At 50.9% G+C, this 254,014-nt stretch overlaps 9 protein-coding genes, 1 long non-coding RNA gene and 1 pseudogene across 31 annotated transcripts; 5 read left to right on the forward strand and 6 right to left on the reverse strand.

Annotated features, from left to right (window-relative positions):
* Window positions 1-6,534: 6,534 nt before the first annotated feature.
* LOC122730539 (dispanin subfamily A member 2b-like) lies at window positions 6,535-7,451 on the reverse strand. The gene is made up of 2 exons (XM_043969695.1): window positions 7,015-7,451; window positions 6,535-6,892 (listed from the first exon to the last, which is right to left on the reverse strand). Exons 1-2 carry the CDS (start codon window positions 7,249-7,251, stop codon window positions 6,686-6,688), a joined length of 444 nt encoding a protein of 147 aa, XP_043825630.1. The 5' UTR covers window positions 7,252-7,451; the 3' UTR covers window positions 6,535-6,685.
* Window positions 7,250-33,173, forward strand: LOC122730920 (annotated as a pseudogene).
* A 4,141-nt stretch (window positions 33,174-37,314) lies between these two features.
* On the forward strand, window positions 37,315-50,942 carry B4GALNT4 (beta-1,4-N-acetyl-galactosaminyltransferase 4). The gene is given in 39 exon segments (XM_043972823.1): window positions 37,315-37,775; window positions 37,777-37,837; window positions 37,840-37,893; window positions 42,347-42,465; window positions 42,562-42,654; window positions 42,760-42,789; window positions 42,792-42,857; window positions 43,310-43,400; window positions 43,537-43,637; window positions 44,556-44,623; window positions 44,904-44,982; window positions 45,100-45,109; window positions 45,112-45,165; window positions 45,283-45,420; window positions 45,517-45,540; window positions 45,543-45,596; window positions 45,599-45,624; window positions 45,714-45,814; window positions 45,964-46,052; window positions 46,132-46,395; window positions 46,398-46,598; window positions 46,601-46,677; window positions 46,679-46,784; window positions 46,787-46,857; window positions 46,859-47,091; window positions 48,318-48,349; window positions 48,352-48,455; window positions 48,457-48,597; window positions 48,599-48,671; window positions 48,807-48,838; window positions 48,840-48,961; window positions 49,086-49,158; window positions 49,268-49,405; window positions 49,407-49,422; window positions 49,576-49,601; window positions 49,603-49,705; window positions 50,184-50,212; window positions 50,215-50,274; window positions 50,276-50,942. Coding segments are annotated over 39 exon segments (3,339 nt in total). The 5' UTR covers window positions 37,315-37,622; the 3' UTR covers window positions 50,303-50,942.
* A 14,512-nt stretch (window positions 50,943-65,454) lies between these two features.
* Window positions 65,455-80,073, forward strand: PKP3 (plakophilin 3). 4 transcript variants are annotated; one of them, XM_043969709.1, is made up of 14 exons: window positions 65,455-65,643; window positions 67,740-67,962; window positions 74,830-74,915; window positions 75,088-75,728; window positions 76,022-76,145; window positions 76,260-76,464; window positions 76,706-76,880; window positions 77,112-77,229; window positions 77,791-77,961; window positions 78,373-78,558; window positions 78,721-78,874; window positions 79,045-79,237; window positions 79,320-79,407; window positions 79,567-80,073. In XM_043969709.1, the coding sequence occupies exons 1-14, from the start codon at window positions 65,587-65,589 to the stop codon at window positions 79,600-79,602; spliced, it is 2,457 nt and encodes an 818-aa protein (XP_043825644.1). In that variant the 5' UTR covers window positions 65,455-65,586; the 3' UTR covers window positions 79,603-80,073. The 4 variants fall into 4 exon arrangements, with proteins under 4 accessions (XP_043825644.1, XP_043825643.1, XP_043825647.1 ...); XM_043969708.1 differs by having other exon boundaries at window positions 76,022-76,464; XM_043969711.1 differs by lacking the exons at window positions 65,455-65,643; window positions 67,740-67,962 and adding an exon at window positions 73,153-73,367 and having other exon boundaries at window positions 76,022-76,464.
* On the reverse strand, window positions 69,538-72,586 carry LOC122730553. Its single transcript, XR_006353518.1, has 3 exons — window positions 71,934-72,586; window positions 71,114-71,347; window positions 69,538-69,658 (listed from the first exon to the last, which is right to left on the reverse strand). It is a non-coding gene; the product is annotated as an uncharacterized LOC122730553 (long non-coding RNA).
* A 662-nt stretch (window positions 80,074-80,735) lies between the features above and the next one.
* Window positions 80,736-88,331, reverse strand: SIGIRR (single Ig and TIR domain containing). 2 transcript variants are annotated; one of them, XM_043969775.1, is made up of 10 exons: window positions 88,238-88,331; window positions 86,052-86,250; window positions 84,533-84,728; window positions 83,485-83,615; window positions 83,247-83,387; window positions 82,732-82,875; window positions 82,443-82,545; window positions 82,191-82,341; window positions 81,625-81,823; window positions 80,736-81,236 (listed from the first exon to the last, which is right to left on the reverse strand). In XM_043969775.1, exons 2-10 carry the CDS (start codon window positions 86,056-86,058, stop codon window positions 81,052-81,054), a joined length of 1,257 nt encoding a protein of 418 aa, XP_043825710.1. In that variant the 5' UTR covers window positions 86,059-86,250; window positions 88,238-88,331; the 3' UTR covers window positions 80,736-81,051. The 2 variants fall into 2 exon arrangements, with proteins under 2 accessions (XP_043825710.1, XP_043825709.1); XM_043969774.1 differs by lacking the exon at window positions 88,238-88,331 and adding an exon at window positions 86,475-86,692.
* Window positions 88,332-92,870: 4,539 nt separating this feature from the next.
* ANO9 (anoctamin 9) lies at window positions 92,871-108,303 on the reverse strand. Its single transcript, XM_043973081.1, has 24 exons — window positions 108,268-108,303; window positions 101,197-101,268; window positions 100,448-100,564; window positions 100,109-100,251; window positions 99,747-99,793; window positions 99,301-99,359; window positions 99,100-99,173; window positions 98,509-98,643; window positions 98,327-98,423; window positions 98,124-98,184; window positions 97,942-98,024; window positions 97,746-97,850; window positions 97,467-97,631; window positions 97,116-97,152; window positions 96,683-96,794; window positions 96,409-96,466; window positions 95,965-96,062; window positions 95,605-95,747; window positions 95,271-95,423; window positions 94,864-95,011; window positions 94,255-94,356; window positions 93,591-93,684; window positions 93,391-93,503; window positions 92,871-93,132 (listed from the first exon to the last, which is right to left on the reverse strand). The coding sequence occupies exons 1-24, from the start codon at window positions 108,271-108,273 to the stop codon at window positions 93,105-93,107; spliced, it is 2,250 nt and encodes a 749-aa protein (XP_043829016.1). The 5' UTR covers window positions 108,274-108,303; the 3' UTR covers window positions 92,871-93,104.
* Window positions 108,304-121,045: 12,742 nt separating this feature from the next.
* Window positions 121,046-147,858, forward strand: PTDSS2 (phosphatidylserine synthase 2). Of its 8 annotated transcripts, none has more exons than XM_043970673.1 (13): window positions 121,046-121,197; window positions 125,888-126,055; window positions 129,035-129,136; window positions 131,639-131,721; window positions 134,583-134,650; window positions 139,917-140,051; window positions 140,372-140,422; window positions 140,887-141,000; window positions 142,270-142,388; window positions 145,456-145,570; window positions 145,671-145,816; window positions 146,754-146,939; window positions 147,040-147,856. In XM_043970673.1, exons 2-13 carry the CDS (start codon window positions 126,039-126,041, stop codon window positions 147,173-147,175), a joined length of 1,272 nt encoding a protein of 423 aa, XP_043826608.1. In that variant the 5' UTR covers window positions 121,046-121,197; window positions 125,888-126,038; the 3' UTR covers window positions 147,176-147,856. The 8 variants fall into 8 exon arrangements, with proteins under 8 accessions (XP_043826608.1, XP_043826610.1, XP_043826606.1 ...); XM_043970675.1 differs by lacking the exon at window positions 121,046-121,197 and adding an exon at window positions 121,327-121,445; XM_043970674.1 differs by lacking the exon at window positions 121,046-121,197 and adding an exon at window positions 122,250-122,559.
* Window positions 147,859-149,463: 1,605 nt separating this feature from the next.
* On the reverse strand, window positions 149,464-170,362 carry RNH1 (ribonuclease/angiogenin inhibitor 1). Of its 8 annotated transcripts, none has more exons than XM_043970193.1 (11): window positions 169,462-169,775; window positions 165,628-165,829; window positions 163,925-164,030; window positions 163,527-163,697; window positions 163,181-163,351; window positions 152,774-152,944; window positions 151,597-151,767; window positions 150,730-150,900; window positions 150,458-150,628; window positions 149,919-150,089; window positions 149,464-149,809 (listed from the first exon to the last, which is right to left on the reverse strand). In XM_043970193.1, the coding sequence occupies exons 1-11, from the start codon at window positions 169,654-169,656 to the stop codon at window positions 149,722-149,724; spliced, it is 1,788 nt and encodes a 595-aa protein (XP_043826128.1). In that variant the 5' UTR covers window positions 169,657-169,775; the 3' UTR covers window positions 149,464-149,721. The 8 variants fall into 8 exon arrangements, with proteins under 8 accessions (XP_043826128.1, XP_043826129.1, XP_043826135.1 ...); XM_043970194.1 differs by lacking the exon at window positions 169,462-169,775 and adding an exon at window positions 168,129-168,224; XM_043970200.1 differs by lacking the exons at window positions 165,628-165,829; window positions 169,462-169,775 and adding an exon at window positions 170,208-170,362.
* A 1,615-nt stretch (window positions 170,363-171,977) lies between these two features.
* Window positions 171,978-211,555, forward strand: LOC122730850 (USP6 N-terminal-like protein). Of its 4 annotated transcripts, none has more exons than XM_043970350.1 (15): window positions 171,978-172,099; window positions 196,673-196,983; window positions 198,728-198,846; window positions 199,232-199,317; window positions 199,703-199,742; window positions 200,244-200,324; window positions 204,556-204,663; window positions 208,126-208,235; window positions 208,546-208,594; window positions 209,081-209,201; window positions 209,608-209,702; window positions 209,807-209,872; window positions 209,965-210,064; window positions 210,171-210,323; window positions 210,837-211,555. In XM_043970350.1, exons 3-15 carry the CDS (start codon window positions 198,781-198,783, stop codon window positions 211,553-211,555), a joined length of 1,794 nt encoding a protein of 597 aa, XP_043826285.1. In that variant the 5' UTR covers window positions 171,978-172,099; window positions 196,673-196,983; window positions 198,728-198,780. The 4 variants fall into 4 exon arrangements, with proteins under 4 accessions (XP_043826285.1, XP_043826286.1, XP_043826284.1 ...); XM_043970351.1 differs by lacking the exon at window positions 171,978-172,099 and adding an exon at window positions 172,195-172,396 and having other exon boundaries at window positions 196,673-196,860; XM_043970349.1 differs by lacking the exon at window positions 171,978-172,099 and adding an exon at window positions 172,196-172,396.
* A 397-nt stretch (window positions 211,556-211,952) lies between these two features.
* HRAS (HRas proto-oncogene, GTPase) lies at window positions 211,953-214,724 on the reverse strand. The gene is made up of 6 exons (XM_043970354.1): window positions 214,586-214,724; window positions 213,882-214,014; window positions 213,240-213,418; window positions 212,976-213,135; window positions 212,346-212,478; window positions 211,953-212,258 (listed from the first exon to the last, which is right to left on the reverse strand). Exons 2-5 carry the CDS (start codon window positions 213,990-213,992, stop codon window positions 212,359-212,361), a joined length of 570 nt encoding a protein of 189 aa, XP_043826289.1. The 5' UTR covers window positions 213,993-214,014; window positions 214,586-214,724; the 3' UTR covers window positions 211,953-212,258; window positions 212,346-212,358.
* Between the last annotated feature and the right edge of the window lie 39,290 nt (window positions 214,725-254,014).

A 254,014-nucleotide genomic window follows, 5' to 3' on the forward strand; every position in this document is an offset into this window, starting at 1 on the left:
AGTAAGTGTTAAGTGTCTGAGGCTGGATTTGAACTCAGGTACTCCTGACTCCAGGGCCGGTGCAATACCTTCTTAAGGGCTAGCCAGGTGTGATTACAATCCATTTAACTTGAAGTAGGCTAATCAGCAGTCAATCACTCTCACTTGTTTCAATCAGTCTAGATTAATCTCCAGGTGGGTCTTTGAGTATCTGCTAAATCCCATTATTTCATCACATAGCAATAAGAGAAGAAAAAGAAATTGAGGGAAAAGCACAAAGAGAACCCAATCACTTATTGTAGATGGCATATTTAAAGAATCAACTAAAAATTAAATGAAATAATAACATTAACAAAGTTGTCAGCTAAAAGATAAATCTGCAGAAGTCATCAGCATTCCTACAGTTAACTAACAAAACCAAATAAGGAGCATGCTACAGAAAAATTCAATTTAAAATAACTACATAAGGGGGCAGCTAGGTGGCAGTGGATAAAGCACCAGCCCTGGATTCTGGAGGACCTGAGTTCAAATCCGTCCTCAGATACTTGACACTTACTAGCTGTGTGACCCTGGGCAAGTTACTTAACCCTCATTGCCCAGCAAAAAACAAACAAAAACAAAACCAACTACATAAGCTAGAGGCTGCTATGGGGCACTAGGCATGGAAGCAGAGACACCTGAGTTCAGCCTCAGCCTCACACTTATTAGCTGTGTAATCCTGAGCAAGTGTCTTCACTTTGGTCTGCTTAAATTTCTTCATCTGTAAACCCTAACCCTAATAAAGCTGTAGGGGGGATGGGATGAGATAATATTCATAAAGCACTCTGCAAACCTTAATGAGCTATATAAATGCTCCCTAATTATTATCCATTATAATTACATCTATATATTTGTATATATAATAAATATCACTATATTTATAATTTATATTATAGTTATTATACATTTAATTAATATAAATCATTATTAAACTATATTATAACTAACTACAAAAACACTCATTTCAAAACTCACACACCTAAATAAAGAAAATTCATTGTTCATGAGTAGGTTGAGCCAGTGTAATATAAATGCAAACACAATCTAAATTGATTATTCAGTGCTACACCAAATTCCCCAAATAATATCTTATAGGTCTGAAAAAACAATAGCAACGTTCATTCGAAGACAGAATCTCAAGAGTGATAATGAGAAAAGTGGGAAGGAAGAGGCCTGTGAGTATCAGATAAAGCAGGTACTGGCTGTACTTGGTCCTGGTGAACAAACTGAGACATTGTTCAGGGAAACAGATGAGGTTCACAAAAGAGAGAAGCAAATGAATAAACACTGGAGCCTCATGTTCAATAAACCCAAAGACTCTTATGGGAAGAACCTCTAAAGAGGTGCATGACCCAGATAAAAAAGTGAATGGGACACAAATTGGAGGGTCAAGGCAGAACTTACCTTTGGGATCTTTGGACAGGTGAAGAATTCCCAGTAGAGCCTGTGAAATCCTACACAGGAGGGGAGGGTAAGGACCTCCCTTCCTCACACACACATTGCTGGCCTTTCCGGTTGTGAAATCCAAGTCCATTCACACTTCCCGCTGATGTTACATGTATTTGTGGGAGAATGTACCTCAGGTTTGGGGGGGAGATTTAAAAAATGTATTTGTTTTTTATTTCAAGCAATCAGGATAAATTAAGAAAGACCAGACATTGAGGGAGGATGTCTTTGGCCATTTCAATTATAACAATTATATTATTTCAATTATAACAGCAGTTATATTCCATCTGCTGGATTTAGCTCCTGGGACACTTCAACCAGTTCTTGAAGGTTCAGTCTCCTCATGGCCATTGGATTGATTCCTAGAGTAAGAAGTCTTGAAACACTCCCAAGTAGAACCTTCAAAGGATGAAGTCCAAGCTGTCAATTTTCATATAGAAGAATGTACCAAGTCACTAACAATTAGAGAAATGCAAATTAATGCAACTCTGAGGTTGCCCCACAATCTATCAGATTGGCAAAGATGACAAAGAGGAGAATGACTTATGGTGGAGAGGTGGAGAGAGGGCCAGTATACTAATGCTCTGCTGGTAGAAATGTGAATTAATACAGCCATTCTGGAGAACACATTGGAGCTAGACCCAGAGGTTTACTAAATTGTGTGTATCCATTGTCCAAACAATCAAAGAAAGAGGAAGAGGACCCATATGTATGAAAATATGTCAATAGCCAAAAATTGGAAACTGAAAGGTCACCTACCTAAATATCCATACAAACAGTGGCATGTGATTGTAATGGAATATGACTGGGCCATAGGAAATGATGAAACAGCCAGATTCAGAGGAATCTGGAAAGATCTTTTTAAACGGATGCAGAGGGGAGCCAGCAGAACGGGGAAAATAATGTATACAATGACAGCGACATTATAGAGAAAACCACCTTGGAAAGACATGAGACCTTGGATCGCTGCAGTGATAAGCCATGAATTCTAGTTCTTTTTTTTCTTTTTCTTTTTTTGAGGGTTAAGTGACTTGCCCAGGGTCACACAGCTAGTAAGTGTCAAATGGCTGAGACCAGATTTGAACTCAGGTCCTCCTGAGTCCAGGGCTAGTGCTTTATCCACTGTGCCACCTCACTGCCCCCAGGGCCTTTTCTGTACTGTCACTTCCACTGATAAAATGGCAGAGGTATCTGATGCTGAAGCATTGGACAATTTGTGGCAAGAACTTTGGCCACAAATTAACTTGCCATGGTCCTGCCTCACCTCTCACCACAGTCACTATCCACATCCCTCCTACACCTCCATCTTGGATCTCCCATTCACTATGGCAGTGCCCTCCCTCATCTTTTATATCAATTTCTCTGCTCTCCTTTCTGCCTCCCCCATTGTATCCAATAAACTACTTCATCCAAGGGTGTGCTTGTACCCTGAGCCTTCCGCCTCCTCCTGGGTGAAGCATGTGCCCTGAGGAAGGGTGGCTACAGGCCAGGCCAGGTGTTTTCCACATCCTTCTGTCAGCCCCTTCTCCCAACTGGGATGTGGAGAATCTCCAGTGCAAAGAAGAGCAACCCTCCCTTCTCTGGATGCCCCACTCCTTCGAGGGTGGAGGAGTGGCACCCATTCTCACACCTGGTCACATCCTTTACGTCCCAGTGACTCTGAACTCTTGTAGGTCATTATCCAAGCCCTGTTCCACATCCCCTACCACCAGATTTCTTATTCCCACCCCCCTCAGCCCTCCCACCCCAAAGTTCCTCCACCGAACCCTCCCACTGTGCCCTATGGAATGCCCATTCCATAGGCAATAAACTTCCCTTGATCTTGAATCTTTTCCATCAACTAGCTCTGCCCTGGCTGAAGCCTGGTTCCCTTCCCAAAGGTGCAGCCTCCCTGGCTGCCCTTTCCAGTCCTGGCCCCACCTTCACTAGCTCTCTTCATTCAGCTCCCTAGTTGAGGCCCCTCCTTGCTCTCCACGGTCACTTCCAGCTCCTCCCCCTTCCCCTATCACTCAGCAAACTCTCTTTCTTTGAGGCTCATGTTGTTCATATCTACCAGCCAATCACAATCCTAGTAGCTGTTGTCTCCAGACACCCCCCCCCAGGTCCCTCCCCTTCCTTCCTCAGTGAGTTCAGCACTGGGCTCACAGTCTTTCCTCTCCAGCTCCTGCCCGCCCTGTTACTCGGGGATTTTAGCACACTTATTGATTCTCCCTCAAATACCCTAACCACTCCATTCCTGACCCTGATCACTTCCCATGAGCTACTCCTCTACATCACCTCAGCTACACACAAAGACAGTCAAACCCTCCAACTTGCCACCACCCACAAATTCACAGCCGCCGTGCTCAAGGATTCTCCACTGGCTTCCACCTCTCCTCTGGCCTTCCCTTACATAACCCTGCTGTGACCGCCAGTTCCTTGACCCCTCAGTTCTCTCCCAGGCCATCCCCTATGCACTAGCCTCTCCTCTTCCACTCATCTTGACTCCTTGGTGAACCAATTCAACTCTACACTGTCCCCCTCTCTTGAATCCCCAACCCCCTTATCATGTCCCTGATTATATCCAGCCAAGCCTTAACTTTGGATTACTCTCATCATTCATCACCTTCTCTCCTACACATGATGGAGAAAATCGTGCAATCATTCTGTCTGGGCCCACTGCATTCTGTTACAAAGACTCAACTGGGCCCTCACTGCTGCCAGACAATCCTTCTCTGCCTCCCTACTCAATCCATTCCTACTCTCCACAGCAGCTCTTCCAAACCTTCTCCTCCTTCCTGGAAACCCCCAAGGCCCCCCACCCCCCTCTCAGATCCCTGCCTCATATTTGTGGAAAAAGCTGAAGCCGTTTGCTGTGAGCTCCCTCTTCTCCCCTCTGTCATCTCTTATCACTCAGGTGCTCTCTGCCCCCTTTTCTCCTTCAATTCTGTCCCTCTTGATGAAGTGGTCTCACTCTTTACTTACCAAGGCTAGTGACTAATCCCATGCCATTTCATCTTTTCCAACACATTGCCCCCTTTGCAATCATCCCTCTCTCACTTCTTTTCTTTTCTTTGGGCAGGGCATTGAGGGTTAAGTGACTTGCCCAGGGTCACACAGCTAATAAGTGTCAAGTGTCTGAATCCGGATTTGAACTCAGGTCCTCCTGACTCCAGGGCTGGTGCTTTATCCACTGCACCACCTAGCTGCCCCTTCTCTCGCTTATTTTCAATCTGTCCCTTTCTGCCGGCTCAATCTTCATCTTTTACAAATATGTCCTTGGCTCTTTACCCTGAAAAAAAGATTATTTGACCCTTCCATACCCACTAACTATCTTCAAATATCTCTTCTGTCCCTAATGGCTAAACCAGTAGAAAACGCCATATCTTGTTTATTTCACCTTTTCGCTACCTCTCATTTTTCCAATGCCTCCTTCCCTCCACTGACAATCTCCCCAGCCCCTAGACACCTCATGTCTGGACTATTGCAATAGCGACTGCGGGGTCTGCCTGCCTCAAATTTCTCCCTGTTCTCGTCAATTCTGGCTTTAGCCACTAAAATGCAGCTCCAACCATGTCACCTCCTCCTCAATGAGCAACAGTGGCCCCCTAGCACCTCCAGGTGCTACAAAACAAATACAAAATGCTCTGTTGAGCATCACCTGCCCCCTCCTACCTTTCCAGTCTCCTCACACCTTACTCTTTGGATCCAGTGACCCTGACCTCCTGCTGTTCCATGACCAGGACCCTCCATCTCTCTACTATGGGCATTCTCTCTGGCTGTCCTTCATCTCTGCAATGCTCTCTCTCCTTTTCTCTGACTACTGACCTCTCTGACTTCACGTCCCAACTATAATTCCAACTTCTAAAGGAAGTCCTCTCCTCCCCAACTCCCCCTAACCCTGGCACCCTCCCTCTTCTCCTTATCTCCTATTTGTCCTGTGTGTGGCTGGGTTTGCATATATTGGTTTGCATGTTTGTCTCACCTGTTGAATTGTGAGCTCTTTGAGGGAAGAAATTTTTTGCCTTTCTATATTCCCAGTGCTTAGCATGGTACCGGGCACAGAGAAGGGCATTTAAAGCATGTTGCTTGATTGACTTTTTCAATTGCTCTCCTTTTTCTGCTCCCTCTCAAGGCTACCCTGGAACTGGGAATTCCTGCAGGTACAGTGGCCCAGCTGCTTCTTCCTCAAGGTTTAGCATAAGATCATGTGACCTTCACAACAATGGGGGGGGGCCTTTATTAGTATTCCCTAAATGTGGAAACTGAAGCTCAAAAAAGGGAAGTGGCTTCCCCAGAGCCATACGTCAAATGTGAATTAGTGAGTTCCCCTTTACTGGAGGTGTCCAAGCCACAACTAGCCCTGCATAACTGAGGCCTGTTCCTAGGGTGCTGAGGGGAGACTGCTATACTTCCTTTCCCACATATCAGTGCAGGATACAATTCCACAGTAGGAATCAAAGACCGGACCTTCCCTGGTGAACCCTACCAGGGCCGACTGCCCCACAAGATACCTGGGAGGGGGGGTGCGGTGGTGCCTGAGTCAGTGCTGTTGGCTGGCCTTGCCTAGCCTCCCCCATGGGAGTCCTGGGGACAAGGGTGGGAATTCCCTATCCCCATCTGGCACTAACTAGCTGACCCCCCCTCAGGTTGCTCATAGGGAAATGGGACAAGATGCCTCGGAGCTCCTGGGGACTGGTCCCACAGGGGCAGAGCTCTGGATCCAATTCCAGTGTTGCTCTTTCCAGAGGAGCGCACTGCAAGCTGAGCCTTTAGAAAAGCAGCTTCCTGACCCCACAGGGCTGGAATCCTATGGTTTCTGCAGTCCCTGGGAGCCCTGAGATGGTCAGATTCTAGAATGGGAGCCAAGGGAGACAGACAGGGAATCAGTCGTTGGATCATCAAGGCAGGAGTGGTATTCATGAGCCCAGAGTCCCACGGTGGGAATCCCTCTCATCCATCTTGCCAGCAACTAAAGGGATGAGCACCAGGCTGAGGCAAAAGAAAGTGCCCCTCCTGGACTCTTCTCCCCTCCAGTTCCAGGGGAGCCAGCAAAAGGGTAAGCAACAACAACAACAAATAAGAACCATGTAAAAACAAAGCCGTTTATTGGCTACAGGGAGGTGGGGGAGGGAATCTGAGGGAGACCACTCCCAGCATGAAGAGAAGCCACAAGATGGGGGGAGGCGGGAAGAGACAGAGCTAAACCCTGGGGTTAGAGACAGGGCAGAACTGGGGTGAGTTAGTTGCCTGGATAGAGATTGGGTATGTAAATGCTGTTCTGGCTCAGAGCCTCCTGCCTAATTATGATGATGCCCGTGACCATCAGGCCGATGAGCACAGCGACCAACAGAAGAGAGAAAACCAGGGCGAAAATGTTGAGACACTTGGCGGTGGAGCCGTAGCTCCGGGCCCCATTCAGATCACCCACCACCTTCCGATCCCTGGCCTGGAGAGGAGAGAAGAAAGTTCATAGTTAATGAGAGGGGGAAGAGCCAGCTCACCGCACACACGCGCGCGCACACACACACACACACACACACACACACATGCGCCAGAGCCCTTACCCACCTTTACTGAAAAGATCAGCGCCATAAGACCCAGACAGCAAAAGTTCATGTACAAGGTGTTGAACACGGACCAGACAAAGAAATCCTGGGGGGGAGGGCCATAGGAGTGGACATTGATTATAGTGGAGGCCGCATCCTGCCCAGGCGTCCGAGGTTCTGAATCCTCAGAGAGTAGCTCATAGTTGGGGGGGAAAGTGTGGTTGATTTGCCCCATCGGGACTCTCGGGTTGAAGTCCATGGCTCTGGAAGTCTGTAGTTCTGAAAGCCTGCAACTCGGTGAGTCCGGGGTGCCGGGAGCCCGGGGCGCGAGGAGCCCGGGGAGCCCGGGGCGCGAGGAGTCTGGAGCGAGTGGAGTCCGGGGCGCGGGGAGTACTGTGGAGAGCCGCAGATGCTGGGCACGAAGCTGCGGGAGTTGTCGAAGTGGAGAAAACAGAATTCGGTGGGAGGAGTCCCACCTCTCCTCCCCTCTAGGACCTTTGCTGAATCTGGGCCAATTTTCGATTTCCTGAGCTTGCGAAGCTTGTAGCAAAATAGAAACCTGCGAAGCTGGACCCTGAAGAGGCCACGGCCACTTCCGCGGTCACACACCGAAAAGATCAGACCTCTGACCTTGTATCATCCCCAGGGCTTTCACTCCCTTCTTTCGGAACACTGAAGTGCTGAAGCTGCTCATCTTTTGTCAGTCCATCGCCTTAGGGCCCTTAATGATTTCACCGGGATCTCTAGTCCCTCCACTCCTCCTCCCTTTCCCGGCACTGGCTACACTCTCCTCCCCTTGTCTCCTGGTCCAAGATAACTCCTTGATGACTCCCACTAACTGGGTGTCCCCCAAGCCTCCCTCCTGCACCCTCCTCTCTTTCGCTTTTATACTACCTCGCTTGATGAGTTCCCCAGTTCCCAATTGAATCCTATGAATTCAGTTACCATCCAGGACTAACCTCTCTCTTGACCTCCAGCCCCCCTCCCCCCAACTTCTTCTTGCACATGTGGAACTGAACTTTCCGTAGACATTTCAAACTCAACACATCCAAAAGAGAACTCAGCATGTTTCCCCTCAAACTTTGCCCTCTCCCATTATTGTGACGTCCCAGTCCCCCAAACTCACAACCTATGGGCCATCCTCAAACTCTAACACAACTACACATATCCAATCTGTTGCCGAGTCTTTCCATTTCTACCTTCACCACACCCTTCCTCTAAGTCCCTTTCTCTCCATTCCCCTGGTGCAGACGGGAGGTGGGGGTCTGCCTGCCTACAGGGCACCCTCCATTCAGCCTCCAAAGTGATTTTCCTAAAGCTCAGGTCTGACCAGGTCACCCCCTGTTCAGTGAGCACCAGTGGCTCCCCATCACCCGCAGGATGGAGCACTCAACTTCTGGCCCTGGCCCTGGCCCTAAGTGTCCAGTCTTCCTGCATATCCCTTTCCTCTATGCTCTCTATGGCCTCACACAGCACACCCCATCTCCCATCTCTGGAGCTTTGAAGCTCTTCATACTCAGCTGTTGCTACTTTCTGCTGGAGGCCTTTCCAAGTGTCCCCTTAGCCCCTTCTGCTAGTATATATATATAGTAGTAGGCTTCCGCCAGTCACCAACGACCATGGATCAGTGCCTTGAAGAGCCACAGGCCACAGTGTGGCTGTGCAGTCCAATATGGGAGCCACAGCTCCTGAGTGACTTATAACCGGTAACTGCCAAATCCCATGTTGTATCTACCCCATGAGGAGTAGCTGGAGTGTCCTCTCCAGGGTGCTGGCCTGGGCGGATCAAAATGGAAAACAAGCTGTTGCCCATGCAGCAGGTTTTCCCTCTCCTCGACATTGGTGGATCCAAAGGAGAGTCAGAGCCAATACCATTTGGCACCAGTGCCGCTGCAGGAGTTGCCAGAGGGATGTGATGCCCAACATCCAACTGCCTAAGGGACTCTGACTCCTGATTTTTCCTCGGGGTTAACTCCCAAAGCTTTTCCCATATATGGGTATAGCCGTAAGGCAGCTGAGGTTTAAAATCAGGGTTCCTTCCCCCTAGTCAAGTTGCCTGCCAAGGCTAACAAGCCCCACCTGCCCGAAGTGACTGGTTTTAAGGCGCCAGTGACTCGCCTTCACCCCTTCTCCTGTTAGTGGAAACAGTTCTGCCACAAGAAAAACAGGAGTTGGTCTTTGGTTGTCACAGGCTATTTGAGATACACTCCATTGGAGCATTTTATAGAGAGTGGGAGCTTATCCCCACTCCCACCCCAGCATTTTCCATGTTCATTTCTCCCATTAGAAGATGATATGCTTCAAGTCAGGTACTATCTTTGCCTTTCTTTATCTCCCCAGGGATTAGCCCAGTGCCTGGTACATGATGACAGTTTCACAAAGCTTGTTGACTAACTGATTGGCCTGTTTTACTAGAAGCTATGGGCCAAGAATTGTTTGGATTGTACAGTTGAGGTGAGATGGAAAATACCTAGTTAGCAATCCCACAAACTGCTTCATGTTCCAATGGTTTTAAGTAGCTGTCTCCTGGCCAGGAGAGCGCTGCTATTCACTGTGGGTGTGTTTTGTTCTTGGGAGACTCTTTTGTGTGTAGGAGAAAATAAATATCTTTCCCATACCCTTTTCCACACTGTATTCTGCGGAGAATCTTCCTACTTCCCCATTCTTTTTTTTTTTTTTTAGTGAGGCAATTGGGGTTAAGTGACTTGCCCAGGGTCACATAGCTAGTAAGTGTTAAGTGTCTGAGGCTGGATTTGAACTCAGGTACTCCTGACTCCAGGGCTGGTGCTCTATCCACTGTGCCACCTAGCTGCCCCCTACTTCCCCATTCTTGGGGGGAAACCTTAGATATGAACCACAACTGGGAGGATGAACAGGAAGAAACCCTGACTGGAATCGGGGAGGCCAGAGCCACTGAATGGAGGACCCTGCTCTCTACTTTGGAGAGTATATGTGTTGGTGGTGTTGGTGGGGGGAGGGGGGATTCCATGACACATTCTACGCCTTCTCTCTCACCTGGATTGTAGCCCTTGAGTAGATGGCCTTGCTGTGGTCATCCCTCCTGAATCATCCATCAGAATCTGAAAGCTAGGGCACACCAGAGTGAGTTCTGGGCCTGAAGTTAAGAAGATCTGAGTTCAGATCCCACCATTTTGACTAGCTGAGTGACCCTAGACAAGTCCCTTCACCTCCCTTAACTGTAAAATGGAGGTAATAACATCACCTACCTCCAAGGATGGTTATGAGGAAAAGTCTTGTTGTTGTTGCTTAGTTATTTCAATCACATCCAAGTCTTCAGAGCTCCAGATGGACTAGTATCTGTAAAGAGCCCAACACAGCATTTGGCGCACAGTAGGTGCTATATTAGTGGGAGCCATTATTATTATTTCCTGTTCTTAGGTGAAGGAATATGGGAAGCAGCCTTCTATGAGGGAAGACTCCAGGGGTGCAGTCCAACAAAGAACCAGACCCAACAGCTGAGATGCTGTTTTCTGGAGCAGCTTCCTTCCCTGTTACTCTTTGGAGTTTGTCAATGAACTGGAGAAGAGGGTAAATGCTTTGGAGCAACCACTTAGCAGTTGAGCCAGGGAGGACCCTTCTCCCAGCTTACTGCTATATGTTCTCAGGAAACAGCCCTTTCTAAAAAGTTAATGGAGGAAAAAAAATAAAAAGTTAATGGTGGGGCAGCTAGGTGGCACTGCAGTGGATAGAGTACCGGCCCAGTATTCAGGAGAACCTGAGTTCAAATCCAGCCTCAGACACTTGACACTTACTAGCTGTGTGACCCTGGGCAAGTCACTTAACCCCAACTGCCTCATCAAAAAGAAAAAAAATATTACTGGAGATGAATTGGTTAAAATGATATTTGGGTGGCCATCAATGGGTCACTAAGTGGTATAAAGGAGAGACTAACAGTGACCAACAACATGGCAGCATGTGAAGTAGCTTGAGCTGGTAACCTTAAAAGAATCGCCCCAAGTCCTCAGGATCAGCCCTAGAACTCTGAGGGGGAATAGGTTGCCTTGCTTGAGGGAGAAATGGGAAGATACCCAGACTTGACTTGGGCTACAGATAACAAAAAAAGATAAATAACCAACCTTTCCCGTTAGCTCCTCCCTCTCCCACTGGGAACCAAGAGTTTCATGATGGTGTGAGCTCAGAGCGAAATTCCCTCCACCAGACAAGGGGGTGGCCACAGGGGCCATATTTGACAAGGCTATTGCTATCTGGCTTCTGAACCCCAGCAGGACAGCTGCAAATGGACATTGGGAGCCAGGCTAGAGGAGCAGGGTGCTTAGGGGTTAGTGTACTGGTAGTCCCTTCTCTGCCTTCTTGGACAAGATTGATTCTCTTGGTGTCTCTTTTGGAGGGTTCTTAATTCCAAGTTCAAATAGTCAGTCAAGAAACATTGACTATGTACCAGACACTATGCTAAGCCCCAAAGTCAATTCTTCTGTATAGCCTTTGGGTAATATCTTTTCTGTTGGTGCAGGAGCACCTTGGTCTCTTCAGCAACACGTACTGACTGATTGGCCTTCACCTAAAGAGGAATCTCCTTGTAGTAACCCAATAGATGGCACTCCTTTGCCCCACCATCATGCCCAACCTTTGCCAAGTCTTACCAACATCTGCCACCACACCATCTCTCATCTAGGTCACCTCTTTCTCATCACTGTGGTCCAGGCCCTCATCACCCCCCACACCTTCCCCATCCTCTGACTACTGCAATAGCTGCTTCTGGGGCTTCAAATCTCTCCTCACCCTCCACTTGCCTAAAAAAGTGATTTTTCCTAAGGCACAGATCTAAGCATGTCATTCTCTTGCCCAAGAATCTTCCATAGTCCCCATCTTGGGCCAGATGCAGACTGGCTACAAATGCCCATTTTGGAAGTGGAGAGATGGAATTATTATGGGGAACTGGACAATGAAGACAAGTCCTTACAGCATGTGCGGATGTTCCCTGCCTGATTCCAATCCAACATGTTTCTTGGAAACTTGGAGTTTTTGGGTTCCAGCCATGATGACACATGGTTAATACAATGGAATGATGAAAAGACTTCCAGTTGGTTTTGTACAAAAAATTAATTACTAATAACTAGATCTAATTTGGAAAAAATATAACTATAATTGGACTTATGACAAATTATAACTATATGAAAAATTATAGGTTTAGAAAAATTATAATTGGGCCGTAAATCCCATCTGGGTCGCCATTAAAATGTAGAATATTTTAAATGACTAGCCCAATTTGGGGGCTAATCTGACTGGAGGACTAATCTGGGGACTTTTGACTGTTTGGCTATCTGACTTCGTTAATTTAATGTGGGCAGTTTATAAAGTTCCACCACACTGCTCCCAAATTGATAAACTAAAGATTAAGAAGCCTCTTAACCAAATAGTCAAAGCAGAGTTTATTTATGAGATACTATTTAAATTAAGAATACAGGGAAATAAAATGTACAACCTGATTCCACTTTGTGTCTTTGGAACTTCTTGAATACAATAAGGGCCTTAGCCGCCTCCAGCCTCAGGACACATTACACTTTCCCTTGTTTGTAATAAGGCCTGTAACCTTTTTAATACAATAAGGGCCTTAGCAGCGCCTCCCCTCAGGGTATGTACTTTCCCTGCTCAGCTACTTTCTTCTAACTCCTCTTAATCTTCACTTTCTCCAATTTATACCCTGTGCTGACCGCTTCTGTACTCTCCGCTGCCTCCTGTTAAGTCTGTCTTCTGCTGCCTTTGCTCCTAGTCCTGCATTGCTGTTCCTCTCGTCCCCGTCTCTCCTTTCTAATCTCATCAGCCGCCCTCCTTGACCTCTTCTCAGCCTCTCTCTTCCGTCCTTCTCCCCTTAACCAGCCCTTGCTGTCTCACTCCCAGGTTTATATATACCTTTTCTTCTCTCCACTCAAATCTCGGGGCTTCCTGCGCCCCCACAGACCAAGCTAATCTGCCAGTCAGGGCTGAGGCTGGGGGTGGGGGGTGCGTTTGAGCCTCCACGTGCCTCAGCACAGGCTATCCGGGATCTTTTGGATAGCTCCACTCAGGTCGGAGGGAGCCGGGGGCTTTCTCTTTTGGAAGAGTTCCCCCACCAAGAGAAAGGGTTCTCAGGGCCAAAAGGGGGGAGGTACACCATGGCCACCCAGATCAGTTTGAGCACCATCTCTCCTAAGACTTTTCAAGCACAAGGGAAGAGTGTCTCCTCAATTGGGAGATGTTTTTAGTCACTTCTGCTCTTGCTATATGACCTTTGTAAAGATGCTTTTCTGAAAGCTAATTGTCATCTGGTAAAATGATAGAGGGGAGGAAGGACAGCAAAAGATGGAGGTTCATTGCTGTCTAATATTATGACAGTATTAGAAGTCGAAGCCCCCTCAGGGTTACACCTAAAACCATGAAGGGAGATGTAGTCTCCCCTCAGGAAACCTAATTTGTATGAGTGGCCTAGTGAGGGGTGCTACAGAATCAATGGGGCCAAAAATAATCAATAATAATACAACTAATTCAAAATAATTTTTATTAAATACAAACAAATAATCAGCAATGTCTACAGATAAGCCTTCTAGGTTCCTGCTGGGGGTGGGGAGTGTATGTGGCGAGGAATTCATGGGTCAATAATAATAGCTTATATGGGGGCAGCTAGGTGGCACGGTATATAAAGCCCCAGCCCTGGATTCAGGAGGACCTGAGTTCAAATACTGCCTCAGATACTTGAAACTTACTAGCTATGTGACTCTGGGCAAGTCACTTAACCCTTATTGCCCCACAAAACAAAAACGAAAATAATAGCTTATATGCTCATAGATGTCAAATAGGAAGATACCAGTTTAGATAGAATTCTCCAAAGAGACAGAGAGGGCGACAGAGATAGAGATGGAGACAGAGTAAGAGAGACTGAGAGATAAAGAGACAGAAACAAAGAGAGACTGAAAGAAGGAGAAACAGAGGGAAAGAGAAACAAAAAGAGAGACAGTGAGTCAGACAGAGACAGAGAGAGACAGGGAGGGGGAGAAAGAGAGAAGAGACAAAGAGAGGGACATAGAGAGAAGAAAGAAAAATAGAGAGAAACAGACAGATGGAGAAGGAGAGAAACAGAGGGGAAGAGAGGGAGAGAGACAGGGAGAGAGAGAGACAGACAGGGAGGAAAGAGGGAGAGAGAGAGAGAAACAGAGGAGAAAGAGGGAGAGATGGAGAGGAGATAGAAGAGAGACAGAGGATAAAATACACAATTTTATTACAAAAGGCCAAAAAGCTTTTGCACAAACTAAATAAGTACAATTAGAATTAAAAGGGAAACAATTGGGGGAAAAAATCTTTGTGAGAAAAGTCTCTAATAAAGGCCTACTATCCAAGACAGAAAAGAAATGGGGAAGAATGTGTATAAACAGAAACAATTCCCTGTAGACAAGTGGTCAAAGGATATTAACAGGCAGTTTTCTAATGAAGAAATTTAAGCTGTTAATAGGAAAAAATGTTCCCAAACATTAATGAGATAAATGCAAATCAAAATATCTCTCAAGTGATAAAAGACTGCTTGAATTCAAAGTGAAAGAGGAAAAGGACCAATCTATACAAGAAAATTTCTAGCAGCACTTTTTATTGAACCAAAGAACTGGAAACAAAATGAGTGCCCATCAATTTAGGAATGGCTGCGCCAACTGTGGCATACCACTGTGCTGAAAGAAATAAAGAAATATGATAAATGCAGAGGAACATGGGAAAGGGAGAGAGAGGAGAGAGAGAGAGAGAGAGAGAGAGAGAGAGAGAGAGAGAGAGGGAGGGAGAAACAGAGAGGGGGAGATGAAAAGGAGAGGGACAGACAGAGTGGGGACAGAGGGATGAAGAAAGAGACATGGGGGAGGATGAGGAGGACAAGGAGGAGGGAGGGAGGGGAGAGAGAGAGAGAGAGAGAGAGAGAGAGAGAGAGAGAGAGAGAGAGAGAGAGAGAGAGAGAGAGAGAGAAGGAGGAGGAGGAGGGGAAGAGGAGGAGAGGAAAGAAAGAGAGAAAGAAAGAGAAAGGAGGGAGGGAGGAAGAGAGAAAGAGAGAGTTGGGAGGGAGGGAATGCTGAACACTGTGCCATTATAATGTCTTTTTTGTGTGTGTGTGAGGCAATTGGGGTCAAGTGACTTGCCCAGGGTCACACAGCTAGTAAGTGTCAAGTGTCTGAGGCTGGATTTGAACTCAGGTCCTCTTGAATCCAGGGCTGGTGCTTTATCCACTGGGCCACCTAGCTGCCCCAAATGTCTTTTTTTTTTTTGTGCCATTATAATGAACAAACTTGGCCCCACAGAAGTCCTGAGGGGGCAGAGCCCAAGGATAGCAAGAAAGAGCCAGGATCCTGGAATGGAATTCCACAAACATGCAGAATACACATCAGACCAAATACTGATGAAGAAATCCAAGAACTCCCAGTGAAGTCATTTTTTCCCGGCCCGGGTCTCCGTAGGGAGACAACTGGAGGTCTGTGAGTGGTGCGGCTGGAGGGCGCATTCCAGTGCCCATGGAAGCTGTGCCCTCGAACAAGTAGAGATACCGGGACTGCAGAGGGGCGTCCCGAGCCCAAGCGGGGCCCACGGGCACCTTTCTCACTCCCTCCCTCCTCAGGTTCTTGCCACAGAGGCAGGAAGACCTGAGGGGGAAAGAGGTGCAGAGAGGGAGCGGTCAGGGGCCCTGGGCCCTCTTCCAAGTGAGTAACAAGTTCATAAGCAGCTGCATCTGGGTGTGGCTCAGACCCCAGGAGCAGGGCAGGGGCTCAGATCCAGTCTCCAGTCCAGGCTCGTTTCTGCAGAGGAAAAACCAGGGCAGGAATAACAGCCCCAAGAGGAGCCTGCATTGCTTTCAGTCAGAGCCCACAGGGCTTCCCAGTGGGGTGAGCACAGCAGGATCTATTGCTTCCGACCAAGGACAAGGGGCAGTGCTGTTCCTCAGACCCAAACCAATGTCAGGAACTGGCTAAGTCCAGATCCTGAGTGCCAAGGTCAGACTTTACCCCAAATCAGACCGCTTGGGGAACACTGAGGGATCGGAGGCTTCCAGGCTTAGCTGTCCCTGAGATCCAGAACCACCAGGCAGTTAACAAGCATCTGTGAAGCATTTTCAGTGTACCAGGCACTGCTTAAGTACTAGGAATACAAAGGAAAACAAAAGATCGTCCCTGTCTTCAAGGAGCTTACAGTCTTCTGAGGGAGACAATGAGAAAACAAATATGTACAAACAAGCTATAGACAGGATAAATAGGAAATGATTAACCGCTAGGTGACTAAGTAATCCACAGGTGTCAAACCTCTTGGTGACTTGGGAGGGGTAATGAGTTCAGTTTTGGACATCTTGAGTTAAAAATGTCTATGAGACATCCAACCACAATTGGAGATGTGGGACTGAAGGTCAATAGAGATGTTAGGGCAAAATAGTCAATTTTAGGGTTTTCAGCCTAGATGCTAATTAAATCAGTGGAAGCTGATGAGTTCAAGTGTAGTAGTGTAGAAAGAGAAGAGGAAAGACTAAATGAGAGTACTAGAGGAGAAATGGAAAGATAGATGAGTTATAGAAGAAAGATTTAGCAAGAGAACTAACAACGGAGAATAAGAAGTACAAAACCTTACTCGAGAAAAACATTTTCCTGAAAATTATAAACAAATAAGCTTTTTTTTTTTTTAGTGAGGCAGTTGGGGTTAAGTGACTTGCCCAGGGTCACACAGCTAGTAAGTGTTAAGTGTCTGAGGCCAGATTTGAACTCAGGTACTTCTGAATTCCTTTTCTTTTTTTTTTTTTTTGGTGAGGCAATTGGGGTTAAGTGACTTGCCCAGGGTCACACAGCTAGTAAGTGTTAAGTGTCTGAGTCCGGATTTGAACTCATGTCCTCCTGACTCCAGGGCTGGTACTCTATCCACTGCATCTCCTAGCTGCCCCAAATTGATGTGGTGTTTTTTGTTTGGTTGGTTGGTTTTGTTTTGTTTTGTGGGGCAATGAGGGTTAAATGACTTGCCCAGGGTCACACAGCTAGTAAGTGTCAAGTGTCTGTGGCCAGATTTGAACTCAGGTCCTCCTGAATCCAAGGCTGGTGCTTTATCCACTGTGCCACCTAGCTGCCCTCAGGTACTTCTGAATCCAGGGCCATTGCTCTATCCACTGAGCCACCTAGCTGCCCGAACAAATAAGCTTCTTAATGACTCTCTGAGACAATGAGTCAACAAACGTTTAATTAAGCACTATTATGTGCTTACTGTGCCAAGCCCTGGGGATACAAAGAAAGACAGTAAGACTGTCCCTGCCCTAAAGGAGTTTACAATCTAATGGGGAAGACAACACATAAAATGACACTCAACAGTCATGGGAGAAGAGAGTACTTGTTGAAGTCCTGAAGCTACAAGGTTTCCCCTGTTCACTCTCCACCTCCTCCAGTCAGATGGAAGAAGGGGCCCTAGGGTCAGGGGATTCTGAGAAGGTGCAAAAAGATGAGTCTATGGAGACAATTGTATGATCCAGGAGCACAACCAGGTGGGAATGACAATAAGAAATATGAAAGCAATGTCCAGAAACTGAGAAAACTAGGTGTCTCATTGCAAAAACAATTGACCTAAAAACAGATCAAGAAGAAATCATTTGAAAGTCATGGTATACCAGCCCTGGATTCAGGAGGATCTGAGTTCAAATCCAGCCTCAGACACTTGACACTTAATTACTGTGTGACCCTGGACAAGTCGATTAACCCTCATTGCCCCATTCCCCCCCCCAAAAAAAAGTCATGGTACAGAGGCTAAACCTCATATTTTAAGAAACCACAAAATAAAATTACCCAGATCTCTTAGAAATACATGGCAAAGTAGAACTAGAAGGTCATAGAAATACAGTCACCTCCTGAAAAAACAAAAAAACAAATGAAACTTCCCAAGAACATCACAGCCTCTAGGTCAAAGGGAAAAAACAACACTACAGGGGGCAGCTAGGTGTCATAGTGGATAAAGCACTGGCCCTGAATTCGGGAGGACCTGAGTTCAAATACAGCCTCAGACACTTGACACTTACTAGCTGTGTGACCCTGGGCAAGTCACTTAACCCTCATTGCCCAGCAAAAACAAAAAACAAACAAACAACAACAACAAAACCACTGCAGGCAGCCAGAAAGAAAGAATTCAAGTCCTAAGGAGCCACAGTCAGACTCACACAGGACTCATCAACAACTACTTTAAGAAAAGAAGAACCTGGAGAATGATCTCCTAGAAAGCAAAGAATATGGGCTTACTGTCAAGAATAACTTACCTAGAAATACAATAAAATCCTACATGGGGGAAAATTAAGCACATTTAAGTATTACTGATGGAAAGACTAGAACTGAATAGAAACTTTGAAATACAAACATGGGAGTCAAGAGAAGCACAAAATATGAATTAATCAAGCATAAGGAACTGAATGTGTATAAACTGTTTATATTTTTTTAATCCATGGTTTATTGAGGCAGCTAGATGGCACAGTGGATGGAACACCAGGTCTGGAGTCAGGAAGACTTGATTTCAAATCCAGCTTTAAATATTTACTAGCTGTGTGACCCTGGGCAAGTCACTTCACCACTGTTTGCCTCAATTTCCTCAACTGTAAAATGGGGATAAATAACAGTATCTACCTCCTAGGGTTGTTTTGAAGGTAGGATGAGTTAATATTGTAAATCACTCAGCATAGTTCTTGGCATGCAACAGGCACTATATAAATGCTTGTTTCCTTCTCTTCCATCCCCCCACCTCCAATACAAATGGAAGTTCAGCCCAAATAGGAAAAGGCTCCTTCCCCCAACACAAAGGCAAAAATGACATGCAAACCCCACCACAGAAACACACAAAAACTGAAAGAACCAGAGTAGCCAAAGGGCAAAAAGAGAAAAGTCTGTCCCCTGAAACTCAACCCCCATTGCCCCAAGATGGGGTCCAATCAACCTGAAAATAGCCCTCAATGCCATTCCCTCTACCCCCTTTCCTTCTGGTATTTGGGAGACGAAAGGATAGGATTAATTGAATGTTCGGAAGAAGAGGAAACCTCAACTAGGTTATAGGATTTCAGAGTTGGAAGAGACCTTTAAAGATCATCTAAGTTTATTCCCCTCAGATTTCCAGGAGACACAGACCTGGGGATTGGGGGTGGGGTCAGGGAGGATTTGGCTGGCTCACCCAATGCAGGAACAAACAGTCCCTCTCCTCTGAGACCTTGTCCCCCTTTGTATTTCTCCCCCACCCCTACTGTGGGCAAGCCTGAACACATGCAAGTCCCCGTGTGGATGTCCTTCCTGACAAAGAATGAGTGGGGAGGGGGGACCCCAAGATGGAAGGAGCTGAGGCCCCCAGTAGCAGAGTGAATGATGTTGTAACATCTGAAAATGTCTTTTGCTCCCAGAGGAGGCTGGTAGCTGGTGAACAGTCAAGGAGACTTTTAAATAAACACCCTAAAGGTGACTTGGTCACAGAACCAAATGGCACTGACTGTGTTTGTTTTGATCCTTTCAGCTCCCCGCTGCCTCCTTCCCTCTGACCAGCAGGGCTGATGCAGAGCTCAGTCCCTAGGGAGAGGTGTGTGGCCAGTTCTGGGCACTGTGGAGGAGAGAGAGAGAGAGAGAGAGAGAGAGAGAGAGAGAGAGAGAGAGAGAGAGAGAGAGAGAGAGAGAGAGAGAGCGCACTTTGCTTATCTTCAGGTTAAAGCCAACAGCTCTCACCACATAACCAAAGCCAGTTGCTGACTTGAGCATTTTCATCATTTCCTTTTGCTGCTTTTCTCACAATTGCCCTTCAAACATTGCCCTAATCCTGGTTTCACAAGTCTCTTCCTTTTTACTTGTAACTCTACAAAATCATGTCAACCCATTTTCCAGAATGGTCTGAGCAAACATTTAGGAAATGTCTTCTCATGTCTTCTTATGTAAGAAATGTCATCTTATCCCATCCCCTACATTGAGGGAAACAGAATGATACAAGTACACATACAAGTGCAACTCAATTGGGAGAAGGAAGCCCCCACCATACACACACATATGCTCATGCTATGGGTCAGAATCCATTCAATAGGCCATCTTTGGAAGCTCCATGAATGTCAAGTTGTGTGGAAGCTGGCACCAGCGGGCTGAATTGTGGCTGGGCTGGGAGGGCATTTATTTGTTTATTTATTTGTTTGTTCATTCATTCATTTACTTATATTTTGGGGGCAGGGCAATGAGGGGTAAGTGACTTGCCCAGGGTCACACAGTAGTAAGTGTCAAGTGTCTGAGGCCTGATTTGAATTCAGGTCCTCCTGAATCCAGAGTCCTGACTGGGAAAGGTTCCGGGCAGAGCGTGCTCTCCATGGGTGAGATTCCAAAGACTCTGGAAGCTGTGAACTGGGATTCCCCAGCTAGAAATCCAGATGTTGGTGCTTCCCTGATTTGGTTTTGTATGTCTTTTATTACTGTAGTTGTGATTGGAATTGTGATTGTGTCTTTGTTTCTCTATTTCTATGCCTCTGAAACTTATTGTCCTTGTCTAACTCGCTATCCCATAATGTAAATCTAGATGTGTGAGTGTGCTTAGTATACCTCGCAAGTCTCGAAACCTTTACAGTACAGTTGGTTAGATAAGGAAAGGACTCGTACTTCAGGTTGCACACCTGTATCTTGCTATAGTAACTTAGATGTGCTTCAGTCTCAGTTTATTAGATAACAGAATAAGTATTGTGCTCATATCTTCCTGGCCACCTGTCATGATTATAGAGATTGGCCATACGAGAAGAGAGACATGGCTACAGTCAGGGGGAAATGCTCCTCTAGCTTGGTGTCAATCCCAGAAGAGAATCATCTAGACAACGACAATGTCACAGCCAGAAGAGAAATGTTCTGTTCAAGAGGAAATGTCCTTGGGGGCAGCTGGGTGGTGCAGTGGATAGAGCACCAGCCCTGCATTCAGGAGGACCTGAGTTGCAATCTGACTTTAGACACTTGACACATACTAGCTGTGTGATCCTGGGCAAGTCACTTAACCCTCATTACCCCAAGGGGGGAAAAAAAAAGCTGTAACTTCAATATGTAGCATTCCAGGTAGAACTTCATGCTTCTCATAACCACAAAGCATCCCATATACTGCTACTAAAATATAAACTTAGAAAAAGAGTGTTGGTAATACAAGAGGGGAAATCCCAGCAGCCTCTGAACTGGAAGTCACAGAGTAGGGTCAAAGAGCCTGAGATCATGACCCTACTTCTCAGTTCCTCAAATGAAAGACTTGCTAAAACCAGCATGGCTGAGTGTCAGTGCCACAGGGAACTTTTAAAATTCCCATGGTGGTTATACTCCAAACCTCCAGAAGATGAAAGATTTTGTTACCAAGTTAAGATGTAGTTTTAATATAGCTAAATACATTTACTTTCTTAAAACAAACTGATCTGCAAACTTTCCCACTCTAGCACCAGCAGAACTGAAGCAAACTTGGAACTGTGTCCAAACAGCAAGTCTCAAACATCTTATCAGATCAAATAATGAAGGAATATTCAAAATATCATTAGTAAAATCCTAATGAAATAAAATACACGTAACAAAACAGTGGCTTTTAGACAGCTCTTTAACAGCTGAGTTCAGTACCGTATCCAGATTACAATCCTTTGGTGTTATCAGGTATGAGCATGCACTTCATTTTATATTCACAGTAAGGGTGTTTGGAGTGCTCAGGAGGACTAGTGCCTCTGGTGGGAGGGAGGGCTTGCTTAGTTCTTTTCAGGGCTGCTTGTGGAACTTTGGTGTCTACCCACCATCCAACTCTCACCTATGGCTCCCAGAAGCTGTAGCGAGCAGCAAACACCAGCAAATTGTCCCTGAAGACAGGCTGAACCAGGGTAAGGGTAACGGAAGGGCCTCAAGCCTGTTTGAGTTAGGAGGGTATCTACCCCTAACATGGAAAGATGTCCCCCCAGCCAAATGGGCAGATGAGAACAATTTGTCCCAACAGTCATGAAGGCAGCTCAAGCTGGCACTTGGATCTCTGGCAGACATAAAAAATGCCAAGGTCATCCCCTACATCCCAGCCATTGACAGTCATCTTGGCTTTTGTCCTGCCATTGGATTTTGATGACTCCAGAGGAGAAAGTGAGGCTGGTGACGATGTGCAGCTCTGCCTCCTGTGAGATTTAAAATTGGATACTAGAGCATTAACCTCCCCTTTTAATTGTTTCCCTTATTTATCTCCCAGACTAGTAAATGGAAGAAGCTTCTGTATCTCTAGTTAGAGTTTTTATTGTTTGGAAATTACAAGGTGATGTTGATTAGAGGGATAGGAAAGTAGAAATACAAACAAATAGTCTTAAATCTAAGCTTAGTCTATATTCCGTAAAAAACTCACCAAAAACCCAAGGCCACCTTTGAGGGGGAGAGCCCCGTCAAGCACGTGCTGCTATGGTGCCTTAGGGCAGTGTGGCTTAATAGGCGGGGATAGGAAGGAAGTCTCTTTTCTTGTAATACCTCATCCCAATGGTACTTTAAACTGAACATGGCACTAGATCTTGGAGTCTTAAGCTATTTTCTCAAGTGTCAGTCTGTTGCAAGAGTCCAACACTTGGCACCATTTCTGAAACTTGACTTCAAACTGTTAGCAGGGCTGGTAAGATCATACTTTCAGATTTTTGCAGGTAACATTTTAAGAGATCCTTACTAAATCAACTGCACAGAAAATCAGCATCACTTTCTTCTCTATTTTTAAATGGTTTTCAAACATATTTACGTGAGTCTTTTAAAAATTGAGTCTATGACAATTAAATCCATAACCCAAAAGAATCCAAATTAAAAGGGAAGTTACTTTTTCCTAACAATATTTCTAATTGAATTAACATTAGGCATTGTCTCTATACATATTATACATTGATAAACTGAAGTAACTTGTTTTAAGATACACAGCTAACAGATTTTCTGTTGCAGGCCCCCTTTGGCAACCCAGGCTAGGACACAACTGGGGGTGGGGGTGGGGCACTGAGTCTGGAGTCAATTTCTCCTGATTTTCTGTTGCAGGCCCCCTTTGGCAACCCAGGCTAGGACACAACTGGGGGTGGGGGTGGGGCACTGAGTCTGGAGTCAATTTCTCCTGATCAGTTGGGGAGCCCACAGCACTCAATCTTTTGGCACCCTCTTGTGGCCATTGTGGGAAGAGCCTAGAGAGCCCCTACCATGGAAGTGATGCACCACGATGTCAGATGGCCCCAGACACCTAAGAGAACTCTGGGAGCCATGCTGCTGCTGTCACCGACAGGCCCCAAACCCAGGCTTACCTTGGGCATACAAAGAAACATTCTGTCTAATAGTGACTGATAGATTGTGCAACATGAAGTCAGTAATTCAGGCAACAAGATTTTATTAAGTGCCAACTGTGGACCAAGCACTGTTTTAAGCACTGGCGATATAAAGAAAGCCAGGCACTGCCCTGCAGGGGCTATGGACAGGACAAATAGGAAATGATTAACAGAGGGACAGAGGGAGCATTAAGAGGGGCTGGGAGAGGCTTGCTATAGAAAATGAAATTTTTTTAAAAATAAGATTTTAGTTGGACCTGAAGGTAGGGAGGTGAGTAGTCCAAGCAGAGAAGAGAGAGCATTCTAGGCATGAGGGATGGTCAGGGAGAATGCCCAGAGCCAAAAATGGAGGGCCTTGTTTGGGGAACAGCCAGGCCAGTGTTACTGGATGGAAGACAGTAAGGTGGCAGAGAGCAGGTTATGAAGGACTTCAGATGCTAAATGGAGCATCTTGTATTTGATCCAGGAGTTCAAGACATGGTAACCTTGGAGCCAGAACCACTATAGGCAGTTTGAAGTCCAAAGGTCCTCTTGAGCTTGAGTTCCAAGCCCCAGCTTTTGGGGGCTTCCATGCTGGGCTGGCTAGCTGGTTATACCATCCCACCTATGCTCTAGAGGAACCCAACTAAGCTAGGAACTGAATTCTCCCTGCCCTCCCAGGAGAATAAGTCAGGGCAAAGTTGGGGTTCAGCTGGAAATCAGGCTTCCCATGTAGTGGAGGAGTAAGTTTGTATATTTGTGATTATGCCTTCTGAAGTAAATATTTCCATGTAAAAGCTAACAGTTGACTCCCAAACACCTTATGAATACTGGAGAGCCCTGGGGAAGGGGTTGTAAAGAATTAATTGTTATTTGAGGTTTTTATGACCCCATCTTTTGGCTAGAATTTTAAAAAACCCAGGCAGGCATGCACACTGGCCTAGGGCTCAGGTGCAGCGCAAACAGCATGGTGCTCCATCCACTGGTTGTAGCCATTGCCATGTGCTGGCACCTCATGTCATCACCACTCACAGACGCCTACATGGACCTGGCAAAATTATAAGGACTGGAAGCCCAGTGAAGGCAGCCATGTGACTGTCAGTCATGGCTGCCAGTCAATTGGCTTGGGGCTGTGTGTGGTCAGCCAGGGGTCTGCTGGGAAGAAGGGAGGAGATTCGCCATTCTAGCTTGAAGCTGGAAGGCGACAGGACATAGCTGTGTGTTCTCAGTTGATTCCTGGGCGGTGGTATTATTCAGATTGTATCATTTCCCTTCCCCAATTTTATTTCCTTTCCCTTAATTCTACTGATCTTACTTGCGTTTTTAAGATCGTTCTTGTTAATAAATCCTGTTCTGTTTTTGAGGGAGGCTATCAGTATCCTTCCTTGCCCCAATATTGTGACAAGCCTCATAGCTAACACTCCCCAATTAAAAATTGGTCCCTACAGGGTAAAATGTAATCTACCTGGCCTTCAGGATGTAGCGGGGAAAGGTGGCTAGTTTTAATGTCACTACAGGGAAAATGCAGGCCTTAGCAACACATTGGATATGAGAAAGGAGAGAGGGTGAATAACAGCCTTAATAGTCATGGGGAAATGGGAAGAGGGCAAGGTCAAGATAAATTGAGGCTCATCTTTGTGTTTGACATGAACATAACAAGGGGCTTAAGCATGTGCCGAGCAGATCAGCTCACTCTGCTGAGACACTGCTTTTTGGAAGATTTCTTTGTCTCCTAGACCTCTTCATCAGCTATTCAAGTAAATCTGATTGCCCTCTGGAAGGTGCATTGCTCCAGGCTTCCTTCCCATGGCCAAACACCATACCGTCATTGGACACCCAGGCCAGGAGGAGATGGGACATGACTCCCTGATTCACCAAAGATTGTGCCTTCCCAAGCCCAACCTAGATTATGCCACTCTGGTCCACCCTCCACTCAGCTGTCAAAGTGATCTTCTGGGGCAGCTAGGTGGTGCAGTGGATAAAGCACTGGCCCTGGATTCAGGAGGACCTGAGTTCAAATCCAGCCTCAGATACTTAGCACTTACTAGCTGTGTGACCCTGGGCAAGTCACTTAACCCTCATTGCCCTGCAAAAAAAAAGTGATCTTCCTCATACTCAGGAAGCTCCAGGGACTCCCTCTGGCCTCCAGGAGCAAATACAAAATGCTGTCTGACCTCCCAAGCCTTTCCTCCCTTACTAGCCTTTGCACACCTGGCTCCCTGCCAGGTCCTCCTCAGGCTAGTGGCCCTGGCCTCCTGGCTACTCCTCCAACAAGAAGGTCCGTCTCTGGCCATCCCCCAGGCTGGGAACACGCCTCTTATCTCTACTCAATGGCTTCCTGGCCCCAAGTGCCACCTTCTCCAGAGAGCCTTTCCCAAGCTCTTTTCATTCTGCTCCTTCCCTCTTCATTTTTGCCTGTTCATCCTGTCTCTATTTTGTTTGCACAAAGTGGTTTGCACGGAGTCTCCCCCTTTAGACAGAGAGCTCCTCGAAGGCAGTGGCTTTCCGTTGCCTTTTTTTGTATCCCTGGGACTTAGCACAGTGCCTGACACATAGTAGGGATTTCATCAATTCTAGGTTGCCTGACTGACTCCCTCCCTCTCAAAGAGCCAGCTCACACCCCAGGAGGAAGTCACATGACCTTTCTGAGAGGGTCTCTGAATTGAGTCTCAGCCAGGACCTCCTGCTACCTGGCAGATCCCATACTCCTCCCTCCTTGCCTTCTATCACCTTTCCCATAGCTGTTGTCCAAACCTTCTCTTTTTTTCTGCAGGTCCTCTGCAACACACACACAGATACACACATACGCGCACAGACACACACATGCACAGACACACACATGCACAGACACACAGACACACACAGAGACACAAAGACACACGCACACAGACACTCCCACACACAGACACACCCACACACACACACCCCTTTTCTTCAGGGGAGAGCTCCCCTCTCCTCCGTGTTCTTCTTCCTTCTCTCAGCCTCCCCCCACCCCACCCCCAGCACTGAAGGAAGGTTAGGAGAGAAAGGAATAGTTTACTTCTCAGATCTTTGGAAAGGAGAACAGTTTATGACCAAACAAGAGATAGAGAATATTATGAAATGCAAAATGTATGATTTTGATTACATTAAATTAAAGTTTTTGTACAAACAGAAGCAATGCATCCAAAATTAGAAGGGAGGCAGAAAGCTGGGAAACAATTTTTATAGCCAGTACTTCTGATAAAGGCCTCATTTCTAAAATATATAGGGAACTAAATCAAATTTATAAGAATCCAAGTCATTCTCCAATTGAGAAATGGTCAAAGGATATGAACAGGCAGTTTTCTGATGAAGAAATCAAAGCTATCTATCGCCATATGAAAAATGCTCTAAATCACTATTGATTAGAGAAATGCAAATTAAAACAACTCTGAGGTACCACCTGACACCTATCAGATTGGCTAATATGACAAAAAAGGAAAATAATAAATGTTGGAGAAGCTGTGGATAAATTGGAACACTAATGCATTGTTGGTGGAGCTGTGAACTGATCCAACCATTCTGGAGAGCAATCTGGAATTATGCCCAAAGGGCTATAAAGCTGTGCATACCCTCTGACCCAGCAATACTACTATTGGGTCTTTTTCCCAAAGAGATCATAAAAAAGGGAAAAGAACCCACATGTACAAAAATATTTATAGTTGTTCTTTTTGTGGTGGCAAGGAATTGGAAATTGAGGGAATGGATTCCCCACTAAAATAATTCAGAACTTTTGTTTATTTTTTTTCGAGGGGCAATGAGGGTTAAGTGACTTGCCCAGGGTCACACAGCTAGTAAGTGTCAAATGTCTGAGGCCGGATTTGAACTCAGGTCCTCCTGAATCCAGGGCCAGTGCTTTATCTACCGCACCACCTAGCTGCCCTTCCCCACTAAAATAAATACATAAATAAAATGGAAAGAAGAACAATAAATCTGAATGACTAGGCTTGGTCCCAAAGAAAACTCTTGAGAAGTAATTAAATAAAAGTTGAACTATACCTTGCACACAAACCCTTCTCTTCCTTCCACTGGCTTCCCCAACATCCCAACAGATCCCTTCACCTCTTCCCCCAGATGTGGGGGCCACACCAGACCCCAAAGGATTCCACCAGCATTCTCTGAACCTCATACAATGGCTATAAAAAACAGTGAAGGAAATTACTTAAAATAATGTTTGGGGAATAAAAGTCAATGCCTCCCAGGAAGATCTGAAAAGGAAATAGAGAAAACTAGCCTTAAAATACAATCTAGATAAGTATCTAAATGAAGGAGAAAAAGTTCAAATAGATTCCTTGAGCTTATGAAAGTGCTTTCTGAAGCAAAGAGAAGAGACTTTTGGGACAAAGGCGGAGAATAAGCTATCAGAGGGTGGTTCTGGTGGTGGCTTTGTTTCTCCCATGGATAACTTTGTTTTTAGATGAAGTAGAACACCACAAAAGAAATGTAAAGGTAAAAATGTTATCCAGCAGTTGTTGGTGAGCTTAGAAGGTGTACATAGTAACAGTGCAACTAGAAAACTGACTTTGCAAAAGAATGTAATTTGTGATTTGAAGGATGAGGGAGTAGAGTGCTGTCCCAGGTACTGGGATGCAAATAAGAATTTGTCAGAGAGGACCTGCAATGTTTCAGCAAATGCAGCCAGTTAGCGTGGAAAGCCAAGGGCATGGGGAATGAATCCACCCTAAAGACAGATGTAAAAGTGGTAACAAGGAAAATCCTGGGAAAGAAAAATATTCTGGAGGTTCCTATTGACAAGGGCATGAAAGATGATGAGAAGATTACATTCCATGGTGAAGGTGACCAGGAGTCAGGAGATATTGTCATTGTTTTCTAGCAGAAGGACAAAACTATATTTAGAGGACAAGGTGGAGACCTCTTCATGGCTATGGCTACCCAGTTGGTTGAAGCGTTGTATGGCTTTCAGAAACCAATATCAACTCGTGACAATAGAACTATAGTCATTACTTCTCATCCTGGCCAGATTATCAAAAATGGAGATATCAAATGTGGCTAAGTGAAGGTAGACCAGTTTATTACCAGCCTTAGGAAAAAGGGATTCTCATCATTGAATTTAAGGTAAGCTTCCCAAAGAATGACTTTCATCAGATAAACTATTTTTGTTGCTAAAGTTACTGCCTAAATGAAAGGCAGTAGAAGACTGAAGAAATGGATCAGGTGGAAGTGGTGGACTTCGACTCATCTCAAGAAAGAAGCCACCATTACAATGGACAAGCCTGGGAGGAGGATGAGCCCCCAAACCAGACATGAGGCTCAGTCTCTGACCTCTTAATGTGGCCAGTGAATACTCTTCATTGTAATGCTGGCTTTTCTGTGTGATGGTGAAGGAGTGAAGGACAACAACCAACTCAACACACTCTGTACTAGCTATTGTTTTGTTGTAATATTCAACTACAGTTGTGTTCTGAAAGTTAATGAATAAAATCAGTCATATAAAATGCTTACTTTGCAGTTTATGATGTTCAATGTGCAAGACAGCTCAACATCATTCATTATTTCCTTGTGGTAAAGAACCCCTCGAGCATTGTTTTCATCACTTGTTCTCTTCTATTTTAATGTGTATATGCAGTGGCTTAGACTGAGGTTTAATTCTTGATTGACTAAATGTACACAAGCATCTATAATTTTGAAGCTCTGGAATGAAAAATTTGTACTAAATCCAGCAATATCACTTCTACGTCTGTATCCCAAAGACATCCCAAAAAGAGAAAAAGACCTATTTGTACAAATAAAGATTTCTAGCAGCTCTTTTGACGAGGACTAAGAATTGGAAATCAGAGGAATGCCCATCAGTTGGGGAATAGCTAAACAAGCTGTGGTATATAATGGTGATGGAATATTATTGTGCTATAAGAAACAAGTGGGATGATTTCAGAAAGGCCTGGAAAGACTTGTATGAACTGATGTATAGTGAAGTGAGCAGAACCAGGAGAATGTTATGTAGAGACAGCAATATTGTTTGATGAAGAACTGTGAATGACTTCACTATTCTCAGCAATACAATTTATCCAAAACAATCCCAAAGGACTAATGATAAAGTATACTATCCACCTCCAAAGAAAGAAATGATATTGAAGGAACAGAATGCAGCATGCTGTTTTTCACTTTTTTCTTTTATTCAAGTTTTCTTGTACAAAATTACTAATATGGCAATGGTTTACATAATTGCACGTTTTACATAATTGCACAATATTTTATTGCTTACCAGGGAGGGGATAGGGGAGGAAGGGAAGGAGGGATAAAAATTGGAACCCAAAACTATAAATAAAGATGTTTATTACTTAAAAAAAAACAAATAGGTCTTCTTCTCTTTTGGGGATATCTTTGGGATATAAACCCAGCAGTAGTATTGCTGGATTAAAGGGTATGCACCAGGAGCCAAGATGGCGGAGAGAAGCTAGGAACTTTCCTGAGCTTTCCCATATCTCCTTCAAAAACAACATTTAACCAAGCCTTTAAACAGATTCTGGAACTACAGAACCTACAAAAAGAGAGACAAAATCCTGCTACATGAAATAATTTAGAAGACTACAGAAAAGGTCTGTCTCACCTGGGGTAAAAGGGGAGGGCGACTCAGCGTCCCAGCTGGCAGCTCACTTCAACAAAGCTCGGCTCAGTGGGCAGCTCAACACTGTTGCAACTCGACACAGCTGAGAGTGGGGCAGCTGAGAGCAGTAAGAAGCTTGCAACCCTGAACCCTGTGCCCCAGGAGCAGACTTCAACTTGATAAGTTTAAAAATAGCCTACAACATGAGCAAGAAACAAAAAAGGACCCTTACCATTGACAACTTCTATGGTGAAAGGGAAGACCAAAATTCAAATACAGATGAGTTAGTCAAAACACCCACAGGTGAAGACTCAAGAGGGAAGATGATCTTGTCTCAAGACCAAAAAGCCCTCTTTGAATACCTCAAAAAGGCTTTTAAAAACCAAATAAGAGGGGCAGCTAGGTGGTACAGTGGATAGAGCACCAGCCCTGGATTCAGGAGGACCTGAGTTCAAATCCAGCCTCAGACCCTTGACATTTACTAGCTGTGTGACCCCGGGCAAGTCACTTAACCCCAATTGCCTCACTAAAAAAAAATAATAGAGGTAGAAGAAAAAAATGGAAAAAGGAATAAGAGAAATGAAAGTTACACTGCAAAAAGAAGCACAAAAAATGACTGAGGAAAACAATTCCTTAAAAAATACAATTGGCCAAATGAGAGAAAAAATTAGCTGAACAATAAAAGAAGTACAAAAGCTTATTGTGGAAAATAAGGCCTTAAAAATTAAAATTGAGCAGATGGAAGAAGATAACTCCATGAGACAACAAGAATCTGATGAGCAGAATCAAAAGACTGAAAAAATAGAAGAAAATGTGAAATACCTCATTGGAAAAACAACTGACCTGGAAAATAGGTCCAGGAGAGATCATCTGAGAATTATTGGACTACCTGAAAGCCATGATCAAGAAAAGAGTCTAGACACCATATTCCAGGAAATTATTATGGAGAACTGCCCTGAAATTGTAGAGTCAGAGGATAAAATCATCATTGAAAGAATCTACCAAACATCTCCTGAAAGAGACCCCAAAAGGAACACTTCAAGGAATATAGTAGCCAAACTCCAGAATTATCAGGTGAAGGAGAAAATACTCCAAGCAGCCAGAAAGAAACCATTTAAATACCATGGAGCCACAGTCAGGATTGCTCAGGACTCGGCAGCTTCAATATTAAAGGATCTCAGGGCTTGGAATATGATATACAGGAAGGCAAAGGAACTTGGATTACAACCCAGGATCAACTACCCAGCAAAACTGAGCCTTCTCTTTCAGAGGAAAAGAGGACATTCAATGAACTAAGGGACTTCCAAGGCTTCCTGAGAAAAAGACCAGAAATGAACAGAAAATTTGATCTCCAAATACAAGACTCTAGAGAAATATAAAGAGGTAAACAAGGGGGAGAAAAGGGTTGTGCAATGATGTTAAACTGTTTGAGTCCTTATGAGGGAGGATAATACTTTTAACTCTTGAGATCTGTATCTCTGTAAAGGTATTGTTATTAAATCAACTTTGATGTGATGATATAAAGAAACTTAAGGGACAGAATAAAAGAAGACTAGGGGAGGAGAGGAAGGGAGAGGTGGAATGGGGTTAATTATATCATAGGAAGAAGCAGAAAAAGAACCCATTACAACAGAGGGAAAGAAGGGAGGGGTGAGCATTGTTGCAACCTTACTCTCATCAGATTTGGTTCAGGAAGGGAATAAAATACACTCCCATTTGTATAAAGAAACTTAGATTACTCTGTAAGGAAACAAAAGGGGAAGGAGAAAGGGGTGATATTGATAGAAGGGAGGGCACAAGTGGGGGAAAAGGGACAAGAAAAAGAAGGGCAGCTGATAAAAGGGAGGGCAGATTGAGGGAGGCAGTGGTCAGAAGCAAAACACTGGTCAAGTTGAGTAGGGGGAAAGAAGGGGAAAAAAGAGTACAAAGGGGAAAAGAAGATGGAGGGAAATAAACAGTTAATAATTTTAACTGTGAATGTGAATGGGATGAACTCTCCCATGAAATGTAAGCGAATTGCAGAGTGGATTAAAAACCAGAATCCTACAATATGCTGTTTACAAGAAACATATCTGAAGCAGAGAGATACACACAGAGTAAAGGTAAAAGGCTGAAGCAGAATATGTTATGCATCAGCTATAGTCAAAAAAGGAGGGGTAGCAATCCTTATCTCAGACAAAGCAAAGGCAAAAATAGATCTCATAAAAGAGATAAGGAAGGAAACTGCATCTTGCTAAAAGGTACTATAGATAATGAAGTAATATCAATATTAAACATGTATGAACCAAGTGGTATAGCATCCAAATTCTTAGAAGAGAAGTTAAATGAGTTACAAGAGGAAATAGACAGTAATACTATACTAGTGGGGATCGAATCTTCCCCTCTCAGAATTAGATAAATCTAGCCACAAAATAAATAAGAAATGAAGTGAAAGAGGGTGAATAGAATACTAAAAAGTTAGACATGATAGATGTCTGGAGAAAATTGAATAGGGATAGAAAGGGAATATACCTTTTCTCAGCAGTACATGGCACATTTTCAAAAATTGACCAAGTATTAGGGCTCAAAAACATCATAGTGGAATGTAGAAAAGGCAGAAATAGTAAATGCATCCTTCTCAGGATCATCATTCAATAAAAATTACATGTAATAAAGAGCATGGAAAGGTAGACTGAAAATCAATTGGAAACTAAAAAATTTCATTCTAAAGAATGAATGGGCCCAAACAACAAATCTAGAAACAATCAATAACTTTATCCAAGAGAATGACAGTAATGAGAACATACCAAAATCTATGGGATACAGCCAAAGCAGTACTTAGGGTGAAAATTTATAGCTCTAACTGCTTACAATAATAAAATACAGAAAGGGGAGATCAATGAATTGGGCATGAAACTTAAAAAGCTAGAAAAAGAACAAATTAGAAATCCCCAGTTAGATACTAAACTAGAAGTCCTGAAAATTAAAGGAGAAATTAATAAATTTGAAAGCAAGAAAACTTAGAATTAATCAATAAAACTAAGAGCTAGTTTATGAAAAAAACAATAAAATATTGGTTAATTTGATTAAAAAAAGAAAGAAGAAAACCAAATTACCAGTATCAAAAATGAAAAGGGTGATCTTACCACCAATGAAGTGGAAATTAAAGCAATAATTAGGAACTATTTTGCCCAACTATATGCCAATAAATTTAATAATCTAAATTAAATGGATAAATATTTACAAAAAATACAAACTGCCCAGGTTAACTGAAGAGGAAATAAAATCCTTAAATAAGCCCATATTAGGGAAAAAATTGAACAAGCCATTAATGAACTCCCTAAGAAACAATCCCCAGGGCCAGATGGGTTTACAGGTGAATTCTACCAAACATTTAAAGAACAATTAATTCCAATATTATACAAATTATTTGGAAAAATAGGTGAAAAAGGAGTTCTACCAAATTCATTTTATGATACAAATATGGTGGTGATACCAAAACCAGGCAGAGAAAAAACAGAGAAAGAAAATTATAGACCAATTTCCCTAATGAATATTGATGCAAAAATCTTAAATAAGATATTAGCAAGGAGATACAGCAAGTGATCACCAGGATAATACACTATGACCAGGTGGGATTGATACCAGGAATGAAGGGCTGGTTCAACATTAGGAAAACTATTAACATAATCACCACATCCATAAGAAAACTAACCAAAATCATATGATTATCTCAATAGGATGGAGAGAAAGCTTTTGACAAAATACAGCACCCATTCCTAATAAAAACAGCCTAAATAGGTGGAGTTTTCCTTAAAATATAAGCAGTATCTACCTAAAACCATCAGCAAGCATATATGTAATGGAGATAATTTAGAGGCCTTCCCAATAAGACCAGGGGTGAAACAAGGATGTCAATTATCACCTCTATTATTTAATATGTACTAGAAATGTTAGCTTTAGCGATCAGAGAAGAAAAAGGAATTAAAGGAATTAGAATAGGAAAGGAAGAAACAAAACTATCACTCTTGGCAGATGATATGATGGTATACTTAAAGAATCCTAGAGAATCAACTCAAAAATTACTTGAAACAATTAACAACTTTAGCAAAGTCTGTCTCTATGCTGACGATGCTTGGATCACTTTCCTCCCTAAATCTCTCGATGACGCTGTCTCACATCTCCAAAGGCCTTTCAGACATCTTGATTTGGATGTCCAGCAGACATCTCCTGTTTGTTGGTTTGGTTTTTATTTTTTTTGCAGGACAATGGAGGTTAAGTGACTTGCCCAGGGTCACACAGCTAGTAAGTATCAAGTGTCTGAGGCCGGATTTGAACTCAGGTCCCTCCTGAATCCAGGGCCGTGCTTTATCCACTGTGTCACCTAGCTGCCCCTATCCAGCAGACATCTTAAATTCAACAGTTCAAAACAGAATTCACTACTTTCCCCTTAAACCCTCCTTCCCCTCTTCCCAATATCCCTATTTTATTAAGGGCACCTCCACATCACCCAGGCTTGCATCTTAACCCCTCACTTTCATCCCCATTCCTCCAAATACAATCTGTTGACAAGGTCTGTCAGTTTCACCTCTGTAGTGTTCCTTGAAGAAACAAAGGGGGGGACTGTAATGATTGGAATGATGCCACCTGCTGGAGAGTACTGGTAGGTAAGCTCTGCCATGAGAAGGCATCTGAGGCAAGCCATGCGACTTTCCTTGGCATCAGGAAGTGATTGTTGCTCGTGGGTACTGTCAATCAAGGCTACCAGCCAAGTTAGCTTGGAGATGTGTGTGCAAGTGGATGGGATGTTCCTAGCTTCACAGGAGGCTTGTGGGATGAAGGGAGGTGTGGCTCACTCTCTTTGGTGAGGACTTTTGTGGAGAGTGGAGCTAAAATGTGCTCTCCCTTTGATAGATAGATAAATCTAGGCCTCTTTCTCTCTTCACCAAATTCTTATTCTCCTCAATAAATGCTTAAAAGTCTAACTCTTGCTAAAGCTTCTAATTTAATGGCAACCACTCATTAGATATTTTAGACAGACTAGCTAGAATTTTTAGCCCCTTACAGTTAGATCTCTCCAGTACACCCTCTTCTTTCCTCTGACACCACCACAACCCGGTGCTTATCACCTTACCCCTGGCTGACTGCAATTGTTGCTTGTAGGTCAGCCTGCCTGCCTCAGTCTCTCCCAACTCAGACCATCTTGTGCTTGGTTGTCAAAGTGATCTATCTAAAGTGTAGGGCTGACCAAGTCACCTCCTACTCAACAAACTCCAGTGGGGCCCATTCACCTCCAGGATCACATCTAAAATCCTCTGGCATCTGAAACCCTTCAGCACGTGGCCCCTCCCCCACAACACACCTGGTCTCTTGACCCTGGCACACTCGATGCAGACTCCAGGCGTCTCCAGGGGCTGGGCTCCAAGCTGAGTGATCCCCTCCTCATCTCCCCCCCCTCACCTCTCCCCTCTCACCTCCCCCTCTTCTCCCCCCCTCACCTCTCCCTCCTCATCTTCCCCTCCTCGTCTCCCCCTAGCAGTTTCCTGGGCTTCCTTCAAGTCCCAGATAAAATTCTACATCAACAGGAAGGTTTTTGCTGTCCCTCTTTGTGCTGGCACCATTCCTCTGTTGGTTATCTCCATTGACTTATCTGTAGCTTGTTTGTACACAGCTGTTTGAGCCTTGTCCCCACCATTAGACTGTGACCTCCTCCAGAGCAGGGATCACACTTTTGCCTTTCTTTGTATCCCCAAAGCTTAGCACAGTGCCTAGCATATTGTGGGTGCTGTCCTAGACGTCAGCCTCTCTCGTGTCTTCCCTGTCTCTCTTTGTATCTACTTCTTCTCCATGTCTGTCTCTCTCTTACCTTGAACACACACACACACACACACACACACACACACACACAAGAATGCATCCTCATTGAGGGCAGAGACTGCTTCATTTTTCTTTGTATTCTTCATGCCGGTGCCGAGTATAGGGCCGGGACATAGTAGGTCCTTAATAAGCACTTGTTGAATCCGACTGAATTCACCTGTGACACTCTCCATGTCCCAATGGCAGAGCATCTTCATCTCCACCTGGTGACACCCTTCTTTCTCTTCCTTCAGGGTTCAGACTTGTGTACCCTCACATGGGAGGGGGGGCGGTTTCCCTGGCCTTCCTTGTCTTCTCTCCCCAAAGTACTGCCTGTTTGCTGACACGTACTTGTCGGATCTCGGGTAGGGCCTCTTTCTGTTTCCTCTTGGGTGACCAGGACACAGGCTAAGGACATGGGTTAGACTTGCTATTTCCTTATTATAGGTGGGAATTCCGGGCCTATAACATAGCAAGGATTGAGACATGTTGGTTGGATTGCCTCGAGTTGTTCTCTTCCTTATTTCCTGGGCAATGAAGGTCCTAGGTCAGGGGACTAGAGGAGCTTTTCCCATGAATTCAGGCTCAGCCCACTGCCTCCGCTTCTAGGGATTCGGGCCGCACATGTACACTTACATGTACGCACAGACCCCCACATCCACGCATAAACCCGTACAAGCGCTGGAGTCCAGGGCTCCTGAGAATGGTCTTGTCCCTGCAGATGTCGATACACACACACGACACCAGGGGTCACGATCACCAAATCCCAGGCATGCTGAGCGGAAGCGATCTAGTCCCGGGCAGAGGCTTCCTGGCCTGGCCGAGCTTAGATAGACCTGCCATTAGCTCTCAGCATCCTCCCTCCATCCGCCATCCTCCATCCTCCTCCCTCCTCCCTGGTCCATCCTCAGCATCCCTCCCGCCTCCTGCCCGCAGCCACCGCCCCTCAGGCCCGCCGGGGAGGGACCATACTGGACGAGGGGGGAAACTTAGATCCCGCCCCGTGTCCTGGCCGGCGGCTTCCCAGGTCCGGCCACCCACAGATGGAGTGCAGGCCCCACGGCCTCAGGTAGCATCTCCCTCACCGCCAGGCCCGGGGCCTGGGAGCCCAAGATCCGAGCCACGGGAGGCCGCGCTGTCAGACCTCCCCCTTTAGCCGTTCTGTCGATGGTACCATCCGCCAGGTGGATGTTTGCGCGTTGGCGTGGAGATGAACGCTAGGTGCAGCCTAACCCCCGCGGGCCTCCGCCTCCGCTGGTCGTCCATTGGCTGATCTGGAGAAGGCGGTCGGTGATTGGCCGGGGCTGGCAGCCGGCCCGCGGCCCGTTTCACGGTGGGTAGCATCGCAGCGCAGCGGCCGCTGCTGCTGCCGCTGCTCCCGCTGCTGCTGCCGACTTCTGCTGCCGCCGCTGCTATCGATCCAGCTCCGGCCGCGGCTTCCCGCAGCGAGAAAAGCAGCTGGGGGCCCCGGGGAGAAGGGCACAGAGCCGGGCCCGCCTGGGAATCCCCATCCCGGGCGGTTGCAAAGGACAAAGGCCGGCAGGGAGGAGGGGGAGGGGAGGGGGAGAGGGAGGAGGGGGACATAGGGGGAGGGAAGAAGGAGGAGAAGGAAAAGAGAGAAGGAGCGGGAGAAGAGAGAAAGGAGGAAGAGGAGGGTGGGGAGGGGGGGAGGAGAAGGAGGAGGAAGAAGAGGAGGAGGAGGAGGAGGAGGAGGGGGCCATGCGCTGGACCCGAGTCCCGTCCCCTGCCCGCTGCACGCAGCCCGAGCCCCGGCTCCGGGCGGTGGGAGCTGAAGTGGGTCCGGGCTGGCTGTCCCTGGACCTGAGTGAGGGAAGAAAGGAGGGAGGGAGGTACAGAGGGAGTGCCGGCCCTGCCCAGTCCATCCCTGCCTGGCTCGGCCCATCGGACTCTGCTGGCCCATCCGGGCCCTGCCCAGGGCCTGGGGAGCATGAGGCTGGGAGTTGCCTGGGTGCCGAGGGCCGCTAAGGACAGCCGGAGCGGAGGGCAGGAGGGCAGGCAGGCCCAGGGAGTCCTAGGCGGGCCAATTTGGACCCCAACCCTGACCATGCTGCGGTTCCCAGTGAAGAAACTTCGCAAGCAGTTTCCGCCTGCTGCTGCTGCTGGTACTGCTCACCTGCGCCGCGTGGCTCACCTACCTGCACCTGAGCTCGTACGCCAGGGCCGAGCCCTTCGGCTTCGCCTCAGCGGAGGCTCTTGGCCCAGGTAGGTCCCCGTAGCTTCCTCAGTTTCCCCCACAACACATTACTAGCCTTGGATCCACCTGATAATTTTGCGGGGGTGGGCCTGGGGAGGGAAAGGGTTAAGGATGTGTTGCCCTTAGTCGGGAGTCTTTTGGGGACTCTTGCTGCTCCTTAGGTGGGAGGATCTCAGACTCCATTAGGACAAGGCAAGGGACCAGCAAAAGTCACTCAGAAGCAGGCCAATGTTAGGGACAAGGAAGAGAACTAACTGAAGCCCCACTTGGCAGAGAGGTCTGGCCACCATGTCCAACCAGTCAGACAAGGGTCCTCCGGCTTGGCCTTTTCTATCCTGGGAGGCCATATGGCTTGTCCTCCGACAACGCGCAGATGTAGCTTCTGTTCCGGGGTTTCCTGACTCCCTGGTTCCCAAGGCCCTCCATTCTCCATCCAGCAAAGGCACATTTCTGTCCGTTGCCTCTCCCTTGCTCTAAGATCATCCATGGTTCCCTGCTAACCCACCTCCCCAGCGGTGGACACTGACCAGCCCATGCTCATGGCTGGCCCATTCAGGCTTTGCTCTCAGTTCCCCGTTCCACTTGTCCAGCACTGGGGCTTTCAGGGGCTTGTCCATCAGGTGCTGGGGAAGAAGGGCCTGGCCTTCTCTCCAGAAGGCCCAGCAGCACCTCCTTCTGGGGCCCTGTGCCCCTGGGTCTGACAGAACACCAAATCCCTGGGGCACGGGAGGGCTTTCTCTTCTCTCCTGATGGGAGGCAGGACTCCTCCTCCAAGAGAGGGATTGCATCCACATCCTTTAGCCTGTCCTCTGGTGTCAGGTGAACAGCCTATTAATGGAGAGGTCACTCTTCCTGTCCCAATACTGACTGTGTCCCAGCACACCCCTGAAGGTCAGCACCCTGTCAATGGCTTCTTCTCTTCCAAGGTCTTGGGGTATTGGGAAAGTGAAGGCTTCCACATGGGGGGGGCAACACAACACAGTGTGAAGTTGCAGCTCAGGGACTCCCAGAATGAGGAGGGAGCTCCCCCCTCCCCATAGTCCAGTTGGAGTCCTCATGACCATTCCTCCTTAGGTACTTCTCCATCTCCTCCCCCACTCAGATTTCATTCCAAGGGCTAGAGCTACATGCATTTGCATGCACATGTATACATACATGCTTGCATATACATACATATGCAATGCACATATATACACGGAATACACACATGGTGTGTGCAAATGTACACACGCATTACGCATGCACGCACGCACACATGCTCATCCTTGAAAAGTTCCCCTACTAACACCTGTGGTTATAATAATAAAAGTTTCTGGGGCAGCTAGGTGGCACAGTGGGATAGAGCAACTTGGCCCTGGAGTCAGGAGTACCTGAGTTCATACTCCGGCCTCAGACATTTGACACTTACTAGCTGGTGACCCTGGGCAAGTCACTTAACCCTAATGCCTCACCAAAAAAAAAAAAAAAAAGAAAAGAAAAAAGAAAGTTTCTGCCCAAGTTCTTCCGGGCTAGCCTGGCAGACGCAAAGAACTAAATACACTGAAGTTTGTAGGGAGAGTCTCCCAGAGTTGGTGCTCACTGAGCTGAGCCATGTACTGAGGGGAGAGGCACAGTGAGGATTCCATGTGTTCAGGCATGGGAGATGTCACATAGGTGGAGGGCAGGGAGATGAAATTGCCCAGTTGAGCAACAAAGGTGGACAGAGCGTGAAGCCCTCTGAAGCCCAAGGTGCAGAGGTTTTTGCCTTATGTTAGGGGCAGAGGGGAGCCCCCTGGAGGTTTGGGGGCAGGAGAGCGCCCTCCTTTAGGAAGATAACTTGGGTGGCTGAGTGCAGGGCAGACTAAAGCGGGGAGAGTAGAAGTGAAGAGACCCAACAGGCTAATAGGGCCGGAGCAAGAAAGGCAGCATGGGAATTGAGAGAAGGGGACAGCCTCTGATGAGGGAGCTCTGAAGAGTCTCGGGGTGAGGGGAGCTCCCCAAAGGGAAGGCAATCATTCTCCTGTTTCTGAGGACTCACCCCTAGAAGGGGAGCCCCTCAGCCCCATCCCCTTCTCTAGCAGGTAGCCTGGCGTCGTAGTGTGAGGGAACCCACAGGATAACAAGGGGGTAGGGGAAGTATAGAACAAGGGGAGCAAGTTTCTCAGAAGAGCTGGGAAGTCAAAACCTCAGCGGCTGCTCATCAACTCCCCGGAAACCACCCTGTGGAACTGCTGAATCAGAGGGCCCATGAGCTCCCTCCATATGACACTGAGCTCACCCTCCCATCGGCACTCTGCCTTGCCTTTCCTGCCCTCCGCACGGAATGCCACGGAGGAGATGAGACGCATTGGCCACTTGCCCTGGGCCTGCATTTGGGGGCTGTGAAGGCATGGAGGAAGGAGGGCCAAGTGGCCTGGGGTCTCAAATGCCAGGATTAGGAGTGTACATTTTGTCCTGTAGGTAGTGGGAGCCAGTGAGGTCAGAAGTATACCTTAGCTGTGTGGAGGATGGATTGGAGGGGAAAGTCTGGAAGCCGGAGACCAATTCAGAGGCTATTGCGGTAGTCCAGGTGAGAGCAGATAAGGCCCAGCCCCCACAAGGGGCTACGGAGAAGTGTGCCTGAACCCTTAGGTGAGGGTGGACAAGGCTTTTCCCTGCTCTGCAACAGGAGGGCTGCCGGGCTGGGATGCCACCGCTGAGGTGGCCAGCCTGGACTGCTGGAGTTCAGGGAAGTTGGGAGGAGGGCCCCAGTTTGAGATGAAGATGCGAGTGGAGGGGGCCGGGCCCAGGTGACAGATGTCTCCTAGACAGGGTAAACAGTGACTCCACTCTGCTAGGACTGGGCTCACCTGCCCCCGCCCCCAGATTCACGTCCTGAGCCCAGGGCGGACCTGGTAGGCTCCCTCTTTGCCCAGAATCTCTCCAGCCAACCAAGACCTTGGGTTTCTGGAAATTTGGGACTGACAGATGCTCTCTGGGAACCAGGAGGAGCCATGGAGGGAATTTCAGTCCAGACCTGTAAAGGAGACTCTTTGGGGTGCTGCCCCCAGTCCTATTCCTCTCCCAGTCACCTCCTAGTGGTGCCAGATGAGGCCACACCTGGCACCTCAGTACCATGGCATGGTGGGTTTAGTCTGAAGGGACTCGCTCTCCCTGTACTACATGACATGGAGGAGGGTAGATGCAGGGGGCAGCCCCATTACCTGCTGAGAGGGGGCTGCTTTGTGGGAGGACATGGGGGCAGCACTCAAGGCGGGGGTTCTTAAGGCTGTCTGGGGACTTCAAGACCATCTACCCCAAGAGATTAGGTGATTCACCCAGGGTCACCAGGCAGTGAGCAGGCCCAGCCCACCACTCCTCCTCCCAGCTTCTCTCTTGTCCTCAGTCATCCTTGGTCTTGCTTATTAGGCTCAATGCCTTGGCACCCTCGTGTCTGTGCCCACTGATGGGTCGGCCTTTGTAGGCCTCCTTCCCACCCTTCTCCTCCTTTAAATGTCCTCTTGGTTCCTTCAGAATTTCATTCCTGACCTTCCTCTCTTTCCTGGGCTGTCTTCCCTTGGTCAGACTTGGCAAAGAGTCCCACTGCTTCCTTCTTTCTCCAACCCCTTGGAAACCTGCTCCCCCCAAATCCGAGGTTGTGTGTGTCAGATTTTTGTCTGGCCCCTCACCTGCATCCCAGGCTCTTTGGTGGAACCATCACAACCTCTCCTGCCAAGCATCCCATCATTCCCACCCCACAGTGAGAGACAGGCTGCTCTGCCTTGGGCAGAGAAGGTGAGGGCTCCAGCAGGGGTCTGCTACCCCATCGATGGGTGCCAGGTCTGCCATCTGTCTCCCAAGCCCCTTTGCAATTTCCCCCTCCTATCTGATTGGTCTCTCACAGAAGCAGATGAGAAATACCCGTTGTGTTTTCAGCCTCTCCACTCTCCACTCTGCTTCTGACACCCTGCAAGTTCTTGGGTTTTCCACCTTCAATGCGTCCTTGCCCCTTGTGTGCCCAGCTGGAGACACACTCCCATGCTGAGCCTCCAGACCTTCCTGATCTCCCAGGACCATGAGGCCAAATCAAAGGCACCTCCTCTGTTGGCCTGAGGAGTCTGCTGCCTGTGGGGTTTGGGGCCTGGCTGGCTGAGGCCGAGGCTCCTTCCTCCCCAGAGGCTGTTGGAGGGGCTCTGCGCCACTCTGTCTCTGCACTAGCCATCTCCACAAGCTGACCTCGTGGATGCATGCAGGACGTTATCTCCTGCCCTGCCCTTTCAGGGTCAATCCCCCTCGAGTACATTTGCAGCAACCCCCCAGTGCCCTGTCAGGCCACGTGTCTGTGTGCCTTCCCACCTCCCTACTCCTGGCAGGGATGTTCCATGCTATGGACCAGGGACCCAGGGAGAAGATGGGCTGGGACCCAGGAGGCAGTTCAACATGGTGGGGCCACTGGCGAGGGGGAGGCCCCTGCAACATTTGCCCATGTGCTGCCATTGCAGATGGAGAGAAGCTGAGTGAGGTCACAGATGCTGGGAAGGGGGTGGGGGGACCCCAGGTTGTGTCCCCCCCCAAGAGAGTGGATGACTCCAGTGAGAGTCATGAGGAAGACCAGCTGGTAAGTGGTCCTGAGAAACAAGCAGGAGGCATGGGTCAAGTGGGGGGGGGGGCAGGCTTCATCCTGCCCCACCCCCTTTCACACTCTCTCCTGCAGGATGAGGGACAGGAGCTGAGTGCCTTCCCTGGCCAGGCAGTAAGGTCGTCCCCGCTGAACCTCACCCAGCAGGTCCCCCCATGGCAGGAGGAGGTGAGTGGCTGGGGGTGGGGAGGGGGTGGAGGAGGGCTGATGCTCACACACCAGCTCCCACTCGTACTAGAGTGTGACAGGTCGATGGGCCTCTTGCACACACAGTACAGGGGGAAGGTTAACCTGCACGTTTTTTGAGGGACTGGTGTGGGGGTGCTGTGGGGAGCCTGAGGAGGAATCTTCATTTCCCACTGTTTCCCCATGTGAGTGTGTACATGAGGAGGGGGGCAGTGGACTGGTAGTTTAGTCTAAGGAAGGGGATTGACAGGGACTGGGGGACATTGAAGGGAAGAACTAGGGGCCAAAAGCTGAAGGAAATTAGGGGGCTGGGGACCAGAGGTTGAAGGGGCATGGAGGGAAAGGGGGGTTGGAGGTAGAGACTGGAAGCCAAGAAGCTATTGGGCGAGGGTGTGGGACACTGGAGGGAGGCTGGAGATGTGGAACAGAGGCTCAGAGTACATTGGGGAAGGTTGGGAGGGTCTATGGGGGCAGACTGGAGGCCAAGGGGGCATTAGGAGCTGTGATTAAGGGAGATGAGGGGTCTGTGAGGGACATAAGGATGAGGAGTTTGGGAAGAGCTGCATAGCAGGAGGGAATCCTGGGATCAGGAAGTAACTGACTTCCCCACCCCATCCTTCCCCATGACCCTGCCTAGACCCGCACTACTGTGAAGAAATTGGCTGTGTCCCCCAAGTGGAAGAATTATGGACTCCGGATTTTTGGCTACATCCACCCCAGCAGAGATGGTATGGGGGAAGGGCTTTGAGGGAGGTATGGAGAGAGGATACACAGTGGGAGATGGGCCACATGGGGATCGGCTCAGAATGCTCTGCCAGCCCTGGCTCTGCTCTTAAGAGTCTATGCCCCCTGCCTGGTCCTCAGGTGATGTCCAGTTCTCTGTGGCTTCAGACGATAACTCTGAGTTCTGGCTGAGCTCAGATGAAAGCCCAGCAGGTGCCCAACTCGTGGCCTACGTAGGCAAGGTAAGCCCTAGGAATTCCTACCAGGGCTGGGGTTGGGGGACAGGTCTCCAGTGATGTGCCCCAAGGCTCTGTTCTTGGCCCACTTCTGTCTAGCATTTTTTTCCTTGGCTTGGCTAAAAGCATAGATCACTGGATTATCACAAAGTGGGGAGGAAGGGATCAGGAAACCTGGAGGGAGAGTTCATCCCTGAGTAGAAGTTGGGCCCAGTTGAATAAGCTGGAATGGACTGAGGAGAAACACTCCCACCCGCTCACAGACCAAGCCCAGGAGCACCAGCTCCCCCAGATCCTCCCAAGCCAGAAAGACTCGGCCAGCGAGCCCTGTGTCCGGTCAAACATCTGGGATTCGTGGGCCCAGCAGAGGGCAAAGACCCTCCCTTGGGACCTCTGGGGGACTCACACTAAGGAAGAGAAGTGAAAAATCAGCTCCATGTGCAGGACATGAAGAGTGTGAGGAACAAGCCACCCTCATCTGAGGGGAAGGAGCCCATTTGCCCTAGAGAACCAAGGGCCCCCTGGGTTTGGGCTACCTGGGGGGTCTGGAGAGAACAGCCTCAGGGACAGAAGCAGCTGCCTGTTAGGGAGAAGGGATGACAACTGGGTCTGGGGTGCAGACCCAAGAGACACATGGGGAAGCGAGAGGGCCCGGCTGGATCAGCTTATTAGGGACTGAATGTTCCCAGGGATAGCAAGCACCTTGGAGCTAGGTCTTAAAACACTTGCCAGATGACTTCCTACCAAAGACACTACAAATCAGGGAGTAATATCTGACCCCACCACCTGTTCCCTGCCTGAGGCCCTGCCCCAGGCACCAGAGCTGTGTCTATCTGTGGCTCTATCCTCCCCCAGGCTGCTCACTGGCCCCCACCAAGATAAGGGGGACCAAGTAACCCACTTCTCTTGTATCCCCCACCCTAGACTGGCTCTGAGTGGACGGCGCCTGGCGAATTCACCAAGTTTAGCTCCCAAGTATCCAAGCCAAAGAGGTGAGTGACTTAAATGACTTCCCCTACCACCACCAACCACTGATACACAGACCTTTGTAGGCACAGACAGACACACAGACCTCTGTGGGCACAGACACAACTTTCAGCACAATGAAGTGCAAAGAGCCCTCTCCCTTGCATCTGAGGGCCTACATCTTCAAACACCAGTTATTCTGATTACTCCATGAGTAACTTGATAGAATCCCTTCCAGCCTCCAAGGCCGGAGGCTCCCCCTTGGGGAGGCAAGACCCTCAGCCTCCTCTGCCCCCTCCTTCCCAGGCTCTCTTCTTCTCGACGCTATTACTTCGAGCTGCTGCACAAACAAGATGACCGAGGGTCTGACCATGTGGAAGTGGGAGTGAGTACTGAGCCCCTGGACCTAGGCCAGAGCGGGGAGGCCCGCTGACCTCCTGGTGCCTGGCTACCCTGCCTCTGACATGTCACACCCCCTCCCCTGCTCCCTGTTCCTCCTCAGTGGCGAGTTTTTCTCCCGGCCTGAAGTTCGAGGTCATCGGCTCCTCCCACATCTCCCTCTACACAGGTGTGAGGGGGCAGACCCCAAGGGATTGGGGGTGGAGGGCAGGCCCATGGGCATACCCTGTCCTGGAGAGAGGCCAGGAGGAGATGCAATGACTTCAGGACTCCTCCCTCTTCCTAGATGAGTCATTACTAAAGATGGACCATGTGGCCCACATCCCCCAGTCCCGGGCCAGCCATGTGGCCAATCCAGGGCCACAGCCCAAGGAGCTCGGAGCTGACATGCTGAGGCCTGATGCTCGGGACACCTTCTTCCTCAGTGAGGAGGGGCCCGGGATTGGGGCTGGAGGGGTTGGAGGGGCCGGAGGGCAGTGGCTGGGGCGAGCTCACCAACACCTCTTGGTCCTCCCACCAGCCCCGAGGCTGGAGCCATCCCGTCTGGAAATGTGCTGGTCCCCTGTGCCTATGCTCCTACCTATGTGGTCAAGGACTTCCCATCGCCCGCTACCAGGGCCTACAGTTTGTAAGTGACCCCTCCCCCCACCCTCCACCCTCCACCCTCATTCCAGGAAGAGAGGTCCTGCCTCTAACCTATGTGACCCTCATCTCCAGGTCTACCTCTCCTTCGTTTACCCCAACGACTTCACTCGACTCACACATATGGAAACTAGTAACAAGTGTTTCTACCGAGAGTCACCATTGTACCTGGAGAGGTGGTGTCAACAGGGGCCAAGCACAGGGGGGCTGCCGGGCAGGGGCTGAGCTAGCCTTGGGGGGCGGGTGCCCAGGGCCTGCCAGGCTTCCAGGGGGCAGCCAGGGGAGAAGGGGAGAGTTTCTTAGTGTGGCCCCTCTGCCTCTCCAGGTTTGGGTTTTACAAATACATGAAGATGGACGATGAAGAGGAAGAGGATGTTGCTGGGCGCGGGGCCTTCCTGTTCCTTGATCCGGACAGTGAGTGTGGCCAGCCAGAGTCCTACCAGACTCTTCCTGTTCCTGGGCAGTTCCTTGACTAGCCATCCCTTTCCCCCAGGTTTCCTGGAGGAGGAAGAGGAGGAGGAAGAGGAAGCAGATAGCCCAGAGCCCACAGGAGCCCGTCCCTCCCCAAGCAGGACCCCCCCTCCTTCCTGGGGTACTCAGGACCATCGAGGGACCATCCCAAGCAGTCCCAGCTCCCATCCAAGGAGAGGGGCCCGGCTAACACGTGCCCTGAGCTGGGCCCACACGGCCCCAGCCACACCCCAGAATCATGGTGGAGCCCTCTCTCCCCCACTCTTTCTGGGCCGGGCACCACCCCCAGGTCTGCACTGAAGAAGCCAGAGAGAGTATACGTGACAAGGGTCCGCCCTGGGCAGCGCCGGGCCCTCAGACGAGGCCCCCCACGGCCCCGGCCCTGGCTAGCCCGGGGCCCTTGGCAGCCCCCGCTGCCCGGCATCTTTCTCTACCCCCGGCCCCTTCAGAGGGCGCATCTTCGGGCCCTTCGCCGGCCTCCGGGCCATCGGGCCCAACAGTCAGCAGCACCCCAGGCCGGGCTTCCAGGCCCCAGAATTCTCTCAGGAGGACCTCCAGAGTTAGCTTCCCCCCAGGAGGTCCTGGGCCTGACCACTGGCCTCACAGGCCTGACCTCAAATGCCTCGGAGGGTGGTGAGGCTGTAACCTCTTTCCTTCACATGTCCGAGGTGGCACAAGCAGGCCACCAGGGGGAAAGGCCGGGATGGAGGAGGTTGAGGGTGGCCCAGAGGAGACCGCCACCTCCCAGGAACAGCGAGGAGGAGGAGGAGGAGGAGGCCGGTGCCCCACCCAGGGGCTCCTGGCCTGAGGATGCCATCAACTGGCAGCGAACCTTCAGTGTCGGCGCCATGGACTTTGAGCTGCTCCGCTCAGACTGGAACGACCTTCGATGCAACGTGTCTGGGAACTTGCAACTTCCAGAGTCTGAGGCTGTGGATGTAGTCGCCCAGTACATGGAGAGGCTGAACAGCTTACACGAAGGGTACCTTGGGAGAAATCGCTGCTTAGTCTTTCAGGAGGAGAGGCTCGAACACTCCAGCTGGGGCCCCTCCTGACCACCCTCAATCCTTCAATCCCCACCCCCTCCAGTCATGGCTGCCCATCCCGAGCGGGAGGGGGGGCGCGCAGAACCAGCTCCCTGGAGATGTGGGCACCTAGAATGTTAAGTGGGAACAGGGGGGCTGGGCCAGGGCCCAGGGCCACGGCAGCCTCCTGATGGAAGCTGGATCCTCCCTCAAGTGCTAGACCCCTAACAGCAGGGGTCCAAGGACCAGCTGAGGTGCTGGCTGAAAGCCCTCAGGGAGCTCCCAGGGCTATGACCAAATGAATAGTCATGGGCAGAGGGGGAGGGAGAAGGGCTGGGACCCAGGAGAGGTGACAAGAAACAGGAAGCAGGAGTGGGGGATGAGGAAGAGAGATGGGGGGTGGCCAGTTCGAAGTCACAGAGATGAAGAGGAGCACCCCCTCCTCAAGATCAGTCATGCTGTCACCATTGATTGAGTGCCTACTCTATGCAGGCCCTGAGCCAGAAGAAGTAGGAGCCCAGGGCAGCTGAAAGGCAGAGGAGGGAGGGGGAGAGAGGAACGATGGAAAGAAGGAGTGGCCTGGCTGGGAAGGGCCAGAGAGCTTTGTTGGGTCCTGGAGGTAAGAGGGAGGCGCTGGAGTCTACTGGGGAGAGGTGTCTACGCTCGAGAAAATTCAGGCGCGGCAATTAGGCTGGATCAGAGTGAGGAGTTGGGGTTAGGGGAGAGACGGGAGGCAAGGAGGCCAATTAGAGCCAGGGACCTCAGCCCTGGGGACGCAGCGAAGGGCCCAGAGGCTGAGGCTGCCGAGTTGGGTGCCCTAGAGGAAGGTGTGGGGAGCTGCCGACTGAGCTCTGTACAGAGAGCAGGGTGAGGAGCCCGGAGGTTAGAGGGGGTTAGAGGGAGCCAGCGAAGGCTTGGCAACAGCAGAGTCCGACCTCGAGTCCTTCTACATAGAGGAAGCCTCTCCCAGTCCTCCTCCTCCACCCAGTGCCATGCCGCAGATTACCTCCCACGTGGCCTGGTTCCACCTAGCCGTAGGCACGTCGTAGCCCACTCCGAGACAGGCAGAAAGGGACCCGAGGCTCCAGCGAAGGGGCGGGAGTCGCGAGTCGGGCAGGAGAGGGGCGCGGGAGCCGCCACTGGGCCACGGGGCCACGGTGACCGCGGTCTCTCTCTCACGCAGGCGCTTCTCGCTGCTGCGCATCGTGAACGTGGAGAGCGCCGGGACTCGGCCAGGGGCAGCCGCTACCTGCTGGAGCTGGAAGTGCAGGAACGCGGGGGTCCTGGACGGCTGCGGCTGTCCGAGTACGTCTTCCTGCGGCCTGCCCCGGGCCCGGGCCGGGACCGACGGGGAAGACGAGGCCGAGCTCGGCGGCGACGATGAGGGTGAGGGCGACGGCGACGACAGGACGGCCCCAGAGGCCGCCCAGGCCCGGCCCCCGTCGGAAGCCCCGAGCCGCGCCCCCCGAACCCCTGCTCTGCCGGCCGGTGCGGCTGGCCTGGCGCCAAGACGTCATGGTTCACTTCGTGGTACCAGGTACGGGGAGCTGGGGAGCGGGAGAGCGGGGCCCGGAAAGGGCCGGGGCCGAGATGGGCCGGGGCCGGTATCGGCGGGACCGGATCGGCCGGGGCCCGGGCCGCGCTGACCCACGGCCGCCCCGTCTGTCCCCAGTGAAGAACCAGGCGCGGTGGGTGACCCGCTTCCCTCTGGGACATGGCTTCGCTGCACGCGCTCACGGGCGACACGCGCTTCAGCGTGGTCCTGGTGGACTTTGACAGCGACGATATGGACGTAGAGCGGGCGCTGCGGGCGGCGCGCCTGCCCCGGTAACGAGCCTCCGCGGCACCTCCACACGCCCCATCCCCTCCCCGTCCTTGCCTGTGCCCTTCCCCCAGTCTCCTGACTCCCGCGCCGACGCCCTCAAACAGCCGTACCCCCACCTCCCCCCAGGTACCAGTACTTGAAGCGCTCGGGGAACTTCGAGCGGGGCTCGGGGCTCCAGGCGGGCGTGGACGCCATCGAGGTGACCCACGGCGCGGGGGAGGGTCGGGGAGGGCCGCGGGCCGGCCGGGCTTGGCGGGTAGAGGGCGTGAGGCCCGGGCGGCTGCGGGTCAGCCTCTGTTCTGTCCCAGGATGGCAGCAGCATCGTGTTCCTGTGTGACCTGCACATCCACTTTCCCCTCAACATACTGGACGGGATCCGCAAGCACTGCGTGGAGGGAAAGCTCGCCTTTGCCCCTGTGGTCATGCGGCTCAGCTGCGGGAGCTCCCCCTGGCGACCCCCATGGTAGTGCCCCCATCGGCGGGCAGGGAGACCCAGGAGGGACCCCCAAACCTGCAGCCTACCCCTCCCTACCCGGACAGAACCCCGGGGTGAGGGGCGGGGGACGGGGGGGGGGCAGATCCTGGAGTCCCTTCTCTGGCCTCCCCCTGCCCTCAGGCTACTGGGAGGTGAACGGTTTCGGTCCTCTTCGGGATCTACAAGTCAGACTTTGACCGAGTGGGGGGCATGAACACCGAGGAATTCCGGGACCGCTGGGGCGGCGAGGACTGGGAGCTGCTGGACAGGTGTCTGATTCCTCCTCTTCCCCCCCACTTCCCCATTTGTGTCCCGGCCCAGGGCCTAAATGCCGGGGAGACAGAAAGGCGAAGGCCAGTCCCCTGCCCTGGAGAAGATGACCGTGTACAGACAATAAACCAGATAAATTGGGGGAGGGGGTATCTCAGATGCAAGAATTCAAGGGGCTCGGGGTAGGGTTTCCTGTAGAAGATGAGCCTTGGGGGCAGCTTAGGTGGCTCAGAGGTCCTGGAGTCAGAAGGACCTGAGTTCAAATTCGGCCTCAGACACTCCTATGTGACCCCTTGGCAAGTCACTTAAACCCATTGCCTCCCGAAGGGGGGTGGCGGGCGGGGTTTGTATGGAACTTGCCGGAAGCAATGAACTGCAGATGAGGGAGAGAATCCCAGCCGTGGAGGACAGGAGGAAGGGCACAGCCCCCCTTCCCTCACTGCTTCTTTGCCCTTGCCCTCTTCTCCCCCTCCTCCCAGGGGTCCTTCAGGCCGGCCTGGATGGTAGACGCGACTTCGGCTCAGAAACTTCTACCATCACTACCACTCCAAGCGGGGCATGTGGGATGCACAGGAGCAAGAGGAGTCCCCGAGACTGACTCTCCTCCTATGCTTTGGAGTCTGTCCTTGAGGGTCCACCCACCCTCTCCAGCCTGGGCCATGGGGATGCAGCGAGCAGGGGCTTGGCTCCACCTTCAGGGAACCTCCTCTCAGAGGGGAGGGGACTCTGGGAGAGCTGAAGAGGGACAAGCCCTGTCCCCTCTACCCCTACTGCCCTAAGGAGTCACCTCTTTTGAACCAAGAGGTCCAGGAACTTCTGAAAGAAGTGCCCCACCCCCACCCCCATTGGAGAAGCAGATACAGCCTTAGCCCTCGAGGGAAAGAGGCCAGCATCCTGGCTTTGGGGGGGTCAGCCACATGACTGCAGAGTCTGAGAGAGGAGAGGGCCCCAGGGAGCCCCCTTCCTGGTGGCCTGGGCAGGCTCTGCAGAGAGACTGAAATCAAGGCAGAAGGTGGAAGGGAGAAAGAGACAGCCCCCCCCCTTCCCTCTAGCACCCAGCCTATTACTATGGTGGGGCCAGGGCCCCCAGAGCACTTGGGGAGCAGGTAGCCATTCCCAAGAACCTGATCCTGGGGCAAGTGACCAGGGCCCACACTGTGCAAGATGATTTCTGTGATATTGTGTCCTAGAGATGAAGCTTTTCATGATTCCTAACCGTTCTGTCTGAGTTTTTTATTCTGAATAAAATTAAATGTTTCATTTTTTTTCCTGACTTGTCCACTCTGCCTGGATCATTTGTGGAAGGTCTAACTGAGGCCGGCAAATGCAGAGCCAGATGCCCCAGCCTGTGTTGGGGTGCCCTGAACAAGAGGGACGCCAGTTCTCACATTCTGGTCTTGGTCCTGACCTCCAGAAACTTTCTCCCTGCTCCAAGAGACACCCTTCCTTCCCTCTCCCCGATTCTGGTTCCCCTGAGATGATGGATGCAGGCTTTCAGAACAGCCTGGACCAGCCTGAAGGGAAACAGAGGCCCTGGTGAGCAGGGCTGGTAGGCATCAGTTTAGGGGTGCCAAGCCTCCCTTTCTATTCCTGGCTGTGCCCTATTCAAGAGACCCTGGTCCAAGATGGCTCCACTGGCTCTGCTGCCCAAGATTCCTCCTGTGGGCTTCAGGACAACCTGCATTGATCCACTTGGAAGAGTCACTGACTCCTGCCCCAGTCTGTCTGTCTCTGTCCAGGTCAGTTGCCAGAGGCTTTCACTACCCAGTTGTCCAGTTTGGTTCTATTCCTCTGCCTGGTTCTGAGTTGGTATCTGGGCTCAGCTTCTTCATAGCAAGACTCAACTTTGTGTGGAGTCTCTCTTTCAAAATAACGCCTTCCATTCACCAGAAATAACAGGCATTGACAGAGCTTCTGATATTCGTTGTCTCTGGCCACCCATAATGTGCATTGGTGAACTGGGTTGCTGGGGGATGACTACCCCCTAGTTCATGGTATTCTATGGATACACACTTCTAAAACCCATAACTCATGAAACCCCACCAATATGTTTACTTTTCACTAGTCAGCCAGAAGATGCAATTAGCTCAAAGAAAAGGCATTTCATGAAATGATGTATTAATAATAATGCCAGGGGCAGCTAGGTGGTGCAGTGGATAAAGCACCGGCCCTGGATTCAGGAGTACCTGAGTTCAAATCCGGCCTCAGACACTTGACACTTAACTAGCTGTGTGACCCTGGGCAAATCACTTACTGGTCATTGCCCTGCCCCCAAATAATAACAACAACAACAACAATAATGCCAATGAAAATTGTAAAGGGGACAATAATAGATTTGTAAAGTGTCCTAACAGAACCCCAATACAAAACACACAGCAGAGACATCAAACACAGCCCTCAGCCACGTTCTCCAGAACCAGATTAATTGGGGGGAGGGGAGAATTAAGTGCAATTTGGAAAATTTTACAATATAAAAATTTAATAAAATATAAATAACATTACGTTTTAACACTAGGTTTAAAACTAGGTTTTAAAACTAGGTTAATACGAAGTCTGTAGGGATCCTTCTGTACGAAGTTTCTATCTGAGCTTGACATTACTGAAGTACAGGACCCCTCACCCTGACAGTGGTAGGAACATGAACACTTCCTGGCCAGAAAGGAAGAAGAGGTTTGATCAAATGAGATAATATTTGTAAAGCACTTAGTGCCATTCCTGGCACATGGTAGGTGCTATAGAAATGCTGGATATTATCATTATCATGGCTGATAGGGATTCTTTTTTCCCCAGACCTTAATTTCTTCCCCAATTACATGTAGTTTTTTCAACATTCACTTTTGTAAGATTTTGAGTTCCAGATGGTTTCCCTCCCCCCTCCCCAAGCCAGCAATCATGTTAAACAAATTTCCACATTAGTCATGTTGTAAGAGAAGAACAAGAACAAAAGGAAAAAACACACAAAAAAGAAGCAACAGCAACAACAAAAATGGAAATCATCTGCTGTCTGCTTCCATCTGCATTCAGACTCCATAGTTCTTTCTCTGGATGTGGAGAGCAGTTTCCATCTTGAGTCTTGGAATTGTCTTGGATCATTGTATTGCTGAGAAGAGCTAAGTCTATCACAGTAGATCATCACACGATGTTGTTGACATTGTGTACAATGTTTTCTTGGTTCTCATTTCACTCAGTATCAGTTCATGTAAGTCTTTCCACATTTTTTGATAAGTATTCTTAAAACATGTAGTTAAAAGGCCAAAAATCTACAGAAATTCTTTGGGAACAAGGAGACCACTTTACCGAATAATCGTCATGATCCATACTATTGAGTTTGCCAAATGTAATGGAAAGTGGCTTACATCCTGAGGGAGCCTATGAAGCAGCCTCAGTCCAAGAGTGGAGTCCAAGGGTCCTCTATGAGTGACACATACAAGAACTCAGCCAACAAAAGTGTGCAGCCAATGGCTATCATGCTAAACACTCGGTGATCAATGAAAATCACTCAGGAAAAAAAGAAAAGAAAAAGATCATTCAGGAAATGGTAGAGACCTACCAGCCCATCATGGCAGGCTGTCCAAAATGCCAGCCTGTGACTGATTCTGTGATTTATTCATGGCGGGGGGGGGGGGGTGGGGGGTGGGGCCTGCCAGTGAGGCTTATTCTTCTCCCCGACAGGTCTGTGCTTTCTCTACAACTTACATCCTGGGAAGTTACCTACCACACCCAAAGGCAAGTTGGCCAGGAACACACAGCCAATTTGTGTCAGTAGAAGGAGCACTTAAACCCAGGTCTTTCTAGTCTTCAGACCAGCTCTTTCTTCATCGAGTCTGGCTGCTTAGCAAGGTGGGAGTCTATTGCTGGAATCATACATCTGTTATCCATCTTCCTTTACCCTATCCCTCTTCAAAAGAGATTTGCTTCTGCTCCAAAAGGAAATCAAACCCCAGTTAATGGATAACTTATGCTAGGTTCTCTTACCCACAGAAATCAGGACCCATAATGGGACCTAATGGGTCAGGTTAAATAACAATAAAGGAAATGACAAGGATATAGAAATTCTAATGAAAAATGGAGATATTTTTAAACTAACCATGGGAATCAGAAAGAGACATGCGCAGAAAAGGCCAAATTTGTCTCCAGATTCACCTTATGATGTGTAAACCCCCCACAACACACCTCCACTGAAAAAGGCACCCATCTCAGGGGTTGGCTTAGGACCCCAGGAACTCCAAATTAGGATAATGAGAAGGACAGGCCCTCCCCTGTACCTCCCCCAGGTGGAGATTATTATAATGAGACTGATAATCAATTTATCCATACTATAAATATGACTATCTTTTATTTCTCTATTTGAGAGATACCTTTCCACTATTCTGGTTCTCTCCCTGTGGTCACTGAAAATATATTTTTAACTAGTTTACTGGGGTCTAATTTAAATGGGGGGGCCTAATCTGGAGACTTTTGACTGGCTGGCTATCTTACTGCTATTAATTTAATATGGGCCATTTTAAAATTTTCTCCACACTGCTCCACTCCCAAATTAATAAGCAAACAATTAAGAAGCCTCTTAATTAAATAATCAAAGCAGAATTTATTTATAAAAATCCATGTAAATGATAAGGGTTAATAAATGCAAATTATACAACCTGCCTGCTTTTAATATAATAAGGGCTTTTGCCACCTCTCACCTCCAGCTTTCTCCAACTTTCACTTTTTCTCCTTCACTCCAGCTTCCCCACTTCTCAGCTGCTTTCTTCTAATTCTAAGCTCCTTTCACTTTATTGACCCCCCCCAAAGCCCCTTAATGTCCTCACCTCTGTTGTCAACCCCCTGGTGTCTCTAGCCTAACCCTAATTTCTCTGTATCGTAGCCCTTTCTCGCTTTCTCCAACCTCCTGTATTGTCTGCCCCTTCTGTTCTCTTAATCTTCCAGCCTCTCCCAACCTCCGTATGTCTGCCTCCCCCTCAGCGTCTCTAGTGTCCCTTTTTATTCTCTCTCTCTCTCAGGTGAAATCTGGGGCTGGCTGCCCCCAGGGCCAGGCCAAGCCGGTGCTCCCCTGGCCGAGCTGGGTGGGGTGGGTGAAGCAAATCCCACCATCTCTGAGGGTTCTTGTGAGCCTCTCCGCTGTGCGCATGGGCAGCCTTGTGGCCTGGGGTTTTTCGTCTGCACGGCTTAGCCCGCCTCAGAGGCCCCCCCCACCATCCCCACAGCTGAAGTGGAGAGGGAGGGGAAGCTCCGTTTGTGGAGCCTGAGGCTAATTTCAACGCCCACATCACCCACAGTATTGCAATAAAATTTGGGAAACTGAGTCACTGAGTCTTGTAATTCTTTTGGGATGACTCACGATCAGTTTGACCCTAAATTTCATCCCACATCAGTATGATTTAAGGAGGATTAGGTTCTTTACTTGCCTGGCCTGTTCCCTGGTCCGTAGATGACCCCAGACCAACTTGCTAATCAACCAGCTTTGTGTGTTGTGGTTGTCAGCTCCGAGGAGTCTTTGCCCCTCCCCCACCCAGGCCACTGCTGCTCAAGCCTACCTCCTGGTTCCCAGCAGGGGTGAAAAACCCAAGTTTTGCATCAGCACCAACATAGACCCCTGTAGTCTCCCCCCTGCCCAGGGTTCAGCCCTCTCACCAGACTGTGAGCTTAGTTCCAGACAACACTGGTGCTTCAGCTGATTCAGAGGCTCTGGGGGTCTCCTTCTCTGGTGAGGCCTTCCTGGGACTGGATCTGTGTCAGGGTGACTGTGGGGTTGGGCTCCACTCCTATCTCAGCACAGCAGCTCCCTCCTTCTGATCCTCCAAGCCGTTCTTGGTTAGAAGATGATTTCACCACACTCTTCTGTGGGTTTTGCTGCTCCGGGCATTGTCCTATGGCATTATTTGGATTTTTTTTGGAGCAATTGTGTCATCAGTTCAAGAGTTCACTGCCTTTCTTCCGCCATCTTGGCTCCACCCCAAAAGTCTGGAATCATACATCTGAATCTTGCTGTCTTTTGTGGACTCCCTGAGGACAGTCCTGAAACTATAAATATAGACCCCAAAACATCTTGGAGAATTCAATCAATAAACTACACCTTGACCAGGTCTTTCTCAGAGACTGGAGCATTCCCCAAAATTGCCTGGACACAGCAATGATCTATGGAACCTAAGAGCAATGTTTTCACATATGTTGCCATAGCCAGTATTCATAGTGCCTAAACTCCATGGGAGGAAGTCCAGAGTTCCCAGGAGGTCACCTCTCCATGGGGACAGTTCAGGCCATCCTCCTGGCAGTCCTGTGTGCACTGGAGTCATTGCAAGAAAGTTTGCAGAGAGTATGTAATGGATGATCTTCCACCCCAGTTCTTATATTAAATGACAAAAAAGTCATTATTGAGCCCCTGTGGGACCCAATTCAGTATAAAAGTATCATAACAGGACAACAACTTGTCCTGGGGCCATTTCTATCTGAACCCCATAAATTGAAGTAGAATGAGATACCGATGATAGCAATAATGATCATCAACCTTTATTTGGTTTTGCCAAGAATAATTTTTGCTAAGAATTGATTGAATGTTTGCTATTGGGCCAGGCATCATGCAAACACTGGGGAGCCCTGCTCTCAAGGAATTGCCAACCTTTATTTTAGTCATTGCCAACTCTTGGTGACCCCACTTGGGATTTTCTTGACAAAGATACTGGAGGGGTTTGCCTCTTCCTTCTCCAGATCATTTTACAGATGAGGAAATTGAGGTAAACTGGGTGAAGTGACAGCTAGTGAATGTCTGAGGCCAGATTTGAATCCAGGTTTTCCTGACTCCAGGCCTTGCACTCTATCCACTGTACTACCTAGCTGCCCTACTATTAACATTATCTATTTATGTTGTTAAATATTTCCCAATTAGGAACACTAATGCATTGTTGGTGGAGTTGTGAACTTATCCAACCATTCTGGAAAGCAGTTTGGAACCATGCCCAAAAGGATATAAAACTGCATACAAAAAAAAAACCCAAAACGCTGCATACCCTTTGACCCAGCAATACCACTACTAGCTCTATCCGAAAGAGATCATGAAAAGGACCCACATGTACCAAATACATTAGAGGGGGCAGCTGGGTGGTGCAGTGGATAGAGCACCAGCCGGAGTCAGGAGGACCTGAGTTCAAATCCAAATTCAAACATTTGACACTTACTAGCTGTGTGACCCTGGGCAAGTCACTTAACCCTCATTGCCCCACCCCCCAAAATACTTACAGCGGCTCTTTTTATGGTGGCAAAGAACTGGAAATTGAGGGGATGCCCATCCACTGGGGAACGACTGAACAAGTTGTGGTATATGAATGTAATGGAATGCTATTGTGCTGTAAGAAATGATGAGCAGGTAGATTTCAGAAAACCTGGAGAGACTTAAAGGGACTGATGCTGAGTGAAGTGAACAGAGCCAGGAGAACATTGTACACAGTGACAGCAACATTGTGTGATGATCGACTATGATAGACTTAGCTCTTCTCAGCAGTGCAATGATCCAAGACAATTCCAAAAGACTCATGATGGAAAATGCTCTCCAAATCCAGAGAAAGACCTATGGAGTCTGAATGCAGATGGAAGCAGACATTTTCATTTTTTGGGTTTGTCTTTTTGTTTTGGTTTGGTTTTGCTTCTTCTTTCTTTGGGGTTTTCCCTTTTGTGCTTGCTGTCTTGGGGAGGGGGGAGGGAAGGGAGGGAGGGAGAAAAATTTGAAACCCTAAATCTTACCAAAATGAATTTTGAAAACTATCTTCACATGTAACTGGGGGGAAAATAACTTTTTAAATTTTTTTTTTGGATGAGGTAATTGGGGTTAAGTGACTTGCCTAGGGTCACACAGCTAGTGTTAAATGTCTGAGGCCAGATTTTAACTCAGGTCCTCCTGGCTCCCAGTCCGGTGCTCTATCCACTGCGCCACTTAGCTGCCCCAACTTTTTTTAATTTAAAAAATCTTTCCCAATTACATTTAAATTGGGTTCCTGTGAATGTGGCCATGTGTTCAACACCTCAGTTCTAGCCTGTCAAGATCTTTTTGGTTGACACCTTGGTCAGCCAAGGTGTTGAGTGAAATTCAATAAAGGCAGGTGACTAAATGAAATTGAGCCTGAAGAGCACTTGGACAACATTAAAAATGACATAAATGTGAGCTCTTAAGATTATGACACTCTTAAGCACTCCCAACCCCGGTCCCACACCTCACACATGAGTTATCCACCAGGTGGCGCTCCATTCGAGTCACCAAATCCTAGTGGAGTCAGTCTTTAGCGCTAAGCTTTTTTTTTTTAAGTAATAAACATTTTTATCTATAATTTTGAGTTCCAATTTTTATCCCCCCCCTACCCTCCCTCCCCTTGTCCCTCCCTGAGGCAGTAAGCAATCATATATAGGTTATACAGTATGATTATGTAAAACATTACCATATTAGTTATTAGTCATTTTGTATAAGAAAACTTGAATAAAAGAAAAAATGAAAGAAAGTGAAAAATAGCATGCTTCAGCCTGTGTTCAATCAATATCAGTGCTTTTTTTGGAGGTGGATGGTATGCTGCATCATTAGCCCTTTGGGATTATCTTGGATCATTGTATTGTTGAGAATAATTAAGTCTTTCACAGTTCTTCATCAAACAATATTGCTGTCTCTGTGCATAATGTTCTCTTGGTTCTGCTCTCTTCACTATATATCAGTTCATAGAAGTCTTTCAAGGCCTTTCTGAAATTATCCTGCTTGTTCTGCACAATAATATTCCATCACCATCATATACCACAGTTTATTTAGTCATTCCCCAGTTGATGGGCAATCCTTTGATGTCCAATTCTTAGCCACCACAAAATAAATATTTTGTGCTGTAAATATTTTTGTACAAACAGGTCTTTTTCTCTTTTTGGGATGTCTTTGGGAATAAACCTAGCAGTGGTATTCCTGGGTCAAAAGGTATGCACATTTCCAAATTGCTCTCCAGAATGGTTGGATCTTTTCACAACTCCACCAACAGTGGATTAGCATCCCACCTTGCCCATATCCCCTACAACATCCAATATTTTCCATTTTTGTAACATTTGTCACTCTGATAGGTGTGAGGTGATAACTTAGAGTTGTTTTAATTTGCATTTCTCTGATCAATAGTGATCTAGAGCATTTTTTCATGTGACAATAGATAGCTTTGATTTCTTTGTCTGTAAACTTCCTGTTCATATCTTTTGTCTATTTATCAATTGGGGAATGGCTTGTATTTTTTTAATAAAAGTGTTTTATTATTTTCCAGTTACATATAAAGATAGTTTTCAACATTTGTTTTATAGGATTTTTAATTCCAAATTTTTCTCCCACCCTCCCTTTCCTCCCTCCTCCCCAAGATGGAAAGCAATCTGATACAGGTTATATATGTGCAATCACATTAAACATATTTCTGGGGGCAGCTAGGTGGGGCAGTAGATAAAGCACCAGCCTTGGATTCAGGAGGATCTGAGTTCAAATCTGGACACAGACACTTAACACTTACTAGCTGTGTGACCCTGAGCAAGTCACTTAACCCCAATTGCCTCACCAAAACAAAACAAAACATATTTCTGCATTAGTCACCTTGGGAAAGAAGAATCAGAGCACAAGGGAAGACCTCAAAAAAGAAGGGGAAAAAACAGCCCAAAAGTAGAAACAGTATGATTCAATCTGTATTCATAATCCACAGTTCTTTTTTCTGGATGTTGAGATGTTGCACTACTGAGAAGAGCCAAGTCTCTCTCCATTGTTCATGACACAATGTTGCTGTTACTGTGTACAATATTCTCCTGGTTCTGCTCCTCTCGGTCAGCATCAGTTCATGTAAGTCCTTCCGGGTTTCTCTGAACTCCTCCTGCTCATCATTTCTTACAGCACAATAGTATTCCATTACATTCATATACCGCAACTTGTTTAGCTATTCCCCAATTGATGTGCATTCCCTCGATCTCCAATTCTTTGCCACCACAAAGAGAGCTTCTAGAAATATTTTCGTACACATGGGTCCTTTTCCCTCTTTTATGATCTCTTTGGGATATAGACCTAGCAGTGGTACCACTGGGTCAAAGGGTATGAACAATGACTTGTATTTTTATAAGCACTAAGGTTCTTTTGTTTTGTTTTGTTTTGTTTTGCGGGGCAATGGGGGTTAAGTGACTTTCCCAGGGTCACACAGCTAGTGTCAAGTGTCTGAGACTGGATTTGAACTCAGGTACACCTGAATCCAGGGCTGGTGCTTTATCCACTGTGCCACCTAGCTGCCCCCCAGCACTAAGCTTTTTAAACTGTGGGACACGACCGCATCTGGGGGTAGGAAATTTGGCAAAAATAAAAGGTTATGTATACCTATTTTACATACCTATATATTCGGGGTCACGAAGTTTAAGAAGCCATGTTCTAGCACATTTGTTAACTAGCCTTCCTTAAAGGCTGCAGTAACCATACTGGCCACCAAAGGGCACTCGAGCAGAAGATTGCCTGTCTCTTCAAGTCCAGAATCAACCCAGGAATGGAACAGGAATGAGGCAGGAGGCATCACTGCAGAGTCTGGGCGTCGCTCCTGAGCCCCCGCACAGTCCGTCTCTCTGGGCTCTCCTCTCTCAGGCTCAGTGGCTACCATCCATGGCTCCAGAGACAGCCCATCATCAGCACATCGCTGATGGAAGCTGGTGAAAGTATCAGAAAACGGGCCAGGTCCTGCTAGATGGAGCCCTCGGGATTCAGCATCTACTCAGTGGCCTCCTGCTCGCCCTCCCAGATTTTCAGAGCCTGGAGGTTGGGTTTTCCCTCAAGAAGGGAAGAAAGAAATGCCCACTTCCAACTTCCATCTCAGGATTACAGATTTAAGAAAGGCAAATCAAGGGAGGAAGAGGAAGGAGAGAATTCCGTTTCCCATCCAGCTCACCAGTCCAGTGGGAATCACCCTAACTGTCAGTCTCAGGGCTTCTGATCCTCCCTTTTGAAGTCTGGACCCCATATCTGTTCCAAGAGCTGAGTCACTTCCTAAACTACTTTTGGTTCCTGGGAATCTGCCTCATGGGAGCCTGGATCATGGCCCCTTGAAGTCAGATTCCTAAGTGCAGCTGAAGAAGAGGTAGCAGCCCCTTGCAGACTTTCCACACCTCTGTCCACTGCGTGTAAGTGTGCTCTCAGAGATTCCCAGTGAGGTGGCATGAACAAACTCTTCTCATCTGTTCCTAAATCCTCATCAACCCAGGGCCAAGAGGGAAAGAATCATTCAAAAAGAGAAGAGGGCAGAGTGTGGGCACATTCCATTGTGGTGGCCGTCCCTCCCAGCTTTGTGAAATCAGCAGATATGACAGGCATGTCATCTACGCCTTTATCCAAGCCATAGATAAAAATGTGGAGCAGATAGAGCTGTGCACAGATCCTAGGAACACTCTGCAGGAGCCCCCCTGCCGCACTGATACTAAGCTCTTAATTATCTTTGGGTTCTGAGTCTGCCTATCTGCCAGCATCACGACCACATTTCTGTTTTTGTCCAGGAACCACTCATATTTCTTAGGCCTGTAAACCCTGGGGGTTAGGCAGTGTGATCATAATTAGGTCTGGGAACCAAGATCTGTGCTTTCCATCACAGCACAGCACAACACACCCACAAGATCTGATCAGCTCAGGTATCTAGTCAAAATGCCAGTCAATCAAATGCTCTATTCATTGAAAAGATTTTTTTTTTTCTGAAGTTAAGCACTACAGATGCCAGAACCCTCTATGAAAAGTAGGACTCTTCATGACCTGCTTTTAAATGTGTAATAAATTCTTCACATTACTTTCAAAACTGTCCTCTTTGTCTGTACTTCTTTCTGAATTTCCTTCTCTCTGGTACATTAAGAAATGTTTGTGTGGTCCTCTTTTTTTCCTAAACAAATAAATGGAGCACTCCTTAAGCACAAACTCTGGGCAAAGTGCGGGGGTCATACACAGCATCTCTGCCCCTGAGCCCCTTCTTCTGATTGGACAGCTCCTCCTAGGAGTTTCACTGGAACAGCTACTAATGTCAGCCTCAGGGTGAGGGTCTCTTCCAGCACCTTGGTCTAGGGTGGCGTAGCCTCAAAACCTGGCTCAGTTCCTGCACAGCAACAGTCCGGGCTCACAACCCAGTGAAGCATTTCTCAGCCATTTTTGGGCTGGGGCCCTAATCATCACTCCTAAAGGGGGCTCTTGGTTCCTCTGGGGATTGAGTTTGTGTTGACTGCAAAACCTGACCTAGAATTAGACTCAGATTCCTCTGGCTCAGTCTCCCAACCTTTCAAAGCTACTCCCTCCCCCTAAAACAGAGTCACCACTGCCACCAAAGATCAAACACTCAGTTCTGGGTTTTAGAGTCACGAGGGTCTTCCTGAGAACCCCTAAGGATGACTGAGGCAAAAGAGGAGGTAGTTGATGCTGACAGGCCTTTTGAATACCTCCAAAACAAATCAGATGGCCTTCATCTCACCAAGGAAGCCAGATGCACAATGTCTATGCATGCTTCAGTGTGGACTTGACTTTTGTTTCTGCATCTCTAAAATAGGGTTACTAGCACCTACCTCCCAGGCTGTTTCTATTATTATTATTATTATTATTATTATTATTATTATTATTATTATTATTATTATTATTTTGCAGGGCAATGGGGGTTAAGTGACTTGCCCAGGATCACACAGCTAATGTCAAGTGTTTAAGGTCAGATTTGAACTCAGGTCCTCCGGAATCCAGGACCAGTGTTTTATCCACTGCGCCCCCTAGCTGCCCCCACCCAGGCTGTTTCTAAGGATAAAATGAGAGGATATTTGTAAATCCTTTAGCACAGTGCCCATCACAGCAGACACTCTCGGCACGTCTTCATCACCATCACCTTTGGTTCAGCCATGGCCAGGTTGTCTAGGAAGTGACATCAAGTGCCCTCCCCCTCTGACGGAGATCCTGGTTCTTTATTTTTCTCCCCCACCCCCTTCAGCTTTAGGAAGTTTGTTTTACTTGTGACTCTTCCTTCCAACGTTGTCTTCCTTTAATCATCCCCACCATCCCCACTTATTTCCTGTTGAGTTTGGTGCATTTCTACAGAAAATTCATGTGTGTGTGTGTGTGTGTGGTGGATGTGTGTGGGGGGTGGAGTACACGACTCTCCGTTGAGGGTCCTTTTCTGCCATCTAGTGCTGATCCGCTCCCTGCTTCCTCTACATTTCTATTCTCTTCTATTCACACATCACATGGACTTTCACTCTCCTCTGACTCCTCTCTGTTCTCACTCTCCCTTCTCTCCTCTTTTCAGATCCTCAGAATAGAAGTAACACTAGGTTCTCCCCCTCTTATTTAACTCCAACAATGGCCTTTAGTACTCTCAATATCTACTGCAATACCATTAAAGTGGCGATGGTAGCACCACATCATTATACAGTTCCTTCCAACGACGCAATTAAAGTTACCTTTCTAGGTTTCTCTGGATGTGATTGCATTTCATAGTTCCTGCCCACAGCTCCTGTCTTTTCACTGTATATGCCTGAAAAATTGAATTCCATTAATGATCCATTTTTTTTACATTTAAGATTAAACTTACTTTTTCAGGATGAGTTATTCTTTGTTTCTAGCCCCATTTTTCTTCTGCTTTTTGGAATATTATATTCCAGCATTTCCTTGCATTTATGGCAAAAGCTGCCAGTTCTTTAGTGATCCTGACTCTAGTTCCTTGTCACTTGAAGAACTTCTTTCTGGATGTTTGCAGGGTTTTTCTTTTCTTTGACACAAGGACTTTTGGGTTTGATGGATTCTTTCTATCTATAATTTGCCTTTTTTTTTTTAACAGATCAGAACTAATAGAGCAAACAGGCAATTTTCACATATGAATCAATTTGTTTATGAATCACCTCTCCTAGACCTGTTTTCCAGGTTAGTTGTTTTTTTTAATAACAGATATCTTACATTTTCTTCTATTTGTAAATTTTTTTTTATTTTGATATAGTTGAGTTTTTTTCTGCTTCCAGGAGTCTTTGATTTCTGTTGGATCTATTCTAGTTTTCATTTCTTTCATTTCAGTCCATTTCTTTGTTCAGATTTTCTATTTTCTGTCCTAAGCTAGTTTTTTCTTCCAATTCTTTCTTCCAACACTGGTTTAATTTTGTATTTCATTTAATTTCTCCTCACTATTCATGTAGGCCTTGTGAAGAATCCACTTTTTCTCTTTGAGTCTCTGCTTACAGTTCTTACGAAGTCCCTCTCTCCTTCTTTGGAGGGAATCTTTAGATCTAAAATACTTAAAATATATTGGTCAGGGTTTCCTTCACTTCTCCTCTCTCTGGCTTTAGTTCCTGAGTGGGACTTTTGTGCAGGGTCAGGCTCCATCCCCTGCTCGGCTTTTGGTTGGGGTGGTCAGCCCTAGCTGGTCCCCAGGTCCCTGGGTTGGTCTTCCACCTCCTGGATCTTCAGGGCCCTCTCTGGCATCTCAGCAGAGGGCTTGAGGTCACTCCATCTGAGTGCTATCCCACCACCCTGGTTTCTGCCTCTTCCTGATTCTGAGGTCCCTACTCTGGGGCTTTCTTTGGGGAGTCTTCTGCTCTTGTTGCCCTTAGATACAAAACCTCATGGGTGACATGTTCCTGGACCATCTCTCATGATACTGGGAGGATAATCAGAGGATGGTGGCTCAGTGTTAGAGTGCTGGGCCTGGAACTAGGAAGACCTGCATGATAGCTCTGTGACCATGGGTGAGTCACAACTTCTGTTTGCCTCAGTTTCCTCAACTATAAAATGGAAAGAATACAACTCCCAGGATGGTTGTGAGGATCAAATGAGAGCACTTAGTACAATGCCTGGCACACAGTAGGCACTTAACAAATGTTTGTTCTCTTCCCTGCCTGACATTGGTGCAGGCCCAGCACACAGTAGGAACTTTACAGGCGTTTATTCCCTTCCTTACTCCATGTTGACACTGGCAGCCCCATCAGGCTTCTGGAGCAGGGCTGGGGTGGAGGAAGTCACTCACTGCAGGTTCTTGTGGGATTTCTTGAGCCTTTGCTGTGGTCTGGTGAGAACTGCCAGTTCTACAGGGTTAAGGACCCTGGGCAGTCCACCCAGGCAGCTGACTCTGTCAACCTTCTGCCTCCACAAGAGACCATCAGATTCTTTGCTGAAATCCTGGCAGAGTGACTCCCCGGCATTTTGCTGCTGTTCTACCAGTCTGGCGGGCTCATCCCAAAGGGAGATGTGGTTCATCCGGTAGGACCTGTTTTCGCCAAAGACTCACCTCTGCCCTCTGCGAGTGTCACGAACCAGTCCTTTCCCAGCATCCTCTAGAACCGCCTTGGAGCTTGGGCCTTTTCTGTCCTTTTGAAGATCCCAAGGTTAGCCCTGCAGCAGTCCTGCCCAGGCTGTCCATAACCCAGGGAGACCCCCAGCAGGCGCTTGACCCCACCCCTCCCCAGCTCCTTCCACCTGGAGCTGTCGTGTCAGCCCGCAGGGCCCTGAGCTCCAGAGGCTGAGTGTGTGTGAGGTCCCCTGAGTGGGGTTCCGGGAGAGGTCCCCAATGCCCTCCCTCCCCGCACTCAGCCCTAGGCTCCAGTTTTCCTGGATTCTCTGGGTGGGAGGAGACCCAACCCAAAGCCATGCAGGATCCACCCAATCGAGGTTGGCAAGGTGTGGATGGTGCCAGGAGGGCAGGCTGTGGTTCTCCCAGAGAACTGCAGCTCCGCACAAACTTGTCTCCAGGACTTTTTTCCACCAGAAACACAAAGTCTCTGATGGAAGCACTGGTTGGATCAGCAAGGAAGGGGAAGGCAAAGGGCGTTCCCAGAGCTGCTGGATCCCCCCACAGTCCAAGCAACAGGAGAGACCTGGATCTCCAGCTGGGGCTGGCTCAGGAGAGGAGCTGAGGGACCTGGATGCTCTCCCGCCCAAGGATGGACAAAGAGATGAGCAGATTTCGCAAGATGGACAATGTAGGTCTCTGCCTCCGCTGACCTGCCGCCAACCTCCTCCCAGCCCCCATCTTTCCCCCATTCCATGCTAGGCTAAAGTGGGGCATATAAGGGCTGGGGCTGGGGCCAGAGAGGGTCAGTAGGGGCCCTGAGTCATTGGCAGAGAGCCTGGGCATAGGACCACAGATTGGAGAGGGGAATGACTGACAGGGGATGGGAGCCAAGTCCACCCAGGGATGCCTGAGCTGGGCATAGGAGAGTCACAGGTGCTGGGGAGGGTGGGAAGAATGGAAGGACCATCCGGGCTTGCAGCAGAAGCCCCTGGGCCCAGAAAGTCAGGGAGGCTGCCGCGAAGGGTCAGCTCTGACCTTGGGCTGGCCCTTTCCCTAGTCTCTGAGTCTGGGGTAGTTGTTCACTCGGGCTCCTTCCTCACTTGAATCTCATGCCAACCCTAAGAGGTAGATCCAGCAGGTAGTGTCAACAGCATTTTATAGATGAGGAAACTGAGGCTGAGAGATGAAGGTAGTGCCTGCGCCCAACAGCTGTGGCATTCTTTGATTGACTGAGCCTCAGAATGCAAACCCCTCTGTAACTCTGGGGTCTCTGGCAGTAGCCAGGAAGGCCCAGCCCTCTCCCCAAATGGGAAGGGGCAGCTCCGGTGTATTTCTGGTGCCTGAAATGCCAGGTTCCAGCAGCCTGGGCTCCGCCCGCCCCACCCCTGCTAGTGTGGACTTGTGCTCTGCTGCTCCCGGTGAGTCACCACCTGCTCCTCCCACCCTATGCCCACGTCACATGCAGGAGCAAAAGCAGCAGCAGCAGCAGCGCTGGCACCAACCAATGTGGAGGTGGGGCATGGGTCTAGGTGGAGAGGCCTCCTCTCTGAGCCTCAGATCAGAATTCCAGAGCCCCCCCAAGCTTGCCCAGGCCTGTCACTGCACACACACACACACCATGAGCCAGGAGACTGGGCCCCTGGAGGGAACATGCTCCTCACCTCCCCAACCCCCAGACCTGGGTTGCCTAAGATGGATGGCCCAAACCACGGCCATTTTCAATAGAGGCCGGGCTTCCAAGGAGAGCCTTGGAGAAGGGCATCCCCAAATTGGTAGAACAGATGGAGACTGTAGGAGAGAAAAGGATGGGAATAAGGGATACAATGAACCCCAAGAACCAGTGTTATTGCAGCCTCAATCCCCCCTCCCCCACCCTCAGCCCATTCTCCACTCTGGGAGCCTTTGGACCCTCAGCCCCACATCCCGGTCTGATCTCCCATGGGACCCACCATTTTACAAGGTGCCCAAACGGGGGAAGGAGGCGACTGACCCCCACCTCCTCTCTTCTGACCTACACTTGGGCCTGGGCCAATCTCCTGCCCAGCAGAGGGAGGCACCCTGGAGAGATGCCAGGCTAGGTTGGGCCCACAGCGGAGCCCTTAGGAAAGCATTGGGTGAATAGGAAGGCCCAGTCAGCACCCTTCCCACCATCCCCAAGAGCAACAACTATAATCACTGGGCACCTCCCATCCTGCCCAGTCCAGTCCCAGCAGCGTCCCAGCCCAGATCCTGACCTGGGACCTCCCTGGGCCTCAGTCCCTCCCTTCCTTTCCCCACAGCCTTCAAGATAGGCTACCCCACTGGCCTCCAACAGCTCCTTATGGCTCCGCCTTCAGGTGCGGAGGGCCTGTCTTCCCCCCCCACCCACCCAAAGGTCTGGGAGTACCAGGGTGGCAGCTGAGGGTTAGGGCCCCTGGGACCTGGGGGCTGGGCAGGGCCTATTCCTTCCCCAGGAATTCCACCTTAAGGAGGCTGGTGGCTCCTCCCTCCCTAGCCTACCCCCAGGTATCCCCGCCCCCAGGTGAGCTCAGGCCTGGGCGTGTCTGCTGTCTCCCAGTCTCCCAGGGTGAGGCTGGCTGGCCGGCTGGCAGGGACTGCTAGGAACTGAACTGACCGAGCCACTGGCCCAGGACCGGGTAGAGGACCATGCAGGACAGAGTGGTCCGGCCAGAGCCCTGCTAAACCCCCGGACCTAGCTCCCAGGCCGGGCCCCAGTTGGAGGCCCAGGCAGGTCCTGCTTCTGCCACGATGCAGGACAGTAATTTCCTGCTTTCTGCCCTGCAGCCCGAGGCTGGGGTCTGCTCCCTAGCCCTGCCCTCTGACTTGCAGTTGGACCAGAGGAACAAGGAGGCCATAGAGGCAGAGAGGGAGCGGCTGAAGGTGGCCCGGGTGCAGGAGCAGGTCCGGGCCAGGATGCTCCAGCTGGGTCAGCCTTCGAGGATCAATGGCTCTCCGGCCGGTCCCCTGACGGATTCAGCAACCAGCACAGGCCTAGACAGCTCCAGAGGTACCCACTACCCAGGAGGGGGGAGAGGTACCTGCTGCCCAGGAGGAAGAGGAGGGGGCATCAGGGACCCAAGTTGGGCCTGCTGGGCTGAGGCAGGGCGGCCGCAGGGAGGGGAGTGAGAGCCACCAGCTGCAGAGGCGGGCGGGTAGCTATTCTCAGGTGAAGGCGTTCGGGCTGTGCCCAGACTCCAGGCTTGTTCCCTGACTCACTGGCAGGCCTTGGATTGACTCAGCTTGGGGATCCCTAGCCCCACCCTCGGGGGTCCCTGAGTCAGTTCTTCCTAAAAACCTCTCCCTAAGACACACAGGAGGTGACAGCCCCGGTGTCTGGTTGGGGAGAAAGGGGAGATTGTCTGGCCCAAGTCTTTGAGAGGAAAGGAAGCCAGAAGGGGCTTTGCTCCAAACGTGGGGGTCCTTTGGGAGCAGTGCCCCAGAGGAATCCCAGAGGAAGCCCCTAGTCTAGGGACAATTGTGGATAGGGTGACACCACTCAAGGGGGCTAAACCAAGCCAAGTCTTTAAGCCCACTCAGAGACCTGTCAGGAGCAGAGACACCCCTCCCTGCCCTGAGAAAGAGGGGGCTGGGGGGGCCACCCCAGCAGAGATCTCCTTCCCTCATGCACTCCACAGAACCTTACTGGGGAAGGGAGGGAGCCAGGGGCTGTGCTGCTATTAGGAAAACCGACAGACAGGGCTGGTGGAGGGCAGCAGGACCCTGGAGAACCAGGCCTTGAGGAGAGGGCTGTAAGCCTCCAGGGTCCTCCTCCTCCTCCTCCTCCTTCAGCCATCACAGTTTGGAGGGGGGGGGGGCAGGAAGGAGGCAGCCAAATATGGGCACTAATTACAGTTTACAAAATGCATCAGAGATGGCCACCCATGGCCAGCCCTGACAATTAGGAGGATGATTATAATTTGGGGGGAGGGGGTGTGCAGGGAGCCCAAAGATGGGGGTGTGTCCCACCCTGGCGGAGCCTCCCTGGCGTCAAGGGGTTAATCTCCCCACCCATGAAGCCTCATTAAATTGGGCTGGCAAGGGGGCCTGGGGGATGGGAAGGCCTGTGTGGGTGAGGAAGGGGGTGTGTTTACCCCTGGAGGTGGTTGATCTCTCTCTGACCAGGCATTGTGGGGGGGGCGGGGGCAAAGGCATCAGAGGAGCTGGCTATAGGCGATCCACCAATGAGGAAGCTCCCCCAGCATCGTTGGCCCCCTTGGGAACTCCAAAAATTCCTCCTCTTTGCCAGTGAGGATGGGAACCAGCCAGCCTAGCTCTCATCACAGTCCCCTTGAGTGCCAGCCCTGTGGCCCCCCCAGATGGAATAGCTGGGGAAGCAATCCCTGGTGGCATCAGCACCTTCCTCCCGCCAAGATCAGCCACTCAGAAGGCATGGAAAGGGCCCACACCCCCCTCCTTACTCCAGCCCCTTTGTATTAGTGGGTGTCAGGGCCCAGGCCAGAGCCTACCACTGCCCTTCCCTGATAGGTGCCTCTATCTCCCTAGCTCGGCTGCCAGCTCATGGTCACCTCACCTGCTCCTGATGCGCCCATCCTTCTTAGCACAGTGCTGGGAACACAGTGAGCTCTATTGAAATGCATCTTCTTTCCCTTCTCTCTTTCCATCCCAGTAGACTCACCAAACACTTGTGAAGTGTGTGCCTTGTGCCAGGCATCCCAGGACAAAAACAGAACAGCCTCTGCCCCCTGGAGTGTGGAGAGGAGAGTGAGGAGGAGACACAGGGCAGGGAGGAAAAGGGGGCAAATGATCTCCCAAAACCCTGAGAGCCCCCCAGTGGGGTTGGGGAGGGAGCAGGGAAGGGTCAGAGCCCAGACACAGTTATTTGTAGAATTAAAGTCTGTATAAATGCTAGCTACCATCAGCCTTGCTCTAGCCAATTCTCCATTGGGCTAGGTGCAGCAGCTGAGGCCAGGGGGGACTGGCTTCCAGCTCTAAGGGCAGGAGACTGCCTTGCATCCACTCCTGAGTGTTCCACCTTCCACTCATTCTGGCCACCTTCTCACCATCTCTCCATCTACCCCCAGAATCCTGGAATCAGGAAGGGACCTCAGGAGCATGGTGCCCAGCCCAGCCCACTGCACACCTGACCATTGGGCATACAGCACTTGCCCCAAGTCCTCCAAAGGAACCACCCAGTGCATTCAGGGACACCGTGCATGGTTATGTCCCGAGACGGAGCCGAAATCTGCCCCATGGCTCCCCCCTCCAAGCATCCCCAGGACAAGGACTCAGGGCATCTTCCCATGCTGGTTGCCTTCCTCTGGGAATGCTACCTAAAATGTGGCCTCCAAGGCAGAACACAGTCCTCTGGGAAAGGTTTGGCTGGAGCAGGGAATGGAGGCACTACTGCCTCCTCACACCCCTCTACATGGGGCTCAAGATCCCAGGAAGGATTCATGGTGAATCTGGGAGCCACTAAGCCCCCCAGATCTTTTCCAGAGAAGCTGCTGCTTAACCATGCTCTGCCACCTTAGACTTGGGCAGCTTATTTTGTGGAGCCAAGGGCAAGACTTTTAATTTTTCCCTCTTGAATCTATTGCATCAAATTTAGAACTAGCCCACAGGAACTTCTTGGATCCTGACTTCATTGCCCATTCATTCATGACATTAGCCATCCCTCCCAGCTTTGTGTGACTTGCAGATTGGATGAGCCAGCCCTCTATGCCTTTCTCCAAGTTGTAGCTAAAAAGGTTAATCAGCCCAGGGCCCAGAAGAGATCCCTGGGGCCCTCCACTGGAGACTTTGTGCCACACTGACACACACTGAGTCCAGCCAGCATATCTCTTCAGAATGCACTGAATTGTATTGTCTTTTTATCTACCCTTCCAGAGGAATAGTAAGAGACACTTTGTCAAAAACTTGAGACTTAAATCTCGGTAAACTCTACCAACAGCATTCCCCTTGTCTACTGTCCAAAACGGAAACAAGCCTAGTCTGGCGTAACCTGTGCTCGCTGAAGCCAGGTTGGTTCTTTGTTGATTCTTTTCCTGCTTCCCTTTCTAGATGTTGACCAACTCTCTCTTTGATGACCTTTTTTGGGGATCTTTCCAGGAATCCAAGCCCATTTAACTTATGGTTAGTTTGCAGACTGTTCTCTTTCCTTTTTTGGACAGATGAACCAACATTTGTCCCTCTCTAACCTTGTGCTCCCCCTTCCATTTTCCATGATCTTTCAAATATCACTGACAGTGGCTCTGCACTCATATCAGCCAGTTCTTTCAGGAGCTAAGGATGTCCCGCATCTTGGTCAGGGAACTTGGATCCATCAAAGGCAGGGGAGGACTCTCTATCTTCTTACTTATCTTGGGGAGCAGCTCCCTGTCAGGCGTTTTTGTTCAGTTATTCCTAGTGCAAAGGTCTTTTATTCACCTTGTCTGAGGAAACAGAAACAAACCTGTCTTGAGCCTCTCTGATGTTAACTGTCACTGCCTCATCCACCCTGAGCAAAGGTCCCATCCCTTCTTTGATTCTCCTTCCTCTTTCAATAGAGCTCAAAGAAAAACAAAGCCTTTGGTTGTCCTGGGTCTCTATCAGTGGCTACAGCTCATTCCTTATGCCGTTTGTACCAGATCATGCCACACCTTTATAGTTGTCTCTTGTGACCCACTCTTGCTGCCATCTTCTGTACAAAATCTAGTTGGCTGGTGAGCTCCCCATATAGCAGCCTCTTCAGACCACTGCCAGTTTTCTTTCTCATTGGAATGATTCCCCTTTGTACCATCAGAATTTCATTCTTGGTCACTTCCCCTCCCTCCAATGCCAGTCTTAGCAGTGCTTAGCCCACAGCATTTGATAAATGATTGCTGACCTCTAGAGCTCGTTTGTACCTATTTGTTTGCTTGTTGTCTCTTCCATTAGCCTGGGACTGCCTGCACTTAGCACAATGCCTAGCCTCAAGGAGGTGCTTAAGAAGCACTAACTGACTGACTGATCCCTGATGTGATTTTCCCCTTAAGTCACCTTTTAGTCCCGGGGATCTAATCTGTTCACCCTCTGGAACCTTTGAGATCTGCCCTCTCGTCAGATTGTAGCTGTCACTCTGTTCCCAGCATTTTAGCTGCAGCAGCTAGTTCCTCAATTCAGTCTCCAAGAGAATGCCATCTCTTGGTTTCAGCCACTTTGGGAAAGATGGAAGACAAGGCTCTGGGTAAATGTGGCACCTGCAGCATTGAAGGAGGTTCGAGTTTTAAGAGGCAGATTGGTGAGAAGGGTTAGAGTGTCCGCCTCAGAGAAATGACAGAAATGAATGTGAGGGGGATGTCTGCTAGCTCTGGAATCAGACTGAGGATCTGGGTGTGAATCCCACCTCTGATGCTTGCTATGGGCACTTCACCTCCCTCCTCCTCAGCTTCCTCGTGTGTAAAATGTCAGCCTTGGACTGCAGCCAGGGCCTCTGAGCTTCCTTTCAACCCTAGGTCTGGGATCCTATCAATGCCCTGAAACCTCATCTAGCTGGGAAATGGTATGGTAAGGGACCAATGGGAGACAATTCAGGAGGAGTCAGATGGGGCCAGGGGACTTTGAACAGCAGGCTGAGAAGTCTGTATTCTTCCTGGAGCAGGGCTTCTGAAACTTTTCCCACTCCTTTGCACCCAAGAAATTCCGACATGACCCCAGATAGGCAGGTATACAGAACCTTTTGCTGTGGCCCCCATGTTCAGATGCACACATGAAGAAGCTTTTTCCTAGAGGATTGGTGTAATGGGGTCAGGCACTGAAGAATGTCAAGCATGCTTGGACCTGCACCCTAGAAAGGTTGTTGTGGCAGCTTGTGCATTGGGGAGGGGAGGGACAAGAGGATGGAATAGAAGCAACGAGACTTGACAACTAATGGGATGTGAAAGGTGAGGGAAAGGGAAGAAGGAGGATGACCCAAAGGAGGGGTATGGGCGTGTCCAGCGAGGAGAATCAGTGGGCTTAGGGAGAGAAAATGAATTCTACATGGGCATGTTGGGTTAGAGATTATTGAGAAGCTCCTGGGACGGTGGGTTCAGTTGGAAGGGCCATCTAGTCTCACCCCATCATTTTCCAGATGAGGAGAATGGTTCCCAGCAAGGTGATGTGATTAGTTACTTGGCTAGGAAATGTCAGAGACAGGATTTGAACCCGAGTCTCTGACTCCAGAGTCAGGGCTCTTCCCATCGAACTGTCTAGATGGAGAAGTCCGGCCAGGCAGAGTTCAGGAAGAACAATGGGTCTTGACATGTCGATTTGTGAGTCATGTGCTAACTGAACACAAGGGAGCAAATAAGTTCATTGAGGGAGTGAGGAAAGATAAGAGAAGGCTCAGGATGGAGCCTTGGGATACACCTGTGGTACCAGGAGCAGGAGACAGATGATGAGGAGACTGGGGCCGAATCAGGAAGAGCAGAGTCAGAGACCAAAGAAGAGCAGGTGTCCTGGAGGGAGCTACAGAGAGATTCAGGATGGGGCTGAGAGGAGGTCCTAGACTGAGCAGTCTTTCAGAGTCTTCAAGGAACCAAAGAGCAAGCGGATGCTGGGGCAGGGAGGAGAGATCTGGGCTGAAGGCTGGGGGCAGGAGGATGGGAGGGGCCTGGGAAGCTCTTGGCAGATGGGGAGGGATGGAAGGGTGAGCTCCCTGAGAAGAAAGGAGGGGATGGGGGGTGATAAGGGTGAGCTGCAGTGTGGACTGGGGGAGATGGGACGGGTCAGGGACTGGCTCTATCATCTCATTCAGATCATAGATGTGGTCCTCTGCTGGGAAGAAGGGACAGGAATGTGATTGTGTCCAGGAGGAGGTGGAAGAGAGAAGGCAGATGCCAGAGAGAGAATGGCTGGTGTCTGAATACAGATTGAAGCAGACTTTTTCTACTTTATTTTTCTTGAGGTTCTTTTATCTGTCTTCTTTCACAGCATGACTAATATGGAAATATGTTTTGCATGACTGCACATGTATAAACTACATCCAATTGTTTGCTGAGGGCGGGGGGAAGGAGGAAGGGAGAAAATTTGGAACTCAAAGTTTTAAAAGTGAATGTCAAAAATGTTTTTACATGTAATTGGGGGAAAGTAAATACTAAAGGAGAGAAGGCAGTCCATGGGATTTGGCCAGCCTTAAATGGCTGAAGCTCACCAGGGCCAGGCACTGAGGAGTAGATCTCATACAGCTGAGTTGGCCGAGTTGAAGTCAAGACTGTGAAGGGAGCCAAAGGAGGGAGGCCCAGGGGAGGGGTGGCAGCAATGGCAGGGGCATGCCTGGAGAGTGATGTCTGTTGACTAGTACAGGGTGAGGTTAGGGGGCCTGACCTCCATGCATGGTGAGGAGGCAAATCTAAGATGGGAGAGGAGCCGGGGAGGAGAAAAGCAATACATAATGTCAAAGGCAGGAGCAGGGTCGAGAAGGTGGAGGTTTGAGAAAAGGTCCTTGGGGTCTCCCAGCTCAGAAGCAGAGAACTGCAGTCGGCAGGGACTAAAGAGGTCTCCAGGCCACAATTCTGTGGCCACCCAACCTTGGTTGGAAGCGCGTTTCTTCCACTGGGAAGCCTCTTCCCCACTGGCAGCCCGTCACCCTGCTGGTCCTGCCCAGCTCTCTTCCACCAGGTGGTTCCGAAGTACAAGCCCCTCTGCTGTGCCCCCTGAGATTCCCGTCCTCCAGTCTGCTTACATATGACACAGCTCCTGGCCTTTCTCCGCTCCAGTCAGGCTCCTCACCCGCTTCCCAGTTTATCAGTGTCCTTCTTGGACCACGGTGCCCAGAACTGACCCTGGGCCTTTCTTCTCTGTCCCCCGCTGTGTCCTTCAGAGGAAAGGACCTCAGGGCCCTTGGTGTGTGTGGGGGGGGGATCAGTCTGGTGACCCACCTGTCTGCCCACTGAGCCCCTGTCCCCTTCCCCAGGTGTCTCCAGGGCTCAGTACCACACAATGCAGTCTGGTGCTGGCTTCAGCTCCCGTTCCCAGGGCATGAGCATGGACAAGGTCTCGGTGAGCCCTCCCCCATCCTCCCTCCTCAAGACCTGGGGATGTCGTACTGTTCCCAACTCCTTGCACTCTGGGCCAGGCAGGGTTAGGGAGGAGGCCTGGGGTGGAGATGGGGGGCTATCATCATGTCCCCTCACCCCTGCCATCCTCACCGCCTCCTTCCCCTGTCCCATAGACTTTCCGGCCCATCTCTAAGCCAGCATACGGAACGATGGGCTGGTCCTCACGATCTGCCGTGGACCTAAGCTGCGGCCGGAGATTGAGCTCTGTGCACAATGGAGGGAGCACCTACGGGTCCGTGGGCTATGTGGGGGCCCAGCCTGCAGTGCCGGCAGTTTCCCGGCCTGTCTCCTACCACGAGCGTGGGGGCCCTGGCCCCAGGGCTGACTATGACACACTGAGCCTGAGATCTCTGCGCCTGGTGGGGGGCCCCCCGGGAAGCCTGGATGACCGGTACAGTGTGGTATCTGAGCAGCTGGAGCCTCCAGGAGGAGCGGCCTACAGGGCCTTCAGTTACGAGCGACAGGCAAGCTCGGCCTCTGGCCGCACGGGGGGACTGGACTGGTCTGAAGCCCCAGACGGAGCCCCCGGCCGGACCATCCGAGCCCCTGCTATGCGGACCCTGCAACGCTTCCAGAGCAGCCATCGCAGCCGGGGGACAACCTCATCGGGAACTAGTGGAGGCCTGGAGCACGTGGCCCGCGCCCCCTCGGTCCGCAGCCTCAGCCTTAGTCTGGCTGACTCTGGACACCTGCCTGATGTGAGGGGCCTGGACAGCTATGGGGGTCACCGCACTCTACAACGGCTCAGCAGTGGGTGAGCCCCAAGGAGCAGGACATGGGGGAGGGAGGGTCTGGGGGACAGGGGGCAAGGGTGGGGGGAGTCACAGGGCTGGGGGGCAGGGGTGGGGGGAGTGACGGGGCTGGAGAGCAGAGGGCAGGGGTGGGGGGAGTGACGGGGCTGGGGAGCAGGGGGCAGGGGTGGGGGGAGTCATGGGGCTGGGGAGCAGGGGGCAGGGGTGGGGGGAGTGACGGGGCTGGGGGCCGGCATCAGGGGTGGGGGGCCAGCCCCTGAAGCTGACCCTTCCCTTGCCTCTTCCTACCCTACAGCTTTGATGACATCGACCTCCCCTCTGCTGTCAAGTACCTCATGGCCTCAGACCCCAACCTGCAGGTCCTGGGAGCAGCTTACATTCAGCACAAGTGTTACAGCGATGCAGCTGCCAAGAAGCAGGTGAGGCTGTGTGTGTGTCCCTGCCTGCCTGCCCTGCCCCAGTCCCCTGACCGTCGGGGCCTGTGCCTCAGCCAGGGGCTCCCCATAACCCGGGACCCTGGTCTGTGTCCCCAGGCCCGCAGCCTCCAGGCAGTGCCGAAGCTGGTGAAACTCTTCAACCACGCCAACCAGGAGGTCCAGAGACACGCCACAGGGGCCACGCGGAACCTCATCTATGACAATGCGGACAACAAGCTGGCCCTGGTAGAGGAGAACGGCATCTTCGAGCTGCTGAGGACACTGCGGGAACAGGACGATGAGCTGCGCAAGAACGTCACTGGTCAGGCTGAGGCCCTCCATCCCGCCCCCACCGGGGCCGGGCCAGATGTGGGGACTCAGGGCCATGGGAGAGGGGCAGGGGAGGCCCAGATGGGGCCACATGTGTCTGAATGGACTCAGGGTGGGGGTGGGGTGCGGGGGCAGGCTGGAGTCTTCTGAGGTGAGGGTGTTGGATTCACTCAGAGTAGCAGGTCCCCAGGGGGTGGGGAGCCTGTTGCTGACCCCTGACCTCTGACCCTCAGGAATTCTGTGGAACCTGTCATCCAGTGACCACCTGAAGGACCGCCTGGCCCGAGACACCCTGGAGCAGCTGACAGACCTGGTGCTGAGCCCACTCTCGGGCGCCGGGGGGCCTCCCCTTATCCAGCAGAACGCCTCAGAGGCCGAAATCTTTTATAACGCCACCGGCTTCCTCAGGTGCCCAGACCTCGTAGAACCTCTGGTTCCTCACTGACCTCCCTGAGCCGGCCCCTGGCTCCTTGTCTCTAGTCCTTGGTGGGGCCCATCTTGAGGGGGTCCATGGGGCCATCAGGGGACAGAACTCATCTATTCACCCCATGCCCAAGCCCTCCTGGAAGCATCCCAGGCCTCACTCTCCTCCCTCCAGAGGGGCCTGGGGCCTCTGATTCTCAGATTTCTCTGTCCCAGGAACCTGAGCTCAGCCTCACAGGCCACACGCCAGAGGATGCGAGAGTGCCACGGCCTGGTGGACGCCCTCGTCACCTACATCCACCATGCCCTGGACGTGGGCAAGTGTGAGGACAAGGTCAGTGGGCCCTGAGCCAGGGAGGACATCCCCATCCCTGCCCCCAGCCAAGCTGTCCTCCTATGAGGGTCCAACTCCTGGTCTGGTCCTCCTCCCCCAGCTCCATCCCCCCTCCCCCGGCTCCCTCCCTCCCTCCTCCATCCATCCCTCCCCCTTCATCCCTCCCCCCTCCCTCCCTGGGCTCCATCCTCCCCCACTCCATCCCTCACGCCCTACTCCATCCCTCCCTCCCCCCTCCATTCCCCCCACTCCATCCCTCCCCCTTCATCCCCTCCCCTTCATCCCTCCCCCCTCCCTGGGCTCCATCCTCCCCCACTCCATCCCCCTCCCCCGGTTCCCTCCCTCCCTCCCCCCTCCATCCACCCCACTCCATCCCTCCCCCCTCCCTCCCTCCCTGGGCTCCATCCTCCCCCACTCCATCCCTCCCCCCCTACTCCATCCCTCCTCCCTCCATCCCCCCACTCCATCCCTCCCTCTCTGCTCCATTCCTCCCTCCCTCTCCCCTCCCCTCCCTGCCTCCCCAGCAGTGGCTGTGACCATGACCTGTCCCAACATCCCCAGAGCGTGGAGAATGCTGTGTGTGTGCTCCGGAACCTCTCCTACCGCCTGTATGATGAGATGCCGCCATCAGCGCTTCAGAGGCTGGAGGGCCGAGGCCGTGGGGAAGCTGGGGCCGGGCGGCCTGGGGAGGTTGTTGGCTGCTTCACCCCCCAAAGCAGGAAGCTGCGGGAGGTAGGCTCGCCTGTGTGGGGAGCTCTCTGAGGAGCTCAGAGGCTGGGGAGACAGGGGTGCACTAAAGTGGGTGGGATGCTGTCCTCAGAGCAACCCCACCCACTTTACAGAAAGGTAAACTGAGGCTCAGAGAGCCACCAGGCTGCCCAGTTTGGTAGAGGCAGTCCTGGATAATCTCGGAGCTAGGAAGCCAGGGAGGCAGCAGGTCTATCTGTGAAAGGGAAGAAAGAGTAGCTCGGCTTAGTGGGCATTGCCAAGAGCAGAGGGTGACTGGCCCTTGGGGAGACGTGGTGGCCATGGGCAGATAGCCTCAGAGCCAGGAATGAGGACAGAGTGCTGGAGGTCACTGCAGAGAAGGGGGCTGGCCCCCTTACCTAGGTCCTAGGACTCACAGCCCCCTCGCCTCCCCAGCTGCCCCTGGCCACAGACGCTTTGACCTTTGCTGAGGTCTCCAAAGACCCCAAGGGGCTCGAGTGGCTGTGGAGTCCCCAGATCGTGGGTCTTTACAACCGACTCCTTCAGCGGTGCGAGCTGAACAGGCACACTACAGAAGCTGCAGCCGGCGCCCTGCAAAACATCACTGCTGGGGACCGAAGGGTGAGGGCGAGGGGAGAAGACGCTGGGGAGCCGGGGGTGGCCCCTGGGGGTATGCCCAGGGGCTGCAGAACATCCTATCCTGGGGAGGAACTGATGTGGGAGAGGGGTGGGGCAGAGCAGCCTCAGGAGCCCCCAGACCCTCAACCCTTCCTTGCCCCTCAGTGGGCAGGCGTGCTGAGCCGCCTAGCCCTGGAGCAGGAACGCATCTTGAACCCCTTGCTGGACCGAGTACGGACAGCTGACCATCACCAGCTGCGCTCACTGACTGGCCTCATCCGGAACCTGTCTCGGAATGCCAGGAACAAGGACGAGATGTGTGAGTCTCCCTCAGGTTCCCTTGCACCCAACCAGCCCTGGCCTTATTGTCACTCATGCTGGCTGCTGGGGTCATTGGGGGAGTGGGGAGGAATGCTCGGGGAGGGGGGGGGGAGGGGGGGAGCTGCATGACGCCCTCTGACCTCTGCCCTCTGCCCTTGAGGGAGGCAGCCACCAAAGTGGTCAGTCATCTGATCGAGAAGCTGCCAGGGAGCGTTGGGGAAAAGCCTCCTCCAGCAGACGTGCTGGTCAACATCATCGCGGTGCTCAACAACCTGGTGGTGGCCAGCCCCATTGCCGCCCGGGACCTCCTCTACTTTGACGGCCTCCGGAAGCTCATCTTCATCAAGAAGAAGCGGGATGGGTCAGTGCCAGCCCCGAGCGCTGGGAAGCGGGTCCTCCCGCATGGGCCAGATCCAGCTGACCCCTCCTCTCTTCCCCAACAGGCCCGACAGCGAGAAGTCCTCCCGGGCAGCCTCCAGCCTCTTGGCCAACATGTGGCAGTACAGCAAACTGCACCGAGACTTCCGGGCGGTGAGTGAGTGCTCTGCTCAAGACGGGGGGTGGGCCTAGAATACCCCAATGAGATGAGGCCCCTCCTCACGCTGGAAAGACAGCAGGGAACCTGGGAGGACAGGAAGAGACCCATCCGGGCTTTCCGATGCAATTAATTCCTCCCTCTCCATCTTGCAGAAAGGCTATCGCAAGGAGGATTTCCTGGGTCCCTAAACAACCCGAAGACGAAGAGGCATCTGGGGAGGCATTAATGAGGGGACCCCTCCCCCATGGCTGTGTGGGTCGACCTTGGCTCGGCTCTGCCCTTGCCTCTCGGCCCTCAGCCCTGCCCAGGTGTGGCCTCGACCCCCTGCGGCTGTTTTGGATGCTCATGTGATGGGCAGGCATAGCAGGCACTAAGAATGGGTCCAGGACCGGGGGAACTTTGGGGGCTTCAGGGTGAGCCTGGCTATCAAGATGGGCTAAAAGCCCCTGGCTTCTAGGTGTTGGGATGCTTGGGAATCCTTTGGTGTTTTAGGGGGCCTCCAATCTCTGGAGGCCACAGCTGCTGTGGCCCCAGGGTCCCGAAGGGACTTACCCAATTTGTGGTAAAGGGAGTGGCTGGACCCAGGTGACCTGTCCAGTCACAGCCACAGATTAGGGCTTGGGGGCCGAGGCTGGCCTGGGAGGGGCTGGGACAATAAAGGAGGCATTGGTCTGCGGGCTGTTTGTTTTCATTTTCTTTGAGGGACCCACTGGAAGAAGCAGCTTTTGCTGGGATAAGCTGGCCTGGGGGAGGCCTCTGGTGAATGCCCAGGATGCAGCTACTGGTGTAGATAGAAGTCTGACTGTGGCTGAAGGCTGGGGGCCCATTCTCTGGAAAGAAGCGGTGTCTGGGGGGCAGCTGGGGGGCCCAGTGGATAAAGCACAGGTCCTGGATTCAGGAGGACCTGAATTCAAATCCAGCCTCAGACACTTGACACTCACTTAACCCTCATTGCCCCACCAAAAAAAAAAAAAAAAAGAGAGAAAAAGAGGCAGTGTCAGCTCCAAGACAGTAGAAGATGACATGCACACACACCACATACCACACACAACACACACATAACACACACACCACAACACACACATCACAATACAATGCAACACACATACATACAACACAAACACACACCACACATATCACCCCCACACCATATATACACAACATACAAACATGTCACACATACACACACAACACACATATCAACACACACCCACATCACACAAAACACATACATAACATCTATCCACACCACACACACACCAAGTGGTGGAAACGTCTCAGACCTCCACACACCTGAGGAAGAGCCAAGCTCAACTCCAAATATGGGAATTGTCACTTTATTGGGAGAAAACAGGACTAGGGTGAGACTTGGGCTTCGAGGGCCCCAGATTTGAATGGCCTGCGTGGCCTGAAATTATTAGGAGGTTGAGCAAAGACGGCAGTCACAGGCTCCTAGATTTCAAGCAGAACACCCACTCCAGGTCACCCAGTCCCATCTCTCACTTTACAGCAGAAGACCCACAGAAGGGCACTGGCTTATGATTTAAAGGGAGGAGGCCCTCTCCTCTCCGCTGCCCCACTGTACCCCCCAGTCCAAGACTCCCCAGAAGAAGGGCAGGTGGGAGGTCTTTGGCGGCCTACATGTCATCTTCAGTGACCAGGCAGTAAAAGTCAGTGCGGGCCCCATAGTTGCGAGATCCCAGGTCAGAGACATCTATGTCGTTCCGCTGGGTTTCTCCAGCTGAAGCCTTGAGGCTTGGCAGCTCAGGGACTGGGCTTATTCGAGGAGGGGGGAGGTCTTTAAAGACAGGTCCCCTGACACCTGTGGAGAGAGTCATGGTCAAGGCGGCCGGCTCCCTCCTGACCCCAGGCCCCAGGGGCCAGGCTGGGCCAGACCCCCCTTCCCAATGGGCCACTTAGCCTTCTTTCTGCCTTTGAGGTCCTGCCTCATTTCTCCCTGGCCTTCACCTTCAAGGCCCCATCAAGGGAGGGGTGGAAGGGAGATAGGCTAGTGCTCAGGACCCAAGAAAGGGGACAAGGGAGTCATCCCGCTGCCCAGGACACCACGTGCTGCTCCCAGAGCCCTGCCAGCTAAGATTCTGGAGCTGCAGAGCCATCCTGAAATTCAACCCAATGGGCCAGAGCCACAACTCCCCCAAACCTGCCTGACCTCCCCAGGCCTGTGAGATCTTCCACTGTCGGGCTCTTACCCAAGTCTCCTTCAGGGTCAGGGTCAGGGTCAGGGTCTGGGTCTGGCCCAGGCCGGCCCTCCAGGAAGCCCCTATGGAGGGTCAACATGGGATCCTTGTCTTCCTGCAGCTGGGTCTGGGGGTCACTCATCAGGGCCCGGTAGTGCACCTTCCGTGGCAGGGCTAGACGCAGTTCCTTCCAAAACTCGGAGGAGGGCGTCTACAAGGCAACCCAGAGGAGTCACTCAGAGCCCCTGGGGGAGCTCTGGGGTGGGGGGGCACCCTCTAGGCCGGGATAAACATGAGGTTTCTGGGCATCAACTATGGAAACCAGTCTCACGGCACGACAACGCCCCCCACCCCAGCATGCAGGTCACACACCCACCACACAGTCTGTGCTCGCAGCCAGTGAGAGGCGGAGCCCTCTCACTACCCAGCATGTCACCCTCAGCGGGCCATGAAGCCACCTTCCCTTCCTGCCATGGCTCTCTTCATCCCCAAAGCACCCTTGTGACCACAGAGCCCTTGCCCCCCAAAGATCAGGCCCCTCATCCCCAAAGGCCCACGGCGCCCCCTTTCCCTCCTACCACAGAGCCTGCCCTCCACAGCAGCAGTGTCACGATATGTCGGTGCTGCCGAAGCAGGCGAAGAGCTGGGTGGGAATGATCGCGGGTCTGCCCCTCAAATACGACGAAGATCGGCTTCCGGGACAGCTCGAGGAGCCTGCACAGGCCTTCCCTGCGCCAGCCAGAGTTGGGAGCCCGGGCTCAGAACCCATTGGGCCACGTAACCAGCAACCTCCCCCACCCACCCCAACCCCAGCTTTCCCACTGTGGCACCTGAAATTGTGTCTGCACCAGGCCTGGCCCAGGAAAGCATCTGAGAGAACCACAATAAGCCTCCGGCACCGGCTGAGGTTCATGATCAGATCTGCGGAGGGTTCTACAGAGAGGAGAGGGAAGGAGAGGCCTCAGGGAGAGCCAGGGGGAGGGAGCCGTGGGGGAAGGAGCGGGGAGAGGGGGGGAAGGGGGGATCCCCAGGGAGGATTCTGGGTGGCTTTGGGTGGAGCAGGCCATGAGGGCGGGCTCAAGGTGTGCCCAGAGCATCCCTTTTAGCCTCTGCCTGTACCCGAGTTGGGGAGGACATCTCTGTCATCCAGGAGGAGTTTGTAGCCATGCCGATTTTCCAGCTGTGGTTTCAGGATGAAGTTTACAAACTTCCTGTCTTCTGGAGAGCTGGTGTAAGAGACGTAGGCATCGTAGAGCTTCCCGTCTGAGAAGAGGAAGGAGGGAGGGAGGGGGAAAGGAAGGAAGGAAGAAAACGAGCACTTATTAAACACCTACTACATGTGAGGCACTGTGCTAAGTGCTTTACAGATCTCATTTGATCCTTGCAACATCTCTGGGAGGCAAGTTCCCACCACAGATGAGGGAACTGAGGCAGATGAAGGTGAAGTGACTTGCCCAGGGTCACACAGCTAGTAAGAGTCTGAGGCTAAATTTGAACTTGGGTCTTCCTGACTCCATGCCAGCAGAACATATTGCCTGAGCCTGGCCCTGGCTGGCCCATGAGCCCTGGTATCAATTTTCTTAAGGGGGAGCAGGCCTCTGCCACTCTCTCCTCCAGGCTTCTGAGCCACTTACCGTTCATCTCCACGTCCCCATACTTGTCTCTATACCAGAGCAGCGCACGTAAACGACACTTCACATAGAGGAGAGCTGCCACCAGCAGCATCAGCAGGACCAGCAAGGAGGCGAGAACAGCCAGGACGTGGCCAGCAGGGTCTGGGAAGGGGGAGAAGGGGCCATCCTGGAGCTGGGCACCTTCGAGGCAGTGGAGGGGGCCCGTGGACCCCTGCCCAGCTCCCCCCTGAGGCCATACCTGTTCTCTGCAGTGTGAACGAGGCGCTGAAATTCTGGAGTGCGCAGGTGAAGGTCCCGTAATCCTGGACGCTTGTCAGGTTGGTCTCCAGGACGCTGGATACAAGCCCTTCAGATGTATTAGCCCTGCCCCTAAGGAGACCCAAGGGAGACCCCAGCCACACTCACTGCCCCTGCAGTGTGAAGGCTGAGCCTACAGCTCTGAGGCCCTGGTGTGGAGGCTGCAGGTAGGACACCCACTTTGCCTTGGCCTAATATGGCGGCTGGGGAGTCAGGGTGGGAGTGGGGGGTAGGAGACGGATTTAGGTGCAGAAGCAGATAATTCTAGAGCACACAGGCCCCAGGGTGGTCTCAGGATACAGTCCCTTGGAGGAGGATCTGTTTGACATTGTGACACAGGAGAAAGGGAGGGGTGTGTGTGTGTGTCTCTTCTCTCTCTCTCTCTCTCTCTCTCTCTCTCTCTCTCTCTCTCTCTCTCTCTCTCTCTCTCTCTCTCTCTCTCTCTCTCTCTCTCTCTCCCAGGTCATCACTCTCCCTAACCCTCCCTCATGTCTCTCCCTTTCAGCATGCATACAACCCCACCCCACCTTGACCCCTTCCCCATCTGTGGCCCAGGTGGCCACCAGCCTATTGAGTCTTCCATTCCAACAAGTGACTCCCCCAATACTTCTTGGCCAAGAAGCTGCTCTGCTCATGTCCTCCTACATCTGCCCTCAGCCAGTGCCCAGTACAGTCACTCTCCTACCCAATTTTTAGAGCAAAGGGGTTGTGGCTTGTGTCTGGAGGGTCTCCCTCTGCAATCTTGGGATTCAGGGTAGTTATGGGGGCCCCAGGGCCTGGGTAAAGAGGGTCCATCCATGTCTGGAGGGGTCACTCCTCCCTAGCCCCAATCTTCCCTCCTTTTACCAGGCAGGCAGTTTCCTCATGTTACTAGTCATGGCCTGCTTGCCCCTTAGGTCCGGGAGGGTGGGCAGGCTGCACTTGGAGGGGCCTGTTTCTCTTGCCCCAGTCTTGGTCTCTGGGCACTTCAGACTCAGATGCATCCTTACCAGAAGACTTCCTGAACGGTGTAGAGACTGTGGTTCCCAAGCAGCTGACTGTCCTTCAGCCACTGGACAGCTAGGGGGCAGTGGGGCTTGAAGGCCACCGAGAACGTGCAGTTCAGAGTGACCTTGCTACCCAGGGCTGGCACCAGAACCTGATCCTTCAAGGGGGTGAGGATGGTGGGGGCCACATCACAGAGATCTGCAGGGAAAGCCAATCATTCGCACCGCAGGCCGTACATGGCCAGGCCCTGAGAAACATGGCTGGGATCTGGCCGACCGGCTGTGCAGGCCAGCCTCTCCCTCTCCTTCCAGCCTGTTGGCCCAGGGGGCAGCCATTCCACAAGAGATTTGTTCTGGACCAGCTGAGCCCCTAAGGCTCAGGAGAACTTCCTAGATGGTCCAGCCCTCCGGGGGGTCACAGGCAGAGCCTGGGCTGGGGACTCTGGTGTGTCTACGCCACAGCAAGGATAGGCCTGAGCCCCATGCACAGTGTAAAGGGGGAGGCTGATAAGAGAACACTGACCTGTGGCTGTGCTGCTCCCTGCTCCCCCTGCCAGGAGGCCAGAAGCCCCTGGAGCTCCCCACTCTTCTGCCTCTGCTGGTGCTGGGTACCCTGGCAATGCCAGGTTCTCCTGAACCACGGGGAGTCGCCTATGTGACCCACTTGGGATAGAACCACAAGATTTCTTGGATCTCAGACCTGGGCAGGAACTGAGACATCATTCGGTCCAACCCCCACATTTTACAGAGGAGGAAAGAGGACAGAGGCAGGAAGGGGCAACTCTTGAGATCAAGAGTGTGTATTGTGATGGGGCAGTTCGGTGGCACGGTGGATAGAGCACCGGCCCTGGAGTCGGGAGGACCCGAGTTCAAATCCAGCCTCAGACACTTAACACTTACTAGCTGTGTGACCCTGGGCAAGTCACTTAACCCCAATCGCCCCGCAAAAACAAAAACAAAAACAAAAACAAAAAAAGAGTGTGTATTGTGCAGTAGCCACCATTCTCTGAGAGGGTGTGAGGGACAAAGGGAATTAGTCCTGTGGCAGGGGCAGGGATGGATGCAGAAAGCTCAAGACCTCCAGCCTGGGAGGCAGGACACCTGGACCCTGGCCCTGCCTTTGCTTCTGGCTTGCTTTGTGGCCTTGGTGAAGTTACTTCTTGCCAGGCCTCAAGCTTCCCTCCCTCTCAAATGAGGACAAGATTCCCTTGCCTGACAAGCTTTGGAAGCTGGGGGGGGGGGCGGGGGGAGGCAGGGAACCTGCTTCACATCACCCAACCAGGAGCCTCCCTCCACCCCCTCCAGCTCAGAGTACTAGATGATCCTGTGATTAACATTTAGAGCTACAGCAAGGCCAGGGTATCCTCTGGGCACCAGAGGAAGAGACTGGGGCCCAGGTGAGAGTGGAAGATGATATGGGAGGCTTTGGGTTGGGCATCAACCCTGGTCCAGGCTGCAGGGAAGAGAGCTGGGAGCAGTTCCCTAGTTTTTCCCAGCAAGCCCTTCCAGGACTCTCCCCTACCTGCCATGACCAGGCCTCTCTGGGAACCGCTCAGATGAAGTCCGGTCAGCTCTGCTCCCAACCAGGACCAGCCCAGAGAAAGCCCCTGGGCTGCTTCAGCCTGAAGGCCGACAGCAAAGCCCTGGCTTTGCTCTTTCCTGTCCCGTCTGGTCTGGTTCCTGCAGTCACCTTGTTCCAGGCCAGTCAGGAGCTCCAGGCACTACACAGAATGAAGACGTTTAGAGAAATAGGTAGGCACGGGACCAGTTAAAGGGTAACAGTTAAAGGACCTCTTCCTCCCCCTTCCTCCGTCCCACAGGCTGACCTCTGCACCCACAGGCTGACCTCTGCACCGGAGCTCTCCTCTATCGCCTTCCCTCCCGCCAGACAAAAAAGCCGCACTCTCCACCCTAGGCGCAGGCCCAGTCTGGAGGAGCTGGTCACCTGTTTTCAGCCGTTTTCTTCCAGACTCAGGTCCAGCCATTTGCTTGGGTTTAAAAACAAGCCCTTTCAAGGAGGCCAGTTCCTACTGCCTGCCACTGTCCTCACAGGTGAGAGCCCCTGCCAGCCTGCCTGTCACCCACCCGGAAGTGGTTATGGGCTTGTTCTGGTTCAGAAAAGCTCGAGAACATACGATCACAAAAGAACTCGAGCACTTAGGGGTTGGGTGGTGTTTTTTTTTCATCTGAATTTCTCCCTTGTAGCTTCCTGGCTCAGTGGTCACATCCTTTCCTCAACCTAAACCCCACCCAGACATTATTAACCCCATAGCTGTCACCTGGCAGCAATAATCAGCACCCGGCTGGAAGAAAACTTCCAATATTTTAGCAAGTCCCCAAACACTGTAGCAAGTCTCCCCAAAAAAACATTGTGGTGAGTCTCTAAAACATTGTGGCAAGCCCCCACAGAAACATTCTAGCAAACACCCAAACATTGTAGCAAGCACTCAGAAACATTAAAAGCCCCCCAATAGTATAGCAAGTCCCCTAAGAAACATTGTAGCATACCCCCAATACCAAAACAAGACCCTAAACATTGTGGCAAGACCCCAAACAAATAGTATATCAAGCTTCCCAATGTTGTATTTGCCTCGTTTTCCTGAAACTTGGAATTGGGAGGGGGAGCCCCCCTGTGGCTGTTCATGTCCTGAGAGTAACTCCTAAAGCTCCCCCCAAACACTTTGAAATAATTTGGGCCTACAAAAAAGGGTGTTGGGTTGTCAGGAACAGACTGTGTTTGGCTTCATTAAATACCAAGTCCCCAAGGATGGGAAACACCCAGCACTACAGATCGCGAAGGCGCCACAGGAAACAGAGCCCTAGTACTGGGTGCCAGGTGCCAGTGGCTGGGGGTAGGCCAGGTCCGCCACCCAGACCACAGCCCAGGCACAACAGGGAGGTAATTCAGGTCCTCCCTATTCCTCTTGAAGACTAGGGACTGAGGCAAAGATGCAGCCCTCCACTCTTCCCTTCACCCAGACCAGGCCTGAGAAACTGAGTCCTTGTGCTGACTACACACCCCAGGCTGGGCCCAGAAGCTGAGGGCTCAGATGTAAAGGACAGGGGGACTGAATGGTGACCAAGGGCTTCCCAGTTGGGCCCCAGCCCAGACGCAGCAAGGTCCGGCACCCACAGAAGCTTGCCTCCCTTCTCTCATTCCCTTCCCCATAGTGTTTCCTCCCGGAAAGCGAAAGCTTTCTCCTTCAACACCATCCCTTGGACTTCCAGAGGAAGGGAAGGCTCAAGTTTGGGGCGGCGGGTGGAAGAACTATGACCCAAGGAATCGAATGTGAGAGAGAGGAAAGGATTCCTCACAGCCCCAACAAGGCCTTCCAGGGTGGAGCAACAGAATCCTTTGATGGCCCCAGGCCAGGCAAGGTGGCCCTGGGAGCTTCCTGTCTAGGCCCGGGTCCAGTCCTTTTCCCTCTCCTCCTCAGCCCTCAATGACCCTCCCCCTATTTGTTTCCCTTCCTGTGGGGCTGGTGCCAGGGAGGAGCAGGGCCTTCCAGGCTGGAGGGGGAGGGGCTGGGCCTCTGCTCTGGCAGGAAGCTGCTCAGGCAGGCCCCAGCTCAGTGACTACCCCTTGGTCTGGGAAGTCCCCTCCCCGGGGCCCAGTGGCTTGTACCAGCCCTGCCTGTGCCCTAGAGCTCTGCTGCCATACTCTAGTCCCACCCTTCCCCCAGAGCCACCCGGGAAAGGGGTCCAGACCTGAGTCCTGCAGCCTGCCTCATTGTTCCCCCAGCTCCCGGAGGCTTGGCCAGCCAAGAGGGCGGGCTGGCTGCCTCACCTGGACAGGTGCGTGTGGCAGCTCGGGCAGGTGCAGCCCCGCCCTCTCTACCTCCCATCCTCCCTCTGGCCCGGGGAGGGGGAGGGGCAGAACTGGGACTGATGAGGCCCCAGGCAGACTAACTCTAGAGGGACCTGGGCAAGTCTGGTGGAGGAGGGAGGAGGGAGGGAGACCTGAGGACTTGGCTTCAGGGCTCCTAGGGCCCTTGGGGAGCAGGACCTGCCCGGGGCCCAGGCTCTAAATCTCCAAGATCCCTCTGCTGGCCCCTCGTTGACACTGGGCAGGAGGGTTGGGGGGGTGGGGCAGCAGGAAATGACAAGGTTCCTAAGTATTCCCTTTCTGCCCTTTGCACTTGCCCCTCCCTGACTCCCCCTACCTGGTGCTGCAGTCCCATGATCTTCCCCTTAGCACCCCAACTTCTCTGACACCACTATTAACATCTCAGTCATCCAGAATGGACTCAGTCCTCTCCCTCAGCCCCATCTGCACCCCCATCCAATCATCTGTCAAGTCTTCTCAAATCTGCCTCAGAATTAGGGTGTCTGACCCCCATAGCCTTAGCTTTCTCTCCACCCTCATACAGGCCCTCATAAAAGACAGGTCCACACAGCCACAAAGATGAGAGTGGAGGTCGGACTCTGTCACTTCCCTTCTCAAGCTCCAGCAGCTCCCTCTGACCCCCCTGACCAAATACACCCCTCACAGTTTGGCCTTGAGAGGCCTGCTCCCAACCTCCCTGCCCAGTCCTAGCACACAGACACTGAGCCCCACCAAACCAGCCTAACAGTTCCTTCTAGAGAACAGGAATTTCCCACCACCATGTCTTTGTACTGCTCGAGCAGGCCTGGTGTGAGCAGTCTGGGGCCATGTCCACAAGAGGCAGTAGAATGTGGTCCCTTCTTAGGTCTTCCTCTTAACATTCCGGACAGTTTCATCAAGGCCCAGTTCCCCCTCAGTCACCTCGAATCATTTTGTCTTCCTTTCCTATAGATCTGTGTTTGTACACATTGCTTCCCCAGGTCAGACTAAGGCCAGCCAGGAGCTTGTGTCCCCCATATCTGGACTCTTGTAGTTCTGCAATCTTCCACTGGCAGCCTCCGTCTCTTATGAGATCTCTAAGCCAGAGAGCACCAGGGGCCATGGAGGCCAGCCGGGAATCCCCTCTCCACATTTCTCAGTCTCCCCTGGAGCCCGCACTGCCTGAGGCAGCCTCTCCCAGCCAGGGACAGCCCTCATCTGGCTCTGTCTGCCCACGGCTCCAGGCTCTGCCCACTAGGGCTGGGCCCAGTGAGGCTCATCTCTCGTCCACAGGACAGACTTTTCAGCCCAGTCCTCTCTTCCCAGGCTAAATACCTCTAATTCCTTCAGCTGACTCTTCTGCTACAAACCAAAGGCCCCTTGGTGGCACCACATGCACAGAACACTGGACCTGGAGTCACAAAGATCTGGGTTCAAAATTGATTTCATTTTCATTGATTTCAAAAATGGATTTCATCCACTGGGTGACCCTGGGCAGGTCACTTCTCTGTTTCAATTTCCCTTTCTGTAAAATGGGAACAGTGACCATAGCACCTGCCTCCTAGCTTAGCTGTGAGGATCAGATAAGATGCTGTTTATAACTTGCTCGGTAAAGACACATCAGCATTAGCCATTGTTATTACCTTAGACTGGCTTGGGATCTGAAGCCTTTCCCACATTAGGAGTGGCTGCCAGCCTCTCCAGGCATCCACCCTGCTCGGGACTCCTTTCCAGATTCCCTGTGTAATCCTCAGTTAAAGTGTCACTTGCATAGGGCTCTCCTCATTGGTAGAGATTGAGGGGCCAAGGGCGGAGCCTGCTCTGGCTTTTGGCTCCAGGCGCTCTTCTGGTCTCAAGGTCTCCATTTTTTTTATTTTAAATAACATTTTTATTTAAAGTTTTCGGTTCCAATTTTTATCCCTCCTTCCCTCCCTTCCCTACCCCATCCCTGAGGCAGTAAGTAGACATAGGTTATATATGTGCAATTATGTGAAACATGACCATATTAGTATATTAGTCATTTTTGTTCCAGAAAACTTGGATAAAAGGGGGGAAAAAATGAAGGGAAGTGAAAAATAGCATGCTTCAGTCTATATTCCATTAATATCAGTTCTTTCTTTCTTTTTTTCTTCCTTCCTTCCTTTCTTCCTTCCTTCCTTTCTTTCTTTCTTTCTTTCTTTCTTTCTTTCTTTCTTTCTTTCTTTCTTTCTTTCTTTCTGGTGGGGCAATGAGGGTTAAGTGACTTGCCCAGGGTCACACAGCTAGTAAGTGTCAAGTGTCTGAGGTCAGATTTGAGCTCAGGTCTTCCTGAATCCAGGGCTGGTGCTCTATCCACTGTGCCACCTAGCTGCCCCAATATCAGTTCTTTCTTTGGAGGTAGAAAGTATGCTTCATCATTAGTCCTCTGGGATTGTCTTGGATCATTATATTTTGAGAATAGTTAAGTCAATGTAGAAATATGTTTAATGTGATGGGTACATATACAACCTATATCAGACTGCTTTCTATCTTGGGGAGGAGGGAGGGAAGGGAAGGTGGGAGAAAAAAAATTGTAACTAAAAATCCTGTGAAAACAAATGTTGAAAACTATCCTTATATGTAATTGGAAAATAATAAAATATATATAATTTTTAGTGAGGCAATTGGGGTTAAGTGACTTGCCCAGGGTCACACAGCTAGTAAGTGTTAAGTGTCTGAGGCCGGATTTGAACTCAGGTACTCCTGACTCCAGGGCCGATGCTCTATCCACTGCGCCACCTAGCCGCCCTGATAAAATACTTTTAAAAAGAGAAAGAGAATAATTAAGTCTTTTACAATTCTTCATCAAACAATATTGCTGTCTCTGTGCACAATGTTCTCCTGGTTCTGCTCACTTCACTAAACATCAGCTCATATAAGTCTCTCCAGTCCTTTCTGAAATCATCCTGCTTGTCATTTCTTAGAGCACAATAATATTCCATCACCATCATATGCCATAGCTTGTCTAGCCATTCCCCAGTTGATGGGCACTTCTTTGATTTCCAATTCTTAGCTACCCCAAAAAGAGGTGCTAGAAATATTTTTGTACAAACAGGTCTTTTTCTCTTTTTGGGGATGTCTTTGGTGTATTGCTGGATCAAAGGGCATGCACAGTTCGATAGCCCTTTGAGAAGGTCTCCATTTATAAAGGACTTCCAGGCTGGCCACCTCTTCATTTTTCACCTGGCTGCACTCCCTTTTCAGTTTCCTTTTGAGTGTTGTTCCCTCCCCCCCACCCCCACCCCCACCCCCGGCCACACACATACTAGATTGTAAGGTCCTGGAGGACAGGGACTGTCTTTTTCATATTCGTGCCCCTAGTGTTTCACAAGGCTCCAGAAGGTAATCTTTCCAAGGCCCTGACCCCACCGTTCTCCCACTCAAGAAGCCTTAGTGGCTCCCTATCACATCCAGAAGAAACAACAACCTCCTTGGCTCCCAAGGTCATTTGTCACCTGCCTCAGCTGACCCTTCCAGCTCCATTCCCACAAGCACTTTTTCACTCACCTGCTCTTTCCCAAAATGGGTGTTTCTGAACCCTAAACCTGTCCCCACCCAGGGCACAGGCTTCCAGGTTCCATTCCAGGGATACTTGCTTTAAGGGTCCCCTCTCTTTTCTGAGAGTCCCCATCATCCCAACTTGCAGTAAGGAGGTGTTTCTATGTGCCTCTCTCCGCTAGAATATGGGCTTCCTCAGGGCAGGGATTCTATCCATTCTGTCCCTTCCCCCAGGCTCAGCACCACCCAATAGGTGTTCAATAGAAGTTTGTTAAGTGAGGACTGAAAGTGACTGCCCATGAACTGTGCTAAGGTAGTAGCAGGGGAAAGGTCATTGCAGAAAGGCTCCTAGCCCTCAATTAGCCTTTGATAGGAGAGTGGATGGGGACATTCTTGTAACAGTCAAGAGCTGTGAGCCTACTTTCCCCTGAACTCTGTGGACTTGTGGGAGAGGTTGACCCCAGATGGGGGAGGAGAGCAATGTTTTGTACCAACTGATCTTACCTTATCACTTTAGTACATACCTTTCTTTTTTTTTTCTTTTCTTTCTTTGAATTTTTTTTTGGGGGGGGGGCAGTGCAATGAGGGTTAAGTGACTTGCCCAGGGTCACACAGCTAGTAAGTATCAAGTGTCTGAGGTCAGATTTGAAGTCAGGTCCTTCTGAATCCAGGGCCTACCTAGCTACCCCCAGTAAATACCTTTCTAAAGGCTAATTAAGTCTAGCTGCCTAATTGATATTGACTGATAATCAATGAGGGAACAGGGTTCCTGAGAACCCAGAGGGGAGAAGTTGGCAACCCCCTGCTCTCCTTCTGGGTCCCACATATCACACTTGGAACCACACTTTATAAAAATCATTTTATTGGTCACCAAGGGAATGTATAGGAGGCTTTAGGCAGCCCTGCCTTGGTGGGACACTATTCAGTCCTTGTGGGGAAGCCAAGCTGCCTGGAGAAAGGGTGTTTGGGTCTGAAGGAGTGTGGGACTGGGTAGAAATCCCATTCAGGCGTGCCCAATCAAATCCAAGGTCCAGCTGTCCAGGGACCAGGGTGAGGAGCTGAGGGCTTGTTCACAAAGGAAGGCTGGACAGATATACTGATGGATCACCTCTCCAATTCTGCTGCCCCATCTCCCAGTGCCCCAAGGACAGAGAGATCCCAGAAGCCCTGGAAGCTCAGAGGTCTACAGCATCTAGGCTAGACAGAGGCTCATTCAGGCAGCCTCAGGTTCTTCTAATCCTTTATCCAGTCTCCCTACACATCAGTAACCCTAGAGCTGAGGCTGTGGAGAAGAGAAAGAGAGGGAGGAGAGGGAGGAGGCAAATCAGATGGGGGACTCCCAAACTACTCTGCTTAGGTCCAGCATCTCCTTCAAATGAGGGAAGGAAGCCCCAGAGCTTCTGAATTGGGCACCCTTCTGCTCCCAGAGGTAGGACAAGGGCATCCCTGGGGAAGGGCCAGAGGCGGGATTGGAAGCACCCCTCCCCCTTCCACTCCCAAGGGAGGGACCAGAGTTAGGGTTGGGTGCACCTGCTCATACCACAGTTTCTGACGCAGATTCTCAAATTTTTCCTCTAGGACTTTGTTTTTCACAGACTGGGGAACGTCTGGGACAAACCAGGCAGCGATCAGCTTACCACACAATGCCACATGCTGAGGGGCGGGAGGGGCGTGTCAGGGGAGACTGAGGCCCAGCAGTGCCTCACCCTCCTAGCCTGCCCATGGGTAGCTGGATCTTACCTCAAAGAGAATGACAAAGACCAGCCTACAGGCCAGGAGGAACCAGAACTCAGGTGAATAGTTGTAATCCACCGTGTTCCTGTAATCCCGGTACCTAGGAGTGAGAGGAGTGGCATTAAGGGACCCTGGGGGCAGAAAGGGAGGAGAGTCTAGCCAGCTCTCCTTTCCAACCAAGACTGGGCCCCATCATCCTCACCTCTTTGGCTCATCCACACCTCCTAGGCCTATCCTCACCTCCTCACATTGTTCACACCTCTTCACCTCATCCTTACTTCCTCACCCCATCCATACCTCCTTACATCTCCACAAGGATGCTCACTGTTGGCACCTACTGATTCTCCGCCCTTCCACGCCCTCCTTCCTCTAGTGAGCTTTTGGAGGAGAGCACTGAGTAGCTGGGTCCCTGACCTTGGTGATGATTCTATATGAAATTGTCCCTTTCACAACTGACATCTCTCTGGTGCCTAAGGCTCCAGAGATCTCTGCATGGGGTATAGACCACAATGAGGATGCACAAAGGCTTTACTCATAGCCACCCAACTCATGCATGGGCTGGCCTCTTGTGACTACAAGCCCGGCTCTCCCTCCCCCTTCCCTCCTGCCCCATCAGTCCCTGGGCCTACAGAAAGGAGCAAAGCTTAAAGCCGAAGGGCAGCCTGAGTACCTGCATTCAGTCACACTCTCTATTTCTTGGCTTGGAACTTGGTCCTTGTAGTCCTTGGTATGGAAAACGGAAAGGCTATGATTGACATAGCCAGTCAGACAGCTGCAAGACAGGAGGAGATGTGATTGTGCCCTGGTCTGGCCTAGGGGCACGGGGAGGGCAAATCAGGCTCTTGGACCCCCCCACACACATATACAAACTAAATCCGGGGCCCCGTCCCCTCTGCCAGGCCAGATATGGTGACATCGAGTGCCATGCTAATGAGGCATGAAGGAAGCCCTGCTAAGCAACAGAGTACCCACCAAAGGCCTAGGGCTGGGCTAGACCCAAGAACATCTGGGTTCTGTGGGGACCTGGAGCCCTGCCCTCCCAAAGTCCTGTCTCTCATCCTCTCTTGAGAAGGGCTATTAGTAAGCAAGGACCCAGAAGTCACAGGGCCAAGAGATGATCTTCATTTCCTCCTCTGAGCCCTATGAGCCCACAAGTCTATGGCCTGTGCTCCTCCTCCTCCCCTCACCACATAGGGCCCCCAGGTCAGGAAGCAGGACCAAGGCCATGGGAGAGGTTTGGGGAGCAGAGAGGGCCTCGCTCTGCCCAGTTTCTGCTCACTCAGCTGTGCTGTTGCTTCCCCAGCTGCATGGCCCATAGTGGTACTTGTACACAAGCCGGGGAATGAATTCAGACGTGAACGCGATGACCATCCCATTGGCAATGACTGCCAGCACACCGATGGCCTCAAGCACCTGCAGCCAGGTCCCTGGAGGGTTGGGGAGGGGCAGGTTAGGGGTCAAGGGCTCCTCAGAGGAGCTGGGGGCACTCAGGGACAGGAGGTGCCAGCTAGACTGGAAGCTGAGGTTGGGGCCCAGCTGCCCAAGGTCACCCCCCACCTGAGGACAGAGTGTGAGCCTGCTCCGCCAGCATCTCCCCATCTGGACTCTCCCTGTCTCCCCCCACCCAAGGCGGTGCCCAATCGAGCTGGGAGGCAGCCACTAGTCCTAGCCAGCTGGGGCCCTCACCGATGTCCTTTGCCTTCCGAGGCACCAGGCGTCGCTGCAGGCGCACCATCTTGATGGCATCCAGACGGATCTCGATGAGGTTGCTGAAGAGGGCCAAGAGAGGAGCCAAGGGAAAGGCAGCCACAAAGATGGTGGTGAAGCCGTACTGAATCACTAGAGACCACGAGGGACACGGGAATGCTGGTGACCTCAGACTAATCACTGCCCTGCCACCCACCCGGTCACAACAGAGATAAGGCTGCCCCCTCCCCAAGGGCCACCTGGGGGCAGCGAGCTGGCGGGCCCAGCACAGAGGTGAGGCCACCCCCTCCCCCTTCCCCATACCCTGACGCACTCATCTCCATGAACTCATCAAACAGGCTGAAAACATTCACTTCATTCAGGGAATAGTTTTTTAGCCATTCTTCCAGGCTCGGATCATGCAGCCTCCTTCCCTTGGATGACTCTCTTAGCTTCCGAATGCGGTAAGTCAGCCACCTGAAGCAGGGGCAGATATTGGGGGAGACGTTCAGGAGATGGGTTGGGTAGGGCTAGATACCAGGGGCCCAGGGGAGGGGGCAGCCAGCAGAACTGGGCATTGGGGTCAGAGATGAAGGGTCAACCCAGAAGGGTTGAGGATGAAGGGTCCGAGGAGGGGGCAGCCTGGCAGGGCAGGAGGAACACTTGGTCCTGGGCCCCAGAAGCACTTGCTCACGGGCTCAGGTACTCCACACAGTTGCTGAGGGTCTGTTTCAGGCCCATGATGATAGCCATTTGCACAAACAAGTCCATCATGCAGCCACTGGGGTGGCACTAGAAAAGGCAGAAGGAGCAGAGCTCAGCCTCTGCCTCCCGTCAGCCTCGCTCTCATTGATGCTGCAGCTGGTCCTGCTGCCCTCTCTAGCCTTCTCTGCTCCAGCTCCCTGACACCTGCCCGGGTCCATGAGATGCTCCCCGTTCTCCCCTCCCCCACCTGCCTGTGTCCAGGTCTGACCTCGACAGGAGCCTCACCCAGGGAGCCCTTCTTTGCTCAGAGCCCGAGGGCAGGCTCCAGGGTTTCCTCTGTCCCCTAGGGGAGGCTCCCTGGCACCACATGGACATAGTGCTAGGCACTTGGGAGTGAGGGATAGAAAGGAGGCCCCTGGAACCCCAAACTGACCTCTTCCAGCCTCCATTGACCACCAATTCGGACCTGGTTTCCTGGGTGTCCATTTATCCTGATGAAAAGAGAAGGGAATAAAGGTAGAGAGGAAGCCCCCAAGCCTCTGGAAAGCTATGGGGGTGGTGTAGGGTGGCAGAAATGGAGGACAGCAGTGGAGACCAGCAGAGGAAGGCCAGAAGGGGCAGGAGAGAGAAAGAAGTGCCCTCCCCACCGTGCCAGACCACCCACCTGTGACGGTGGGCTCCCCTGACCCTTCTGTCCTTGACCTCACCTGCCCAGGAAGAAGGCGGTATAGACAAGGGAGGAGAAATGGGCAAAGAACTGGAACGTGAAGAATTTGACAGTGAAATTGCTCTCTCGCTCTGAGAACGTCCGAGGTTTCTCTGGGAGAAGAGGTAGGAGCCCCAATGGGAGGAAGAAGAGGTTGCCTGGGCCTCTCTCAGAGAGACCACACCAAAGCACACCCTCTGAGGAGCAGCCCAGCCCCAGGCCAGTGGGCTCGGACCCTGCTGCCCAGCCCAGGGATTCTTGTGGCCAAAGTCAGGGCTCAGAGCCCCATAAGCTCAGGGCCTCAAGTCACAGCTGGGCCCCCAGAACCCTGAGATCAGGGAGCCCCCAGATTGTATTGGCACTAGCCACATCCCTTCCCCCAGCTCCTGGAGGCTGCTTCCAACCCCCCTCACCCAGCCCCCCCTAGTACTTACCAAAGTCACAAAGTTTCAAAGCCACTCTCCTGTTCACCTGGGGGAGGGACAGGGTTCGGGCTCACCCTGGGCCACAGGGAGCCAGGTCCCCCAACTGTGCCCCCAGTCCCAAGACCAAGCAGAGCATACAGGAGGAAGGCCCCTCTTGCTGAATCCCTGGCATGGATGGGTGCAGGGGACAGGGGGAATATTTCTCCTCAGCCCTCTGTGTCTGAGATGGTCCGGGCATCCCTGGGTGGGGCCGGTCATCCCTCAGTGCTCTGTGTCTGAGATGGTCCGGGCATCCCTGGGCAGGGCCGGTCATCCCTGCCCTTCCTCCTCCCTTTCATGCATCCTCGGGGGCCCAGCTACCTTGGTCATGACCACAATGGTTATGTAATGCACCAGGGCTCCAGTAACTACCACCGCCGTGGTCAGCTGCTGCTCCAGGAAGGGCAAGGCCGAGTGACTGAACAGGAAGGTAGCCATGACCCGATAGACAACCAGGACGTGGGCCATGCCAATCAACAAGCAGATCTGGGGGCACAAGTGGCAGGATGAGTCCCCGGGGCCAGGCGGCTGGGCTGCGTGTGCCCATGCACCAAGGGGCCGGCTCAGTCCCTTCCACCATCCCCGCCCGCCCACACCCACCATGACCAGGGAGAAGATGAGGATGGCACTGCTGTGCAGGTAGGAGTGTTGGTGTTTCTGCAGTTGGTAGGTGGGGTTGTTGATCAGCTCCAAGGCCAGCTCCTCCTGGGAACAGAGGACACCCCACCAGCTGCAGAGCACAGTCCCTGCAGGGATGCTGCGGGCACAGGACAGACAGCTCCCTGCCAGTGCGCACCTGGTCCTCGTCCCACCCGTAGAGGTTCCAGTGAGAGGCGGTACGCGCGTGTTCCCGCTTCCAGAACTCCAGAAACACCGTGGCTATCCATGGGAGAAGAGCATGAGCAGGAGCAAAGTATGAAAGCCTATATCCCTTCCCCCCCATCCTCAATCTCCCACTAAAAGAGAAGCAGCGCTCACCCCAGAGCGCCATGAAGATGGCGAAGAACACCGTGCCCTCGTTGTCAAAGAGGTGTGTGAGCTGCAGAAAAGATGAGCCACTGGGGGCATGGCACAGGTGCCCACTGCCCGAGGCTGCTGGCCCCTGGGCAGAGCCCTGTCCTGCTCCTAGTCTGTTTCATTATCTATACAATGGGCACATTGGTGCCTGAAGCAGCTGGTACCTTGGCAAAGGTGCAGGTCTCTGACAGTCTCCAGTATTTGCGCTGATGGTCTTGGAGCGGGCACATGATGGTCTCGCTGGCCTCACAGATCTCTTTGCTGGTGACAATGAGGGGGCCTTGCTGAGCCCCTGGCCCTTCCCATCTGGTTGCCCCCCCCCCAGACTCAGCGCCCCTTGTCCCACCTGATCTGGCTGGCGTCAAAGAGGGAGAAGCCACTGAGGAAGACGACAAGCCCAGCGCCAGCAGCGGGCACCAGCATTACAGTATACCAGCCCAGCCAAGCAAAGTACAAGGCCACCTTCTCCCCAAAGTAGTTTCTGTGGAGAGCAGAGCAGTGGCAGGTCTTAGGCCCAGACTCCAGAGGGAACAGTATGCAGGCATGCTCTGCAGATCTTCCCTTGTGGGGTGTGGGTGTCATGGGCTGGACACGGGTGACTTCTGGGGGTCATAGTCCCTGATCTTGCTAATGGACATACTGAAGAGGATACCCTGGGCTCCCTCAACCATGGGCCCCAAACAGATCCCTAGTGACCCCCAAACTACACCCCAACTAACCAGGGCCCCCCAAGCTAAGTCCCCTATTGATTGTGGGGTCCCTAAACCGAGCCCCTAATGAACCCCAACATGAGCCACCCAACTGACCAGAAACCCCCAAATAGAGCCCTAGTGCCCCCCAAACTGAGCCCTAACTGACCAAGGCCCCTCAAGCTAGGCTCCAAATGGACCGTGGGGTCCCCAAACTGAGCCCTCACCCCCCACAACAGCCACAGTACCTAATCTTGTCAATGGGTTGTCTGTAGAAGATGTCTCTCCAGCGGGCCCAGTTACTCTGCAGAAATTCTTCCCTCTGGGCACAGGAGTGGGTGAGCAGACCCCAGGTCCCACGCCCTCAGTCCCTCAGCTCCCGACCCTGAGCCCAGGGCCTCCCCTGCCCCTCTCTCCTCCCGCTCTGACCGCCATGGCCTCTTTCCTACCTCATGGAGGGGAAATTTGGTCTCGAACACATGGTCCTTCAGCAGATCATCAAACTTCTCTAGGAGACACAAGTCAGGGTCCCAGGGTCCTGCCACCTCTCCTACCCATAAGCCATGCCCCTGAGCCATCTTCCTCCCCCCTCCAGGCTCCCGGAGAATGCAGGGACCCCAGATGTGCTCTTCACCCTAAGGAGGCATCACAGCCCTGTACAGACCTGAGGTTTGAGCCCCACAGAAACTGAGCTAGTCACCCCCCCCCCAGAGTGGACACAGCTCCTCTGACCCTGAGACTGCCCACTTCTCAGTCCATTCACATACACCCTGCCAGTGGGACCAGGGCCTCTTGTCACTGTGGCTCTGTTCTCCCAGACTTCCTCAGAACCAGACAGCAGCCAGGTCTGAGAGGGAGGGCTCAAGGGACAGGGAGCAGGGACACATGTCCTTACCACCATTGACCTCCTTCTTCCTCAGGATGAAGTTGACTATGCGAATTCTGAAAGAGATGAACTCTCAGCTTCAGGAATTCTCCCATGGCCAGGATGGGGGGAGGGAGTCTGATATTTCCCCCATTTCAGAGAGAAGCAAGGAAGGCACTCAATCATAGGGAAAGGGCCAAGGGGAGGGGTTCGAAGTCTGCTCAGTCTGGGAGCTCTGGGGGGCAGGGCCCTGGTCTGTTCCCCTCCTCTCCCCACTAGACCCCAGCCCAGGGGCTCCCCAGGAGGTCCTCCCGTGCCCCACCCCCCAGCACTGCCTGGCTGTGGGTGAGGACCAAGGCAATCAGGCAAGCCTGGAGCTTCTGCTGGCTCACCGAGCAGTGGTGGTAAGCACAGGCCCAGAGGACAGGGCAGGGGGGGCGGAGTAGCTGACATCCTTTAGCAAGTCTGTGTACTGGGTGAAGATGCTGCTGTGAGCTCTGATGCCAAAGAACAGCCTTTTTCTGTCTTCTATTTCCTGGGGGGGGGCACCCAGCCATTGGCACACAGGGCAGCAGCCTTGGAGCAGCCAGGGGCCCCTGCCCTCCCCCTCTGCTGGGAGAACTGCCTCTTCCCCCAGGCCATTGGCACACAGGGCAGCAGCCATGGACCAGCTGGGGGTCCCTGCCTCTTCCCCCAGGCCTGGGCACCCACCACACCCCCCCCAGCCCCACCTTGATGGAAAAACCTTCCTTTTTGAGTTCGGCCAGGAATCTCTGTCGACGCTGGTCCCGGTTTGGGTTTGTCTTCTGAAGATCAGACACGAGGATAAAGTCCCAGTTCTCTGTGGCCTGGAGGAGGAAGGAGGAAAAGGAACAAGCATCTATTAAGCATCCACTACATACCAGGCACCCTGCTGGGCACTTTAAAAAAGTCATCTCAAAAAAAAAAGGGACAGCTAGGTGGCGCAGTGGATAGAGCACTAGCCCTGGAGTCAGGAGGACCTGAGTTCAAATCCGGCCTCAGACACTTAACACTTACTAGCTGTGTGACCCTGGGAAGGTCACCTAATCCCAATTGCCTCACCAAAAAAAAAAAAAAGTCATCTCCTTGCATCTGCATGACAGCTCTGGGAGGCAGGTGCCATTCTTATCTCCATTTTACAGTTGAGGAAACTGAAGCAGGCAGCCATCAAGGGACTTGCCTGGGGTGTCTGGGGCTGGATTTGAACTAGGGTTCTCCCAACTTCAGGCCCAGTGCTTCATCCACTGAGCTCCTGACCTCAGAGAATCACAGAACTCCATCCCACCTGCCCAGAGCGATGCAGTCATCGTGCATTTGAGGCAGAATTTGAACTTGAGTCTTTCTGACTCCATGTCCAGTGCCCTCCCCATTTCCCTGTGCCACCCCTCAGGTTCACTCCATGGCCTCCTCTGGACTTTGTGGAGCCTACCAGGGCCTGGGCCCGCTTCTCAGCACTCACCTGTAAGTGTCCAACCTCCATCAGTGGGAAACTGTCTATCTCCAGAACAATTTGAATTTCATCCTCGGTAGCCTTGGGAGAGAGACACAGAGAGAGGGGAGCTGACTGAGCCAGACACACTGTACACCATGAGATGGTCATCAGCAAGCATTGCTTAGGCCCTGAGAGTGTGCTAGGCAATAGAGTTACAGAAGCAAAAAGTTACTTCCCCTCTCCGTGGACCAGGGATTGTGTGTATGGAGGCTGTGTGCATGCGTGTACATGCATATATGTATATGCGAATGTATGCGTGTGTATGTGTATGTATAGAATAAGTATTAAGTGCCTACTCTGTGCCAGACTCTGTGCCAAGTGCTTGGGACACAGAGAAAGGCAAGACAGGCCTGCCTCCAAGCTGCTCACAGCATCGGGCAAAGCTTCTCAAACTGTGGGTATGGGGGTACGTGACTGAATGTGGGGGTCACAAAAATTTAGCACCAGTGAAAGGGTATGGGGACCTGTTTTATAGACCTTCATACATGGGCTTGCATAAACATTTCTTGGGCAAAAAGGGGTCTCGAGCGGAAAGAGTTGAAGAAGCCCTGGCCTAGTTGGGGTGGGGAGAGACAACAACAAATGGCTACAGACACGATGTGTTGGAGATAACCAGAAGAGGGAAGGCCCTGGCATGAGGGGAATGGCAAAAGGCTTCTTGCAGAAGGTGGCCTTTGAGCCGGAACTTGAAGGAAGACAGAAGCAGAGAGGAGGAGGCTAGAACACTCCAGTGACTCGGGGCAGAGGCACTAGTGCCTGGGAGAGTTGGCAGAGGCCTTTTGAAGGACGTGAACTAGAGGTGGCCAAGCCTGGGGCTCAGGCACAGTCCCAAGAGAAGGCTCAGTGTGGACCCCACAGTTGGGGTGGCTCAAACAGACTGTGGGGGTTGGGGGAGCGTTGGAGCTGGGGGAGCGTTGGAGCTGCAAGACCCGGGCTTGAGCCGGCTTCAGACACTCGCTGTCTCTGTGACTTTAAGGCCAGAAATGAGAGGGGGGGGTGCTGCCTTACTAGAGGAACTTGGGTCCCTCATCTGAGAGGTCCTCAGACCAAGGTCATCCTGCATCCAGTTTCCTTTTTCTCTCCTAAAAGGAGCCTGAGGCCTCCTGAGCAGGAGTGAGGAAACCTCACCCATACCTTGAGCACATACATGTGGAGGCAGATGGGAGAAGGGAGAGGCTGGAGGCAGGAGACCAATCATGAGGGAGAGGGAGGGCTAACTTTGGGGAGAGTGTCTGGGGAGAAAGATGAGCTCAGTCTTGGGTCAAGTTTGAGAGAGAGTAAGAAGGAGAAACCCATGGAAACAAAGGTGGGAAGATAGGGCAGAAGCCAGGGCCCTCCTTAGGGTCTGGAGTCCAGCCTCCCCTCCCCAACCAGGGGACAAACCAGGGTCCCAGGGGTGAGAAGAAGGGAACCGTGAAGAAGATCCCAGAGCTGGTACCCACACCAGCCCTTGTAGCTCTCAAACCCTTAGAGGTACAGAGAGATTGCGGGAAAAGTGAGGCTACTGTGACCTTGGGTGCAGTGTAACATGTGGAAGTTGAGGCAGATGGCCTTTGGGGGCCTATCCCCACCCTCAGCCTCCCACTGGCCTCAACAGCTGGAGGCCTTGCACTTCCTTCCTCCCTGGGTCACCTGGCCAGCAGATGCCAGACTTTCTCGGAACTCGGAAAGCAGGTTAAGCTGCTGCTCCAATCTCCAGCAGCTTTGCCTCCACACCCAGGCAGCCAGCCAGCCCCTCCCCAGCCCTTGTTCTACAGGCACACAGGCACACCCCAGGTGCCCAAGGTCTGTGATGCCCCCCCACCCCCCCACCCCCCCACCCCCCACCAGGGCTGGTCCCCATTCTGTTTCTTGGTCTCCCAGTGATCAATCCTAGGCAAAGGCTGGGACCCAGACCTCCCAGAGCCTGCCCTTCCCCACCCACGGGCCTAGGCATGATCCTCTGTCCTCCCTCCATCATGCTCCTGTTCAGAAGGCCCGGGGTCCTCCCACAGCCACCTGGCTAGATGCTGGACTTCTCATGCTGGCATGCAAAGCTTGTCATGGTCTGGCCCAGCCTTCAGTCCCTCCTACATCCTCCGCATTCCCTCCTACTCGCATGCTTCAGAACGAAGGTGGAAAGAAAGAACCAAGCCTGCCACCATGCCAACTGGGTCCACCACAAGTTGGTGTTACATAATCTCTGGGTGTCCTCGCACATCTCCCTCATCAGCTCCCTCTCCGACCCCCTGCCTTGTCCTTCCTCAAACCTCCCATGGCTTCCCCTGCCCCAACCATTCACCAGGTGCTCCTCCTCCCCTCCCTTCACTCAGGTGCCTTCAGTTCCTCTCTCTTCCTTCCTCCATCTCCCATGGCCTGACTCCTGACCAAGGCTGATAATCCCATTCTACCCATCTCCTCCAGCAGATCCACCTCTCTCACCAATCCAGTCACTCACTGTCTGCTTCCCTATGACCTACTCTCCCTCGATCTTGCAGTCCCCACTAGCTTCAAAGTCATATCTCCCCTCCATTTTGTGGGTAAATTTCTTGAGAAGACCATCTACACTGGGGATCTCCACTTCCTCTCCTCCCACTCTCTTCTGATCCCTTTATAATCTGGCTTCTGACCTCATTGTCCCATGGAAGCAAAGGGAGAGGTGGCCTCTTGGCAGCCTTTTCTCCACCATCACTCCCCTAGACCTCTCTGAAACCTTGGATGTTGTTGGTCACTCTCCTCTCTAGGTCTAGGGGATGCCACACCCTCCTGGTTCCCTCTGGCCCCTGAGACTGCTCTTCCTGTCTTCTCTGCCTCTTCTTCCCTTCACTCAGTGACCTCAGTTCTCATGGATTTAATTGCCATAATCTGATGGTTCTCATCCCATCTATCCTGCCCCAACTTCTCTGTTGACTACCAGGCTGGAGTTTCCAGCTGCCCATTGGACATCTCACATTCTTTCTTTTCCCCCCAGGCAATCAGAGTTAAGTGACTTGCCCAGGATCACACAGCTAGTGTCTGAGGGTAGATTTGAACTCAGGTTCTTACCAATTTTAGGGTTGGTTGCTCTATGCCCTGCACCACCTAGCTGCCCTGACATCTTAAACTCAACACGTCCCAAACTGAACTCAATCTTTTCCCACCCAAACTCTTGGCTCTGCCAAATTTCCCTATTCTTGTCAAAGCCACTACGATCCTCTAAACCACCTGGGCCTAAAACTTTGGCACCATCATTCATAATAATAACAACAGCACTTATATAGCACCTACTATGTGCCAGGCCCCACGATAAGCATTTAACAAATACTATCTCATTGGACCCTCCCAACCACCGTGGGAGAAAGAACTATTGTCCTCATTCTATAACTAAGGAAAGTGAGGCAGATAGAGACTGAATGATCTGCCCAGGGTCAGTAAGTGTCTGAGGTCTCCCAGACTCAATCCACTCTATCACCTAGCTGCCCGGACTGTGTCCCCGCACCCACACCACACACCAGATCTGTCCCATATCTGCTCATGCCCACACTCAAAAACTCCTTTTCTCATCACCTTCCACCTGAACTAGGTCATAGCCTTGGCCTCCCTGCCTCCAATCCCGACCACATCTGACCATGCCACCCCCTACTCCATCCCCTCCATTGGCTCGCTATAACCTCCAGGATCAAATGCAAGATCTCTTTGGGTGTCCAAAGTCCTCCTTGCCCTGCCTTCCTGGGTGTCTTGCACCTCATTCACTCCAGTGCCCCCTGGCCTCCTGGCAGCTCTCCTGCCTAGAACACTCTCCCTCCTCATCTTCACCTCCTGCCTTTCTCTGCTTCCTTTAACTAAAATCCCACCTTCTCCGGGAAGACTTCCCTCTGTGGATTAGATCCTGTCTATTGCCACGTTGTCTCCCTCCTTCTCCCCTCCCCCGAGATTGGAAACTCTTGGAGGACAGGCACTGTCTTTTCCTCTCTGGGTCTCCTGGCTACTTAACCCAGTGCCTTGCACACGGTTGGCATTTAATGCCTGCTTGTTGACAGACAAGCCCAGATCAAATGCCACCTCCCTTAATTTCCCGTCATAAACCCTCTCTCTCCAGCTAGGAATGAGGTCTCACTCCCCTCACCCCCCCACCCCTTGCCCAAAGGCCCTAGAACACAGCATGGCTCAGCCATGGAGTCCAGCGGCCATCTCATCCCATCTTCCCTTTTCCAAGGGCAAGGGTTGCAGGCCCCCAGAGGAAGGGGCCTTGCTCACGGCCCATGAGCACTCAGGAGCAGCTTCTCGGGAAGGTTGTGGCCTGGGGCGTGAGACAAGGCAAGCAGGAGGGCTGCATTCTCTCCAACACTTTCAGTCATGTAGAGATCTGGGGGCAAATGGGCGGCCCCAGCCACACTTGAAGGTGGGGAGAGACCTCAGCTGAGATGTTGCTTCCCAATCCCCTTCAGGGTCAGGTAAGAGGTCCTGGGTGGGGGGCGAGGAAATGAGGCCATCACTCCCACCTCACAAGTATCTAGACCTAAACTCCCCTTACCAGAGAAAGAGGCGTCCCTATCACTTTCTCCAGAACTTCAGGCCCTGAAGCCTCTCCCCAGGTACCAGAGGGCAGCATGGGGTAGTCCCAGGGGGCTGAAGTCCCAGGGCAGGGGGCAGGAGGCATCAGGCCGGCTAGGGCAGGCCCTGAGGTGGGAGCCCAGGCGTCGGTGCAGGGCTGAACACAGGGCACCCACATCGCATTTCTGCCGAGGGCTGGGCCAGTCTATGAAGGCCTTGTGTGGGTGCCTGGGTTTCACTCGTTCTCGCCCTCATCCTAGATGGTTTCTGGACCTCTGGGTTTGCAGGAGGAGGAAGAGCAGGTGGAAGACTCCAGGGAGCTTCACGTCAGAGTGCCTCACTTCCAAGCTGCACCCCTGTTCCACCATCCCTGCCATCCCGGATGCTGCCATAGCCAACTGATTCCCAGGGCTAAAGCTTTGCAAAGCCACGTGGCTTTCCAGCCTGTCCCTTCTGAGGCTGAAGTGAAGGCCATGGTCCTGTCATCGACCCCCAAACCACCTCCCTCAAACTCCAAGATAGTTGGAGGTGTGCAAAGGGGAAGTAGTCTGTTCCCCCCGGCCCTCTCTGTTAGTCACCCTCTGCTCTTGTCCAATCAGAGCCAAGTTCTGCTGTAGGAAACTACTGGTCCTACTCTTCCATGATGCCTCCCCTGAATGCCCCAGCCTTGATGTTCCATGACTCAGACCCTTGAACATTTCCATTTTTCCAGGTTCCAAACTTTGGTATCAAGCTCAACACCCTGTCAACTGCCAAGTCTTGTGGCTTCTCCCTCCACCATGCCTGCAGGCTCCAGAGGAGTTCCTTGCCTTCTGAGGGTCCTTCCACCTCCGGGAGGGTCCCATTCCAGGACCACATACTCTTGCAGCAGCCCAGTCCCCAGACCTGCTCATTCCCATCTCACCCCAACCTCCATTCTTCAAAACTCTCCAAGTGCTCCCCTCTGACTGGAAGCTCCCTGAAGGCAGGCCCTAGCACACAGGAGGGATGGTCACTGTTTCTAGAACAAAACTTATTGTTGCCTTCCTGGGCAGCACATTTAGGAAGCTGAAGAGCTCTACCCAGTAGCCCTACAGGCCAACCTACATGGCCAGCTACGAGCTGGCCATGCACTGACTGACATACTTCCCCTTCTTGTAGCTTCCTATACTTTTATAACCTAGAAGCCCATGACATCCCAGGCCCATGGGCCTGGGATAACTCAGAAGTTTTCTCCTTGAGAAGCAAAGGACTAATGAGCGGAGCTTGGGGACAGAGATAACTCTAGGAGTCAGGACCACCACGCCTTATTCAAGCCTTTCCCACCCCTCCCCCAATAAGGGACTTTCCACTCTCAGGTGATCACCCCACCTACGCTCTAAAAATAGTCTGGTTAGGGGAGGAAAAAGTTCTAAACTCCCGGCCAGGCCCCCTTATACTGAATCAAACTGTTCTTTTATCTTTTTTTTTTTTTTTTGCAGGGCAATGAAGGTTAAATGACTTGCCCAGGGCCACACAGCTAGTGTCAAGTGTCTGAGGCCAGATTTGAACTCAGGTCCTCCTGAATCCAGGGCCGGTGCTTTATCCACTGTGCTACCTAGCTGCCCCTGTTCTTTTATCTTTAATGAGGGTGTGTGAGAGTGCACTTCTTTACAGAAGAATACCTAAGGACCCCCACCACCTATTTCTAGAAGTATGTTTCTAGAAGGGGCCTTGCCACAAGCATTATAGTGATGATGCTACCAGGCCAACCACAAAGGTAGCACCTACTAGCTCAGCTTTTTTTTTGGTTTTGTTTTGGACAGAGCAATGAGGATTCAGTGACTTGCCCAGGGTCACACCACTAGGAAGTGTCAAGCCTCTGAGGCCAGGACCCAGGTCCTCCTGACTTCAGGGCCGGTGCTTTATCCCCCGCTGCAGTACCCCCTGGCAGCCCCAAACTAGCTCATTTCTATGACCCTTATTGTCTCCTCTGATCGCTACAACAACCCTGGGAGAAGGCACTATTATTATCATCTCCATTTACAGGATAAGGAAACTGAGCCAAACAGAAGTGCGGTGACTTGTCCAGGGTCACACAGCTAGGTAAGCATTCTAGACTGGATTTGAATTCAGGTCTTCCTGACTCCAGGCCCAGTGTTCTATCCACTGCAGGTTTAGAGATGAGAAAAGTGAGGCCCAGAGAGGGCTAGTCATTTGCCCAACTAACAGGAAGTTAGTGGCAGAACCAAGACCAGAAGCCAGATTTCTAGACTCCCAGTGTCCCCTCAGGCAGATTCTGTTGGTGTTCTGGTCTGTTGGGACACCACAGGGAGACTTAGCATCAGCAGCATGAGCAGAGGCAGGAGGATAACAGGGGAGACCTTAGCCTCATGGCAGTCCCCTGGCATTCAGGTTCCTGGGGACAAGCTCAGGACCGCACCCCCCCCACCCCGCTTTGGTCCCAGGCCTCCCCCTCCCCCAGCCAAGCCCAGACCCATACCTGAATTGGTTTGGGGAAGAGGGCTGAGCTGCTGGGATGGGAGGCAGGCAGGGGGCGGGGCTCACCTGCATGATGGAGAACTGACTCAGGCTCAGGCTTGGGCTCAGGTCAGGCTCCGGTTCCCTTCCGGATCCAGCAGACTTCAGGGGTTCAGCCTCAGGTGCACAACAGGGGGCTTTGCCTGGCTGCTGGGCCCCCAGGGCCAACCTGCCGACTCACCTGCCCCAGATCCCTTCCCAAGTGTACTCTGCCTCCTTAGCTAGGACTTCCGTGTGAGACTCTCACCCCTCCCTCCTAGGAATACCTGGAGCTCCAGGCAGAAGGGGAGGGGCAGAGAGCAAGGGGAGAGGCCAGCTCCCCCATGCCCCCTACACACTGGGCTGGGCTGTTTAGGGCCGGGGCGGCCGACCACACCCTGGAGAAAGCCTCCCTCCTGGGTCGGGAATGTCCTGGGAAGGTCTCTGGCTGGGGGTTGGGGAAGATGTGGCTGCCTTAGGACTGCCCAAGGAGACCCTGTGGTAAGGCAGAGAGGTCAAGAATGACCCAACCACTCATGCTGGGAAAAGCTCTCTACAGCCAGAAAAAGAATTGTGGAATCTGAATGCAGATTGAACTGTACTGTTTCTACTTTCTTTTCTTTTTTGAGGTTTTCCCCTTTTGTTCTGATTCTTCTTTCACAACACGACTAGTGCAGAAATCTGTTTGATGTGATTGTACATATATAACCTATATCATTGTTTTCTGTCTTGGGGAGGAGGGAGGGAGGGAATCTTAGAAAAACAAATGTTATGGGGCAGCTAGGTGGCCCAGTGGATAGAGCATTGGCCCTGGATTCAGGAGGACCTGAGTTCAAATCTGGCCTCAGACACTTAATTACTAGCTGTGTGACCCTGGGCAAGTCACAATCCCAATTGCCTCACCAAAAAAAAACAAACAAAAAACAAAAACCCAACAAATCCTGAAAACTATCTCTACATGTAACTGGAAAATAATAAAATACTTTTATGATTGGCCCAACCTAGGCATCCACTCTCCCAGATTCTTCCTACCCCTCTGGGAAAGGGGCCAAGACCTGTTTCACAAGTGGGAAAAAGAGGCACCCAATGCTCACTCAGTGCCTGCTCTAAATTAGCATCCAGACTCCCCAGAGCCAGCCTGGGAGAGAGGGATTTGTCAGAGATGTTGCTAACTCCGGAAGGAAAGCTGATGGATCTTTTTTATTTGGGGGTGGGGAGCGGGTGAGGGGAGCTGATCCCAGGACACAAGACCAAGAAGGGGCAGAAAGAGGAATCAACCCCATTTCCACCCCAAGTCTCAGGGCTGGGGAAGGCTAGAAGGACCTCCTAGGGCCCACTGAGAAGAGTACCAGGAGACCCCCCCACCAATGAGCTGGGTAGCCCTGGACTTCATCGAACCTCTGGAGAGCTGGGCCTGGAATCTGGGAGACCTGAGTTCAAATCCTATCTCAGACACTAGCTGTGTGACCCTAGACAAACTGTGGTGGTTGTTAATCATTTCAGTCATGATCTTCGTAACCCCATTTGGGGTTTTCTTGGCAGTTATGCTGGCCTGGTTGGCCATTTCCTTCTCTAGTTCATGTACAGATGAAGAAACTGAGGCAAACAGGGTGAAATGACTTGCCCAGGGTCATGCAGCTAGGAAGTATCTGAGGCTAGATTTGAACCAGGGAAGAGGAGTCTTCTGACTCCAGGCCTAGCTGTTTTATCTACTGGGGCACCCCCTAGCTGCCCTCTAGACAAATCACTGTACCTCATTTTCCTCAGCCCCTTCCTCACAGGATCTTTATGGATCAAAGGGGATGATAACGGCTAAGCTATTATTATAATGCCTGCCATGTAGTAAATGCCGCATCAACATTGTCAGCTCTTCCTATTGTTATCTCTCTGGGCCTCGGTTTCCCCGTCTACAAAAGGGCCCCGTGGTCCCTCCCAGCTCAGATGCTCTGCGGCCGAGGCAGTTCCCAAGAAGGGATCTAGCCCTTATTTAGACCTCAGCTTTTCCTAAGCTTCTCCAGTGGCCCTGAAGGTCCCTTGGGCTCACCACATGACCTGTGGTTGGTTTGGGGGGGTATCCGACCCTAATCTAGCCCCAATTGCTTCCAGGCTGCAGGTCCTCATGGGACTTGGCAGGGACAAACCTCCGCCGCTGCCTAAGCCCGTGGTGAGCAGCAAGGCCACACCGGGATGCATTTTTTTTTTTAATTTTAGACTTTTATTTTCCAAATTACATGTAAAAGCAAATTTTGACATGAGTTCCACTCACAACCTGGATAAGGTAGAATTGTTTGCCATGACTGCTCGTGTATAATTTATGTTGAATTGTTTGGGATGCATTTTTAAAGGGCCTACTATGCTCCAGGCACTGGGGGCATGTGAGCTGTGCTCCCAAGGCCCAGGGGCACTTCAGAGCAGAGTGGGGGATGAGAACCTTCCACACTTGGGGCCAGCAGACCAGTTTGGCCCGAACATAGAGTCTGGGTAAGATGATGAAGGGAGGCCTTCCAACGCCGGCCTCAGGAGGTTCCCTCCAGGTGATAAGGAGGCCCAGGGCATGGGCTGTGAGCAGACCTCTGGTTCAGGGAAGAGATAAGGCAAAACAAGAAATAAAGCCGGGGGCTTTTTTGAGCTCCATGATCCACCCTTGGCCAGGCAGGTCCCCGCCTATTGCTTCTTGTGGCTCATGTCTGCATGTCAGAGATGGAAAGCCAACAAGATTTCTCTGAGGATAACCGGCCCCCTTCAGGGGGCCAGGATCTGTGGCTGAGGCAACCAGCAGGCACCACACACAAGCTCCAAAGAACTCGGTCAAAGCTGGGGGCTGGGGGCAGAAGCTCCCAGCGGAGCCCCGAAGACCATTCTGCTCCCCCCCCCCAGGAGAGAGTCCACCCCCCAGGCATATGCGCGCACACACACACGTGCACACACACACCAGCTCACTGGGGCCACCCTAAGAACCAATTGGTTCTGAGCAGCCTGGTTCTGTCGTCACCAGGCTAGAAGGGAAGAGGATGCTCGTGGAGCTTTGTCTGCACCCGGGAAACACCTGTGGGAAGCACGAACGTGCCAGAGTTGCCCAGGGCCCCCAGCACCCTGGGCACACCCCCTCACATTGTCGAGAGGCAAACGGCCCCGCTCCGGGGAGCAGGAAGAGGCCCCATCCAAGCAGTCGCTCCTGCGCTCTTCCATCTTCCGGGGATGCTGAAGCCCAATTAGATCTCTCGAGTGCTTGGCCGATCTGGGTGCTCTGGGTCGTTCTGGATGGAAAGTGGTGGTGCTGAGGGGAACACAAGTTCCGTCTTGGTTCCTTTAGTGCTCCTCACACCACAGGCTATTACCCAAAGAGACAGCAAGCAAACAATTAAAGTTAATAATTAGCGAGGAGGCCAGGGAGCTGGAGACTTACAGAGACGAGATCTCAGACTGCTGCCAGGCAATAATTGTCCAGATTAGCGCTCACCCTAGGAAGGCTGCTGGCGCCTCAGGGCTACTATGAGAGGTTCCGTCCCGTACCCCCTCTCCGGAGTCTGGGCAGCGTCATCGGCTCGGAGCTCTCTTAGCCACTCAGGAGTCACATCTCCCAACCTAAGCAGCATCACAGGACTGCGACCCACCTGGGCTTGGTGTTAGAGGCAAACCCCAGAACCTCACTCCATGGGAGCACACTGCCCACGGGGCTGCTCCCAGCAGGCTCTTGCTTGGTTCTTGAGACAGTGCCTGGCACATTGTCTGCCCTTAATCAATGCCAGCTGACTTGATGGGCCGGCGGCTCCTCTGCCTGTGTGCTCAGCTGTGCCATCACTGCTCTATGGACATAGCTCTGGGCTCCCAGTAGTGAGTTGGCTCATGAAGGGCAGCATGGCACGCAGTGGGTATTCAATAAATGCTTGTGGAATAAATGAACACATCCATCTCCTTCTCCACATGACCAGAGGCCACTGGTGGTGCAGTGGATGGAGTCAGAAGGACCTGGGTACAAAAGCTGGCTGTGTGACCCTGGGTAAGTCACTTCACCTCTGTCTGCCTCATTTTTCCCAGCTGTGAAATGGGGAGAATAATAGCACTCACCTCATGGGGTTGTTATGAGGACTGAAGGAGATGCTATTTGTAAAACCCTTAACCCAGTGCCTGGCACACACACACACACACACACACACACACACACAGCCTTCCTTCCCATTCCCCATATTCTTGGAGAAGATTCTTGGAATCTTCCTCCTTCCCCCTCCCCCCCACCTCTTCATCTTCCTTGCCTCCCACCCCTGTCAGGTGCTGTGTTGACCTTGCTCTCCTGTTATGTCCCCTTCCCTCCACTCACCCTAGCTCAGGCTTGCCGCCACCCTCACTGGAAGCACCAGAGTGCGTCTCCTCTTCAGTCAGGCCTTCACACCGCGGTGCAAGCGATGTTCCTAGAGCAGGCCTGCGGCTCTGCTCATAAACTCTCGCTCGCAGCACCGCCTGCTGCCTCCTGGGAACAGAGAAATGCCCACACCTGGTGCTTAAGACCTTGCAGCACAATTGAAGTCGACATTTATGAGGAGCTCTCAATTTTCAAAGTGCTCTGCGGCCACCTGAGGCTCACTTTACAGATGAGACGGCTGAGGCTGGAGAGGAGCAGATGGTCCTGGGTCCTGGAGTCAGCCTCAGCTGTCCGGCCTCTGACCCACCACTTCCACCACTCCCCCCATCACTGTGTCTTAGGTGTGGCTTGTTGCCTCCTGGCCTGGACGACCATCCCTGCTCCACCCAGGGCCACCACCTCCATGAAGCCTACCATGATTTCCTCCCAGGTTCACCTTTGTCTTCTCAGCGCCAGCCCAGCATTGAGGCAGGCACCTTATACAGGCTGAGTTAAGTGGTCAGAGATCTACCTGCCTTTGAGGCTACGGTGTGAGACATCCCCAACACCCCGTCCCCACCACAGGAAGCTCTCAGGTCCTGCCAAGATTGTGCCAGTCCTATACTGGGGGCACTTGGGGCCTCAAAGAGTGGAGGAACTAGGGGTGCTGGGGTGGGGCAGCCCACACCAGACTCTGGGGGCCCAGATCCCTGCAGCTGTTGCTCACCTGCTCAGGTGCAGGAGAAGGAAGGAAGGAAGGAGAGAGGCATCATGGTCTGGAGTCCTTCGCGGAGGGACCCGGCTTCCTGGCAGTCTGGGCCTTTCCAAAATCTCAGCTTGATCCAGTTAATTTCTCCGTGTGTCTCCATGTGCTTGTCTGCAAGAGGAGGGCTTTGGCCTGGCCTCAGACTTCTTTGATCTTTTGGGGTCACAGGCCCCTTGGGCGGCTAGTGTGGAACAAGGAATCCAGTTCTCTTAAAGTGTAGTTTTCTAGGAGGCTGCTAGGTGGCACAGTGGATAAAGGCCCTGGAGTCAGGAGGACCTGAGTTCAAATCCAACCTCAGACACTTGACACTTACTAGCTGTGTGACCCTGGGCAAGTCACTTAACCATCATTGCCCACCCCCACTCCCCAAATGTAGTTATCTGAATGTTTTCTTTAAACACATGTTACCAGCTCCCAGGTAAAGAGCGCTGGGGCCCAAGGGTCTCTAAGTTCATTTCCAATGTAAGGCCCCTGACCTGAGGACATTTACCCTCCTCCATTTATGGTCTTGGGTTAGGGTTAGTTCAGGCAATGGGGGCAGCCTCTGTGCCCACCTTCCTCAACTTGGCAGGGTTGGGTCCTCGGAGGGTGATGGTGACTCCCAAGCTGTAGGGATGCCCAACCCTTAGCATGTGCTTGGCACATGGTGGGCACGTGCTTACTGACTGCCCACCCACTTCTAAAGCCACAGCTCAGGAGTCCCCACCGATGGGCTTCCTGCTAACAGTGGGCCGGCAGACACATCCCTTTTGCAAAGGCATTTATGAAGATGACAGAGGACAATTTGTGCCTACGAGGTGCTCTTCTTGTCCCCCCAGGGTGTGCTCTCCCACAAATGCCCACTGGGAAAGAGTGGGCCCCAACGGGAGACAGGGAGGCAGCACAGGTGACCCCTCTCCACAGATCCTCCCACTGCTCCCTCGGCTTGTGAGGTTGAGCCTTCTCAAGTCCAGAGGTCACATTCTTGGGAGTTTCTCACTCGAAGCAATCATCTCTTAGAATTTATGGGGGTCGAGAAAGGTCATCCCGCTCCTTCATCCCGGGCCTGGCTTCCTGACTGTCCAACTGCTGGATGGTAGTTAGACCCTCTCTTCAGTTTAGGCTGCAAACTGACCGACTGTCTTCTACCCTGATTTGTCATCGTTCCCTTGCACTCACACTCTGGAAAGGGAAAACACCTTGTCTTGTCGGTGATTACATTTGTGACCCTATCAACTGAGGGGGTGTAAAAAGGGGGAGGTGTCCAGGAAGTAGGGGGGAAAGCTAACATTTTAGATTTTAGAAGGAAGTGGCTCTTCATATCAAAATGGGGAGAGGGGTGAAGAACAATCCCGTCCTCTCTGAGGAGTATTCACAGATGTCAGCCTCTGAACCAAAATGGGTGCCACTCCGTCCTAGTGAAGGGAATGTGTCTTTCTGGGCCGAGCCCCAAGTCCCCTGGTTCTTCACGTCATGAGGAATAAACAGACGGGGTTGGGTCTTGGCCTTGAGACAGAGTCTCTGGCGTGTGGCCTGGCTCTGCTCCGGGGACCCGAGTCAGGAGATAAAAAAATGGGGAGCTTGGGATTGGGAGGGAGCTTGCCAGTCTGTCCAGCTCTGTACCCCCAGGGCAAGGGGTGGCTGGGGGGAGGAAGACTTCCCTATCCTGGCCTGGAAGTTCCCTTCTGGAGGGGTCCAGCCTGGGATGAGTCCAAAGAATTCAAATTCAACAGGCGCCTCCCAGGCCTTCACTAGATCCTCCCACCACCCTGGGAGGTGGGCGCTGTTAGTCTTCCCATTTTACAGATGAGGAAACCGAGATAAAGAGTAATGTGCCCAGGGTCACACAGCTAGGGAGTGTCTGAGGCTGGATTTGAACTCAGGTCTTCCTGACCCCAGGCCCTGCACTCTAGGCATGGTGGCATCGCATAGGGGGCATTGGCCTCTTAGGACACTCTCCATTCTCCGCTGGGAAAATCCAATGACTCATTCAACAGATCCCCAGCCCAGTCTCCAGCCCCACACATTGGAAGCTTCAAATCCATTAGCCCCCATTCTCTGAGGCAGGGAAGCCTTTGGGAGAAAGTAGAGGGCTATGCTTGGTGTCTAAGTGGACTCACTCCCAAACCACAGTGTGAAAGCTCCCCTGTGGGGAGGACGATCTGCCACCACAAAGCAAGCCCTCCCCTCCCAGAGGAATTCTTGTCTGTCTGGAGAATGCTAAAGCAGGAGGCCTCCAGAGTCAGGAGCAGCCCCTGCTTATTCAGCGGTGCGTGCACCCCAACTCTTGCCAGGGGCTGTCAGTTTGTCTTCTCTGAGGGGACTGGCCCCCCTCCCTGTGCAGGCCTGGACCTTTGCCATGTTTTCCTCCTACAGTCCACCCCCCCTCCACCCCCAAAGTGATCTTCCTGAAGTGTGGTGCTCTTTGACATTGGCCTGTCCCATCTCCAGACTCCTGCACTTTCCTGGCTGCGCCCCATGCCTGGAGTGCTCTCCCTGCTTTTCTCAGCCTCCAGCAGCTTTGCCTCCTCCAGGAAGCCTTTCCCGATCCCCGTTAATTCGAGGGCCTTCCCTCTGAACCCACCTCCAGTTTTTGCAGGTGTTCTCCCTTCAGACGGGGAGCTCCGAGGATGGGGGCAGAGCCCAACTTTTGCCTTTCTTTGTCTCCCTAGCACTTAGCCCAGTGCCTGACACACAGGTGCTTATAAAGGACATAATTTCAGACACTGGCTGGGACCAGCAGGGAGGGTGAGGCTCTGAGAGGATGGGGCTCCAGAGGCTCCCTTTACGGGCTGAGAAGAGGGCCCAGGGTCACACGGTGGGTGGGGGGATAAGGTGGGATTCAGGGCCCCATCCAGCCTTCTCTCTATTGCACCCCCCCCAATGGATTGGGATTCCCATTGGAAGAGGCAGAGTAAGGATGGTGGACAGCCTGGCACAGCCCAGCCGCAAGCCTGGCTCTGATTGGCTTGCCCAGACCCGGGCCCACCTCTTTAGCCTCCCCTACCAAGACCTTGAGTTCTGATTGGTGAGCCCACATCCCAGCCCATTTTCAGCCCTAGGCCTGAGAAGGCAGTCAGCTTTCTTCTAACGCTTTGAGGTGGCCCCTCCCCAATGCTTTCACCCCGCTCTTCTCCCTCAGACGAATTTCTAGGGCCAGCGCCCATCCCTTTGCAGTCTTCTAGCCAGGGTCAGCTTGGCTGCTTGGGTCTCGATCCCACTGATAAGTAGTTAACCTCTATTGGCTTTCACAACGTGGAGGTTTCACTTTCACTTTGCTGACAAGGCCCAATAAGAGCCTCAGCCCAAAACATTTTCCCCAAACCAGGGCCCCCTCCCTGTCCCCTCAACGCCTCAGCGCCTGGGAAGATCGGGCTACCCAGAATCCCTTCCACGCTTCTTCTTTCTTTGGGGCCCAGGCCTGGGAGCGGTCCAAGGGGCTAAGAGGGGAGGCACCGTCTGGTCACTTGGGGGCTGAAGTCCAAGTTCCGTTCTGGAAGCGCTGGACCTGTGCACAGAGAACCTGCTTTTCCACATGCCCACCAGTACTTTCTCCCTTGTCATCTCAGTTAGTCTGATAGGTGGGAGGTGGAACCTCAGACGGGCTTTAATCTGCATTTCTCCAACTTTCAGGGGTTCGGGGCATTTTTTCATACAATTGTTGACAGCTTAGATGTCGTCCTTTGAGGACTGCCTCACCCTGTCCTCGCTATCTTTCAGGGAAATGGACTCGCCATTCTCTGCAAAGATGTTCCCAGTTACCAGCTTCCTTTCAAGCTCCGTTAGGTTGGTTTGTGGAAAAGCTTTTCCGTTTTCTATAATCACAATTGTGCATTTCATCTCATGAGCGATCCTCTAGCACTACTTGTTTAGCTATGATCAAGGTCATTCCCTCCCCTAGATCTGAAAGGCAATTCCTCCCCTGCTCCTCCAGTTTGTTTCCCATGTGGCTGGCTCGCTTCTCTGCCTGGATGCTTCCTTCAACCAGTTTTTACCGAGCTCTCCCCATAGGTCAAGCACTGGGAGCATCAGGACAGTCCCTGCTTTCAGGGAGGAGCTTCCAGTCCAACAGAGTTAATGGGCATCAGCCCCGGTAAGACTAGGAGTCATCAAGGTCTCCTTCCACCCAGGCCCATGACCCCAGGCACACTCTCCCACAAGCACCCTGAGCAGCCTTGGGAAGAACAGAGTGAACATGGAAGACAGTGGGGATTAGGAGCATCAGGAGGCCCCACAGAGGCCCAAGGCAATTCTCTCTTCTCTTTTCCTCCCTGAGGTGGGAACCAGAAGTCAAGAACTGAGCTCTTCATCTCTTGGCCGGAAGAGATTTTCTTTTCTCCTTGGGGGAGGGGGGGCGGGGTTATGGCATCCAGCAGGGAAGCTGTGCTCTGGAGGAGACACTCCCCTCTATCATCCGGAGAGAGTTAAGGCACACTTTAGGAATCAATGGATCAGCACTCATCCAACACCTCCTATGTGGCAGGGCATTCAGAAAGAGGCTGCCTCTCCAGGCTGACTCGGCCAGCTTCTAGGAATGGCTCCTTTAGCCGCAGAAAAAGGAGCCGGCTGTGAACCTCGGAGTCGGATGGTTGGTTCTTTGTCCTTCGATTCCTGGAGGACCGATGGCATGATGGGTGATGTCGGGACTCGGGAGGGAATTGGCTTGAAGTGAGACAGAGGTGCACAAAGTCATGCCCAGAGACATCCGAGTGCAGTGGCAGAACAACAGTCAGCGTGACTGGCCACAGCCCAGCATTCGGTGAATGGCCTTGGCGTCCCTGGTGACTGACCAAGCCCTCAGTGCTCCATTGTGCCTGCTTCAGCTGCCTTCCTGGCCACTGGAACAGCTGATTCACATGCCCCCCCCTCCCCACTGCTTTGGGGTCCACTGAGAGGTTTTAGTGGGGTGTGGCTGCTTTGCATGCCAGAGCTTCTTGAAGCCACAGTCAGTGAAGGGATCTTCATGAGAAAAGACCCGCAGGGGCGTGGGACCAGAATCCTTGGCCATACTTCTCTCTGTTTCCCTCTTTTCTTTTTTTCAACGAACAATATATTCTCTCAAGTCCAACCCCCAGATTTGAGAACAAAAGAAAATTCTCATAATATTGGTCGTTCAAACAAATGAATTCCCATCTTGGCCATGCGCCAAAGCTGAAGGCCTCCCTCAGCCCCTCCCTGACGAGAGGATCAGTTTTCCTGCCTGGCTGAGCTCTAGGGTCAATGTAGGCATCTGCTCCTTCAAGGGTACCCAGAATTCTCTGAAGCCCTTCCCTGGGTCGCCTCTTACAGCACATTCAGAGTCACAGAGACCCCTTGAGGGCTCAGCCAGTGCCCCCCACTCTGGCTCAGCGGGACGCCTTCCTCTTCCTCCCAGTTCTTTGAAGTCAAGGCCTAGGAGTGTTTGGGGGGCAAAAGGGATTCACAGTTTACTCACTTTTGGGGGCTAGCCCAAGTTGTTTGCCAGCCTGAACAATGTGTCTCCTTTCTTGCAGACCCTGCAATTTGGGGCATTTTCCATTTTTGTCAGCTTGGCCAGGATCATGGGCATGAGGTGAAACCTTACAGTGCCTTAGAGCTGTACTTCTCTAAGTAGGAATTAATGGTTGGACTACTTGGGGGCACTACAATAAATAGAGCCTCAGACACTAGCTGGGTGACTCTGGGCAAATCACTCAATCACTCTCTGCCTCAGTTTCTTCATCTGTAAAGAGAACCAGAGAAGGAAAAGGCAAGCTGCTCCAGTGTCTTTTTTTTTTTTTTTTTTGGTCATTGGTGTCTCTGGTGGTTGACCAAATAAAAATGGGCCGATTTTGACTCATTTTCTTCATTCCTCAGTCTAGCGTTTGGATTCGGGATCTTGATGGCTAGCTGAGCTGCTCTCCCAACTTCGAGGAAACATTGGGAGCCATCTCAGCACAGTAAGATTTGTTGCACATCAGCAGCACTTCTAGCTCTTTGATGCTGTACACCAAAAGCTTCCTGAATCCACTAGGTATCATGTGTTTTCTCTACTTATAGCTTCCATAACCAATATTGGGTATCGGGATCTGGCCCGGAATCATCTTCCCACTCTGTTGTCAATGCCTCTTGGTTTACCCCGGTTTCTCTTGATCTTGACATGTTGATCTGACTGGTGTCAGATGAACTTCTCGGTCTTCTTCTTGACGATTTTGGGCTTCACAAGTGGGGTCTGAGGGCAGGCATGGTGCCAGTGAACAGAGAGCTGCCCCTCCTCAGAACTGCTCCAGTATCTTTGCCAAGAAAACCCCAAATGGGGTCATGGAGAGCCGGACACACAACTGTGAAGGCCCCAACAACAGCAACAATAAATGATCTGAAGTATTTTTTATAAGGCTACAGGGAACTGGGTTTTTTCCTTAGAAGAGCGCCCATTGGTGACCCTTAGATGATTTGTTCATTGGAGAACGACTCGTTTTTATAAATCAGAATCAGTTTGATCAATGTCAATTAACAGCTGAGACCTCTCTTGGAGACACTTGGGTGGCTGTTGCTCTGCCCCTTTGGTCAATGCCTTGGCCAAGAACCAGTTGTCTACTGTCTGGGTGTCGATGGGAATACCACGGTTGGAGGCTCCAGACCCAGACCTAACTGCCATCCTCTGGGACCCACCCTGGGAGGGTCAAGGCAGCTAGGGAGGGCAGTCCCAGAGAGAGCTGCGATGGAAACTTTGCTTTCAAGTCTTCTCTCCCCCAAATCAGAGAGACACATGAGGCTCTCCCAACCAAACCCAACAGGGCGAGCTTCCAACACCCCAGTGTTCCAGCAATGAGACCGTGAGGGGCTCCCGTCCTCCCACAGCGATGCCCTCTGCCTCTCCTGCCCTGCCCCGGAGCCTCCTTGCCCTGGAACATCCAACCATACCCAGGGACTTGTGTCTGAGCAACAGCCTCCCCCGACAAGGCCGGACCACTTGTGGCATGCGGGAGTTGTCCCGGCCCCTCTCAACCCACACCAGGCACTCAGTGATCCCTCCCTCCCTTCTGTTTCAAGAACCACCCGAGGCAGGTGCCACTCGAGGGACTGACACACATGGGATACTCCCTAAGGCGTATGAACTGAAAGCCAAGGCTCCCTTTAATAATTAAAGTCCCCAACAGCTTCGTTCGGGTCCCCTCCGCGGCCCCCAGGTATTCGCTCTCTCCCGCAGGGCCCCCCATCCCCCAGCTCAGGGACAGAGTTCCCACTTCCCAAAGGCGCCCCCGGCCCCTGCCTGGGCCCCGCCTCCAGGAAGCTGGGGGGAGGGGACGAGTAGAGTTTTGCCCTGATGGGGCTCCTTCCCCCAGCTTCGCACCCCGGCTGGAGTGGGAGCTGGGAGGGGTGTCAAGGTGGAGCTGGGGTTACAATCAGAGGCGGAGGATTCACGGTTAAGGGAGGAGGGGTCACGGTTAGGGGAGGAAGGGTCACGGTTATGGAATTCGAGTCTGGGGCCAAGGGAGGTGGGGTCACGACCAAAGGGGGCGGAGTGATCATTAAAGGAGGCGGGGTGACAGTAATAGGAGGCGGGGTGACAACTGGTAGGCGATGGGAACTCAGATCGAGAGGGGGCGGAGTCACGGTGAAGGGGGGCAGGGTCACTTCCAAGGGGGGCGGAGTCAAGGTGAAAGGGGGCAGACCAATTGTTTGGGGGCCCAAATCCGCATTTGGAGAGGGAGGAGGAGGCACGGTCAGAGGGGGCGGGGTCACAGTGAAGGGCGGTGGGGTCACGGTGAAGGGCGGCGGGGTCACGGTGAAGGACGACGAGGTCAAGGAGGACGGGGTCACGGTCGGGGACGACGAGGTTAAGGAGGTGGGGGTGGCGGTAAAGAACGACGAGGCCGGGGTCACGGTGAAGGACGGCGGGATCGAGGTCGGGGACTGCAGTCTGGGGCCGAGGGTGAGACCCAAAAGGGCGCGGCTGGGGATGGCCACCTGCTTCTGAAAGCGCTGGGGCGGGGAGCGGGCACGCAGCGGGACTGACGGGGCTGGGGGCGGGGTCACGATCAGGGTCTTAGGGGCGGAGGACGCTTGGGTGGCGGGCGTCCAGACCTTCCGGCTCGCGTCCAGCTGTGTGTTGGACGAAGCGGTCGAGCCAGTGGCCTTCGAGGATCCCGACTGCACCAGCTGCTGCCGGGACTGCGGGTGGTGAGCACGGATGATCATGCTGCCAGCTGGAGCGGGAGCCGGGCGGGATGTCAATTACCCTGATAACCAATCCGAGCCGGGACTACGAATCCCAGGAGCCGCGCGAATAGGCGTGCGTAACGCGCTGCGTTTGAGGGGCGGAGCGGGACTACGCTTCCCAGCATACTGCGCGTAGGGGCGGGACGAGGGAGTCACCCTGGCAACCAGCCCGCGTCCCTCCGGCCTGCTGCTTGGGACTAGGCGCCACAGCGCGGCTTGCGGCCCAGGCGCGGCGTCCAGAGACATGCGCCGGCCCACCCTGCGTGCGGGGCGGGCCGGGGGCGGGGTGTGCGTGCGGGGCGGGCCGGGGGCGGGGCGCAGCGGGAGGGCCAAGCCGGAGTCTTAGGCGAGCGGTGTGGAGTTAACGCCATGCGCAGGGTCGAGCGCAGGAGTCCCCCGGGCCCGGGGCCGCAGGGCAAGGCCTCGCTGGAAGGGCCGCCGGTGGAGCCCGGGCCCGGGGTTGGGGCTGGGGCTGGGGCTGGGGCAGGGGCTGGGCCCGGAACAGGGGGCCGCCGCAGCACTGAGTCCGAGGTCTACGACGATGGCACCAACACCTTCTTCTGGTGAGCGTCCGGCGAGCGCGCGGGTGTGCGCGTGCGCGTGCGCGGGGGAAGAGCGCGCGTGCGCAGGGGAGCGCGCCCCCTCCCCCCCCCCCCGCCGGTCCTTGCCCCTCTCCCCCCCACTCCCGACCACCCGCCGTGAAGGCGCGGGGCGCTCCCCCGCCCTCTCCAGTCTGACCCCCGAGCGGCCGTGCTGTGGAGTTTGTAGCCCCTCCCCCTTTTGACCCTCTGACTTTTCTTTGACCCTGGTGGTGCCATGGACCCCTGGCCTCTTAGAACCTCGAGGAGACCCCACGTGGTGTGGTCTCGGATCCGAGGGTCAGGGGAAGGCTTCTTGTAGAAAGGGGTCCGCAGGCATCGATCAGGCGCCTGGTATACATCAGGTTCTGTGCTGAGCTTTGGGGATACAAAGAAAAGGAATGGATGTGCAAAGTATCAGTGGGAGTAACCACCCCCAGGGGAGGCACTGGCGTCTAGAGGGATCAGCAATTCGGGTTCTTCTCCACGGCTTGAAGGTAGCCAGGGAAGGGAGGTGGTGGTAGGGAGGGCATTCCAGGCAAGGGGAAGAGCCAGGGCCAAGGCTCAGAGTCTGGAGATGGAAGGTCTTGTTGGTGGGACAGCCAGGAGGCCAGGGTCACTGGATCAAAGAATATATATCAGGGAAAGGGAGGAGGAACAGGTTATGAAGGACCACAAATGCCAAACAGAGCATTTGGTATTAGATCCTGAAATGATAATGGGGTGATGATTGGACCTGCCCTTTAGGAAGATCAATTTGATACCTAAATGGAGGTTGGACTGGAGTGCAGGGAACTTGAGACAGGCCCACACCAGGGAGGGTGTCCCAGGAGTGAAATGGACCAGAAATGGTGCTGAGATGAAATGGACAAGAGGTGTTGGGGAGATGAAATAGACCAGGGTTGGTAAAGAGGTGAAATGGACCAGAGATGGTGCAGAGGTGAAATAGACCAGGGATGGTAGAGGTGAAATGGACCAGGTATGGGGGGGGGGGGGGAAGGGTGTTTGTTGGTGAAATAGACCAGGGATTGTGTAGAGCTGAAATGGACCAGGGATGGTACAGAGGTGAAATCCACAGGCCTTGGTGCTATACTAGATTTGGGGGTGAGAGTGAGGGGGATCAAGCCTAGTTTGGGAGCCTGGGGAACTGGGAGGACTGAGGTTGACCTGGATGGTAATCGAGATGGTGGGGAGGGTTTGGCTCTCATCTCTGGGCTGCTGCCCAAATGCATCACCAGGACACATGGTCACATTGCCCTGTTGGTCTGGGGGGGGAAGGGGGTCACCTAGCTCAAGGCCACCAGATAGCTATTGGGACTGCAAGCATGCTCTTAAGTCTACAGGGGAGGAAGTGAAGGTTTGGAGAGGCCTATGATAATGATGGCAATGCTAAACAAGAGCCAACCCTCCTCAAGCCCTGTAGTGTTCTCAAAGTGCTTTCCACAGCTCTGGGAAGTCAGGGGTGTTCAGATCCCTATTTTACAGAAAGGGAAACTGAGGCACCAAGTGGTGAGGATCACAGTGCTTGTAAGCATCTGAAGCCGGAGTCTGCCGTACTACCTGGCTGCCTTTCCTCACTCTTTTCTTTCTGACTCTATGCCCTTTGCTGCCCCCAGAGTTGTGTCAAGGCATAGATGACCCCACACCTGCCCTCCAGTTGTATGGGTGGTGGGTGGGAGCAGAGCTGAGCTCTTGCTTTTTTTGTTGTGTGCTCTGCTCCCCCCTCCCCACAGTGGCCAGATGAGTCCCCTGAGGGGCCCTGTGAAATCTGACCCGTTTGTGCCCTTCTGAGGGCCTGCGCCAGCCCGTGTCCAAGGGAGAGAGCAGGTGGTCAAGCTCCTTTCTACTCCTCCTTTTCACCCAGTCCTGGCTCCCATGGTGGTGGGGGAACCTCTCTCCTTTCCACAAGCTGTGGGGTCCTCCCTGGCTTTCCTCATCCCCTCCCCCTCCCTTACAGGCCCCTGGCCGCCTCCCCATGCTCCAATGTGCTTGGACCCGTCGGGCAGAGAGCCTGTCTTCACTCTCCTGTCTGGCTCCTTGGGCCCTCAATGGGTCTCCCACACACACACACAGCCCCCTGGCCTTGACCTGGTCCCTCCCCTTCCTTTCTCTCCAGCATCCCCAAGGACCCCAAAGGCGGCCCTGGGTGCTCTTTCCTATTTTCTCTTCTAAATGTCTGTCTCTGCCTCCTCTTGGGTCCATCTGCCTGTCCCCCGAGCTGTGCCCGGGCTCTTGGTGTTCCAGCCTCTCCAGGCTCACGTGTCCAGCCCTGCCTTTGGCTGTCACCACCCTCATGTTCCCAAGGAAGGACCCTGTCTTCTCTGAGTCCCGTATCCCATCTGTGGCCATGCTTCCCCCCCAGTCCTTCACTTCCCTCTCTCCAGTCCCCCCACAGCAGTTTGCCTGAAGGGCAGATGTGACCAGGTCATGTCCTGGCTCTGGCGGCTTCAGAGGTTGAGTTCCCCTGGTGGGATCCCAGGAGGCAGCCAGGGGCTCCCCACCTTGGTGCTGGGCTGAGCAGGCTGCCTCAGTCTCCCCTAAGAGCAGGGACTGTGGCCGGGGCTGGGGGGGGGAGAGAGAGATGACCCTTATTTGTTCCTACAGGAAGTGCCCCATAATTAATGCTTTTTGAATGGAAGATGAGCTAGTTGGAATTGTGGACCAGCCACAGGGAGAGACTTGTCAGGCCCCCTGAAAAGCATTGGCCGGACAGGGATGTTCACCTCGCCTCCAACAGGCCACACAGCAGCTGCTGCCACCACCGTGGCTGTACCTCTTCACTTGTACTCATTCCCTCCAGTACCCTGTTAGGAGAGATCGAGGAACCCTGCAGACTTCAGCTGTAGGACAGTGTCCCCACTGTCGCACACGCTCCCTGGAGGCCTTCCTGGGAGCCCTCATCACCCCATTGGCCACCCACCCCCCCGGCTGGCTCTGGCTGCCGTTGGCCTCGGCCCCCGGGGACAGTTTGAGACCCCCGCTTCCCGGGCACCTCTCCTCCCGCACTTCTTGGGGAGGGCTTTTGTGGACAGCTGGAGAAAGAGAGCAAACCGACAAAGGAAGGGGAGGAAGCCTCACTCTCCTTTTCAGAGGGCTTCTTTGTTGTTGGCCAAGTCACCTCTGGGCCTGATGCAGGGGCATCTGTCCTCCCCACAGAGGGGTCTGGAGGAGGGGGAGGAGGCTTCATCTAGGGGGTGGGGCTGGGGGGGGTCATGGTGCTCTTGGTGGGAAGGAGTCCCAGAGTTAGAGGAAGGTGATTTGGGCAGTTGTGAGAAGGATGGAAGGTAGGGAGCCTGAGGCAAAAAAGGCCAGGGAGGAGTGGAGAGACCTGGGAAGAGCCTGGGCCACCTGCAGGAGGGGCCCAGTGGCCTTGGCCAGCAGTCGGAGATGGCAGGTAAAAAGGGCATTTGTGAGTGGGCTTGGAAGTGGTCGATGAACCTTCACCCCGTGGGGCACCAGCCAGGGAGACCCAGCCTGCGTCCTGGCCAGTTTTGTGTCTTTTCCTTCCTCAGGCTCACTCCTCTCTGCTCCTTGGGGTCCCTGCAGGGTTGGAGCCCTGGCCTTGGGGATTGCTCAGAGGGGGTGGGGTGGGTGAGAAACTACCTTCCATTCTCCCTCCCTGTCTTCCATGGAACTTGAGCAGGCAAGCTCAGAGCTATCTGGGTGTCTATCTGCCCGTGGACGTTGACGCTTCTGATGCCCAGCTCCTGGCAGCCTGGGGAAGTGGGTGTGAACCAAGGCTTCTGGTGAGGGGGGATGTGAGGGACAAAGGGCTAGGAGGTCAGAGGGGAGGCTCAACTTTTCTTCTCTCTTTTCACTGCCAAGGAGAGCAAATGATCTCGAACCACTGAACAAAGTGATGAACGGGTCCCCAGGAGCCAGTCAAAGAGCAGCATCCTGGGCTCATGAAGATGACGGTAGCCAGGAGGGGGACACGGGGTTGAAGCATCAGGGACTGACCTCAGTGAAGGAATGAATGAGAAAGTATCCCAGGTAGAACAGAGTTCACCATCTTATTCAGGGAACTAACAGCTATCAGAGGGCTTCCCACACAGCTTGTGGGAAGATGTGCTGGCCTTCAGGGCTCAGCACTGAGGTGGGGGTGGACCAGGGTAGGGAAGTGGGGGCAGCTCATCCGAGCAGTGCGAGTGGCCAATCGCGGCTGTTGCCAGTTGGGTGTTTGCGCCAGAGGATGCATCCCATGGGTTTGGGGTGGCTGGTGGAGAGAGATAGGGCAGTTGTGCTGTGAAGAATTGGGGCCCAGAGAGGAGTCACGAATGGTTTGGGGCCAGTTCGGAGATGCTCCCCAGGGTCTGTGCTCGTCCCACTCTCAGATGTCACCGAGCCTGGAGGGAGAGAGCCTGCATGGCCAGAATCTCCCCCAGACCCTCTTGACCCCTGGAGCTCAGATGTCAGGCCAGAAAAGCTCACGGGGCCCTTGTGGGAGAGGAAAGAGCCCGGCTGACCTTTAGAGCCCTGCTTCTGGCTGGGATCTGGGGGCTGCCTTCAGATTCTTGCCCTGGAGCCTTGTGGCCTTGGGCACAGTCAAATTCCTATCTCAGAGCGGTCTTTTTGTCCAGAATTTCCCAACAGATTCTTTCAGCACAGAAAGTTTGAGTTTTGTCTGGTGTGACTGAATGTGAAGCTCAGCATTTTGGGAGAATTTTCCCTTCTCCTCCCCCTCCCTCCTTCCCCTCCTCTCCCTCCCTTGCCCAAGCTGGGTCTCACAGCCTGACCTGCCCACTCTCCTTGAGCTACCTACTGCCTACCCCCACCTGCCATCTTCTTCAGCCCGCAGCAAGAATCTTCCTGCCCTTCTGATACCCTATAACCAGAACATAACTCTGTTCTCTTGGGCTCCAGATGCGCCTTCCTCTTTTGTCCTAGGGATTGGTCCCTGTGGGCATCGTTGCATTGGCACGGGGGTGGCATCTTCAGGTTTAGACCCCGCCTTTTTCTCCTCTGAGGGCTGTGGAAGCAGGAGTTTGGAGCAGTTCAGTCTGGGCTTTGCCTTTGGCCCCACCCCCAGACCTGACTAGGCCTAGTGGGAGGCCAGGACCTTCTGGGTAGCAGTGAGAATCCCCAGGGTGGTCTGGGAATACAAGACTAACCCTTAACTGTTTGGCAGAGGCCAATGGCAGGGCCAAGAGGCAGGTGGGGCCTGCAGCCCCTGAGGGTGGAGGGGTGGAGGGGGCTGGTTTGACCGGAGAGAAGGCCTCCTGAACAAGAGATGCCGGATTCCAGAGTCGGGCCTGTTTCCCTGAGGTGCCCTCCCTTGCTCCTTCTGAAAAGATGAAGGGTTTTTATCCTCAGCTCCCCCAAATAAGCATTTCCATATTGCTAGCAAAACACCAAGAGAAGCTTGCCAGGAGCCGGCTACCTAGGCCTCCTAAGGATGCAGCCCATTCTGTGGCCTCTTTCAGAGCTGTCCGTCAGTCCTTCCCAACCTCCCTCCATTCTCTTGGGTGCCTGTGGCTCCCATTTTCCCACAGGCCCTTTCCCACCCTCTCCCTTCAGGCCCCCCCATGCAGTCACTCGCTGGGCCTCCTGTTATGTAGCCCTTGGCAGCCTGAGTTGTGTTCCTTGGGGAGGCGGCCGCTCAGGCTGGGGGCCGTGGGCTAGAGTTGGCTTTGCCTGCTGATCCCCTTTCCAGGGCTCTGCTGGTGTGGGCATGTGGGCCCCGGGCAGTCTCCTTCCTTCCCTCAGGGTCCGAGCCGTTTTGTGGGCAGACCATCTGGGATAGGCAGCCTTATGGCTGCAGCCTCCTCTTGGGACCTCTGGTCGGGAAGTTCTCAGCTGTGTGTCCCAGCACATGTCACTGCCTCGCTGAATGTGCAAGCTCAAGGAGGAGCTGGGGGCATGGGTTAGACTTGGTACCAGAGGTCTGCCAACTGCCGGGGTCCAAGGGGAGACTTTGAAGCATCTGTGAACTGGGGCTTTTAGAAAAGCAGGTGTCATGATTGTGGTGTTTCGGCTGAATTGGCCTCCTTTGTAAGTGCCTGCATCTCACTTTCTACATTTCCAAACTCTGAGCTTTCACAGAATGCCAGGGAGACACAGATGAGGCCCGGAAGCCCCACCTTCCTGAGAGGGTGAAGTTAGGGTGAAAATCCACCCATCACTTTCCCTCTCACTACCCCTTGGGCGCTATTCAAGAAAAATGAATCCCCACCGTGGCTACAGGTGCACCCAGAAATGTGGGCAGCAGCCTTCTCTATCCTGGCCAGCTCGTCAACCAGCATTTAGTAATTGCTTATTGTATACACAGCAGGTGGTGTGCCAGGCCCTGCGCTGAGGCCTCTCGTGGACCTTACCTTCCCAGGGGGGAGACCTCACCTAAAAGGAAGCTCAGAATCTAGGGGAGGAGGGAGGAAGGTTGCTAGCCTTGCCCTGCCCCCGAATAGGCCCCTTCCTCACCTCAGATCTGGTTTGTGGCCCCAGTTGTGGGCGAGGCTGCCCACCTCGGCACTCTACCTCACCCAGCCCAGTTCACTTTTCCCACAGCGATCTTCCCACAACTCTCAGTAAGCCCTGAGCTCTCTGTCCCCTCCAGGGTCATCACCAACCCTGCCTCTCCCTTCTTGCACCTCTCTCTCTGGGTGTACGTGGCACGCACCTCAGGCACTGGGTAAAGTGCTGACTGTTCCTGCTCTGGCCGCACCCCCACCTTCCTTGGCTCTCTTCAGGTCCCAGCTGAAATCTCAGGAGCTTCCTTCCCTCTGGACCACTCCCAGTGTAGCTTCTGTGTTTACTGCCTGCCCTTATTGTGAGACTGAAAGCTCTCTGAGGGCAGGGCTGGCTTCTGCCTCCCACAGTGCCTAGCACACAGTCAGCCGAGTCAGGAGGGAAGGGTGAGGAGGAAGGAAGAGGTGGGCACTGCCTGAGTCCGCGGGAGGCCCTTCAGGGCACGTGACACAGGATGGGGCCAAAGCAGCTGCCCCCCTGTGTAATCTCTTGTCCTGTGTCTTCCAGGAGAGCCCACACCTTAACTGTCTTGTTCATCCTCACCTGTGCCCTTGGCTATGTGACCCTGCTCGAAGAGACTCCTCAGGACACTGCCTACAACACGAAAAGGTAACCCTGGGCCTCAGGCCTGCCTCCAGGTCCCTTTTCCCCCCTGGACCTTAGCCAACAGTGACCTGACCTGCTGGGGCACCAGAAATGCTGGTTCACTGAACATGTTTTAGGAGAGTTCTGCCTTTGTTCTAGCCTAATTCTTCCTGCCCGCCCTGGCCTGGGGCTCCAGCACACCCAGGGCCTGCATGACAGGCCAGTGGAGATAAAATGCTCAGCATGCTTCCAAAGGACCTTGGGCTGGTGGGGGGGCGGGGCAGGACTGGCAGGTGGCTGCCTCTCGGAAGGGTCTAGAAATGGAATGGTCTCTAGTTTTTTTCTCTGTTTTTGCTTTCCCTGGTTTAGGTGTCAAAACCATATTTGGGTCATAGAAGGAGTTTGGTAGGGCTCTTTACCTATTTTTTCATATCATTTATATAGTATTGGAATTAGTTGTTCTTTAAATGTTTGGTAGAATTTGCTTGTAAATCTGGTTCTGTTTCTTTTTTTAGGGAGTTCATATTTGACTTGTTAAATTTCTTTTTCTAAGTTACGATTCTATTTCCTCTTCTGTTAATCTGGGCAATTTCTACTTTTGTAAATCATTCATTCGTTTCATTTAAAATTGTCAGTATTATTGGCAGATAGTTGGGCAAAATAACTTTTAATAATTGCTTCAATTTCCTCTTCATTAGTTGTGCATTCACCCTTTTCACATTTGATTCTGCTCATTTGGTTTTCTTCTTTCTTTTAAAAATCAATTGAGGGCAGCTAGGTGGCACAGTGGATAAAGCACCGGCCCTGGATTCAGGAGCACCTGAGTTCAAATCCGGCCTTAGATACTTGACATTTACTAGCTGTGTGACCCTGGGCAAGTCACTTAACCCCAATTGCCTCACCCCCCCAAAAAAAAACCCAAAAAACAATTGAGCCAATGATTTATTTCTTTTTCTTTCATAAAATCAGCTTCTACTTTTACTTATTGGTTTAATGGGTTTTTTACTTTTTTAATCTCATCTTTCATTTTTCAGGGTTTCTATTTTGATGTTTAATTGGGAAGGTTTTAATTTGATGTTTTTCTAGCTTTTTTAGTTACATGCCCAATTTGTTGATTTGTTCTTTTTTTTTTTACTGGCACATTTAGAGATAAGAAATTTCCTCCTAAGTAGCTTTGGCTATAACCCACAAACTCTGGAATGTGTTTCATTGCTCATGATCTTTAATGACATTATTGATTGTTTCTATGATTTGTTCTTTGACTCACTCATTCTTTAGGATTAGATTATTTAGTTTCCAATTAATTTTTCATCTGTTTCAAAGACCCTTTTTTTGAATATAATTTGTTATTGCATCATGATCAGGAAAAGATCCATTTAATATTTCTGCTTTTCTGGATTTCTTTGTAAGGTTTTTACGTCCTGATACTTGGTCACACATGAGAAATAGATATACTCCTTTTTTTCCTGTTCATTATTCTCCAAAGATCAGTCATATCTTACTTTTCTAAAATTTCATTCATCTCCTTAACTTCTTTATTTTATGGTTAGACTTATCTAGGTCTGAGAGGGGTAAGTTGAGGTCTCCCAATAGTATAGTTTTATTGTCTATTTCCTCCCATAACTCATTTCACTTTTCCTTTAAGAAGTTGTCTGCTCTGCTTTTGGTGCATCAGTGCTGAGCCTTTGGACCAGCTTTAGCACTCACTGTAGCTTCTGGTGGGTTGGAGGAACTGGGGGCTTTTCATTTCATTAATGCTTCCAGTCAGATATTGTTCCCAGTGAGGCTCAAGGGTCCTTCTTAGAGATTTAAGAGCCCCCGCAGTTGACAGCCTTATTAGCTTGTGTTGAGCATGAAGGCCACGTCCACCCCCAGTGGTGTTCTTGCCAGGGTCCTCCATGGACAAGCAAACTCTGGTGCTTGTCATCTCATTGAGGGGCCAGAGTTTCTAATTATAAGTGTGCCTCACCTAAAGACAGCCTCCTGGGCTCTTTTTGGGAGGGTCCTGGTCTCATGGTAGCCCTTTGCCAGAGAGTGAATTAGCAGTCTCTTGGGGTCAGGTGTGTCCAAGCTAAAACCAACTGGCCCCCTGCTGGTTGGAAGTCTGACCTAATACACCAAGGCTGAGTGTGGCTGTTGTGTAGCCTCTGCTCCTCCACCAAGCATAGGAGGGGACGGCAAGGGGAAGGGACAGAATGAGCGCCTAGATAGAGCCTACTGTGTGCTAGGCCCTGTGCCAAACGCTTTTACAAACGTTACCTCATTTGATCCCCGCAATAACCCTGGGATGTTGGTGTTATTATTGCCCCCATTTCACAGATGAGGAAAACTGAGGCAAACAGAGGTTCAGCAACTTGCCCAGGCTGGATTTAAACTTAGGTCCTTCTAACTCTAGGCCCAGTGCCCTGTTTACCGTGGTGCCCCCTGGCTGCCTCAGAAGTCCATGTGAGACCTTAGCTCTTGAGCAGAAGACCATGGGGGGCTGGCGGCACAGACACTGAGGGGCTCTTTGCTCTTTGTCCACAGAGGGGTCGTGGCCAGCATCTTGGTCTTTTTATGCTTTGGAGTCACCCAGGCCAAAGACGGACCCTTCTCCAGACCGCACCCAGGTAACCGGCCCTTCACTGTTATCGGTGGTGTTCTTCATGGGGGGCATGAGGTCTGTCCATCTGAGGCCGTGGTGTGTCAGGCCACAGCCGTGGACCTGCTTCTCTCTGCAAAGTCCTCCCCATGTCTCCCTCAGTAAGGCTTTCGAGGGTTGGTCCAGGTGGCCTGGGCAGATGAGCACCCTGTCTTTTGGACATCTTATGGCCTTTTATTTTCTGTCAGTCCTCCTCCTTGACTTCTGTGGCCTTGGACAGTGGCGATCACTTTCCTCCTGGATCCACTCTTCCCTTTAGGCTTTCAGACCCCCCCCCCCCCACCTCTCTGCTTGATCCTTCTCCAGATCACCATAGGTGTCCCTCAGAGTCTGCTCAGGGCCCTCTGCTCTGTTCCCTCTAAACTGCTTCACTTGGTGACCTCATCAGCTCCCATGGATTTAACTTCTCTGTCTATGCTGATGATGTTCCGATCTCCCTTTCCTGACCCAACCTCTCTGCTGACCTCCACCTGCCCTTCAGACGTCTCAAACGAAACATCCAGCAGACCCCTTAAAACTAAATATGTCCGAAATGGGACTCTATGAGCTTACCTCCTCCAGCCCCTATCCGGTCCCCTTCTCTGTAACTGTACAGGGCACTGACCTTCTCCCCAGTCCCTCAGGCTCCCAACTAGGGAGCCATCCTGGACTCCTCACTCTCTCCCTACCATGTCCAGTATGGTGCCAGAGCCTATCAGTTTCCCCTCTGCTGCATCTCTGGTCAATTTCCCCTCTGCTGCATCTCTGGTCAGTTTCCCCTCTGCTGCATCTCTGGTCAGTTTCCCCTCTGCCACATCTTTCACCAGTTTCACCTCTCCAGTGTCTCTCTAATACAGCCCCTTCTCTCCTCTGATACTGCCCCCCACCCTGGGGCCGACCCTCATCACCTCATGCCTAAACTGTTGCAATAGCTGCTGGAGGGTCTGCCTGCCTCGAGTCTCTTCTCACCCTATTCCATCCTCCCTTCAGCCACCAAAGTGATCTTTCTAAAGCACAGGTTTGATTATGTCACCCCCTACTCAGTGGTTCCCTATCACCTCCAGGATCACATACCAAATGCTCTGCTTGTCATTCAAAGCTGCCACCTCCTCCTTCCTTTTCCATCTTCTTACACCCCACCCCCGAGCATATCGTCTTTGATCCAGTGCCCTCGGCTCCAGCTGTTCACCTACACCCTCCATCTCTCAGGCTGTTCCCCCATGCCTGGAATGCTCTCCCTCCTCCTCTGTCCCCTGACTTCCCTGGCTCTCTTAAGTCCCAGCTCAACTCTCAGCTCCTCCAGGAAGCCTTCTGTTGAGCCCCCTCTCTCCAGTACCTTCCCTCTGTACATCGTTTTCAGTTTTATTGCAATATCTGATAAAGAATGTCATAGGATTGATATGGGGACGGTGGTGAGATGTGGGCTGGTGGATGTGGCACAGCTCAGAGAAATTGGCTGTGAAAGAGGTCTCTAATGGTATCGGTGCCTGGCTCTGTGTGGGGACTCTTTTGGTGGAAGGCTGATCACAACTGAGGGGGCACCAAGCTGATAGGAGCCACACGGTGAGTGACAAGTCAGGGGACACAAAGACTGGGCAGGCTAGAACATTGGGCTGGCCATGAGAAAATGAGCTGGTTTAAAGTAAGGGAGGCAGGCTTAGAAAACTGTTGGATAAAAATTGGGGCTCAGTCAGTCTCTGTGCCAGGCATTGTGCCAGGCAGGCTTCTGTCCTCTCAAGGCAGAGGCTTTCCTGGCCTGTGTCCTCGCTGAGTGGTCTGTCAGTCCTGAGAAAGGATGTTGATTGGCTAGGGAGGGTCCCGAGGAGGCCCCCTCAGTGGGAGATCTGTGGGAGACAGGGATTCTGTTGTCAAGTATTCCAAGGCAGAGAACAATTTGAACTGTTTGGGTCCCCCAAGGCAGAGCTGGGATCAGAAAGGAGGCCAAGGAAATAAACCCAGTTAGAGCTCCCCTCTCCTGCAAAGCAAGGCTCAGTTCCTCAAAAGGCTTCAGTCAGGGGCAGCTAGGTGGCGCAGTGGATAGAGCGCTGGCCCTGGAGTCAGGAGTACCTGAGTTTGGATCCGGCCTCGGACACTTGACACTTACTAGCTGTGTGACCTTGGACAAGTCACTTAACCCCAAATGCCTCACTTTAAAAAAAAAGGGGGAAAAAAGGCTTCAGTCAGGGCTGGGGAGCAGAGTGGATCTCAGAGGGGAGACTGGCCTGAGCATGAAGGGGACAATGCCAGGCATCAGTTTTCCTGAAGCTGTGCAAGAGCAGGCTTAGGAACTGGACCCTGAGGTCATCCAGAGAGGCGATGGCCCTTTATCTGGAGGCTCCTGGGGCCACTGGAATGCGGAGCCTTCTGGCCTCCAGCATCAGTCTAGAACTTACTGGCACTTTCCCCACGGGCCTGCCTCTGGCACCAGCCTGAAAAGAGCTGATTCCCCTCCTCCGCGTCCCTGGAGCCATCCCTGGAGGAGGCACCTTGGTCTGTTCTTGAGTGCCTGGTGATGCCGCACTTTCAGCAGCTCTTCCCTGGTGTGGCCTCGGGGCTTCCAGGGCGTGGTGGGCTGCCCCCAAGGGATGCTTCTGCTGTGGACTTGGAGGGCTTTGTCTGCCCAGCAGTCCCTCTGCCCACCTGCTCTTGCTCAAGGGCTCCCTGGTCTTGGGGGGCACAGAGCAGGGCCCGTGGTTGCCCAAGCTGAAAGAAAAGGCCCAGTGGCTGCTTGGAAGGACTTGGAACCCAAAGGCTGAGTTGGCTGGAGGCGGCCTCTGGGTGGGAAGCTGGGCACCCGCTTGTGGTGGCCGGGACAGGGGCCAATACCTGCTGCTCTCTCTGTCCTTGTAGCTTACTGGAGGTTCTGGCTGTGTGTCAGCGTGGTCTACGAGCTATTCCTCATCTTCATCCTCTTCCAGGTAAGCGGCACAGACTCCCGGGGGGCGGGGGGGCGGGGCTGGAAAGGACAGAAGGCGGCCTTTCCCAGGCCAGCTGACTCTCTGAGGGAGCATGCGTCTGGTAGCTTGGCAACTGCTTCAGAGTGCGGGGGAGAGAAGGACCTGGAAGCAGACACTTGGTCTCTCCTGGCAAAGAAAATGGGGCACCTGCCACAGGCGCTTCAGGTCTCAGTGGAAAAAGATCTCCTTTGGAGATGTAGCTTAGCAAGGTGACCTGGGTGCCCCCCCCAGGAGTGAGGGGGTGTCCCTGTAGGGGCTTTCCCCAGAGAGGCTGGGGAGGGAGTCTGAGCTGGCAGTGCTGAGGCCCCCAGGTGGCCACCACCAGGGCTGCCCCTCCTCTCCGGGTTAAATCTTTGCTTCTTGAATGGAGCCAAAGAAGTTGTGGCCAGTGTGTACTTGGAGAACATGTGTGTTCCTGAGGATATGTTTGCCTCTCGAGAGCAGCTAGTGAAGCTCCCTCCGGTGCCAACCCTTCTGGACGGCTTCACTCCTCCCCTCCCCCTCCTCACAGAGTCCCCTGGGACAGGGAGCCTCAGTTCTCCTGTGGGCCCCGGGGCCACTTCTTCCTTTGTGGGGTGCAGGGCCACAGACGCACGGAGAACCCCAGAGTGTTCAGAGGCGAAATCCAAGCCAGCCAAGCCCGATTGTAGATAGGCCTGATGAGAGCTGTGCTGGCACTGGGGGTGAGATGCAGGTAGGAGCTGGTGCTGGCAGCTGAGAGAGACACACAGAGATAAAGAGAAAGGAAAGAGGAGAGAGAGACAGAGAAAGAGAGAAGAGAAACAGAGAGAAAGAGAAGAGAGAGAAGAGAGACATAGGAAGAAAGGAGAGAGAGGAGAGACAGAGAGAAAGAGAAGAGATGGAGAGAGGGAGACAGAGAGGGAGGTCTCTGGGAGATCCGAGACGACAAGTGGGTGGTCAGCACCGGTCCTGAAGGAGTGCAAAGGCAGGGCTTCCCAGAGTCATCCTGGAGGAGCAGGTCAGGAGCGAGAGAGGCCAGCCCCTTGTCAAGGACACAGGGAGCATAGAGAGGACAGGCATGGGTGGGGAGGGATTTTTAGGGAAAGGGGAGCCCTGGTGTGTCAGAGGACAGCAGCCAGTAGACAGGGCAAGGTGGAAGGTTTGTGGGAACACCCTCGTGGCCTTGCGGGGTACTCCCTGCAGTCAGCAACGCTCTGTTCTGGCTGTGTGTCAGCCCGGTCTCATTCAGACTTCCTCAGACAGAGGCTTTGCAATTGTCGAGGTCAGACCTCTGTTTTCTGTCCGGCCATCCGGGGTGTCTGGTTCTTAATGAAGTGAGTCACTGACTCACCTTTGCCAACAGCGCCACACTAGAGGTCCCTGGCCTGTAGTTGGCTTTTCTCGTCGGTGAAAGCCGCCCCTCCCACCTTTTCCCTGGCCTCCAGCCTCCCTCCTGTCGTCCCTGCTGTCCGCGCTGTCCAGATGTCATTCGTCTGGGCCTCGTGGACCCTTCCCCACCATCTCACTCGTGTCGGCTTCATCGTGCTCCTTCTCCCCGTCTCCCACAGACCAACCCCCTGGAGCTTTATCTTACCCACCACACGGTGTCCACGCCACCCCCAGGCCATCCCCACACTGTGGACTCGGCCTCCTGCCCATCTGCCTCCTCTTCTTTGTCTTCCTGCTTTTACCATGTTAACTTCCAAGAGCAGGGACCGTCCTGCCTGGGTCATGTGCCCATGCTTCTCCTCATCTCTCTCGGCCTGCCTCTTCTTGTCTTTCTCATCTGGGCAGAGGACACGAGCCCAGCCCCCAGCCCACCCGCCGCCCCTTTTTCCCCCCATCATGCCTCCTCAGGGAGCTTCTCTCGGACCCAGGTGGCAGCGATTCCCCATCCTCTCTGCCCAGCGAAGGGGGGCATGTCAGGGGGAGGGCACCCTCGCACTTTCAGGCTCTGCCCCCTTCCTCAGCTCCCTGGCCTTGCACATCTACCCTCTGCCAGTCCTGCCAAGCAACCTCTGTGTATGTGGTGCCTGCACTGGCCGGACTGGGCACAGGAATGCCAGACCCCAGGGAGCCAGAGCTTCCTTTTGAAGGTGCTCGCCACAGTCTACTTGGGGGACAGCGGCCTGGGCCAAGCCAGGAGGAGGAGGATGGGGCAGTTGCCCCCCAGAAGATGTGAAGGGGGAGCACATTCCTAGAGACTCTGAGGAGTAAGCCCTTGAGAAGGGGTGGCAGGGGGACCCTAGACCTTAGAAAAGTCTCAGCCTACCTGGCCTCTGCTTCATCTTTAACCGGAGGCCTGCTAAGGGCCCACCAGTGCCACACCTCAGGCTCAGAGATAGGTCTGAGCAGCACATCACAGTGACTGGGAGCTCGGGGGCCTGGAATTCCAGGGGGGTCAGAGAACAAACCCAGATGGATGCAAGATGTGGAGATGGTCATTTCTACGTGTCCACTTTGGGCATGTCCATGACAGCATGGTCAGATGGGAGATGGTCAAGAAGAAGACTAGGATTGAGCGTGGAGATGTACCTACCCTTTGACCTAGAGATGCATTGTCAGGGAGGCCAGTGATAAAAAAGCCGTAGAGCCCAGAGTATCCGCAACTGCATTTTGTGGAGCCCAACGGAGAGATGCCATCGGTCATCTGGGGACGGCTCCATGGAACGCGGTGTGTGTGTGTGCCTGTCTCTGGGATGGATCCACGTGGGCCGAGAAACGCTGAAGGACCGAGGCAGAAGTGAGAAAGGGGGCCCTCAACGAGACCCTCACCTCGTCGCCATCCACCACAGCCAAAGCACCACGACCAGACCGCCAGGGCTGACCGTGGCGGCTCCAGAGAGCCCAAGGCCACGTGCAGCATCCGACTTTGGCAGCTGCTGGGTCAGTTTCTTGGGCCGTGTTGGTTTCCTCTTGATTCTACGGGATGGCTCAGGGTGGGACGTATAGGCATTGTAGAAACCAAACCTATCAATAAAATTGGATTTTCTTTTTTCCAAAGAGAGGTCATGGGACTTTTCTCTTGGTCTCTTCCAGTCTGTGGCGTGCCTGGCAGCGAAGGCAGCGGCGTGGCGACGGCCGGTCCCACAGATCGCCCGGAGACGCCAGCTCTGACGGGCTGGGCCCTGACTCTCAGAAGAGCAGAAGACGGCCTTTGGGGCCTCCCCTGGGGGCCCCCACGGGCCTGCAGAGCAGCTAGCCCTGAGCTGTGGGACACACAGATGGCCTTGTCTCTGAGACAGGAAGCCAGCTTTCTTGGGCTTGGGAAGGGACTGAGGTGAGGAGGGAGAGGCCCAAATAAGCTCCTTAGAGGCCTACTGTGCGCCAGGCCCTTACCCTTCTTATCTCATCTTGTCCTCATTGTACACATTGGGGAGAAGGTAGCAAGAGGTTAGGGGCCTTGCCCAGGGTCAGACAGCTAGTAAGTTTCCAAGGCTGAATTTGAACTTGGGGTCTTGCTGACTCCAGGCCTAGAGAGACTGAGGACAGGAGTCTGTGGAAAAGACCAGAGGGAATGAGGAAAGGGACTGCTTGTTCTGAGCGCCATGGAAGGGGAGACTCGCCTAGGGTCCCAGGGGGTGACCCTAGGGATCTGTGCTGGGCCACCTAGGCAGCTTAGATCACAGGCATTTGGGAGAGAGAGAAGCAGCTAGTCTGAGGGTGGAGCCGGCCCATCTATCCGTCGCCCACCAGGACCCAGGAGGGGGGACTGTCCTGGGTCCCTCAGAGGCCAGGCTCTGGCCATGAGCATCGAGTGGGTGGGGCAGGTGGGAAGGACAGCATTTAGTAAGCGCTTACTGTGTGCAGAAGAGAAGGTTCAGGTGGGGCCCAGGTGGAGGCGGCAACCACAGAGAATGAGGGGGAACAGCGGCAGAGAAAAGCCCAGGAGTCTGTGAGCAGCGCTGTCCCCCAGTGGGGGGTGCGAGCAGGGGCAAGTCCAGCTGGCATCTGCCCATACTGCTGGCTGACCTCACCGGGCACCCCCCCTCCCAGCTTCCAGTCCAGCACGTCCGGCCATCTCAGACTCGGGGCCTTGATCTGTTCTCGCCTCTCGCCTCTTCCCCTGGTTTGACCTCCAGGTACACAGTGAGGCACACGCATACACACATGTGCACACGTGGTATTGTGTCCACTCAAGGCCGTCCCTGGGCATGTGCCCATGTTGCCATGAGGAGCCTCACCAGGCCCAGAGCCGCCCTCCCTTCTGGGCCATGTGAGGTACTGTATAGCCACGGCCCTGGCGGGTCCCAAGCTCGAGGTGGCCCCTGGAAGCAGACGCCGAGGACAAGGATCCCTGGAAGATGAAGATCCCTAGACGGAGATGTCTCTCCTTCCTTGGCCAGCCCCAGGGCCTGTGCTCCCTCCTCCTGACCTTTCCCACCTCCCCCTGCCCTGCTTCCTGGGGCCTCCAGGATCAGACATGCGACATCTTCGTGGCCTCATCTCCCCGTCCTGGCTTGCGCTGGAGTCTTCGCCCAGCGTCCACTCTGAGAATGTTGTCTCCCTCCCAGACGGCCATGCTGTGTTCTGCCCAGGGCCTGGTACGCAGCGAGTGCTTCAGCGGTGCTCGTCAGCTGACTGTGGGCCTCACGACCCAGGCTTCACAGGATCTTCTGCACTCGGTGCTATAGGACGTCTCCCTCCATTGCCAGACCTCGCAAGGCTCGGGACCAAGATTTCTCCCCTCCTTGCAGTCGTCTCCCCTCCAGCCCCCAGCCCCGGGGTGCTGGTAAGCCTGGAGGGTAGCCTTGCTGGGGCAAGAGCTGCACCAGCCCCCTCAATGCAAAAACCAAGTGGGAATAGCCATGAGGAAGGGGCGCCCCTTGAGCCCCTGGTACTAGGGCTCAGGCCCTGGGCAGAGCTGTTGAGGAGCCAGTGGCTCAGTCATCCTGGAGCCCTTCATGAGAAGGGGCTGGCCCCGGGGGTCTCAGCCTTGCCCCTCTGGACTTTGAACAGCTGTGGAGGGCGTGGCCTCAACCTCAGCTCGGGCTTCAGGGGCCCACAGGACCGGGCACCTGGTCCCATCCCCAAGCCTCAGCTCTCTGCTGAGAGGCCTCCCGGCCCCCTTCCTCCTTGCCTGGGAATCGGCACTTGCTTTTCTGTCCTCGCCCCATCAGGGGTCATCTCTGAGCTCCAGTGGGCACCAGCCAGTCTGGGGAGGGCACCTACCTCTGTGCGGCAGCCAGGCCCTCTCGGCTGTGCCGTGGGTGGGTGTCCTGAGGCCTGGCGGGGCCTGCAGGGCTGGTCTCTGTCGGTCTTTCAGACAGTGCACGACGGAAGGCAGTTTCTGAAGTACATCGATCCAAAGCTGGGCGTCCCCTTGCCAGAGCGGGACTATGGAGGAAACTGCCTCATTTATGATCCAGACAACGAGACGGACCCATTTCACAACATCTGGGTGAGTGAGGCCCGAGGGCGGGAGGCCGATCTTCGCTCTTCCCCATTGGGATCTTCTGGGATCCTTCTCATTTTATAGTTAGGGAAACAGGCAGGCAGTAGGTGACCAAGGCTAGATTTGAACTCGGGTCTTAGAGTGTTTTGTAGGTAGTAAGTTAGTTGTCACTAGAGGCTTTAGACAGAGGCTGGACAGCCATTTGTTGGGGATGTCACACAGGGGAGTCTGGGTTAGGTGAAGGTTGGACTGGAGGCTTGAGTCCCCGGGGCCTGACAGGGACCCCACCTCAGACAGACCCCAGATGCTCTCCTGTTTTTCTGCAGGACAAACTGGACGGATTCGTTCCCGCTCATTTCCTTGGCTGGTACTTGAAGGTATGGCCTGTGGCGTGGCAGTCCCTGGGAGACCTCAGCCTCTTTGTGGAGAAGGCGGGGGGAAGGCCGGGGCAGAGAGGTGGGAGAAGGGCCAATGTGGAGACCTCAAGACTCCCAGGGTGGGCAAGATTCCACACAGAGGACTATCATGGGTGCCCTGGCTCCAGGCAGTTTATGGGCTTGCTCTCTCCCCGCACACCCCCCCCCCCCGCCCCATCCCCGCTCCCAGCCAAAATATCTGGTGACCTCTCCTGCCTCCCAGGGGGCCACATTAGACTGGGAGCTCCTCATGGGCAGGGGCTGCCTGGAGCCTGGCACCCAGTCTGTGCTTCCTCTCTGACCGAAGGCCAGGCGGAGGGGGCCGTGGTGCCAGGTGTCCTCGAGCCCACCCCCCCTCCTTTGGCCTCTCTGGGGGACCCGGGAAGGGTGGGTGCCAGACTGCCCTCTCCATCTCATGCCCCCAGACCCTGATGATTCGGGACTGGTGGATGTGCATGATCATCAGCGTGATGTTCGAATTCTTGGAATACAGCCTGGAGCATCAGCTGCCCAATTTCAGCGAGTGCTGGTGGGATCACGTAGGTATTTCTGTTCCCCAAGGGCCTGGCCAGGCCCTGGTGGGCTGCTTTCCCCTTGACGTGTGACACTGAGCAGCTGTGGATGTATGGACTCTGCTGCCCCACCGCAGGGAGGCAGCCAGGTACAGAACCTGGCAGGGCAGAAGCCCTCGGCAGCTCAGGGCAATGGGTATGGGGAGAGTCACAGAGTCCCGAGTTCAAATCCAGCCTCTAACATTTGGCTGTTGGGTGGGGAAGTGAAGCCCCAGGGAGGTGATTTCCTAGGTCTGGTCCCCATTCACCCCAGAGCCTGGACTGGGCACCATCTTCTACCACATCTCCTGGCTACTCAGTCGCCTATGGGTTGGAAGGCTTGGGTCACATCAAGATTCCTGCAGAACAAGAGCTGAAGCTCCTTGCACCCACACCCAGACAGAGAAGAGACCTGGGAAAGACAGGGACGGGTGGCAAGTGAAGCCCCCATATGACTCTGTATGTGTGTGTGGCTTTGTGTATAACAGTCTGTGTGTTACACACACAGTATAAATAGTATGAGACTGACTGTGTGTGATGGTATGTATGTAATTGGATGTGTGCAGTGTAATCATGTGTGTGTGTGTGTGTGTGCGCGTGCGCGCACGCACGTGCGCTTATATGATCCCATGAATCCAGAAACTAAAGTTGTTTTCATCTAGTGCGGAAATGGGGCAGAGGAGGCCTTCCTGAAAGCTGTTTTTACTAAGATAGTTTCATTGGGTTTTTCTTTTCTTTGGGGTGTGGGGGGATGCCTCCCCTCCCCCATCCCATCTCTTCTCCTTTCTCTGTCTCTGTCTCTCTCTCCCCCACACTGAATGTGATCAGAGGCCCTTTCTCCATATCCCGATCAAACCCTATCAGTTTTATTGTTGGTGGGTTATTTTCCAACCATCAGCATGTTGCAGGTATAGAGCACACTTGACCATGACAGATACCACCTGCCCTTTCTTAGGTTGTCCTGACATAGTCTGGCCCCAGTGTAGTAAGTTTTCGATCTACAGTTGTCTTTTTCTGCCTTATCTCTGTGATGACAGTAAGAATAGTAGCTCAGGTTCATGTAGCACCTTACAAATGTCATTTCCTTTGATCCCTTCTTCTAGAGAAGGAAACTGAAGCAGGCGGTGTCTGGTATAGGAGGACCCTTCCAGGGTGGTTGTGCACTTCTTGGGCCAGAATCATCCGTGCCCCTCTTCTTGTGTTTGATGGCATGTCCCATGGAGGTGGATGTGGGTGTGACACTCTTCTCCTTTCCAGTGGATAATGGACGTGCTCTTATGTAATGGGCTGGGCATCTACTGTGGCATGAAGACCCTGGGCTGGCTTTCTCTGAAGACGTACAAGTGGCAGGGACTTTGGAACATCCCCACCTACAAGTATGTGTGTGTGGTGGGGGGGGGGGTTGGGCACGGTGAATTACTTGTGCATTTGGAGGTGGGGTGCCACGGTTCTGCCTTTCTGCAGAAAACTCTGTCTGGGGCTGCTGTCATCTCCCGCACCGTCCAGAGGGAGGCAGATAAAGCATCTATAAGCACTTGTGTGCCAGTTACATTGGGCTAAGTGCCAGGGATACAGAAAGAGGCAGAAGGCAGTCCCTGCCCTCAAGGAGCAGCTTACGGTCTTGTAAGGAGGAGACCACAAGCCAACAAACACGGATGAAGCGAGCTCTAGACAGGATAAACAGGAAAGAATGAATTCCAGGGAAAGCCCCAGCATGAAGAGTGGCAGTGGAAGGCGCACTGTAGGAGGGGGCTAGAGCAGAGCGGTGGGGAGAGCCTTCCAGGGTTCATTGGTGGGTCAACCAGAAGGCCAGAAGTTAGGGCTGAGAGAATTGATTTGATGACTTGCCCAGGATCACACAGCTGGTTGGGGTCTGGCTCGGCTCCAGCTTCAGTGGTAACAACACTGGCACCAAGAGTCCAGCAAGAAGTACATTTCCCAAGTGTTAGCTGCTGACCAGGTGCCCTTTATACTGGAGATCAAATAACTCATTAAAAAGAGAAGCACCAGGGGCAGCTAGGTGGCTCAGTGGATAGAGCACCGGCCCTGGAGTCAGGAGGACCTGAGTTCAAATCCGGTCTCAGACACTTAACACTTATTAGCTGTGTGACCCTGGGCAAGTCACTTAACCCCAATTGCCTCACTAAAAAAAAAAAAAAGAGAAGCACCCCCAAGCCACCATCTTATCATAAAGTCAGAAAAGGCCTTTGACAAGGTACAATACTCATTTATGCTTTAAAATGCCTAGGTCTTTAAACAACCCACGGTTAAAAGGGTGAAATCAAAAGCTAGTGTTATGTGCCGTGTGATACACCAGAACCTCTCCCAGTAAGTATAAGAGTCAAGTAATGGTTCCCTCATCCCCACTACTGTAGCACCAGCAGGAGATATTCCGAGTGGGATAGTTTACCCAGAAGATCAGAAAAAAGAAAATCTGGTAGAATCAGCAAAGAAACTCATCAAGACCATTAATAGCACGGGGACAACAAAACAACAGGAGAAAATAATAGAAAGGGAAGATCCTTTTTTTTTGGTGGGGCAGTGAGGGTTAAATGACTTGCCCAGGGTCACACAGCTGTTAAGTGTCAAGTGTCTGAAGCTGGATTTGAACTCAGGTCCTCCTGAATCCAGGGCCAGTGCTTTATCCACTGTGCCACCTAGCTGCCCCCCAGAAGATCTATTTTAAAATAACTACAAACTGCATAAAATATCAGGGAATGAATCCACCAAGTCACCTGCAAGATTTATAGATACTATATAAAGTGTGTGCATAGATAGAGTATATATACAATTGCAAAATAACCCTTAAATCAGCAACGGAAGTGCTGTGCCAGGGTCAGCTCTGCTGGTGTAAGAAAAATGTCTATGGTTCCAAAGGTAATCTACAGATTGAATGGAGGGGAAAAGAACCAATAAAAGCCTTGAATCTCAAGGGAGATCATTGTAAAAGTAGGAATGAGGGGCAGCTAGGTGGTGCAGTGGATAAAGCACCGGCCCTGGAGTCAGGAGGACCTGAGTTCAAATCCAGCCTCAGACACTTGACACTAGCTCTGTGACCCTGGGCAAGTCACTTAACCTCCATTACCCTGCAAACAAAACAAAACAAACAAACAAAAAAAGTAGGAATGAAAGGAGAAGAGGGTTTCCAGGTCTTATACACTAAAGCAGTAATTATAAAAATTATTGGTATGTGTTAGAAGTAAAAGTTTAGATGAGAGGAACCATTTTTTTCTTCTATCATAAAAGAGTATTTTATTATTTTCCAGTTACATGTAAAGATTAGTTTTCAATATTTGTTTTCTATTTTTTTTAATTAATAAAGTATTTTATTTTTTTCCCATTACATGTAAAGATAGTTCTCAACTTTTGTTTATACAGGCTTTCCAATTTCAGATTTTTCTCCCTCCCTCCCCTAGACAGCAGGTAATCTGATATAGGTTTTATATATATATATATATATATATATACACACACACATAATAACATTAATCCTATTTCTGCATTAGTCAGGTTATAAGAGAAAAATCAGAGCAATGATGAAAAACCTCAAAATAGAAAAACATCAGCACCAAAAACAAAAGAAATAGCATGGTTCATTCAGCATCTATACTCCACAGTTCTTTTTTTTTTTTTTCCTGGATTTGGAGATTCTCTTCCATCATGAGTTCCCTGGAACTCTTCTGTGCCATTGCATTGGTGAGAAGAATCTAGTCCATCACAGTAGATCAACACTCAATGTTGATGATACTGTGTACAATGTTCTTTTGGTTCTGCTCATCTCACTCATCATCAGCCCACGCAAGACCTTCCAGGTTTCTCTGAACTCCTGCTCATCGTTTCTTACAGCACAATAGTATTCCATTGTATTCATATACCACAACTTGTCCAGCCATTCCCCAATTGATGGGCATCCCCTCAACTTCCAATTGAGAGGAACCGTTTAGAAGCATTGCTGTGTTTCTCCTCCTTGTCCAGGGTAATCCAGGATTACAGGGTAATCTGCTCTATTTCCTTATGGATTTTGAAGATCCCTCTTATCGATGACATAAGCACTGAGCCCACTCCCAGTTTGTTAACTCTTAGGCGCAGTTGCTTATATGTGTCTGTCAGAAATTCTTAGTTACTTAGGCCTCAGTAAGCCTGACAGTTTTTGAAAAGATGAGCAATAACAGAAGGACCTAAAGATGACAATATTCTGGCTGACAAAGCCGCCAGGCCCTCTGACCATCTCCATAATCAGGGATGATGCCTCATCGCTCCTGCCCTCCTAGGGGTCTCCTCTTTTTCCAGGACTTGCTTTTCCCTCCCTTAGGGAAGCCCCCCCCCCCCAGTTAAGCTCCCCCAGCATCTCTGGCTCTCAGGAGGCTGGTCTGAGGCAGGTGAAGGCCTTTGGGGGAAAGGCAGACCTGGTGCTTCAGGGATATTTGTTTCCCGGTTTCCCAGGGGCAAGATGAAGAGAATCGCCTTCCAGTTCACACCCTACAGCTGGGTTCGCTTTGAGTGGAAGCCCGCCTCCAACCTTCGCCGGTGGCTGGGAGTCTGTGGCATCATTCTGGTTGTGAGTCTCGCTGGAGGCCCACCCCAGGCTGAGGGGGGGGTGGGTTCCAGGGGCCCGGCGTCCAGACCCGGGGCCTATGCTCAGGCCAGGCCTCTCTCAGTTTCTCTTGGCAGAACTGAACACCTTCTACCTGAAGTTTGTGCTGTGGATGCCCCCAGAGCATTACCTGGTTCTCCTTCGACTGGTCTTCTTTGTGAATGTCGGAGGCGTGGCGATGCGGGAGATCTATGACTTCATGGATGACCCGTAAGGAAGCCAGGGTGGGGTGCCTGGGGTCTGCTCTCAGCCAGCACGCGTAAAGCACCTACTGTATACAGAGGCCAGCACAGGCCCCAGTCCTGATCCATGCCTTCAGAGGGCTCCTGTCTAGTACAGGGCTGAGATACAGAGCCAGACAGCCACAAGGTCAGGGAACATGTGCTGAAAGAAGATTTGAGTCCTGTTTTAAGGGTGGGGGAGTGTCATCTGGGTCTGGCCCCCAGAGGTGCCTCAGGTCAAAGGGGCTGAGGGAGGGGGCCTGTGGCCAGGGCTCGAGAGGCTGAGCAAAGGGAAGGGCCAGAGAGAAGTCCAGGGGGCAGTCAGAAGGAGGTGGGCTGCCCCGAGACCTGCAAGTGGAGACCCCTTGTTGGAGAAGAGCAGTGGAGACGGGTCGGGGTTCTCCCCATAAAGGTGGCCAGGGAGAAGGCCAGGTAGGGAGAGACCATCAGAAGCCCCTGGCACAGATACAAGAGGAGGGAGGGGAACCCAGATGAAGGAGCCTCAGTGCCCCTCAAGCCTCACCCAGGTGTACCCGCCCACCTTCTCAGAGCCACATTCCAGGGATGTGGCAGCCCCCAAGGGGGTCTGCTCAGGTCCTACCCCTGGTGGCCGCACCCCAAATCTACCACTTTAGGAGCCCCCAGGGAAACATCCATCTAGGTGGGGAATTGCCAGCCCCACCCCAGGAGCCCAAATGATGTCTCCTGCGGGCTCCTCCGTGGGAAGGCAGCATTGGTCATCCCAGACTGAGCGACTGCATTCAGGGCTGGAAGGGGAGCTGAGCCCTGTGGGCTCTTGGGCCGAGGCTTCATGCACCTGTTTCCCCTCCCTGGTTCCCAGAGGCCAGGGGGCATGTGGCAAGCCCCTGGGGGGCCTGGGTGCCCGCTCCCCAGCTGTCAGCCACTGGGCTCTCTCTCTCTCTCAGGAAGTCCCATAAGAAGTTTGGGCAGCAGGCCTGGCTGGTGGCGGCCATAACTGCCACTGAGTTCCTGATAGTGGTGAAGTACGACCCCTACACGCTGACCCTGTCGCTGCCCTTCTACGTGGCCCAGTGCTGGGTCCTGGGCACCGTGCTCATCCTCACGTGGACCGTCTGGCGCTTCTTCCTTCGGTGAGCACCTGCCCGTGGCTGGCTTCCCTGGGGCGGGGGGGGGGGGGCGGCCTTCTGACCCCTGGCCAGAGGTGTCAGAGCTGCTGCCTCTTCCTGGCAGGGACATCACCCTCCGCTACAAAGAGATCAGACGGCAGAAGCAGGAGAGCAGGGGTGAACTAGACCGAGCTGCGACCAACGGCAGCGAAGGATCTTCTCCACTGCTAGAAGAGCAAGACAGAGACGGGCAGCTGTGAGCAGACGGACTGGCCGCCCCCCTCCCGGAGACTTCGTGTGGGGAACGGCCGCACCGCCCTCCCATCCACCCCAGGGACAGGCCCTGGAGGCCTGTGGGAGCCCAGGCAGCCAGGGTTTAGGGCGGGGAGACCCCGGATGGGCACCATCTGCCCAGTGACGGCGAGAGGACGACAGTGGTCCGGGGGCAGCTCGGGGGAACCCTGGCCTCCAGGGTCATCCTCTTCCAGCCGCCCCCGCCCCCTGGCCCAGCAGCTGAGCTCCAGGATAGAAGGAGGGTTTCCATTTAGTTCAGCTCCACCCTCCGGGCACTCCTGCTGGGCTGGAGGGAGGCCCCAGTGAACAGATCTCCCAGAATGACCTGGGGGCTGCCCGTGGGAACAGAAGGCCCGATGACCAGGGAGGGGCCTTGGGTTTGGGAGCTTCGGTCTGGGGAGGGCCTGGCCTGCCCTGCTCTGGGGGCTGGGGCCCAGGTTGGAGGGACTGAAGAGGGGGAGGGGTGGTGTCCATTAGCTAGCGTGAACAGAGCAAATAAAGTCGAATGATGGAAAGCAGTCCAGGCCACGAGTTCTTCCTGACACTCCGACCCACTCTAGGCACTGGCCCTGAGCAGCCTCCCAGAGTCCAGCCCCTTCATCCGAGGGATGGGTCCTGCCAGTTTGGCCCTTGCCAACCCTCCCCCCTGCCCCAACATCTGCACAGCCCAGACCCGTGGCCGTCCCTGCCTGTCCCATCCCTCTCTGGTGGCCAGCCTTGGGCGCCCTTTTCTCTGGGACAGCTGTGACCTGCCCAGCCCCCTGGGGGACCTGGCACCTCCACCACTGCATGGCTCACGTGGGCTTTGGGCACCCTTCGGTTATGGGTCCGGGCACAGGGCGCAGATGCGGCCACCCTCCCCGACCAGGACTCTGCCACTAGCACCGAGAACTTTGTTCAGGCCTCATTCCCAATCCAGGCTGCAGACAGGTCCCCCATTCTCAGGCTGGGTTGGCAAACTCTCCAAGGGCCCACCCTCGGTGCAAGGTACCTGCCCCGAGGAGTTCCCCCCTCCCAGGAATGCCTTCTCCCCCTTCAGCTTGGCCTTGCCTCACTCTGGCTCTCGTGGGCTTGGGGGTTGTCCTCCCCACTTTAGGGTGCAGGCAGGTGGGGACTCCCAGGTCCAACTGAGGCTTGGAATCCACATTTCATTTTGCTCATTTCTGGATGAGGGGTGCTAAGGGGGGGTGGCGGCCCGAGTCTCACTATGCATCTCCCTCCCTGGCCACCTGGTGCCCAGCGCCTCATTTCTGGCCCTTCTCCCCTCCTCCCCCTCTTCTCTCCGTGTCCCCTCTATCCTCCCCACGTGGTCCCCTTTGGCCAATGAGGAGCTGGGAGGGGCGGGAGCGAGTAGAGACTGCAGAAAGGAGAGGGAGCTCAGTGCTTAGCAGCACCCTGAGGGGGCGCTCTCGTCCTCAGCTACAGGGTGCAGCCCCTTGTAAATGAGGCCTGACCCCCAGCTGCCTCAGAGGCTGGAAAGGCCAAGGTAGGGCTCCCTGCCCCAAGGCGGGGGAGGGGGGGTTTCCCTTCCAGGCTCAGGGCTGTGGGAAAGCCTGTCTCCCTTCTTCAGGCACTGGCAAAATGGCTTTTCCTCTAAACCCATCGGGGGGGTGGGGGTGGGAAATAAAACCTTCCTGCCCCTGCGAACAGAACCAAAATGGAAGGACGGGGCTGCCTTGGAAGGTAGTGAGCTCCCCATCACCGCCTGATCTCCCAGGCTTGTGCTCATCCGCTCCCACCCCCTCTGGTGCCAAGGCACTGTTGGGGCAGGGGCATCAGATCCCTGGTCACCTTCTAAATACCTGCCTCTGGTTAGAGCTGAGCCCAAAGCTCTGACCATGCAGCTGCTGGGAGAGAGACAGAGACAGAGAGGGCAGCTAAGTAACGCAGTGGAGAAAGCACCGGCCCTGGATTCAGGAGGACCCGAGTTCAAATCCGACCTCACACACTTGACACCTAACAAGCTGTGTGACCCTGGGCAAATCACTTAACCCCAATTGCCTCACTGGAAAAAAAAGAAAAGAAAAAAAAAGGGCCTGGGCTTTAAAAAAGAAAGAAAGAAAAGAAAAAAAAAGTGGCAGCTAGGTGGTACAGTGAGTGGATAGAGCACTGGACCTGGAGTTAGGAGGACCTGAGTTCAAATTCGACCTCAGACACTTGAGCTGTGTGACCCTGGGCAAGTCACTTAACCCCAATTGCCTCACCAAAAAAAAAAAAAAGAAAGAAAGAAAGAAAGAAGGGCCTGGGCTTCACACTAGGTCCAAGAGATGCTTTATTAAAGTAGGAAGCGTTTCTGTTCTCCAGCAGAAAAACAAGATTGAAAAGGTTGGTGCTTCTCGAGGAAGCTATGAAACCGTAGCTCAATTTCGGGTCTAAAGCAGACAAGTAAGAGCCCCCCATCCCCAAGGCCCCCCTCCCCCTGCTCCTGCTCCTGCTCCTCCTCCTGACCCCCTCCCAAGGGACAGTGGAAGGTTAGTGTGGGCGGGGCCAAGAAGCTGGAGAGGCGGGCCCATCACGACGTGATTCGCAGGCTGGGTTTGGACTCCTTCAGAGCCGTCAGCTCATTGTCCACCTCCTCTGTCCAGTAAATGTCAAACAGGCTGGGGGGAAGGAGAGGAGAAGGATCAGGCCGAGGTCACTCCTCCACATGAGCCACCAGTGGGGCCCTCCCCTCCCCTTTCCCCGGGGGGCTCCACCGCCAGCACTCACACCAGCTGCTCCAAGGTGCAGCTGGGCTCCTTGAGGCTGGCCACCAGCAGCCTGATGCCCTCATCGCCCATCCTGTTGTTGCTAAGGTCCAGCTCCTTCAGAGTATGGTTGGCGAGCAGGATGGCTGCCAGGGTCCCACAGCACTTGTCCGAGAGCTCACAATCCCCCAGCCTGGGAAGCAATGGCCAGAGCCCAGTGTTAGGGGCTCCTCCTCCCCCCTCTCCTCCCCCTCCTCCTCCTCCCCTTCTTCCTCTCCCCTCCCCCCCCCTCCTCCTCCCCTTCTTCCTCTCCCCTCCCCTTCCTCCCCTCCTCTCCCTCCCCCTTCTCCTCCCCCTCCTCCTCTCCTCTCCCTCCCCCTCTCCTCCCCCTCCTCCTCCTCCCCTTCCTCCCCTCCTCTCCCCTCCTCTCCCTCCCCCCTCTCCTCCCCCTCCCCTTTCTCCCTCTTCCCTCCCCCTCCTCTTCCCCTCTCCTCCCCCTCCTCCCCTCCCCCTCCCCTTTCTCCCTCTTCCCCCCCCCCCAGCTCACAACAGGGCCCTCACCACAGACTCTGGATGCTGCAGTCCGGGTGCATGAGGCCCCTGCTCATCTGCTCGATGCCATCGTCCTCCAGCATGTTGGTGCTCAGCTGCAGCTCCCTCAGGGTCCGGTTCTTCTCCAGGACGGTGCAGAAGTTGGCGCAGCTGGCCGTCGTGAAGCCGCACGTCCTCAGCCTGTGGGAGAGGGCTCACTGAGACACCCGGGGCCCCACCCGACCCGGGCCGGAGCTGCAGGTTCGCCTGGGCGGCAGCGCTCACTCCAGGGGGGCACTCACCACAGCTCCTCCAGCTGGCAGTTGGGGTCCACCAACGCCTGGCACAGCAGCTCTGCCCCCTCGTCGCCCAGCAGGTTACAGATGAGGCTCAGCTTCTTCAGGCAGGGTTTGCCCATCAGGATCTGGGCGAGGACCTTGCAGCCCTCGGCCGTGATGTCACACTCCCACAGCCTGCAGGGATGGACGGGGACAGTCCCTTGGCATCCTGCCAAAAGCTGCCTCCCCTGGGTGAGGAGGGTGTCCAAGGAGCCTTTCCCCAACTCCAGCTCCGTGCTGCGCCCTGGGTTTTCTGAACACTCCCCTACCTCTTCCTCCAGATGGGGTCTGAGCTGCTCCCTAGTCCTGGGAACTCTGTATGCTTAGCTCAGTGCCTGGCATACAGCAGGTGCCTCATAAATGTTTGCTGACTGGTTATGCCTACCCTCAGGCAGCCTGAGAGCCCATCAGCTTTCTGCCAATGCTCCTTAGGCTTACGGTCACTCAGATACTTCTCAGATCCATACTCTGTAAGGTCCTAGGAGGCCAACTCTTTTAGTTTCCCTGTGGAACTTGGCATGGCTCCCTAGTAAATTAGTGCTCTCTCAAGTACTGTAAACCCCTCACCAGCCCTTTACCAAAAATGGGGTTTGCCAAGCCCAGCTCCTGTCCACGTTCTCCCAGGCTCCCAGGCAAGGATTCCGATAGCCTGGATCTTCTTGCAGCTCAGGAGGTGTGCAGAAAGTTCCCTGAGGGCCCCCCCCCCCCAAACAGCTGCTGAGAATAGCCTCCGGCTAAGGCGGCTTCCAGGCTGGTATGTCAATTCTCCAGGACTGCAGGTTCAGGCTCATAACCTCAGGAGGGACTAAGATCAGGCCAAGGCCGACTCACCATAAGGTCTTCAGCCTGCAGGTTGGGCTCAGGACCCCCTGGTACAGCTGGGCCAAGCCGGCGTCTCCAATCTTGTTTTCTCCCAGGCACAACTCCTGCAGGGATTCCTTGGTCTGGAGCACCATGCTGAGGTCCTTGCAATTAGCAGAGGTGACTCCACACCCCTCTAGCCTGTGGCAGAAAGAGAGAGTGGGTCCAGTGCCAACACCACCTTTTCATGCCGTCTGGAAACCACTTCCTGGTGCCAAGGCCCATTACAAAAGGCAGCTGGCTTCTGTGCCAAGGGGGCTTCACAGACACTAGCTCTTCCCTATCCACAGTTTATGGGTTTTTGGTTTTTTTTTAAGCAAAGGCTTTGGTCAACAAAGCCCAACTCACTATAATCCCACCTGTTCTGGGAATGGGCAAAGGATGCCATGATGCGGTGTAGATGTGCTAGGCTTGAGGGAAGGAAGACCTGGGTTCAAATCCTGTCTCAAACTTTCTGACTGTGCCCCTCAGAAAGTCAGTGCACATCTCTGATGCTAGGTACCTTAACTGCAAGATGGCGCTCATTATAGCACCTAATGCCCAAGGGGGATAATGGGAAAATAGAGAAATGTCAGCTCTTATGTTCATCATATTCCAAGGGGACTCAGGTTTCATCCCATGCCATGCTCTATCTACAGCCAGGCTGGTGTCCTCCTTCATGGACAGACCAGACCCCTTTCAGCCCCACCTGGAGTCTGGGGTGGCCGAGGAAGGGGTGAGGAGGCAGAACCTGGGTCAGAACTGGCCGGGAGCTGGAGTTCTGAGGGGTCTTCCCTGGGACAGAGGACAGTCCCATCCTGGCCAGCATCTTCTCAGAGGAACCATGAGCAGAATCAGGGACATGGGCTCTGGAATCCCCTCCAGGGCGCCCCCACCAAGAAGGGTCTGCTCAGAGGAGCACAGGGACTTATCCAAGGTCACAGAGCCCCCAGCCAAGGCAGGCCTGGAAGAGGGAGGACAGTGGAGGCTGGTGAACTCAGGAAAGGGCAAAGGTGAGAGCTAGTGCATGTATGCCACTGGGCAGGGGAGTGAATCTTTGCTTAGAAGAGCTGAGCCGGCCCTTCCCATACACCCCTGAGGAAAGGAGAAGTGTGTGGGCAGGCCCGTCTGCCTGCAGCCCTAACTCGGGGCCGAGGGGCACACTCACTTCAGGACTTGCAGTTTACAGTTGGGGTCCATCAGTCCTTGGCAGAGGAGAACGACGCCTGCCTCGCCCAGCTCATTGTTGTTCAGAGTCAGTTCCTGGAGGGAGCCCTTGGCTTTGAGCACAGAGGAGAGAGCTTCACAACTGGCTGTGGTGACCTCACAGTACTCCAGCCTGCTCAGAAGAATAGGGGTGAGTGAGGGGACTGGCCGAGGGCCCAGCCTGGGGACCCTGAGGGTGACTGGATGGGCCAGGCCCTCCTGAGTGAGGCCATTTACTGCCAGCTCACTCCCTCTTCACAGCCTCCCCCCACTGCTCTGGAGTGGCAAAGCCAAGCCCTCTAAGCACCTGCATCCAGGACTGTCCACTTCCTCCACCAGCCCTGCTCACTCAACTCACCTCCAATCTCTCCCTGCCTCCAACCAACACCCCCCCCAAAAAAAAACCCAATCCCTTGATCGGTCCATCCCTACAGCTATTGTCCCATATATCTCCTGGGGCAGCTTGGTGGTGGCACAGTGGATGGAGCACCAGGCCTAGAGTCTGGAGGACCTGAATTGAAATCCTGTTGCATATACTTCCTAGCTGTATGACCCTGGGCAAGTCACTTTACTGTGCCTCAGTTTTCTCATCTGTAAAATGAGCTGGAGAAGGAAATGGTAAACCACTCTACTCTCTCTGGCAAGAAGACCCCAAATGGGGTCACAGAGACACGACTAAACCACCACCACCATCACACGTCTCGTGGACCAGGGGTCTGCACTCGGTGCCTCACTCTCTAGAATCTGGCCTCTGACTTCATCATTCACCTGAAATTGCTCTTTCCAAAGTTACCATCGACCTCTTTGTTGCCAAATCTAATGACCTCATCCTTCTTGACCAGTAGCCCAGAGAGCAGGGCCTAGAGTCAGAAGACCCAACTTCAAATCCTGCTGCAAGACACTTCCTAGCTGTGTGACCCTGGGCAAGTCACTTTGCTGTGCCTCAGTTTTCTCATCTGTCAGATGGGGGTAATAACAGGACCGGCCTCCCAGGGTGGTGGGGGATGAAACTGTCATAAGCACTTAGCACAGGGCTTACCACATTGCAGCACTGCATAAAGGTTACTTATTACTGCTGATCACCCCTTCCTGGTACCTCACCTCTGCCTCCTCCAAACCATGCCCCACAGGGTTTGGGCCTGGGCCTCTGCTCTCTTCCCCTAGCCATCCCCTCAGCCCCCCTGGATTCAATGACCACGTCTAAGCTGGGGATTCTCCCATCCACCTTTCCTGCCCCCACTTCCCAGGTGCCCTTCAAACATCTCCAACTGGACACCCAGCAGACATCTGAAACTCAACAGCTCACCCCCCCCCTTCCCTATCACTGTGGGGGGCACCACCCTCCTCCCAGTCCCCCAGCCTCCCAGCCCAGGAGTATCCTGGGCTCTTCACTTTCACCCCCGATCCAATATGGGGCCAAGGCCTGTCGATTTCACCATTTTGGGCATACGCTCCCTTCTCTCTCCTCTGACCCTGCCCCCACCTTGGTGCAGGCCCCTCCCTCCCTCCATACCTGAGGAGTCTGCCTGACTCAGTCTCTCCATTCAGCCCTGACCACATCACCCGCCCAATAAACTCCAGTGACGGCCTTCCGAGCCCTTAGTAACCCAGCACCCATCCCCATGGCCTCTGTAACCCAGGGGCCCTGATAACCCTCCCTCTCCAATCCTTGGCTTCCCTCCATAGCAGGAGCTGATGGCTACAATTTCTACAGCACTGAGGTTTACAAACATGACATCTGATCCTTACAACAACCCTGGGAGAGAGGCGCTATCATCTCCATTTTACAAATGAGGAAACTGAGGCAGGCAGAGGTTGAATTGCCTGGGGTTGCTCAGCTTGGAAGTGTTTGAGACCCCCTGTTTTCTTTTTCTTTCTTTTTTAAAGTGAGGCAATTGGGGTTAAGTGACATGCCCAGGGTCACACAGCTAGTAAGTGTTAAGTGTCTGAGGCTGGATTTGAACTCAGGTACTCCTGACTCCAGGGCCAGTGCTCTATCCACTGTGCCACCTAGCTGCCCCCGAGACCCCCTGTTTTCAAGAGCTAAGGCCTATATATATATAACCTATATTGGATTGCCTGCTGTCTGGGGGAGGTGGGGAGGGAGAAAAATTTGAAATTGGAAATCTTATATAAACAAATGTTGAAAGCTATCTCTACATGTAACTGGAAAATAATAAAATACTTTTATTAAAGGAAAAAAGAAAAAGAGCTAAGGCCCAGCAAGCTGGCTGTGCCCTGGACTTGACAAGACAATGATGCTTTGCAATCATCCGATGGATGATCTCACCCTCTGGCAAAATCACATGATTCATCAGGTGTTCTCTGGGCTGGACAAACTCGCAAAGTCCTGCAATGAATCAAACTTGTCACATTCATGCTCTTACCCCCCACTGTCAGGGCTGCAACTCACTGTGCAGCCATTAGGCTAAGTATGGAGATTTCCCTACAATGACCTGGGCCTCCCCACTAGGGGCAGGGCTGTGGCACATGTATGTGTTCTTGTTGGCAAGCCATTTACTTCTCTTTAATTCCTGCTTCACTTGTCTCTACCCTGCTCTGTTTGGCCCCTGCTATTCACAGGTTAGAGCCTGTTTCTAGTCCATTAACATTAATGGTGTCTGAAGTGGGATTGGACATGGAATCAGGCTAAGCAGACTTTCCAGTACCAGCAAGAGCAGACTAGGCACCACTGGAGATTTCTCCAGAGTCCAGCTCCCTGTGGTCTTGTAAGCTTGCTCCAGTCCACCCCAAGCTCTCATCTTTGAGCCTGCCTTTCTGAGGGAAAACTCTTGGGCCTTTCTGGTGCTCAGATCCCTCTGGGATGTCCTTTCTTCACTTGCACACTTGTTAGCTGGCTTCTCTGCCTGCCTCTGTTGAACCGGTTAAAATTACAATCACAATTGCACTCCTTGTTAGAAAGGGTTGTGTCTGTATCTGTCTTGTCATTTTGTCTGTGTCGATGTAAAAAGTCAAATGTCTCTGTCCTGTTCATGCTGTTGGTAGATTCCATTACTTTGAAAGATTTAAAATTCAGTCAGCCAGAAAAACTTCTAAGGGTTGTAACAAAAGATTTAGGGTACTGGGAAAAATGAATGAACTTTCATACTTGAAGCAACTGTCTCAATAACCAGGGCTGACTCCCACTTTAGGCTTTCTGTGGGAGATTAGGTTAAAAGAGGGAAAAAAAACCCTGCAAAACACTTTTTTTTTCTGTCATTTCAACATTGGCCAAGTTGGAATTACAGAAATAAAGTCAGATAATTAAAGCTGTAGAACCACTAAAAACATTTTAACAGACTCTGGAGATTTGGAGATTAATCATTAAGGAATCTGAAAATTAATCATTTTAAGATTGCAGGGAGAACTCCTGGGATTTGGTGTGAATCCAGGAACTCACTCCCTTCTGAAATATCTGAGTAAGTTTTGGGGCACCACTCTGCATAATTTGTTTTAAGGAAAAATAATTATTACATTTTATAAAAGTTAAAAGTAGATGGCACATCCCCTGAAGATTGACAGCTTCTTTGTTCTAGGGCAGTGAAGGAAGCAGTTAGATTAGAAGTAATCCCAGAGTGAAGAAAAAGAAATAGGTAAATGGTTTGTACCTTATAGCAACCTCTTGTTAACCCTTCCTTGACATTTCTGATCATGAAAAGAGGAAAGATTACTTAAACAAAAGATTTCTTGTCAGAGCCATTTTATTCTGTTAAGCCCTCTCATCTCAGATGAGTGTCACAAATACAGGTGTTGAAAAAAAATGCTGGAAAAATGTAGGGAAACTTGAATTATATTTCTTTTGCATTGATTTATTAACTGTGTATCTGTTTGCCTCAGTTTCCTGATTGGTAAAGAGAAAAATGTTACCTACTGTGAGAAAATAATGGGATTTGGCAGATACTCAAAGGCTTACCTGGAGATTAATCTAAACTGATTGAATTGAGAGTGTTTGACTGCTCATTAGCCTACTTCAAGTTAATTAGATTTAATAACCACACCTGGCTGGCCCTTAAGAAGGTATTGTTCTCAGAAGCTAAGGACTTTGAAATTAACACGAGACCACCTTCAATCCAGTGAACCAATGGATTTGGATGACACCTACCAATCAGCTTGAAGCAGTGTGTAAGGACCGCCTTTGCTCTAGACCTATAAAAAGCTTCCACACTCAGTTTGAGAAGAGTTCATGGTTGAAGCAGGCTTATGCTGGAGGACTTGACGAAGAACCTGAGCAGGCTGGAACTCCAGGCTAGAGAGGTCTTTTCTTAACTTTCTGAACTCCATGTGGATAACTGGTATGCTTTAATAAATGCTTAATGCCCAAAGACTGGTACTAAAGCTTCTAATTGAAGGCAACCACACATTTAGATTTAAAACAACAGGGGGCAGCTAGGTGGCACAGTGAATAGAGCACTGGCCCTGGAGTCAGGAAGACCTGAGTTCAAATCCGGCCTCAGACACTTAACACCTACTAGCTATGTGACCCTGGGCAAGTCACTTAACCCCAATTTCCTCATTCACACACACACACAAAATGGCTCTCTGGGAGGGCATAGGAGGAGGGGAAAACAAGCTATAAAGACAAAAGATATCAATAAAAAATGATCTAAAAAAAATGGGGTAGCTAGGTGGTGCAGTGGATAGAGCACTGGCCCTGGAGTCAGGAGGACATGAGTTCAAATCTGGCCTCAGACACTTAACACTTACTAGCTGTGTGACCCTGGGCAAGTCACTTAACCCCAATTGCCTCACCAAAAAAAAAAAAAAAGTATAGATTTTAAACATCACACTACCTCCCAGGGTTGTTCTGAAATCAAACTGATATGATTATAGAATGTTTAATACAGTGACTGGCATTTAGTAAGCACTATATCAGTATTTCTTTAAGTGAATGTAATTGTTCCATACCTGATAACTTTATTTTATTTTATTTGTTTATTTTTTGGGGGGCAATAAGGATTAAGTGATTTGCCCAGGGTCACACAGCTAGTGAGTATCAAGTGTCTGAGGGCAAATTTGAACTCAGATCTTCCTGAATCCAGGGCTGGTGATTTATCCACTTCGCCACCTAACTGCCCCATTGCCTGATAACTTTAAAATCAGTTTTAAAATCCCAAAGGTAATAAGATCAATGATTTTTATATATGATAATTTGGAAATGTAATTGCCTAATGGATGGCATCTGAAGTTTTGTTTTATGTTTTAAATACATGCTATTGTTATCACTGTATTGCTAAATTCTCTTATATTGTGAAATTTGAGAGACCATTGTAACAAAATGCTATTAGACAAAACAACTTTTTAATCTGAATGCTGTTACACATGAATTGGGCTTTTAAAAGGAAATGATAAGGGCAGCTAAGTGGCGCAGTGGCTAGAACACCGGCCCTGGAGTCAGGAGTATCTGAGTTCAAATCCAGCCTCAAACCCTTAACACTTACTAGCTGTGTGACCCTGGGCAAGTCACTTAACCCCCAATTGCCTCACTAAAAAAACAAAAACAAAACAAAAAAACCAAAAGGAAATGATAAAATATATTTGAAAACTGTTAAATATTTAACGAGGTATATTTTGCTGTAAAGCAGATAATGTTTATGATCATAGTGAATTTTCATTTGAAAATCTTGGCTATTGTGAAAGTATATATGGTGGTTTAAAGATGTAGCTTCAACATATTAATGATGAGTCAACTATCACATATTTGCCATGTGTGAAGCCCCAGAATATGAGTAATTGTAATTTATAAGTAAAGGATAAATGAAATGTTAGGGAAACAAGTGGAAAAGATACTCAAGCTCTGAATTGTGGTTAATGAAATTTTGCTATTTTAGGTAAAAAATCCTGGGACTGTCATTTACTATCGTGCTGAGGTTTGATTATGGGGACAGTCGTCTTTCCTGTCATGAAGTCGATAGTAGAGAATGGCCCGTGCTGCAGTCTGGGAACTGCTGAAGGGGGATGTCTGTGCCTGGGAAAAGTCTGGGGATGACTCTGGCCTGGCCCCAAGTAGCATCCTATTTCCCCATTGTGCTATTTCCTTTCTGAAAAGGAAAATCCCTGCCTGGTTAATCCTGAGCCTTGCTTTTAACACCCTGTGACTACATGATTGGCTGTCAGATAGGACTCATGCCTGGCGTCAAGCAAAGCTAAGGGAGTTTCTTCCCCATTATGACATGACATTGGTATAACTGTTCCTCTTTTTCCTTTCACAGCCAATTTCTATAACCAGAAGTTTTGTAAGTACAATGCTAACCCTATTAAATAACAGACTGAGGCTGGAGCATCTCTGAGTGACTATTACAAGATGCAAGTATGAACATCTTATGTGTTTGTGGTCAAATTATAGTACAGGGATGTTCTCCTCCTAAGGGGGAAATGAATAGGCAAAGTAATAAGACAAAGATGTAATGTAAAGGTTTTCTAAATCAATGGAATAGTAAATTTTGAGAAAGCAACAGGATTAGAATGTTTTCTCTAAGAAGTATATACATATATATGATTGCCTTCCAAATGTATGGAAATTCAGGCTTTGAGCATTTTGGTAATAGGTTCCCAAAATTGGATTATAGTTTTATTAATTAAGGATTAATTGAATTTTACACATAAATTGTATTGAAAATGGTAAAGAAAGAGAAATTTTTTTCCCATTTTTAAAGTATTTGTCTGAAAATATCAAAAGGCAGGAGAGTTCATCTTATAATGGGACCATCATAAATTTTTAAAAGGGTTTTAAATCAGGCACAAGATTTAAGTAAGGATAGAAACAGCAAATGGAATACATAAACTGAAATTCTCTGAAGTTTCAAGATTAGAAAACCAAATTGAAGACATTCTATTAAGTTGTATTAAGTCGTATTACTAGCAAAATTATTTAGGAATCTCTAGGTTTGGAACCAGAAAAACAGAGCCCCTTCAGAGCTTATTGTCGAAGAAAGGATACCCAAAGACCAAATAACTACATGACACATCTGGGACTCAAAACATGCTGGTTAAATGCACATTAAGAACGGGTCATGGTCAGCTAGGTGGCACAGTGGATAAAGCACCAGCCCTGGATTCAGGAGGACCTGAGTTCAAATCCAGCCTCAGACACTTGACACTTACTAGCTGTGTAACCATGGGCAAGTCACTTAACCCTCACTGCCCTGCCAAGAAAAAAAAAAATAATACAATTTTGGGAGCAGCTAGGTGGCGCAGTGGATAGAGCACCAGCCCTGGAGTCAGGAGGACCTGAGTTCAAATTTGGCCTCAGACAGTTGACACTTACTAGCTGTGTGACCCTGGGCAAGTCACTTAACCCCAATTGCCTCACCAAAAAAAAAAAAAAACGGGTCACTAGCAGTGAATAACAATGCTTACAGAAGGGAGATTTTAATTAACCGACTTAGTTATTCAGAAAATCTCTTTAAATTTTAGTCATTATTAAATGTCTTTCCAAAATTTAAAAAAAGGGTTACTAGGATACAAGGAGACTTGACGTCAGCATTGGTGATAATTATTGTATTGCTTTGATCTTTTGTTTCAAGATTTTTGTTTTGTTTTGTTTTGTTTTTTTTGCAGGCAATGGGGGTTAAGTGACTTGCCCAGGGTCACACAGCTAGTAAGTGTCAAGTGTCTGAGGCTGGATTTGAACTCAGGTACTCCTGAATTCAGGGCCGGTGCCTTAACCACTGCACCATCTAGCTGCCCCCTGTTTCAAGATTTTTAAGTCTAAGTTTCTAAGTAGTTTGGTCTATAATCTGACATTCATGTAACCAGCATTTGAACCTAGCCCTGCATGGCTAGGAAACTGGACCATCTCTATGTGCAATCAGTCACTGTTTCTGAGGGCTCCTACCAGGTCCTTCTGACCACTCCCACAGCTGCCAAACTTGTGGGCACGGACTCCTGGATCATCTGCAGAAAGCCCCTGCTCCTGAGTAGATAGCCAAACCTTCCAGGGACCCCAAGGTTCAGCCAAGTACGGACCTAGAAGCGGCCGACACCCAGATGAAACAGCCGTCCCAAGACTCCGGATGAGGGCCAAGCATTCCATCATGGTTTTTTTCCTCTTCCCTTTCATTATGTTTTCAGCCACCAAGGCCCTGATTCGAGTGTGAGCTGGCATTTTCTCCCTCTACATCACCACACACACACACACACACACACACACTGCTTGTAAGCAAACAATGTCTAGCAATGATACCTGGGACACACTTCCCCAATAGGCCCCTCAAAGAACTGATCCCCCTGGCTAACATTTTGCCCTGGTCCAGCTGGCCTCTTGTGGCATCTTAGTTTATAACTGCCCCTCCCTGCCCCTCTCCCTCCCTCCCTCCCTCCCTCCCTCTCTCCCTCTTTCTCTCTCCCCCCCTCCCCCTCCCTCTCTCTCTCTCCCCCCCCTCTCTCCCCCCCTCCCTCCCTCTTTCTCTCTCCCCCCCCCTCCTCTCCCTCCCTCCCTCCCTCTCTCCCTCTTTCTCTCTCCCCCCTCCCCCTCCTCTCCCTCCCTCCCTCCCGGCTAGGGAATTTCTTTCTGTCCAGCCCTAACCCTTGCCCCAGGCCCCCTCAGGCCTTGCCCCTTCTGTCTGCTCCTGGTGTCCAGTCTCACTTCTTATGGGGGAAAGAGGCCCAGCTGAAGCAGTAGAAGCATCGTTCGTTTGTACAGGAGGGTGTCTACATCTCCACCTTTCAGGTGGACTGGGAGGTCGTTGTTTTCCTGGAAGAGTTTTTGTTTTTCTGCTATTTTATTGGCAGAGTTTCTGTTACTAGAGCTGAATGTTCGTATCAAGGTCCAGGAATGGGACACCAACAAGCCCCTCACCACATGTCTTCTGTGTGTCCTGTCTGGCACTGACAACCCAAGGACACAAGGAAGCACCCTGCATCTCTTTTTTAGGCCAGAAGGGTAGGGGGTCTGAAAGACCCCCTCCCTTAGGGCAAAAGGAGGAAATGACAAAATATTAGGAGACCCCCCTGTTTTCAGGAGCTAAGGTCTAGCAAGCCGGCTGTGCCCTGGGCTTGACAAGACAACAATCCTTTGCGATCACCCTCTGGATGATCTCACCCTCTGGCAAAATCACATGATTCATCAGGTGTTCTCTGGGCTGGACAAACTCACAAAGTCCTGCAATGAATCAAACTTGTTACTACTCACTGTGCAGCCACTAGTCTGAGTATGGAGATCTTCCCACGTTGACTTGGGCCACCCCACTAGGGGCGGGGCCATAGCACATGTGTTCTTGCTCCCAGGCCCTTTTCCTGGCCAGGGCCAGAGTCATGAAAATCAAACTTCTGTCTAGCCTGCTCTGTTTGGCTCCTGCCATTCCCAGGTTAGAAGCCAGTTGTGGTCCCTTAACTCTGGATTTGAACTCAGCCCGGCACTCTCTCGCTGGGACTCTCTCCCAGTTCCTCCCCCTCTAAGGTGACCCTCCATCTGCTCGTCTGAGATCCTGTGAGCACCCAGTCATGTCCAGGTTGTCTCCTCCACTAGGGCGTAAGCTTCCCAGGGGCAGGTGCTACCGGAAGTGTCTTTGCCTTGTATGCCCAGTTCCTCATCCTGTGCCTGACACAAAGTACTTCAGAAATGTTTGCTGACTGACTGAATGGGGCTGATCCTATTTATTTTCTCCTTTTCCTTCTGGCCCTCACATTCAGGACAGAGGAATGAAACCCCTTCTCCTGGGTGCTAAGAAAGCTGGAGGCCCATCTCTCCCTCCATCCAGCTGGCTCCTCTGTCTACCCCAACCCACCCCACCCTGACCCCAGTGGCCTATGGCACCAAAGTCCTGCCGAGGACTCTCCCCAGATACCCCACGAGCTCCATGGCTGTTGGTGGCCCAGCTTCAAGCATGGGGCTCTCTGACTCTTCCCCCCTCCCCACGTCACACACCACAGGATCTAAGCAATCCTGTCAATCTCATCTCTGCCAAGTCTTCCAGATTTCTCATCCATGTCTGATACAGGCCACTCACTACCTGGTAGGGCTCCCACCCCAGCCTGTCTTTGGATGCAAAGACCTACTTCAAAACAGTCACAGGCCCACTATGGCCTGAGGAGTCAAGGAGACAACTAACTGCCTCTACCCCTCTTAAATCCAGTGCAACTCAGAAGCCGCCTCCTCCAGGAAGCCTTCCTGAGCCCTCCCCAGCTCCTCCCATAACACCCTGTTCCTCATATGGCCAGTCTGCTGGATCCCAGCAGGGTCAGAGTTGGGCCTCACTGGCAAATCTCTGCTTTCTCTGATCAAACAATCAGACAATGTCTATTACGTGCTTCGCATTGGGCCTGCCTCGGAGGGCATCTGGAGAAGTTCATTCCCTCCCAGAGCGGGCCAGCAGGGCTGACAACAGGAAGAAGCCCACCCGCCCGGCCTGACTCGGGCCAGGGTACTCACTCTAGCCTCTCCAGGCTGCACCGGGGATCCATCAGGCCTTCACACAGCAGCTTCATGCCTTCATCACCCAGGTGGTTGTCACTCAGCTGAAGGTCCCTCAGGGTGGGCTTTGTTCGCAGCAGGCTCAGGATCAGCTCACAGCCAGCGCCTGTGATGCTGCAGTTCTGCAGACTGGCAGAGACAGGGACAAAAATGGTGCCGGTACCCTCCAGATGTGCTCAGGGCCGGGTGCAGGTGGGGATGGCAGAGGCCAGCTTAGCCAATGCCCTCCTCTCACAGAAGAGGAAAGTGAGGCCCACGCATAGAAGGGGCAGCACCCTGTGAGCACTCAGAACTCACAACTCACCTGAGTTTCTGTATCTTGCAGTTGGGATTCTGCAGACCCTTCAGCACCAGCTGGGCCCCCTCATCTTTCAGCTCATTATTGGGCAGGCTGAGTTCTGTCAGCGAGGAATTGGCCTGCAGCACAGAGCTGATGTTGGCACACATGGTGTCTGTGAGGCCACAGTCATCGAGCCTGGAAGACAAAGGCCCAGTCAGAGCTGGGGCATGCCCAGAGACCAGGCCCCAGAGGAGGCTGCCCAGCCCCTAGGGAGGCTGCCTGGCCTGGGAGCTCCCCTTCTTGACGGGGGGTGGGGGGGTGGGGGGTGGGGGGGGCGGGGGGGGGGGTTGCCAGGCAGCGGCCTGGCCTGAAGAAGCCAGCCAGGGGCGCAGGGGAAGGCGGGGCAGGCGGGCCCTCCCTACCTGATGACACCGTACTGCTGCATGGATGGAAGGATCTCTGTCCATCGGGTACTGCTCAGATCCTCACACTGAATCTCCAGACTCATGGTGGGTGAGGGAGTGTCACCTGGAGAGGGACAAGGGCCAGGGCCAAGAGAGGAGGGCGTGGGTCCCACAAAGAGCCAGAGCCAGTCTGGGCAGCAGCTCAAGGCTGAGAGAGTTCACCTGCTGGGCTGCAGGACTCATGCCCAGAAGAGGCATTGCTTGACTGGGCCCGCAATGAAACAAAGCTCCCCGAAGCAGAGCCGGCCAGTGCTGAGGGCCAGGCGGAGCGGACACCAGGGCCAAGCCCGGAGTCCGGCTCCCGTCCTGGGGAGCTGTCCAGCACGCTGCCCCCAAAGGCTCCACAGACTTGCTCTTTGCTCTGGCCGACTGCACTAGGGGTTGGCCCTATTCCAGGACTCAGGTCCAGGGGCCATCCCAAGAAAGCACAAGGCACCACCAGGTGAAGGAGGGGAGGGGCAGCAAGCCACCCAGTCTCCTTACCCCATGTCTCCCAAGAAGGTGCTCAAGCTCTCTCCACACTAAGGATGCTGAGCCAGGGAGACAAGCCTTCACTCTCTTCCATCCTCTGCAGCCCCAGACCAGCAGGGCCCACCTTCCCTCTCATCCTTGACCAGCGGCCCTCTTCTGCAAGATGACCCTCCATGCCCGAGGAATCAGGCCAAGGGTCCGCCGGGTCCTCTGGGGAAGACCGGACTAGTCGGGGCACCTGGGGCTCCCAGGCTTACAGAAAGAAAACAGAAGAGCTGAGAAGAACCCCAGAGCTGGGGTTTGGGCTCCTTCTCTGAAAAAAAGGGGGAGGCTGAGCCCAGGCCCTTTGTGGGGTGGCAAGCCAGCATGATGATAGAGGCAGCATGGAAGGCCAAGGTCAGGTCTCTTCAGCCCAGCTGTCTGCATTCAATGGTTCCACGGGCTGGGCACCAGGCCAGGGCACAGAATGTCAACACAAAATCCTCAAGGCACTTACAGGACATAAGTCTGCCAGGCTTAGGGCCATCCTCGGGCTCGACCTGAAGACTTCCCAGGGTAGTCTAGGCCTGCTCCAGACACAGAGCCTAAATCTATGGCTTCCTAGTTCTGCTCAATCCTCCCGGAAGCCCAGCAGGGGGCACTGTCCACTCATCCTGAAACTGCAGGACCCAAGCCCTTCCCCTCTCCCCCTCCCGCCAGCAGAATTCCAGAAGTGGGTCAGCAGTCTGGGCCCTCCCCAGGGCTGCCCACTCTTGGAGTCAGAGCAGCCATAGGGCAGATGGTACAGGACAGTCCCCAAGAGGAGGAGCAGGGTTAGCCCAGAGGCGGTAGGCCCTGTGAACTGGGAAGATCCCAGTGACACCAGCAAAAGGGGCAGAACACCCGGCCACAGATGGCATAAGATATTTGGGAGTCCCCCTGCCAAGACAAACCCAGGAACTCTATGAGCACAACTACAAACGCTCTTCACCCAGCTGAAGTCAGATCTACCTGCATTAATTTCCTCATTCAGTGCTGTCCCAACCAAAGCACCAAACCCATTTTTATAAAACTGGCAAAAATGTGGAAGAATAAGAGGTGCTGAACAGCAAGGGACCCAGTGACAACTGTGAAGGAAGGCACTCCAAAGTATGGGACAAAGCAGTTGAGGGAAATGAATGTTAGGATTGCACTAACAGCCAATGACTCACTTGTGAGCTGTACTTTTTCCTCCCAGTTTTGGCAAGACCCCTCTCCAGAAAAGGCAGGCAGTCTTTGAAGGCTGAGACCCAGCGACGAGAAGGTCACTCCTTGCCCCAAAGGCCCCACCCAGAGGGGACCTTGGCTTCTGACCCTCCTCCAGGGACTATGAGTTTTGTCTTTGTTCTTCATTAAAGTTTGGGGTAACCTGGTCTGCAAGGGGAGAACCAACCAGTGACCCCCGCAACTGAGATGGCAGCTCCAGAGACTGGAAGGATTGGCAAGCCCTTTCCCCCCTCCCCCATCTCTCACCCCTCTTAAAGACAGAGAAGAGCTAAGAACCCTTAGCTGGCCTGAGGCAGTCTCAATGATGCTCTGTCAGGCCAATCAGTAGGAAGACCACCACCTGCAAGGTCCCTCAGGGTGGGCTTTGTTCGCAGCAGGCTCAGGATCAGCTCACAGCCAGCGCCTGTGATGCTGCAGTTCTGCAGACTGGCAGAGACAGGGACAAAAATGGTGCTGGTACCCTCCAGATGTGCTCAGGGTCTTTGTCCCAAAGACAAATATTGGCCTGTCCTTTACTAATAGATCACATGCCTCTATTAACAAATGATATGTTTGGAGAAATGACCTTGCTTTATCTACTGGCTAAATTTCCCCCGCAACCACAGTCATCCCCAAAACAATCTGGGATCACCTAAGAAAAAGGGTGGTGAATGGTCACGGCAAGTAGGTGCTGATGTTACTCAGTCGTGTCCGACACTCGGTGACACCATCTGGGGTTTTCTTGGCAGAGATGTTGGAGTGATTGCCCATTTCCTTCTCTTGCTCACTTTACAGATGAGGAAACTGAGGCACACAGTATGAAAGTGACATGCCCAGGGTCACACAGCTAGGAAGTATTTGAAGCCAAATTTGAACTCAGGTCTTCCCGACTCCAAGCCCAGAACTCTAAGCACTTTGCCACCTAGCTGCCCATAGTAATCTAGCGTTTGATAAAAACCAAAGATCCAAGTTTGGGGGGCAAAACTTCACCATTTTACAAAAATTGCTGGGAAAACTGGTAAGCAGTTTGGCAGAAACTGGGCCAGTGCCTGAAGAAATGGGCCATGGCCTCAGAATGGGAGAAATGCCCTCAGCCTAAGCACAGCAGATGGACAAGAAATGGCCTGGGGGAAACTGAGGCAAAGACAGAGGCAGCCAAATGCCCAGCTCTGTGCCCCCAACCACTCCCACTGTAGAGCTGTAGAGATCAAGGGTCCCACAAAGCCCTACGTCCTAAGAGGTGCCAAGAACTTGAGGGCCACCAGATTCCAGGGCCCCCTCTTTCATAGGTAAGGAGATAAGGGATCCCTCCCTTCTGGCTCCTGCCCCTGTCTAGGACTGCCTGAAGTGTCAGAACTGGGGCAGCAGCAGACCCAGCGAGTGAGTCCCCATGGCCTGACCCCCAGCCTAGTCTGCCCTCCTCTGAGGCCCTGCTTCGGTAAAGGGTGCCCAGCCCGGGCCCTCCCTCTGATCCAATCGGCTGCCACACTCTCCAGCCACCCATCCTGTTCTCCACAGCCCTATTGCAGCAGCCTCCCTGCCTCCAGCCTCTTCCCCCATAACGGCCCCAGGTCTGACCACGTCACTCCTCCACTCAAGAAACTTCAGGGAGGGGGCAGCTAGGTGGAGCAGTGGATAGAGCACCAGCCCTGGATTCAGGAGGACCTGAGTTCAAATCCGACCTCATACACTTAACACTTAGTAGCTGTGTGACCCTGAGCAAGTCACTTAACCCCAACTGCCTCACCAAAAAAAAAAAAGAAAGAAAGAAACTTCAGGGAGTCTCGCTTCTTAGAGGATCAAATCCCTGTTCTCTCTCCCTCCATGCACCTGTGTTCCAGCCAGATGGGCCTCCAGCGCCTGCCTGGCTCCCAGACCTCTGGACACTCGTCCCTTCTCCCCACACCCCACCCCGCCCACCTGCACCCCTGCCGTAAACCTTCTGAAGGCAAGCATGCCCCTTTTTGCCTCACTCCTGCCCAGCATCCGGCAGAGGGCCTGGCCCAGAGCCGGCAGTTAGCCAATGTCTGAAGAGTCAGACAGGGGCGGCGCTAGGCTTGGGCTGCCACCTGGGAGACTTCCCAGCTCGGGCCTCCTCCAGGGCCCCACAGCAGGAGGCCGTTCCACAAGCATTTGGAGTCTGGCAGACCCTGGCCTGAAGGGCCACCCATCCCACAACGGTCCTCGGGCCTCGCAAGCCTCCCCTGCAGGCCCCCGTCCTTCTCCTCTACCCCCAAACTACATCATCCGTCTTCCTGGGGCACCTACCCGGCTATAGGGCTGTCACTCCCCCCCAAACTCTTTGGGCTGGCATTCAAGGCCTTCCTTCCTAGCCTTGAAGACGGGCTCGGCAGGGCAGTCCCACTCTCCCCAGCAGCTAAAAGCAGGCCTGGAGCTGCTCAGTTCAGAGCATTCTCCTTGGCCAGGGCTGCCAGGAGCAGAGAGGGCCTGGCAAGACCCTGCTTACCTGGGGCAGGAGAGAGGAGAGCCCTGGCCGAGGGACACAGAGGGAGCCGGCAACAGCTGCTACACGCCCAGGACGGGACATGACTCAAACCCCATGACTCAGATGCCTGCCCATGGCTCCTCCCCCGGGCCCCACCCAGGTCCTCTTAGCCTCTAGGGAGCCAGGCCGGAGGGGAGAGGAGAGGGGAGGGAAGAGGGGAGGGAAATAATCTCTCTGTGCAGGAGTCAGCTGGGGCCCATGGACCACCTATAAAAACCCTGGGCCCCACCAGCATGGGAGCGTAGGTCTGAGAGAGTCGTCCATTGACCATCCTTTTATCAATAACCTGACGGCCTCATGAATAAAATGATTACCTCACTCAAAGACAATGGCTCAGGTTTTTAATCAGTATAACCCTGGCCAGCCAGTTGGGCAGGGCTGAGGAATCTGGGATACTCCCCTGCTCCAACCCTGGTCATTCCACAAAGGAGAAAACTGCCCACCGAGGGAGGGGTTTCTAAGAGGTGGCTATCAAGACTCCTGCTTAATGAAGGAGAGGGGATCTTTGCCAGGGAATCCCACATCTGGAATCAGGAAGACCTGAATGAAAATCTGGTTTCAGATCCTGCCCAGCTGTGTGGTGCTGGGCAAGGCAATTCAATTCTGCTCCCCCTTCGCCCTCATCCATGGGGCTGAGTCTCCAAAGGGAGGAACTTTAAAGTCTTATAGATGCTGGTTATTATATCGTTATGATGTTGACGATTCTAGCTGAAAGTGGCCTCGCTGCTCTCCTCTTACAGAGAGGGAGGCTGTGGCTGGGAAGCCGCCCCACTGAGCCCAGGATCCTAGGCAGTCCCTTTTCTCTCTCACAAAGTCCAGGGCTGGGGAGGAGGCAAAAAACTGGAGGCCACACCTGCCTCGGTTTGGGGGGCCTCTCCACCCCATCCATACCGGTGAAGTTTGGGGAAGGGATCTGGGCTGGCCTGGGCCCCCTGGGCCATTGGCTAGAGCACTGAGCCCGCCAACCGGAAACCCTAACCTGCCTCAGGCACTTATTAGCCAGGTGACCCTGGGGTAAGTCACTTTGCTGCCTTCGGCCTGTTTCTCCATCAGCAAAATGGGGACAACAGCACCTCCCTTTTAGGGGCGTTGGGAGGAGCAACTGCGATTATGTAAGGCGATTAACCCCGTGCCTGACTGTGTAGACACCTAACAAATAAATGCCTGTTCTCTCCCTCTCAAACCTGGCCGGAGTTCCCCCCAGATATCCCCGAAAGCGCTCTCGGGACGCCAGAGCCCCTGCCTCCTACCTACCTAAGAGTCCCTACTCGCCCGATGACCAGCAGGATCTCACCTCTGATCTTGAGTGCCGGGTTATCTCCCCAAACCCGGCCCAGCTCCACGGAAAACCCTGAAGGCCGCCCTCACTGCCCCCACTGAGGCAGAGCGGCCCCTGGGCGCAGGGAGTCCGGCTAGAAGCACAGACCCTTCCCAGCCCAAGGCCGGGGCAAAGCTTCGGGGAAAGGCGAGCCCGGGGGGCGGCTCCCATCAGAGCCGGGACGGCTGGGCGCCGGGCCACCCCGGTGGGACGGCGGCTGCCGGAAGGACGAGTCAGGGGCCCGGGGCCCGCGGCCCGGCCGCAGGTCTCCCCACCTCAGCTCCCCCCCCAGCAGCCCCCGCATGCCCACCCACCCACCCCACCGCGGGCACAGGGCTCGGAGTCGACCTGAGCCCGCGGGGCGGGGGCGGGCACTGGTCCGGTCCCCACCTCCGCACAAGGGCAAGACCACAGCAGCCCCGGAAGCTTGGAGTAGTGGCGGGGGGGGGGGGGGGCACCAGGGCTGCCGCGTGGGGACGATCTCAGGCGCTTGCCTTGCGTGGAGGGAGGGGCCTTCCACATTTGCGAGGGCTCACGTGGGCACTGCCTGTGCGTGTTTGCGCGTGGCTAGGGAGGAGTGAGGCTCCACCCCCGCAACTCGGGGTGGGAGGCACCCTCGCCGTCCCAACCCTCCCCCCCACCACCCCCACCGCGCCCAGGACCGAGTCCGAGGCCTCAGAGAGGACCCTGGAGTCCGGACAGGACCGGCCCCCGGCACTCACCTCCGCCTCGCTCCTCCCTCTGGTCCTGGCCGAGCCGGTCCAAGAGTCCCGCGGCGGCGGCGGCGGCGGCGGCGAGGGCGACAGCGCAGGAGGCTGGAGGCCCTTCTGGGTCCGTTAACCAAGACGCGAGGGCGGGGCCAGAGCGGACAGGGGCGGGGCCAGAGTGCTCGTGGGCGGGGCCTGTCAGGCAGGGGCGGGGGCAGAGCTTGTCCCCGCCCGATCTCGGGATTCCTCCCCCACCTTGGCCCGGAGATACTTTGTATTACTGTGTATGACGTCGTGTCACTTTGTATCCCGAGGCCTCCGGCTTTCCATGCCAGTTCCTGGGGTCGGTCTTGGCACAGCTGCTGGCTGGGCACATTTCAGTCCTTCAGTTCTCGGCTTCTGGACGTCCGCGCTGCTGCGGACACTGGGGAGCACCCTCTCTGGAGCCGGCCTCCTCCCCGGGTTTTTGTGGCCCTGGATCCTCCAGCTTCTCCTTCTGCCCGTCTGATCCCGCCTTCCCCTTCTCTTTCGTCGTCCGAGGTCGTGCCCCGCCCCCACCTGGGTGGGGGTGTTGGGGCCTGTGCCGCAGTCGGTCTTTCTTCATGACCTCCTGCGCTTCAGTTAGCACCTGTCTCAATATGACGCCTGAATACGGCCCTCCCTGAGCTAGTACATCGCCCGCTGCCCAGTGGGCATCTCCCCCTGTGTGTCCCATAGACACCTGCAGCTTCCCTCAGTCAGTCCAGGGGCCCAGCAGGCTCCCCGTCTCTTCCTTCCTCCCCCCTGCGCTCCCTGCCGCAAACTTCCCCCACTCCAAGCCATCCTCCCCACTGCTGCCAAAGCAAGTTTGTTTAAGTGCAGACCTAACAGTCACTCTCCTATTCAACCAGCTCTCAAAAAGCCCCGCTCTGTCTAAATGACTTCGGGCTGCCCCACCCCCCTCCAGCTTCCTTGCACAAGGCACGTTCCTCTCCCCACACTCTTCAGACCTGGCAGCCAGGGCCCTCCATCCCTCCCCGTCATGTCTTTAGACTGGCTGCCTTCAGCCAGGCCTGCATCCCAGAATCCCGAGCTTCTTCCTGCAGGAGACACCCCCGGCCACTACCTTCCTGCTTACTGTATCCACGGGCAGATGGTTGGGCCAGAGAAGGAGTGGAAGCCTTTGGAGGCCAGGGGCCGTTTTGTTTTGCGTTTGCACAGCTCTGCCCGGCACACAGTAGGTGCTTAATCGATGCCTAGCGATTAATTGATCCAATGGCTCTGCAGGCGTTGCCTTCAAACCCGGCACTGCGTACACTTCCATCTGTGGAATGGGCACGGTTCTTCTTGTACTTCCCCCTCCCCGGGTTTGGAGGGCTCTACAAATGGCTGTCATCCCCCTGGCTCTGCCCACCAAGACCAGAAGACTTCGTGTGGCTGAGGCTCTGGGAGAAGAGGGTGGAGGCAAGAAGGTACCGGGGCCGGACTACAACTCCCCGCGGGCCTCGGGGAGACGAGCCACTGCGCATGTGCTCAGCACTTGGCCTTTCAGGTCTGACTCCACTCGGTGGCGCTGCCGCTCCGCTGGTGGGCGGGGCGGGGGCGGGAGTAGGGGGCAGGGAAGAGGAGGGAAGAAGGGAGGGAGAGAGGGGAAGGGGAGGGGGAGGGGGAGGGGGAGAGGCAGAGAGGAGGGGGGGAGGAAGGGAGAGTGAAATGGGGGCGGGAGGGGGGAGGAAGTGGGCGGGGAGACTTCTGCTCCGCCCACATGCTGGAAGGGGAGGGGAGGAGGGGGAGGAGGGGGAGGAGGGGGAGGAGGAGGAGGAGGGCGAGGGCGGGGGATGCGGGGCTGCCCCGAGCCTTCTCTTCTGGATCCGCGGGAGCCTCCGGAGCCTGAGCCGCCGCGGCCGCCTCCGCCTTGGCTGCTGCAGGTAAGGGAGCCAGGCAGCCCACGGGGGAGGAGGGGAGGGCTACGCGCGTGTCTGCCTGGAGAGGGTGCCCCCCCCCTCGCGTGGGAGAGCTGCGGCGAAACTGGGTGTGACCCTGCGTGCTTCTGGGGGACAGTGGGGGTGACACCCCGTGTCTGTGTGGCCGGGCTAGGGGCCGGGGTCCTGGTGAGGGCCCGTGGGCGCCAGGGGCCTGGCTCTGAGGAAGACAGACCGCAGGGCACCCATCAGGCACACACCCTAAGGCTGGCCCTGGTTAACTTCGTCTCGGACCCACGTGTGGTGAGCCTTCTGGGGGAGGGGGCACCAGATGACAGTGGGCAGAGGGAAGCTGACGCCCCTCCCACAGCGGAGCAGAGCCCAGGGAAGGGGCCCGGGCAGACGTGGTAATCCCCTCTGAATCTCAGGGGCCTGGCTGGTGGGTCAGCCAAGCCTAAGCCCAGGTCGTCCCCATCCATCCCATTGACTCCCACAGCTGAACCTCTCCCCACTTGCTTCATTTTTCCAGCCCTCTCTGTGGACACCCCTTGACCCAGGGCCTCGTGGGTATCCAACCACAGTCCAGGTGGCCAGCTCCTGCTTCCTCAGAGCAGACCCGCCTCGCTTACAGTCATTGGGCAGTGAGGGGACCCCCATTTTTCCAGTCTGTCTCCAGGGAGCCTCAAAGGGCCGAAGTTTCGGTAAATGGCAACCAGTGGAGAACGCTTCCCAACCCCCACCCTACCCATCATTGCATTCTTGAAATGAGGGCCCACTTCTGGAGACTGTCCTCCTGAAGCTGAGACCCCAATTCTTGTGTGTGATTGTTAGGGTTACTCTTTCCTCCATCTCCGGGATAGGCTGTTGCCTGCTTTGAGCTTCTCTCCCCTCCCCTCCCCTCCCCATCTCTCCTTTCCTCTTCGGTGAGAAGGGAAACTAGAACTCTGTACTTGTTAGAAAAGACATGAAAATAACAGTCAATTGGCCCTGAGTGAGAGCTAGCCTGAGCAGAGCAGCCAGTGCATGAACTCAGGAACAGGACGGCTATTCTGGGTACCCACGTGATGGGATGATGTACGGCTCAGTGGTTAGGGCCTCCTTTGGTCAGCCTCTGAGGAAGCCTGTAAGGTACCTACTTAGTGTCAGACACTGCGGAGACAAAGGCAAGGGTCTAGGTCCTGCCCTCAAGGAGCTGACAGTCTAGGGAGAGGGCAGAGACCAGGCAAGGTCCATTTGGAGGCTAAAGAGCTGGCACCTCTGGGGCCTATTGGACTCAGGCTGTGAGACCTCAGATGTGGGCTGCCCCACAGCTAGAGGCTCTCCAAGGAGTCGGGAGATGCTGCCGTTACCGGCTTGAATGTTAACTCACAGGGGCACCTGAGTGTCCTTATCTGTAAAATGAGAGAATTGGACTAGGCGACCTCCCAGGCCCTTTCTCGCTCTGACAGGCTAGAATCCTCTGCCTCTGTTTCTCTAGCTGCAAGGAAGTCCCGCCTCCTCTCTGGCTCATTATCTCAGGAGTGAATCAAGCCTGTCCCACCACGTTGGGAGGAGGTGGACAGCGCCCTCACTGGTGGTCAGTCTTGGAGTCTTGGCAAGACTTGGTGTGGTTGGGCCGACCCAGCAACAGCCTATGCCCAGCAAGCTAGCAGGCGCGTGAGCAAGGGGCTGTGATGGAACAGCGGGTGGGCAACTTGGGGGTGCTGCCTGCTGTGTCCGGGCCAGGAAGACACTTGGAAAACAAACACAAGCTGTGACCCAGAATAGAGGCTTCATGTGGCTTGGCCCCAAGGGAGCCCCTGCTGGACCCACTCGCCTTTAGACCCCATCCCTGCCCGTGTGCCTGTTTCCCCATCTGAATTCAAGGCCATGGTGGTGGGTGATCATCTTAGGCACTCCAGTGCTTCCCCAGGGGCCAGGTGGGCTGCAGATGCTTGACTTTCCAAGAAGCCAGTTCAGCAGCCCGGCCATGGGCTCCCGCCTTCCCGGCCATGATCTTCCCAACACGTGGGCCTCTCCCAGCTTTGACTTGGCTGGCCCCGGAAGGCAGGAGCAAGGGTATCAGGGAAAGGCACAGCCATGCAATCTGGGCTGCCCCAAAGTGGCTGGGGCCCCTGGGAAGGTGGGGAGTTCCCCATCACCAGCAGTCTCATGGACGGCTCCAGCAGATGCCCCGGTGGGTCAGGGTCAGCTTTCCATGCGCTGACCCCTCCCAGTGAGCCTGGGCGAGGCTTGGGACATGGGCCCCATCTTCCCGGGGCACACCCACTCCTGCCTGAGCCCTCCTGCAGGGCCCAGTTCCCAGATGCTTGTCCAGCCAAGGAGCCTGCCCCCTCAGCCTCCTCCCTTCCTTGGGCTGCTGGGATGAGGCCTGGGCCGGGCCCTGGCTCTCTTTGGTCTCCCTTCACCACCCCACCCCCTGCTCCCCAGGCTTGTCAGGGTTCCTTCCTCTGGAAGCAGACGCCCTGAGGGAGTGACTCACTGGCAAGAAGCCCCTTCAGGCCTGGGGCAGCGGGCAGTAGGCAGCCAGCCCGGGGATGCCAACACCGTGTGGAAATGTCTGGGGGGGGGCGGCTCGTTCCTCTCTCCAGGCCCTGAGTGGGGGTGGGGGTGGGGACAGACACAGCTTTTCCAAAGACCAGCAGTGTTCTCCACTGACAAGATAAGGATTGTTTGGAAATGAGGAAAGCAGAGGGAAGTCAGGGAGCCTGCTTAGGCAGCTGAGGAGGGAGGGAGCTGGGCTCAGGCCCTCACTGGGAGGGCTGCTGCACTGTGCGCGTGTGTGTGTGTGTGTGTGTGTGTGTGTGTGTGTGTGTGTGTGTGTGTGTGTGTGTGTGTGAGAGAGAGAGAGAGAGAGAGAGAGAAGGAGGGAGAGAGAGGGAGAGAGGGAGGGGATGCGAGAGGGGGTGTGTGGGTGTTTGTGCGTTTGTGCGTGCAAGTGAGTGTGAGGGGGTGTGTGTGTGGATGTTTGCATGCCTGTGTGTGTGCGCTTGTGCGTGTGTGTGCATGCTCGCTTGTGGAGGAAGGACAACCTTCTGCCCTTGGCCGTGGTAACATAAAAGTTACACCTGCAATTTTGTAATTTCGGACCTTTGGCGAAATCTTCGTCTCTGCTCCAGCCCTGGGTTCTGGGTTCGGCTAGACCCCACCCCCACCCCATGGCAGGTCCCTCTTAGAACAATACGATTGGAAGGGACTTCACTACCCACTTTACAGGTAGACGCCCTCAGGGCGTCTGCTTCCAGAGGAAGGAACCCTGGGTTCTGGGGCTGCTCCCTGTGAGAGAACAGCTTACAGCACCTGCCCTGGAGCACCCTGGGACATTGTAGGGCCCCCCATGACACCCAGCAGCTCCAGAGCTAAGCCTGCTCTCTCCCACACCCCTCCCAGCTTGGAGACACCACCCATGGCCCATCCTGCCCCAGCCTAGATGCGGATGGGAGCTTTGGCCTTCAAGGACGGAGGTCTCCTCCTGACCAGCTTGGCTGCAGGCCTGGGAAAACTGATGCGGGAGAAAAGACTCAGAAACTCACATGTGGAAATTCTGAATTTCTTACCTTCCCTGATAGATGAGGGCGAAGGGCTCCAAGTGGGAAGTCTGTAAGCCTCCCCTAATGTGTTTGGGGTGTGAGTGAGGGGAGCCACCCAGGCTGCCTGGGGGGTGGCTGAGTCAAGTGACTGGGCAAGGAGGGGTTGGCCCAGCTTCTTTCCTACCTGTAAAGTGGGTAGTGAAGTCCCTTCCAATCATATTGTTCTAAGAGGGACCTGCCATGGGGTGGGGGTGGGGTCTAGCCGAGGAAGCCTCCTCCGGGAGTGCACAGAGGCCTGGAGCTAGAAGGAGGGGAGAGGAGCTGTGGGGAACAGGGCTCCTGGTGCCTCTCTGGTCTGGCTGAGGTCACCCTGCCTCACGGCCCCTCCAGACTGTCCTTGTGTTATTCCCTACTTCTCTTCCCTGCAGTAAAGCATGCCGTGGAGAACACCTGGGGGGGAGGGCAGCGCAGCTGGAAACACTGACCCTCAGAGCCCTCTCTGAGACAGCCCTAGAACAGAAGCCTGGCAGTCACCCCATTACTCCACCTCTCAGTGACCTCACCTGCTAAATGGGCAGAGAGTCAAAGTGCCCCACCAGGCCCTCCTTGGTGGGTCTTCCCTGACCCCATCTTGACAACCCCCAGGAGAGTGCATGCATCGGTGAGGAAGGAGTGGTCAGTAGTGACTCATTGGCCCAGGGGTGGGGGAAGAGAGGTGGCTAGCAGCTCCAACCTAGCAGAGGACTGTGGGGACGGAAGCCACCAAGTGAGGGGTAATGCCGGAAGTGGGGGTGGGGGCAGCCTGTTCTAGGAGCTTGGCTGAGAAGGGAGGAGAGATGGGCGTTGCTTAGCGGGAGGGGGGGAGATCTGGGGGAGCTTGTGGGCAAAGAGAAAGTCATGGAGAAGGATAGAGAGGTTCTCTCGTCTCAGCCTGTGCGGGCCGGGTGCTAGGGGGGTGAGCACAGGCCGGGCCTTGGCTGAGCTTGGCTTGGGGCAGGCCGCTAGAGACAGGCTCTGGGCCCTTGCAGGGGCTCAACTTTGAAACAGGAAACCCTTCTGGACAGCCGAGCCCCGGCTTCTTACCACTACCCACAGACACCTCCCCCAAACACGGAGTCCTGGGGCCCATGGTGGGCGGAGGAAGAAAGCCTTGGGGAGAAGGTGCATCAGTCCTAGGCCTTGAAGGCTGACTCAGAAACTAAAGAACTTCCTGCTGTGTGTAAAGGAAAATGGGAGCAAATTTCCGAGTCTGGGGAGTTGTGGGGTTAGGGCTCCTCGGTGTCAGGCCGGCCCAAGGAGGGGACGCTGCTCCCTGAGGTCCTACCAGGGCCCTGGCTGTCCTTCAGGGAGGGCTGCAAAGCAGCGGCTAAGAAGTGGCTCTCGGTAGTGGCAGCCAGGAAGAGCTTTGGATCAGGCCTTGCCTAGAGGACGATGGGAGAGGAAGAGGAGGAATCCATGGGAGGACCTGGCTGTCCTCAGGGCCAGTGTATGCTGAGTGGTTGGAGCTGTGCCTTGCTCTGCCGCTGCTAGCTTTTACATAGCATCTGTAAGCAAAGTGCGCTTTGATCTTCACTACAAACTTGAGGTAGGCACATTTTACAGAGGAGGAAACTGAGGCAGTGTCACACAGCTAGTAAGACCGGATTTGAATTCAGGTGTCCCTGACGCCAGCCCAGTGCTCTGTGCATTAGGGTATCCCCTAGCTGGTCCAGGAGAAGCTACACCTGTTTAGATGTCTCTATCCGGCCAATGCCCTCTCCTAAAAGAACTTCATTCCGAGTGAGCCAGAAGTTGGCAGCTCTCTTGAAAAGAACAGGTTTAGGAGCAGCTGGATGGCACAGTGGATAAAGCACCAGCCCTGGATTCAGGAGGACCCGAGTTCAAATCTGACCTCAGACACTTGACACTTAATAACTGTCTGACCCTGGGCAAGTCACTTAACCCTCATTGCCCCACAAAAAATAAAAAAAATAACATGTTTGATTGCTGCATCTTTAGAAACAGTCCTGCCCTCTCCTCCATCCCCCAGAAAAGCATACCTTGTTAAAAAAAAAAAAGTACCGGGGCAGCTAGGTGGTGCAGTGGATAGAACACCAGCCCTGGAGTCAGAAGGACCTGAGTTCAAATCTGGCCTCAGACACTTAACAGGTACTAGTTGTGTGACCTTGGGCGAGTCACTTAACCCCAACTACCTCACTAAAAAAAAAAAAAAAGTACCATTAAAACAAATACATCAATACTCTTTCTGCGTCTGATAGCATATGTGCCATTCTTCACCTGTGGTCCACCCCATTTCTAACAAGATGAAAGAACTCTGGAGCTAAGACTGGTCCTCACGTGTTCTCTGTCAGTTCAGAGTGACCTTCCCACATTTCTCTGAATTCCTCGCACTGGTGGTTTCTTATGGCAAAGTGACGTTCCATGACATTAACTCACTCCAGCTACTTCAGCCATCCCCCAGTTGATGGGGCTGCCTCTTTGTTTTCAGGCCTTTACTGCTCCCCAAAAGGCTGCTGGAATACTTTTGTCTGTGTGAGGCCTGTATATCCAGCTTTGGCCTTGGGGTACAGGCCTGTGCTGGGATCATTGGGTCAAAGGATATGAACAGGTTAGTCACTTTTCTTCCATGATTCTAAGCTGTTTCCCAGAATGAGCCTAGCATTTTATAGCTCCACCAACCATGTATGAGTATGTCTGTCTTCACACAGCCCCTTCAACACTGACTCTTGAGTATTCCACTAAGTGGGAGATAAAGCCTTAGAGTTATTTTCATTTGCGTTGCTCTCACTAGTAGTGAGCCGGAGCATTTTCCCAAGGGGCAGTGGATCATTTGTATTTCTCCTAAAAACTGGTTATGTGTTTTGTGCCCCTCTCCATTGGAGAATGGCTCTTTGTGCCCAGTCAGCCTTTTATGAGAGATCCCCATTCGTGGCTTTGCTTCTCAGCTGGGCTGCATTAATCTGCTTTGTCCCACAACTTTTCCATCTACGCCTCTGCCTAACTCTTGTGTGGGGAGGGATTCTTCTCCTTTACCTCAGCTCTTCTGCCTACTGGGCCTTGGAAACCTTCCCCGGCTGTGGAGGAGCCAGCCCTTACAGAATAGGGGAAAGAGCACCAGGGTCAGGGGTGCCTGCGCCGCTGACAGTCCTGCCGATGACTCGCAGCGTCACCCCAGAGAGGCTCCTTAATGCTGCTGCGCCCCCACTGACCCATCTGTAAAATGAAGGGTGCGGTTCTTGTGCTGGAAGGTCCCCAAGCCCAACTGTTCCATCTTACAGGTGAGGGAACTAAGGCCTAGGAATGGTAATTGACCTCGTAAGTGGCCAAGACAAGATTCAAACCCAGGTCTTTCTGCCTCCAAATTCAGTGCACCCTGCCCTTCCGTCTTATGGTATAGAGAGTACAGAGGCCAGAGGGAATTCAGGGTGATCGGTGGGGGCAGGGGTGGAGCTATCTGAGGTCTCCCTTGTTGGGAGCTGGGCCCCTGGCATCCAGGCCTGCTGAGGGCCCCAAGTAGATGGAACCTGCAGGAACACCTGCTGTCTTGCACCGGGGAGCAAAGGGAGGCCAGATCCGCTCCTCCCCCTCCTCCTTTTCCTCCTCCCCCTCCTGTTCCTTTTCTCCTTTCTTCCTTCCCCTCTTCTCCCTTCTCTCCTCTTCCTCCTTTTCACAGGTCTCCTCCCCATCTACATCCTGCCGGTATTGGATTCTGGCCCAAGGGGCACCTTCTGGGCTCTCCCGGGGCCAAGGCACCGAGGTACCTTGGAGCCAATGGGGTCCAACTAGACTGGCTGTGGCAGGGAGGGAAGGTGGACTTGGGGACCAGGGAATCTTGCATCAGGCTCAAGCCCAGGCCCTCACCTCCCAAGGGGCTCAGGAGTCAGCAGTGACCTGTATGCATGCTGAGAACTTCAGGGTTTCTGCTCAGGCTCGTGCCTGCCCAGATGTTGCAGGTGGCTCAGGATGGAAAGCTCCCCGGAGCAGATTCCCCCAGCTAGAACCACATCGATGGCTTTGTCCTGAGCCTGCCTAAGCTTGCCAGCTCACTGCCTCTCAGCAGCCAGATAGTCTGACTTGTACCTGAACCAGCATGTCCTTATTCAGCCAGGGATCGGTCACATTTTTGCACAAAGGCGTCCAATGATGGTCGCCTCGCTCCCTGTGAAGGCTGTCCGCTTTGTCAGGTACCTTTGCCCCACATCAAATCGAAGGCTGTCTCTGTGCACTTTACCGCCATGATGCCCGGTTCTGCCCTCTGGAGCTCAAGCAGAAAAGGCCCTTCCAGTACCAGAAGACACGTCTGTTGTCCCCCTCCCCCCATGTCTAAACGTTTCCTGTTTTTCTTGGGCTTCCTCGGTCCTCAGCAAGAGGGGAACACTCCTGTAGGTGGGCTCAGGTGATCCCGTAAAGATGGTTCTGGGTATGATGTGGGAAGGGGTAGCATTGGCTGGGTGTTGTCTCCTCCCCTTTCTCCACCCAACACCTGTCCAAGCTACCCCCAAGTTTCTGTTCTGCCCTTTTCTCCCCTCCTGTCCCTGCCCCATGGGCACCGAGGGAACTCACCCCCTTCCCTTATCCTTCCTTCTCCTTGGGCTCTGGCTATCTCACCTTTGGCTGCACTGAGAGGGGCCACTGGCAATAGCCACATGTCTGGGCTCTCCTCCGAGCCTCAGCAGGCCCTGAATGGAGGCAGGGCTGGGGGATTGCCACGAGAGATAACAGATTACGTGACAGCCCTGGCCACACAGCAGGTACCAGGGGACAGGTGTGATGCAGCTGTCTCTGATTCCAGGTCTCATGCTCTCAAAACAAGGCGAGGCGTCGTCTAGCACAGATCCAGCTGGGACTGGCAAATGGGAGGAGCTGATCAGAACAGTCTTCTTGATTCCCCCCTTCCCCCAGCCCAGCAAAGAAGCCCTGATGTTCTGTTATTCCTTTATGAGGTCTAAAAAGGCTCTTTGGTCAGACTCCTTGGACTTGGCAGTCAGCCCTTGGCTGGCCAAAGGACAGGCCACCTTCTCAAGGGGGTAGTCAAGGCATGAAATGGCTCTGGAGATTGTAACCCCTGGCAGCAGAGAAGAGAGCCAACTATGGAAGAAGAGCCCAGCCCCGGAGAGGGCTCCAAGCCCAGAAGGTGGGGGACTGAAGCTTTTCCCTCTCACCCCCACTAGACTTGGGGTATTGTAGCAGAGCTAGTTACTCAGTGGGAGGCACTGACTCCAACAGGAAGCAGCCCCAGAAGTCAAGGCAGAAGACAGCTGAGAGAAGTGTGATGAATGGGGCAAGAAGAAAACCATCTCTGACTGGGTAGAGATGAGTTGCAGAAAAGAGTGAGCAGGGGCAACAAGGTGGCACAGTGGATAGAACACCAGCCCTGGAGTCAGGAGGACTTGAGTTCAAATCTGGCCTCAGATACTTGACACTTACTAGCTGTGTGACCCTGGGCGAGTCACTTAACCCCAAATACCTCACCAAAAAGAAAGAGAGAGAGAGAGAGAGAGAGAGAGAGAGAGAGAGAGAGAGAGAGAAAGAAAGAAAAAGAAAGAAAGAAAAAGAAAGAAAGAAAGAAAGAAAGAAAGAAAGAAAGAAAGAAAGAAAGAAAGAAAGAAAGAAAGAAAGAAAGAAAGAAAGAAAAGAGTGGGCAGAAGAGCGGGCAGAACAGGAGGCTGACCTGCCCAGCAGAGATGCCAAACCCAGGAGAACCATCTGTGGGGATGGACATCAGAGCCATGTGGTGCTGGAGCTCTCTCCAAGTGTACTGAGTGTATGCCTACTCTGCTCACAGACAGAGTTGTAGAAGAGAGCATGGGTCTCATCTCAGTAAACCCTTTTGCTTTGAGTTCATTGTCTATCCTGGCTGACTGTTAATGGTAAGTGCACCAGCAGGGGCTCGGGAGCTACAGTTTGACCTGTTCAGCCCCAGAGGGGCATCCTCAAAAGGGGCCCTGTAATAAGCAAGTCCTCACAATGATCCTGTGGCGTTGGCTCCATGGATAGAGATGGAAATGGGAGAGGTGACTTCAGGAAGTCACCAGAACGTGAATTTGGGTCAGACTGGGGCCTTCTGAACAGGCTACAGGCAAGGGGCTGGGCATCCTTTCAGCGTATTCAGCGCCTTCCATGTACAGAGGCTAGAGATGTTTTTGTCCTTGGTTTTCTTTCTTTTTTTTTTTTAGTGAGGCAATTGGGGTTAAGTGACTTGCCCAGGGTCACACAGCTAGTAAGTGTTAAGTGTCTGAGGCCGAATTTGAACTCAGGTCCTCCTGACTCCAGGGCTGGTGCTCTATCCACTATGCCACCTAGCTGCCCCTGTCCTTGGTTTTCAAAGAGGACCAAGGACATTACAGGGTGATGTCTTGACTCGCATTGCATTTAAATGAGGCAAGCTACACAAAGTCATCACCTCATTCTCTGAGTTGTCAAAGTTCACTGGCAGGACAAAGGATGACCAGTGACGATCCGGGCTGCAGTGGATGACCTTGGGGTCTTCCATACCTGCCCAAGCTCCTAGTGCCCCCTTCATGGCCGTTGGAGCAAACACTTCTCTTCCGCCCACCTGCTTGGGGTAGACCCTGGACACAGGAGGGCAAACCCCCAGAGGGTTTGAGACGCCTCAGTTACTCTAAGGGTGGGGCTGCTTTACATGCTGCAGCTCCTCAGAGCCGCTGGTGGGAGTGGACCCACTGAAGCAAGATGAGCAGCCACCTCCCCTACCTACCAGGGGCTGGTCCTCCCTGAGCAGCCCATAGACACGGAGGCAGGAGATATGGTTAACAGAAAAGCAAAGCAAGCTTGGGCAGCTCTCAGAGAGGCCAGCACCCCACTGCCCATAACTCCTTCACAGAGGCCAGTCCTGCTCCAAGGACCAGCTCTGTGCCCTCCCTCTGCGCCCACTTGGTGTCCACGCCTGTCCCAGCCCCACCCCCAGCACAGCTGCATTTCCTCGGGTTTCATTTCCATCACTCTGTGGATGGGTTGCCTTCTTCCTGTTCACTAGGCCAGGTGAGAAGCCAGAGTCCACAGAGGCACAGCCTTGGGCTTTGGGGGAGCCCAGCCTCACCTGTGCTACCCACTGAGTTTCCAGTCCTCAGGCATCCCCTTCTGGTGGCTCCAAGGCTAGAGCTGTGGCACATAGTAGGTGCTTAATGTTTGCTGACCGACTGCCTGACCTTTCGGGGCACTCCCTCTTTTCTGGGTTTGGAGGACACCAGTTTTCCTCCCACCTTTCTGGTTAGCTCTTTATCCAGGCCACTCCTGCTAACTGGATGTCTCTGAAGACTCTGCCCTGGGCCCTCATCTCTTTTTACACCCTCTGTAGTGGCCTCATCAGCTCCCATGAATACAGTGATTCTCAAAGTTCCCTCCTCACATCATGTCTGAACGTCCACAGAGCTGAGTGCCTTCTCTTTTCCCCCAATCCCTGCCCCCTCATGCCTTCCTTATTCTGTGTGGGGAGGGCAGTGTATCCCAGGATGACAATCAGGGAGGCACCACTGTCCCCTTGTGGGCCTCCCTGCCTCTTCCCTCCCCCCAGCTGCCGGGGTGATACTGTCACAGCCCTAGTTTGGGGCCTTCACCTCTCTGGGGAGGCTCTGTCCTGCTGCCCCCTCACTCACTTGATGCTCCAGCCCAACTGACAAGCTTGCCCAGGTTTCCACCACCACCTGTGCCCTTCAAGGCTCATCTCAAGGGCTCCTTCCTAAGGAGGCCTCTGCTGAGCCTCCCTTCCTCCCTCCTAAGGAGGCCTCTACTGAGCTTCCCTCCCTCCTAAGGGGGCCTCTACTGAGCCTCCCTCCCTCCCTCCTAAGGGGGCCTCTACTGAGCTTCCCTCCCTCCTAAGGGGGCCTCTACTGAGCCTCCCTCCCTCCCTCCCTCCTAAGGAGGTCTCTACTGAGCCTCCCTCCCTCCCTCCTAAGGGGGTCTCTGCTGAGCCTCCCTCCCTCCTAAGGAGGCCTCTACTGAGCCTCCCAGTTGCTTGTGCCCACCCCTCTCTCCCCATCACTGTGCCATCCTATAGAGTATTCCATGGTATATATTTTGCATATTTCAGTATTGACTTGTCCGTGCACATGTACACATGGTCAAGCCTAAACTTCCAGAGGGATGGGAGCTTGTTCACTCTGATAATGGCACCCCTAACACTTTAAAGCACATAGTAGGTCAGTCACTCAATCCAGAGGCCTGTAGGAAGCACCTACTATGCGCCGAGCATTGTAGTAGGTGCTTTAAAGAGCTTTGTTGGTCGGCCTCTCCAGCCAGGGCTGCTTTGGCTCAGATACAACTCCAAAGCCTTGGAAGCAGTCCCTTACCATGGGAGATCCCTGTGGAAGTAGAGGGCAGAGCTGGTCATGATAGGACCCCACGGGGCAGGCTCCAGTGCTCCTTCTGGCTCCCCAGACGTGGCCTCCAAGGGGGAATGCAGGGGCTGGGGCGCAGAGATGCTGGAGGGGTGGCCAGGAAAGTCCCGGCATTTCCCAGAGAGGAGCCCTGAAGGCCACCAACACAGCGTGCTCATGGGTGTGGGAGAGCGATGCTGGCTGGGTTCCTGGGGTGGCCTGAGGACAGGCAGCTTCCGGGGCAGTGGAAGGAGCTCTGGGCTGGGGACAGGGCACCCTGAGCTCCTCTCCCGGGCCTTCTGGGCCCCTAGGGGTTTGGATGCAGCACCTTCTAAAGTCAACCCTCCTGTGGCCTCTGGTTCCTCCCTGGATGGCCCTCCCTTGGGGCCTGGGCACGGCTCTGCTCTGTTTATGGAGGGGACAGGGAGGGCAGAAAGCGGGTGGAGGTCCTGGCACCTGTGGCCTCTGTGTGGGGTGGCCTGGGGATGGCCCTTCCTTCTGCCTCGTAGCCAGAACCAGAGCCTGAGCCTGTTGCCCTCTCTGGGCAGTTCATGTGAAAGGAGATGTCGTAGGCAGAAGCGATCCCTGGGGGCCCTGCCACAGACAAACGTCCCTTTCATCTCTCTGGAAGGAGCTGGGACAGTGCCATCAGGCAGTGCCTGGCTGCCTCACCCCCCTGCCCCAGAGGGGCTGGCTTGGGGGCTGCCCCCCAGGTGGGTTGGCCACACTGCCATGGAAGGGGATTCAAGGTCATGGGTGGTGGGCATCTCCTGACCCTCACATCTGGGGCTCTGGAACTGGGACCACAGCTGCCCCCCCCCCCCCCGACTTGGTTTCCAAGAAATGGGCCTTCTGTAACTTGAGTCTTGCCTGGGAGTGGTGGGGCCAGAGAATGCTTTCTGTTGGTTTTTAAGATCAGGCTTCCCAGAGCCCATTGGAAGGGAAAGGGGAAGGGGAAGAGGGAAGGGAAGAAAGCTCAGCCTAACAGCAGGCCCAGCCACTGCCTGGAGCAGGCTACCTTGTGAGGTTGGGAGTGAGCTCCCTGTCACTGCAGACCCTTTGACAGACCAGATGACCACTACTGGAGGGATTCTGGTCTCCAGGCCCGCACACCTTTCCCGAGCACCCACTACACACTCTGAGCTCTGGGCAATGTGATACAGAGATGAACACAGTTTGCAGCCTGGCATCTGTGGCTGGGAGGCTGGCCCACGTGCCCACACATACCCCTAACTCTGGCATATGGCCGTACCCACACGGGTACACACACACACGAACAGATCCAGCATCTGCAAGCTAGCTTGGACCTTCTGCTGTCAGGCCTCTCATGCTCAGAACTCAGGTGGAAACAGGGGCCTGGCCCCTCCTCTGTGCAGGGACAGGATGTGCCTGTTAGGTTTTCTGTCAGAGGTTAGCCCACCTGAAGCCTTCAGCCTGTGGGCAGCCTGCCTGGGGAAGGGGAGTATGGGACATGCCTACAGACAGTCAGAGAAGCCACCTCTCATGGATAAAGGCAGTGTGGTATGGTGGATAGAGCACTGGACTTGGAGTCAGGAAGACCCAGCTTCCAATCCTGCCTGAGGCTCTTCCTAGCTCTATGGTCCTGGACAACTCATCACCCCTCTCTGGTCCTCACGTGTAAAATTAGGTGACTCAATCTGTCCTCTTTTCTCCTGAGGGGCAGGGTGGCTCTCAGACCTGGGCTTCAGAATCAGACTCATCACCACCCCAGCCAGCTTCATTTTCAGTGTTGTGGTCCCTATGCCTGGCAGGGGACAACCCCTCCTGGCCAGTGCCCTGAGTGCCATGGACTTGTGTGACCATAATACCTTTCTGTTCTTTATGGAAGAGATAAGCCCATCCTAACCTCCAAGGCCGGAGGTCCCTTCTAAGCTGGGGAAGCTCATGCCTGACCCTGAAAAAACATGTTTGTCTCTTCCTGCCCACCCCTCTCCCAATTTCCCTGCAACTCCAGGCTCTGTGGGGCCTGGGGAAGACATAGGCCAGGCCAAAGAGCTTCCCTTTCTTGGACCCTTTTTATCTCTTCCCAGAGTAGGTCACCAGGAATGGTTTGTCTTTGTTCACTCTGACCGACCTCTCCTAGACAACCTTCCCCCATAACAAATAAGTCCAGTCAAACCAATGGACATATTTGCCTCGTCTGACATTGTACACCCCATTGCTCACCTGTGGTCCACCACCTCTTGGAATGGTGTTTTCTTTGATGATGTAAATGTTCTCCCAGCTCTGCTCTCTTCCCTCTGCATTAGTCCAAGCGTGTGTTTCTGAGGTTCTCTGAACCTCACATTTGTCACTTCTCACAGGAGATCAGTCATTCCTGATACTGCTGAACCATTTAGTGCCCATATTCTCCCCTGGGCTTCTGGTTCTACTCTATACCCTGATATCTATCAATATGGGTGTCTATGCCAGACCCATTTCTCTGTCTTTGTCCTCTTTGGGTTATGGGCCTCTCTGGGTCCAAGAATTCAGATCTGGATAGGAGTCCCCTGCTTTTTTAAAGTATGCCTCCCCACAGTTTGCCAGTGGGCTGGCCCAACTCCCCACTCTACCACCTGCCCACCCTCTTCTGGGGCCTCTCCAACATATGGCAGTGTTTTCTTCTGCCATCTTTGTCCATCAGACCAGTGAGGCAGAGTCTCCAGTTATCGGCCTCACTCTTATCTGAAGCAATCTGGAGCTTGCTTGTTACTAGCACTGCTCACCTCTTTCAGACAATCAATCAACAAGCATTTATTAAGCACCTGCTGTGTGTCAGGCCCAAGGTATCAGAGCACAAAGACAAAGGAGACAGTTGCTGCCTGTAAGGATCTTATGTTCTACACATACACAGAAATACCAAATAAAGTAAATCAGGGAGGGCCTCCCAGAGGAAGTGATGTGGGCAGGTAAGGGGATTGGAGGGGGGGGGCCTCATGTAGGTGACATGAGAAGTAGAGGTAAGGAGGGAGCACACTCCAGGCATGGGGGATAGTCAATACAAAAGCACAGAGAGGAAGGATAGAGGGTCATGTCAGGGAACAGCAAAAAAGGCAGTATGATTGGATCATACAATGAGTGAGTCAAGGACAGTCATGGACAACAAGACTAGTGACAGGTGGTGAAAGGCTTTAAATAACAAGTTACTGAGGTTCTTGAGTGGGGGGAGAAGGGTGACATGGGGAGACCTTTGCTTTAGGAAAATCACTTTAGTGGCTGAATGGAAGATGGACTGGAGGGAGGAAGAGACTGAAGCAGGCAGACCCCTTCCTTGCCTCCCAGCAGCACATTACAATACTCCAGGTGTTAGGGATAAGGGCTTGCACCAGGGTAGGAACAGTGTCAGAGGAGAGAAAAGGGTTTATGGGAAAGATGCTGCAAAGATGAGATCTAGGAGAGATGCTGCAGAGGTGAAATGTAGGAGAGATGCTGCAAGGGTGAAATGTAGGAGAGATGCTGCAAGGGTGAAATGTAGGAGAGAAGCTGCAGAGGTGAAATCTAGGAGAGATGCTGCAAACATGAAATCTAGGAGAGATGCTGCAGAGGTGAAATGTAGGAGAGATGCTGCAAATGTGAAATCTAGGAGAGATGCTGCAGAGGTGAAATGTAGGAGAGAAACTGCAAAGGTGAAATGTAGGAGAGATGCTGCAAGGGTGAAATCTAGGAGAGATGCTGCAGAGGTGAAATTGACAGACTGGCAACAGCTTGGATATTCAGGAGGAGTTGAGAAAGAGTGAGGAATCCAAGATGATACCTAGTTTGTGAGCCTGGGTGCCTGGGGGAATGGTGTTGTCCTCTACAGTAATAGGAAAGGGAGGAGAAGGAGAGGGTTTCGGGCAAAAAATCAGTTCCATTTTGGACATGTTGAGTTTAAGATGTTTACTGGACATTCTGTTCAAGATGTGTGAAAGGCAATTGGAGATGAGAAATTAGAGGTGAGCAGAGGGCTTGGGGCTGGATAAGTGGAGAGGATCGGGGGAGAAAGATCACACTGGCCCTGAAGTCCCAAGTAGCATCTCTGCTGGTACATAATCTTGGTGTGTTCTAAGGTGCACTCACTCCACGTGTGCCTGGGGAGTGTTTGTTGTTATTCAGTTAAGTCGTGTCTGACTCTCTGTGACCCCATTTGGGGTTTTCTTGGCAGAGATACTAGAGTGCTTTGCCTTTTCTTTCTCCAGCTCATTTTACAGATGAGGAAATAGGGTTACGTGATTTGCCCAGGATAACACAACTAGTGAGTGTCTGAGGCAGGATTTGAATTTAGGAAAATGTTTTTTCTGGCACCAGGTCCAGCACCCTATCCAATGTGCCACCTAGCTGCCCTTCCGTAGGGTACAAGCCTGGTAATTGGGTCTTGGGTCAAAGGTAGAGACATTTTAATCACTTTATTTACATAATCCCAAACTGCTTTCCAAAATGACTGTGTAGTCATGATTCATAGTTCCTCCAACAATTTATGCGTGCACCTATCCTTCCACAACCTCTCCTATATTAATTGTTCTTTTGGGGGGGGCGGGGCAATGGGGGTTAAGTGACTTGCCCAGGGTCACACAGTTAATAAGTGTCAAGTGTCTGAGGCCAAATTTGAACTCAGGTCCTCCTGAATCCAGGGCCAGTGCTTTATCCACTGTACCACCTAGCTGCCCCTCTTATATTAATTGTTGACACTGTTTCTCACTTTTGCCAATTTTCAGGATGTGAGGTAAAACCTCAGGGTTGTTTTGATTCGCATTTCTCTTATTATTGATGATTTGGAGCATTTTTTTTTCATGTGGTCGTGAATACTTTGCAAGTCATCTTTTGAGAACTGTTTGTTCATATCCTTTAACCACTTATCTATTGGGAAATAGCTATGAGTCATATATGTGTTTGTATGTATTATAAATTATTATATGTCCTGAATACCTAAACCTTCTAAGGGAAATTTGATACACAAATTGTTTTTCCATTCGACCACTTCCTTTTTATCCTGGGTGCATTAATGTTATAGCTACACAGAAATTTTTTGGTTTCAAGTAATCAACATTATTTTATTTTTTGTAATTGCCTTTATCTCTTCTCTAGTTAAGAATACCTCTTGGAGACAGCTAGGTGGCACAGTGGATAAAGCACTGGCCCTGGATTCAGGAGGACCTGAGTTCAAATGTGGCCTCAGACACTTGACACTTACTAGCTGTGTCACCCTGAGCAAGTCACTTAACCCTCATTGCCCTACAAAAATAAATAAATAAAATAAAATAAGATAACTGCAAAAAATATAAAATCCTTGGAAGTCTGCTTTCAAAGACAAACTAAGGGATTATATGAACATAGTCACACACAAAAAAGAATACCTCTTATACCCTTAGATGTGAGAGATAAATGATTTGTTTCTCTTATTATTTTTAATAGTATGGCCTTTAATATTAAGGTCCTGTCTCTACTTGGGATGCATTGAGGAATGTGGTATAAGATGTTGATGTAAGCCTAATTTCTGCCTGATGGCTTTCTACTTTTCCCATAAGTTATAACTGCAGTGCTTAGCACAGCGCCTTGTACTCCATTATCTCTTATTTTTCTTTCTTTCTTTTTTTTTTTTTTTTGCAGGGCAATGGGGGTTAAGTGACTTGCCCACGGTCACACAGCTATTAAGTGTCAAGTTTCTGAGGCCAGATTTGAACTCAGGTCCTCCTGAATCCAGGACCAGTGCTTCATCCACTGCGCCATCTAGCTGCCCCCGAACGAACTATTTCTTAAGAGATAATGGAGAGGGGCAGCTAGGTGGCTCAGTGGATAAAGCACTGGCCCTGTTTAAATAAAAAATAAATAAATAGTTCGTTCATCCTTTCATTCATTCAGTGGATATTGCAAAGATGCAGGCCAGAGGGCCTGAAATGGAGCAGCAGCCAGAACCAGAGTGGAAACCAACTCAGATAGTTTTAACAGTGTGGACATTCCCTCTAAAGGCCATCTAGTGCATGGTCTTACTCAGGCTCACCACAGGGCATGAGCCAACACCTCTGAGAATCTCTGGTTTCCTTCCAAACCTCCTCCAGAACTGCCCTGGACACAAGACCTTTCCTGGTCTCACTGCTGCTCACGGTGCCGCCACCCCCCTCCCCCGCCCATGACTTTATTTAGTTTGTGTATATTTCTATGTCCATGTCCCCATTGAACGTAACCTCGCTGAGGGCAGAGACTGTCTCCTCCAGGGTCAGTCCTCATTTGGGTGTGACCACAACATACCACTTATGTGCTAAGCCCAGGATACCCATGGCGACCAACTCTCTCCCCTTGGCTCTCCTCTGCATGGTTGGTGTCAATGTCATTTCCCTGGGTCCCACCCATTTTTCAGGTCAGGTCAAGCTGTTTCAATTCCACACTTGAGACTTTTCTTGTGACTTTCTCTTCTAACTGGACACACCCCAACCCCTCCTGTGTACTTTGTGGTCTCAGCTAAAACCTCACCGTCTATAAGATGCCTTTCCCCAACCCCCCCTTCATTCTAGGGCCTTTCCTCTATTGATTGTCTTCAATTTCTCCTGGTTTGTGCCTGGTTGGTTCCCTATTGTCATCTACCCTCCCCTCACCCCATTAGAATGGGACCTTCTTGAGGGCAGGAACTGCCTTTTGCCTTTCTTTGTATCCCAACACTTATATCAGTGCCTGGTTACACAGTACATGCTTAAGAAACAGTGGTTTGTTGGGTTTTTTTTTAAATTAGCAACAAACATTTATTTTATTTTCCATTTACATGTAAGGATAGTTTTCAACATTCATTTTCATAAGATTTAGAGTGCCAAATTTTTCTCCCTCCCTCCCTGCCTTTCCTCCCCCCTCCACAAGATCATAATCAGGTTATATATGTACAATCCACAAGTGTTCTTTTTATCAGTTCTTTCTATAGGGGTACATAGTAAGCTTCCTCATTAGTCCCTTGGGATTGTCTTGGATCATTGCACTGCTGAGAGTAGTTAAGTCATTCACAAATGCTCAGTGAACAATACTGCTGTCACTACACACAATGTCTTCTCAGCTCTGCTCACTTCACTATACATCGATGTTCATTAGTCTTTCCAGATTTTTCAGGGATCATCCTGTTTGTCATTTCCTGTAGCACAAGACCATTCCACTACAATCATATAACACAGCTTTTTCCATCATTCCTCAATTGATGGACATTCCCTTGATTCTCAATTCTTAGCCTCCACCAAGAGTTGCTATAAATATTTTTGTACAATTTTTCCCTCTTTTCTCTTTTTCATGATTACTATTGTTAACTGTTTCCCTTCCATCCTATTCCCTTCCCCATGATAGTTATTCTATTATCCATCTTCTTTCATCCTATCATTCTTCAAAAGGGATTTGCTTTGAACTGTCCCCGCCCCCACTCTGCCCTTCCTTCTTTTGCCCCTCTCTCTTTATCCCCTTCCCCTCCTATTTTCCTGCAGGGTTAGAGAGATTACTCCACCCAATTGAGTGTGTACATTATTCCCTCCTTGAGCCAATTCTAATGAGATTAAAGTCTTTGAGCCAATTTTGATGAGTGTTAGGCTCATTTACTGCCCAGATTAAATAAATTACTTCACCCAGTTGGGTGTGTCTGTTAGTCCCTCCTAGAGGCAGCTCTGATGAGTTTAAGATCTTAGAGCCTTTTCTGATGACTGTAAAATTCTTTTACTGCCCTGCTCCTCTCCCATCTCTTCCCCAACTCCATAAGCCTTTTCTTGTTACTTTCATGTAGGATTTCACTTCTGCCCTTCCCCCTCCCCCAGTGAATTCCCTTCACTCCTCAATTTAACCCTAAAGATGTTATCATCTAGCTAAGTGACACAGTGGACAAATCATCACCCCTGGACCCAGGGGGATCCCAGCCAAAACCTGGCCTCAGACACAAGACAGTCGCCCACTGTATTGACCCCAGGTATGTCCCCCAGCTCCAATTTTTTTTAACTTTTTTTTTTTTTGCGGGGCAATGGGGGTTAAGTGACTTGCCCAGGGTCACACAGCTAGTAAGTGTCAAGTGTCTGAGGCCGGATTTGAACTCAGGTCCTCCTGAATCCAGGGCCGGTGCTTTACCCACTGTGCCACCTAGCTGCCCCAAGCTCCAATTTTTTTATGGTTCTCTAGGGTCTTGTATTTGAAAGTCAAATTTGCCATTCAGTTCAGGTCTTTTCATCACAAATATCTGAAAGTATTCTTTTTCATTAAAGTCCCATTTTTTCTGCTGAAAGATAATGCTGAGTTTTGCTGGGTAGGTGATTCTTGGTTGTAATCCCATTTCCTTTGCCCTTTGGAATGTCATATTCCATGCCCTCCGGTCCTTTAATGTAGAAGCTGCTAGATCTTGTGCTATCCTGACTGGGGCTCCACAGTACTTGAATTCTTTCTTTTTGGCAGCTTGCAATATTTTCTCCTTGACCTGAGAGCTCTGGAATTTGGCTATAATGTTCCTAGGAGTTTTCTTTTGGGGATCTCTTTCTGGAGGTGATTAGTGGATTCTTTCTTCTTCTAGAATTTCAGGGCAATTTTCCCTGAGAATATCTTAGAAGATGGTGTCTAAGCTTTTTCCTTGATCATGGTTTTCAGGTAAACCAATAATTTTCAAATTATCTCTCCTGGACCTATTTTCCAGGTCAGCAGTTTTTCCCAGAAGATATTTCACATTGCCATCTATTTTTTTATTCATTTGGATTTGCTTTATTGTGTCTTGGTTTCTCATAAAGTCACTGGTTTCCATTTGTTCAATCCTCATTCTTAGGCAATTATTTTCATCAGAGAGCTTTTGTACCTCCTTTTCCATTTGACTTTTCAAGCTGTTAACTTTTTTTTTTTTTTGGCGGGGTAATGGGGGTTAAGTGACTTGCCCAGGGTCACACAGCTAGTAAGTGTCAAGTATCTGAGACCGGATTTGAACTAAGGTCCTCCTGAATCCAGGGCCGGTGCTTTATCCACTGTGCCACCTAGCCACCCCCAAAGCTGTTGACATTTTTCTCATGTCTTTCCTGCATCACCCTAATTTCTCTTTCCATTTTTTCCTCTAGTTCTCTAACTTTATCTTCAAAGTCCTTTTTGAGCACCTCTATGGCCTGAGACCAATTCGTATTTTTCTTGGAAGCTTTAGATAAAGGGGCCCTGATGTTGACATCATCCTCTGAGGGTGCCCCTTGGTCTTTCTTGTTACTGAAGAAACTTTCTGTGGTGCTACCTTTCTCTGTAGGCTCATCTTGCCTTTCTTTTTACTAGACTTTTAGCTCCTTAAAGTGGGGCACTGTTTCCAGGATGCAGTATCCCAAGCTTAAGAAGTCCCAGGTGGTATGATTTAAGGAGAATCAGGTTCTTCCCTTGCCTGGCCTGCTTCCTGGTCCTAGGTGACCCCAGACCAACTTGCTAATCAACCAGCTTTGTGTGCTGTGGTTGTCAGCTCCGACAAGCCTGTGCCCCTCCACCACCTGGGCCCCTGCTACTCGAGCCTACCTCCTGGTTCTCAGCAGGGGTGTAAAATCCAAGTTCTGCCTCAGCACCAGCATAGACCCCTGTAGTCTCCTCCCTGCCCAGGGCTGAGCCCACTCACCAGACTGTGAGCTTAGTTCCAGACGACACTGGTGCTTCAGCTGATTCAGAGGCTCTGGGGGTCTCCTTTTCTGGTGAGGACTTCCTGAGACTGGATCTGTGTCAGGGTGACTGGGGTTGGGCCCGACTCCTGTACTGGCACAGCAACTCCCTCCTTCTGACCTTCCAAGCCGTTCTTGGTTAGAAGATGATTTCAGCACATTCTTCTGTGGGTTTTGCTGCTCCGGGCATTTTCCTATGGTGTTATTTAGATGTTTTTTGGAGCGATCATGTCATGAGTTCGGGAGCTCACTGCCTTTCCTCCGCCATCTTGGCTCTGCCCCAGAAGTCCCATGGTGGGGTTTTTTTAAGCTGACTGCTCTGAGAAGTCAGTGTGAAACTGCGCACAAGCAGAGTCTTTCGGGATGACTCCCGATCCATGGACCCAAGGCATCCTGTGGCTTCGACAAGGCTTTGGTACCTGCCTCTCCTTCCTTCTTCTCCGTTCAGCCTCTCGGATGAACCCTTCCCTTTTTGCCCTCTGCATGGAAGTCATGCAGTGCCACGGTGTCTGTTGATTTCATCTGGAGGGCCTCAGGGAGGTCTTTGTGTAATCTCTTTACCTTCTCATTCTCTGTGAGAGGTAGCACACGGCAGGCACTTAGAGATGGCTAACATTTGGGGAGTTGATACCCAAAGGGCAGCGGGGAGCTGGGAAGAGAATGCCTGGCTGCCCCTGGGGGGGTTCAGTCCCCTGGCCTAGTGAACCTCATTCTTAGGCACTGAAAGAACTGCCCACAGTGATGTCTGAGCCCTTCAGAGATCATGAAAGATCACATGACTTGGTAAATGAGACTGGCATGGCTGGACTGGAGAGAAGGAAAGAGAATGGAATCTGAGATCTATAAGGCAGCCTGTGGCCAGAGATTGGTAAGGGAGCCCAATGGGCAGGTTCCTTCTTCCCCCCTCTCTCCTTTGAGTTTTTGTTACAAGGCCAGGAGATCAGAGCAAACGTGTTTGGAAAGGGAAACAAAGAGAACACAAAATGAGATTTTTGAAGAAAGGACCAGCATGGCTTCAGAAACAGATCAGCACACCAGACTAACCTAACGTCCTTTCTAGACAGGGTTACTAGGTTGGTCGATTCAGAACTTGTTCAATGGCTGGACCCACAGACTAGTCACAGTTTGATGTTATAGGTATGAGAGGTCTAGAATGGTGTGCCCCAGGAATCTGTGCTGGTGAACATCCAGTGGAGCCTTTCACACAGTAGGGGCTCATTTAATTGAAATGGATCAAACAAAAAATAGTCTCAGGTCTCACCACTCCACAAGAGCATCAGGGCAGGGGCTTTTGAGCATAGCTTGCCTTCTCCATTCTGTTCTATTTCACTGGATAAACAATCTTCCTAAAGCCCCAGACTTTAGAAATACAGATTTCTAAAAGTTCGGAAGAATGCCAGGCATGACGCCACAAACACACCACAAGCTCTGAGACTAAGGGCTGGCAAGCCCCTGAAACCCTCAAGTCTGATGAGATGATCCTGATGAAGATAACCTAAAGGAGGCGATGTGTCCACATAGGGGCCTCTCTGAAGAACTCAGACTTTGGAAGGGTGGAAGGTGGATGAAGAGCCATGTCCCAAAAAAACCCCAAAAAACAAAAAACAAGGGGCAGCTAGGTGGCGCAGTGGATAGAGAACTGGCCCTGGAGTCAGGAGTACCTAAGTTCAAATCCAGCCTCAGACACTTAACACTTACTAGCTGTGTGACCCTGGGCAAGTCACTTAACCCCAATTGCCTCACTAAAAAAAAACAACAACAAAAAAAAAAAACAAAAAAACAAAACAAGAGCCATGTCCCAGGAGGGGCCCTGGTGTGAGCTCCCCATAGCAGGGAGGGATATGGTGCTCAGCCAGCCTGATGCACTCATTTGTCAGGCCTGGCCTGATTCCAGCCAGGAGCCAATTGCAGATCTGGGATTTTATTGGGGAGTCTTTGGGATTAGGGCCTTGTTCAGCAATTGGGGGATTTGCAGCAGCTCCAGCACCAGTGATCTCGTGGGAGGGGAGGCAGGCATAGAGCTGTAGTTCCTGGGTCCGGGCCTCGGGCCTCCTGCCTGCTACCCACCATCTGCCCTGTTCTTTCCTACTTGCCCCTTCCAGTTCTCTTTCCCTGGGCTCTCCTGGCTGTGCTGCAGCTAGGCTGTGTGTCCTAGGCACTCTGGCCTGTGCTAGGAGGGGACCCTGCCCTGGCAGACCCTTTCAGCATGGCTCCAGCTACTCCCTGAGGACCAGATTTCTCCTGGACTTTCCGGGGAAACCCAAGTCCAGGTTCCCGATCCTTCTCTCTGCCCTTAGTTCTCTGGGCCCCGGGGAGGAAGGGCTCACTGGATAGGATGCTAGACCAGAAGCCGGCAAGACCTGAGTTCAAATCCAGCCTCAGACATTTGCTAGCTGCCTGGGACCCCTGGGCGCCTCATTTCACCTCTGCCTGGCTCCGAGTCATCATCTTAAAATGGGATGCTGATAGTTGTCAGTGCTGAATGAAAACCCTACAGAAATACAACCATTGCTATTATTGATGCCATTTCTTCTCACAAACGATCCTGTCCTTGTGTCTGAGCCTGTGAGGCCCCAGACCATGGAGGGGCTCATGAGGGATCCAGGACCCAATCCCAACTCCCAACATCTTACCTCTGACACTTGCTAGCAATGTGGCCCTGGGCACTCGAGCCTAGTCCGGGTGGTGGCTGCTATTTGGCAGTTCCTCGTCCCTGCGGGAAGCACTCGACTGAGCAGCAGCCCCTGCCCACCCTCCGGTCTGGCCCAGGAAGTCATTCAGGGAGAAGCTAGCAGCCGCTGCTGTCAGTGTATCCCAGGGCTCTCAGCCACCTGCCAGGGGAGGGTCCTCCCCAGAGTCCTGAAGGCTGGAGGAAGTCAGCCATTTCACCACTGAGGAAACTGAGGCTCACAGGGGGACAAAGTGTGGCCAAGGCCCCCTTGGGAGCTGGTGGCAGGGTTCTAAGTGTCTGTCCTGGATGGCATGATGTCTGTCTGTCTGGATATCCAGCCACTCTGAGAATAAGGCAGCTTGGAGCCTCGGCACTGATGGGCACTTGAACAGGGGGGCATCGGCACCTTCCCAGCATAATTCCCTCTTCTCTGGCCTTTTTCCTTCTAGTGAGCGGGGCCAGCGGAAGGACGTCTGCATGTGGGCAGCGAGTGACGAGAAAAGAGGGCAGCTTGGGCATTCGGCCTCCCTCCCAGCGCGGAGGGGAGAGGGGCGCCAGGCCTGGACCCCACTGACCTCTGGCCTCCCTCACACCTGACCTGTGCACCATGCCCAGAAGCCAGCCAGGGATGTTGAAGGCAAGCATGGCCCCCTGGGGGCTGGGGCTCTGACATGCACTCCCAGGCCCGAGGGAGGGCCGTGGGCCCTCCTGCCTGGTAGCTCGAGTCGTCTGGATGTTAGACCCGCCCAAGCCCGCTCAGGTAAGAGGCCCCACAAGCCCAGCAGGTGGCTTCTGTCAGGCCTTTCTGTGGACAGGAAACTGAAGCTCTCAGAGATAGTGACTGGTCCAGGGCTCACCCAACTGGAAAGTGGCAGGAGGGGAAGGCAAGCCGGGGCTGGGCCCAGCATCTGCCAGGCTCGTCTTCTTGTCAGTGACCTACCATCACGTCGAGTCCAGTGGCTCTGTGGGCCCACACTCGCACACGTATATACCACGGACCTACATATGTGTACACATATGTGCAGCACACAGTGTGTGCATACATGTATGTACACAAATGTACCATCGGTGGCAGCAAGGCCAAGGGTCAGGCCCACCTGCCTCTCCCAGACTCTCTTCTTCATGTTCCTTTCTCTCACGTCGAAATGGAGTGTGTGTATATGTACATGTATATGTACGTGTGAGTACACATATGTGTGTGCCCATGCCTCCACATTGTGGCTCCATGCCTTCCCTTGGATTTGAAAACTCAGCTCCCAGCTTTGCCAGGTCGGATGTGGTTCAGGAGCACTTCTTCCAAGAAGGGGCCTTTGAGCTCAGCCAGCAGCATCCAGGAGGAGGGCTCGGCTCTTCCACTGGTAGCCATTCGATAGCTAGAGCAGACCCCCACACAGGGTGGGCAGACCCCCTCCTGGGACGGCCGTGGGCCTGCCTGATGGAGGGGAAGGCACTTTACAAACATGAGCTGATCTGATCCATGTGGCAGCCTCTTACCCCCATTTTACAGACAAAGAAACTGAGGCAGACAGAAGGAAAGGGACTTGCCCAGGGTTCTGCCCAAGGCTGCATCCCCGTCTAGTGTTCTGGCACTTTGGCACACCCGTGCCACTCCCAGGCCCCCTACCCTCATGAGGAGACTGTCTGGGAGGGGAGGACCCAGGCAAAGACTTAGGGTGACTCAGAGCATTCTGGGCCACAGTGACAGTTGTCCCAGTATGGAAAGGGCTGCCTTGGGAGCTGGTAGCCTCTCCTTTCTGAGTGGTCTGCAAGGAGAGCCAGGATGGTCACTTGGCAGGGGCAGGTGTGATGGGACCCTTAGTCAGGCTAGACAGAAGGTGCTTGGGTCTCTCCTTGCTCTGATGCTCTGTGATTGTGTGTGGGAGTGAGTGGGTGAGAGTGTGAGTGTGTGGGGTGTGTGTGATAGAGTGTGTGTGGGGGGAGGGTACTGGCTGCTCCAGAGTGGGGCTTCAGGCCTAGGTCCCTGGCCTGCCTACACAGTGCCCAGAAAGCAAAGCAGCTATTGCAAAGGCAAGAGGCTCCATCTGACCACCCCAGCCCTGCCCTGGGGGCCCAGCTGTGCCCAGGCCGTGTCTCCTTGTGTACCTGCCCTGCCAGGATCATGGGCAGCCAAGGAAGGCGGACCTTGCTGGGGCACTCCAGGCCAAGGCCTCCTGGGGGCCTTCGCTTTGACCACCTTGCCTGCAGCCATGCCCACACTGGGCATTTGGGAGGCATGCTTCATGCCCTGTTCCTCCCTCTCCCTGGGGCAAAGCCAGCCCTGAGTATGGGCTTCTATAGAGATCTGACCTGGCTGGGCCCCTTCCCCTCCCTCTCCCCTCCCCTCCCCCCCTCCTCTCCCCTCTCCCCTCCCTTCTCCTCCCCTCTTCCTTTCCCCTCTCCCCTCCCCTCCCCTCCCCTCCTCTCCTCTCTCCCCCTCCCCTCTCTCTTCCCCTCCCTTCACTTACCATGTCTCCTCTCTCCTCTTCCTCCTGGGGCTGCCGCAGGTGTACCTGTGAGCACAGAGCAAGGGGGGCTTTTCTTGCCCCCTTTTCTGGACATGAAGAGAGACATTGAGGCTCTGGTAGCAGAAGAAAGAGCCGAAATCATTGCCAAGTACCAGAAGGTGAGGAGGGGCCTGGAGGGCTCCCTGCCATGCTGGGGGCTCTGTGTTTTGGGTCCAGGTGCCCTGGGGCCTTCCCCCTTCCTTCCCGACTCCTTCCCTAGTCCCAGACCTCTTCACCCCCACTTCCCTGCCAGGCAGCCGTTGGTTGCCAAGCTTCTGGCCTCCTCCTGAGTAGAGGGGCATTTGTCTGGACCGTTGTTCCCAGCCTCAGGGATCTGTGGCTGAACTGGCCAGAGCAGCCTGGACTCCTAGGAAAGGCTGGGACTGGAGAGAGCTGGCTGAGGCCGTCCTGGTGCTGGGGGAGGGGGAGGAGGAGGCGGGGGCGCCCCGCAGCGCAGAGGGCCCTGATGGGCATCCCCAAGGGCCCCTCACCGTGTCTTTGCAGGGGAGACAGCATGGGGTTCAGACTGATCTTTGGGAAGATGCAGACTTTGCCCTTTACAAAGTCACAGACCGATTTGGGTTTCTGCAGTAAGTGTCCTGGTGTTCTCCCCCTGCCCCTACGCACCCCACTAGCATGCAGGCAGGGCTCAGGTGGCCCCAGAGGGCCTCTTAGCTGCTGCCCTGGCAGACACAGGACATTCTGAGGGCTTTGGGTGGGGGGAAGGCTGCGGGAAGTGCCTCACTGGCATCGGGCATCACGGGGCCTTCAGTCCAGGGATGGCCAGCTGGGAGGGACCTTGGAGCCAGCCCCCAATTTAGAGATGAGGAGGTGACTTCCCATAACTAGCAGCCACGAGAGGCAGGATGGGCCCCAGCCCTCCCCCCAGCCACAGGGCAGAGCCCCTGCTTCTTCTGGGCCTGGTATAGGACCTCCTGCTCCTGCTATTCACCATCTTTTTCCTCTGTCTCCCAGTGAGAGTGAGCTGCCAAGTCGCAGTGCCCTGGAGGAGAAGGTGAGAGCCAGCTTTGGGGGCCACAGGGCTGAACCAGTGGAAGGGGATCAGAAGGCTCCATGTGGGTGACACCCCCCCCAAGGCAGGAGCTGGGGCTGGGGGGGAGGGAGGGAGGGGCTGGAAGTGCAGGGTCTAACCTGTCTTCTGCCCAGACAAGTCCAAGGCTACCTCCCCTTCTCCCCCGCCCCAATCTCTCCCTCCCCTTCTCCTCCTCTCCCCTCTCCCTCCTCAGTCTCATTTCCTCCTCCACGATGCCATCTGCCAGGCAGTGGTAACCCCCTGACCCAGGTGTGTACTCGGGAATCACTGGGGGTGGGAAGAGCAGGAAAGCAGAGAGCCTGCCCAGGGGGGTGGCTCTCCTGCAGGGCTGCTGTGCCCGCTCCTCATGTGGGCAGCCCTACGGCCTTGCTGGTTTCCAGCTGTCTGGGAGTATCAAGCACAACCAGGGCACTTCTCCAGGAATTCTCACTTCTCAGGATGCTTCGGGTTTTCCTTTTCCAGCAAAAACTCCAAGAGATTGATCGTGTGGACAAGTGGCTGAAGATGCTGAAGAAATGGGACAAATATCGGAGCAGTGAGAAGGTAAGAGGAGGAAAAGCCCCTGAGGCCAAGCTGGTGAGAGCCGGGCTCCGTCCTGCCAGCCCTGGGCACAGACTGCTCAGGGCTGTTGGCCCATTTGCCGTCACTCCTCGTGCAGGTGGGAATCTTGCCCCTTGGGGACCAGCACAAGGACTTCGGGGCACCCGGTGTCAGGACCCAAAGCCCCAGCATCCATTCTCTTCACATTTCTTGACAGCTAGAGGATGGCTCCTACCCATGCCTGGCATAGCGCTCGCCATCGCCAGCGCCCCCTCTTCCCTCATGTCTCCTCATTTTCACTTTCCCCTGTCTACCAGCTGCTCCCCTCCCGCCTGCCCATGTCCCCCCTTCTTCTTTGTCTCTCCTACCTTCTGGTAGCTCAGCTCCTCGAGAAAGCTCCATCTCCTTTCTTCTGCCTCTTTTCAAACCCTTAGGACCTGGCTGCCAATCTTATCATCCCCTGAACAGCTCTCTCCAGGCTTCCTTCTCCCCATGGCCAGATACACTGGCCTTTTCCTGATGCTCCTTCTTGACCTGCCCTTGACGCTGGGGAGCACGGGCTCCCCTCCTGGATCCTCACTTCTCTTTAGGTCTCCATGAAGCTGCTTTCTTCTGGCTCTCCTCCTACCCAGGTGACCCTCCCTGCCCTGTCTTCTTTGCTGGATCCTCCTCCAGGTCACACTCTCCAACTGGATGCATCCCTCAGAGCTCTGTCCTGGGACCTCTTCTCTTCGCCCGGTGATCACATGCGCTCCCATGGATTTAATTACCATCCATCCCAATGCTGATGATTCCCAACTCTTAACTTTCCTGCCCCAGCCTCTCTGCTGACCTCCAATCTCACATCTCCAACTGCCCTTCCACAAGTTAGACTGCAAGTAGACATCTTAAACTCAATATTTACAAAACAGAACTCATCATCTCTCCCCTTAAACCTCCTCCCTCCTACCCTCCCTGTCACTGTCAAGGGCAGAACCCTTCCTTCTTCCAATCCCTCAAGCTCAAAATCTGGGAGTCATCCTGGACTCCTCACTATCTCTCACTCCTTCCCCCATGTGGGATATGGTGCCACAGCTTGTCATTTCACCTCTGCAGCATCTCTTGTCAATTTCATCTCTGTAACATTTCATATCTATTTCATCTCTGCCACATCTCTGGTTGATTTCACTTCTGCAGCATTTCATGTTGATTTCATCTCTGCCACATCTCTGGTTTATTTCACTTCTGCAGCATTTCATGTTGATTTCATCTCTGCCATATCTCTCACCAAGTTCACCTCTGTAGCATCTCTTCAATACATCCCCTTCTCTCCTCTGACACTGCCCTGGCCATGGTGTAGAGATTCATCACCTCATGCCTAGATTATTGCAATAGCTTCTGGGGGGTATACTTGCCTAAGGTCTCTTCCCACTCCAGTCCATTCTCCACTCAGCCACTAAGGTGATTTTCCTAAAGTACATGTCTCTTTTTTAAAAAATCATAAAAGTATTTTATTATTTTCCAGTTACATGTAAAGACAATTTTCAACATTAATTTTCATAAGATTTTGAGTTCCAAACTTTTCTCCCTCCCTCCCTTCACTCCCCCCTCCCCAAGACAGAAAACAATCTGACATAGGTTACATATGTACAATCACATTAAACACATTTCTGCATTAGTCATGGTTGTGAAAGAAGAATCAGAACCAAAGGGAAAACCTCAAAAAAGAAAAAACAAAAGCAGAAACAGTCTGGTTCGGTCTGTATTCAGATATGGATGTGGAGAACATTTTCCATCATGAGTTCTTTGGAATTGTCTTGGATCATTGCACTGCTGAGAAGAGCCAAGATTATTACAATTGATCATCACACAATGTTGCTGTTACTATGTACAATGTTCTCCTGGTTCTGTTCCTCTCAGCATCAGTTCATGTAAGTCCTTCTAGGTTTCTCTGAACTCCTCCTGCTCATTGTTTCTTGCAGCACAATAGTATTCCATTACTTTCCTATACCACAACTTGTTCAGTCATTTGCCCATTGATGGACATGCCCTCGATTTCCAGTTCTAAAGTACATGTCTGACCCTATTTGATAGGGAAGTGGCTCTCTTCTGCCCCCAGGGGCAAAGACAAGTGTATCTGCCATTCAGAGCCCTTCCTCATCTGTTCCCTCCTACCTTTCCAATCTTCTCATGCCTTACTCCCTAACATCTTCTCTTCAATCCAGTGACACTGGCTTCCTGGCTGTTCCTCAGACAAGACTCTCCATTTCCGGCTGAACCCCTTGCTGGGAATGTTCTCCATCCTGCACTTTGACTACTGACCTTTCTGGCTTTTTGGGGTCCCAGCTAAAATTGCACCTTCTGCAGGAATGCTTCCCTAATTCCCCATCCCTCTGTTCTCTCCAGCGTGTCCTGTCCATAGCTTGTTTGTACACAATTGTTTGCATATTGTCTCCCCAATTAGATTGTGAGCTCCCTGAGGCCAGGGACTGTCTTTTGCCTCCTTTCCTGTCCCCAGAGCTTAGCACAATGTCTGGCACATAGTAGGTGCTCAAGCAATGCTTGTTAACTGATTAACTGACTTTGAGCAGGAAGCCCTCAGGCACGAGGCCCTTGCTACTTTACCAGGTAGACTAACTGATCCTGGGTCCCTCCCTGGCCCTCACACTCCCAGTCACACCTTCACTGTCACTGATTGATTTGGCCATTGGCCATTTCTGCTCTCCCTGACCCCATCCCTGTATGAGTCCCTGCCTTTCTGTCTCCATCTCACAAGCACTCTGACTTTTTCCTCCATTTCTCCTCTTCCTCTTTTCTTTCCTCCCTCCCTTAATAAAGATTAATCAAATCTTTCTTTATTAACTCCTACCGTGTGAAATGCTAGGGATACAGGGACAACAGTGAGACCATCCTTCTCCTTTCGTTGGGGGGAGATAGCCTCTATAAAGATATTGAAAGAGGATGAACTCCTGGAGGAATCAGGGAGGACTTCCCAGAGGAGGGGGCTGCAGAGCTGAGCCTTGAAGGAAGATTGAGATTATGAGAGGGAGGACTTGAGTGAATGAGCAAAGATGGGAGAAGGAATAGTAGCTCCAGGGAGCAGCAGGCTGGTTAGTTTATTTGCAAAGAGGGCATGAATGGAAGCTATGACTGAAAGGCTGGAAATGTGAGAAGCAAATGGAGACAGACTCCTCAGAAAGCGGTAGCCAGAGGTGATGGGTGTCTGAGCTGAGGCAGTGAGAGAAGGGGGCAGATGGAGGAAAGACCAGTGGAATTTGGCCACCATTGGCCAAGGGAGGAGGTGAAGTCAGCGATTCCCCTGGGAGCTGGGAGTGGGATCCCACTTCCATTGGGAAGTGTCCTGGTTGTTCACAAGGGGGTTTGCAGGTCAAGCTAGTGCACTGCCCCCCTCCCTCCCCTTTTTATTTTGCATTTTACCTCTGTTGATGTCTTTTGTTCTGACTGTCCCTCTCTCTCTCCTGCCTGGAACCCATCCCTCCTATCAGAGATTTTAACAGAAAATGTAAACAGCAGTGGGAAGGGCCAACCACGTAGACAATTCACAGCCATACACCTCCAGCCCCACTTCCGCAGTGAAGGGAGGGACATGGATTCTCCCCACTCTTCTCCTGGGGTCACCTTCATAGCACCTACTGTGTGCTGAGTCCTAGAGCCCCGAGCTCTAGCTCTGTGTGTATGTATATTTATGTATATGTATGTGGGGGGAAATGTTGAGGTACTCGTGTGTGTGTGTGTGTGTGTGTGTGTGTGTGTATGTGTACAGGGGGATGTATGGGTGGGTGCATATGTGGGTACGTGGGTGGGAGTATGACTGTATATGTGTGTTGGGGGTGTCTGTGTACATGGCTATGTGGGTGTGTAGCTGGATGGGAGGACTGAGGGTGTATATGTGGGTGGGTGAGTGAGGGTAGTATGAGTGTAGGAGTGACAAACATGGGATTATAGTGGAATAGAAAGTGCAGCAGGAGGCTCCAAAGGCCACTTCTGACAGACTAGTTGGACAGGCCGTGTAGCAGGGGGAGGTGGAGCCTGAACTGGGCCGTGAAAGATGAGAGAAGGTTCAGCAGATAGAGACGCAAAAGGAAAAGAAAGGCAGGGCCCAGTTTCTGGATCCTGTGCAAACTGGCAGTGGGGCCAGGGGCCAGGGTCTGTCCTGTGTCAGACGGCTTGATCTGTGGGCGCTAGTGCCTAGGGCCGACACCCTCCCTCAGCCTTCCTTCCTCTCACCTCTCAGATGGCTCGAAGGGTCTACAAAGGCATCCCCCTGCAGGTGCGGGGCCAAGTCTGGTCCCTCCTCCTGGAAGTCGAGAAGGTGAAGACAGAAAACCCTGGCAAATATGAGGTAGGAGGCTCTCCTGGGCCTGGGGCCATTGCCAGCTTCTGCCCCGTGACTCTCAGGCTCTCTCTGCCACCCTGCACAGGCTGGGCTCGAGGTGACAGGGCAGGCAGCTGTCCCACTTGGGGATGTCAGTGTCAGGGGCCACCTTCCCACCTAGCTTGGGGATCCTGTGAACAAGGCCAGGCTCAGAGGAGGGACCTCAGCCTACAGCCCCGCCCCCCCCACCTGTCCTACACCTCCTTCCAACCCAGGCCCCATCTGGCCTTCCCAGGCCTCCCTCGATCTCCCCTGGGCTGAGCCTCCAGGAGCCCCCCCTGCCACTGGCCATCCTCTCGGATGCTCAGGAAGCCACAGTACCCCTTCCCACCTGGGCAAGTCACCAAACTTGTAATATCTGCCCCAACTTCCACAGCTGCCAAATGGGAACAGTAACAGCACCTCCCTCCAAGGATTGTTATGATTAAATGAGAGACTGTGAAGTGCTGAGCTGGTGCCTGGCCCATCGCAGGTGCTCAGTAAATGCTTCTTCCTCCCTCCTACCACTCTGGAACGTTGGGAGCGGACGGTTATTATCCCCTTTTTCCTGATGAGGAAACAGGTACAGAGCCCAGGTTACACAACGAGAGCCCACCCGCCTCGAGGGTACCCTCAGGTCCCTAGCCACATTTGCCCCTCCTCTATCCTAGGCTGCCAAGCCCTAGCCCAGGCCCAACCTCCCAGAGTCTCCCATGTTATCCTAACGCCACCCTCCAGATGAGATAGTCACTCTCAGTCAGTCAACATTCAACAAGTCTTTATTAAGCCCCTACTCTGTGTCTGGGCCCAAGGGGTGGGGCAGGGGACCAAAGTCGAGCCCAAGAGTTGGGAAGACAGACCCAAGGAGTCACACCAGAGAAGTGCCAAGTGAGACCTCTGGCTAGTGACCAGGAGGCCTGGGGGAAGGCTTCCTGGAGGTGGTGTCTGCCACTGGAATTAGAAGGATGGGCAGGGGTCTGGGAGCAAAAATGGCCAAGGGCAGGGCTGGAGTCCTAGAGCCCCAGACTCTAGGATGCTGGAGACTTCCTGAGTAGAAGGCTGGATTCCATCCCCAAACAGTTAAGAAGCACCTACTCTGAACAAAGCAATCAGCTTGGGGTGGGGGGCAGATCAGGGCTGAGAGAGCAGCCTGATAGGACTGGAGAGGAGATAATGGGAAGGGGAGGAAGTAATAAGAAACAAATTACCCAATGGATCCATGACCTAGACATATACGGAGATAGCCTAAGAAAATGAGAACGTGGAACGCATTACCTCCCAGACTTACAGATAGGAGAATTTATGAATAGAGAGAGCACCACGGGCTGTAAAATTCCAATGACATTCAATTAAAGGGGTTTGCACAAATAAAAGCCACGTAGCCAAAAAATTGGGGGGAAATTCTTATAGACAGTTTCTCAGATAAAGGCCTCATCACAAATATGTGGAAAATGTTATCAAATTCACAAGAATATGAGTCACTTCACAATTGATAAATGGTCAGAGGATATGAACATTTCTTCTTCAATGAAAAAAACCACAACTATATATAGTCATGAAAAAATGCTCTAAATCATTATTGATTAGGAAAAAATGCAAATTAAAACAACCTTAAGAGATCATCTCACACCCATCAGGTTGACTAAAATGATTGAAAGGGAAATGGGGGTGTGGAAAAATTGGGACACCGATTCTCTTTTGGTGGAACTGTGAACTGACCCAACTGTTCTGGAGAGCAAACTGGAATTGTGCCCAGAGTTATTAAAGTGCCTCTATCCTGTGACCCAGCAATATCACTATTAGGTCTTTTCCTAAGGTGATTATGGAAAAAGGAACATAACTATATGCTCTAAAAATATTTCTAGTGCTCTCTTTGAGGTGGCAAAGATCTGGAAATTGAGGGAGGGGATGCCCATCAGTTGGGGAATGGCTGATCAAGTTGTGGTATCTAATTATGATGGAGTACTACTGTGCTAAAAGAAAGGATGAGCTTAGGGATCTTAGAAAAACATGGGTAGACTTGCACGACACGATGAAGAATGAAATGAGCAGAACCAAGAGAACACTGTAAACAGTAACAGAATCCTGTTGGAAGAATAATTGTGAACAACCAAGTTATTCTGAGGATTATCACTCCTCAAATCAACTACAAAGGACCAAGGAAAGAAGATGCTACCCACCTGCTGAGAAAGACTGACACAGAGAAGTGTGAATAGTGTGGTTTTACGTATATTTATAATCTATGTCAAATGTCGGCCTTCTCTAATGTGGGTTGGGGAGGGGGAAGACAGTTCAGAACTTAAAATGTAACCCCCCAAATTAAAGCTAGAAGGGTGAGGTGGCAAGCCCTGAATGCCCTTCCCAGAGAAGCCTGGACTTTCCCAGAAGCAGTAGAGAGAAGACTGAAGACCTCTGAGTAGAGTGAGCAGAAGTAGCCACCCAGGCAGTGGCAGGTAGGACACAGGAAGAGTTGGAAACACCAGGGTGAGGAACAAGGTGGCCAGTCGCCGGCCACAGAGAGTGGGCAAGGGCACCTGAAGGCATGTCTCGGAGGGGATGCTCAGAGGGCCTGAGGACATGCTGTACTTGCTGAGTTGGGTAGGCAATGCCCTGATGCTGTTGCCTGTTTTCAGAGGCAGCAAAGGGGCAGGTTTTTGACAGGGGCCCCAAGGTCAAGATCTAGGACCCAGAGCTGGAAAGGAAGGGTTAGTTCCTAAAAAGATCTGTTAGTCTGAGCTCCCCTTGGGATAGATGAAGGAGGCAGTTTACTAAGTGCACCCCAAGGCACCCAAGGGCCCCCCAGCAGCAAAGGCAGGAAAAGCCCCCCCCAGGGTCTGTGTCTCCAGGGCAGCTCAAACCGTGCTACTGCTGTGGCTGTTAGTGGCTAAGGATGGTGGTGAGGAAGGGAAGGAGGGTAGCTCTCGACCACAGCCTGGATGGGGAGAGGCTGGTCTCCCCAGACTGCAGGGTGGGGTGAGGGGTGGGCAGACTCCCTCAGGTCTCAGCCTCACTCTCTGTGCACCCAAGCCCAAACACCTCAAGAACTCACAGCCAGCCTGGGGCTCTGGCAAGAGCAGGCCCCTGGGCACAGGGCAGCATGGGGTGGGAGGGTTGAGTTGGCAGCTCAGGCACAGTGCCACAAGGTCTGGGGAGTGGGGCCCCTGCTGCTGAGTTGGGCCTGGTGCACTTGCTTCCCAGGGCTGTTGGCACTGGAGCTGAAGGGGGTGTGCTGGCCATAGAGCCCGCAGCTTCCCCACCTCCTGTCCCCAGCCAGAGCCCTTAGGGACTCTGTTGCCCTCGTCCACAGGTAGACCCTGGCAGGCAGAAGCCCAGGCCAGGGTCCCACATTAGCTCTGTTCCATGGCTGGGGGTGGCAGGTTCTGGGTGGCCAGCCCAGGGCCACTCCTGAGGCTCTCTCCCCTCCCATTGCTTGGCTGCCTCCACCCACAGGAGATGAGAGAGAAAGCTCAGAACTTTTCTTCTGAGATCAGACAGATTGATGTGGACATCAACCGTACATTTCGCAATCATATCATGTTCCGGGACCGCTACGGAGTGAAGTGAGTGACGCTGGGGGTGGGCAGTGGGGCAGCAAGGGGGCTGAGGCTGGATCGGGGGAGAGGGGTGGCTTTGGCCTGCCCCAGCCAGGCTCCTGCTGCCCTCTGCTCCCTGACTGCTTGGGACGGGGCCACCCCCTCCTCTGCCTCTCCCCTCTCTCTGTGGGATGGGCTCTCCGGCCCGCAAGCTGCCTTCCTCTGACACCCAGGTGGCTCAGTGAGGAAGACAGTCTTAGAAGCCCAAGGATGGGCTGGGGGCAGATTCCCTCGGCCGTCAGGTGTGGCGAGGGCTCCCCTCTCTCTTTCTCCCCAGGCAGCAAGCCCTGTTCCACGTCCTGTCTGCCTACTCCGTCTACAACACGGTGAGATTCTGAGGTTCTGCCCGTGGTCAGGCCAGAGGCCAGGTGGGCAGCTATTAGCGTATGCTGCAGCCTAGGGAAGAGGGGTTCTGCCTGGTGTCAGCCCCATTGGTCCCAGTGTCAGACCAAGTCTTGACCAGTCGGGGCCTTTTCCCTAGCATGCCATCAGCCCCTCAGCCTGCAGAGGGTAAGTGTCCAGGCAGCCTGACCAGAGGCCTCCCAAGTGGTTCAGTCTGCCTGGGCTCTTCACAGAGAAGACCCTGGGTGCCCACAGTGGGCCCCCACCTCAGGACCAGCAGCCACTGGGGCCCAAGTCCACACTTTGGCAGGTTTTTTTCTTGCACACTCAGTACTTAGCTCCTTCCCGGGGTGGGAGCCTGGGGAGGGAGAGGTGTCCCCTCCCTCATCCACACAAAGCTATCTATCTCTGAGTGTGTGTGTGTGTGTGTGTGTGTGTCTGTCTGTCTGTCTGTCGGGCGCCCCCTGCAGGAGGTTAGCTACTGCCAGGGCATGAGTCAGATCGCAGCCATCCTGCTGATGTACCTGAACGAAGAGGAAGCTTTCTGGGCACTGGCCCAGCTGCTGGCCAACCAGAGGCACGCGATGCATGGTAAGTGCCTGACCCCCCCACCCCTGCTCCCCCACTCCGGGGGTGGGGGAGGGGCAGACCCCCCCAGCCTCACAGCTGCTAGAAACTGAGCTGGGAAGCCATACCCCACCCCTTATTTCCCAAAGGGGCTTCCGCACAGCCCCAGAGGCCAAGGCAGGCAAGGACCTAGCCAGCGCCAGGCTAGGTACCAACCTTCTACCTGCTGAGGGGGCTTTGCCTGAGATGGACTCTTCAGTCGAGGAGACGGTGTCCACAGAGGGACATGCCCAGGGGCTCCGTCCCAAGGGCACCCTGCTCACTCGGGGGAAGCCCATCCCTGCGTGGGCAGGGGGTGAACCCGAGGTGGCTCCTGGGCTTTCTCCCCAGGCTGCTGCTGAGTCCTCTGCCCTGGGCGGGCTCCCCACAGGCTTCTTCATGCCTGGATTCCCCAAGCTGCAGCGCTTCCAAGACCATCATGAGCAGATCCTTGGGAAGGCCCTACCCAAGCTGAAAAAGCATATGGTGAGCTCAACAGTGGGCCCAGGGTGGCTGCAGGTGTGGGCACTGGGGAGCTGCCCACTGGCTCAGAGAAAGAGGACTCCACTGGCCGCGTTCTCTTCCTTCAGGACAAAGAGCAGATGTCCACTGGCATTTACACCACCAAGTGGTTCCTGCAGTGCTTCATTGATCGGGTGAGCACCGTAGGCCTGCCCTGGGCCCTGGGCTCTGTGGGGTGTGGCATTCCCTCTCTGGGCACGCTCTCAGCCTGGCCTCTCCTCCACAGACCCCATTCACCCTCACCCTTCGTCTGTGGGACGTGTACATCTTGGAGGGAGAGCGGGTTCTCACCGCTATGGCCTACACGGTTCTCAAGCTGCACAGGAGTAAGGCCTAGCCTCAGGGCGGAGGGCAGAGGGGGAGGAGGGGAGCCCTGGCCAGGGAGGGAGCAGGAGGCTCCCCTGGCCCCTCACCCCACTCTCGGGTCTCCAGAGCGCCTCCTGAAGATGTCCCTGGAGGAGCTCAGAGAGTTTCTTCAGGAGAAGTTGGCCGGGCCCTGGGCCCATGGAGACGACGCAGTATTGGATCATCTGCAGACATCCATGGCTGAACTGCGCAGGATGAAATGCGAACTGCCTCCGCCAGGTGGGCATGGGGGCTGCTGAGGCTAGAACTAGACTGTCAGGGCCCATGCAGGAGATGGCCTGGTAGGGCCCAGTCAGGGCAGCATTCCGAGGAGCATGCCAGCCTTCCTCCTCCTCTCCCTCCTCTTCCCTCTTCCTCCTCCCCCTCCTCCTCCTCTCCCTCCTCCCCTCCTCCATCTCCTCCCCCCCCTCCTCCCCTCCTCCATCTCCTCCTCCCCCCCTCCTCCTCTTCCCTCTTCCTCCCCCCCTCCTCCTCCCCCTCCTCCTCCTCTTCCTCCTCCCCCCTCCTCCCTCTCCTCCTCCACAGGAAGACTCGTGGTGGGTAGGCCACAGGCATGCAGGCACAAACAAAAGCTAGACAAGGCAGAGTTTGGGGTCCTGGCAGCTGGGTTTGGAGACTGCTTCTCTCCTCTCTGGGCCTGTTTCCTCCCCAAGGGAGGCATTTCCAGGCCCGTCTCCCCACCTGGCCCTCCCAGCCTGGGTCTAAATGTCCCCTGTCTTGTTTTCCTCGAAGCCAAATTGGAAGAGTTCCCCAAGAAGCCTCTGGGAGTGGAATTCTCCCTGGGCCCAGTGATCAATGGGCGGAGCCCCTCCCCAAGCCTGGTGATGCCTCCTCAGCAGACATCGCTTCCAGGAGATGGACCTGAGCCCCAGGGGCTGGGCAGCCCAGAATGGCCCCCCCCTCAGGACAGCCAGGACCGGGAGGATCCCTGTCTAGGCCCCAGGCATCTACCCTTGTCCCCCGGACAACCAGAGGCTGCGCCCCAGTCCCCAGACCTGGACCACAAGGCCTCAGCCTTCCCCGCAGAGGGTTGGCCAGGAGGCAGGGTGCCCTCAGAGCTTGATGCAGCCCTGTTCCCTCCTCCCCCGTCCCCTGAAGAGCTGCTGCCCCCGGACAGTGTCCCAGATGAGAACGCCTATGCCACTGGTCCTCCCCCTCCCCCTCCCCCTCCCATCGGCCCTGAGCAGCCTGGCCCCCTGGCCCCAGGGCCCAGCCAGCACCCTAATCCTGAAGAGGCTGAGGGGCCAGGCAGTGCCGGCAGCAGCCTCCTCCCCAGGCACTGGGCCAGTATGCCCAGCCTGGTTGTTCCCATGCCCTCCTCATTGGGGAGCAGCACCAGCCTTTGCAGGGCCCAAGTCAGCAAGGCCTTGGGGTCAGGAGCCCACAGTGCTTCAGTGGGGAGGGAGAAGAGGTTCCAGAGGGGAGCTGGCCCCCAGAGAGTCTCCCCATGAGGCTGTGGCCAGATGGCAGCTGGCCTAGAGGGCTTACCCCAGGGCTGCCAGGCCCCACAGGCCCTAGATGGGAGACAGCTAGGCCTGCAGAAGCAGGGCAGGGCCCCAGTGCTCTCCACCACAGGGTGCCCCGCACAGGGTCTGTCAGAGGACACCAGTAGTACAAACTCAGCTAGAGGGGAAGGGGATGTCAGCCGGGCCTCCAAGAAGGGCGAGGTTTGTCAGCCAGTAAAGGCGTCTGCTCCGAGGCCCCTTCTGATGCTGTGGTGTCCCCTTATTCCGGCAGCAACGCAGGGCCAGCATGGCCCCCCCATTGGCCTGGCCGGGCTGGGGGGCGGGAGGAGGGGCTACATCCTTCCCTTGGGGGCCCCCCTCCCCCCCGACAGTCACACCAAGGTCAAGACCATCCAATAATTTACTGAAATGAGCCCGGTGGGCCGGGCAGGGGGGCAGGGAAGGCAGAGGAAGCAGTTTGGGGCTGGGGAGTTGGAGACAGTCCGTGCAAAAAGCCTTCGGGGGGATCAGAGGCGCCCTGGCCTGCCCTCCCTGGCAGGGCCGGGATTCCAGCAGCACTAGTAGCAGCAGCAGCCGCAGCACAGAGACCCCGCTGCCGCTGTCTTCCTTCCAAAGGACAGTTCGTCCATCCGTCCGTCCCTCTGGCCATTGGCTCCTCCCTCGGGTCCTGCACCTCCGAACCCCCAGCCTGGGCAAGGACCAGAAGGCAAAGTCAGGCCCAAGCCAGTTTGGCTTACAGTCGGCGCCCCACCCCCACCCTGCCCAGGCCTCTCACCTCAACCCCACGGTCAGGAGATCACACACTTGCAGTTCAGACACCCGGGGCCACTCTCATCCGGGGGGTTCAGCTTCCGGAGTTTGTGCTGCCGGATTTCCCGCACCAGTGTGTAGAAAGCATCCTCCACCCCCTGTGGAGAGGGAGGGGGCAGCTAAGCCAGGGCCCAGAGGCCACCCCACCACCCCAGAGGGTCTGCTCAAGCTGCCCTCGAACCCAAGCCGGTCTGGGGCCCAAACACCGGCCAGACTCCAGTTCCTGTCAGGCCCAGGCCCACCCTGGACATGGGCTCATGTCAGATGGAGGCTTGGCCTGGCCCCAGACCTCTCAAGGATCCAGATTCAATTGAGAGCTGGGTTTCCCTTGCAGCCAGGATCATGCCAGAGAGGAGCTCACCTCAGGACAGGCCCATGGGAGCCCAAAGCTAGTCCAAGCTTCGCCTGTTCTCTGCCAGCTACAAGAGTCCAACTCCCTGCTGTTCTGTCCCCCATTGGCAGCCCGAAGCCCAGTGGGGTCTCTCCATAGTCCTGGGCTTCCGCCCCTCCAGCCCTGGGTGTGCCTGCCTGTGCCCACACTGCTCCTCCTCAGACAACTGGGGTCACCCCCCCTCCAGCAGGCAGGAGGCCTCACCTGGCGAGTTTTGGCAGACGTCTCAATGTAGGGGATCCCATAGCTTCGGGCCAGCTCCTGCGCCTGGCGTGTCTCCACTGTCCGGGCAGGCAGGTCACATTTGTTTCCCACCAACACCATGGGCACATCATCGGAGTCCTTCACTCGCTTAATCTGCTCCCTACCCGGGAGGAGAGAAGCAAGCACTGGCCAGTGGGCCGGGCCCAAGGGGCACCGGGCCAGCAGAGGGGTGCCGGGGCAGCAAAGCTGGAGTGGGGGGCTCACCTGTACTGGTGAATGTCTTCGAAGGACTTGGTGTTGTTGATGGCAAACACACAGAGGAAGCCTTCCCCAGTGCGCATGTACTGGTCCCTCATAGCGCTGTATTCCTCCTGGCCCGCCGTGTCCAAGATGTCAAGCAGACAGGTCTCCCCATCGATGACCACCTGCTTCCTGTAGGAGTCCTGGGGGGATTGAAGTGGGGGGCAGTCAAGGCAGAGGGCCCAAGGGCCTGAACCCCAGGCCTCAGCAGCTGCCCTGCTAGGGAGGGATCTGGGAAAAACTGCTGGGAGCCTTTTTCTGGGAATGGCAGTGACTCTGAAGGGCATCAGAGGGGGAGGGCGCAGTGCAAGGTCCTGAGGTATGTGGGGAGGGGCACCATCCAGGATCCTGGGGTGTGTGGGGGAGGGGCACCATGTAGGGTCCTGGGGGGGGGTGTTCGCAGCGGGACACCGTCCAGGGCCCTGAGTTCTGGGATGGGGGGGGGGGTTGCCGTCCAGGGTCCTGAGTTCTAGGGTGGGGGGGCGTCGTCCAGGGTCCTGGGGTGTGTGTGAGGGGGAGGGGTCGTCCAGGGCCCTGAGTTCTGGGATGGGGGGGGGCGCCATCCAGGGTCCGGGCAGGTATCAGAGGCGAAGGTGGGGTGCTCACCTCGATCGTGGGGTCGTACTCATCCACAAAGTGATTCTGAATGAGCTGGATGGTGAGCGCGCTCTTGCCCACGCCTCCCGCTCCCACGACCACCAACTTGTACTCAGTCATCGTGGCCGGGCTCCTGCAGCTCCTGCGGGGAAGCGGCGCTGTCTCGGGGGCCTCCGAGGCCGCCCCCCCACCCCAGGCCTACCCAGGCCCTACCGCAGGAGCCCTGGCGGGGTGTGAGTGGTGGGGTGAGCTCCCAGGTGGGGGCCCCGCCCCCAGCAGCCCCTCCCCCAGTCCCAGTCTGAGCCGGCCTAGCCCCCCCCATTCCCCCCTGCAGGTCCCCCCCTGGCGCCCCCAGACACAGACACGCCCCGGAGCCGGCCCCCTCAGTCCCCGCGTCCCGATGACAAGCAAGTTTGCAGGCTGCTGCCCCCACCCCCCACTCCCCACCCAGGGCCGCACCCTGCTCCTGCTCCTGCTCCTGCCCCGGCCCAGCCCCGGCCCCAGTCAGTCCCGGAGGAGGAAGGCCATGGACACGGACACGATCACGGCGCGCGCCCCGGGCGGCCCGAGCCCCCCATTCCCCATAGCGGAGGGGGCACCGCCCACCCCCCCCACCCCCCCTCCGGCCCGCGCGCACAGCCCCTACCCCCCGGCGCCCCCTCCCCTCTGCCCTCCGCTCGGCGCCGCTCGCCGGGCACCCCCTCCAGGCTCACCGGGCTCACTGCCTCCTTCGCTGGCTCCTTCTGCTCCGCCACTGCTGCCCCCCCGGGCCGGGGGCTCCGGGCCGGGGGCTCCGGAGGGGGCTCGGGGGGCTCTGGGGCTGGGGCTGGGGCCGGGCCGGGTGGCTCACTCCGCGCATGGGCTCCTGGCGGCCCGGGGCGCGGGCGCGCGCGGCGGCCGGGGGCGCGCGCCTCCGCCCCGCCCCACCGCGCGCACCCACGGACATGCACACGCACGCGGACGTCCCTCGGCCCCGCCCACCCTCCGTAGCTGTGCGCGTCTGGTTCCCTCTCCCACGCTCTCTGAATGGTTCTTGCCATTGGCTGAGCTCGCAGCCCATCAGGTCCCAGAGCCAGCCCTACTCCCTGTTGGAAAGGTAGGTTGTCCATCAAGTGTACTTCTTTCCTATTGGCTGAGGGGCCTGCCCATCGGGCTCCGACGCGAGCAGTCGCTCGAGCAGCCTTTTAGGCCCTGCCCACTCCTTAGTCCCTTTCACTGTTGGCGGGGAGTGTTTCAGGCAGAGTGAACCATCCGGGCAAAGGCCGGGCAAGCAGAGAACAGCAGTAGGCCCTTGGGCCAATTTGGCCGGTCCCCAGAATGCGTGGGGGGGAGCCTTAAGAAGGAGGCGGGCAGGGGGCAGCTAGGTGGCGCAGTGGACAAAGCACCGGCCCTGGATTCAGGAGGACCTGAGTTCAAATGCGACCTCAGACGCTTGACACACGTACTAGCTGTGTGATCTTGGGCAAGTCACTTAACCCCAATTGCCTCACTAAAAAAAAAAAAAAAAATAAAAAAGGGGGCGGGCTACAGAGGAGCAGTGACCCTGGGGCAATAGGGAGTCACAGATGTTTCTTGAGAAGGGAAGTGACCGTTGGCGGCTCGGTGGGTTTGTGTCCACCGCAGCTGTTGAAATAAGCACCATCACAGCCCCTGCCCCCCAGGCTTATTGTGAGGGTCCAGTGAAATAAAGTCTGTGAAGCTCTTTGCCAAAGCACATCGTATCAGCCAGTTAGAATGGGGACCAACCAAGAGGCAGAAGGGAAGTGGAGCCTTTGCATCTCAGGGCACCATCGCTGACCAGCCCAGAGTCGCGACCAGAACCATCTGAGCCCCCATCAGGACCCCCACGCGGGGCTCCAGTTCAGGACCGTCAGCCTGTGTGCCCCCGAGCCACAGCCCACAGCTCCGCAGGATAAATGGGGGATGGGCATCGGAAGGCAATCTCGAGCCTTTGGGCAGGTTCCGAAAGGTTTCCTGCAGGTAGAAGGTGGGGTCTTAGCAGGGAGATGAAGGAAGCCAAGAGATGGGGGTGGGGGGTGGGCAGCCACACAGCCAAAGAAAATGCCGGGGTTGGCACAGGATCTGTCTTGTTCAAGGAAGACCAGAAGAGCCGTGTCTTCGGATCGAGGAGTACCTAAAGGGGAGTGGAGTATAAAAAGGGTGACCTGGTCGGAGCAGCAGATCCTCTGTAGTGGCCAGACCTGAGCAGAGGCAAGGAAGGTTTGCATCTGGACTGCAAAGGGCTACCAGGGCTGGAAGAGTCCCAGATGCACACTTAGAGGCTGCAACAGGTGCCAGGGCCACCAGGGTGGACAGATGAGGGGACCTGCACCTAGGGGAGTGGTCTATTCGGAGGAGCTGGGTACTGAGCCAGCAACAGCTCGGTGGCTTTGACCCCAAGAGCAGAGTAGACCAAGGGTTTCAGATACAACCCAGTCTAAAGCTGCAGCAGACCTAATGGGAGCCTAGATTTCTGCCACCCTGGACCTGACTGACCCTGGCTGAGTCCAGCAGCAGTTTATTGGAACTTGAACATGAAGCAAGTCCACAGTTGTGTTGCTAAGACCTAAACCCACATCAGGAACTCACAGAACTCAAACCAAGAGGCCAGGGGTCAGCCTTCACAAAAACAGTACCAATACGATAAACATGTATTTCCCTACTTTGTGCCAAGCAATGTGCTAAGCACTGGAGGCACAAATAAGAAAAACAAAGTCCCTTTGCTCTCAGAACTTACAATCAAATGAGGGAAGATAACACACAAAAGGAAATGAGAAAGTGGAGTGGGGTGGGCTGGGGAGGGGGGGCCTCACAATCCAAAGAGGGCAGCTGTTGGGAAATGAAGAGTTGACTGGACTTCTGAACCCTCTTTAGATGGAGACTTTGGGAGGACATCTTTGCTCTGCCCTCTAAGCCTCCAATCAGAAGGGCAGAAGCAACTGAGATTCCCAATGAGGTATGACTGCCAAAATAGATGAAATCTACCTGAGTTTCCAGAGGTAGAGGGGGGAGGGGAGGAATAACTAGTGCCATCTGAATCCAAAGAGTGATACCCCCCCCCAGACCACTTTGGGAGCCCTGAGAGCCAGAGACTTGTACTCTGGCCCAAGCTGCCCCTGAGATCCTGGAATAACACAACACTCAGTATGCCCAAGAAAGCAAAGAAGGACCCAAGAGGACTGAACATGGCTCAGCCATTACCTTTTCAAGTATGCAGAGCCTTGCCCTTGAATGAAGTGTAAAGTCAGGAAGTAAGGATGGAAGAATGAATAAATAGACACAGGCACACACAAAAGAATCCCATGGGGGGGGGTGCAGCTAGGTGACACAGTGGATAGAGCACCGGCCCTGGAGTCAGGAGTACCTGAGTTCTAATCCAGCCTCAGACACTTGACACTTACTAGCTGTGTGACCGTGGGCAAGTCACTTGACCCCAATTGCCTCACCAAAAAAAACAAAAACGGAAAAAAAGAGAAGAAAAAAAGAATCCCACCATTTAAAAAAAGCTATTATGATGGTTGGGACACTCAGCATCAATCCAAAAGAAGAAAATGACTCAAGAACATCTACAGAGCTTCAAACAATAACACAGCTTGGGCACAAGTTCTATGAGAATTCCTGGAAGAGATGAAGCAAGAGTTAAAGAAAAAGCTAAAACAATATTTTCTAAATAAAGGAAGAATGTTACTGGAAATAATTGGAAAATAAAAGAGAGGACTAGGAGAGAAAATAGGAAAAGAATGAGAGCTGCAGAAGAAAGAATTGGAAAGAGAATTAACAACTAAGAACAAGGAGGGGGGGTGGGGAAGGAAGAGCAAGAGGTACAAAACCTTACCCAAATAGAAGTTAATGACTTCTGTTTAAAGACAATGAGAGGGGGGAGCTAAGTGACACAAGTGGATAAAGCACTGGCCCTGAATTCAGGAGAACCTGAGTTCAAATCCAACCTCAGACACTTGACACTTGCTAGCTGTGTGACACTGGGCAAGTCACTTAACCCTGATTGCCCCGCAAAAAAATAAAAAATAAAGACAATGACAAATATAAAAACAAAGTCTAAAGACTGAAAAAAAAACTACAATGAACCTTGTTTTTAAAAATGACATGGGGAAAAATAAAAAGTCAGGGAGAGAGAATTTAAGAATCAACTTCCTGCCCCCTGACCCCACCAAAAAAAAGAAGTTAGATATCATGTTTCAAGAAAACATAAAAGGAAACTGCCCACATCTTTTAGAACTAGAGAGCAAAGTAGAAATAGAAAGAATTTACTTCCTGAAAGAAATCTCAAAATAAAAACTCTCAGTAACATCACAGCCAAAATCCAGTTTCCAAGTCAAAGAGAAAAACATTGTAAGTATCTAGGAAGAAAGAATTCAAGTCCCAAGGTAACACAATCAGCATCACACAAGATTTAGCAGCCACCACTTTAAAGGATGGAGAGCTTGGGATATAATATTTCAGAACTCAAAAGATATAGGTTTACAGCCAAGAATTACTTACTTGGCAAAACTGAGTATACTTCTATAAGGATTCAGCCAAAGCAGTTCTTGTGGGAAAATTTATAATTTTAAGCACTTTCATCAAGAAAATAAAGAACAGATTAACAAATTAGCCAAACAACTCAAAAACAAAAAGCCAACAAATTTAGAAACCCCAATTAAATACAGAAACAGAACTACTGAAAGTCTTTTCTTTTCTATCAGATTCCATCCTATGTCATTCCCACTCTCTCATTTGTCTTTAATCTCTCTGTGTCTTCTGACTGCTTCCCTACTGGCTACAAACACACCCTGGTCCCTTCCCTTTCTCAAAACCCTGACATTTGATCTATTCATCACTACCACCTATAATGCCATATTTCCCTTTTGTGACTAAACTCCTTGAGAAGGCTACCTACAATTGGTGTCTCTACTTCTTTTCATCTCACTCTCTTTTTAACTCTTAATGGTCTGGCTTTAAATGTTACCATTCATCTGAAATCACTCTTTCCAAAGTTACCAGTGATTGCTTATTATTATTATTATTTTGGTGAGGCAATTGGGTCAAGTGACTTGCTCAGGGTCACATAGCCAGTGTGTTAAGTGTCTGAGGCTGGATTTGAACTCAGGTCCTCCTGACTCCAGGGCCGATGTTCTATCCACTGCGCCACCTAGCTGCCCCCATGATTGCTTAATTATTAAATCTAATGGCAGTTTTTATCCTCCTTAACACTCTCCTCTCTCCAGATTTTCAGAACATGACAGTCTCCTGATTCTCCTTCTAACTTATCTGACTGCTCCTTTTCAGTCTCCCTTGCTGGATCCTCACTCAGGCTATGCCCACTAGTGACAATAAAAATAAGGTTTTCAAAATGTTGTAACATGTTTTCTCATTTGATCCTCACAAAGTTGTGAGGTGCTTGTGAGATGCTATTATCATCCTCATTTTATAGATAAACCATTCTCTCTGCCTCAGTTTCCTTAGCTGTAAAATGGAGATATTATTACCATTTATCTCACAGAGTTATTGTCAAGATCAAAGGAAATAACCTGTAAAGTGTTTTGCAGACCTTCAAGTACTATCAAAATAAATGCTAATTTTCACTATCATCACTAAAGCTCAGTTCTGACCTTGTCATCTCTTCCCCATTCAATCAACTCTCTAGGCTCCCTATCTCTTGCCTCTAAGATCAAATTGAAAATTCTTTACTTGGCTTTAAAACCCTTCATAGTGACATGGGGCTTAGGATAAATCAGAAAAAGTCTCTCCTGTGAGAAGTAAAACCAAAGATGACCAGATAACAGGAGAGATATATCGAGGAATCTAGGGACATTTAAATTGGCCAACTAGATATCAGCACAAGCACACCTAAGAAATAAGAAGAGAAAATTCTATAGCAGAAAAGTCAATTAGGCATGACTACTGCCTGACCTTAACTAGGAGAGAGAGATGACCCAAGAAGTCAGGACCATCGTTCCAAAAAAATTCCCTTGACTCTCAGGAATATGACAAGCATCCAAGTTTTCCCCACCCCACCCCAAAAGGCAATTTTCCAGTTTTCAAGTGGACACCCCATCTATCCTCTATAAAAAATTTGCTTTGGTTTTTTGTTTTGTTTTGTGAGGCAATTGGGTTAAGTGACTTGCCCAGGTCTCACAGCTAGTAAGTGTCAAGTGTCTGAGGCCAGATTGAACTCAGGTCTTCCTGAATCCAGGACCGATGCTCTATCCACTGAGCCACCTAGCTGCCCCTATAAAAGCTTTTGCCTTCTTTCTGTTCTGGGAGGAGGATGTTTCTAAGCCACCTTTTCCCCAGATTGAAGTCTTTGACTTCCCACTAAGTCACTTTCTCTAGTGCCAAATAAAAGACCATTTTAATTCTAATTGGACTGTGCAAGACTGTGATTATTTATTTATTTATTTACAATTTAAGCAGGTTCTGTTTACTGGATTCTTTTTTTTTTAGCATGTGAAATGTTCCTTTTATTTTTTTCCCCATATAAATATTTTATTATTTTCCAGTTACATTTAGAGATAGTTTTCAAAATTTGTTTTTATAAGATTTCTAGGTTTAAATTTTCTCCCTCCCTCCCCTTCCTCTCCCCTCCCCAAGACAGCAAGTAATCTGATATAGGTTATGTATGTACAATCACATTAAACATATTTCTGCATTAGTCATGTTATGAGAGAAGAATCAGAGCAAAAAGGAAAAAACCTCAAAAAAGAAAAACAACACAAAACAATAGAAATAGTATGGTTCAATCTGCATCTAGATTCCACAGTGTTTGTTTGTTTTTTTCTAGATTTGGAAAACATTTTCCATCATGAGTCCTTTGGAACTTTCTTGGACCATTATATTGCTGAGAAGAATCAAGTCTATCACAGTTGATCAACACATAATGTTGATACTGTGTACAATGTTCTCCTGGTTCTGCTCATCTCACTCAGCATCAGTAGTGTGATTCTTTATTGAGGAATACCTAAGGAACCCCCACCACCTGTCCCCCTTCCCACCTTCCCAATATTCTTAGATATTCTTAGTTCTTATCCCCCCACTCCACATCCTCTGCAATCCTTTGACAATGGCTTTCTCGATGTTCCTTATACCAGACACTCCATCTCCTGACTCTGGGCATTCTCACTGCTCGTCGCCCATGGGATGTTTGTTCTCCTCATCTCTACCTCCTGATTTCCTTGGCTTTCTTCAAATGCCAGTTTTAATCCCACCTTCCATAGGAAGCCTTTTCCATCCCCCTTAATGCTAGTATCTTCCCTCTATTAATCAGCTCCAATTTTACCTTTATACATCTTTTTTTATAATGCTTTGTATGTTGTCTCCTCCAATAGATTATGAACTCTTTGAAGGCAGGAAATATTTTTTGCCTCTTTGCATTCTAGGCACTTAACCCGGTGTCTGGTACATAGTAAGTACTCAATAGATTTGTTGACTGACTCATTGACAAAATCAAAGGGGAGATTAAAGAAATTTAATACATAAAACTAGGAGGGGGTAGTTTGTTGGGGGGGGGGAGGAGAATAAAATAGATAAACCAGTGGCTGATTTAATATTTTTAAAGAGGAAAACAATTACCAGCATCAAAAATGAAAAAGGCAAATTCACAACAAATAAAAACAAAGGAAATTATTAGAAGCTTTTTCCAATTATATATCAATAAAATGAACAACCTAAATGAAATCGATGGGTATTTACAAGAATATATAATGCATAGGCTTATAGAACAAGAAATAGAGGACAAATAACCTAATCTGGGGTGGAGGGGGGGGGAAGAATTGAAAAAACCTTAAAGGAACCTCTTAAAAAGAAAAGAAAAAAACACCCTGGGATCAAATGGATTTACAAGTGAATTCTGTCAGACATTTAAAGAACAATTAATCCCAATCTACATAACTATTTGAAAAAATAGGAAAGAAGAGGTCGTACCTGAATCCTTCTATTACAAATATGGCCTCAATATGTAAACCAGGAAGAGCCAAAACAGAAAATAAAACTAGGGACCAATATACCTAATGGATATTTATCCAAAACTTTAAAAATATTTATTTTTTCTAATTATATGTAAAAACAATTAAGATTCCATTTTTTTAAATTTTGAGTTCTAAATTCTCATTTTAATTTGCATTTCTCTTATCAATTGTGATGACTATAGATAGCTTTAATTTCTTCTTCTGAAAACTGCCTGTTCATATCCTTTGCCCATTTTTCAACTGAGAAATGACTTGTATTTTTATAATTTTGACTCAGTTCTCTATATATGACAGAACGTGGGCCTTTTATCACAGAAACTATTGTAAAAAAATTTTCCCCAGTTTTTCTGTTTTTCCTTCTAATCTGGCTGCATTGTTTTTTTTTTTTAATAAAAGAATTTTATTATTCTCCAGTTACATGTAAGGATAGTTTTCAACTTTGTTTTCATAGGATTTTTAGTTCCAAATTTTTTCCCACCCTCCCTTCCCTTCCTCCTCCCAAGACAGAAAGCAATCTGATATAGGTTATATATGTGCAATCACATTAAACATATTTCTGCATTAGTCATATTGTGAAAGAAGAATCAGAGCACAAGGGGAGAATCTCAAAAAAGAAGGAAGAAAAAAACAGCCCCAAAGTAAAAACAGTATGGTTCAATCTGCATTCATAATCCACAGTTTTTTTTTTTCTGGATGTTGAAAACATTTTCTATCATGAGTTCTTTGAAATTGTTTTGGATCATTGCACTGCTGAGAAGAGTCAAGTCTATCACTATTGTTCATCACACAATGTTGCTGTTACTGTGTACAATGTTCGCCTGGTTCTGGTCCATCAGTTCATGTAAGTCCTTCCAAGTTTCTTTAAACTCCTCCTACTCATTGTTTCTTACAGCACAATAGTATTCCATTGCATTAATATACCACAATTTGTTTAGCCATTCCCCAATTGATGGGCATTCCCTTGATTTCCAATTCTTTGCCACCACAAAGAGAGCTGCTATAATATTTTTTGTACATATGGGTTCTTTTCCCTCTTCTATGATCCCTTGGAATACAGACGTAGCAGTGGTACACTGGGTCAAAGAGTATAAACAGTCATTGGTTTTCTTTCTTTCTTTTTTTTAATGAGGCAATTGGGGTTAAGTAACTTGCCCAGGGTCACACAGCTAGGTAAGTGTTAAGTGTCTGAAGCCAGATTTGAACTCAGGTACTCCTGACTCCAGGACTGGTGCTCTATCCACTGTACCACCTAGCTGTCCCCAGTCATTGGTTTGTTTTTTTTTTTTTTTTTTTTAAGTGAGGCAATTGGGGTTAAGTGACTTTGCCAGGGTCACACAGCTAGTTTAGTATTAAGTGTCTGAGGCCAGATTTGAACTCAGGTACGCCTGACTCCAGGGCCGGTGCTCTATCCACTGCGCCATCTAGCTGCCCCCCCAGTCATTGGTTTTAATTTAATACAATCAAAACTATTCCCTTTCTCAGTGCATAATGCTGTCTCTTGTTCATAAATTCTTCCTTCATCCATAAATCTGACAGGTAAACATAATTCCATGTATCCAGAGTTTTTAAGGATGATATTATCAAGGAGACTGCAGCAACATACACAAATGGCCCAGGCTGGATTTATGCCAGGAATGCAGAGTTTGTTGAATTAGGAAATGTGGTAAACAGTTGATTTTGTTAATGATAAGGACAAGAAAAATCATACAATTATAGTAATAGATGCAGAAAAGACTTTGGTAAGAGTATAATAACCATTTCTGTTAGCAAAAACAGACAGACAGATAAAACAACACTAGAAAGCCTAGGAATCAATGAATCTTTCCTTAATAGATAAGCAGTATCTATATAGAACTCAGAGTCAGCATTGACTGTAATGGTGAAAAATAGAAGGAGTCTTTCCAATAAGATCAAGGGTAAATATGACATCCATTATCATCTTTACTACTTTCTATAGTCCAAGAGACTCTAGCCATAGCAATGACAAGAAAATTGAGGGAATAAGACTAAGCAAAGAAGAAACAAAAATCATCACTTTTTCCCCCTAAATAGTCTTTTTCCCAGTTACATGTAAAGATAGTTTTCAACATTCATTTTTGTAAGATTTTGAGTTACTAAGTTTTCTCCTTCCCTTCCTTCCTTCCCCCTTCCCTGACAGCAAGCAATCTGGTTCTACATTGCAATTATGTTAAACATATTTCCACATTAATCATGTTGTGAAAGAAGAATCAGAACAAAAGGGGAAAACCAAGAGAAAGGAAAAAAAAGTGAAAATAGTATGCCCCAATCTGTATTCAGACTCCATACTTCTTTCTCTGGATGTGGACAGCATTTTCCATAAAAAATAATCACTTTTGGGGGCAGCTAGGTGGCACAGTGGATAAAGCACTGGCTTGGGATTCAGGAGAACCTGAGTTCAAATCCATTCAGACACTTCACACTTACTAGCTGTGTGACCCTGGGCAAGTCACTTAACCCTCTTTGCCCCACCCCACCCCCAAAAAATCACTTTCTACAGATGATATGATAACTTACTTAGAAACTAAAAGGGAGTTAACTAAATATTAATTTCTAAAATTAACAACTTTATCAAAGTTGCAGGATATAAAATAAGCTCCACATAAAGCATCAGTTTTACAAAAAAAGGGGAAAAAAGCACCAAAAACCAAATCAAAATAAAACTCAGCAGTAAGAGAAAGAAAAAATCCATTTAAAATAACTACAGATGTCTAAGCTCTTTCTTTGATCATGGTTTTCAGGTAGACCAATAATCAAGGAAAGAGCTTAGACATCATATTCCAAGATATTCTCAGGGAAAATTGCCCTGAAATTCTAGAAGAAGAAGCTAAAATAGAAATTGAAAGAATCCACTAATTACCTCCAGAAAGAGATCCCAAAAGGAAAACTCCTAGGAATATTATAGCCAAATTCCAGAGCTCTCAGGTTAAGAAGAAAATATTGCAAGCTGCCAAAAAGAAAGAATTCAAGTACTGTGGAGCCCCAGTCAGGATAGCACAAGATCTAGCAGCTTCTACATTAAAGGACCAGAGGGCATGGAATATAATATTCCAGAGGGCAAAGGAATTGGGATTACAACCAGGAATCACCTACTCAGTAAAACTGAGCATAATCTTTCAGAGGAAGATGGGACTTTTATGAAAAAGAGGACTTTCAGGTATTTGTAATGAAAAGACCTGAACTGAATGGCAAATTTGGCTTTCAAATACAAGACCCTAGAGAACCGTAAAAAATTGGAGTTGGGGGACATACCTGGGGTAGTGCAATGGGTGACTGTCTTGTGTCTGAAGCCAGGTTTTGGCTGGGATCCCCATGGGTCCAGGGTGGATGCTTTGTCCACTGTGTCACCTAGCTGCCCCATGATGACATCTTTAGGGTTAAACTGAGGGGTGAGGGGAATGCACTGGAGGAGGTAGAAGGCCAGAGGTGAAATCCTACATGAAAGAAACAGGAAAAGGCTTATGGAGTGGGGGAAGAGATAGGGGAGGAGCAGGGCAGTAAATGAATTTTACACTCATCAGAAAAGGCTCAAAGACCTTAAATTCATTAGAATTGGCTCAAGGAGGGAATAACATACACACTCAATTGGGTGGAATAATCTCTCTAACCCTGCAGGAAAATAGGAGGGAAAGGGGATAAAGAGAGAGAGGCAAAAGAAGGAAGGGCAGATTGGGGGAGGGGACAGCCAGAAGCAAATCCCTTTTGAAGAGGGATAGGATGAAAGAAGATGGATAATAGAATAAATATCATGGGGAAGGGAATAGGATGGAAGGGAAACAGTTAATATAATCATTAAAAAGAGAAAAGGGGGGAATAGTACAAAAAATATTTATAACAACTCTTTGTGGTGGCTAAGAATTGAGAATCAAGGGAATGTCCATCAATTGAGGAATGACTGAAGAAGCTGTGGTATATGATTGTAGTGGAATGGTCTTGTGCTACAGGAAATGACAAACAGGATGATCCCTGAAAAATCTGGAAAGACTAATGAACATCGATGTATAGTGAAGTGAGCAGAGCTGGGAGGACATTGTGCATAGTGATAACAGTATTGTTCAATGAGCAATTGTAAATGATTTAACTACTCTCAGTAGGGCAATGATCCAAGACAATTCCAAGGGACTAATGATGAAGCTTACTATCCACCCCCATAGAAAGACCTGATAAAAAGAGCACTTGTGAATTGTACATATATAACCTGGTTCTTGTGGAGGGTGGAGGAAAGGAAGGGAGGGAGGGAGAAAAATTTGGAACTCTAAATCTTATGAAAATGAGTGTTGAAAACTACCCTTACATGCAACTGGAAAAAATAAGATAGGGGCATCTAGGTGGCACAGTGGATAGAGCACTGGCCCTGGAGTCAGGAGTACCTGAGTTCAAATCTGGCCTCAGACACTTAACACTTACTAGCTGTGTGACCCTGGGCAAGTCACTTAACCCCCAATTGCCTCACTTAAAAAAATTTTTAAATAAAATAAAATAAATGTTTGTTGCTAAAATAACTACAGAATCCCAAAGAGATCAGAGAAAAAGAGAAAGGACCCACATGTACAAAAATATTTGTAGCAGCTCTCTTTGTGGTGGCAAAAAATTGGAAAAAGGAGGGAATGGCCATTAATAGGGTGTGGTAAAATAATGGAATTTGGCAGATGCCCAGAGGTCTAACCTGATTGATTTAGTAGTGTTTGAATTGGGTGTGAATGAGAAACTACTAAGTACCCACTTAAGATGATTATATTTTTAGCCACCTAGCTTAATTTGGCTGACCCTAAGAAGGAGTGTCCTCAGAGACTGTGGATGGCATCATCAACAGAGAACCAGTCTCAGCCACACTACTTGAAGGACTTCCCCTTTGGGGGAGGGGGAAAAAAGTAGAAAAAGGGACCCCAACAGGAAGTGACTCTCTGTGTCTCTCTGGCCTTGGAGAAGCATTTGGAGTGGACTAGAGACTGGCTGCTGACTCCCATAGAAATTACGGACCCCTGGTGGTGAGTTAAATCCAGCCCTTTGAATTAACTGAGCTGAAAGCGAGTTTAGGTTTGGGACAGCCCTTGCTAGAGCCAGGGAGATTATCCATTTTCTTCTTTCTTTTATTCCCTTGTCCTTGCCTTTTTTTTTTAATTTTTTTTGCAGGGCAATGGGGGTTAAGTGACTTGCCCAGGGTTACACAGCTAGTAAGTGTCAAGTGTCTGAGGCCAGATTTGAACTCAGGTCCTCCTGAATCCAGGGCCAGTGCTTTATCCACTGTGCCACCTAGCTGTCACCCTTGACTTTTTTTGTTTTTGTTTTTTTTTGGTGAGGCAATTGGGGTTAAGTGACTTGCCCAGGGTCACACAGCTAGTAAGTGTCAAGTGTCTGAGGCCAGATTTGAACTCAGGTCCTCCTGAATCCAGGGCCAGTGCTCTATCCACTGTGCCACCTAGCTGCCTCCCCCTTTGACTTTTAATAAAAAAACTGATTTGTTTGTGGAAAAGAGACTGTTAAGCTCCTTTCTTACTAGCCTGGAAAAATAACTAAAAAAGGCGTTTCAGAGGGGAGAAAGCTTTGGACCTAGAGGTCCCTCATTATTTTCTGAGCCTCAATATTTGATGATACACCCAATTAACTCTCCCCATATTAAATTTGGCCCCTACAAGGGGAATAGCTGAACAACTTGTGATATATGAATACTATTGTGCTGTAATAAATGATGAGCAAGAGTTCAGAGAAATCTGGAAGAACTTACATGAACTGATGCTGACTGAGAGGACCAGAAACAGGAGAACATTGTACACAGTAACAGCAACATTGTGTGATGAACAATAATGACAGACTTGGCTCTTCTCAGGAGTGCAATGATCCAAAACAGTTTCAAAGAACTTCATGATAGAAAATGTTTTCAACATCCAGAAAAAAGAACTGTGGATTATGAATACAGATTGAACCATACTGTTTCTACTTTTGTACTGGTTTTTTTTTACTTCTTTTTTGAGGTTTTCCCCTTGTGCTCTGATTCTTCTTTCACAAGATGACTAATGTAGAAATATGTTTAATGTGATTGTACATATACAACCTATATCAGACTGCTTTCTGTCTTGGGGAGGAGGAAAGGAAGGGAGGGTGGGATAAAAATTTGAACTAAAAATCCTGTGAAAACAAATGTTATGGGGAAGCTAGGTGGCACAGTGGATAGAGCACTGGCCCTGGATTCAAGAGGACCTGAGTTCAAATCCAGCCTCAGACACTTGACACTTACTAGCTGTGTGACCTTGGGCAAGTCACTTAACTCTCATTGCCCCAGAAGAAGAAGAAGAAGAAGAAGAAGAAGAAGAAGAAGAAGAAGAAAACAAATGTTGAAAACTATCCTTATATGTAACTGGAAAATAATAAAATACTTTAAAAAAATAAAATAACTACAGAAACGATAAAATACTTGGTAGCCTACCTGCCAATTCATTTACCAGAACTACATGATCACAACTATAAAATACTCTTTGTACAAAGACAGATCAAATAATTGGAGAAATATTAATTGCTTATAGTTAGGCTTATCCAATATGATAAAACAGAAATTCTTTGTAAACTATGCACTTATTCAGTTTTATGCCAAGCAAACTAGCAAAAATTTACTTTAGAGAACTAGGGGAAAAATAATGAAATTTATTTGGAGGAACAAAAAGGCAAAGATTCTCAAAAGAAATCATGAAAAAAAAAGCAGGAGGAAATGGCTCAGCATGTAAAAATCTAATCCAACACTACAAACATCATCAAATCATCAGTAATTATCAAAACAATTTGGTACTGCTTAAAAAATAGGTTGATCAGTGGAACGGATTTAGATACACAATACACAGAGACAAATGAGTTCAGTAGCTTTGTATTCAATTAACTCAAAGATCTCAGTTATTGCATTAAGAATGGGCTTTCCATGGCAGCTAGGTGGCGCAGTAGATAGAGCACCGGCCCTAGATTCAGGAGGACCTGAGTTCAAATTTGACCTCAGACACTTAATACTTACTAGCTGTGTGACCCTGGGCAAGTCACTTAACCCCAATTGCCTCACCAAAAAACCAAAAAACAAACAAACAAAAAGAATGGGCTTTCTGACAAAAACCGTTGGGAAAACCGGAAAGCATTCTGACAGATATTAGGTATAGACCAACATCTCACACCATCTTCTAAAATAAGCCCCAAATGGGCACCTGACTTGGTCATAAGAGGTGACATCATAAACCAATTAGAAAGGGAAGGACAAAATTACCTGTTAGATATAGAGAGGGGGAAAGAGTGCATGACAAAAGTTAGAAAGAATGACAAAAGAGAAAACTAACAAGATTAATTATATAAAATTACAAAGTCTTTGTGGTGATACAACCAATAAAGTTAAAGTTAGAAAAGGTTCAGGTAAATGGGGTGAGGGGTGGCATGGAATCTTCGCAAGGAGTTTCTCTGATAAGTGTCCCATTTCCAAGATATATAAGGAACTGACTAATTTAAGAGTAAAAACCATTTTCCAATTGATAAAGCAGTTTTCAGAAAAAGAAGCTCAAGCTCAATGATTTGTCCTCAGCCAGCCTGCTAAGGAGCCCCATGTCCTACAGCCTTTGTTGGGGCCCTAGCACAAAGAATCCTATAACAAGACTGGAAGCCAAGCTTCCCACCCAAAGATGTCAATTTTTTCCACTTGCTTCATTGCACTTCTCCTTTCTCTCTATTCTTTTCAAGCAGTGACCAATGTTAAACATAATTATCCAGAAAAGGTTTGACCAAACCCAAGAGTAGCCCAAGAATGACATCCTGGCCCTTGCATTCCAGTCTATAAAAATCATCAGACTACTTATAAACAATGACTAAAACATTTAAAAGCCTAGATTACCAAATTCCAAGAAACCCTAATGAAAATCAATAAAAACTTTTAGAACCATAGGGGAAAATCAAAATGAAAAGAACTCATCATTCACCTCCTGAAATCCCATGATTTGTAGATAGACTTCACTGTAAAAGATCCCAGACAGAAGCATTTTACTTGACTGAATCAAATCAATTTTTTATTTACCATTATTCAAGGTACAAGAATTGGAAATCAAGGGAATGCCTATCAATTGGGGAATGGCTAAACAAGCTGTGATATATGATGGTGATAGAATATTATTGTGCTATCAGAAATGACAAGCAGGATGATTTCAGAAAGGCCTGGAAAGACTTGTATGAACTGATGTATAGTGAAGAACTAAGAGAACATTGTACACAGAGACAGCAAATTGCTGAAGAACTGTGAATGACTATTCTCAACAATGTGATGATCCAAGAGAATCCCAAAGGACTATTGATGAAGCATACTATCCACCTCCAAAGAAAGATCTGATATTGATGGAACAGACTGAAGCATGCTATTTTCACCTTCTTTCATTTTTGTCTTTTATTCAAGTTTTCTTGTACAAAATGACTAATATGCTCATGTTTGACATAATTGTACATGTATAACCCATATCTGATTGCTTACCGACTCAGGGAGTGGGGAGAGGAGGGAGGGAAGAAGGGATAAAAATTGGAACTCAAAAGTATAAAGAAAAATGTTTTTTACTTTTCAAAAAAAAAAAGAGATATTTAGGTACATGTTGTTTTTGTCTCTGACCTCCTTGGAGTGTGATCCCAGTTGTGAGATTGCTGGGTCAGATGGTATGGACGGTTTAGTCACTTTTTTACATAATTCCTGACAAATCCTAATAAAATCCAGCACCGTTGGAATTCATCACAGCACCACAGCAATCCCCAGAGGGAAGGCTTGTGTCTGTCTTCCCAGAAAAACTCCATCATTGACTGTTCTCATCCATTTTGCATCATTAGCACTTTGCATGGTATAAGAGAAAGCCCCAGAATTTTAAAATTTACTTTACTCAATGAGTTGTTTTAATGAGTCATTCATTGTTAGTAGTGATTTTCAGAGTGTTTTCATACAGTTGTTTTAAGCTGGCAGTTTTTCTTTAGAAAACCATGGATGCATCCTGAGAATACTTCTCTACTTGAGAACAGCTCAGAAGTAGATATTTGGTCAATTCTCTGCACAGCTTGTATATCAGGCTTTTAACAGAAATATTTGATCCAAGAAATGTCCCCTCTGCTATTTTTTTCCTTAATTCTGTCTTTGTTGATTTCGTTTGCACATAAACTTTAAATTATATATGGTCAAAATTGTGTTTTATCTTTTATGATCTCTGTTGTCTAGTTAAAAATGGGCCTCCTCCTCATAGCTGTGAAGAGTACCTGATGTCTTTCATTCCTCATTTTTATGGTATGATTTAAATATTCAGGTCCCATGTCTATATTGAGTTTATTTTGACATACTTATATACTGTAAAATGTTGGGGGCAGCTAGGTGGCGCAGTGGATAAAACACCAGCCTTGGAATTCAGGAGTACCTGAGTTCAAATTCAGCCTCAGACACCTGACACTTACTAGCTGTGTGACCCTGGGCGCAGGTTACTTAACCCCCATACCCCACCCCCCCACACACACAACATGTTGGTCTAACCTAAATTTTTGCCAAATACTTTCCAGTTTCCCAAAGTTCTTGTAAAAACAAAACCAAACAAAAATCTCTTCAAAAGATAGAATTAACAGAAGATAAAATGGCTAATTGATTACATAAAATTAAAAATATTTGCAGATAAAAACGAATACAATTAAAATTAGAAGGAAATCAAGTAACTAGGCAAGATGCAGGAGAAGAAATCCTTTGCAGCAAAGTTTTTCTAACAAAGGTTTCATTTCCAAGCTATATTAGGAAATAAGTAAAATGTATAGGAATCTAGCTGTGTGACCCCTGTGCAAGTCATCATAACCCCTCATTGCCACCACAAAAAAATTAGAAAACCAAAATGTATAGGAATGAGTCATTCATTCCACAAGTGATAAGTAGTCAAAAGATCTAAACAGCAAGTTTCAAAGGAAAATAGCTAAGCTAGTCAACAGGCATATAAAAAAATACTCTAAAACTATAACAATTAAAAAAATGCGAATTAAAGTAACTCTGAGCTTGCACTTCACAGCCATCAAATTAGTGAGGTTGACAAAAAAGGAAATGAGAAATGTTGGAAGGGAAGCAGGAAAACAGGCATATTGAAGCAGTATTGATGAAGCTATGAACTAAACTAGTCCAATCATTATGAACTGTGCCCCAAAGATTACTGAACAAGTAGCATGACCAGGCTATACTATTACTAGGTCTATATCCATGAGATATCAAGGAAAGAGGGAAAGGACCCATGTGTATGAAAATATCCATAGCAGGTCTTTTTATAGTGAGTGTCAAAGCACTGGGAACCGGGAACTGGGATGCCCATCAATTGGGAAGTGGCTGAACAAATTTTTTTAAAAACCTTTTTCTTTCTTTCTTTCTTTCTTTCTTTTTTTTTGCAGGGCAATGAGGGTTAAGTGACTTGCCCAGGGTCACACAGCTAGTAAGTGTTAAATGTCTGAAGTCGCATTTGAACTCAGGTCCTCTTGAATCCAGGGCTGGTGCTTATATCCACTGCTCCATCTAGCTGCCCCACAATTTTTGATATATTAACACACTTGAATGTTATTGTACTATTAAGAAATGATGAAAGAGACCATTCCAGAGAAACCTGGGAAAACTCATAAGAACTGATACAGTAAAGTGAAAGAACCAAAAGAAACTATTTATAAAGGGACACAATATTATAAAGGCAAACTACTTGGAAAGACTTAAGAATTCTGATCAATGCAATGACCAGTGATAATTCCAGGAGGACGGAGAATGAAAGCTTGTTACCCCACTCCCTGCTAGAAAAGTAATAACGGACTAGCCCCATCCACCTTTATTTATTTATTTATTTTTTTTGTGAGGCAATTGGGGTTAAGTGACTTGCCCAGGGTCACACAGCTAGTAGTGTTCAGTGTCTGAGGCCCGGATTTGAACTCAGGTCCTCCTGAATCCAGGGCCTGGTTGCTCTATCCACTGTGCCACCTAGTTGCCCCCACATCCACCTTTGATGTCCACCTGTCACCCAAGTCTCACTTGGGGCTCCAAGAAGCTGCAGCAGGTGCTGCAGGTGCAGCTAGGTGGCACAGTACATAGAGCACTGGACTTGAAGTTGGGAGGACCTGAGTTCAAATCTCAACTCAGACACCTACTAGCTGTGGGACCCTGGGCAAGTCACTTAACCCCAATTGCCTAAAACATCTGGGACCATCTCCAGTCATTCTGATGAATAAGTATCTTGCCACTGGACCCAGAGGGCTCTGGAGGAGAGAGTGAGGCTGGTGACCTTGCATAGCCTTCCCTCACTTCAATCCCATTCAGTGCAGGTCATGACATCACCCCCATGTCATGGTCCTCTTTGAGGATGAAGGACAAAGAACAGCAGGGGCAGTGGCCATACTCTGGTAAAACCATCTTGGCAGACAACTAAACTAAGTTGAGGGTAACTGAGGGGTCTCAGACCTGTTGGGAAGTTAGGGAGATGTGCATCCCCAGCATGATGGTAATGTATGGATGAGAACAGTTTTGTTCCCAACAGCCTGAAGGTTATTGAAGGTGCCTGAAGCCAGTCCTTGTGGAGCATGCAGAGTTTCATCAGACATCAAAGATACCAAGGTCATCCGGTGCATCCAGGGCTACCTTGGTCTGGACTCTTCTGCACTGGCCACTGGACTTTGATAAGATTCGGAAGAGGAAAGTGAGGTTGATGAATTTTGTGCAGTTTGGCTTCACTTCAATCCAATTTGGTCACCAAGATCCTGGACATGTCATCGAGCCTCCCTGAAAATGAAGGACCAAACACCATTCATGAGACAAAGTGAGATGTACATTTTTGGACAAATTTGGGGCTAAATTTTGTTGACAATGTATATTTGTTACAATGTTGCTTTTTTCTTTTAATTGGGAGCCAAGGAGGGAGGGAGAAGAAAATAAATGTTTGCTCATTGAGAAGAATAAAAATGCAAAACAGAAGAAGCGAGTTCTTTACCTCTTTACCTGTGTTCCTTTGGTTTATCAAATTATTCTTTTCACTTGCTTCGTTTCTTGCTTCTCTGGAAACAAGGGTTTTCTTTAATTTATAAAATTATTATCAATATATTTTATAATATAAATCTAAATGTTTTCTTAATTTATAAAATATATAATACTTAATAAAATGATGTGAGGACTCAGGATATTACTGATATTCTGACATTTTAAATAATTAATGTAGAAATATCAGGACATACCCCCTTGACTACAATAGAACCCAGGGTCTGAGGATTCAGAAAATGAGCCACTAGCCATGAGAGAAAGCCTAGCTAGGCTATATGTGACTGTGGTTGACCCTCATAGACTATTAGAATATGATTTGACACCATCCTAGATATGCTAGTGATGGTAAATAACCACAATGAGAAAGTGAATGAGATAAATATTGGGGGGAAGATGAAATTATCCTTTTTGCAGACAATCTGAACACAAACAAAGTTACCTTTGACCATCACTACATATGCTGACTTCTCAATTATGAAAAGATAATATCATCCATTTGGCTCTCAAAGACAGCAAGAGAAAGAGCCTCCTCACAAATTCTCCTCTTCATGATATTTCATAATATGAGTTAAAGTAAATCTCACAAGACAAGTTCTCACCTTTCTTTGTGTCCCTCACTCAGATCAATCTTCAAAACCATCATTTAATTTCCCAATGTCCCAATAGACTCCCTCATAGAATGACAGAAAAACTGTCACTGCATGATTCCATTGCCTTTCTCCATTGCCTCTTAAAGATACAGGAACGTCATCTGTAGTAGGTTGTGCAAGAGATTATTGAAGCTGTATTACAATAGTATAACAACCATGGGTATCATTGTTGAGGGTAAAGTTGGCGGCTAGCACTCAGTGTTTTCTCGCTCCCTTCCTCACTACTGGATCGGGCCAGCAATGGACACTTTCCAGGACTTCCTATCACCTCCCTAGAGAGAAATATAAATGTCTCTTTTTTCTCCAATCACCGGTCCCCCCTCTTCCCTACTCCATTTCTGTCTGGATATTGAATTAGTCCATGTTCTGTTATGATTAGCTCACTTTTTAGTGTAGGAGAAATGAGGTGGGCTCTTAGGTCCATGTGGTCCTATTCTGTATTTTATGGAACTTATATAATATTAAAAGTTATAATATAAATACTATAGCTTGGAGCCCCCCAGTTAGAAAATTACTAACATTCTGACTGGAAGAAGTTTATCCCCACTGTCCTAACCTTAGACCTTTGAACATTTCTAACAACCACCAGACTTCTTTATATTTGAGATAAAATTCACAGGATTCAAGAAATATTTGGGGGTAAAGGGAAGCAAGAAGAATATATGGAGAGTGTCTGATACTGGACAGCAGAAGGAGGAGAGATGGGGAGCCTTCTTTAAGCATTAGAAAAGATGGGTACAACTAGGACCATCAGCTCATCCAAGATGAGCCCATTTCCAAGGTGCCTAGTGAGGTACCATGGCCAACATTAACCTCTCCATTCTCCACCACACTCTTGTTTTCCTTTTCCTTTTTTCCTTTTCCTTTCTTCTTCTGCCTGTTGCCCCCTGTTTCTCTGCCCATTCTTTATGGTTCAAGCCCAGTAAGACCCCGTCCCGGGGACACTGCCCTGCTACTACCCAACCTCCAGGGAGCTCCCATGGTCTGAACCTTATCCCCCCTCAAATCTGTCCTAGACAACCTGTGCCCCTTCTGCCACAAAATCTCACCTTAATCCAAAGCTGTCCTCAGGGGTGAGGGGCATGCTCATGCCTCTGAACTACAGGCAGCCAGTCTTCAAACAATTGTCATGGGGTTTTCCTCCCTTTACCTCTTGTTTATTGTCTAAGCTTCTACCATTCTGCTATTTCAAATAATGTTAACTTTTGGTTTGGGGTCACACACATACACATATACATATATACACATATATATTGATTAGTTGACATATCTATATCTATGTATCTATATTGATTAATTGATATTGGGGAGAACAGCTGGATAGGGGCTTATGAACCACAGTACTACAAGGGGTCATTGTTAATATGATTTCTCTCCTCCCTCTCTCTCTCTCCTCCTCTCTCCTCTCTCTCTCTCTCTCTATCTATCTATCTCTCTATATATATATATACTTGTCATATTAAAAATGACACTTCCTTGCCCATACTTTGGGTTTAGTATAAATGAGTTATGTATTTGTCAAAGGCTTCTCTCCACAGAGACTACAGGCCACTGTTACTGTATCTTTAAGATCTAGATGGAATGCAGAAGAAACAAAACCAGTTGGTTGGCCAACCGTTTTATAGTTATAGTTTGTAACTGTGGGGTTTCATTTTTCAGAGGAATGAACCCTAGCTCAGAAAAACTGAGCACCCACCCAAGCTTGGACACTTACCATTTTGTGTGGACCTCCCTGGGCCTCTGTTTTCTCATCTGTAAATGAGGGGTTGGCCTAGTAGGCCTTAGCCGACCCTTCTAGCTCTAGGTCTGAGATAAACTGTGGTGGAAAGGAGGAAGGAAGGGAAGAATGCTTCTGCTGAGAATGGTCCTTACTATTTTATAGCAAAGAGACAGTCTTCCTGTGGTGATTGGAGAGCAAATGAAGAAGATGGGGAGATGGGAGATGGAGGGCTTGTCTAATGGTGGTGCTTTCCACCTTCCCCCTTATGAAGAGGATGATGGGTATGAGTCAAACAGAGCCATGCTCTTTATAAATGTCATTACAGTGAAGTGACTGGCCCTCACGTTTCTCTCAGATTCAATATTGGAAATTCAAGGCAGGGACTTGTCGGGGAAAATGCAGTTACCTACAGCATATGTGCCGTGTTCTGCTTAATGCCAACCCAAGTGGTAGCTCATGGACCTTGCTTCCAGAAACACATGATGGTACTGTCTTCTTATGGCTTGTGAAGGAACTAGTTCCTGTTGGAATGTCCTCATGATGTGGGAGCAAAAGCCTTTTTAATTGTCCCCTGAGTCAGAATTGAGGCATATGTACAAACACTCAGCTGAAGCACCCTTTTCTTCCCTTCAGCTGGGAGCAACTGGGTAGGACAGCCAGGTCAGTGGGCACCTCTATTTCTCCTGTCTCTGCTGTGGCCCCTCCTTCCTGATCCTACATCAGCGAGAAGCTAAAGCAGCTCTGACAGATCCGAAGAGTCCTTAGACGCCCAACTGGGTCTGGTCACTTCTGGGAGTCACAGTAGCTGATGCCACTGAGGAGCCGGCTCTGGGGGGGACTTGCTTGGACAAGCCCAGCAGTGAATCATCTTGGCAGACCAGAGAAAGGGCTTTGGAATAAAGGGAGCAGCTCAGCCATGAGGTATGCCACCCCCAGGATGGAAACTGAGGTGGGGGGGGGGCAGTGGTCCTTCAGTCCTCACTATGCTTTCTCAGTAAACATCTCTCTGGAAAAAACAAAAGTCTCTCAATTGATTTGTTGATATCGGGAGATGGTGATTGGTGATTGATATTGGGGAGAACATACTGGGATGGGGTTTATGAACCATAGGACTGGAAAAAAAAAACCCAGACCTTCAGGGTACCTCTAGAACCCTGAGGGGAGAGGGGAGAGAGGTCTGGCGACCAACCTGAGAGTGTGACTGGTGGAGTGGCAGAGTGAATCCAGAGCTTAATGTGGGACTACACAGTAGCTGTCTTTGTCTTGTAGTTTATTTCATTATTAGTACAATGACTTAATCCTAGAAGATTCAGATATTTAATATGAAAAACTATTAGTGGAAAAGGGAACTTCTCTATTAAATCAATCATTTATAATAAATTGGAGGGACTCAGGGTAACGGATTACCTAATGAGAAAGAGGTTTCCATTTTATTTATTAATGAAGGAATATCCAAATACACTCCTGGATTATTTTAGAGATGATGATATTAAGAATAAATGTGGGGCAGCTAGGTAGCACAGTGGATAAAGCACTGGCCCTGGATTCAGGAGTACTTGAGTTCAAATCCAGCCTCAGACACTTGGCACTTACTAGCTGTGTGACCCTGGGCAAGTCACTTAACCCTCATTGTCCCACCACAAAAATATGGGCAGAGCTGGGTGGGCATACTGGGGTCTGGGTCTGTGCCTGTGCCAGGAGCCACCATGGAAGCCTCTAGAGGAAGCCATGGGACTGATATGTAACTGACCTGGAGCTGGCTTCCACCATGAGCTTCACCAGGTTTGGAAAGAAAGCTAGGACATTTGATGTAGAAGCCATGTTTGAGCAAACCTGAAGAACAGCTGTGAAAAGCAGAAAAGTTTTGGAAGCCAAAGAGAAAGAGGAAGAAGAACTGCAGAAAGAGAGAGGATGAAGAAGGCAACAGGAAGGTAATGAGCCCTTCAGGCTCAAGTCTGGCCCAGAGAGCAGTGGAAGGGAAGGGAGTTTTAATGGAGAATTACAGGGCCCCCTTTGCCATCCCTTTGCCACCCAAAGACAATCCAAAGATGCAGATGAACTCATATCTCCCCCACTCCTGCCAGGGTGCCAGGAGAGTAATGATGATGATGCAATACAAGATGAAATTAACCCTGTCAGGAAATCACTTCTGCTTTGGGTCGGCTCGATGCCGTCTTCAGTCTGGACTCCTCAGGTGCCTGTCTGGAAGAGGATTGGATTATGGTGCTAAATTTTGGGTTGTGCCAGGGTCCAGTCTCTTCAGCCCTGTGCTAGTCACCAAGCTAAGTCACTACAGTATAGCAACACAGAAGATGTGCTTCTTGTGGTGTCCAGAAACTCCCAGGCCACAGTGCTTGACACAGATGGCTTCCCAGTGATGGGAAAATGTGTGAAACAGAGACCAGCATATGCATGGTCGTCACCCAGCTTCGCTCTTAGTACTGTATCCAAGCAGCTATGGCACTTGGGGGACACAGTGCTCTACTTGGAGTCAGGAAGACCTGAGTTCAAATGCTGCCTCAGACTTTCTCACTGTGACACTGGGCAGCCACTAAACTTCCTAGCCTCAGTTTACTCATCTGTCAGATGAGGATTTACACCACACAGAGTGATATGAGGATCAAAGGAGATTTTACATATGTAAAGCTCTTTGCAAAACTTAAAATACCATATGTGTTAGCTGTTGTTTGTAAATTTGTTTTTATCTCAATTTCCTTTTTTCTTGGGGGGGGGGGCATGGCAATGAGCATTAAGTGACTTGCCCAGGGTCACACAACTAGTAAGTGTCAAATGTCTGAGGCCAGATTTGAACTCAGGTCCTCCTGAATTCAGGGTTGATGCTTCATCCACTGTGCCATCTAGCTGCCCCTCAATTTCCTTTGACTTAAAGGCTGAAATTTGTAACTTTGTAACTCAATCATTAGGGTGCTTTTTTAAAAAACATTTTAAATTTATTTATTTATTTTAGTTTTCAACATTTGTTTAGATCAGATTTCCAATTTCAAATTTTTCTCCTTCCCTCCCTTCCCTCCCTCCCCACCTCCTCTAGACAGCAGGTAATCTGATATAGGTATATATATATATATATATATATATATATATATATATATATATATATATATATATACATACATACATACATATATATAAAATAACATAAACACATTTTCTGCATTAGTCATGTTATACGAGAAGAATCAGAGCAAAAAGGAAAAACCTCAAAAAGAGAAACAGCACCAAAACAAAAGAAATAGTATGATCCAATCAGCGTCCATATTCCATAGTTCCTTTTATTTTTTCTGGATTTGAGAACCTTTTCCATCATGAGTCCTTTGGAACTTTCTTTGTACCATTGGATTGGTGAGAAGAATCTAGTCTATCATAGTTGATCAACGCATAATGTTGATGATACTGTGTACAATGTTCTCTTGGTTCTGCTCTTCTCACTCATCATCAGTTCATGCAAGTCCTTCCAGGTTTCTCTGAAATCTGCCTGCTCATTATTTCTACAGCACAATAGCATTCCATTACATTCATATACCACAACTTGTTCAGTCATTCCCCAATTGATGGGCACCCCCTCAATTTCCAATTCCTGGCCACCACAAAAGAACAACTATAAATATTTTTGTACATGTGGGTCCTTTTCCCTTTTCCATGATGTCTTTGGGGGAAAGACCCTAAAGTGGTATTGCTGGGTCAAAGGGTATGCACAGCTTTATAGCCCTTTGGGCATAATTCCAAATTGCTCTCCAGAATGGTTGGATCAGTTCACAGCTCCACCAACAATGCATTAATGTTCCAATTTTTCCACAGCTTCTCCAACATTTATTATTTTCCCTTTTTTGTCATATTAGCCAATCTGCATAGGTGTCAGGTGGTACCTCAGAGTTGTTTTAATTTGCATCTCTCTAATCAATAGTGAGTTAGAGCATTTTTTCATATGGGAAAAGATAGCTTTGATTTATTACTTCATCAGAAAACTGCCTGTTCAGAGGGCCAATTAAGTGGCACAGTGGATAAAGCACTGGCCCTGGATTCAGGAGGACCTGAATTCAAATCTGGCCTCAGACACTTAATATTAGCTGGTGTGACTCTGGGCAAGTCACTTAACCCTCATTGCCCCACAAAAAAAATAAATTAAAAAGAAAACTGCTTGTTCATATCTTTTGACCATTTCTCAATTGGGAATGACTTGGATTCTTATAATTTGATTTAGTTCCCTATATATTTTAGAAATGAGGCCTTTATCAGAAGTACTGGCCATAAAAATTATTTCCCAGATTTCTGCCTCCCTTCTAATTTTGGCTGCATTGCTTCTGTTTGTACAAAACCTTTTTAATTTAATGTAATTAAAGTCATCCATTTTGCATCTCATAAAATTCTCTATCTCTTGTTTGGTCATGAACTGTTCTCCTTTCCAAAGATCTGAAAGACTATTCCGTCTTCTCCTAATTTACCTACGGTATCACCTCTTATGTCTAAATCATGTACCCATTTTGACCTCATAAGGTGTAAGATGTTGATCTATGCCTAATTTTCTGCCATACTATCTTCCAGTTTTCCCAGCAGTTTTTGTCAAATACTGAATTCCTATCCCAGAAGCTGGAGTCTTTGGGTTTATCAACAGTACATTACTAATGTCATTTACTACTGTGTCTCCTGTGCCTAACCTATTCCATTGATCCTCCACTCTATTTCCTAGCAGTATCATATAGTTTTGATGACTGCCACTTTATAGTTAGAGCTTCAGATTTAGTACAGCTAACCCACCTTCCTGTGCATTTTTTTCATTATTTCCCTTGATATTCTTGATTTTTTTTTCAAGATGAATTTTGTTATTATTTTTTCTAGCTCTATAAAATAATTTCAGGTAGTCTGATTGGTATGGCACTGAATAAGTAAATTAATTTAGGTAGGATTGTCATTTTTTATCATATTAGCTCAGCCTATCCATGAGCAATTGATATCTTTCCAATTATTTAGATCTGATTTGATTTGTGTGAAAAGTGTTTTGTAATTGTGTTCATAGAGGTTCCTGGTTTGTCTTGGCAAGTAGACTCCCAAATATTTTATATTATCTACTGTTACTTTAAATGAATTTCTCTTTCTATCTCTTGCTGCTGGACTTTGTTGGTCATGTATAGAAATGCTGATTATTTGTGTGGATTTATTTTGTATCCTGCTACTTTGCTAAAGTTGTTAATTGTTTCAAGTAATTTTTGAGTTGATTCTCTAGGATTTCTCTAAGTATACATCACATCATCTGCAAAGAGTGATAGTTTTGTTTCCTCCTTGCCAATTCTAATTCCTTTAATTCCTTTTCTTCTCTGATTGCTAAAGCTAACATTTCTAGTACAATATTAAATAATAGAGGTGATAATGGACATCCCTGTTTCAGTCCTGATCTTATTGGGAATGCCTCTAACTTATCTCCATTACATATAATGCTTGCTGATGGTTTTAGGTAGATACTGCTCATTATTTTAAGGAAAGCTCCACTTATTCCTAAGCTCTCCAGTGTTTTTATTAGGAATGGGTGCCTGTATTTTGTCAAAAGCTTTCTCTTAGGGTGCTCTTTAAAATCTCTTAGGGCCAAAGACTTACATTCAATTGCATTCACTTAAACAGTTTTTATGCATCTACTATGTTTTATTAGGCAATAAATTATGTCCCACTTGAGTGACTTAAGTAATCTGTGAATTTTGATCAGATTTGTGTGATGTCCCTGCAGGACCAAAACTCCTATATAAAGACAGAAAGAATCTTATCTAATAAATTTGAAAAAGAATCAATGCAGAAATGAGTTGAGTGGAAAGCAAAGGGGTGACCTACAAGTAAGTGTAACCTGGAGTTCTCTTCTTTTTCCTTTTCTTTGTTCATTTGGATGTTCCTCCCTACCCCTTTGGCCCTTGATAGATGAGCAATGTTCCAAGCCCTTGCTCCTGGCCTTTGCCTTCACTATCTTACCTTAAGTAGCCTTTTGTGCTTTCCCTTTCCAAGAAATGTCACTCTCTTGGTCCTTCTGCCCACCCCACCCCCCAGCCCCATATTGTCACAGCTTTGGCATTAATTTAGTTCTTGACTCCTGTTTACTCCATATCTTGCTATTTCCACCTACACAGCACTTCTGGTCTCTGCTCCCTCCTTTCTACTCATATGGCCACCACCTCATTTTTTTTTTCTTTCTGCAGGGCAATGAGGGTTAAGTGACTTGCCCAGAGTCACACAGCTAGTAAGTGTCAAGTGTCTGAGGCTGGATTTGAATTCAGGTCCTCCTGAATCCAGGGCCAGTGCTCCATCCCTGCGCCACCTAGCTGCCCCTTTAGCACTCATTAAGCATTTTACTTTGTCAAAAATTGAGGCAGGGGCAGGGGGGAAGCACTCTACCACATTCTTTTTATGAGATAAATATAATCCTAATATCTAAATTGTGGTTGTTCAGTCATTTCAGTAATGTCTGACTCTTCTTGGCCCCCTATTTGAAATTTTCTTAGCAAAGATACTGGAGTGGTTTGCCATTTTCTTTTCTAGCTCATTTTTGTGGGGTTTTTTTGTTTTGGGGGGTGGGTTTGGTGAGGCAATTGGGGTTAAATGACTTGCCCAGGGTCACACAGCTAGTAAGTGTTAAGTGTCCCTTGAGGCCAGATTTGAAATCAGGGTCCTCCTGACTCCAGGGCCAGTGCTCTATCCACTGCACCACCTAGCTGCCCCTCTAGCTCATTTTTATAGATGAGAAAACTGAGACAGTCTTAAAGACTGTCCAAAGTCACCCAGAGCCAGTAAGTATCTCAGGCTGGGTTTGAACTCAGGTCTTCCTGACTCCAGACTAGGTGCTCTATCTACTGTGCATCTAGCTGAAGGATAAAAGGAAGCAAAGAAGGAGAAATCAAGATTAATACCAATGATGAACATTGACCTCAAAATTTTCAAATAAAATCCCATCAAACAGGACTACAGAAATTCATCAAGAAATCAATTTATCATGAACAACCTGGATTTATAGCAGGGATGCAAGGCTGGTTCAACTATGAGTTCAATAATAATCATATAGTTCAACAATACATTAATCATATTAAAAGCAAAAAACATCCAAACACATGGTTATCTTAATTTACACATAAATTTTACAATTACACATGAGAAAATAATTACTAATAATGGATTTCTTGGGGAACGCAGGGTTCGGTTTCCCAGTGCTTCCTCTCCCCCCTTCCCGCTCCCCATAACTCCAGACAGTCCAGTTCTTGAGAAACTTCAGCAAACCTTATTTGGGACAAACCCAAGGGAACAAAAGAAATGGCTATAGAGTCTTTTGTCTAGGTCAGTGAAGGACTGATGGGATCAAAGCACACCTAGAGAATGGATTTTGCCTTTGTCCTTCAGGGAGGTTCCTTTGCATTCTTCTCCTTGATGTCATCTGTAGAGTTCATTTTACTGTAGACCACCCTGAAGTCATGTCAACCAGTGGAATTGAATGATGGTAATCAATGAGCTTTGACCAATGGATGGTCACCTTCCTCTATGGAAAAGGCCATGAGTTTCCTCTCTTGCACCCACTTGGCTCTCCCTCTTAGAAGACTGTACATCTGGTAGGTCTTCTGAACTCTCGGGTCTGCTATGGTTTTTCTCGGGCTCAGGCTAACTAGCATGCCAAAGCTCTCTCCCTGCTTTCTCTACCTTGTGGCCTGAGACCATGAAAAGTTAGGGAGATATGCAGTCAATCCTTTACTGGTATTATAATATTAATAAAATGCTTACCCCAAACTGGTACAATAGCGATAGCAATTAAAAAGCTAGTCCACTGTTGGTGGAGTTGTGGAAAGATCCAACCATTCTGGAAAGCAATTTGGAACTATAAGGGCTCTAGAACTGTGCATACCCTTTGATCCAGCAATACCGCTGCTGGGTTTATATCCCAAAGACATCCCCAAAAAGAGAAAAAGATCTAATTGTACAAAAATGTTTCTAGCAGCTCTTTTTGTGGTGGCTAAGAATTGGAAATCAAAGGAATGCCCATCCACTGGGGTGTGGTAAAATATGAAAGTTTTTAACAGTCGGTTAGGATAACTGAAAGACGCCAGTTTTTGAAGGACCACCCTTTTGGGGAAGAGACGAACAGTCCGCCTGCTGCGCACGTCAGACTGCCTGCGGGACTCGACTTCCGGGGTGGAGAGAACGGAAGGGAGGCTTTTGCCTGCTTGGAGGGACTCCTGACGGCGCGGCACAGACTCTCTCTCTCCAAAGGTGGCCTTTTCGGTTTGGTGAGTTTTTATAAGGAATATAGACTAAGCTTAGACTTAAGACGATTTGTATTGTGTTTCTACTTTCCTATCCTTCTAATCAACATCACCTTGTGACTACCATAACAATAAATAAAAAGGTCTATCTAGAAAACCAAAAGCTTCTTCCAGTTACTAGTTTGGGAGATAAATTAAGGGAAAGGTTAAGTAGGGGAGATTTATGATCTAATATCCAATTTTAAATCTCACAGGGGAAAGGCTAAACAAGCTGTGGTATGTGATGGTGATGGAATATTATTGTGCTCTAAGAAATGACAAACAGGATGATTTCAGAAAGGACTGGAAAGACTTGTATGAGCTGATGTATAGGAAAGTGAACAAAACCAGGAGAACATTGTGCACAGAGACAGCCATGTTGTTTGGTGAAGAACTGTGGAAAGACTTGACTATTCTCAACAATACAAGGATCTAAGCCAGTCCAAAGGACTATAGATGAAACATATCATCCACCTCCAGAGAAAGGAACTGATATTGATGGAACAGACTGAAGCAGGCGATTGTTTCATTCTTCTGTCATTTTTTTCTTTTAAATCAAGTTTTCTTGTACAAAATGACGAATAGGGTATGTTTGACATAATCATACACATACACCCATAAACTGATTGCTGGCCACTTCAGGGAGGGGGGAGGGGAGAGGGATAAAAATTGGAACCCAAACTATAAATAAAAATATTTCTTACCATTTTAAAAAGTATCACTCTAATACCAAAGGCAAGTATAATATGCAATGGTCTATATAGAAGCTTTCCCAGTAAATACAGAAACAAAACAAGGAGGCCCACTCTCTATTCTTTGATATAGATCTAGAAATGCTAGCACAGGGGGCAGCTAAGTGGCATAGTGGATAAAGCACTGGCCTTGGATTCAGAAGGACCTGAGTTCAGATCTGACCTCAGACACTTGACATTTACTAGCTGTGTGACCCTGTGCAAGTCACTTAACCCTCATTGCCACGCAAAAAAAATAAATAACGTTGTTAAAAAACAATAATGTTACCAACGTTAACTTAGCATTTTAATGCTATGCCAAACTATCAAAAGAAACCTTACAGGCGGAGCCAAGATGGCGGAGAGGAAGCAGCAAGCTGCCTGAGCTCTCCTTCTGTTCCCTCAAAACGAACATTAAATCAAGCCTCTGGACGGATTCTGAAACTACAGAACCTGCAAAGAGACAGAGAGACACAGTCCTCCAACCAGAGATAATTTAGAAGACTTCAGGAAAAGGTCGGTCTGACTCGGGCAAAAGGGAGGCCCAGCGCAGGGCAGCAACCCAGCGCCGAGGGGGTCGGGGCAAATCAGCAGGAGCTGCGGGTCACAGCCGAACAACGGAGGCTCCCGGAACCTGGTTCAAAAATCTGGTGGCCAAGAAGGACAGTGGAAAAACTTACCTGCACCGGCCGAGAGGGCCACGAACGGCGGGATCAGACGCCGGGGTCTGGTGCCTGGCTGGCCGAGCACAATCAGACAGGAAGTGCAGGACAGGGGATCTCCACACACCATAAAGGCCTCAGAGTAAAAGCCCGGTCACACAGCACCTATACACCTGCACAAGAAGCCCAAAACAGGGACCCTGGTGCCCCCAGAGCAGACCTCAACTTAAAGAATAAATAAATAAGCTGCAATAATGAGTAAGAAGCAAAAAAGAGCCCTCTCCATTGAGAGCTTCTGTATCAATAGGGAAGAAGCCAACACAAACTCAGATGAGGACAATAGCCTCAAATTGTCTACATCTGAAGCCTCACAAGGGAAGGTGAATTGGTCGCAAGAACAAAAAGCCTTCCTGGAAGAGCTCAAAAAGGATTTTAAAAATCAATTGCAAGAGGTAGAAGAAAAAATGGGGAGAGAAATGAAAGCAACACAAAAAAACTATGAAAAAAGAATCAGCAGCTTAGAAAAGGAAGCTGAAGAAAACAAAGCCTTAAAAAATTCACTTGGCCAAATGGAAAAAAAGCTGCATAATCTCACTGAAGAAAACAATACCTTAAAAAATTCACTTAGCCAAACGGAAAAAAAGGTACATAATCTCACTGAAGAAAACAATACCTTAAAAAATTCACTTAGCCAAATGGAAAAAAAGGTGCATAATCTCACTGAAGAAAACAATGCCTTAAAAATTAAAGTGGGACAGTTGGAAGAAAAGGAATCCATGAGACACCAAGAATCGGTCAAGCAGAATAAAAAAAATGAAAAAATAGAAGAAAATGTGAAATACCTCATTGGAAAGACAACTGATCTGGAAAACAGATCGAGGAGAGACAATTTGAGAATCATTGGACTGCCTGAAAGCCATGACCAGAAAAAGAATCTAGATACCATATTCCAGGAAATTATTAAGGAGAACTGCCCTGATATCATAGAATCAGAGGATAAAATCATCATTGAAAGAATCCATCGATCACCTCCTGAAAGAGACCCCAAAAGGAAAACTCCAAGGAATATTGTAGCCAAATTCCAGAATTATCAGGTGAAGGAGAAAATACTCCAAGCAGCCAGAAAGAAGCAATTTAAATATCATGGAGCCACAGTCAGGATTGCTCAGGACCTGGCAGCTTCAACATTAAAGGACCACAAGGCTTGGAATATGATATTCCGGAAGGCAAAGGAGATTGGATTGCAGCCGAGAATCTATTACCCAGCAAAAATGTGCATTTTCTTTCAGGGGAAAAGATGGACATTTAATGACATTGGGGACTTTCAATCTTTCCTGGTGAAAAGACCAGAACTGAATAGAAAATTTGATCTCAACATACAAGACTCAAGAGAAGTTTGAAAAGGTAAACAGAGGGGGGAAAAAAAAGTTACCCTATTAGGTTAAACTGTTTATATCCCTACACAGGAAGATAATACTCATAACTCTTAAGAACTGTAAATGTATTTGGGCAGAGAGAAGGACTTTATATAGAGGGTATAAATATAAATTGTCTTTGATGTGATGATACAAAAGAATTAAGGAGATAAAAAGGGAGTCTATGGGGAGGAGAGGAAAGGGGAGGTGGAATGGGATGAATTATATCATATGAAGAGGTGGAAAAAAACCTATTATAATAGAGGGAAAGAAAGGAGGGGGGAACATGGTTTCAACCCTATTCTCATTAGATTTGACTCAAAGAGGGAATAACATATACGTTCATTGGGATAAAGAAACTTAACTCACTCTTTAGGGAAACAAAAGGGGAAGGGAAAGGGGGGGACTGAGAAGGGAGGACAAAAGCAAGGGAGAAAAGGGTAAAGAAAAGAGAGGGGGGTGATAAAAAGGGAGGGCAGATTGGGGGAGGCAGGGGTAAGAAGTAAAACGTCGGTGAGGAGGAATAGGGTGAAAGAAGGGGGGAAAAGTACAAAGGGGGTAAATAGAATGGAGGGGAATAGACAGTCAGTAATAATAACTGTGAATGTGAATGGGATGAACTCTGCTATAAAACGGAAGCAAATTGCAGAGTGGATTAAAAACCAGAACCCTACAATATGCTGTTTACAAGAAACACATTTGAAGCAGAGAGATACACACAGAGTAAAGGTAAAAGGCTGGAGCAGAATATATTATGCCTCAGCTAAAGTAAAAAAGGCAGGGGTAGCAATCCTTATCTCAGACAAAGTGCAGGCAAAAATAGATCTCATTAAAAGAGATAAGGAAGGAAATTACATCTTACTTAAAGGTACTATAGATAATGAAGTAATATCAATATTGAATATGTATGCGCCAAGTGGTATAGCATCCAAGTTCTTAGAGGAGAAGTTAAATGAGTTACAAGAGGAATTAGATAGTAATACTATACTAGTGGGGGATCTGAATCTCCCCCTCTCAGAATTAGATAAATCTAGCCAAAAAATAAATAAGAAAGAAGTGAAAGAGGTGAATAGATTACTAGAAAAGTTAGACATGATAGATGTCTGGAGAAAATTGAATGGGGATAGAAAGGAATATACCTTTTTCTCAGCAGTACATGGCACATTTTCAAAAATTGACCATGTATTAGGGCACAAAAACATCATAGTCAAATGTAGAAAGGCAGAAATAGTAAATGCATCCTTCTCAGATCATGATGCAATAAAAATTACATGTAAGAAAGAGCCAGGGAAAAGTAGAATGAAAATCAATTGGAAACTAAATAATTTCATTCTAAAGAATGAATGGGCCAAACAAGAAATCATAGAAACAATCAATAACTTTATCCAAGAGAATGACAATAATGAGACAACATACCAAAATCTATGGGATGCAGCCAAAGCAGTGCTTAGGGGAAAATTTATAGCTCTAAATGCTTACATGAATAAAAAAGAGAAAGAGGAGATTAATGAATTGGGAATGCAACTTAAAAAGCTAGGAAAAGAACAAATTAAGAATCCCCAATTAGACACTAAATTAGGAATTCTGAAAATTAAAGGAGAAATTAATAAAATTGAAAGCAAGAGGATAGAATTAATCAATAATACTAAGAGTTGGTGTTAGGACAAAAACCAAGAAAATAGCTAAACCATTGGTTAATTTGATTTTAAAAAAGAAAGAAAGAAAGAAAGAAGAAAACCAAATTACTGGTATCAAAAATGAAAGGGGTGACTTCACCACCAATGAAATGGAAATTAAAGCAATCATTAGGAACTATTTTGCCCAACTGTATGCCAGTAAATTTGACAATCTAAATGAAATGGATAAATATTTACAAAAATACAAACTGCCCAGGTTAACAGAAGAGGAAATAAAATCCTTAAATAAGCCCACATCAGAAAAGAAAATTGAACATGAATTCCCTAAGAAAAAATCCCCAGGGCCAGATGGGTTTTCAATGAATCCCACCAAACATGGAAAGAACAATTAATTCCAATATTATTCAAATTATTTGGAAAAATAGGTGAAGGAGGAGTTCTACCAAATTCGTTTTATGACACAAATATGGTGGTGATACCAAAACCAGGCAAAGCAAAAACAGAGAAAGAAAATTATAGACCAATCTCCCTAATGAATATTGATGCTAAAATCTTAAATAAGATATTAGCAAGGAGATTACAGCAAGTGATCACCAGGATAATACACTATGACCAGGTGGGATTTATACCAGGAATGCAGGGCTGGTTCAACATTAGGAAAACTATTAACATAATCAACCACATCAATAAGAAAACCAACCAAAATCATATGATTATCTCAATAGATGCAGAGAAAGCTTTTGACAAAGTACAGCACCCATTCCTAATAAAAACACTAGAGAGTTTAGGAATAGGGGGAGCTTTCCTTAGAATAATAACAGTATCTACCTAAAGCCATCAGCAAGTATTATATGCAATGGAGATAAATTAGAGGCCTTCCCAATAAGATCAGGGGTGAAACAGGGATGTCCATTATCACCCCTATTATTTAATATTGTCCTAGAAATGTTAGCTTTAGCAATCAGAGAAGAGAAAGGAATTAAAGGAATTAGAATAGGCAAGGAGGAAACAAAACTATCACTCTTTGCAGATGATATGATGGTATACTTAAGGAATCCTCGAGAATCAAGTCAAAAATTACTTGAAACAATTAACAACTTTAGCAAAGTAGCAGGATATAAAATAAATCCACATAAATCATCAGCATTTCTATACATGACCAACAAAGTCCAGCAGCAAGAGATAGAAAGAGAAATTCCATTTAAAGTAACGGTAGGTAATATAAAATACTTGGGAGTCTACTTGCCAAGACAAACCCAGGAACTCTATGAACACAACTACCAAACACTCTTCACACAAATCAAATCAGATCTAAATAATTGGAAAGATATCAATTGCTCATGGATAGGCAGAGCTAATATAGTAAAAATGACAATACTGCCTAAATTAATTTACTTATTCAGTGCCATACCAATCAGGCTACCTAAAAATTATTTTATACAGCTAGAAAAAATAATAACAAAATTCATCTGGAAAAACAAAAAATCAAGAATATCCAGGGAAATAATGAAAAAAAATTCACAGGAAGGTGGGTTAGCGGTACCAAACCTGGAGCTTTACTATAAAGCGGCAGTCATCAAAACTATCTGGTACTGGCTAAAAAATAGAGTGGTAGATCAATGGAATAGGCTAGGCTCAGGAAATGCAGTAGTAAATGACACTAGTAATGTAGTGTTTGATAAACCCAAAGACTCCAGCTTCTGGGATAGGAACTCAGTATTTGACAAAAACTGCTGGGAAAACTGGAAGATAGTATGGCAGAAATTAGGCTTAGACCAACATCTTACACCTTATACTAAAATAAGGTCAAAATGGATACATGATTTAGACATAAGAGGTGATACCATAGGTAAATTAGGAGAGAAAGGAATAGTGTACCTATCAGATCTTTGGAAAGGAGAACCAGTTTTTGACCAAAACATGAGATAGAGTATATTATAAAATGCAAAGTGGATGATTTTGATTATATTAAATTAAAAAATTTTTGTACAAACAGAAGCAATGCATCCAAAATTAGAAGGGAGGCAGAAAGCTGGGAAACAATTTTTGAGGCCAGTGCATCTGATAAAGGCCTCATCTCTAAAATATATAGGGAATTAAATCAACTTTATAAGAATCCAAGTCATTCCCCAATTGAGAAATGGTCAAAGGATATGAACAGGCAGTTTTCTGATGAAGAAACCAAAGCTATCTATTCCCATATGAAAAAATGCTCTAAATCTCTAATGATTAGAGAGATGCAAATTAAAACAACTCTGAGGTACCACCTGACACCTATCAGATTGGCTAAAATGACAAAAAAAGGAAGATAATAACTGTTGGAGAGGCTGTGGGAAAATGGAACACTAATGCATTGTTGGTGGAGCTGTGAGCTGATCCAACATCTGGAGAGCAATTTGGAATATGCCCAAAGGGCGATAAAGCTGTGGCATACCCTTTGACCCAGCAATCCCACTTTTAGGTCTTTTGCCCAAAGAACATCATGGAAGGGGGAAAGGGACCCACATGTACAAAATATTTATAGCTGCTCTTTACGTGGTAGCAAGGAATTTGGAAGTTGAGGGGGTGCCCATCAATTGGGGAATGGCTGGACAAGTTTGTGGTATATGACTACAATGGAATACTATTGTGCTGTAAGAAATGATGAGCAGGAAGAGTTCAGAGAAACCTGGAGGGTCTTACGTGAGCTGATGATGAGTGAGATGAGCAGAACCAGAAGAACATTGTACACAGTATCATCAACATTGAGTGTTCTTCTCACCAATGCAATGGTACAGAAGAGTTCCAGGGAACTCATGATAGAAGAGGATCTCCAAATCCAAGAAAAAAAAAGAAAGAAAGAACTGTGGAGTATAGATGCTGATTGAACCATATTATTTCTTTTGTTTTGGGTGCTGTTGTTTTTTTTTCTATTTTGAGGTTTTGCATCACTGCTCTGATTCTTTCTCTTGTAACAGGATTAATGCAGAAATAGGATTAATGTTATTATGTGTATATATATGTGTGTGTATATATATATCTATATGTATATGTATAGATATATATAGATATAACCTATATCAGATTACCTGCTGTCTAGGGGAGGGGGGAGGGAGGGAGAAAAATCTGAAATTGTAAAGCATGTATAAACAAAAGTTGAGAACTATCTTTACATGTAACGGAAAAAATAAAATATCTCAAAAAAAAAAAAAAGAAACCTTACAGAACTTGATAAAATAACAATTTTCATTTGGGAAAACAAAAAATCTAGAATATCCAAGGAAATTATGAAAAGAATTAAGAACACAGGGGGAACAACACTTCCGGACCTCAAACTCTATTATAAAGCAGTAATATTTGTTAAAAAATAAAATAAAGAACTAGATCAATTGAACACACTAGACAAGGGAGAATCAAGACTAATGGAACTCAATAATCCACCTGAAAACATGAATTACTTTGGAAAGAATTCCATATTTAATTAAAAAAAAACCTGCTGATTCTACAGGGGTATAATACCTCATTAAAGGCAGCCATGTGACACTATAGATAGAGCCCTGGATCTGGAGTCAGGAAGACCTGAGTTCAAATATTGCCTCAAACACTTACTGGTAACCCTGGCCAGTCACTTAATTCCTGTCTGTCTCAGTTCCTCATTTGCAAAATGGTGATCACCAAAGCACCTACCTCTCAGGGTTATTGTGAGGATCAAATACAATACTTGTAAAGCACTCAGCACCATGCCTGGTACATTGTAGTCACTTAATAAATGCTAGTTACTCTTATTCTTATAATATACCTTTCTCCGCTATAGGTAGATGTATTCTTTTTTGGGGAGGGTGGTAGATGTATTCTTTTTTTTTTTTTAATGAGGCAATTGGGGTTAAGTGACTTGCCTAGGGTCACACAGCTAGTAATTGTTAAGTGTCTGAGGCCGGATTTGAACTCAGGTACTCCTGAATCCAGGGCCGGTGCTTTATCCACTGTGCAACCTAGCCGCCCCCGGGTAGATGTCTTCTTAGCCAAATAAGAGATAGAAGCAATTACAAAAGATAAAATAGATAATTTTGATTACATAAACCTAAAAAGCTTTTGCAGAAACCAAATTAATGCGCCGGGGATAAGAAAGGCAGTGGATAAATGGGGAAAGTCTGTATCAAATTTTTCTGATTTGGTATATGATATATAAAAGCAATTATCAATTCCTTATAGCTAGCTAGACGGACAGGACAGACAGAGGAGCAAAATCCCTTCAACAGACAAATGGTCAGAAGATAAGAACAAACAGTTCTCAAGAGAAAGTGTGGGGGCAGCTAGGTGGTGCAGTGGATAGAGCACCAGCCCTGGAGTCAGGAGGACCTGAGTTCAAATCTGGCCTCGGACACTTAACACTTACTAGCTATGTGACCCTGGACAAGTCACTTAACCCCAATTGCCTCACTTAAAAAAAAAAAAAAAGAGAAAGTGTGCCAGTCTATTGACAACCATATGAAGGAATGTGGTTGCTCACTAACCCGGCAACTGCAAAGCTTTAAGTTTTACCCTCCCAGGCAGTCAAATGAACAAAGATGACCAAAGATGGAAACAGGCAGTGTTGGATGGGTGCTAGCAAGAGATGCACACTAGTGCCTTGTTGGCCAGCCTCTGAACCAATATCACCATTTTGGAATTCTGTAAATAGAGGGATTAAGAATCAGAAATTCCTTTACTAGGCATTTACCCAGGAGGCATTGATAAGAAGAAATTAATTAGGAACTGGTTAGACAGGCGATTCGAGGCTGGAGCTGGGAAGATCTAAGGGACTTGGACAAGCTACTTAGCCTCCCTCAGTCCAGGTTCTCATCTGCAAAAATGGGGGCAACTAAGAGCATCACCTTTCAAGATTGTTGGGTGGATATAACAAGTGTTTTCAAAGAACTTTGTACCCTGAAAGCCCTATATAAATGCTAGTTATTGTTGTCACCACTACATGAACATAATAGAATATTACTGTGATATAAGAAAAGGTCATATAATAGTAGCAATAATAACAATAGCAATAGGAATGGTCATAAAGAGCCAACATTCA

Source organism: Dromiciops gliroides, chromosome 6, assembly GCF_019393635.1.
Source record: "Dromiciops gliroides isolate mDroGli1 chromosome 6, mDroGli1.pri, whole genome shotgun sequence".
Taxonomy (NCBI): domain Eukaryota; kingdom Metazoa; phylum Chordata; class Mammalia; order Microbiotheria; family Microbiotheriidae; genus Dromiciops; species Dromiciops gliroides.

Coding starts and splice junctions, on each gene's coding strand:
- PKP3 (XM_043969708.1), top strand. CDS start 65,587: ATGCTCTCCCGCCCAAGGATGGACAAAGAGATGAGCAGATTTCGCAAG. Junction 67,963..74,829: donor AGGCCTAGACAGCTCCAGAG/GTACCCACTACC, acceptor CCCCTTCCCCAG/GTGTCTCCAGGGCTCAGTAC. Junction 78,559..78,720: donor TCACTGCTGGGGACCGAAGG/GTGAGGGCGAGG, acceptor CTTGCCCCTCAG/TGGGCAGGCGTGCTGAGCCG.
- LOC122730850 (XM_043970350.1), top strand. CDS start 198,781: ATGAAGAGAGACATTGAGGCTCTGGTAGCAGAAGAAAGAGCCGAAATC. Junction 208,236..208,545: donor CGGGACCGCTACGGAGTGAA/GTGAGTGACGCT, acceptor CTTTCTCCCCAG/GCAGCAAGCCCTGTTCCACG. Junction 208,595..209,080: donor CCTACTCCGTCTACAACACG/GTGAGATTCTGA, acceptor CGCCCCCTGCAG/GAGGTTAGCTACTGCCAGGG.
- SIGIRR (XM_043969775.1), bottom strand. Junction 82,546..82,731: donor AGATGTCCTCCCCAACTCGG/GTACAGGCAGAG, acceptor TCCTCTCTGTAG/AACCCTCCGCAGATCTGATC. Junction 81,237..81,624: donor TGACCCTGAAGGAGACTTGG/GTAAGAGCCCGA, acceptor CTCTCTCCACAG/GTGTCAGGGGACCTGTCTTT.
- RNH1 (XM_043970193.1), bottom strand. CDS start 169,656: ATGGGAGCCGCCCCCCGGGCTCGCCTTTCCCCGAAGCTTTGCCCCGGC. Junction 163,698..163,924: donor CAGCAGTACGGTGTCATCAG/GTAGGGAGGGCC, acceptor TTTGTCTTCCAG/GCTCGATGACTGTGGCCTCA. Junction 152,945..163,180: donor TGCAGCCTGGAGAGGCTAGA/GTGAGTACCCTG, acceptor TCTTCTGAGCAG/GCTGGAGTACTGTGAGGTCA.
- LOC122730539 (XM_043969695.1), bottom strand. CDS start 7,251: ATGGACTTCAACCCGAGAGTCCCGATGGGGCAAATCAACCACACTTTC. Junction 6,893..7,014: donor CGCTGATCTTTTCAGTAAAG/GTGGGTAAGGGC, acceptor TCTCCTCTCCAG/GCCAGGGATCGGAAGGTGGT.
- PTDSS2 (XM_043970669.1), top strand. CDS start 138,975: ATGTCTCTCCTTCCTTGGCCAGCCCCAGGGCCTGTGCTCCCTCCTCCT. Junction 141,001..142,269: donor GCGAGTGCTGGTGGGATCAC/GTAGGTATTTCT, acceptor TCTCCTTTCCAG/TGGATAATGGACGTGCTCTT. Junction 145,571..145,670: donor TCTGTGGCATCATTCTGGTT/GTGAGTCTCGCT, acceptor GGCCTCTCTCAG/TTTCTCTTGGCAGAACTGAA.
- ANO9 (XM_043973081.1), bottom strand. Junction 100,252..100,447: donor AGGAAGGTTTTTCCATCAAG/GTGGGGCTGGGG, acceptor GCCCCCCCCCAG/GAAATAGAAGACAGAAAAAG. Junction 99,174..99,300: donor CCAAATTTCCCCTCCATGAG/GTAGGAAAGAGG, acceptor TCCTGTGCCCAG/AGGGAAGAATTTCTGCAGAG.
- HRAS (XM_043970354.1), bottom strand. CDS start 213,992: ATGACTGAGTACAAGTTGGTGGTCGTGGGAGCGGGAGGCGTGGGCAAG. Junction 213,419..213,881: donor AGTACGACCCCACGATCGAG/GTGAGCACCCCA, acceptor CAATCCCCCCAG/GACTCCTACAGGAAGCAGGT. Junction 212,479..212,975: donor CGTCTGCCAAAACTCGCCAG/GTGAGGCCTCCT, acceptor CCCTCTCCACAG/GGGGTGGAGGATGCTTTCTA.